Source organism: Schistocerca serialis, chromosome 12 (assembly GCF_023864345.2).
Source record: "Schistocerca serialis cubense isolate TAMUIC-IGC-003099 chromosome 12, iqSchSeri2.2, whole genome shotgun sequence".
In the NCBI taxonomy this organism is placed as follows: Eukaryota; Metazoa; Arthropoda; class Insecta; order Orthoptera; family Acrididae; genus Schistocerca; species Schistocerca serialis.
Window position 1 is genome coordinate 144,277,217 of NC_064649.1, and position 243,793 is coordinate 144,521,009.

Sequence of the window (243,793 nt, forward strand, 5' to 3'; positions counted from 1 at the left end):
TTTCAGTTTTCACACTACACGTGTCAACCTTCAGTTGCCACGCTTCTAGTGCTAATTATATGTGTAATTACCTTTCTTTTTCAGTTACTATAGTAATTGTCCTTAGGACTGGCGACCGTAATTTCCCCCAAATCTCAAATATCTAATTACCGCTAGTTAATTGTTAACGTAATGGCCGCACATTTACATTCTTCATTAACTTTACCCCTTTTCAAAATTAATTTCCACCAGTTTCATTTGCATTTTTCCTTTCATCAAGATGTAACCCTTTCCTCCCTCTTTACCGACAGGTTAACTTCGGTGACGATTGCTTTTCCAAAATTCCCATTAGGTACACGCGGTTTCATTTTTCACTGTTATTAAGGTCGATAAGTGAGGGGGAGGTTACAACTTCATTGTGAGAAATTGAAACCATCCAAAAGCGACGAGGCATAAAAGTCAACAACTTGCAACCTTCCGCTCTCGATATCGCCGCGCCCGTCTCCTTGATCGAGAGAGGTGGCGCTGTGGTTAGCACACTGGACTCGCATTCGGGAGGACGACGGTTCAAACCCGCGTCCGGCCATCCTGATATAGATTTTCCGTGATTTTACTAAATCGCTTCATGCGAAAGCCAGGATGTTTCCTTTTAAAGGGCGCGGCCGACGTCCTTCCCTAATCCAATGGGACCGATGACCTCGCTGCTAGGTCCCTCCCCCGCCCCAAAAATCAACTAACAACCAACTAACCATCTCCACCATCTCAATTGCCTGCAGCTAGTGGCTAGCGTTTCTGCCTCTGGATTACGTGGTCCCAGGTTCGATTCCCAGCCGAGGACTGTGTCTTTGTGTTGTCCTCATCATTTCACCACCACGACCACCATCATCATCGTCATATTCATCATTTGTGGCAGTGGCTATATTGAACTGTGTAAAAAATTGGACTGTGTAAAAATTGAGACTTGGTACAAGCGCTTATGACGGGCGCAGTTCAGCGCCCACAAACCAAACATCATCATCACCACCTTATCAATTATTGTTAGATTCGAGACAGATTTCTGCCTGAAATAACAGCAATTAGAAACTGGTTATTTTGAGCGATTTTAAGAGTCAAATTACAATGGAGACGGGAAAAACCGGTGCAACCGAAAATCGGTTGTTTTAGGGACAACCGCCAGCCCTGCTTTTCACACCAGAAAAACACAAGTGGTAGGGCGACTTGTCGGACATCCAGTATGGTGAGGACTGGACAGCTGGGTCAGTCTCCCTAGAATATGGCTTCTCAAAATTTATTCAACAGAGTTTCGATGAGACAGCTGAAGAATACTCAGTGTTGTAGAACACTCAGTATAATGTCGTTTATTGAAACTGAATTACACTACTCGAACAATCACAATATACACACAAAGAAATCAAATAACTGGTGGAGCGTCGGTGGGGTCCGTCGGAGCTGGTCCTAGCTCGGCGAGGAACTGGCTGTACTGCTGTTGCGCTGGCCTTATAAAGCCGGCGGATGTCGGCGGAGTACTCCAACTTTCCCTGCATCTGTGAGGCGACCTCTGCAGAAAAAGGTCGGCATTAGTCCCTAGCAAGTTCTGTTTGTTTTGAAGAATTGTTTTCCTCTTGGTTGCGCCTGCAAGTGCTTGTGTATGCTATATGGTACGCAGGGGTGTCTTGAGTGTAGTCTGCCTGGCAGGGGCCTTCTGTGGCAGACGTAACAACAACGCCGCCCGCCTCCCTTCCAGAGATGCGTATGAGTTCTGCAAGCGTCCCCGCCACACGTGCTGTGGTATTCGCTACCGTGCGTTAACAGAATTCGCTCGTCACCTACAATTTCTATTAGGTGCGCAGCAAAACGGCGTCGAAGTCATCAACAGCACCGCCGCGGGTTCGACTGGCGAATTCCTCTGGACTGGCGCCGTGCCCGTCTGTCTCTGCTGGAGGCTCCAGTTACCCAGCTGAGCTGGCGCGGCGTGGCGGCCGTGACCCGAGTGACGTAAAAGGGGCGTGGCGCGGCTGTGCACAGTTGCCGCTACGTGGCTCCAGCGCCCGGTTCCAGACGCCACCCGGCTGGAGCCGGCGATAGGCCACTGCCCTGCTGGAGAAACGCTTCTCGGGCACAAGCGGTGCGAGCCAGCGAGTCAGGGAGAGCGCGGACATCGAGATCAAAGCACCTGGAGCAACAAGCCGATCCTCCGCTGCTGCACACCGTACATTGCTACCTAGTGAAACCCCAGTCCACCGACAAAATTTTGGAAGCTGTTCAGATATACATCGTGATTCACGAAGATATGCAAATATTTTAATATGTTATTCTACAAGTACAACCAAAGGAAAAAGTCCATATAAATATTTATCCGCAAATGTTTCGACGGAGTATTTGCCTCAAATTTGGCAACTTCGCTAATATGAAGCCATCACAAAACTGTACGAGATTAAAGCAAAGCACAATTTCCATTTATTTTGTTGTTATTGATCTGGTGAACCCAGACGTGTATCTGCAATAGTTTTCCAGAACGTCCAGAGAATCAAAGAAGTAATTTCGTAAAATTTTTAATTTATTAACTACTAGGCCCAATTTGTTATTTTAATTCCAGAAAATTGTACAAAGTTTTCAACAGAAGTTGAAGAGAATTTAATTTTAGAAAAATGGTGGTAATAACGTTAACTGAAACTGAATGAATGTGTGAGATAATCTGTTTTTATTAATACCACAGCACACGTGACTTCATGTTAAGCCGGAAAAAAACGAAGCTCAGTGTTAAGATGGTTGTACAGTCTACATACAATTTTACAATACACTCACAGTAAATGTTCAAAAATGTCTCCAATGCATTTAACTGCACGTGTATGAACAGATTTTGTTGCTCGTTTCAGTTTCACATGGTTCTTCTTAATTTCGTCTATTGATTCATAATGCGAGCAAGTAATGCCTCACGTGTATTGACTCCTCATAAACTGTCTTTCATCCATCCTTATATACAATAATCCATCGGCGTTAATGGGGCTATCTGTGTGGCCACAGCCGTGTAGCACCGTCCCTGTCTCATAAATAATCTACAAACTACAACAGTTACTATGGGGTTTCACTTAAATACACTGTTGTTATTATGTTCTTTCACACAACAATAAAGAAAGCTATCTCGTTTCAAGGTTAGGGAAAGACTGAAACAACTCACTAACGGTTGCTAACAATGACATAAACGTTTCTACATTCTTGATGGAAAATAAAGAAATTTACTTGTGTAATAATCTCGGCTTCTCTGAATGTTCTGGAAAACTAAGACAGATACACGTCTGCGACATGTTTTACTGGATTCGCCAGATCAATAACAACAAAATAAATGGAAATCGTGCTTTACTTTAAACTCGTACAGGTCAGTGATGGCTTCATATTAGCGATGTTGCTAAATTTCAGGCAAAATCTTTTATTAGCCGTAACTCCGTAAGTAAACATTTGCGGACCTATGTTTATATGAACTTTTTTCTTTAGTTGTACAATAACATACTAAAATATTACATATTCGTGTAGTACGTAAAGAAATATGACTTTCAGTTGGACCACTTTTTTCGCTTTGTGATAGATGGCGCTGTAATAGTCACAAACGTATAAGTACGTGGTATCACGTAACATTCTGCCACTGCGGACGGTATTTGCTTCGTGATACATTACCCGTGTTAAAATGGACCGTTTACCAATTGCGGAAAAGGTCGATATCGTGTTGATGTATGGCTATTGTGATCAAAATGCCCAACGGGCGTGTGCTACGTATGCTGCTCGGTATCCTGGACGACATCATCCAAGTGTCCGGACCGTTCGCCGGATAGTTACGTTATTTAAGGAAACAGGAAGTGTTCAGCCACATGTGAAACGTCAGCCACGACCTGCAAAAAATGATGATGCCCAAGTAAGTGTTTTAGCTGCTGTCGCGGCTAATCCGCGCATCAGTAGCAGACGAACTGCGTGAGAATCGGGAATCTCAAAAACGTCGGTGTTGAGAATGCTACATCAACATCGATTGCATCCGTACCTTATTTCTCATGCTTATCGATGGCAGTCTAAATGGTGCAATGTATGCTGATTTCCTACCGATGTTAATAGAAGATGTTTCACTGCATGACGGAATGGTGATGTACTTCCAACATGACGGATGTCCGGCAATAGCTCGCGTGCGGTTGAAGCGGTATTGAATAGCATATTTCATGACAGGTGGATTGGTCGTCGAAGCACAATACCGTGGGCCGCACGTTCACCGGATCTGACGTCCCCGGATTTCTTTCTGTGGGGAAAGTTGAAGGATATTTGCTATCGTGATGCACCGACAACGCCTGACAACACGCGTCAGCGCATTGTCAATGCATGTGTGAGCATTACGGAAGCCGAACTACTCGCTGTTGAGAGGAATGTCGTTACACGTATTGCCAAATGCATTGATATTGACGGACATCATTTTGAGCATTTGTTGCATTAATGTGGTATTTACTGGTAATCACGTTGTAACAGCATGCGTTCCCAGAAACGATAAGTTCACAAAGGTGCATGTATCACATTGGAACAACCGAAATAAAATGTTCAAACTTACCTACGTTGTGTATTTTAATTTAAAAAACCTACCTGTTTCCAACTGTTCGTCTAAAATTGTGAGCCATATGTTTCTGGCTATTTCAGCGCCATCTATCACAAAGCGAAGAAAGTGGTCCAACATTCATATTTCTTTACGTGCTACACGAATATGTAATAAAAATGGGGGTTCCTTTAAAAAAAAAAAAAAAAAAACGGGGCTGATTTCCGTTTGACCTATGGCAGCGCCATCTAGCGTGCCAACCATAGCGCCATCTGGTTTCCCCCTTCAAGCTAGACGAGTTTCGTTCTTTGTAGTTTATTCGTTTGACGGTTATTTCGTGAGATATTTGGCCCGGTCACTATCAATGGGCCACACTGTATACAGCGTGGACATTAATAAAAGCGACAAACTGCAGGGATGGAAGCCTGACTCAGAATGGAGGAGAAAAGGTCCTTCGAAAACGTGTCCGGAAATGGACGGTGTGCGTGCAACAACAAATCGTTCCGGAACACAGTACAGAGCTGCATCGCATCCACGTCACATCAGACGGTCAAAGTGATCTCCACGGGATGCAACGCACGCTTTAAGACGTCATATCATGGACTGCCGTACTCTTTCGCACGTTCAGGCCTCTCTTCGAATAGCGTCAGAGTCGGAGGGTGTGTGCATCAGGAACCGGATCACCATACACACCGCTTTTCAGATGCCCCCAGAGTTAAATATTTAAGGTTCAAAAATGGTTCAAATGGCTCTGAGCACTATGGGACTTAACATCTGAGGTCATCAGTCCCCTAGAACTTAGAACTACTTAAACCTAACTAACCTAAGGACACCACACACATCCATGCCCGAGGCAGGATTCGAACCTGCGACCTTAGTGGTCGCGCGTTTCCAGACTGAAGCGCCTTTAACCGCAATATTCAAGGGATTTAAGTCCTGTGATCTAGCAGGCCATGCTACAAGGCACCCGCGTCCTATCCAACGTCCGGGGACGATGTTGAGATGTCTGCGAACTGTAATGCGGAAGTGGGGTGGTGTTCCGTCATGCAGAAACCACATGACCTGTCGTATTGCCAAAGGCACATTCCCTAGCGGCCCGGGCAGAGTATTCCTCAGGACGTCCAGCCACGTTCCTACGTTGAGGCGTCGTGGAATACCAACCAGTGGTCGTCAACAATCCCTGCCCACACAATGATGCTGATGAGCCGCCTCAGCCATTCCCCGAGGGTTGTCTGTAGACGACAGGTGACGGTAATGCAGACTGATTTCGCCCTTTCTGGTAAAGGTTGCTTCGTCGGTAAAGAGGACTTGTGGTGTCACCGCCAGACACCACACTTGCTAGGTGGTAGCCTTTAAATCGGCCGCGGTCCGTTAGTATACGTCGGACCCGCGTGTCGCCACTGTCAGTGATTGCAGACCGAGCGCCGCCACACGGCAGGTCTAGTCTAGAGAGACTCCCCAGCACTCGCCCCCGTTGTACAGCCGACTTTGCTAGCGATGGTTCACTGACTACAGACGCTCTCATTTGCCGAGACGACAGTTTCGCATAGCCTTCAGCTACGGGTCATTTGCTACGACCCAGCAAGGGGCCATATTCAGTTACTATAAGAACTATCTTGAAGAATGTATTCTGAACAGATAATATTGTGAATCATGTACCGTCAAGAGCGACGTTCATCATTAATGGATTAAAGTTAAGTATCAAACTAATTACGTCAGCTTTCTGAATTCTCATTCCGTGTCATCTTCCAGACCTCACGTCAGTATAGTCCTTACCTCCTCACGCCAGCCTGCGTGAGCTAAAACGAGTGCATTTCGGCCTCCTCTAGTAACACGGTGTTGGCTCTTCTACTAACACAAAAGGACTGATGACAGATATCGTATAAATGTGATGGTTTGGTGTAGAAATCATCGACAAAATCCTTCCCGTAGAGGGAAACGCGCAGCTGATAATGCTTGCCCTCGTTGCAGGTTGTCATGCAAATTGCACATAATCGTACTTTGGCATACACCATGTTGGCGGGCCACTTCTCTGGAGCTTGTACTAGGGGTCCCTCTCAATATCCTATAGAACCTGGTGCTCCAAATCTGGTGTACGCATAGTCCGCCACCTCTCTGCACGTTCGTATGTCTGAAGCGACCTGTGATCACACAAACGCCCAAAAAGGGCTTTAAGTCTTGGATAATGTGGTTGGAGGAATTTGTTTTTGTACAGCCGTGGTGCGCCTCAACCGTTTCCACCTGCTTGGCCGTACACAATCTCGGCTTGTTCCCGACATGAATACCGGACCATTCTGCCGCTTACAGCCAACACAGACTCAAGGGAAGGCCTCGGCGCTTGTTGGTGACGTCACGTCAGCTCGCACGGCGAACGCCACGTCTGTTGCAGGCATATTCGTAATGGTGGTGTCTCCCTGCCTGACACAGGAAAATGGGAAACTATTGGCGGTAGTTGACCAACACACATTATTCCGAGAGATTTCTAAAATCAGTTAATTGTGCAATTCATTACACTTCTTAAAAAATAGTGTGCTCCTGAACTTAAATTTCCACCTGTTTTAAGGATTGACATACAAAAACAACTTCACGGTCCAGCAGCAACAGAATTCGTGCTTCTTTACCTTATTTTTAAATCTGAGGAAGTTACGTTTGTACTGGGTTGCTTTTACAAGAAACTGCGAACGCCGACCGTTTGCGGCTGTCTCTTGTTGGATCGTCTGATCAGTCGGAAGTTGCATTGCAGATGAGAGTAAATGCCTATTCAAAATATAATTATTTTTGGATAGCTCAACATGAATTTCCTAAGGGACCGTACTTTATCATGCATTTACCAATAGAATATCGCGCGGAGAAAATATTTCGCCGCATGCAACTTACGTCCGATCTCGACGAAAGGATTCATGACTGTGAACTCTCTACTTGGCAGAAACATAAAGAAAATTACATAACTTCATGAAAGAGTGAGACATAGATTCTATAATAAATAAATACTCCATACACCAGTTCCATTTAACTCTGAATTTATGCAATTAATGGATGAACTTACACTGCAATCAAGGATTTAACATGGATGCTGTTTTGACTGGCACTTCTCTTCTCGTAATGAAAATAATTCCTTTGACGTTTTCACATACACGTCGCACAATAAATCTACTGCTATGCAGTATTGCACTTTCAGTATTTCACTTTTAGTTTACACGAAAGTAATATTATTTTTAACAACAATAATAATACGGTGGCAAGACATGCGCGTCCGACACAAGTTACAAGAGACAAGAGAAAATGAGTAACTGAGTAACTGTTCATCGAGAATATTTCGTACATCAAAAGAATGTGTAGATGTGTTCTTCTTCTGTCCGTTTTCCGCGCCGCGGTTTTCAAAGTCAGTAACTCACTGCATCTCTGACGGCGCTTCGACAATAAACACGTTACGTCACAGGTCGTTCACCTTTCACATTCTCACAACATTATTTGCTAACTGTAGCTGTTGCCGAGCGACTGCTCGATTAGTTGGTTGCTTTTTGGGGAAGGAGACCAGACAGCGTGGTCATCGGCCTCATCGGATTAGGGAAGGATGGGGAAGGAAGTCGGCCGTGCCCTTTCAGAGGAACCATCCCGGCATTTGCCTGGAGTGAATGCTCGATTAGTGAATGATTTAAAATGATAAGGCAATCACATAATGTTACATACTACTTTGACTGGTGACACGTACGTAAGCATCCTGTTTGATTACCTGCATCCATTCATGTCCATTGTGCATTGCGAAGGAGTTGGGCAATTCCAGCAGGACAATTCGACACCGCACACGTCCAGAATTGCTACAGAGTGGCTCCAGGAACTCTCTTCTGAGATCAAACACTTGCGCTGCCCACCAAACTCCCCAGACATGAGCATTATTGACCATATCTGGGATTCCTTGCAACGTGATGCTCAAAAGAGATATCCAGCAGCTCGTACTCTTACGGATTTACGGACAGTCGTGCAGGATTCATGGTATCGACTCTCTCCAGTACTAACTCCGACATTAGTCGAGTCCATGCCACGTCGTGTTGCGGCACTTCTGCGTGCTCGCGAGGGTCCTATACGGTATTGGACAAGCGTACCAGTTTCTTTGGCTCTTCAGTGTATAATAACATAGGTTGTCCATGTTGTAGCAGACATGATATTGAGCATAGCTGCATATTAAAGAAGGCAAAATGGGATTAAATAGTGTTAATTTTGTATATATATGTTCGATATGTTGCAACATGTAAATTTTTAAACACGGGTAGAATTGCCTGGATTCTGCGGACTAGTATTGAGCTGGTACTGAGTGATGAAATAGATCTAAAACTTCTCGTACTGGTAACCGTGGTATGGTCGATTCTCGTTACACTGCACGAGCACTAGCGATATCCGGGACACGTGCTGCGTGGGCAGTTATAGTGACAGCAGCCTCGTCACTAACTTCCACTGGGATAGGACGCCTTGTCTTGGAGCTGCGGCACCTAGCTCACCCGTGGTTTGGAATTTCATTGCCATTTTCTTTGAACCGTTTAATGACATCGCCTCTCTGCTTAGATCTTTCATTAGGCGATACTCTCTCAATGCAGCACCGTAATCACTGCCGTTCACACAAAACTGTTTCACTTGCAGCGCACGATCTCTCTTCTCTGTAGCCATACCGATCTCTCACGTTATGGCTTGTCAAATGACAGCGCGCCTGCCAATACTGCCATAAAGACAGGGTCCAACGCCAGCACCTGGTGGCGAAAAGCGGAACTAATTTTTTCCAACGTAAATCGATTCCGCATTAACACGTGAGCTCATATATCAAGTTTCGCTGCCACACCATTATACAGTCCTGGCTTGACCTCCACCAGGAGCTGCATTTTAAGTATAACCACCTGGTATAGCTGTTCAGTATTTTATAATGAAAGCACTAGGCGACTTTCTATAAACTTCAAGCGTAATTTCAAACGTTTCCTAACCTTTTTCTGAACGTAAAATGTTTCACGCATCAAATCATTTGTAAAGTAATCAGACGTTCGAACCTGCTTTACACGTGGTAGTTTTGCCGGCCGGTGTGGCCGATCGGTTCTAGACGCTTCAGTCTGGAACCGCGCGACCGCTACGGTCGCAGGTTCGAATCCTGCCTCGGGCATGGATGTGTGTGATGTCCTTAGGTTAGTTAGGTTTAAGCAGTTCTAAGTTCTAGGGGACTGATGACCACAGATGTTAAGTCCCATAGTGCTCAGAGCCATTTGAACCATTTTTGTTAAGTCCCATAGTACTCAGAGCCGTTTGAACCATTTTTGAAACACATGGTAGTTTGATTGTCTAAATAATTGGGGATTATTGCTATCTTTGTATTTGCTAACCCACTTTCTCTCACGACTGTCCAGAAACGTATCATAGTGTATGATTCACGTAAACATGGAGTTAATGAAGGGGTGACAGAAAAATGCCTCGCCCACTTACAGGAGTTGATGGTAAACAAATGGAAACACAAGGAAAATAGGCACCTGTCACTCAGTAAACCATCTTCATTTGAAGGTGTTTAGAGTGAAAGCAGTCTTTCATTAAAACCTGCATCATCATTGTTTTTCTGTTATTGTACTTGAAGGTAGACTATACGCTACTCAGACAGAGGATCTCTACAGACAGCGATAATCCGACAAGAACACGCAGTCTTGATGGATATTTCTTCGTCTTGTGACGCTTCGGGTGGCTGAGAGTTGTTTTTTTTTTTTTCTCCATCTGACAGTATTCCCACAAAAATGTCACATAATTTATTACCTGATGTTTTCTGCATGGTCATAATTGCACCGCTGCTCAAAGTGCCGTCAATGCGAACAAGAGGTGACCGAGACGTGTAACCAATGGCACCCCATACCATCACGCCGGGTGATACGCCAGTATGGCGATGACGAATACACGCTTCCAATGTGCGTTCACCGCGGTATCACCAAACACGGATGCGACCATCGTGATGCTGTAAACAGAACCTGGATTCATCCGAAAAAATGTCGTTTTGCCATTCGTGCACCCAGGTTCGTCGTTGAGTACACCACCGCAGGCGCTCCTGTCTGTGATGCAGCGTCAAGGGTAACCGCAGTAACGGTCTCAGAGCTGATAGTCCATGCTGCTGCAAACGTCGTCGAAATGTTCGTGCAGATGGTTGTTGTCTTGCAAACGTCCCCATCTGTTGACTCAGGGATCGAGACGTGGCTGCACGATCCGTTACAGCCATGCGGACAAGATGCCTGTCATCTCGACTGCTACTGATACGAGGCCGTTGGGATCCAACACGGCGTTCCGTATTACCCTCCTGAATCCACGATTCCATATTGTGCTAACCAACACTAGCAGCAATATCGCGATACGGTAAACCGCAATCGCGATAGGCTACAATCCGACCTTTATCAAAGCCGGAAACGTGATGGTACGCTTTTCTCCTCCTTACACGAGGCATCACAACAACGTTTCACAGGCAACGCCGGTCAACTGCTGTTTGCGTATGAGAAATCAGTTGGAAACTTTCCTCATGTCAGCACGTTGTAGGTGTCGCCACCGGCGCCAGCCTTGTGTGAATGCTCTGAAAAGCCAACCTTTAGTGAATGCTCTGAAAAGCTAATCATTTGCGTATCACAGCATCTTCTTCCTGTCTGTTAAATTTCGCGTCTGTAGTACGTCATCTTCGTGGTGTAGCAATTTTAATGGGCAGTAGTGTATAAGATCCGCAGCAGCAACGTCGATCTCCGAAACCGTGAAACGAAATGCCACGCAGACGGCCTATCCTGCGTATTACGCGAAGGTCAGCCGGGTTTGGCGCTGATTCACGCTGCAAGAAACCCTCCTCTCCTGCGTACGAAGCTCCCTGGCCTTGGAAAAGCCAGCATCTGGCACCTGCCGCATCCGAGCATACGTCTAACGCATAGTGTGCAAACTACTGTGAAGCGCTTGGCAGAGGTTACTTAGTACTGTTACAGATGTTGAGGTTTCTTCGTGTTCCATTGCGTCTGGAAAGCGAGTGGTTTGTAAGCAATCTCATTTGTAGATGAATTGCATATCCCCACTTATCTACGAATAATACAAAGTATACCACCTGCGCCGGCCGGTGTGGCCGTGCGGTTCTATGCGCTTCAGTCTGGAACCGCGTGACCGCTACGGTCGCAGGTTCGAATCTTGCCTCGGGCATGGATGTGTGTGATGTCTTTAGGTTAGTTACGTTTAAGTAGTTATAAGTTCTGGGGGACCGATGACCACAGATGTTAAGTCCCATAGTGCTCAGAGCCATATACCACCTGCTTTACCCACAACTGAGCCTATGTGATCAACCTTGTTCATGTCGGTAGAAAGTGTTCAAATGGTTCAAATGGTTCTGAGCAGTATGGGACTTAACTGCTGAGGTCATCAGTCCCCTAGAAGTACTTAAACCTAACTAACCTAAGGACATCACACACATCCATGCCCGAGGCAGGATTCGAACCTGCGACCGTAACGGTCGCGCGGTTCCAGACTGTAGCGCATAGAACCGCTCGGTCACTCCGGCCGGCTAGAAAGTGTTAGACCCAGGTATTTGTACGAGGTGTCATGCCAGATGTGAGTCGTTGATACTGGAGTCATACGACACTACTTTTCTTCATTTTGTAAAGCGACAGTTCTACATCTCTGAGAATTTAAAACCATTTACCAAGCTTTGCACCACTTTGAGATCTGACTAAATATTTGTACAGACTTGCAGTCTTGCCCATTCTCTCTGTCCATCTCCTCGTCACCCCTCTCTGAGTCTGTCACTTTCCCCTCCTACCCCTCTCCCTCTCTACCATTCTCTATCCATCCTTCCCCCACTCTCTGTCCATCTGCTTTTCCTCCTCCCCCTCTGTTCTTCCCTTCCTCCTCCTCTCTTTCCATCTCCATCCCTTCTCCACCCTCTCTCTATTTGTCCACTTCCCCTCCCCCCTCTCTCTCCACCACTTGTCCAACTTCCCCCCCTCATCTCCTTTCCCTCATCCCCCACTCTCTGTCCATCTCCTTCCCCTCCTCCCCCCTCTCTCTGTCCACAATCTTTTCCCCCTATCTGTCTACATTTCCTCCTCTATCTCCGTCCATTTCCTGCTTTCCCCCTCTATGTGCATTTCGTCTCTCCTCCCCTCTGTCCATCTCCTCTGACCCTGGCCTTGTTTATTGTTATTGGAAACGAAACCTTGATGGGGAGGTGAATTTGCTTAAAATTAATGACAAAGTGGTAGGTATCACTGGTACGCAGGATATGAGAGAGACCTATCCAGCTGCTGGGTCTGTGGCGATAGTAGTTTAAGTGACAGTATCTCTGAACGGGTGGGATTACAGCGTTTCGGATGATTCACATTCCGTGGTGTTCTAATCATAAGCTACTAAGCCATAGAAACTATTTTCTGTTAAAAGCAACTGTGAGGAAGAAAGGAAAACTGCACAGTGTGTGTATAAAATTTTTTTGAAAGAGTATATTCAAGGAGAAAGAATATATTTTAGAGAAACCTAAAGTTTCAAATGCCCTGCTATCACAGTTAAAACTGACTGCGAAAAAGTTAACGAAACTAAACATTCTCACAGCAGAGCACCTTTTTTCTCGTACTTAGCTTTAACAGAAAATTTGCGAATTGTTGTTTAAAAAAATATAAGTCAGTATGAATATTTGTTAGTGCATAGTGTAAAAAATCGAAGTAAATGTGTGAAGAAATTTTCGAGATTTTTACTAGCAACGCTTCCACGCTACGTATTCCAGTCTTTATATAATATTTATTAGATTAACGTGTAAACATTTGAAATAAATCGGTCAATAACTTTTCGAGATTTTTGCCAACGGTTTCTCTTGATACACTTATATGTCTATGTTGATCCGATCATTTGTTACATCATTGTGCAAAAATTTGAACTATAACAGTCAAGAATATTTCGCAATTTTTTGTAATAACGGTTTCCGTTTATTTATTACATATACCTTTCACATTTAAACATAAGCTTGTGTCTGTTGGAACGTTTGTTAGAGTGTCGTGTAAATTTTTGAAGTAAATCGATGAAGAATTTTTTGAGATTTTTGCTAACAACATGTTCCTTTCATATAGCGTGTATACATACTTATATGCTGTATATATGTATATATATTCAGAAATATGTAGCCCATATCCACCCGTATGTTTATGAGAGTAACACGTAAAAATATGAAGTAACTCGATTTTTGGTAACAACGGTAAACTACGATTCGTCTTTACACAGTAGTTAAAGAACACCACGCAAGAAAATTCTGATTTGTTATTGATATTCGCAATACCAAGAGGAAGGAGCGGATACTTTCAAAGATGTTATAATCTAGCAAGTACTTTATATTTCAAAAATCTAAAAAAAATATTTGTTTTTATGAAGTATTCTAACAGATTAAAATTTGTAGACGTCACTTTTCAGAATTAATGTCATATTCAATATTTTTCGGGTTTAAGACCCCACTTAGAAATCGTTACCTCTTTAAAATGTATCTTGTGAGTGAAAGTTGAAAACAAATAACAAAATTAGCATTTTTAAATTTTTTGCGGGAGACATTAGGTATCCCTGCCCTCGGTGTACACTATATGGTAAAATACACTGTTATTGTCAGAATTGTGGCGGCCGGAGTGGCCGAGCGGTTCTAGGCGCTACAGTCTGGAATCGCGCTACCACTGCGGTAGCAGGTTCCAATCCTGCCTGGGGCATGGATGTGTGTGATGTCCTTAGGTTAGTTAGGTTTAAGTAGTTCTAAGTTCTAGGGGACTGATGACCTCACAAGTTAAGTCCCATAGTGCTCAGAGCCATTTGATTTTTGTCAGAATTGTGCTAAAAGATATTTTCAGGTCCTGGACCCCATTTATACATCAGTATGTTGTTAAATATAAGAGAAGAACAGTTAACGATTTTTTTTTTTTTTTTGGGTTAGGCACAATGTACACCCGCCCCCCCCCCCCCCCCCCTCGGCCAGTAAGGCACGTTTTTAATTGAAAATGCGTTAGTGTTACACGCGTTAATATTGTTTGCAATTCATTAACAACAGGAGTTCCAGAGTCGCAGCACGTTTACCTTGGGCTTGCCTGAGGGTATTTCTCATTGTGTCGATAACTCTCCATCCAGGATGAGATCCTCCATGCCTAACTGCAGGGGGAGGCGTGGAGAGGGAAGAGTGGACAGTTGCTCCCACCTCTACACCCTGGGATATGTAATACACAGTTTTCATTCATTACATCATTCTAATACACTTCTGTGTATAGCGAACACTTCTTTAACATATAATAAGTTTTGTGGCGGCTATGAAATTTAGTTCTTGTAGCATGACTCGTCTCGAACCTGAACGACCCACTTGTATCAGCAATGGCAATTTTGCACTGGGGTGACAAAAGTCGTGGGACGCCTCCTAATATCTTGTCGGATCTCTTATTGACCAGTGTAGTGCAGCTGCTCGACGTGATATGGACTCAAAAAGCCGTCGCAAGTCCCCTGCAGAAGCACTGAGCCACACTGCCTCCATAGCTGCCCATAACTGCAAAAGTGTTGCCGCTGTAGGATTCTCTGCACGAACTGACCTTTCGATTCTATCTATCTGTCTATCTGTCTATCGCTTGAGCCTTGTCCCGCAGTTACTCGGGTCAGCCATCGTTACTCGGATGTGGCATGTTAATGTTTAAGGGGTGGCCTCATGCCCTTCCTGCCGCCACCCCATACCCCCCAGGACTGATTTAGTGTAGCCCAACTGTCTGCGTCGAGTGTAATCCGTGGAATAGTGTGAATGTGTTCAGACGTCTGCGAGCCGTGTAACTGAGGCGGAACGTGGGGACCAGCCCGGCGTTCACCTAGCGGGATGTGGAAAACCGCCTAAAAACCACGTCCAGGCTAGCCGGCACATGGGCCCTCGTCGTTAATCCGCCGGGCAGATTCGATCCCGGGCCGGCGCGCCTGCCCGAGTCCAGGAAGCAGCGCGCGTTTGCGCTCTCGGCTACCCTGGCGGGTTAACTGAACTCTCGGTTATGTTCCATAAATGTTCGGGAGGATTCATGTCAGGCCATCTGGGGGCCAAATCATTCGCTCGAACGGCATAGAATGATCTTCACACCAGTCTCAAACAACTGTGAACCAGTGACATGGCGCGTAGTTATCCATAAAAATTCCATCGTTGTTCGGATACATGAAGTCGACGAATGGCTGTAAATGGTCCGAACATAACCGTTTCCAGTCAATGATGGGAACAGTTGGACCAGAGAATCCAGTCCATTTCATCTAAACATAGCCCACGCGATTATGGGATCGTCACTAGTTTGCACACTACCTTGTTGATAACTTGGATCCATTGCTTCGTGGGGTCTGCGAGCACTCGAAACCTACCGTTGTCTCTTGTTGTTGTTGTGCTCTTCAGCCCAGAGACTGGTTTGATGCAGCTCTCCTGCTACTCTATCCTGTGCAAGCTTCTTCATCTCCCAGTACCTACTGCAACCTACATCCTTCTGAATCTGCTTAGTGTATTCATGTCTTGGTCTCACTCTACGACTTTTTCCCTCCGCGCTGCCCTCCAATACTAAATTGGTGATCCCTTGATGCCTCAGACTATGCCGTACCACCCGATCCCATCTTCTAGTCAAGTTGTGCCACAAATTTCTCTTCTCTCCAATTACATTCAGTACCTCCTCATTAGTTATGTGATCTACCCATCTAACCTTCAGCATTCTTCTGTAGCACCACATTTCGAAAGCTTCTATTCTCTTCTTTTCCAAACTATTTAACGTCCATGTTTCACTTCCATACGTGGCTACACTCCATACAAATGCTTTCAGAAACGACTTCCTGGCACTTAAATCTATACTCGATGTTAACAAATTTCTCTTTTTCAGGAACGCTTTCCTTCCCATTGCCAGTCTACATTTTATATCCTCTCTACTTCGACCATCATCAGTTATTTTGCTCCCCAAAAAGCAAAACTCATCCACTACTTTAAGTGTCTCATTTCCTAATCTAATTCCCGCAGCATCACCAGATTTAATTCGACTACATTCCATTATCCTCGTTTTGCTTTTGTTGATGTTAATCTTGCATCCTCCTTTCAAGACACTGTCCATTCTGTTCAGCTGCTCTTCCAGGTCCTTTGGTGTCTCTGACAGAATTACAATGTCATCGGCGAACCTCAGAGTTTTTATTTCTTCTCCATGGATTTTAATTCCTACTCTGAATTTTTCTTTTGTTTCCTTTACTGCTTGCTCAATATACAGATTGAACATTGTCGCTTACTAACTGAAATCGAGATTGGTTTTCGAGTCGTCTAGGGTCTGACCGATATGGCCACGAGCCCATAATAATAATAATAATAATATACTGGTGGCAAAGGCACCAGGGTCGGACGTCTGCTGTCACAGCCCATTAACACCAAAATTCGCCGCACTGTCGTAACGGATACGTTTGCCGTGCGTCCCACATTGATTTCTGCGGCTATCTGACGCAGTGTTGCTTGTCTGCTAGCACTGACAACTCTACACAAACGCCACTGCTCTCGGTTGGTAAGTGAAGGCCATCAGCCACTGTGTTGTCCGAAATTTGGTGTTCTAACGATTTCCAAAATGGAATGTCCCACGCGTCTAGCTCCAACTACCGCTTCGTGTTCAGAACCTGCCGAAGCACTACTCTTTTATCCCTTGTGTACTCGATACTGCTGCCATCCGTACATGAGCATCGACTTTTGTCGCCTCAGTGTGTAGTCATGAATCACTTTTCAACATGTTGCACGCCATTTTGAACATGACAAAGATCGGCAGGATGGAACTACTGCCGACACTCTTCTAAAAGGCCCACCGAGACGATGGGGCAGCAGAAATGCGCAGCTCTGTCCGGTCAATCCAGACAACTTCTATACGCACCTAACCAGCGTGAAGGAGTACTGAGCTTATTCATATTCTTCTAAACCTACATACTATAATCTCGCCCTCCCTCCTTGCAGCAACAGTCCACGATGAGCTAAGTCTTGTATAAAAAATTTGAGAGGAGCGAAGATTACAATAAATTTTCTAGTTTACTTATCTTTCCGTGCAGAGCTGCTTCCAGTTCTACTTGTCTACCGGTCTGACAGCACGTGCCGTCATACGAGATCCACCCCTGCACTTATAAGTTTCGAGCCATGCTCCTCAATAAAAGCAACGAAGTTTGGAGCAGACCTTATAAAATATAATTTGTATTGCATAGTTGACACAGGATCTGGGAACACAACATTAAATAGGATTAATATGGTTTGTAAAATAATAATAATAATAATAATAATAATAGTAATAATATACATCTTTTCGTTTTTATTTGCTCTTGGAGAGTAGCATATAAATTGTTGAGTATCAGCCATCAGCCATATAATCTTTTATATCATTAACATGTTGTTATTGTTGTTATCTTCAGTCCAAAGACTGGTCTCATGCAGTTCGTCATTTTACTCTATCCTGTGCAAGCTTCAAAATAATCACTGCAACGTACACCCATCTGCATCTGCTTACTGCCTTCATCGCATGATCTATCTACGATTTTTAGCCCCCCCCCCCCTCCCGACTTCCCTTCAATACGCAGTTGGCGATCCCTTCATGTCTCAGATTGTTTCCTATCAACTGATCCTTTCAATTTGTCAAGTTTTTCCATCAATTTCTATTTTCCTCAGTTCCATTCTCTGCATCATTACTTATTCCATCTCCCAATCTAATTTTCTGCATTCCACTGTGAACACCACATTTCAAAAGCTTCTGCTCTTTTATTGTCTGAACTACTCATTTTCATCTAATTCGTCATTACACGGGCTCGTTAATGTAATCATTCTTAATCAACATACCTGCTTAATTCAGTAGATTTCTGCAATTGCGGCTATCAGCCATTTACGTGATTTCGTATCTAGAGGCGAAACATTACACGCTCCCTCTACAGACTGCAAATTAATACTCGCCGTCTTCCACATCGGAAGACAAAAGAAAGAAACTAGGCAGAGATATGCAGCGCCTTCTGTCTATGACTTAACATTATCTCAAGTCAAAGATACTCATTAAATTATCACTTTGACATTTTATTTAAAAAATTACGAATATAAGGTACAGTGAAGCGACTCTAACAGCCTCTCCTGTACAAATGTCAACCTCACCTACCCGAGTTGCAGCTAAGGATTGCTGCACGGTACACCCTGTTATTGCTAACGAGGCTCTGACGACCGAGTGTTTCCCGGGATAAGGAAACGCCCCCTATCAAGTGCCAACGGTCTCAAAGAGAGCGGATGAGCAGATAGAGGCACGGCACTCTCTTGTCCTTGGAGTGAGAAATTGCTCCTAAAGGCGGAAGAACTTCACAGTTAACGGCATAGGATGGAGAAGGCAACGGGAAACCACTCCATTAAAGATCACTCAAGATATCCCAAGAATCAGTAGCGCACCATGCCAGAATCTTCTGTTAAACATAAATCCGGAGTAATAGTCCCCCAATCGGATCTCCGGGTGGGGACAATGGAAGGTCAGGCAAAGTTGAAGAATACACTAAAAATAGCAACATGGAATGTAAGAACACTCCTCCAATGCGGGAAATTAGAGAACCTCAAACTAGAGATGGACAGAATGGGAACAGACATAATAGGAATATCTGAGATGCGATGGCCTGAACCAGGAGACTTCAGATCAGGAAATTATCGTATCATTCATACAGGTACTAACCAAGGAACAACTGGAATCGGTGGAGTTGGAATAATTCTAAAAGGAAAACTCGGGAATCTAGTCACAGGATATGTGCAATTTAACTCTAGGATAATACTAGTCAAAATTGGAACCAAACCAAAGAACACGGTAATAGTACAAGTCTATATGCCGACATCGGCAGAAGAAGACGATGTAATAGAAACAGTGTATGAAGACATCAACAAAGTTATAAATTATGTTAAAGGTGAAGAGAACTTAATTATAATGGGAGATTGGAATGCTAGTGTTGGAGAAGAGAAAGTTGACGGAATTGTAGGGAAATATGGTCTAGGAGATAGAAACGAAAGAGGAAGCCGGCTAATTGAATTTTGTGCCAAAAACAAGTTGGTCATAGCGAACTCCCTTTTCAACCACCATAAAAGAAGAAGGTACACGTGGAAAGCCCCAGGAGATACTAGAAGACACCAAATCGACTATATATTAGTAAAATCGCGTTTTAAAAACCAAATCAAGGATTGCAGAAGCTACCCGTCTGCGGATATTAATAGTGATCACAACCTTGTAATGATGAAATGCTTACTCAAACTCAAGCGATTAGAGAGAAAAACGAACAAAGTATGGAACAGAGATAACCTAAAGTCTGAAGAACTAGTGATCCCTTATGCACGGAAAACTGATGAGATGGCATCAAACATTATTCCCGGGAGTACTAACGAGGAGTGGAAACAAATCAAAGAAGGCATACATAAAGCAGCAGAAGAATTTATTGGGAAAGCCAAACCTGTAAACAGGAAAGAGTGGATAACACCTGAAATAATTTGTCTAATGGAAGAAAGAAGACTATATAAAAATGCCTCTGACGAGCAAAGCGAAAACAAATATAGAAAGCTTAGAAACCAAATAAACAGAGAATCTAGGAAAGCAAAAGAAAATTACCTCAACAGCATTTGTAAAGAGGTGGAGGAAAACATGGTTAAAGGAAAAACTGACTTGGCCTACAGAACAATAAAACAAAACTTTGCTAAACGGAAAGTAAAATCTTCAGGAACTATAAAGAACAAAGAGGGCAAGGTACTATTTGGATATGACACGCTGAAGAGATGGCAAGAATACATTGAAGAGCTATATCAAGGAGACCCTCTAACAGATAATATGATAGAATTAAGCGAAGAAGTAGAGAAAGAAGAACTAGGGGACACAATTCTGAAAGATGAATTTGAAAAAGCACTAAAAGAACTACCAGATAAGAAAGCGGCAGGTGTTGATGATATACCTTCTGAACTAATTAAGAAATCAGGAGACAAAATGAAAGCTACATTACTGCAACTCATACAGAAAATATACAAAACAGGTGAAGTTCCTGAAGACTATCAGAAATGCATCATATTCCCCATACCTAAGAAAGCATCTACTATGGACTGTGAAAACCATCGAACACTCAGTCTTCTTTCACACGCATCAAAAATTCTAATAAGAATAATTTTGAAAAGAGTTGAAAACCAATTGAATAGCACTCTAAGTGAAGACCAATTCGGTTTTAGAAGCGGTGTAGGGACGAGGGAAGCAATCTTATCTTTAAGACTAATAATTGAGAAACAAATTTCCAAAAACAAACAAGTATTTATAGCCTTCGTAGACCTCGAAAAGGCATTTGACAATGTTGTATGGCCAGAAATGTTTAGAATTCTGAAGAAGGCTGGTCTGAAATATAATGATAGAAGGATAATCTTTAAAATATACCAAAATGAAACAGCCTTAGTTAAGAAGGAAAACAAAGAAGAAACAGCAAGAATAAGGAAAGGAGTGAGACAGGGATGCCCACTATCTCCAGTAATTTTCAACGCATATATCCAAGAAGCAATAGACAAAATAAGAGAGAATATTGAAGTAGGAATAAAACTTAACGGAATGAAAATAGATATGTTGCGATATGCAGATGATATCGCCATAATTACAGAAAGGAAAGAAGATTTAGAAGCCGCACTCAATGAAATGGAAAACACCTTAAAAGAACAGTATGGAATGAAAATAAATAAGAAAAAGACTAAAGTGATGGTGAGTGGCGCCCTGAACTACAATGAACCCATACGAATAACAATAAAGGGAGAGAAACTAGGGCAGGTTACAGAATTTAACTACTTAGGTAGCAAAATAACAGCAGATGGAAGGAGCAAAAGTGACATTAAAAACAGAATACAACTTGCCAAAATAGCATTCAATGGAAAAAGAAACTTACTGACGAGTAGAAATGTTAGTTTAGACGTAAGAAAGAGAGTCATGAAAACCTATGTGTGGAGTACAGCCCTTTACGGATGTGAAACTTGGACTAGTGGAAAAGAAGAAAAGAGAAGATTAGAGGCATTCGAAATGTGGTGCTACCGGAGAATGGAAAAAATCAGCTGGCGAGACAAGGCTACAAACGAAGATGTCCTCAGAAGAGTGAAAGAAAACAGATCTCTTTGGCGAAATATACAGAAAAGAAGAATAACCTTCATAGGTCACATTTTACGGCATAACAATTTCATTAAGAGAATATTAGAAGGAATCATTGAAGGAAGAACTCGCCGAGGACGACCTAGATTAAGCTACATTCAACAAGTAATAAATGACATCGGGTGCCAGACCTATGCAGATATGAAGAAGAAAGTTGACAAAAGAACGGAATGGCGTGCTGCTGCCAACCAACCTGTGGGTTGATAACCGAAGAAGAAGACGAATATAATTCTTAGCCACGATGTAAGGCCATACCAGCGTGTGTCTTGAATTCTCGCCAATTGTTACGTAAACATCGATTACGTAATGCTGTCCTGAGTATCCCAATACGCTAAGCGTGGGAAACTTCAACTTGTTAGAAGTTTAATGTTGGCAGAATTGCAGAGAAAGGCCATTTTGCGAACATATTCTCAGCAAACTCAATGCAGCACGAAACGTTGAAAAGACCCAGTGTGGAGCGAAGACACACTGAAGCGCTAAAGAAACCGGTATAGGCAAGCGTGTTCAAAAACACGCAGAATACGGAGCTGCAGTCGGCAACCCGTACATAAGACAGCAACTGTCTGGTGCAGTTGTTAGATCGGTTACTGCTGCTACTATGGCAAATTATCAAGATTTAAGTGAGTCTGAACGTGGTGCTATAGCCGGCGAGTGAGCAATGGGACACAGCATCTCCGAGGTAGCGATGAAGTGGGGATTTTCCCGCAAGACCATTTAACGAGTGCGCCATGAATATCAAGAATCCGGAAAATATCAAATGTCCCCCATCAAGAACTGTTAGCGTGCGAACCATTCAAAGAAACACCATCGACATGAAACTTCCTGGCAGATTAAAACTGTGTAATGACCGAGGCACGAACTCGGCACCTTTACCTTACGCGGACAAGTCCTCTACCATCTGAGCTACCCAAGCATGACTCACCACCCATCATCAGAGCTTAAATTCTGCAAGTACCTTGTCCCGTACCTTCCAAACTTCACAGAAGCTCTTCTGCGAACCTTGGAGAACTACAACTCCTCATATCCATATGATATAGAATGCAAAGTTTTAAATCCTGTCAAAGAAAAAACAGAAACATGATCATACTGGAAATCAACCAACACAAGATCTAGAATGTCAGACCAGTATTAAATTATCATACTCAGTTTCTGTTTTCCGTCTTATTAACTTCAGTTTCCGTTACAAATACTAGATACAAATTGTAAATTCATTTTATTTCTCGTCATTTGTTATATGTATCTCCACATAAAAAAATGTTTACTCCCTCTTTTAGTTAATGCAATTATCGTAATATTTTCCTATTTAAGCGCTTTGTCATTTTTGTATCTTCTGTACAAATAATATCTCTGAAAGTCGCGCATCATGTTTATCTGTGTGACATTCAGTTGTCACCTGAAGATGGCCTGAGAATTCGAAAGCCTGTTCATGACTCAATAAATATAATCTTGCAGAACATTAGTAAATGTTTTCCCGTAATATTATTACCCTGTTCTTTGAAGCATCGACGAAAAATTCAGTTAATGTCGGAGAGTATCTTTCAGGAACCACTTGGCGATAAACAAAAAAGTATAACGGTTAATGGAGTCATCAACAACATTCGCAATGCTGATGATATAATGTTGATTGCTGATAAATTACATGATCTTCAACACTCCACTGAAAACAACGTTTTTATGACTCCCTTAAAGATGCAAACGTAGCATTCAGTAGCTCCTTAACACAACGAATAGAGAAGGTAAAGTTTCTTGGAACGTGGCTCTGTGAACAGTGCAGATCAGATATAGAGATAAAATGTCACATACACAACGCAGATAACGTCTTCATAAATTTTAAGAATTAGAGTTAGATTTATAAGATGCTACATCTGGTATGCACTTCTGCATAGTTCTGAAGGACGGACAGTAAATAAGCACACAGCAAGGAACGGAGAGACCATTGAAATGTGGATTTGCTGCAGAATGCTTAAAATACCACGGACGGCTACTGTAACTGACACTGAAGTATTGCGAAGAATATGCAAACAGATGTCTGCCAGATATACGTATGGAGAACTGCTCCCAGACTTGCAATTACTTTCCTATGTGCAATCAACGCTGTGTAAGAGAAGCTACCTCAGAATTCAGATCTATGAATAAACATGTGGAAAATACGTTAGCTTGTTGATTTTTACTAGCCCAATCTTGGCATAATTCGTATGGCAAAAATAGCGGTATCTCAGTATCTGAGCTGGTCTTCTGTGCGGTTTTTGTAGTGTAAGTTTTCATCATTATACACAGTTCTGTTTATTACCTATCTTGGAAAACTCTGCTAATAAATGTTGTGGTAGTTTTGACAGTCCAAAAGTTAAAGCTGCTCCATTTGTGCAAAATCTGTTTATCACCCAACTGTCTTGTGACAGCCAGAGCGAGAGCACCAGCAGCAGCGAGTACTGTTTGTATAAAGCGTTTATTTTGCATTTTGTTTACGACCTTCCACTAAGGAAGGGATTCTATTTGTGTTTATCTGCTCTGCATTCTGCATAGTAACTAACAGTTCTTGATAAAACTTTACGTAGTTTTCGTGTTAGATTTCTTAGTGTTTTCTTGATCGTTTAGAACAGAAAGCGCCCTAAAACCGTCTTTTGTTTGTTTCGCGGCCGTTAGCCACTAGTCACTTGAATCAGCAGTTGTCTTGTGACAGCCAGAGCGAGAGCACCAGCAGCAGCGAGTACTGTTTGTATAAAGCGTTTTTGTACTTATTTGCTGCGCTTAGCTTTTAAATAGTTTTTCTGGGAAAACCTAGCGTAGTTTTCGCGTCTCGTATTTCAGTGAGTGTTTCTTGATTATCAGAGTAGCTCATCAGAAGATTATCTTGGGAATTTGTCACCGTATAGAGTAGGGTAAACATAGTCATGTGTAGGGACTGTGGATGTTGTGAGCGGACGCAAGGAGAATTGGCCACTCTTCGGGGGCAGGTGGAGGCTTTGTCTGTTAGGCTCATCGAGCTCGAGGCGCAGGCGTCGGCTCGTAGTGGCGTTGGGGCAACTGTGGTGAGACCTATGCCTACTTCGGTGGCCTTGGAATCACATGGAACCCCTGATGTCGCTGCGTCTTCCGGCAGTGAGCATCTTACCGGTCAGCCATCACTCCAGGGTGAATGGCGGACAGTGGTGGGCTCGCGCGTGCCTGGCCGAAAGGCGAAGGTGGGATCTGGCCGCGTGGCAGCTGCCTTACCCCTTTCCAACAGGTACGGGGTGCTTCCTAGTGGTGATGACATCGTTTCCGAGCCACCACAGGATGCCTCGCCTGTTGGGCCAGTGGCCGATTCTCCGGCAAGGTCCCGACAGTCACAGAGGGCGGGCCTATTAGTTATAGGGAGCTCCAACGTTAGGCGGGTTATGGAGCCCCTCAGGAAAATAGCGGGTAGGTCGGGGAAGAATGCCAGTGTGCACTCGGTGTGCTTGCCGGGGGGTCTCGTCCGTAATGTGGAGGAGGCCCTTCCGGCAGCTATTGAACGCACTGGGTGTGACCGGCTGCAGATAGTAGCACATGTCGGAACGAATGACGCCTGCCGCTTGGGTTCTGAGGCCATCCTTGGTTCCTTCCGGCGGCTGGCTGATTTGGTGAAGACAACCAGCATCGCACGCGGAGTGCAAGCTGAGCTTAATATCTGCAGCTTAGTGCCCAGAGTCGATCGCGGTCCTCTGGTTTGGAGCCGTGTGGAGGGTCTAAACCAGAGGCTCAGACGACTCTGCGACTATAATGGTTGCAAATTCATCGACCTCCGTTATTGGGTGGAGAACTGTAGGGCCCCCCTAGACAGGTCAGGCGTGCACTACACGCCGGAAGCAGCTACTAGGGTAGCAGAGTACGTGTGGCGTGCACACGGGGGTTTTTTAGGTTAGAGGGACCCCCCCTTGGGCGAAACGATAAAATACCTGACGGCTTACCAGAGAGGACATTATCATCGTTGATAAAGAACGTCCGTCCTCAGAGACCAAAAACAGGAAAAGTTAACGTAATATTGGTAAACTGCAGGAGTATCCAGGGCAAGGTTCCTGAATTAGTATCTCTTATTGAAGGAAATAGTGCGCATATAGTATTAGGAACGGAAAGTTGGTTAAAACCGGAAGTGAACAGTAACGAAATCCTAGACACAGAATGGAATATATACCGCAAGGATAGGATAAACGCCAATGGTGGAGGAGTATTTATAGCAGTAAAGAATTCAATAATATCCAGTGAAGTTATTAGCGAATGCGAATGTGAAATAATCTGGGTTAAGTTAAGTATCAAAGGTGGGTCAGATATGATAGTCGGATGCTTCTATAGACCACCTGCATCAGCAACCGTAGTAGTTGAGCGCCTCAGAGAGAACCTGCAGAACGTCGTGAAGAAGTTTCGTGATCATACTATTGTAATAGGGGGAGACTTCAATCTACCAGGTATAGAATGGGATAGTCACACAATCAGAACTGGAGCCAGGGACAGAGACTCTTGTGACATTATCCTGACTGCCTTGTCCGAGAATTACTTCGAGCAGATAGTTAGAGAACCAACTCGTGAAGCTAACGTTTTAGACCTCATAGCAACAAATAGACCGGAACTTTTCGACTCCGTGAATGTAGAAGAGGGTATCAGTGATCATAAGTCAGTGGTTGCATCAGTGACTACAAGTGTAATAAGAAATGCCAAGAAAGGAAGGAAAATATATTTGCTTAACAAGAGTGATAGGGCACAAATCGCAGAATATCTGAGTGACCACCATCAAACGTTCATTTCTGAGGAAGAGGATGTGGAACAAAAATGGAAAAAATTCAGAAACATCGTCCAGTACGCCTTAGGTAAGTTCGTACCGACTAAGGTCCAAAGCGAGGGGAAAGATCCACCGTGGTATAACAATCATGTACGAAAGGTACTACGGAAACAAAGAAAGCTTCATCATAGGTTTAAGAGTAGTCGAATCATAGCTGATAAGGAAAAGCTGAACGAAGCGAAAAAGAGCGTAAAGAGAGCAATGAGAGAAGCATTCAACGAATTCGAACATAAAACATTGGCAAACAATCTAAACAAGAACCCTAAAAAGTTTTGGTCATATGTAAAATCGGTAAGCGGATCTAAATCCCCTATTCAGTCACTCGTTGACCACGATGGCACCGAAACAGAGGACGACCGAAGAAAGGCAGAAATACTGAATTCAGTGTTCCGAGACTGTTTCACTGCGGAAAATCGTAACACGGTCCCTGACTTCAGCCGTCGCACGGACGCCAAAATGGAAAATATTGAAATAAACGATATCGGAATTGAAAAACAACTGCTATCACTTAATAGCGGAAAAGCATCCGGACCAGACGAGATACCCTTAAGATTCTACAGTGATTATGCTAAAGAACTTGCCCCCTTTCTATCAGCAATTTATCGTAGATCGCTGGAAGAACGTAAAGTACCTAGCGACTGGAAGAAAGCGCAGGTCGTTCCCATTTTCAAGAAGGGTCATAAATCAGATGCGAATAATTATAGGCCTATTTCGCTTACGTCAATCTGTTGTAGAATAATGGAACATGTTTTGTGTTCTCGTATTATGACGTTCTTAGATAATACAAATCTCCTTCATCATAACCAACATGGATTCCGCAAACAGAGATCATGTGAAACTCAGCTCGCCCTATTTGCCCAAGAAATTCACAGTGCCGTAGACACTGGCGAGCAGATTGATGCCGTATTCCTGGACTTCAGGAAGGCATTTGATACGGTTCCGCACTTACGTTTAGTGAAAAAAATACGAGCTTACGGAATATCGGACCAGGTTTGTGATTGGATTCAGGATTTCCTAGAAGAAAGAACACAACATGTCATTCTTAACGGTTCAAAATCTGCAGATGTAGAGGTAATTTCGGGAGTACCGCAGGGAAGCGTGATAGGACCTTTATTGTTTACAATATACATAAATGACTTAGTTGACAACATCGGTAGCTCCGTGAGGCTATTTGCAGATGACACGGTTGTCTACAAGAAAGTAGCAACATCAGAAGACTCGTACGTACTCCAGGAGGACCTGCAGAGGATTAATGCATGGTGCGACAGCTGGCAGCTTTCCCTAAACGTAGATAAATGTAATATAATGCGCATACATAGGGGCAGAAATCCATTCCAGTACGATTATGCCATAGGTGGTAAATCATTGGAAGCGGTAACGACCGTAAAATACTTAGGAGTTACTATCCGGAGCGATCTGAAGTGGAATGATCACATAAAACAAATAGTGGGAAAAGCAGGCGCCAGGTTGAGATTCATAGGAAGAATTCTAAGAAAATGTGACTCATCGACGAAAGAAGTAGCTTACAAAACGCTTGTTCGTCCGATTCTTGAGTATTGCTCATCAGTATGGGACCCTTACCAGGTTGGATTAATAGAAGAGATAGACATGATCCAGCGAAAAGCAGCGCGATTCGTCATGGGGACATTTAGTCAGCGCGAGAGCGTTACGGAGATGCTGAACAAGCTCCAGTGGCGGACACTTCAAGAAAGGCGTTACGCAATACGGAGAGGTTTATTATCGAAATTACGAGAGAGCACATTCCGGGAAGAGATGGGCAACATATTACTACCGCCCACATATATCTCGCGTAATGATCACAACGAAAAGATCCGAGAAATTAGAGCAAATACGGAGACTTACAAGCAGTCGTTCTTCCCACGCACAATTCGTGAATGGAACAGGGAAGGGGGGATCAGATAGTGGTACAATAAGTACCCTCCGCCACACACCGTAAGGTGGCTCGCGGAGTATAGATGTAGATGTAGATGTAGATCCAGCGAAAAGCAGCGCGATTCGTCATGGGGACATTTAGTCAGCGCGAGAGCGTTACGGAGATGCTGAACTAGCTCCAGTGGCGGACACTTCAAGAAAGGCGTTACGCAATACGGAGAGGTTTATTATCGAAATTACGAGAGAGCACATTCCGGGAAGAGATGGGCAACATATTACTACCGCCCACATATATCTCGCGTAATGATCACAACGAAAAGATCCGAGAAATTAGAGCAAATACGGAGACTTACAAGCAGTCGTTCTTTCCACGCACAATTCGTGAATAGAACAGGGAAGGGGGGATCAGATAGTGGTACAATAAGTACCCTCCGCCACACACCGTAAGGTGGCTCGCGGAGTATAGATGTAGATGTAGATGTAGATGTGAAAACACTATTTACTGATTTACTGTCGATGCTTTCTTGCTCAGCTTGAGAGTGATGCTTTTATCATCATTTAAATGGGCGAATTCATTCTCCTGATTAAAATGATGTGATTGATGTTTAACAAAAACAGGTGCAGTAATGGGCCCAAGATAGACCCTTGAGAAAGTTCTGCATAATTTATCTTTATGGCGTTACAAGTTATATGAAAAATGGTAATTTTAGAATCCTTCTCGGACAATCATCTCAAGTGACCTGCAACTAAGATTTGCCTAGTATTATAATACGCCACCCATTTTTATGTCATAAGTCCAGATTTTTAGGGTTTCGTACCTCAATTGGCAAAAAGGAACCGTTATAGGGTCACTTTGCTGTCTGTCCGTTTGCATGTCTATTAAGATCCATTTTTTTTCATCAACGAGCAGAGCTATCAAATTGAAATTCATTTCACATACTAAGGTCTATGGTCCCTTGGCGGTGAAGAAATTTAAGCTTCTAAGTCAATGTAGTCAAAAGATATGGCCATTTACGTCACATATTTTGATTCTCGCAAACTCATCAGAAACTGTAGGGTACTTCCCATTGGCATAGAATCATGAAATTTGGCAAAAAGGACTGTTTCACAATACAATATAAATAAAGGAAATAATCAGAAAATTGCTAAGTTGTAATTATATCGCACGAAAATTTTTTTTTGTCATTTGTTATACGTCTGGTAAGACTTCTTTTTTCTCAGGACCGGGTCGACAGGATGAATGAACTGGCGACATAATTATTAAGTTTGTGTTAAACATTCGGAGCATGAGTCCTGGGCAACATTTTTTTATTAAATGTAACATTTGCAAATTTGTACAATTTCACATACCGCTGCACTCTGTGAATCTGCTAATAAGGTTGCAGCCATGGCATTTGCATGCTTAACAACTGATAGTGTTCAAAATGATGAGTATTTGCTTTTCAGTATGTGTCTTCTCCTTTCCGCCGGCCCAAGTGGCCGAGTGGTTCTAGGCGATTCAGTCTGGAACCGCGCGACTGCTACGGTCGCAGGTTCGAATCCTGCCTCGGTCAAGGATGTGTGTGATGTCCTTAGGTTAGTTAGGTTTAAGAAGTTCTTAAGTTCTAAGGGACTGATGACCTCCGCTGTTACGTCCCATAGTGCTCAGAGCCATTTGAACCATTTTTTTGTCCTTTCCGAAATTTTAAAAACGAACAGCTGTGTAATATGTATTAAAATCGAACAACTTTTTCCTTTATTTCTACGATTATTGCAGCTTTGCTGTTCAAAATGTGCAGTAGTGATGTGATAGTAATTTAGTGTGTCATTTTTCTTACAACTTCGATGAAATAAGATTCACAGTGAACCGTGAATTTACTTTCAAAACTTCTTCTTAAGAATTTACTTTATTTACTAGCGATTCACCAAGAACATTAACACATTTAATCACACTATGTGAGCGTGGAAGTAGTTGCCAGGGAGTAACTGATGAAATCAAAATGAAATTGCTATTAAAAAATGGAAATTTTATTCCTAAAAGCTTTTTTTTTATATATATAATCAGAAAGCACCCTCTAAATACCAGGTTACAATTTATTCAGAGGCAGAAAGCACTCTCTGAGTGTATGATCTTTGGGGCTGAGAAGCTTGCCTACTCCCTTTCAACACGGCCGTAGTCACGACCGCTCACAACAGCCTCTGAAAGAGTACCCTGGTGCAAATCTGCAACTCACCAGATTGCCTTAAACTAAAATTTGGAAATTGTACAAAACACTAAAATTAAAAGATTAACTTGCCAGAGAAGGTGCAACTTGATTTTAACTTCTAAGAAAAGTCTTACGGTGGAAGGGTGGCAACTTTATATACTAAAATGACCATTTAAATAAAAGCCCATGAAATGCAGTTTTCCATAAAATATACAAACATGCTCTACAGTACACATACACTGGCTCTCAAGATGATAGGCAAGATAAAAACATATTTCAGGAATTAGACCGTTACACTTCAAGCAATAAATTCATTAACACGCCGAATCCGACAAACATGACAGAGGCAGCTGTTAAAGTACGGCAGATTGATAGGGAGATTACCGAACAAGCCGAACTGCAGGTTGCTCTAACCCGCCCCTACTCTACAAGGGAAAAAACGGACCATCCAATTCATAAATAACCACCTTCCCGCAGGTGGGCAAACGGCGAAGAATGGTGGGACGACCCCAAAACATAGCGGCTGGTGACCTCACCAAGTAAATGAAACAACATATCACCCATCACTTAACTTCTAATAAACTGCGATTTCTGGCGAAGACCTGGCGCAGCACCCCCAAAACGCTCTCCCGAACCGTCCGCTGCCAGCCGCTTCAACGGACGCAGGAAGGCGCGCCGATCTCCCGTCTCACGGCGTCGCAGCTCGCACCGGCCAGACCGATGTCGTGGGTTGACTCCTATTGCTCTCGTGTCGGCCGCGAAGCCACTACCCCCCGCTATACGGCGCGGCCCACTGGACTCACGTGGCGACCTCACATGCGCCGACGCTCAAGGCGGACAAGTCATCTCGTGTCTCAGTGCGCGACCGACCAACCGATCGATCCAACCGCCAATGACCACTGCCTGAGCAAACTCGAGCAGACTGGCGGCCTAACGCGCAGACTCAGATGCAGGAACTAAGCCCCGACCGGGCGACCACTCGTTGAGTTCTCTCACTGCGCCACAAATTTTGACGAGAGACAGAGTAGCAAGCTGGGGACGAGAGACTGACCCCAGACTGACTCCAGACTCACCCAGGCTGACTCCCTGGCGAGCTTATAGCGCCCCTTAAATGCAAGTGAACAGGCAACCTTTCCCCTTTCCCCCCAGAGGGAGACACCAAAGCTGCGATTGCCACAGCGGCGCCACCGCCAGAAACGGAGGGCGGCTACTTCACACAACGCGCTACCGTGCGCTCTTCAAACCAACAGTTTTTACCACGGCTCACACGGGCTGTTTTTTCTCCAACCTCCGATTGGTCGCCAATTTAAAACCGCAGTGAAAATCCGGTGAAACTTCGCACAGGTGTGTTGGGCAGTGTCTCTTGTATGCCCGTCGACCGCATCACGTCGCTCTTCTCACTTCCGAGGGCAGAGGGAGCATGGAAAGACGCCTACAACAATAGCGTCTCCCGCAAAGTGTGACGTCCATGTTGTCATTCGATTTTTTCTTATGTTCACGCGTTGCGCCTGATTTCATGCAGCCCACATAACGTAACTGCCATGTGTGACAGCAGAGTACAACAACAGTGCAAGAACTTTGAAGGAATACGTGGAGATGTTGATGACGCAGGGAAGGAAGCGAGTGCATAACGCTGATCATGTCCAGCGAGCGGATCAGGCGATTCGAGAAAACGTCTACAAAGGGCGAGAAAAAGAGAAGAAGAATGTTGCCGTCAGACATCTTCCTTCTTCGTGTAACAATACTCCGCCCCACATTTTGGTGGGAAGTGTTTCATCAGCCACCATAATATAGCCCACTCTGATTCTCATCTCTACTCACATGAACTGGAGGCTATGAGGACAGCCAGCAGACAACTAGCTGCAGGCCAGCATAGGGACTCGGCGGAAATCACAGGTGATTGCTTTCTATCATCAGGCTGTTGTTGTTTGGTACCTCACTATGACAGATGGATGAGACAGGCGAAATACTGTCAGACTTCAAGAAGAATATAATAATTCCAATTCCAAAGAAAGCAAGTGTTGACAGATGTGAAAATTAACGAACTATCAGTTTAATAAGTCACAGCTGTAAAATACTAACGCGAATTCTTTACAGAAGAATGGAAAAACTGTTAGAAGTGGACATCGGGGAAGATCAGTTTGGATTCTGTAGAACACTTGAGGCAATACTGACCTTACGACTCAGCTTAGAAGAAAGATTAAGCAAAAGCAAACCTAAGTTCCTAGCATTTGTAGACTTAGAGAAAGCTTTTGACAATGTTGACTGGAATACTCTCTTTCAAATTCTGAAGGTGGCAGGGGTAAAATACAGAGATCGAAAGGCTATTTACAAATTGTACAGAAACCAGATGGCAGTTATAAGAGTCGAGGGGTATGAAAGAAAAAGCAGTGGTTGGGAAGGGAGTAAGACAGGGTTGTAGCCTCTCCCCGATGTTGTTCAATCTGTATATTGAGCAAGCACTAAAGGAAACAAAAGAAAAATTCGGAGTAGGTATTAAAACCCATAGAGAAGAAATAAAAACTTTGAGGTTCGCCAGTGACATTGTAATTCTGCCAGAGACAGCAAAGGACTTGGAAGAGCAGTTGAATGGAATGGACACTGTCTTGAAAGGAGGATATAAGATGAACATCAACAAAAGCAACACAAAGATAATGGAATGTAGTCGAGTTACCTTGGGTGATCCTGAGGGAAATAGATTAGGAAATGAGACACTTAAAGTAGTAAAAGAGTTTTGTTGTTTGGGGAGCAAAATAACTCATGATGGGCGAAGTAGAGAGGAAATAAAATGTAGATTGGCAATGGCAAGGAAAGCGTTTCTGAAGAAGAGAAATTTGTTAACATCCAGTATTGATTTAAGTGTCAGGAAGTCGTTTCTGAAAGTATTTGTATGGAGTGTAGCCATGTATGGAAGTGAAACATGGACGATAAATAGTTTGGACAAGAAGAGAATAGAAGCTTTCGAAATCTGGTGCTACAGAAGAATGCTGAAGGTTAGATGGGTAGGTCACATAACTAATGAGGAGGTGTTGAATAGAATTGGGGAGAAGAGGAGTTTGTGGCACAACTTGACTAGAAGAAGGGATCGGTTGGTAGGACATGTTCTGAGGCATCAAGGGATCACCAATTTAGTACTGGAGGGCAGCGTGGAGGGTAAAAATCGTAGATGGAGACCAAGAGATGAATACACTAAGCAGATTCAGAAGGATGTAGGTTGCAGTAGGTACTGGGAGATGAAGAAGCTTGCACGGGGTAGAGCCGCATGGAGAGCTGCATCAAACCAGTCTCAGAACTGAAGACCACTACAACAAGAAGCAGTATCTCAAAAAATAACAAAATTGTAAAAGAAATATTTGAACATATACAGGATATCATGTATCAGGCGTATACAAATGAAAAGGCACGAAACGCTGTAGCAACCCAACCGGCTGTGAGCACTATGGGACCTGAGGCCATCAGTCCCCTACAACTTAGAACTACTTAAACCTAACTAACCTAAGGACATCACGCACATCCATGTTTGAGGCAGGATTCGAACCTGCGACCATAGCAGCAGCGCAGTTCCGGACTGAAGCGTCTAGAACCGCTCGGCCACAGCGGCCGGCACTGTAGCAACCCAAGCGGTTGAAATTTGCATATGCCGCTTTAGGATAACATGGCGACACATGTCGAGACGTGAATGTGGTGTCTGGCATGGTTATGCACATTCATGGGCACATGATGCAGGACAGTAGCAGACAGTGGTGTGTGGCTACTGTATGGCATGGCAGTGCATGTGAGGGCATCTTGGAGTTCACATTACAGAATACTAGGAGTTGCGAAGTGATATCAGATTTCTGAGTGCGGAGTGGGTTAAACTCGCTGATATTCATCGCCGTATGGTGGCCAATTATGGGCTAGACTGTGTGTCTGGCAAGTTATTGGGAAAGTGGAGTGCCTGTTTTCATGAAGGCCGGGAGTGCTCGTGTCATGATCCGAGACCAGGCTAGACAAACACGATAATCACGGCTGAACTCATTCAGAAGGTGAACGACCTGGCGCGAACCGACTGGTGTGTCACATTGCAAATGTTGGGAGTGATCATGGGATCCAGTCCTGGAAGAACGTGGACAGTTGTGCACGACAGAGTGAGTTACTGGAAGCTGTGAGTGCAGTGGGTTCTGAAGCAACTGGAAGAGAGCTGCATATGGGGCTAGTACTGCAACATCCGTTCTATTATAGCGAAGACCACAGTTTGCTGCCGGTCGGGGTGGCCGAGCGGTTCTAGGCGCTACAGTCTGGAACCGTGCGACCGCTACGGTCGCAGGTTCAAATCCTGCCTCGGGCATGGATGTGTGTGATGTCCTTAGGTTAGTTGGGTTTTTAGTAGTTCTAAGTGTAGGGGACTGATGACCTCAGATGTTAAGTGCCATAGTGCTCAGAGCCATTTGAACCATTTGAACCCACTTCGCTGGAGTGGATCGTCACTGGTGATGAGATCTGATGCCACAACTTCAAAAGGTTCAAATGTGTGTGAAATCTTATGGGACTTAAACGCTAAGGTCATCAGTCCCTAAGCTTACACACTACTTAACCTAAATTATGCTAACACACACACCCATGTCCGAGGGAGGACTCAAACCTCCACCGGTACAAGCCGCAGCCACGACTTCGAGCCAGAGACAAGATGGGACAGCATGCAATTGAAGCATGCACCGTCTCCTTCCGCAAAAAAAATTCAAACCTTAGCCTTCAACAGTCAAGATGAGCCTCACTATCTTTCTTTACATCTGAGGTCTGGTACTCGTCCAGTTCCTCGAGCAAGGGACAAAACATTAACAGTGACGTGTACTGTGAGACACACATAGCCTATGGAAGTGCGTCGAGAGCAAATGACCCGAGCTCCTCAGGACGGAGTGAATCTGCTTCACAATATTGCACATCATCTGCACATCTCTAAGGTGACACAAAGTGAAGTGTATTGGCCACTCGTGCGGGATTAGCCAAGCGGTCTAAGGCGCTGCAGTCATGGACTGTGCGGCTGGTCCTGGTGGAGGTTCGAGTCCTCCCCCGGGCGTGGGTGTGTGTGTTTGTCCTTAGGATAATTTACGTTAAGTAGTGTGTAAGCTTAGGGACTGATGATCTTACCAGTTAAGTCCCATAACATTTCACACACATTTGCACATTTTTGTATTGGCCAAGTTCAAGTAAGAGTAGCTTGAGCACCCACCCTACAGTCCCAGTCGAGACATGCGCCCCCCCCCCCCCCCTGAGACTTCCATGTTATTGGTCCACAAAGAAAAACATCTCAGAGGGAATGGCACCAATTCAGACGACGAACTGAAGAACACAGTGGATGTCTGGCTCCTGCCACTTCCACAGGAATTCTGGTAACAGGGAATCCCTCGGCATGTGAAACAGGCCTCTGGTGATCACTTCTGAATAAAGACTTCAATGATGAGCAAAGCGCTCTTTTGTACCTATTCTTTTGAACATCCGTCGTGCATATAAATGGCAGAACGAGGTCGCACAGTGCTAAGGACTCGTATTCAGGAGGACGACGATTCAAACACGTCTCCGGCCATCCTGATTTAGGTTTTCCACGCTTTCCCAAAATCACTTCAGGCGAATGCAGGGATGTTTTCTTTGATAGGGCACAGTCGACATCCCTCTGCATCCTTACCTAATCCGATGGGACGACCTCGCTGTTGGTCTTCCACCCCAAACCGACCAATCGTACATATAAATGAATAGAATTTTTTTGTTTTTAAAATTCAGTCTTGATCACACCACGTATGTTACTAGAACATAGGTGACCGGTTTCGGTCATATCACATGGCCATCATCAGACCTGTAATTTAATTTAGAAAGTAATGGAAACTTTACTAGATTTACAATAAAATAAGACAAAATGCTTACAAGGATAAAATACAATAAGATGTGTTATACCTATGGCATCCTTCGAAGATGGTAGGTGGAGCACTCTTCTCAGCTACTGTGATGTCAACTGGTGCCAGCAAGTCAAGGGCATACGCTTAAGTACGAAGATGCTCCGCCTACCTCTTCCCCCTGCACCTCGCATCAACCAATCGGTATAAAAATGGGTTCACATAGTCGTCAAAACATAAAAAAGTACAATAATAATATAAAAATAGTTATGTATAATATCTCTTCACAACCATTGAATTACAATGTTGTACAAAATTTTAATTAAAAGCTTTAAAGTAACTGTACAGACGATGTATAGTCAGTGTGCCCTCTGTGGGCTAAGGTGATACTACCACAATGTTTTCAAAGTCAACGATGTTGTGGAGGTTCAAATGGCTCTGAGCACTATGGGACTTAACATCTATGCTCATCAGTCCCCTAGAACTTAGAACTACTTAAACCTAACTAACCTAAGGACATCGCACAACACCCAGTCATCACGAGGCAGAGAAAATCCCTGACCCCGCCGGGAATCGAACCCGGGAACCCGTGCGTGGGAAGCGAGAACGCTACCGCATGTTGTGGAGGTCTTGGGCATTGCGGCATCATATCGATATGTGAGTTGTAACTCGACTACAAGAGTGCTCCACCTACTATCTTCGAAGGATGCCATGGGTATAACACGTCTTATTGTATTTTATCCTTATAAGCATTTTGTCTTATTTTCACGGGGAGCGTGCAAGGGATAAGTCCCTGCAGATGCACTATCCTCTGTGCCCACGGTGGCTCAGATGGATAGAGCGTCTGCCATGTAAGCAGGAGATCCCAAGTTCGAGTCCCGGTCGGGGCACACTTTTTCAACATGTCCCCTATGAAGTATATCAATGCCTCTTTGCAGCTAGGGTGTACATTTAATTATAATTTGATTGTCTCGAAATCTGCATGGTGATAAACGGTAACTGTTCTTTCGGGAACAAATACTACCTCCATATATAGCTAAAATATGGCATTCCGGCCGTTGACCTTCTTGTGTGAATGCAGACGCTATGCCCGAACTCTTACGAGACTTGGTAGATTAATCTGCCATGAGTAATGAGTGGTGGTGGTGGTGGTTAGTGTTTAACGTCCCGTCGACAACGAGGTCATTAGAGACGGAGCGCAAGCTCGGGTTAGGGAAGGATTGGGAAGGAAATCGGCCGTGCCCTTTCAAAGGAACCATCCCGGCATTTGCCTGAAACGATTTAGGGAAATCACGGAAAACCTAAATCAGGATGGCCGGAGACGGGATTGAACCGTCGTCCTTCCGAATGCGAGTCCAGAGTAATGAGTATGATGGGCAAACATCTATCAGGCGCACTACGAATGTAGTGGTGTGGACATGTTGGGAATGTGGATCTCACGGGGAGCGTGCAAGGGACAAGTCCCTGCAGGCGCACTATCCTCTGTGTCCTCGGTGGCTCAGTTGGATAGAGTGTCTGCCATGTAAGAAGGAGATCACGGGTTCGAGTCCTGGTCGGGGCACACATTTTCGACATGTCCCATATGAAGTATATCAATGCCTCTTTGCAGCTAGGGTGTCTATTTAATCATCATTTCATTCTATCGAAAGCTGCATGGTCATTAACAGTAACTGTTCTTTCAGGAACAGATAATACCTTCATGTATCATATTTTATTGTAAATCTAGTAAGGTTTCTATTACTTTCTAAATTAAATTACAGGTCTGATGAGGGTCATATGATATGAGTGAAACCGGTCACCTATGTTCTTGTAACATATGTGGTGTGATTAAGACTGAATTTTAAAAACAAAAAGATTTTAAAACTTTTAATCACTTTTCCAAAAATGTTTATTAAAATTATATAAATGAATGCTTGTGCGCTAGTCCTGTACCATTTAATTGTTATTAACAATAAAATTAACTTTGTTGTAGACGTGTGCTCATTTGTAGAAGATGAGGGTACTAAAATATAGACTTTCACTACCGGAAATGTCATGTCCACTATAGTTATCCGGGCTGTTATGCCGTTGTCCGTTGATGAATTCTGTACCCGTCTGCGGGAGACATCTTCAAGGGAGTCTGTAGCTCGATGGAAGGTCCAACACACCCACCAGCTCGCTACTGACAGTAGCGAGCCAGTGGGTGTGTTGGATCTTCCATCGACCTAGTGACCCCCTTGAAGATGTCTCCCGCAGACGGGGACGAAACGTTGGGAAACAACACAGAATTCATTATCCGACCACGGCATAACAGCCCGGATAACTATAATGGACAGACGATGAGGGTACAGAAATTTGCTGACTTCTTATGCTTGTGAGAGATTGCTCAGGAGCCTCGTGAAGCCCCTCGGTGTGTACGGCTCTACTTGCTTTCAGGTGCCGCCGCTGCTGCTGCTGCTGCTGGGGCTGGCCGGCCCGCTGAGGTGCGGGGCGACGCGGCCCTGCACGGACATCCTGGCGGGCGGGCTGCGCGCGCCGTGCCGCTGCGACGTGCTGCTGCCCGAGGCGGGCGACGCGGGCCCCGGGCTGGCCGTCGACTGCGACGCCGTCGCGTGGCCGGTGGACGCGGCGCTGCCGCCGGGGGCGCCCGTCGTCGCCTTCAGCCAGCGGGCCGCCGGCCTGCAGGCGCTGCCGCAGCACGCGCTGGGCGCGCCCGGCCGGCCGCCGCTGCGCAGGCTCGACCTCTCCCACAACCTGCTTCGCCGGCTCACCGAGAGGTAAGCAACGCGGCTCTGACGTAAACAAAACACACTACTGGACATTAAAATTGCTACACCACGAAGACGCGAAATTTAACCGACAGGAAGAAGATGCTGTGATATGCAAATGACTAACTTTTCAGAGCACATAATGGGAGCGACGATCACATTTTTTTTTTCTCATGCTGATTCTCATTTTCTGGTAGCTAGTGGTCACCATGAAACACTGTATGATACTAGCGAAGAAAATGCTTCATTGGAAGAGGAGGCAGCTGTGACCTGTACCACACATAATTACTCACAGCAAGTACGATCCTTTATCGCAAAGATAATCTGAAGTTTGGATGTTCAAAGTCTATTAGACCAAGAAAAACACCCTTTCACAACGTTGTGAAAGGAGGAACACTTGAACTAAATCAAAAGTCGAATTTTTGCCCAAACGCCCACCAAATATCGAATATGGGAGAATTATATGATGAAGACGTGTTACAGATATACCAACTGATAGAACGGAAAAGAGGAAGCTGTGTATGAAGTGTCCTGCGTCAAAGAAAAGGAAAAGGGCGTGTAAGCTGTGCTGTACGTGCACCAAATGTGGTCAGTCAATCATGAGTGCAAACATTATACGAATTAATACACTACTGGCCATTAAAATTGCTACACCACGAAGATGACGCGCTGCAGACGCGAAATTTAACCGACAGGAAGAAGATGCTGTGATATGCAAATGATTAGCTTTTCAGAGCATTCACATAAGGTTGGCGCCGGTGGCGACACCTACAACGTGCTGACACGAGGAAACTTTCCAACCGATTTCTCATACACAAGCAGCAGTTGACCGGCGTTGCCTGGTCAAACGTTGTTGTGATGCATCGTGTAAGGAGGACAAATGCGTACCATCACGTTTCCGACTTTCATAAAGGTCGCATTGTAGCCTATCGCGATTGCGGTTTATCGTATCGCGACATTGCTGCTCACGTCGGTCGACATCCGATGACTGTTAGCAGAATATGGAATCGGTGGGTTCAGGAGGGAATACGGAGCACCGTGCTGGATCCCGACGGCCTCGCATCAGTAGCAGTCGAGATGACAGGCATCTTATCCGCATAGACGCAACGACCTTGCCGCAGTGGATACACCGGTTCCCGTGAGATCACCGAAGTTAAGCACTGTCGGCTGTGGCCGGCACTTTGATGGGTGACCATCCAGCCGCCATACCCTCTTGCCATATTTCGGGCTGCACTCAGCCTCGTGATGCCAATTTAGGAGCTAATCGACCGAATAGTAGTGACTACGGTCAAACAAAGCCATCATAGCGACCGGGAGCGCGGTGTGCTGACCACGTGCCCCTCCTACTCACATCCTCAACTGAGGATGACACGGCGGTCGGATGGTCCCGATGGGCGACTTGTTGCCTAAAGATGGAGTGCCTTATCCGCATAGATCTAACGCGTCATGCAGCCACATCTCTATCCCTGAGTCAACAGATGGGGACGTTTGCAAGATAACAACCATCTGCACGGACAGTTCACGACATTTTTAGCAGCATGGACTATCAGCTCGGAGACCGTGGCTGCGGTTACCCTTGACGCTGTATCACAGACACGAGTGGCTGTGATGGTGCACTCAACGACGAACCTGGGTGCACGAACGGCAAAACCTCATTTTTTCCGATGAATCCAGGTTCTGTTTACAGCATCATAATGGTCGCATCTGTATTTGGCGACGTCGCGGTGAGCGCAGATTGGAAGACTGTATTTCGTCATCGCCATACTGGAGTATCACCCGGCTTGATGGTATGGGGTGCCATTGATTACACGTCTCGGTCACCGCTTGTTTGCATTGACGGCACTTTGAACAGTGGACATTACATTTCAGATGTGTTACGACCTGTGACTCGACCATTCATTCGATCCCTGTGACACCCTATATTCCAGCAGGATAGTGCACGACCCCATCTCGCAGGCCCTATACGGGCCTTTCTCGATACAGAAAATGTTCGACTGCTGCCCTGGTCAGCACGTTGTCCAGATATCTCATCAATTGAAAACGTCTGGTCAATGGTGGCCGAGAAACTGGCTCGTCACAATACGCCAGTCACTACTCTTGACGAACTGTGGTATCGTGTTGAAGGTGCGTGGGCAACTGTACCTGTACACGCCATCGAAGCTCTGTTTGACTCAATGCGCAGGCGTATCAAGGCCGTTATTACGGCCAGAGGTGGTTGTTCTGGGTACTGATTTCTCAGGATTTATGAACCCAAATTGCGTGAAAATGTAATCACATGTCAGTTCTAGTATAATATGTTTGCCCAATGAAAACCCGTTTATCATCTGCACTTCTTCTTGGTGTAGCAATTTTAATGGCCAGTAGCGTATTTTCAGGTCAGTTGATTATTACTTTCGCTTACATTTTAATTTCTACGTATAAATATCGTGACTGGTGTAACAATACTAACAGTAATTTCAAGACTATATATACTTGATGATTCGTCTTCATTTTGAATGACGAAATCAACGAAGTCCGTAGAAGCGATGAATAGTATTTCATCTGCTTATAATAGGAAATAGTTGGATATTCACTTAACTTTTGTCAGTTAATTTGGAGGTAGGTGATAAAAAATATTAATAGGTCTACAAGACTGCATGTTTAGCTTTAGCATGGAATGTCTTTTGCGGGGGGGAGGGGGGGGGGCGGGGGAAGGAGTTGGTACGACTGCTGTGTAGTGGGGAGCCAGCGAAAGGGACGAGCATTCCCAACAATCAGTTTGGGACCAAACTGCTGAGGTCATTACTTAAAGTGATAAGTGTGGTCCACCCCCAAAAACAATTATTTTTTTCTAATTTTTTAGACAGAACTTTTTATTTTTTTATGATGATTACAGATTACGCGCCACCCTAGATTTTCACGTTTCTACCACCAACCCCTGTTTTTTAATAGCGATTTTAGTAACGCTAAGGACAACACACCAACACACACACACACACACACACACATGCCCGAGGGAGGACTCGAACCTCCGACGGGGGGGGGGGGGGGGGGGGGGAGTCGCATGAACCGTGGCACGGCGCCTTATACCGCGCGGTTGAGAAGTGTTGTGGGACGAAGTGCGCGCTGTAATTCGCCACCTAAATGCTAAGGGCGTGGACGCCACTGCGATTCATCACGAAATTGTTTCAGTTTACTGAGAGGGCGTAATTTCAACGCTTCGTGTGACCAAATGGGTACGGAATTTCAATTCTGGGAGGACGGAAATTCACGATGAAGACAGAAGCGGAAGGCCGTCTGTTGTGACTGACGATGTGGTGTAGAAAATTGAAGGTCATCATATCTCTGGTCGCCGTTCGGCAACTGACGACTTGCTGCAGTTTGTCCAAACATTTCGCGAAATCGCATTTGATCAACTAAATTATTGCAAGTTGTGGGTGCGATGGGTGCCCAAGATACTTACCGAAACACACAAAATGAACAGATTGAGTGCCGCTCGCGAATTTCTTGACCGTTTCGAGACTGAAGGCGAGGCTTTTCTGAACTCTATAGTGACAGGAGATGAAACTTGGGCTTATCACCATGCTTCAATCAACCAAGTTCAGCCATACTCATTCTCCTTCAGGCAAAAAATTCAAAACTCAGCAAACAGCGAGGAAAATCATGCCGTCAGTCTTTTGGGACTGAAAAGGGGTTCCTCCTCGTTGATTTTTCGGAAAGAGGTGAAACAAGAAATGCTGAAAGATATTCTGAGACCAGGAAGAAACGTCGCGGGATGCTGACAACGGGAATCTGTCGCCATGGGAACGCACGTCCGCACACCGCTCGTGCAACACAAGAGTTCTTGACTTCGTTTGGTTGGGACGTTTTAAGCCACCCCTCAAAATGGTTCAAATGGCTCTGAGCACCATGGGACTTAACAGCTGAGGTCATCGGTCACCTAGAACTTAGAACTACTTACACCTAACTAACCTAAGGACATCACACACATCCATGCCCCAGGCAGGATTCGAACATGCGACCGTAGCAGTCACGCGGTTCCGGACTGAAGCGCCTAGAACCGCTCGGCCACCGCGGCCGGCAAGCCACCCCTCTGACAGCCCCGATCTTGCACGTATTGACTATCGTAAGTTCATTAAATTGAACACCTTCGTTGAAAATACTTTTCCGACGATGACGACGAGGTGAAAATCGAAGTGAAGAATAGGCTGGGAAAAGGCAGCGGAAGACGTCTATGACACAGGAATCAAAAATCTCGTCCCACGGGTGACAAAACGTATTGAGGTAAATGGGGATTATGAAAAAAAATGCAAGACCTATGCTACAATGTATACAAATTTTATTAAAATAAATTAATTTTTGTTCTTCAAAAAATTCTTGTAACATTGCTCTCCGAATTAGCCTGGTAGTTAAACATGTTTAAGAGATGTTTCGGCTTTAGGATTAAAGGCGCTGCATATACAGTGTGTATCAAAAAGAATCAGTCATACAATTTGGCACGTCTATATTTCTGAGCCGGCTTGAGTGGCCGAGAGGTTCTAGGAGCTACAGTCTGGAACCGCGCGACCGCTAGGGCCGCAAGTTCGATCCTGCCTCAGGCATGGACGTGTGTGATGTCCTTAGATTGGTTGGGTTTAAGTAGTTCTAAGTTCTAGGGGACCGATGACCTCACAAGTTAAGTCCCATAGTGCTCAGAGCCATTTGAACGATATATTTCTGAAACTAATAAACAAGTACAATGAATTAGTTTTTTGATGAACAGAAAACTCAGTGTTTTTCATACCCTTTCATAGGTGTTCAGTATACCACCCTGGAGATGCGCGGCATGTGGCAATGCCGTATTCAAACTGATGAAACACTGCAGCGAGCATATCTAGAGATATAGCGTCCACAGCTCCCTTTATGCGATGTCTCAGTTCATTCACTGTTGTTGGTAACGGAGGCACATAAACTGAGTCTTTTATGAACCCTCACGAGAAATAATCACAAACAGTCAGGTCCGGGAACCATGCAGTCAGTAATGTAAGGCTGAATCATTTGGTCCAGTGCGACCCATCCATCGTTCAGTAATTCTTTGATTTAAGAATTCCCTTACTTCCATATGCCAGTGTGGCGGTGCGCCATCGTCTTGATAAATGAAGTCGTTTCACTCAGTGTTTAACTGTGAGAAAAGGAAGTTCTCGAGCATATCGAGACTTGTGCTTCCTGTGACAGTGTTCTCAGCAAAGAGAAATGCACCGTACACCTTTTCCCATGAAACTGCACAAAACTCATTAAATTTTGCAGAGTCCCTCTCATCTTGTACAACTTACTGTCGTTGTTCCGTACCCCATATTCTGATATCATCAAGGTTCACCTTTTCATTTAAATGGAAAGTTGCCTCGTCTCCAAAACACTAAGCGTGGAAGAAAACTGTATCCTCCATCTTGCCAAGAACGAAATCACAGACAACCCGTCTCTCGGAATTGCTCGTGCCATCGTCTAATGCTGTATGCTGTAGGAGGACCCACACCGTACCTGTACGCTGTACAGTTATTACTGACCTGCACTGCGTAAAACGTAGAACACAAAACGCTTTCTGTTGCCCCCACACCATTTTTCTAGAAGTGGGCGCACGCTGCTTGCTACCTAGCGGAAACCGAGTAAAACCAACACCGACTCAAGGGAAGGCCTCGGCGCTTGTTGGTGACGTCACGTCAGCTAGGCACGGCGAGCGCCAGGTCTGTTGCAGGCACAAACGCCTGGGCGTGCTTATCACTTATTTTTGGACAAAATGTTTGGTATTGTTTTGGATTTTGCAGTTTTATTTAGATGAAAGATTTTCTTACTATTGTGAAGCTACAAATGAAGATCATAGTTCTGTATTACTGAATCTTGTCGAAACAAACGTAGATCAATATGAGAAGATGCTTTGCCCCATTGCAAGCTTCGGAAATTTTACATTCAAGTAACTATATTTATTTGATCCATTCTGTTATCGAAACTTACCCCAACCCCCTTACAATAAACTCGTTTCTTTTATTTATTTATTTTCGTTTGTCATCGTCACTGGTAATGTGAACTAATTTACATGTGTAAATGTCCAACTGTTGCCAGTCATTAGATTACAGTCGTTTTCAACGAAAGGAATTCTAAATAGGAAACAAAATAGTTTCATACATCGAAAATACTGCCGAGCTTAAACTTTTTTACACGTGCACATTAGAAAAGATAAATATTCCCCTCTTGCAACTGAAAGGAGAAACTTTATAAGATAAAAAAATTTTATTTGATAAAACAAGTATCTCTCTTTTGCCTCTTCTTCTGTGCCCCACCCCCTCCCCCAACGTGTACAATCGCAAGATATTTCATTAACATTCAGTGCTCCTCACCCCATAGCCAACCAAGATACGTAAAGAAGAACACCAATATGTTCACTGTTTCTTGTAAAAGTAAACCAGTACAGACGTAACTTCCTCAGATTTACAAATAAGGTAAAGAAGCACAAATTCTGTTGCTTCGGGACCGTGAAGTTCTTTTTGTATGTCAATTCTTAAAACAGGTCGAAATTTAAGCCCAGGAGTACACTATTTGTTAATAAGTGTAATGAATTCCACAACTAATTGATTGCAGAAATCTCTCAGAACAATGTGTGTCGTCCAACTACCGCCAACAGTTTCACACCACCATTATGAGTATGCCTGCAACAGACCTGGCGTTCGCCGTGCCTAGCTGACGTGACGTCACCAACAAGCGCCGAGGCCTTCCTTTGAGTCGGTGTTGGTAAAACTCGAGCGTTTGCTCTTTCCAACAGTACATTGTTCACGCACATATCTCAAATAACGTAATAGTTATGAGTTTTTTAAAGTCCGATGATTCTTTTTGATACACCCTGTACATAGACATATCTGTACCGAGAACTTTCTGTGGAGTTGTGGTGCGGCATGTTCGAGTGTACAAATTTGTAGGCCAGTTTCTGTCGGAATTTTGGCCAGTAGTGCACGACTGTAGTTTTCTAATTGTACACGTGGACAAGTTGAGACGTAGAGGTGTTCCACGACGTGTGTGTGGTGCAGGTTGCTGGGCAGCCTGCGAGACTCTCTGGTGGAGCTCCGGCTGGCGGACAACCTGCTGGGCGACGGCCTCAACCCCGTGTTCTCCAGCCAGGAGCTGCGCGGCCTGCGACGCCTCGCCCTGCTGGACCTCTCCAGGAACCAGCTGCGCGCGCTGGAGCCGGGCCTGCTGGAGGGATGCACCGAGCTGCAGGTACGTCCGCCCTATCCAACCGTGTACGGCTGAGCTCCCTGTGAAATCACTTGAAGACAACACTGTATTACGACAAGGCTTCATGATAGTACTGTATGTACACTGGAGAGCCAAAGAAAATCGTACACCTGCCTAATATTGTGTAGGACCCCCGCGAACACGGACAATTGCAACACGACGTAACATGGACTCGACTAATATCTGAAGTAGGACTGGAGGAAACTGACATCATGAATCCTGCAGGGCTGTCCATAAATCCGTAAGACGGGGTGGAGATCTCTTCTGAACAGCACGTTGCAAGACATCCCAAATATGCGCAATAATGTTCATGCCTGGGGAGTTTGCTGGCCAGCGGAAGTGTTTAAACTCAGAATGTTCCTGGAGCCACTCTGGACGTCTGGGGTGTCGCATTTTCCTGCTGTAATTGTCCAAGTCCCGTCGGAATGCACAATGGACATGAATGGATGCAGGTGATCAGACAGAATGTTTACGTACGTGTCATCTGTCAGTCTCGTATCTAGACGTATCAGGGGTCCCATATCACTCCAAGTGCACACGCACCACACCACTGCAGAGCCTTCACCAGCTTGAACAGTCCGCTGCTGAGATGCAGGGTCCATGGATTTATGAAGTTGTCTCCATACCCGTGTACGTTCATCCGCTCGATACAATTTGAAACTCGTCTCATCAACAGTCCAATGTCGCTGCTGATCGGCCCAGACGAGGTGTAAAGCATTGTGTCGTGCAGTCATCAAGGGTACACGAGTGGGCCGAAAGCCCATATCGATGATGTTTCGATGAATATTTCGCACGGTGACACTTGTTGATGGCCCAGCATTGAAATCTGCAGCAATTTGGGGAAGGGTTGCACTTCTGTCAAGTTGAACGATTGTGTTCAGTCGTCGTTGGTCTTTTTCCGGCTACAGCGATGTCGTAGATTTGATGTATTATCCAGATCCTGATATTCACGGTACACTCGTGAAATGGTCGTACAAAAAAATCCCCACCTCATCGCTACATCGGAGATGCTGTGTCCAATTGCTCGTGCGCAGACTATAACACCACGTTAAGGTTCAGTTAAATCTTGATACCCTGCCATTGTAGCAGCAGTAAGCGATCTAACAACAGCCCAGACACTTGCCTTATATAGGCATTGCCGACCGCAGCGCCGTATTCTGCCTGTTGACAGATCTCTGTATTTGAATACCCATGCCCTTAACAGATTCATTGGCGCTTCAATGTATTAGGTTGCTCAATAAGTTTATAGTGTTTGTGTTTCGCATGTTGGTATTCCAGTTGCTATGGGTTTACTTATCGATCGGAATTTTCTGTTTGTTGTTCACTGTTGCTATTTCAGTTTACATTTTGTCCTTTTGGAGATAGTCAGTAGAGCTGCGAACGCTAGAAAATGGACTGCAATCGAAAAAATCGGAACATTTCCGACATTTTTTCTGTTTTTCAATAGTGGGCATCTGCGACATGTGTGGCGATAATGACATTGAACAGAAAATGACAGGAAAATGGTTTTCTCGTTTTTAAAAGGATCGTTTCGACATTGATGACTCTCCACGTTCAGGAAGACGTTCGGGAGTTCCATGAAGATCGTTTAAAAGTATTAATTCACAACGATCCACATCACTGTATTCGAGAACTGGTAACTGTGATCATTCCACCATCGTTCGACATTTGTATCCAGTGGGGAAAGTCCAAAATGAGGTCTGTAGGTACCGCGTGCTGTAAGCCAAAATCACGAAAAACAGCTGGTAGCCATATGAGAATCTCTGCTCCCTCGTCATCAATTGTCTCGTGAACAACACCGACCATTTCTATCCCGTATCATTACTGCTGACTTGAATGGTGCATTTACGCTAACAAAATCAAAAGGGAAGGATGGTTGAGCTCAAACAAAGCATCTACATCTACATACATACTCCGCAAGCCACCATACGTGCGTGGCAGAGGGCACCTCGTACCACAACTAGCATCTTCTCTCCCTGTTCCACTCCCAAACAGAACGAGGGAAAAATGACTGCCTATATGCCTCTGGACGAGCCCTAATCTCTCTTATCTTATCTTTGCGGTCTTTCTGCGAAATGTAAGTTGGCGGCAGTAAAATTGTACTGCATTCAGCCTCAAATGCTGGTTCTCTAAATTTCCTCAGAAGCGATTCACGAAAAGAACGCCTCCTTTCCTCTTAAGACTCCCACCCGAGTTCCTGAAACATTTCCGTAACACTCGCGTGATGATCAAACCTACCAGTAACAAATCTAGCAGCCCCGCCTCTGAATTGCTTCTATGTCCTCCCTCAATCCGACCTGATAGGGATCCCAAACTCTCGAGCAGTACTCAAGAATAGGTCGTATTAGTGTTTTATAAGCGGTCTCCTTTACAGATGAACCACATCTTCCCAAAATTCTACCAATGAACCGAAGACGACTATCCGCCTTCCCCACAACTGCCATTACATGCTTGTCCCACTTCATATCGCTCTGCAATGTGACGCCCAAATATTTAATCGACGTGACTGTGTCAAGCGCTACACTACTAATGGAGTATTCAAACATTACGGGATTATTTTTCCAATTCATCTGCATTAATTTACATTTATCTATATTTAGAGTTAGCTGCCATTCTTTACACCAATCACAAATCCTGTCCAAGTCATCTTGTATCCTCCTACAGTCACTCAACGACGACACCTTCCCGTACACCACAGCAAACAGCCGCACATTGCTATCCACCCTATCCAAAAGATCATTTATGTAAATAGAAAACAACTACCACACTTCCCTGGGGCACTCCAGATGATACCCTCACCTCCGATGAACACTCACCATCGAGGACAACGTACTGGGTTCTATTACTTAAGAAGTCGTGGAGTCACTCACATACTTGGGAACCAATCCCATATGATCGTTCCTTAGTCAGGAGTCTGTAGTGGGGCACCGAGTCAAACGCTTTCCGGAAGTCACGGAATATGGCATCCGTCTGATACCCTTCATCCACGGTTCGCAAGATATCATGTGAAAGAAGGGCCAGTTGCGTTTCGCAGGAGCGATGCTTTCTAAAGCCGTGCTGATGCATGGACAGCAACTTCTCTGTCTCAAGGAAATTCATTATATTCGAACTGAGAATATGTTCGAAAACCCTGCAGCAAACCGATGTTAAGGATATTGGTCTGTAATTTTGAGGATCCGTCCTTGTACCCATCTTTTATATATAGGCGTCACCGGCGCTTTTTTCCAGTCGCTCGGGACTTTACGTTGGGCAAGAGATTCGCGATAAATGCAAGCTAAGTAAGGAGCCACTGCAGTAGAGTACTCAACTGCCCGTACAAAGACCTGCGTCCATCCACAAAAGTTCACGTTATGCATCTGGTGTACGAGGCGTGTTTTTTTAAGTAAGTACCGTTTGGAAATTAAAAAACGACGTGCTAAGATATCTCAATAATTTTATTTTTACATGAAAGCCTGTATCTTAATCTACTCACTGACGCCATTACAGTCTGATTCTTCCTTGTTTACGTTGTGTACTGAGTGTTTAAGGTGCCTCCGATAATCGTGAATCACGCCGACTGTGAAGTACGGGCTGTTATAAGATTTCTTAGTGCTAAAGGCCTAAAATCGATCGATATTCATCGTGAGATCTGTGCAGTTTACGGAGAATGGTAAGAAAGTGGGTGAGAGCATTTAAAGATGGCCGCACAAATGTGCATGATGAAAACGGAGTGGGCGTCTTTCGGTCGTTAATGAAAGTTTGGTCCAGGAAGTGGACGATAAGGTGAGAGAAAACAGACGCTTTACGATTTCCTCCTTGCGGAATGACTTTCCTAATGTTTCTCGTAGTGTTTTGTATGGCACTGTGACCGAGCACTTGAATTACCGAAAATTGTGCGCACGTTGGGTACCGAAAATGTTGACGGATGTGCCCAAAACCAAACATTTAGACAGTGCATTGACTTTCCTCGAGAGGTAGCACAACGACGGTGATGATTTCTTAAGCCAAATTGTTACGGGCGATGAAACGTGGGTGGCCTACGTCACACCAGAATCGAAGCAACAGTCCATGGAAGTTGATTGAGCAAGGGGATCGCTTTGCTGCAAGGCAATGCCCGTCCGCATGTGGCGAATCAGACCAAAGATCTCAGCACATCTTTTCGATAGGAAACTCTAGATCATCCTCAGTACAGCCCGATCTTGCGCCCAGTGACTACCATCTGTTCCTGCACTTGAAGAAACACCTGGGTAGTCAGCGTCTTAAAGACGATGATAAAGTCAAAACAGTGGTGATGCAGTGGTTGACAAGTCAGGCAGCAGACTTCTATGAGGAGGGTATTCAAAAACTGGTACAACGTTATGGCAAGTGCCTCAATATTGACGGAAATTATGTAGAAAAGTAGATTAAGTTACAGGCTTTCATGTAAAAATAAAATTATTGAGATATCTTAGTACGTCTTTTTTTAAATTTCAAAACGGTACTTAAAAAAAAAAACACGCCTCGTAACAGTGAGGATGTGCTTGCCCATCACTGCTGACATCTGAGACGTGTTGCACGGGCAGTCCGACTGTGTGAAGTGATGCCAGTCCACGATAGCGCCTGCTTGCACTCTACTAGACTGATAACGAACACCATACAGGAGTTGGCTTGGAAAGTCGTTCCGTACCCACCGTATTCACCTGATCTTGCGCCCTCAGATTTTCACCTCTTCCGCTCTGTGTCGAACAACCGCCAAGGAACTTCCTTTCCGGATGAAAACGTGTTCCGAATATGCCTTCGCCTCACAACCACGTGCTTTCCACAGTTGCGGAATCAAGGAGTTATACCGGCGTTGGCAGAGATTTGCAAATAGTGAAGGAGAATATACACGGCGTTACAAAATGAACATACGGGTTTTAAGGCTTTTTGGCATTTATTACATTCACCTTACAATTATAAATGGGCAACGGCCTTGTCGGAGTGGATACACCGGTTCCCGTGAGATCACCGAATTTAAGCGCTGTCGGGCGTGGTCGGGACATGGATGGGTGACCATCCAGCCGCCATGCGCTGTTGTCATTTTCGGGGTGCAATCAGCCTCGTGATGCCAACTGAGGAGCTACTCGACCGAATAGTAGCGGCTTCGGTCAAGAATACCATCATAACGACCGGGAGAGCGGTATGCTGACCCCACGCCCCTCCTATCGGCATCCTCCACTTAGGATGACACGGCGGTCGGATGGTCCCGGTAGGCCACTCGTGGCTTGAAGACGGAGTGTTTTACAATTATAAATAATATATCAAATGAAAGAGCAGCTCAAACAGTTTTGTTTGTGTACCTGTACGCAAAGGGAAGAGAGTGGAACGAGCCAGGAGTGACTGAATAACGTGTTGAACGAGTGAGAGACTTTCACACGTAGGCCCCAGAAATCAGATCGGCAGTCTAGTCATGAAATAGCAGTTCCAGTGACACCTGTGTGGAGACGCCTACAATTACGTCCTTATCGTTTGCAGTTGCTACAAGCTCCAAAGCTGAGTCACCTTGTAGGTAGTCTGTTTAGGTTTTTATGTTGGTAACGCCACGCAGCGCTTTGTATGAAAATCACACACTGTGCTGTATGCAGTCTGTGGATGGTTTGCATTGTTAGAATATTTGCTATTGTAGTGTTGGGCAGTTGGATATATATATAATGACTTTTGAACATTATTAAGGTAAATGCATTGTTTGTTCTCAATCAAAATTTTTCATTTGCTAACTATGCGTATCAGTGCCTTCAGTAGTTAGAATCTTGTATTTAGCTGGCAGTATTGGCGCTCGCTGTATTGCAGTAGTTCGAGTAACGAAGATTTTTGTGAGGTAAGTGATTCATGAAAGGTATAGGTTATTGTTAGTCAGGGCCATTCTTTTGTAGGGATTATTGAAAGTCAGACTGCGTTGCGCTAAAAATATTCTGTGTCAGTTTAGTGTTGGATCAGAATAAGTAAAGAGAGAAATGTCTGAGTACGTTCATTTCTGCTCTCAAATAACGTAAGGGGTTTACCAGCACAGTAATTCATTATTTTTCTAAGGGGACGTTTCAACCTCACTTTAGATTGCAATAATTACAGCAGACGCAGTGATCATGATTTGGGAAGAACTCCCATACCGACTCGATGTCAGACGAATGGTGGTCACATTGAACGCTTGCAAGTAAAACTGTTTCAACTGCCCTTTCATTTGATGTACTATTTATAATTGTAAGTTGAATGCAATAAAAGCTACAGAGCCTTAGAAGCCATACATTCATTTTGAAACGCCCTGTATTATTGATCACTAAACTCGCTATTATGTATATCTGTTGTGTTAATTAAATGGTTCAAATGGCTCTGAGCACTATGGGACTTAACATCTGTTGTCATCAGTCCACTAGAACTTAGAACTACTTACACCTAACTAACCTAAGGACATCACACACATCCATGCCCGAGGCAGGATTCGAACCTGCGGCCGTAGCGGTAACGCGGTTCCAGACTGAAGCGCCTAGAACCGCACGGCCACAACGGCCGGCTGTGTTAATTAAACTTATGAAAAAAACTCTACGAACTTCTGCACCCAGACAATATTTCAGACAGCATGTGACTAACGACAAAAGTTTGAAGAAGGGAAAGACCAAGATAGAATATAAATGCCATGTGGCTAGGGCCTCCCGTCGGGTAGACCGTTCGCCGGGTGCAAGTCTTTCGATTTGACGCCACTTCGGCGACCTGCGCGTCGATGGGGATGAAATGATGATGATTAGGACAACACAACACCCAGTCCCTGAGCGAAGAAAATCTCCGACCCAGCCCGAAATCGAACCCCGGCCGTTAGGTATGACATTCCGTTGCGCTGCCCACTCAGCTATCAGCGGAGGACACCAAGATAGAGCAACAACAGTATTATGAAAAGGGTAAACCTCTACATTAAACGTATTCGCAATCCACATTTTTTATTTGATAATTTATTTTCTCTCCTCAAGCCCTGCTAGAAAACGTATTACAGTGTACCATTCATATAGACACGACGTTACAGAAACCTGTCACAATGACTTGACCATACTGTTGTTGTACATAGGACAGTACATATCAATGTTTATTGAAATTTATAAATCGATGTGATACATGTAAAGTGCTTGTTGCGAGTGGTGCAGTCAGGATGAACAATAATGTCAAGTCACATTTACATAACATGTGTAGGCACACATTAGATCAGTTATCTGATGTAATGTTTCAAATTGTCTTCACAGGGTACAATTCTTTCAAACATTTATATAAGAATAATTTAAAAATTCGTTCCTAACACAACCAGTGATATAGAAGAGTTTTTGGGAACGACATTTGTGCTAAAGGACACTTCGAAAAATACGTTCACAAACACTTATTCTAAAATAAGAGAGAACTGCCTAATAAACGACGGTAGACGGAACTTACTTTACAAAACAAATGAAGGTTCCTGCATAATGGTGTCCGTTTTCCGTAATAGTTTCCCTCTTTAAGTATTTTTGTTTCTGTACTTCATTAATAAAACATGTGTTTATGACGTTGGCTCAAGCTTCAAAACTGCATATTTAACAATAGCTCGAACGTTTAGGAAGCAATTTTCATGAAGGTGACATGTGTTTAAAATAATGCCATTGATTTATGCGAACAGACTTTTTACAGAGCACATGAAATCCATATTTAGTTCTTGCTGCATTCACTCTCCTCCTTCGCTGCTCGATGCTATGAGGCTGTTTTCTATATTCTTCTTGTTTGTCCCCGAAGATCATTTTCTGAATTTTTGTTCCTAACTAAATTCCTGTTACATGCGTCCAGTATGTTCATGATTCCTCCTTTCAGGTCCTTGAATGAATGTCTGTGTAAACCGTGTTGGTTGTCCTCTCAGCTTCCTAATTGTACTAATGATTTGCTTCCTCAGTCGCTCACCACCCATTCTAGACAAGTGTTCGAGGAATGACATCATTCATTTGGGCTTGTTCTGTACGAGAGGCGCATTTTTTTCTCAACCACTTTCGGTTGAAGAAATGTGGAAGTTGTTGTCGGGCATGGTAGAACATTCCCGCTTGAGTCGCTATAGTTTCATGAAGCTCCGATGCGTGGCGGGGCTATACCCAGACTTCCAAATGGCGTCCGTAACAGAGGTGCGTTCCAAGCAGACAGCTGCCATCGAGTTTCTTTTGGCGAAAAACCAGAGCACTGCAGATACTCATAGGAACGTGCAGAATGTCTGTGGAGGTCTGGCAGTGAACAAAATCACGGTGAGCTCTCGGGCGAGGTGTCTGTCACCATCGCATGAAGTTCGCGCAAACCAGTCCGATCTCTCGCGTACCGGCCGGTTCCACACAGCTGTGACTCCCTGCAACCTTGGAACGTGCGGACACTCTCATTCGAGGTGATGGACGGATCACAGAGACGCACTTGAGTGCTAAACTGGGCGTCCACCAGCTGAGGTTCTAAAAGGCGTGTGTCAGCTGTGATGCCTCGCTGCCTACATCTACATCTACATCTACATACATACTCCGCAATCCACCAGACGGTGCGTGGCGGAGGGTGCCTCGTACCACAACTAGCATCTTCTCTCCCTGTTCCACTCCCAAACAGAACGAGGGAAAAATGACTGCCCATGTGCCTCTGTACGAGCCCTAATCTCTCTTATCTCTGTGTTGTCTTTCCGCGAAATGTGAGTTGGCGGCAGTAAAATTGTACTGCATTCAGCCTCAAATGCTGGTTCTCTAAATTTCCTCAGAAGCGATTCACGAAAAGAACGCCTCCTTTCCTCTTAAGACTCCCACCCGAGTTCCTGAAACATTTCCGTAACACTCGCGTGATGATCAAACCTACCAGTAACAAATCTAGCAGCCCCGCCTCTGAATTGCTTCTATGTCCTCCCTCAATCCGACCTGATAGGTATCCCAAACTCTCGAGCAGTACTCAAGAATAGGTCGTATTAGTGTTTTATAAGCGGTCTCCTTTACAGATGAACCACATCTTCCCAAAATTCTACCAATGAACCGAAGACGACTATCCGCCTTCCCCACAACTGCCATTACATGCTTGTCCCACTTCATATCGCTCTGCAATGTTACGCCCAAATATTAATCGACGTGACTGTGTCAAGCGCTACACTATTAATGGAGTATTCAAATATTACGGGCTTCTTTTTCCTATTCATATGCATTAATTTACATTTATCTATATTTAGAGTTAGCTGCCATTCTTTACACCAATCACAAATCCTGTCCAAGTCATCTTGTATCCTCCTACAGTCACTCAACGACGACACCTTCCCGAGCACCACAGCATCATCAGCAAACAGCCGCACATTGCTATCCACCCTATCCAAAAGATCATTTATGTAGACAGAAAACAACAGCGGACCTACCACACTTCCCTGGGGCACTCCAGATGATACCCTCACCTCCGATGAACACTCACCACCGAGGACAACGTACTGGGTTCTATTACTTAAGAAGTCTTCGAGCCACTCACATACTTGGGAACCAATCGCATATGCTCGTACCTTAGTTAGGAGTCTGCAGTGGGGCACCGAGTCAAACGCTTTACGGAAGTCAAGGAATATGGCATCCGTCTGGTACACTTCGCAAGATATCATGTGAAAAAACGGCGAGTTGTGTTTCGCAGGAGCGATGCTTTCTAAAGCCATGCTGATGCATGGACAGCAACTTCTCTGTCTCAAGGAAATTCAATACATTCCAACTGAGAATATGTTCGGAGAATACTGCAACAAAGAGGACCATAAAAAAGTGAACGACTGTTCAAGAAAGGTAGTGGGAGTAATCCACTAAATTACAGGCCCATATCGTTAACGTCGATATGAGCAGCATTTTAGGACATGTATTGTGTTCGAACATTATGAAGTACCTAGAAGAAAACTGTCTATTGACACACAGTCAAAATGGGTTTAGAAAACATCGTTCTTGTGAAACACAACTAGCTCTTTACTCACATGAAGTGCTGAGTGCTATTGACATGGGACTTCAAATTGAGTTCGTATTTCTGGATTTCCGGAAGGCTTTTGATACTATACCACACAAACGGATTGTAGTGAAATTGCGTGCTTATGGAATATCGTCTCAGTTATCTGACTGGATCTATGATTTCCTGTCAGAGAGGCCACAGTTCGTAGTAATTGACGGAAAGTCATCGAGTAAATCAGAAGTGATTTCTGGCGTTCCCCAAGGTAGTGTTATAGGTCCTTTGCTGTTCTTACCTATGTAAACGATTTGGGAGACAATCTGAGCAGCCGTCTTAGGTTGTTCGCAGATGACGCTGTAGTTTATCAACTAGTAAAGTCATCAGAGGATCAGAACAAATTGCAAAACGATTTAGAAGAAATACCTGAATGGTGCGAAAAGTGGCAGTCGACCTTAAATAACGAAAAGTGTGAGGTCATCCACATGCGTGCTAAAAGGAATCCGTTAAACTTCTGTTACACGATAAATCAGTCAAATATAAAGGTCGCAAATTCAACTAAATACCTAGGAATTACAATTACGAACAAGTTAAATTTGAAGGAACACACAGAAAATGTTGTGGGGAAGGCTAACCAAAGACTGCGTTTTATTGGCAAGGCACTTACAAAATGTAACATATTTACTAAGGAGGCTGCCTACATTACGCTTGTCCGTCCTCTTTTAGAATACTGCTGCGCGGTGTGGGATTCTTACTGGATAGGACTGACAGAGTACATCGAAAAAGTTCGAAGAAGGGCAGCTCGTCTTGTATTGTCGCGAAATATGGAAGAGATCATCATTATCATCATCATTTAAGACTGATTATGCCTTTCAGCGTTCAGTCTGGAGCATAGCCCCCCTTATACAGTTCCTCCATGATCCCCTATTCAGTGCTAACATTGGTGCCTCTTCTGATGTTACGCCTATTACTTCAAAATCATTCTTAACCGAATCCAGGTACCTTCTCCTAGGTCTACCCCGACTCCTCCTACCCTCTACTGCTGCACCCATGAGTCTCTTGGGTAACCTTGCTTCTCCCATGCGTGTAACATGACCCCACCATCTAGGCCTGTTCGCCCTGACTGCTACATCTATAGAGTTCATTCCCAGTTTTTCTTTGATTTCCTCATTGTGGACACCCTCCTGCCATTGTTCCCATCTACTAGTACCTGCAATCGTCCTAGCTACTTTCATATCCGTAACCTCAACCTTGTTGATAAGGTAACCTGAATCCACCCAGCTTTCGCTCCCATACAACAAAGTTGGTCGAAAGATTGAACGGTGCACAGATAACTTAGTCTTGGTACTGACTTCCTTCTTGCAGAAGAGAGTAGATCGTAGCTGGGCGCTCACTGCATTAGCTTTGCTACACCTCGCTTCCAGTTCTTTCACTATGTTGCCGTCCTGTGAGAATATGCATCCTAAGTACTTGAAACCGTCCACCTGTTCCAACTTTGTTCCTCCTATTTGGCACTCAATCCGTTTATATTTCTTTCCCACTGACATTACTTTCGTTTTGGAGATGCTAATCTTCATACCATAGTCCTTACATTTCTGATCTAGCTCTGAAATATTACTTTGCAAATTTTCAATCGAATCTGCCATTACAACTAAGGCATCCGCATATGCAAGACTGCTTATTTTATGTTCACATATCTTAATCTCACCCAGCCAGCCTATTGTTTTCAACATATGATCCATAAATAATATGAACAACAATGGAGACAGGTTGCAGCTTTGTCTTACCCCTGAAACTACTCTGAACCATGAACTCAATTTACCGTCAACTCTAACTGCTGCCTGACTATCCATGTAAAGACCTTTAATTGCTTGCAAAAGTTTGCCTCCTATTCCATAATCTCGTAGAACAGACAATAACTTCCTCCTTGGAACCCGGTCATATGCCTTTTCTAGATCTATAAAGCATAGATACAATTCCCTGTTCCACTCATGACACTTCTCCATTATTTGCCGTAAGCTAAAGATCTGGTCCTGACAACCACTAAGAGGCCTAAACCCACACTGATTTTCATCCAATTGGTCCTCAACTAATACTCGCACTTTCCTTTCAACAATACCTGAGAAAATTTTAACCACAACGCTGATTAAAGAGATACCTCTGTAGTTGTTACAATCTTTTCTGTTTCCATGTTTAAAGATTGGTGTGATTACTGCTTTTGTCCAGTCTGATGGAACCTGTCCCGACTCCCAGGCCATTTCAATTATGCTGTGTAGCCATTTAAGACCTGACATTCCACTGTATTTGATGAGTTCCGACTTAATTTCATCCACCCCAGCTGCTTTATTGCACTGAAACCTATTGACCATTTTCTCCACTTCCTCAAATGTGATCCTATTTCCATCATCATTCCTTTCCCATTCTACCTCGAAATCTGAAACATTGCTGATCGTATTTTCACCTACATTGAGCAACTCTTCAAAATATTCCCTCCATCTGCCCAAGGCATCCACAGGATTCACCAGCAGTTTTCCTGACCTGTCCAAAATACTTGCCAGCAGTTTTCCTGACCTGTCCAAAATACTTGTCATTTCCTTCTTACCTCCCTTTCGAAGACTGCTAATTACACTCCAGAATGCTTTTCCAGCAGCTTGACCCATAGTCTCCAACCTGTTTCCAAAGTCTTCCCGAGATTTCTTCTTGGATGCTGCAATTATCTGTTTGGCTTTGTTTCTTTCTTCAACATAACTTTCTCTGTTTACCTGCGTTCTAGTATGTAGCCATTTTTGATACGCCTTCTTTTTCCTTTTACAGGCTGCCTTGAGTCAAACGCTTACCGGAAGTCAAGGAATATGGCATCCGTGTGATACCCTTTATCCACGGTTCGCAAGTTATCATGTGGAAAAAGGGCGAGTTGCGTTTCGCAGGAGCGATGCTTTCTAAAGCTGTGCTGATGCACGGACAGCAACTTCTCTGTCTGAAGGATATTCATTATATTCGAGCTGAGAATATGTTCGAGAATCCTGCAACAAACCGATGTTAAGGATATTGGTCTGTAATTTTGAGGATCCGTCCTTCTTCCCTTCTTATATACAGGCGTCACCTGCACTTTTTTCCAGTCTTCTAACGCAGATGATTGCTGCAGTTATTTCTTTGGAAGATCCCGACCGCTAATTACGGTTTTCGTGATCAGCATTCTTAGTGTTGTGAAGAAGTACTTTGCAGTGGTCACTTGGTGGTAGCACGTACCAAATGTGCTTCGTCATTTTATAGCTTATATGTACTAAAGCAAGCGAAACGACGTGTATACAATGGCGAACTTTCATCAAAATAGGCCCTCGCTCAACTCTTTTCAAAGATCTTTGGTAAAAGCTTGGCTACTACACTGTCAAAGCTTTGACCAAAGGCCTTTGATAGGTATTTATCGCTGGCCGCGAACGCTACATTGCTGACGTCACACAGACGTGCGCTCCGTCCTGTATTATCGCTGCCCACAGTAGGCCCCGCAACGAACTTCTGTCGTCACACCAGGTGCCTTTCCCGACATACATCGTGAACTCTCGGTTCCGTCCGGGACCCATCGGAAGTCAGTATGCCAATGAAAACGTACGCACTAAAGATATTAACTTTTGTCATGTCGTAAGTGTTATTAGGAGCTTGCTTGTATTTATAGACACACTTAGGAAATATTAAACCAGTTGGTGAATGACACAACCAGTCACAAATTCTTTTAAATGTTTCATTTTAGTGCCATAACCGCTTTCGGGCTACCATGCCCGTCTTCAGACGGTTAATATTTTGCTTGCATTATATATACCGGGTGGTTATAATTAAACTTTCCCTATTTAACACGTTATAACACGGAAAGTAATTACCGTACGAGTTCCAGACCTGTTAGCGTTAGTGTCAAGGACATGGTGAAGAGAAACAATGCAGAAACAATTCAATTGAGACATATTTAATGTGCTGCTACGGTACATCATACCATTACATACCAGTACCATTATTCCTACAAAAAGGGCTTAATATGGTGTCCATCAGTAGCCAGAAGCATTCGGAACTTTGACAGTATGTTATTTGGTTATAAAGCCGATTGTACATTACTTTTTCTAAAATCTTTGAGAATGCTGGCAACAGTGAAATTGGACGGAAATTTGCTGCTATTTCTTTATCTCCCTTCTTAAACAGTGGCTTAACTTCAGCATATTTCAACCATTCAGGAAATATTCCACTGATAAATGACTGGTTACACAGATAGCTTATTATGTTACTTAGCTCAGAATCACATTCTTTAATTAACTTTGTTGATATTTCATCATACCCACTAGATGTTTTTGATTTTAAAGATTTTACGATGGACATTATTTCTGCTGGTGTAATGAGGGTCAAATTCATATTATGGAAGTTGCTCGAAATGTCTCTGGTCTGAGGTAAGATGGGCATGGCACTCCAAAACCGGTTATGGCACTACAATAAAACATTTAAAAAGTATTTGTGGCTGGTTGCGTCATTCACCAAGTATCATTAACGACCGCGGAGTTCATAAGATCCAACATGGGTAAAATAACAACACTGAACTAGACTGAAATTGTGACTCATCATGTGCTGGAGATGTTCGCTGGAACTCAAGACCTGCGGTGTGGCGTTGGCCCTGCAGGTCTGAGGCCTTCTTTCACGTTTGCGTCCGCTCACCTCCAGTCAGGTGCATTCCTCTGTGGTTACGGCCGGAGGGAGGGAGGGAGGGGTACACATGTTCCGCCCCCCTCCAGCCTCTGCTCCCCCCTCCCTCACACCACTACGACGTTGGCGGGTCTGAATCGCCGACCGCACCCACTGCCACAGCTCAGCGCCGTTATGTACAGGTAGAGAGGCTGCCGCCAGCTCACGGCTAGCCCGCCTCAAAACACGAGGCCCGTCTCTCCTCCTCTCACATAGGCCGGTATTACACTATCAAATTTCTTTGTCGAAGATTTGATCAAAGATGTGAGCAAATATTCCGTCAAACATATTTGACAAAGATCTTTGACGTGGCGCTAAAAAGGGGTGTTACTGTCATATTTTTCGTCAAAGTTCAAGATGGCTGACAACAACAACTTGTTATTAACCGCAGCAGTTGCATGTACAGTCGTGGACAAAACGAGCGAGACCCCTCCCCTTTCCGTTATGCTGATCTGCACAGCTTTAAAGTCTGCTACTCAGCATAACAGGCAAGGCGACGAAGTGCTATCAACATACTATGCACAGGCGTGAAATTGAAAAACTTTCCGAACTTTGTCAGACTATTTTCAATCATGTGTAAGACTATATTAATGCTGAATGAGATTTTCACTCTGCAGCAGAGTGTGCGCTGATATGAAACTTCCTGGCAGATTAAAACTGTGTGCCCGACCGAGACTCGAACTCGGGACCTTTGCCTTTCGCAGGCAAGTGCTCTAGCATCTGAGCTACCGAAGCACGACTCACGCCCGGTTCTCACAGCTTTACTTCTGCCAGTATCTCGTCTCCTACCTTCCAATTTACAGAAGCTCTCCCGCGAACCTTGCAGAACTAGCACTCCTGAAAAAAAGGATACTGCGGAGACATGGCTTAGCCACAGCCCGGGGGACCTACCATGAAAGTGTGCAAATTTAGCAATGCGTGAAGATTCACAACGAAATTCAGTTAAAAATCATTCAGTGCCACACTTAAGTCAATTCAATTATCGACAGAAGCGGAAAAAGCAGGCAGTAACAAGTATAAAGTTCTACAAGAGTTTCATATCGACATCCACAGGGCGCCGATACAGAATAAAGGTAGCAATAAAATGTATTGGGGCGCGAGAATATCTTAAAATTTCTTTACTGATAGCCTATCTGCCTCCATCGAGATTAAAACCGAAAACAAACCAGGCCTCCTTTGCAGTAGCAAACACCTTTCACTACGCTAGCAGACAACCCAGGCAAACAGCCCTCTATTATTATCCCAGACAGGAATAAGCCGGCAATTTCGCAATGAAAATGGCAAAATGATCTGCAGTTTCTGTTGCGTAGAGCTTTGTAGACTCAAAAACATGAATTTTCTACCTTTATGTCACCGCTTATTTGACAATCTTTCGGGATGGTTATCGAAATAACAAAATACTGTTATTAGCGAGTAAATTTAGTAGGATAATTCTGCACCACCCCAAGAAATAAAGGGCTACATAGCTGCCAAACGTATTCTACAATGTTTCAAATTCTCCATTAGACTCGCCACAGCCAGAAAACGTTCATCAGCCGAGGTGTTTCTTAAGCTAGCTACCAATGGGAATGCTCGCACTTCTAAAACGCGGTGGCATTAATACTGGGATCTGAATTACCACGTGTATAGGCAAATGGATTTTATTTGCATTCCTGTAAACGTGATTTGAATCGAAAGCTTAGCTACGATTAATATGCTGATGTATCGACTGCATCTAGAACATGTCGAATAAAGAGTGGGGGGAATTATTTATGCGGCCCTCATCTTCAGTAACGGTCGTAACTATTTTCGTTGTTAGGGTTTCGTCACCTAAATCGGTAAAAATGGAACCCTACTAGTCACACTTTCTTGACCGTCTGTCTGTCTACCCAACCTTTGAAACCTGTTTACCTCGAGTACGGGTAGACATAATAAACGCAAATCTATCGCACTTCGGTATACAGTCCCTTGGTGGTGTAAAAAAGTGAGCTTCTTTCATTTGTATCTTATATTTACGTGTTGTGTTTAACACACTAATCAGCATTAATATACTCTTACACATGATTGAAAACAATCTGAAAAAGTTCGGATAGTTTATCAATTCCACGCCTGTGCACAGTATGTTGGTAGCACGTCGTCGCCTTGCCTGTTATGCTGTGTAGCAGACTTTAAAGCTGTGCAGATCAGCATAACGAAAAGGCGAGGGGTCTCGCTCGTTTTGTCCACGACTGTACCACAATTGCACTGTGTGCACATGTGGAAGGGAAGTGGGGAAAAAAAGGAAACGTAGCTGGGTGAAGCCGTGGGTTTTACGACTACACGATAAAAGCATTCAACAAAATGTGTTACGTGAGCTTATAGTGGAGGACGTCAAGTCGTACATCAGTTACTTAAGAATGGATGAGCATGCATTTATGTACATGCTCAGTGAAGTGTATCCTCATATCACAAAGCACAATACTCACTTAAGAACTGCTATATCTGCAGAATACAGGCTCCGATTCCTTGCTACAGGAGAGAGTTAGTTTAGCTTAGGTTAGGTCTCCAATCTTCTTAATCTGTTTTTGTATTCAGGGTGCCTCACGTTGTAAAGCGCCTCATCAGCTTCGTACATCTCTATTAATTTTGTAGTTGTCGGCACACACCAATTGTATTTACCGGCAATGTTTATAAAAACACTACAGATGACAGAACGCTGCAGCGATGCTAGCGCTCCAAGTGGTAACATGTCACATTGCAGTGAACAGAAGACAAGCGACTTCTTCGATCAAATCTACAGTGAGGCCCTAGATTTTATCAAATATTTGACGACATTTGACAAAGTTCCCTATTACACCATCAAATTTCTTTGACAAAGAAATTTGATAGTGTATTACCGGTCATAGGGATGAGCTAAATGTGACTTTTCCGATATCAGTGATTTCTGCGGATGCTACTTTTCAGTAACTGTGATTTTACATTGCAATACGTCACACTTTAACATTGCAGTTCACGAATTCACAACTTCTGCACCGCACCAACGTTAAATTGCAATTTCTCCAACTTCTGCGTAGATATTACACTGTGATTAGTCGCAAGTAGCAACTAAGAGACACTGTCAAGTATATCTGCTAACTCGTATTTAGGGACTGAACTAAACTCTGACTTTCCGATATGAATGATTTTTGTGTGTGTTAGTTTTCGGTAATTGCGATTTGTCACACATTAAGAACGCATTTCACAAATGGACCATGTGTGCCCCTCAGCAGCATACCACCGTTAAATTATGATTTCTCCGAGTTCTGTGCAGACGATATGAAGATGGTATCTGTTCGTTCGGACATGTCCGAAAGAACAGATACTATCTTCATACACTACTGGTCATCAAAATTGCTACACCAAGAAGAAATGCAGATGATAAACGGGTATTCATTGGACAAATATATTATACTAGAACTGACATGTCATTACATTTTCACGCAATTTGGGTGCATAGATCCTAAGAAATCAGTACCCAGAACAACCCCTTCTGGCCGTAATAACGGCCTTGATACGCCTGGACATTGCGTCAAACAGAGCTTGGATGGCGTGTACAGGTACAGCTGCCCGTGCAGCTTCAACACGATACCACAGTTCATCGAGAGTAGTGACTGGCGTATTGTGACGAGCCAGTTGCTCGGCCACCATTGACCAGACGCTTTCAATTGGTGAGAGATCTGGAGAATGTGCTGGGGGAATGTGCTGGCCAGGGCAGCAGTGGAACATTTTCTGTATCCAGAAAGGCCCGTACGGGACATGCAGCATGCGGTCATGCATTATCCTGCAGAAATGTAGGGTTTCGCAGGGATCGAATGAAGGGTAGAGCCACGGATCGTAACTCATCTGAAATGTAACGTCCACTGTTCAAAGTGCCGTCAATGCGAACAAGAGGTGACCGAGACGTGTAACCAATGGCACCCCATACCATCACGCCGGGTGATACGCCAGTATGGCGATGACGAATACACGCTTCCAATGTGCGTTCACCGTGACGTCGCCAAACACGGATGCGACCATCATGATGCTGTAAACAGAACCTGGATTCATCCGAAAAAATGACAATTTGCCATTTGTGCACCCAGGTTCGTCGTTGAGTACACCATCGCAGGCGCTCCTGTCTGATGCAGCGTCAAGGGTAACCGCAGCCGTGGTCTCCGAGCTGATAGTCCGTGCTGCTGCAAACGTCGTCGAACTGTTCGCGCAGATGGTTGATGTCTTGCAAACGTCCCCATCTGTAGACTCAGGAATCGAGACGTAGCTGCACGATCCGTTACAGCCGTGCCGATAAGATGCCTGTCATCTCGACTGCTAGTCATACTTCTTAGGTAATAGAACCCAGTACGTTGTCCTCGATGGTGAGTGTTCATCGGAGGTGAGCGTATCATTTGGAGTGCCCCAGGGAAGTGTGGTAGGTCTGCTGTTGTTTTCTATCTACTTAAATGATCTTTTGGATAGGGTGGATAGCAATGTGCGGCTGTTTGCTGATGATGCTGTGGTGTACGGGAAGGTGTCGTCGTCGAGTGACTGTAGGAGGATACAAGATGACTTGGACAGGATTTGTGATTGGTCTAAAGAATGGCAGCTAACTCTAAATACAGATAAATGTAAATTAATACTGATGAATAGGAACAATAATCCAGTTATGTTTGAATACTCCATTAGTAGTGTAGCGCTTGACACAGGCACGTCGAGTAAATATTTGGGCGTAACATTGCAGAGCGATATGAAGTGGGACAAGCATGTAATGGCGGTTGTGGGGAAGGCGGATGGTCGTCTTCGGTTCATTGGTAGAATTTTGGGAAGATGTGGTTCATCTGTAAAGGAGACCGCTAATAAAACACTAATACGACCTATTCTTGTGTACTGCTCGAGCGTTTGGGATCCCTATCATGGCGGTTTGAGGGAGGACATAGAAGCAATTCAGAGGTGGGCTGCTAGATTTGTTACTGGTAGGTTTTATCATCAGGCGAGTGTTATGGAAATGCTTCACGAACTCTGGTGGGAGTCGCTAGAGAAAAGGAGGCGTTCTTTTCGTGAACCAGCATTTGAGGCTGACTGCAGTACAATTTTACTGCCGCCGACTTATATTTCGCGGAAAGACCACAAAGGTAAGAGAGATTAGCGCTCGTACAGAGGCATATAGGCAGTCGTTTTTCCCTCGTTCTCTTTGGGAGTGGAACAGGGAGAGAAGATGCTAGTTGTGGTACGCGGTACCCTCCGCCACCACCGTATGGTGAATTGTGGAGTATTTATGTAGATGTAGACGTTGGGATCGAGCACGGCGTTCCGTATTACCCTCCTGAACCCACCGATTCCATATTCTGGTAACAGTTATTGAATCTCGACCAACGCGAGCAGCAATGTCGCGATACGATAAACCGCAGTCACGATAGGCTACAATCCGACATTTATCAAAGTCAGAAACGTAATGGTACGCATTTCTGCTCCTTACACGAGGCATCTCAACGTTTCACCAGGGAACGCCGGTCAACTGCTGTTTATGTATGAGATATCGGTTGGAACCTTTCCTCATGTCAGCACGTTGTAGGTGTCGCCACCGGCGCCAACCTTGTGTGAATGCTCTGAAAAGCTAATCATTTGCATATCACAGCATCTTCTTCCTGTCGGTTACATTTCGCGTCTGTAGCACGTCATCATCGTGGTGTAGCAGTTTCAATGGGCAGTAGTGTATATATAAAGCTTTGAGCAGAGGAAAGACCGTTTGAAGAAGTGTTTTGTGGCCAGTGGAGAATACTTTGAAGGTGATCAAAGTCTGGTTTGAAAACATTAAGGAATAAAGACGTTATGACGTATTTCCCTATATTTTTAATTATTTTTTTTATTTTTTTGGGTCCACCCTCGTTTTGACGCCCACCAGTACTGCGCAGTATGAACTATTGTGGAATATTATTGACAGTCTAGGGGGAGCTGAAGGTGCAGGCGGTCCACTGGAGAAGCCGTGTCGACGTCAGCGGAGCTGGTGGGTCTGGTGATGGGCGTGGGAGGGAGGGAGGGAGCTAGCAGCAGGTAGTTTGGACGGCAGGCGGCTGTTAATGACGCGCACGCATTCCAGGCCGCTGCGTGACCCACATCGCGTGCGTGGGATTTACGGCTGCGGCTGCTGTTCGGGAAAGGCCTCGTGGCCGAAGTGGACACTGGTTTGACGCTGCCCGCCACAACACACTGTCTGTTGCGACGTTTTCATCTGATATACAGGGTGCAACTGGGATTAAAAACGAGACTGACACGAAGTGCAAAATGGCTAAACAGGAATGGCTGGAGGACAAACATAAGGATTTAGAAGCATATATCACTAGGGGAAAGACAGCCCGCCCGGTTGGCCGTGCAGTCTAAAGCCGTCAGCACACGGACCGTGTATCCAAACGTTGAGCGTTGAGCGTGCCGAGTTTCTGACGTCATAGCGTCGACACGATACTAGAAGATATCAGATAGATTATATAATGGTAAGACAGAGATTTAGGAACCAGGTATTAAATTGTAAGACATTTCCAGGGGCAGATGTGAACTCTGACCACAATCTGTTGGTTATGAACTGTAGATTAAAACTGAAGAAACTGCAGAGAGGTGGGAGTTTCAGGAGATGGGACCTGGATAAACTGACAGAATCAGAGGTTGTACAAAGTTTCAGGGAGAGCATAAGTGAACAATTGACAGGAATGGGGGAAAGAAATACAGTAGAAGAAGAATGGGTAGCTTTGAGGGATGAAATAGTGAAGGCAGCAGAAGATCATCATCATCATCATCATCATCATCATCATCATCATCATTTAAGACTGATTATGCCTTTCAGCGTTCAGTCTGGAGCATAGCCCCCCTTATACAGTTCCTCCATGATTCCCTATTCAGTGCTAACATTGGTGCCTCTTCTGATGTTAAGCCTATTACTTCAAAATTATTCTTAACCGAATCCAGGTACCTTCTCCTCGGTCTGCCCCGACTCCTCCTACCCTCTACTGCTGAATCCATGAGTCTCTTGGGTAACCTTGCTTCTCCCATGCGTGTAACATGACCCCACCATCTAAGCCTGTTCGCCCTGACTGCTACATCTATACAGTTCATTCCCAGTTTTTCTTTGATTTCCTCTTTGTGGACACCCTCCTGCCATTGTTCCCATCTACTAGTACCTGCAATCATCCTAGCTACTTTCATATCTGCAACCTCAACCTTGTTGATAAGGTAACCTGAATCCACCCAGCTTTCGCTCCCATACAACAAAGTTGGTCGAAAGATTGAACGGTGCACAGATAACTTAGTCTTGGTACTGACTTCCTTCTTGCAGAAGAGAGTAGATCGTAGCTGGGCGCTCACTGCATTAGCTTTGCTACACCTCGCTTCCAGTTCTTTCACTATGTTGCCATCCTGTGAGAATATGCATCCTAAGTACTTGAAACCGTCCACCTGTTCTAACTTTGTTCCTCCTATTTGGCACTCAATCCGTTTATATTTCTTTCCCACTGACATTACTTTCGTTTTGGAGATGCTAATCTTCATACCATAGTCCTTACATTTCTGATCTAGCTCTGAAATATTACTTTGCAAACTTTTAATCGAATCTGCAATCACAGCTAAGTCATCCGCATATGCAAGACTGCTTATTTTGTGTTCACATATCTTAATCTCACCCAGCCAGTCTATTGTTTTCAACATATGATCCATAAATAATATGAACAACAATGGAGACAGGTTGCAGCCTTGTCTTACCCCTGAAACTACTCTGAACCATGAACTCAATTTACCGTCAACTCTAACTGCTGCCTGACTATCTATGTAAAGATCAAATAGGTAAAAAGAAGAGGGCTAGTAGAAACCCTTGGGGAATAGAATAAATATTGAAATTAATTGATGAAAGGAGAAAATATAAAAATGCAGTAAATAAAGCAGGCAAAAAGGAATACAAACGTCTCAAAAATGAGCTTGACAGGAAGTGCAAAATGGCTAAGCAGGGATGGCTAGAGGACAAATGTAAGGATGTAGAGGCTTGTCTCACTAGGGGTAAGATAGATACTGCCTACAGGAAAATTAAAGAGACCTTTGGAGAGAAGAGAACCACTTGTATGAATATCAAGAGCTCAGATGGCAACCCAGTTCTAAGCAAAGAAGGGAAACCAGAAAGGTGGAAGGAGTATATAGAGGGTCTATACAAGGGCAACGTACTTGAGGACAATATTATGGAAATGGAAGAGAATGTAGATGAAGACGAAATGGGAGATACAATACTGCGTGAAGAGTTTGACAGAGCACTGAAAGACCTGAGTCGAAACAAGGCCCTGGGAGTAGACAACATTCCATTAGAACTACTGCCGGCCTTGGGAGAGCCAGTCATGACAAAACTCTACCATCTGGTGAGCAAGATGTATGAGACAGGCGAAATACCCTCAGACTTCAAGAAAAATATAATAATTCCAATCCCAAAGAAAGCAGGTGTTGACAGATGTGAAAATTACCGAACTATCAGTTTAATAAGTCACAGCTGGAAAATACTAACGCGAATTCTTTACAGACGAATGGAAAAACTATTAGAAGCCGACCTCGGGGAAGATGAGTTTGGATTCCGTAGAAATATTGGAACACGTGGGGCAATACTGACCTTACGACTTATCTTAGAAGAAAGATTAAGGAAAGGCAAACCTACATTTCTAGCATTTGTAGACTTAGAGAAAGCTTTTGACAATGTTGACTGGAATACTCTCTTTCAAATTCTGAAGGTGGCAGGGGTAAAATACAGGGAGCGAAAGGCTATTTACAATTTGCACAGAAACCAGATGGCAGTTATAAGAGTCGAGGGCCATGAAAGGGAAGCAGTGGTTGGGAAGGGAGTGAGACAGGGTTGTAGCCTCTCCCCGATGTTATTCAATCTGTATATTGAGCAAGCAGTAAAGGAAACAAAAGAAAAATTCGGAGTTGGTATTAAAATCTATGGAGAAGAAATAAAAACATTGAGGTTGCTGATGACATTGTAATTCTGTCAGAGACAGCAAAGGACTTGGAAGAGCAGTTGAACGGAATGGACAGTGTCTTGAAAGGAGAATATAAGATGAACATTAACAAAAGCAAAACAAAGATAATGGAATGTAGTCGAATTAAATCGGGTGTGCTGAGGGAATTAGATTAGGTAATGAGACACTTAAAGTAGTAAAGGAGTTTTGCTATTTGGGGAGCAAAATAACTGATGATGGTCGAAGTAGAGAGGATATAAAATGTAGACTGGCAATGGCACGGAAAGCGTTTCTGAAGAAGAGAAATTTGTTAACATCGAGTATAGATTCAAGTGTCAGGAAGTCTTTTCTGCTATATTTGTATGGAGTGTAGCCTTGTATGGAAGTGAAACATGGACGATAAATAGTTTGGACAAGAAGAGAATAGAAGCTTTTGAAATGTGGTGCTACAGAAGAATGCTGAAGATTAGATGGGTAGATCACGTAACTAATGAGGAGGTATTGAATAGAATTGGGGAGAAGAGGAGTTTATGGCACAACTTGACCAGAAGAAGGGACCGGTTGGTAGGACATGTTCTGAGGCATCAAGGGATCACAAATTTAGCATTGAAGGGCAGCGTGGAGGGTAAAAATCGTAGAGGGAGACCAGGAGATGAATACACTAAGCAGATTCAGAAGGATGTAGGTTGCAGCAGGTACTGGGAGATGAAGAAGCTTGCACAGGATAGAGTAGCATGGAGAGCTGCATCAAACCAGTCTCAGAACTGAAGACCACAACAACACAACAACAACAGCGTGGAATAGCACGTTTGGGAGTCTTTCCGAACGTGCAGAGCAATATCTGGCATGTCAGATATTCTGAGCGTGCGTCTGAGCGTTGGCCAATGAGATGGCAGAACGCCACCTACGTCACACGCAAGCCGTCTCCCATCAGTATGGAGTTGTGAGGCGCCATATTGGCATTCATTCCAAGCCTATATGCATATATGTCTTTTCTGAGCACCAGCAAATTGAGAATCACTGGAAAGTCCGTTGTTAACTGTGTGATTCGTTTCAGTAAAATAATGACAAACATCATATTCGTGGCAAAAAAGTATTGTAATTTGCGTATTATGAGAGTAGGGTATTTGAAGGCAGCGACGCACTGAAGATCCACCCAAAACGCATTGTACTTGGTACTACTTCCTATAATTAAATTTGAGTTAGTAACATATCTACGATTAAAGTTTTTAGCAACGGTTAACATAAAATATTGGAGGTCGGTCACATGTCGTTTGTGTAGTGTAATGATTAGCGTCAGTGTCTTGTGCTGACGTGATAATTGGGGCAGTGGTTTGCGTCTCGACGCTTCCATTTTTTTTTTCTAAACATTCGCGTTTCAATTGGGTTCTGATACTTTATTATTAGTTTAATATAAGTATATATTATAATATTTGATGTTATGTAAACCGTTTTTTGAGGGGTGACTTTGTTCGATTGGCTTAATCTACAGGGCAGATTGCACTACTTATATAAAGATATTTTGCTCCCTTTTCTTTTACGCTTCGTAATTCACATGTTGCAAAGATTCTGCAACTGGGGGTAGGAACAGTCCTCATGTAAGACTGACCTTGGGGTTTTACTAAAATGTGGGAATGATGAAATAACCAAGAACCAAATTAGTACCGCACTGTTTGTAATGGAACTTTTATAAGCCTATGTCCTTATTGATTGGACATGGTACTTTCCTTCTCGTGGACGATAAAGGAAATGTACGTTTTAATAGAGCTAACGTGGGAATTTTACGCGCGCCCGTTAATTAAACAGTGTGATTTACGAACTAGAAACATCCCACAACTGCCGCTGGAGTGCGTCGCGATACCGTATATCACGCTGGGGCCCACGTACCGTATGCACAAGTCGCATCGTTCCTGAGCGTTCAGCGGCACGTTGAACTTGGCACGATCAACGTTGACGTTCAGCAGCAAGGTCCGTGTGCCGACGGCTTAACGATGCGACTCGTGCATACGGTACGTGGGCCCCAATGTTGTATACGCGATCGCAACGCACTCCAGCGGCAGTTGAAGGATGTTTCTAGTTCGTAAAGCACACTGTTTACTCAACGGGCGTGCGTAAAATTCCCACGTTAGCTCTATTAAAACGTACATTTCCTTTATCGTCCACGAAAAGGAAAGTACCATGTCCAATCAATAAGGATACAGGCTCATAAAAGTTCCATTACAAACAGTGCGTAACCAATTTGGAATACTTATTCGCATAAGATAAACATTATTTCATCATTCCCACATTTTAGTAAAACCACAAGGTCAGTCTTACTTGATCACTGTTCCTACCCAATAGCAGAATCTTTGCAACGTGTGAATTACGAAGCGTAAAAGAAAAAGGAGCAAAATATCTTTATACAAGTAGCGCCAGCTGTCTAGTAGATTAAGCCAGTCGAACAAAGTCACCCCTCAAAAAAAAGGTGAGCTTATATTTATATAACATCAAATATTATAACATATATGAAACTAATAATAAAGTATCAGAACCTAATAAAAACGTGAACGTTAGGAAAAAAAATTTGGAAGTGTTACGACGCGAACCACTGCCCCAACAAAAACTCAATCCCTGTTCAGAGACATTACTCATTACGATACACCAACAACAAATTCCTGGGGCTTATACATATGGTCTTACCCCTTGCTAAAAACATCAATCGTAGATAATTATGTTACTAATTGAAATTTAACTATAACAAATTGTACCAAAAACAATGCGTTTTGGGTGAATTACAATAATTCTTTTGCCACAAATGTGATGTTTCTCATTATTTTATTGGAACGAATAACACAGTTAACAACGGGTTTTCCAATGATTCTCTATTCTCTGGTGCTCAGAAACGGCATATATACATATAGGCTTGAAGTGAATGCCAATATGGCGCCTCACAACTCCATACTGAAGGGAGACGGCGTGCGTGTGACGTAGGTGGCGTTGTGTCGTCTCATTGGTCAACGCTCAGACACACGCTCAGAATATCTGACATGCCAGATATTGCTCTGCCCGTTCGGAAAGACTCCCGAACGTGCTATTCCACGCTATGACGTCAGAAACGCGGCACGCTCAACGCTCAACGTTCAGATGCACGGTCCGTGTGCCGACGGCTTAACGAACGGCTTTCCGGGTGGGAAGGAGCGCCTGGTCCCCGGCATGAATCCGCCCGGCGGATTTGTGTCGAGGTCCAGTGAACCGGCCAATCTGTGGATAGTTTTTAGGCGGTTTTCCATCTGCCTTGGCGAATGCGGGCTGGTTCCCCTTATTCCACCTCAGTTACACTATGTCGGCGATTTCTGCGCAAACAAGTTCTCCACGTACGCGTACACCACCATTACTCTACCACGCAAACATAGGGGTTACACTCGTCTGGTGTGAGGCGTTCCCTGGGGAGGGGGGGGGGTGTCCTCCGGGGGCCGAACCTAACAATAACCCTGGGTCCGGTGTGGGGCGGCGGAGGAGTGAAGTGGACTGCAGCAGTTGTCGTGGGGTTGCGGACCACTGCGGCTGCGGCGGGCACGCAGCCCCTCCGTCGTTTCTAGGCCTGCGGTTAACATACAATACAAGACAGGGGACATATAGATACCGCCTACTGGAGAATTAAACAGTCCTCTGGAGAAAAGAGAAGGAGCTGCATGAATATGAGGAGCTCAGAGGGAAAGGCAGTCGTCAGTGAATAAGCTGAAAGGTGGAAGGAGTATAGCGGGTCTATACAAGGGAGATTAACTCGAAGACAGTGTTATAGAAACGGAAGAGGACCCGGATGAAGATATGGTAACTGCGAGCAGAATTTGACAGAGCACTGAAAGATCTGAGTCGTAACAAGGCCCTGGGGTTAGACGTTCTTCCGTCAGAACTACTGATAGCATTGGGGGAGCCAGCCGTGACAAGACTCTTCCATCTGGTGTGTCCCAGGCTTCAAGGCGCAAGTCATAATTCCAGCCGGCCGGAGTGGCCGTGCGGTTCTAGGCGCTACAGTCTGGAACCACGTGCCCGCTACAGTCGCAGGTTCGAATCCTGCCTCGGGCATGGATATGTGTGATGTCCTTAGGTTAATTAGGTTTAAGTAGTTCTAAGTTCTAGGGGACTGAAGACCTCAGCAATTAAGTCCCATAGTGCTCAGAGCCATTTCCTAATTCCAGTTCCAAAGAAAGCAGGTGCTGTTGTTGTTGTTGTGGTCTTCAGTCCTGAGACTGGTTTGATGCAGCTCTCCATGCTACTCTATCCTGTGCAAACTTCTTCATCTCCCAGTACCTACTGCAACCTACATCCTTCTGAATCTGCTTAGTGTATTCATCTCTTGGTCTCCCTCTACGATTTTTAACCTCCACGCTGCCCTCCAATGCTAAATTTGTGATCCCTTGATGCCTCAAAACATGTCCTACCAACCGATCTCTTCTTCTAGTCAAGTTGTGCCACAAACTTCTCTTCTCCCCAATCCTATTCAATACCTCCTCATTAGTTACGTGATCTACCCACCTTATCTTCAGCATTCTTCTGTAGCACCACATTTCGAAAGCTTCTATTCTCTTCTTGTCCACACTAGTTATCGTCCATGTTTCACTTCCATACATGGCTACACTCCATACAAATACTTTTAAAAACGACTTCCTGACACATAAATCAATACTCAATGCTAACAAATTTCTCTTCTTCTGAAACACTTTCCTTGCCATTGCCAATCTACATTTTATTTCCTCTCTACTTCGCCCATCATCAGTTATTTTGCTCTCCAAACAACAACCTCAAAGTTTTTACTTCTTCTCCATGAATTTTAATACCTGCTCCGAATTTTTCTTTTGTTTCCTTTACTGCTTGCTCAATATACAGATTGAATAACATCGGGGAGAGGCTACAACCCTGTCTCACTCCTTTCCCAACCACTGCTTCCATTTCATGCCCCTCGACTCTTACAACTGCCATCTGGTTTCTGTGCAAATTGTAAATAGCCTTTCGCTCCCTGTGTTTTACCCCTGCCATCTTCAGAATCTGAAAGAGAGTATTCCAGTTAACATTGTCAAAAGCTTTCTCTAAGTCTACAAATGCTAGAAACGTACGTTTGCCTTTTCTTAATCTTTCTTCTAAGATAAGTCGTAAGGTTAGTATTGCCTCACGTGTTCCAACATTTCTACGGAATTCAAACTGATCTTCCCGAGGTCCGCTTCTACCAGTTTTTCCATTCGTCTGTAAAGAATTCGCGTTAGTATTTTGCAGCTGTGACTTATTCAACTGATAGTTCGGTAATTTTCACATCTGTCAACACCTGCTTTCTTTGGGATTGGAATTATTATATTCTTCTTGAAGTCTGAGGGTATTTCGCCTGTCTCATACATCTTGCTCACCAGATGGTAGAGTTTTGTCATGACTGGCTCTCCCAAGGCCATCAGTAGTTCTAATGGAATGTTGTCTACTCCCGGGGCCTTGTTTCGACTCAGGTCTTTCAGTGCTCTGTCAAACTCTTCACGCAGTATCTTATCTCCCATTTCGTCTTCATCTACATCCTCTTCCATTTTCATAATATTGTCCTCAAGTACTTCGCCCTTGTATAAACCCTCTATATACTCCTTCCACCTTTCTGCCTTCCCTTCTTTGCTTAGAACTGGGTTGCCATCTGAGCTCTTGATATTCATACAAATGGTTCTCTTCTCTCCAAAGGTCTCTTTAATTTTCCTGTAGGCAGTATCTATCTTACCCCTAGTGAGACAAGCCTCTACATCCTTACATTTGTCCTCTAGCCATCCCTGCTTAGCCATTTTGCACTTCCTGTCGATTTCATTTTTGAGACGTTTGTATTCCTTTTTGCTAGCTTCATTTACTGCATTTTTATATTTTCTCCTTTCATCAATTAAATTCAATATTTCTTCTGTTACCCAAGGATTTCTACTAGCCCTCGTCTTTTTACCTACTTGATCCTCTGCTGCCTTCACTACTTCATCCCTCAGAGCTACCCATTCTTCTTCTACTGTATTTCTTTCCCCCATTCCTGTCAATTGTTCCCTTATGCTCTCCCTGAAACTCTCTACAACCTCTGGTTCTTTCAGTTTATCCAGGTCCCATCTCCTTAAATTCCCACCTTTTTGTAGTTTCTTCAGTTTCAATCTGCAGATCATAACCAATAGATTGTGGTCAGAATCCACATCTGCCCCTGGAAATGTCTTACAATTTAAAACCTGGTTCCTAAATCTCTGTCTTACCATTATATAATCTATCTGATACCTTTTAGTATCTCCAGGATTCTTCCAGGTATACAACCTTCTTTTATGATTCTTGAACGAAGTGTTAGCTATGATTAAGTTATGCTCTGTGCAAAATTCTACAAGGCGGCTTCCTCTTTCATTTCTTCCCCCCAATCCATATTCGCCTACTATGTTTCCTTCTCTCCCTTTTCCTACTGACGAATTCCAGTCACCCATGACTATTAAATTTTCGTCTCCCTTCATTACCTGAATAATTTCTTTTATCTCGTCATACATTTCATCAATTTCTTCATCATCTGCAGAGCTAGTTGGCATATAAACTTGTACTACTGTAGTAGGCATGGGCTTTGTGTCTATCTTGGCCACAATAATGCGTTCATTATGCTGTTTGTAGTAGGTAACCAGCATTCCTATTTTTTTTATTCATTATTAAACCTAGTTCTGCATTACCCCTATTTGATTTTGTATTTATAACCCTGTAATCACCTGACCAAAAGTCTTGTTCCTCCTGCCACCGAACTTCACTAGTTCCCACTATATCTAACTTTAACCTATCCATTTCCCTTTTTAAATTTTCTAACCTACCTGCCCGGTTAAGGGATCTGACATTCCACGCTCCAATCCGTAGAACGCCAGTTTTCTTTCTCCTGATAACGACGTCCTCTTGAGTAGTCCCCGCCCGGAGATCCGAATGGGGGACTATTTTACCTCCGGAATATTTTACCCAAGAGGACGCCATCATCATTTAATCATACAGTAAAGCTGCATGTCCTCGGGAAAAATTATGGCTGTAGTTTCCCATTGCTTTCAGCCTTTCGTAGTATCAGCACAGCAAGGCCGTTTTGGTTAATGTTACAAGGCCAGATCAGTCAATGATCCAGACTGTTGCCCCTGCAACTACTGAAAAGGCTGCTGCCCCTCTTCAGGAACCACACGTTTGTCTGGCCTCTCAACAGATACCCCTCCGTTGTGGTTGCACCTACGGTACGGCCATCTGTATCGCTGAGGCACGCAAGCCTCCCCACCAACGGCAAGGTCCATGGTTCATGGGGGGGAAGCAGGTGCTAACAGGTGTGAATAATACCGGACTGTCACTTTAATAAGTCACGGTTACAAAATACTAACACGAATTTCTTACAGAAGAATGGAAATACTGGTAAAAGGCGCCCTCAGGGAGGATCACTTCGGATTCCGGAGAAACGCAGAAATACCTGAGGCAGTATTGACCCTACAACTTATCTTAGAGGATAGGCTACCGAAAGGATAACCTACATTTATAGCATTTCTAGTCAGAGAACGGTTTTGACCATGTTGACTGCAATACTGTCATTAAACTTCCTGAGGTAGCTGGGACGAAATACTGGAACCGGGAGGTTATTCAAAAATGTTCAGATGGCTCTAAGCACTATGGGACTTAACATCTGAGGTCATCAGTCCCATAGACTTAGATCTACGTAAACCTAACCAACCTAAGGACATCACACACATCCATGCCCGAGGCAGGATTCGAACCTGCGACCGTAGCAGCAGCGCGGTTTCGGACTGAAGCGTCTAGAACTGCTCGTCCACAGCGGCCGACGAAAGGCTATTTACAAGGTGTAAAGACTATGTTGAGAGGCATGAAAGGAAAGCAGTGGCTGTGAAGGGAATGAAACAGGGTTTTAGCCTATCCCCAATGTTATTAAATCGGTACATTGAGCGAGAAGTAAAGGAGAGCAAAGAAAAATTTGGAGCAGGAATCAAAGTCCAGGCAGAAGAAGTAAGATCTTTGAGATTATCCAGTGATATTGGAATTCTGTCAGGGACAGCAAAGGTCTTGGAAGAGCAGATGAATGAAATGAACAGTGTCTTCAAAATAGGATATAAGACGAAAATTAACAAAAGCAGAACAAAGATCATTACATATAGTTGAATTAAATCAAGTGACGCTTAGGGAATTAGATTATTAAACGAGACACTAAAATTAGTAGATGAGTTTTGCTATTCAGGCAGCAAAATAATTGATGATGGACGATGTAGAGAGGTTATAAAATGTAGACTGGCAACGCCAAAAAAACCGTTTCTGAAAAAGAGAAATTTCTTAGATTATAGCTTTAAGTGCCAGGAAGTCTTTTCTGAAGGTATTCGTCTGTAGTGTATGGAAGTGAAACATGGACGATAAACAGTTTAGCCAAGAAGAGAACAGGGGCTTTTGAAGTGTAATGCTACAGTAGAATGCTGACGGGTAGGCTTCGTAACTAATGATGTACTTACTAGAATTGCGGAGAAGAAAACATTGGTGGCAAAACCTGACTGGAAGAAGGGATCGATTGATAGGACACATTCTGTAACCTCCAGGGATTACCAGTTTGATATTGGAGGGGAAGTGTGAGGGCTAAAAGTCGTGGAGGAAGACCAACAGATGAATACAGTAAGCAAATTCAGAAGGATGTAGGCTGCAGTAGTTACTGGGAGATGAAGCTTGCACAGAATAGAGTAGTATGGGCAACTGCATCATACCTGTCTTCAGACTGAAGACCTCAACAGCAGCAACAACAACAACAACAACAACTAGGTTAGGTCATCTTTACTTCACTAGTTTTCCCGTATTTTGACTGTATTTTTTTCAGTTTCCCGACTCACGCGTTTAAGAACATTTCTCCCGTACTTCATACAAATATACAGGGTGTCAGGAAAGTCTTTCCCTGATTACACAAATTGATAACTCAGGCTAGAAGTATGATACAAATATGAAACTGGTGTCTAATTGTTTACAAACTATCAAAGTTTTTTTCACACATCACTACTCCACTGACAAAAATGGCGTCTGAGATAACCATCATCGTTCTCAATACGTGACAGCATTTCGACCGCAAAGTCACATCGACGTGTACTGTCATTGGGCAACAAGGCCTGAACTATTTGCACTTTCTATGCACGAAACAATAAACGTTTCTGTAAAATATCGTGGAGAGGGCTTTTTGGCATCTGTAATTCACGTGAGGCCCTGCGCACCGATTTCTTCGGACTTGGCAGAAAAGACTGCCTTACAGCTTCCACCCTGTCTGCTGAGGTTCTCGGTCGACCAGACCTCGGAAGGTCAGCAACCGATCCTGTGTTCTTGAACTTCTCATACCAGGCTTTAATGCTCTTGACATCAGGTGGATTCCTTCCAAATGTTGTCTGGAAGTGTCTCTGCACTGTGGTTGGTGCTCGTCTCTCATGGTACCACAGGACACACTGTGCCTTCTCCTGATTGGTTAACATGGCTTCTTGGGCACTGCACCTCATCCACTACTTACGTACTGCGAACGCAAAACAGAAAAAAAAACTTTGATAGTTGTAAACAATTCGACACAAGTCAATTTATGTAATCAAGGAAAGTCTTTTCGGACACCCTGCAATACTGTGTGCAGATTACTTAACGCCTTTCTTCTTTGCTTAACCAGAAAAATTAATTTCAGTGGGCTACAAGACTTTTTAAAATATTTTGAACGTGATGTAAATGGAGATGAACTGTATGATGAGTTCTGAAGTGTGAGGGAAATTGTAAAGGGTAATGTCAGTCTTGCTGGCAAAGTTTGTGAGAAATAAGTGTCTGTGTTTTGTGATTCTAAATACAAAGGAATTAGCGTACAGATTTTGAAAAAAAAGATCGCTGTGTTTTCTTACGAGTATTCTACGATCTGATGCCCACACAGAGTGTCTTCAGTTATAAGTATTTAGTGGACAGATGTGAGAAACATTAAAACTGAAATGCAAATTATAACAAATTTCAATTTAACCTCTTAAGAATTTTGTCAAATATGTGAATGATCGGTTTCTTTCCGAATGCAAGTTAGATTGTAAATATTTGTAACCGTGTTCGGCAATTCTAGTGTTTTATGTATTTTAAGTGCATGAGATTAAAAGTTCCATTAGACTCATTAAAGGAAAAAATTTAAATAGTATAGGAAACGTCGATAGGGTAGTGTTACATCGTACATCGTGTAGCATGTTAGCAGTTTTTAGAATCTCCTTTATTTTCAGTTAGAAAACCTGGTAATCCTACGTGTAACAAAAAGGTATGTCCAAACTTCCTATTATAACACCGCTGATAAGAAGAGTGTCCATGTCAGTCGTAGATAAAACTTTATGCATGGAGCAGTAAAATAAAAAAAAAAAAAAATGCACAGTCGGCAAATCCACAGTGCTTACGGAGTATGTGGCTAATTATTATGGATCGCACGCGTTGGGATGTCAGGTAGAGAGTACACATGTCAAGTGAGGTGGTCTCCGCGATTTGTCGAGCTGGAAACCCTCGTCTCGGGTGAGCAGCTTGTCTGCTACTTCCACAGCTTCCTTGACCATTGAATCCCAGTAGGATCAGGCTGTAGCCAGTATTTTAACTTTCCCATACTCGGTGAAATGTCCTGTGGAAATACAGTATTCAGCCTCTGCAGATTTATTGCATTGTAGAAGACGGGTTTATAGCTAGTGCTCAATCAAACGTTCTGTACAGTGCGTATAGTTTGCTCTTTGTACATATAATTTACTGTACTGACAAAGAACTTCAAATGAACCCGCCTTTAGTAAAAGTTAGAGTTGCGCTCTACAGCTCGATAGGTTTGGTACAATACGCAACTGACGTAGTAAATCGTAGGATTTTTTTATTTTTATTTTTTTATTTGGCCTTTGAGTGTGTACTCAATTTTGCCATCGGCAACACATAGTGACAATGTACACATAATTGAATAAACAAATACAGAAATGCATATTTACAAGAATAAAAAGCTTAACTGTTACAGTTTTGTACATAATGTTTTAAAAATTGAATTGAATTGGAAAATAATTAAAAGTGTCTTGGCTTACAATTCACACCACTTCTGAAATATCTTCATCAGCAAGATATATTTATAATTTATGTACAGTAGGATTACCGGTAATACTGGTACGGAAAGAAACAAATGAATGTGTCAGAGAAACCGGTAGCCGACAATTTCTCTCTCCCCCCTCCCCCTCCCCCCCGCCACCTATTTTTTTACGTAATTGCAACAGCACATCGTTCATTGTTAAACAGCACATCTTTCAGCGTTAGTCCACTGTGTATTTTATATCCTTACAAATATAAATTACGTTTTATAAGTAATAAAAACTAGTTGATCGTGTAACTTCTGGATTTTTATTTAAGCAAAGCAATTAGTTTTGATGGAAGTACAGTTTACATGTACAAACATAAAATTATTGTTCTTGTTTTGTACTCAATAGGGCATTCCTGATCAAAGGTAAGAGCTTCCTGTTATAACTGATAAGTGCGAAAGTCCTTGTGAGTAACAGAAACATGTTTTAATACAAGCTTGACAAAGTATTGAAGCGATATTATTTGACATGTTTTTGGTTTGCGTTGTTGTACTATTGTTTGGGGAATTGCATTGTCTTACGCTATAAAATTATGAGAGGGTGAGTCAAATGAAAACCTTAAAATTTTTTTAAATATTATTGTGCAGAAGTGGTACAAAGCTGTATCACATTTCAACATAATCTCCCCCACGCTCAATGCAAGTCCTCCAGGGCTTACAACGTGCATAAATTCCTTTAGAAAAAAATTCTTTTGGTAGTCCGCGCAACCACTCATGCACCGCGTGGCGTACCTCTTCATCAGAACGGAACTTCTTTCCTCCCATTGCGTCTTTGAGTGGTCCAGACATATGGAAACCACTTGGGGCAAGGTCTGGTGAGTATGGTGGATGAGGAGGACACTCAAAATGCAGGTCTATGATTGTTGCAACTGTTGTACCGGCAGTGTGGGGCCTTGCATTGTCATGTTGCAAAAGGACGCCTGCTGACAGCAATCCACGTCGCTTTGATTTGATTGCAGGCCGCAGATAATTTTTTAGGAGATCTGTGTATGATGCACTGGTGACAGTGGTCCCTCTAGGCATGTAATGCTCCAAAATGACGCCTTTTTCGTCCCAAAAGAGAGTCAGAATAACCTTCCCTGCTGATGGTTCTGTTCGGACCTTTTTTGGTTTTGGTGATGCGGAATGGCGCCGTTCCTTGCTCGCTCTGTTCGTTTCCGGTTGGTGGAAGTGACCCAGGTTTCGTCCCCAGTAACGATTCTTGCAAGGAAGCCATCACCTTCTCGTTCAAAGCGCCGAAGAACTTCTTCAGAAGCATCAACACGTCCTTCTCTCATTTCAGGAGTCAGCTGCCGTGGCACCCATCTTGCAGACACTTTGTGAAACTGGAGCACATCATGCACAGTGTGGCGTGCTGACCCATGACTAATCTGTAAACATGCTGCAATGTCATTCAGTGTCACTCGGCGGTTTTCCTTCACTATGGCTTCAACTGGTGCAATGTTCTGTGGAGTCACAACTCGTTGTGCCTGACCTGGACGAGGAGCATCTTCCACTGAAGTCACACCATTTGCGAACTTCCTACTCCATTCGTACACTTATTGCTGTGACAAACACGCATCACCGTACTGAGCCTTTATTCGTCGATAAATTTCAATAGGGTTCACACCTTCACTACGCAAAAACCGAACAACAGAACGCTGTTCCTCCCTGGTGCAAGTCGCACGTGGGGCGACCATCTTTATACTGATACTGCGACGGTATGTGTGCATCTGCACTATGCTGCCACCTTCAGGCCGTTCTGCACGCTGTTTGTAGCACGCTTACCAACTTACAGGATGTTGTTGTTGTGGTCTTCAGTCCTGAGACTGGTTTGATGCAGCTCTCCATGCTACTCTATCCTGTGCAAGCCTCTTCATCTCCCAGTCCCTACTGCAGCCTTCATCCATCTGAATCTGCTTAGTGTATTCATCTCTTGGTCTCCCTCTACGATTTTTACCCTCCACGCTGCTCTCCAGTACTAAAGTGGTGATCCCTTGATGCCTCAGAACATGTCCTACCAACCGATCCCTTCTTCTAGTCGAGTTGTGCCACAAACTCCTCTTATCCCCAATCCTATTCAATACCTCCTCATTAGTTATGTGATCTACCCATCTAATCTTCAGCATTCTTCTGTAGCACCACATTTCGAAAGCTTCTATTCTCTTCTTGTCCAAACTATTTATCGGTCATGTTTCACTTTCATACATGGCTACACTCCATACAAATACTTTCAGAAACGACTTCCTGACACTTAAATCAATACTGGATGTTAACAAATTTCTCTTCTTCAGAAACGCTTTCCTTGCCATTGCCAGTCTACATTTGATATCCTCTCTACTTCGACCATCATCAGTTATTTTGCTCCCCAAATAGCAAAACTCCTTTACTACTTTAAGTGTCTCATTTCCTAATCTAATTCCCGCAGCATCACCCGACATAATTCGACTACATTCCATTATCCTCGTTTTGCTTTTGTTGATGTTCATCTTATACCCTCCTTTCAAGACACTGTCTATTCCGTTCAACTGCTCTTCCAAGTCCTTTGCTGTCTCTTACAGGATAACGGCGCGAAATTTCGTTTTGTTATTACAAGTTTAAGGTTTTCATTAGACTCACCCTCGTAAATAAGAAAAAAGTTCATAAGTGATAAGTAAAAGGCGAAACATGTCTGGGAGAAATTAAATAAATTGCAGCGAGAGACGGTGGTTTTTATTTTCAGAATGAATATTGCACGAATGATGTCTGCACTTTCCCAGTTAAGCAGTAAGAAAAAGCAGTGGTAGCTTCGAAAGCTGTAGTGAACTGCCGCTACCGCCTTGTAAGAACGCGATGCTCTGACCGTGGACATCTGACAGTTCGTGCTTTACGACCAGCCTGTATTCCTTGCGAAGTCCTGAACGCCAGCCGGTAAACAAACCGTATACCGGTCTGTCCCGCAATACAGCTACGTCCACTAGCCCGTCCCTATCGTGTTTCGGAGCCGTTGTCACGGGAGCCGGAGCACATCCTCCAGCAGCTAACAGCCCTGGACTACTTTCTGGAGGCGCTCATCTGAATAACGCTTTCCGGTTCCGGTTTGCATACGCGCTCCAGCGCGTGGGAGCCTCAGGAGGAAGGAAGGAAAGTGGCAACATCCCGCGAAGTTCCCAGCCGCGGAAAGCGCGGGGCGATCTCATTCCACGTCAGGAAGAACGGGCCGACACTGTGCGAACTTGCTTGCCGGAGGCAGTTATCACGCGAGCAGCGAGACAAATCGTGCTGTGAATGTAGTTTACGTGCGATGTTGTTCAGTCTGTATAGTGAACAAAGAGCAGACGAAACGAAGTACAATTTTGGAAACAGCGATCGTGTGAGACCCAACTCGCTTTATTCGTTCATGTGACCCAGAAAATATTAGATACAGGCTCCCAGGTAGATGCTATGTTTTTTGACTTCCGGAAGGCGTTCGATACAGTTCCGCACTGTCGCCTGATAAACAAAGTAAGAGCCTACGGAATATCAGACCAGCTGTGTGGCTGGATTGAAGAGTTTTTAGCAAACAGAACACAGCATGTTGTTCTCAATGGCGAGACGTCTACAGACGTTAAAGTAACCTCTGGCGTGCCACAGGGGAGTGTTATGGGACCATTGCTTTTCACAGTATATATAAATGACCTTGTAGATAGTGTCGCAAGTTCCATGCGGCTTTTCGCGGATGATGCTGTAGTATACAGAGAAGTTGCAGCATTAGAAAATTGCAGCGAAATGCAGGAAGATCTGCAGCGGATAGGCACTTGGTGCAGGGAGTGGCAACTGACCCTTAACACAGACAAATTTAATGTGTTGCGAATACATAGAAAGAAGGATCCTTTATTGTATGATTATATGATAGCGGAACAAACACAGGTAGCAGTTAGTTCTGTAAAATATCTGGGAGTATGCCTGCGGAATGATTTGAAGTGAGATGATCATATAAAATTAATTGTTGCTAAAGTGGGTGCCAGGTTGAGATTCATTGGGAGAGTCCTTAGAAAATGTAGTCCATCAACAAAGGAGGTGGCTTACAAAACACTCGTTCGACCTATACTCGAGTATTGCTCATCAGTGTGGGATCCGTACCAGGTCGGGTTGACAGAGGAGATAGAGAAGATCCAAAGAAGAGCGGCGCGTTTCGTCACAGGGTTATTTGGTAAGCGTGATAGCGTTCCGGAGATGTTCAGCAAACTCTAGTGTGGCCGAGCGGTTCTAGGCGCTACAGTCTGGAACCGCGCTGCTGCTACGGTCGCAGGTTCGAATCCTGCCTCGGGCATGGATGTGTGTGATGTCGTTAGGTTAGTTAGGGTTAAGTAGTTCTAAGTTCTAGGGGACTCATGACCTCAGAAGTTGTCCCATAGTGCTCAGAGCCATTTTTTTGAAACTCAAGTGGCAGACTCTGCAAGAGAGGCGCTCTGCATCGCGGTGTAGCTTGCTGTCCAGGTTTCGAGAGGGTGCGTTTCTGGATGAGGTATCGAATATATTGCTTCCCCCTACTTATACCTCCCGAGGAGATCACGAATGTAAAATTAGATAGATTCGAGCGCGTGCGGAGGCTTTCCAGCAGTCGTTCTTCCCGCGAACCATACGCGACTGGAACAGGAAAGGGAGGTAATGACAGTGGCATGTAAAGTGCCCTCCGCCACACACCGTTGGGTGGCTTGCGGAGTATAAATGTAGATGTAGATGTAGAAAGAGAATTAGCGTTCGGAGAGAAGAAATAAGAACACTGAAGCGTGCCGATGACATTGTAATGAGGTCGGAGGCGACAACCGACTTCAAAGAGCAGTGGCAAGTAGTGGACAGTGTGTTGAAAAGAAGATATACACTGAAAAGCCAAAGAAACTGGTACACTTGCTTAATATCGTGTAGGGCCCCCGCGAGCTCGCAGAAGTGCCGCAGCACGACGTCGCATAGACTCGACTAATGTCTGAAGTAGTGCTGGAGGGAACTGACACCATGAATCCTGCAGGGATGTCCAGAAATCAGTAACAGTACGAGGGGGCGGAGATCTCATCTGAACAGCACGTTGCAAACCATCCCAGTTATGCTCAGTAATGTTCATGTCTGGGGGGGGGGGGTTACGGCCAGTGGAAGTGTTTAAATTCCGAATAGTGTTCCTGGAGCCACTATCTAGCAATTCTGGACGTGTGAGGTGTCGCATTGTCCTGTTGGAATTGCCAAAGTCCGTCGGCATGCACAGTGGACATGAATGGATGCAGGGGATCAGACAGGATGCCGACGTACCTGTCACTGTCAGAGTTATATCTAGACGTATTAGCCGTACCTTATCACTCCAACTGCACCATTACAGAGACTGCACCAGATTTCGTTTTTGGTCAAGCGTGAGCAATCGCGGAACCCATCTTGCGGATAGCTTTCTCATGTCCAAATGTTTATGCAAAATATTATGTACCCATTCATTCGAGATGCCCAGAGCACTAGCAATCTCACGCACCTTAATTCTTCTGTCATCCATCACCATATCATGGATTTTATCAATGATTTATGGAGTCGTAACCTCCACAGGGCGTCCAGAACATTTAGCATCACTTGTGCCCATATGGCCACTGTGAAAATTTTTATCAAGCTTCTCTTTAGTCTCCTGAGGCGTTTTGCCTTTCATAAAGTAATGTTTCATCACCGTACGAAATTCTTTTTCGTCCATTTTTCGACAATCACTCGACTTCCTTGCTTCACACGAATGCCAAACACAATTAAATAGACCAATATGGCTGAAACTTGGTGTGCGTTCTTTCCAAAGATGCTACAAACTAGACATGACCTCGATACGCGTCGGTGGTGCCATCTCTCGGACTTTTCAAACGCCCCTCATATACGCCTCTGCTGCCACCAGAGGGGTGTAAACTGTGTGTAAAATGGGGGCCAGTTATCCTTCTTCCCATAATGCCGCACCATACATTAGCCCGCCAAGGTCGCTGATGTTCCACTTGTCGCAGCCATCATCGATTTTCCGTTGCCCAATAGTGCATATTATGCCGGTTTACGTTACCGCTGTTGGTAAATGACGCTTCGTCGCTAAATAGAACGCGTGCAAAAAATCTGTCATCGTCCCGTAATTTCTCTTGTGCCCAGTGGCAGAACTGTACACGACGTTCAAAGTCGTCGCCATGCAATTCCTGGTGCATAGAAATATGGTACCGGTGCAATCGATGTTGATGTAGCATTCTCGACCCCGACGTTTTTGAGATTCCCGATTCTCGCGCAATTGGTCAGCTACTGGTGTGCGGATTAGCTGCGACAGCAGCTAAAACATCTACTTGGGCATCATCATTTGATGCAGGTCGTGGTTGACGTTTCACATGTGGCTGAACACTTCCTGTTTCCTTAAATAACGTAACTATCCGGCGAACTGTCCGGACACTTGGATGATGTCGTCCAGGATACCGAGCAGCATACACAGCACACGGCCGTTGGGCATTTTAATCACAGTAGCCATACATCAACACGATATCGACCTTTTCCGCAATTGGTAAACGGTCCATTTTAACACGTGTAATGTATCACGAAGCAAATACCGTCCGCACTGACGGAATGTTACGTGATACCACGTACTTATACGTTTGTGACTATTACAGCGCCATCTATCACAAAGCGAAAAATGTGGTCCAGCTAAAACATTCGTATTTCAACCGTAGCGCCATCTGTTTTCCCCTTCAAGCTAGACGAGTTTCGTTCCTTGTAGTTTTTTCGTTTGACGCTTATTTCGTGAGATATTTGGCCCGGTCACTATCAATGGACCACCCTGTAGAGTGACCTAGTGCTTGAGGGTGTTAACTTTTTTTTTTCCAGCATATGTTCCATCTGAAGCAGTAGATCGTCGCAGTTCATCTCGGATTTGTGATTACAGCGGCGAACTGACATGTTGGCCTTCCCTGTGTGTTGCAGGAGCTGCTGCTGGACGGCAACGCGCTGTCTGAGGTCCCCGCTTCGTCCCTCAACGGACCCCGGGCGCTGTCCGTGCTGTCGCTGTCCGGAAACCGCATAGGTAGGGACGCCACTGCGCCTTAATGGCGCCAGCAATAGCTCAGGGAGACCAGCGGACGCCGTTACCCAGCGAATTTCACGTTACACGGATCATTTGTACAATTAATCGCAATTATGTGGGACGGATAATTGTACACTACTGGCCATTAAAATTGCTACAACAAGAAGAATCGGGTATTCATTGGACAAATATATTATACTAGAACTGACATGTGATTACATTTTCACGCAGTTTGGGTGCATAGATCGTGAGAAATCAATGCCAAGAACAACCACCTCTGGCCGTAATAACGGCCTTGATACGCCTGGGCATTGAGTCAAACAGAGCTTGGATGGCGTGTACAGGTACAGCTGCCCATGCAGCTTCGACACGATACCACAGTTCATCAAGAGTAGTGACTGGCGTATTGTGACGAGCCAGTTGCTCGGCCAACACTGACCAGACGTTTTCAATTGATCTGGAGAATGTGCTGGCCAGGGCAGCAGTCGAACATTTTGTGTATCCTGAAAGGCCCGTACAGGACCTGCAACATGCGGTCGTGCATTATCCTGCTGAAATGTAGGGTTTCGCAGGGATCGAATGAAGGGTAGAGCCACGGGACGTAACACATCTGAAATGTAACGTCCACTGTTCAAAGTGCCGTCAATGCGAACAAGAGGTGATCGAGACGTGTAACCGATGGCACCCCATACCATCACGCCGGGTGATACGCCAGTATGGCGATGACGAATACACGCTTCCAATGTGTGTTCACCGCGACGTCGCCAAACACGGATGCGACCATCATGATGCTGTAAACAGAACCTGGATTCATCCCAAAAAATGACGTTTTGCCATTCGTGCACCCAGGTTCGTCGTCGAGTACACCATCGCAGGCGCTCCTGTCTGTGATGCAACGTCAAGGGTAACCGCAGCCATGGTCTCCGAGCTGATAGGCCGTGCTGCTGCAAACGTCGTCCAACTGTTCGTGCAGACGGTTGTTGTCTTGAAAACGTCCCCATCTGTTGACTCAGGGATCGAGACGTGGCTGCACGATCCGTTATAGCCGTGCGGGTAAGATGCCTGTCATCTCGACTGTGAGTGATACGAGGCCGTTGGGATCCAGCACGGCGTTCCGTATTACCCTCCTGATTCCATATTCTGCTAACAGTCATTGGATCTCGACCAACGCGAGCAGCAATGTCGCGGTACGATAAACCGCAATCGCGATAGGCTACAATCCGACCTTTATCAAAGTCGGAAACGTGATGGTACGCATTTCTCCTCCTTACACGAGGCATCACAACAACGTTTCACCAGATTCAACTGCTGTTTGTGTATGAGAAATCGGTTGGAAACTTTCCTAATGTCAGCACGTTGTAGGTGTCGCCACCGGCGCCAACCTTGTGTGCATGCTCTGAAAAGCTAATTATTTGCATATCACAGCATCTTCTTCCTGTCGGTTAAATCTCGCGTCTTTAGCACGTCATCTTCGTGGTGTAGCAATTTTAATGGCCATTAGTGTACATTCGTAGTATATATTTGTACCTATGAGTTTCGTTCAGTAAATAATCAGTACACCTCTAAATCTCTCAAGGATCGAGCTCCTACGCATAAGGCGGCCTCAAACATGAGTTAATTTGTCAAACATTACATTACATTGGAAGTACCTTTTGTTCCAGTTGATTCATTCTGAGGGTATCCTCCAGGATGTAGAACATGGCACAAAAACGAAAAATACGAGGGTGGTTTGAAAGGTTCCCGGAATCACCACGACACGTCAGCGCTAGCGCAACGAGTTGTTTACGTTTTATTCATTGGACTGTTGCCTGTCAACACGAGCCACGTAAGTTCAAGTGGTTCAAATGGCTCTGAGCACTATGGGACTCAACTGCTGTGGTCATCAGTCCCCTAGAACTTAAAACTACTTAAACCTAACTAACCTAAGGACATCACACACATCCATGCCACGTAAGTGCTCTGGGAAGACAGCCGGGGATGGTGACGTGGCTATGTTGTTCCCGTGTAGTGATTAAGTACTTCGTGAAGAAAGGTATGAAAGCAAAGGACATTCACACAGATTTCCAGAATACACTGGGGGACTCTGCTCCTTCATATTCAACTGTTTCCAAGTGGACAATTGAATTTAAATTTGGTCGGGAGAGCTTAGATGGCAATCCGCGCAGTAGTCGGGCAAGATGTGTCACTACCCCAGAAATCACTGCAAAAGTGCACAAAATAGTCATGGAGAATTGAAAGTGTGTGAAATTGCTCACGATTGCCAGATGTCATCCGAAAGAGTATAGGAATTAGAAATGAAACAATTATTTGCAAGATGGGTGCCGCGATTCTTGACGCTGGATCAAAAACGCACGAGAATAGACATACCGGAACAATGTGTGGTTCATATTAGGAGAAAAGAACAAGATTTTTTGCGCTGGTTTGTGACCATAGATGAAATTTGGGTGTACTACTATACTCTAGAGACAAAGCAACAGTCAAAGCAGTGGAAACATGCTGATTCTCCGCCACCAAAGAAAGCAAAGCCAATTCCTTCGGCAGAAAGGGTCATGGCATCAGTGTTCTGGGGTGCGAAGGGGATTCTGTTTGTAGATTGTCTCCCCACTGGGCAAACAATTACTGGAGAATATTGTGCAAAATTGCAACAAAAGAGGGACTGATCACCATAGCTGTTAAGTCCCATATTGCTCAGAGCCATTTTTGCAACAAAAGAAACGCAAAAAAAGCCAGATTTAGCAAGGAAGAAAGTCATCTTCCACCAAGACAATGCACGCCCGCAGACATGGATAGTAGTCACGGAAAAATTACACGAACTAAGATATGAGTTGTTGCCACACCCGCCTTATTCACCTGATATGGCTCCGTCAGACTTGCATGTCTTCCAGAAACTGAAAATTTTTCTTGGTGGGCGAAGATTGACTTCAAACGACGAATTGATAACCAGAGTTGACAACTATTTTGCAGGCCTGGAGGAAACTCATTTTCGAGATGGGATCAATGCACTGGAACACTGTTGGACCAAGTGCATTAATCTACAAGGAGACTATATTGAAAAATAAAAAAAGTTTCAGTGATGTAAGAATTATTTTTCTAATCTGTTCCGAGAACTTTTCAAACCACCCTGTAGACAATAAGTTTTTACAATGAAAAACGAACATGCTATATATATATATATATATATATATATATAGCATGTTCGTTTTAATAATTTCCTTCAGACAATTATGTCTCATCTTTATCTATGATAATGATGGAAGCCATAGAAATGAATTAAAATTTGTGCCACGACCAGGACTTGAACCTAGATCTCCTTGCTCACTAGGCAGGTATGGTTGGCATTGCTGCACGGACTACACAAGTCCAACGGCCTCCCCCACACAAACTTCATTTCATATCTTCAGCTTATTTTCTTCCCTTAAATCGTCCCCAGTGCCGGAGACCCCTGGCAATAGTGACGATTTGGGTGGAAAATAAGCTGAAGGGATGAAATGAAGTTTGTTTGGGGGAGGGCGTTGGACTCACGTATGCCTAGTAAGTAAGGAGACGGGGTTCATGTCCTGGCTGTGGCACATATTTTAATTCATTTCTTCGCCTTCCATCATAATCGTTCATATACTAATGTATATTCCACAGATCCCAAGCGAGATGATCTTCACAGATGCGAAATGAGTCAAAATAATTTTTAAATATTTTCTCATTCTAAAGGCAATAAATATTGGGTCTATTACTTTGCTTCCGTCGTTTTACAATAGATAGCAGTAGCGGCAAGTGACGGTGGTGCTGAAATGCACGAGCATAATCAATCGTTTCCTGTGCTGTCATCCGGACAATAAAATCTGTGTATAAGCAATTGAGGGGTGAGAAGTTGCTGTAAAACGTCTTCACCGTTGAAACCAGAACTTAGAACTTGAACGAAAGCTTGAACAACAGTGTATGGAAGCGTCTGCCAAAAAGTGTATTTGTTGAACTGAAAGCTAAGCATATTGGAGTGTATGACGTAGCTTTCTGCTTCAGTAGTGGTGCCAATGCAGAACACAGATTTTCTATGACCTTGGAATGGAGTCAGAAATGAGCACAACCGAAGCTCTTTGCCAGCTAGATGAACGATTGAGGCTTTGTAGATGGAGCTACAGAGGCTTCTTCAAAGCAGGCGAGAGTGAAGAAAACACTTAAAGAAGCGAAGAACAACGTCAGGACGCAAATCAAAATGGTTATGCAGCTGGAATATTTCCTGAAGTGAGTACTGCTAAAAGTAGCATTTTTGGTTATTTAGGAGTCATTTTGTCAAAAACTATGAGAGAAAAAAATGAGATTAGGCACAATTATTTTAGACAATCCACACTATATTTGCACCAAATTTTAAATTTTGAAAGTTTATAGTTTAGGTATTATATGGTGTTATGTGAGAGAAAAGCAATATAAATATGAAGGTGGTTTGCATGTATGGCAAATTTCCATGAAAGAATAGAACATGTTTGTTGCCCTTCGTGGTCGGTAAGCTTGATTATTGCAAGGATTGTATAAAGAATTTCAACAATGTGCAGCATACAGTTAATTGTTGACACCTATGTGAATTGGTCAGTGTTGACAGCGATTGAAAATGGAAACCTGAGTATTGTGCTTTTATTAAAAATCTTCATTTGAAGGGTTCGATTGCCGCACAAATCAAAACAGAATTGGATGAAGCTCGCACCGTCATTGAAGACTATTTGCTTTTGGATTAATGAATTTAAATGTCCGGTTGAGGTCAACACAGATGAAACCATTAACAACATCCATGACATGGTAATGCGAGACCGCCGAAACTGTAGACACCAAAACAGAGCGAGTACATAGTATCCTGCATGGGCAGTTGGCTACGAAGGAGCTGTGTGCAAGGTGGGTGCCGTGATTGGTCACAGTCGACCAAAACTGCATCCGGCACAGTTTTTCAATCCAATGCCAAGGGATGTTTGATCGCAGTCTGTAAGACGTTTCGCGGCAGTTTGTGACTGTTGACGAAACCCGGAACCATCTTTACACACCAGAATCAAAAAGACAGTCAAAACAATGGACAAAGGCTGGTGAAAATGCACTGAAGAAGGCAAAAACTATTTTGTCAGCTGGTAAGGTGACGGTCACTGTTTTTTTGGGGGGGGGGGGAGGAGGGGGTTAACAAGAACTAATCATCATAGAATAGTTGCGGAAAGGCAGAAGTATGGCTGGAACCTGTTGTGATTAATTTCTGTTTGTTTGAAACTTGTGTTGGCTGAAAAAAAAACCAAGGTTGGCACACAAAAAGTGCTGTTTCATCAGGATAATGCACCATCCCATATACACTCATAGAAAATGGGAAACGAACGCCATGAATTCCTCGCCCCAGCAGGGGGAAATATTATGGAGACATTCTTGAGGACGTATACAACACACGATCACACAGACAGAGCCATAAACACGTTAGTACAGCTAACAACGTCCGCGGCTCGTGGTCTCACGGTAGCGTTCTCGCTTCCCGCGCATGGGGTTCCGGGTTCGAATCCCGGCGGGGGTAGGTATTTTATCTGCCTCGAGATGACTGGGTATTGTGTGTCTTTCATCATCATTTCATCCTCCTTCACTCGCAAGTCGCCGTAGAACTTGTGGAGCGGCGGCCGAACCGCCCTGCGAGGGGTCTCCCGGCCACCAATGCCATACACTCATTATTATTATTATTACAGCCAACAGAGCGTGCACAAAGTCAGCACTAGTACCGTGTGTACCCTCCTTTTGCAGCAATCCAGGCTGCAATTCTCCCACGGAGACGATCGTAGAGGTGTTGCATGTAGTCTTGCGGAATGGCCTACCGTGCAATTTTCACCTGGTGCCTCAGTTGAGCCAAAGTTCGTGCCGGACGTGCAGACCATTCAATGTGACATTTCATCCAGTACCAAACATGCTCAATGGGGGACAGATTCAGGGATCATGCTGGCCACGGTAGTTGGTGTACGCCTTAAGAACACGTATTGGCACAGGATACAGGTGGCCGTGCATTGTCCTGTTGGTAAAGCACATCATCCTGCCGGTCCAGGAACGGTAGCATGATGGCTTGCATGACAGTTTCAATGTGCCGTGCAATGTTCCGTTGATGATTGACAGAGGAGTACAGCCAGTGTAGGATATTGCTCCCCACACCGTGATGTCTGGTGTTGGACCTTTGTGCCCCTGTCGTATACACTCCTGATTTTAGCGCTCACCTGCACGATGATACACACGAGTGGCAACAAGGCAGAAGTGACTCTCATCAATGAAGATGACACGTCTTCATTCGTCCTTCCATAAACGCCTATCGCGACACCACTGGAGGCAGGCTGAAAGATGTTGCAGTGTGAGCAGAGGATGCCCTTACAGTACACGGGACCGTAGCCCTGCTTCACGGAGCCGGTTGCAAATGGTTCTTGCTGCTACCCCTGGAGCGATAGTATCCCTAAGTTGTTGTGAAGTCACAGTACGGTCCACTACGGCACTTCGTAGAATGCGATGGTCTTTGCGTGCTTCTGTGTGTCGCCGCTGTCCAGAACCAGGTCGACAGGGTGTCTGAAAAGTGTTTCCCTGATTACATAAATTGATAACTCAGACTAGAAGTAAGATACATATATGAAACTGGTGTCTAATTGTTTACAAACTATCAAAGTTTCGTGCATACAAAGTGCAAATCGTTCAGGCCTTGTTGCCCAATGACAGTACACGTCGATATGACTTTGCGGTCAAAATGGTATCACGTATTTGAGGACGATGATGGTTATCTCAGACGAATTGCCTTTTTCGACGAAGCGACCTTTTTTGTTAGTGGAGTAGTGAATCGCCATAATGTGCGCATTTGGGCTTCACAACCCCCTGGCGAGGCCACGGAGTGCACCAGAGGCAGTCCAAAGGTGAATGTTTGGTGCGCGCTATTGCACGATCGAATTATCGGGCCATTCTTCTTCGCTGAGGCTACCATCACATCTGCAGTGTATCTGGACACGTTGCAACTGTATGCTGTTCCTCAGCTGCTTCGGTATCACCCCGATGTCTTGTTTCAGCAAGATGGTGCACCGCCTCATTGGGGTTTGGACGTCCGTGCCTATCTCGATACGACCTTTCCTGGGCGATAGATTGGTCGTGATGGGCCAACGGTTTGGCCTCCATGCTCTCCTGACATAACCCCATTAGAGTTCTTTTTACGGGGTTACGTCAAGGACGAGGTCTACCGAACACGTGTACCAGATCTCGAAACCCTGCGGCAACGGATAACCACAGTTGTCGAATCGATCCCTCCAGTGATGTTGGCTAATGTGTGGACGGAATTTGAATATCACCTAGATGTGCTACGTGCTACCGAGGGCGCTCATGTGAAAGTTTACTGATGTGTGAAAGAAACTTTGATAGTTTGTAAACAATTAGAAACCAGTTTCATATTTGTATCTTACTCCTAGCCTGAGTTATCAATTTATGTAATCAGGGAAAGACTTTTCGGACACCCTGTACCTTCTGCTGACCACTGGTGACAACACTGATGCACTATGGAGACCTTATGCCCCACGTGTTGCTCAGTTCTGCGGTATGACCACCCGGCCTCTCCAGACCCACTACATGCCCTTTCTCAAACTCCGTCAATTGCACGAACGGTTCACATACATGCTGTCGCAGCATACTAACAATGGTGTAGGCACAGACCGAGCTCCGTATGCACGGGCTGCCACTGGCTTTGGCGGTGACCAACTGCTGCGCAGCCAGCAACATTCCACTCCCTATAACGCAGTCCCCGGTGTGTCCGCAGCACTGCGCGTTTGATCATCGCTTCTACCGTCCACTCGTAGTGTGCAGTGCAAGTGTGGCTGGTCTTATTCACTTGCATCAGTGTGTTCGTTTTTCATTTTCCAGGAGCGTATTAGCTGTAGTTCCTTTTCTAGATTGTGGCACAGTTGACAAAATGGTAGATATAGAAATAGACCACAGAGGGATAGAGAAACAATTAAAATCGCTCAAAAGGTGAAAGGCCGCTGGACCTGATGGGATACCAGTTCGATTTTACACAGAGTACGCGAAGGAACTTGCCCCCCTTCTTGCAGCGGTCTCTAGAAGAGCGTAGCGTTCCAAAGGATTGGAAAAGGGCACAGGTCATCCCCGTTTTCAAGAATAGACGTCGAACAGATGTGCAGAACTATAGACCTATATCCCTAACGTCGATCAGTTGTAGAATTTTGGAACACGTATTATGTTCGAGTATAATGACTTTTCTGGAAACTAGAAATCTACTCTGTAGGAACCAGCACGGGTTTCGAAAAAGACTATAGTGTGAAACCCAGCTCGCGCTATTCGTCCACGAGACTCGGAGGGCCGTAGACACGGGTTCCCAGGTAGATGCCGTGTTTCTTGACTTCCGCAAGGCTTTCGATACAGTTCCCCACAGTCGTTCAATGAACAAAGTAACAGCATATGGACTATCACACCAATTGTGTGATTGGATTGAAGAGTTCCTAGATAACAGAACGCAGCATGTCATTCTCAATGGAGAGAAGTCTTCCGAAGTAAGAGTGATTTCAGGTGTGCCGCAGGGTAGTGTCGTAGGACCGTTGCTATTCACAATATACATAAATGACCTTGCGGATGACATCGGAAGTTCACTGAGGCTTTTTGCGTATGATGCTGTGGTATATAGAGAGGTTGTAACAATGGAAAATTGTACTGAAATGCAGGAGGATCTGCAGCGAATTGACGGACGGTGCAGGGAATGGCAATTGAATCTCAATAAAGACAAGTGTAATGTGCTGCGAATACATAGAAAGAAAGATCCCTTATCATTTAGCTACAATATAGCAGGTCAGCAACTGGAAGCAGTTAATTCCATAAATTATTTGCGAGTACGCATTAGGAGTGATTTAAAATGCAACGACCATTTAAAACTAATCGTCGATAAAGCAGATGCCAGACTGAGATTCATAGGAAGAATCCTAAGGAAATGCAGTCCGAAAACAAAGGAAGTAGGTTACAGTACACTTCTTCGCCCACACCTTGAATACTGCTCACCAGTGTGGGATCCGTATCAGATAGGGTTGATAGAAGAGATAGAGAAGATCCAACGGAGAGCAGCGCACTTCGTTACAGGATCATTTAGTAATCGCAAAAGCGTTACGGAGATGACAGATAAACTCCAGTGGAAGACTCTGCAAGAGAGACGATCAGTAGCTCGGTACGGGCTTTTGTTGAAGTTTCGAGAACATGCCTTCACCGAGGAGTCAAGCAGTATATTGTTCCCTCCTACGTATATCTCTCGAAGAGACCATGAGGATAAAATCAGAGAGATTAGAGCCCACACAGAGGCATACCGACAATCCATCTTTCCACGAACAATACGAGACTGGAATAGAAGGGAGAACCGATAGAGGTACTCAGGGTACCCTCCGCCACACACCGTCAGGTGGCTTGCGGAGAATGGATGTAGATGCAGATGTAGAAAGTGCATGAATTGCGTTTTGAATTGGCTCCTCATCCACTCTGTTCACTAGACTTAGCACAAGTGACTTCTTCCTGTTCCCTAACTTGGTACTTGGCTTGTGGGAAGAAATTTTCACCGAATGAGGAAGTGACAGTTGCCATCAACGAGTATTTTGCAGAGTTTGACGTAACCTAGTTTTACAGTGGGATGAAAAAGCCGGAGGACCACCAGACCAACTGTATGTCACTCAAAAGAAACTATGTTGACAATTAAGGTAAGTAGTTAATGAAAGAAAGATTTTCCTGTGGTTTTTTATCAGAGTTTATCAAACCACCCTCGTAACTTCTTTGTCAAGCAAACCGCATTACAACACATGAAATATTTGAGCTAAAGACATAATTCTTCTCATAGTTCTGAAAATATAGCATACAAATCATATGTAAAGATTCATAAAAGTATCATTTATATGTTTTGAGAAAGCGGTGCATAAAAAGGACTATATGTTTATACTTTAAACACGATAGCTGTTGTCTCATGTCTCCACAGCAAATTATCATACTGTGCTTATTGAATACATCTAATTGGTGCAGACACCGGACCCCGCTGCTACAACTTACGCCAGCACTGGAAGTTCACATCAGCAGCTGGTCCTAGTTCTACAACGTACTGAGGGCTACAAAACGCCGAGACTGCTCTCTTAAGGGGGAGACTAATACTCTGTCTGATGAGCTTACATTGAGAAAGCAGGAAAGCCTTAGGTTGCCGTATGCTGCATTAAGTTTTGCACTTTCTTTTGGGTTGAAACTGATAATTGCACACTGAAAAGCTTTTAACTGCTACTGCCAGAAAATGAAAGCAGGCAGTTAGTCAGAGATCCTGACATTGACCACGTGTCATCCGCCACGGTTTGTGTGTCTCCACAGAGACGGTCCCCACCGGTGCCTTCTCCGGGCAGAGCTCCCTGGAGCGGCTGGAGCTAGCCAACAACTCCATCACCACACTGGAGGGAAGTGCGTTTGCCGGACTCTCCAGGTTGCGCTACCTCGGGCTCTCCAGGAATCGGCTGGATAAGCTCAACAGTGATGTCTTCCAAGGTACGTCACATTTTGTATTATTTACCAGTGTCTTATTGTGTCCTGCAGTGCCCTGTGTCACCCTTGTGTCCTATAGTATCCTATAATGTCCTGTAGTATCCTGCTATGCCATACAGTATTCTCTAATGTCCTGCAATGTTCAGCTGTTGGTGTTCAAAACCCTTTGCTGTCTCTTGACTTCACCAGCAAATCTCAAAGACTTTATTTTTTCTCCCTGATCTGTAAATCGCTGTCCATATTCTTCCTTGCTTCCTGTCACAGCTTGCTGAATGTAGAGACTGAATAACAGCAGGGTTGGCAGCAAGCCTGCCTCATTCCCTTCTCAGCCGTTGCTTCCCTTTCATGACCTGCTATCTGGTTTTCCTATTACCTGCAGACAACCATTCAGCCCCTGTATTTTATCCGTGCCACGTATAAAATTCTAAGAGTCAGCACTGAGAAAAGCTAGAAATGATATAAATGTAATTGTGGATTGTAGAAGCTATTCATGTTGCTAGGGTTATATTTCTGTGCACTACTGTTTATTTGCTTTTGACAATGTTGACTGGAATACTCTCTTTCAAATTTTAAAGGTGGCAGGGGTAAAATACAGAGAGCGAAAGGCTATTTACAATTTGTACAGAAACCAGATGGCAGTTACAAGAGTTGAGGAACATGAAAGGGAAGCAGTGGTTAGGAATGGAGCGAGACAGGGTTGTAGCCTCTCCTCGATGTTATTCAATCTGTATATTGAGCAAGCAGTAAAGGAACCAAAAGAAAAATTTGGGATAGGTATTAAAATCCATGGAGAAGAAATAAAAACTTTCAGGTTCACTGATGACATTGTAATTCTGTCAGAGACGGCAAAGGACTTACAACAGCAGTTAAATGGAATGGATAATGCCTTGAAAGGAGGATGTAAGATGAACATCAACAAAAGCAAAACGAGGATAATGGAATGTAGTCGAATTAAGTTGGGTGATGCTGAGGGAATTAGAGTAGGAAATGAGACACTTAAAGTAGTAAAGGAGTTTTGCTATTTGGGGAGCAAAATAACTGATGATGGTCGAAGTAGAGAGGATATAAAATGTAGACTGGCAATGGCAAGGACAGCGTTTCTGAAGAAGAGAAATTTGTTAACATCCAGTATTGATTTAAGTGTCAGGAAGTCATTTCTGAAAGTATTCGTATGGAGTGTAGCCATGTATGGAAGTGAAACATGGACGATAAATTGTTTGGACAAGAAGAGAATAGAAGCTTTCGAGATGTGGTGCTACAGAAGAATGCTGAAGATTAGATGGGTATATCACAGAACTAATGATGAGGTATTGAATAGAATTGGGGAGAAGAGGAGTTTGTGGCACAACTTGACCAGAAGAAGGGATCGGTTGGTAGGGCATGTTATGAGGCATCAACGGGTCACCAATTTAGCATTGGAGGGCAGTGTGGAGGGTAAAAATCGTAGAGGGAGACCAAGAGATGAATACATTAAGCAGATTCAGAAGGATGTAGGCTGCAGAAGGTACTGGGAGATGAAGAACCTTGCACAGGATAGAGTAGCATGGAGAGTTGCATCAAACCAGTCTCAGGACTGAAGACCACAACAACAACAACAACAACTGTTTATTTTACAATACAGCCTGTTTCTTCACTCTGAACTTCATTAGGCAGTAAATGCATCATGGGGTTGCCATTAGTAGGCCTAATAGTTTTAAGAGTTGCCTATGTGATGTTTGTTGATTGACAGCAGACATGTATTCTTACATCACATGTTTGAGCAGTAAATACTGCACGTCTGCATGTGGAACTGCTCACGAAAAATATTCCGTAAGACATGGGTACACGCGTGTGCTGTCGGCTGCAGAGGACCACCATTAGGAGTGTTCTGTGCACTGTGTGTTTGGACAGATTTGTACCCTGCCCAGAATTAAAGTCTGATATTAATTCTGCGACTGTTCATTGCCTGTCCTGTTTTACCGATGTGTCTAGCCTAAGACATCTGACATCTGTATTCAGGGCTGGCCGTACCACCCCACGTGGTTTCACCGTGTGTCGAAGAGATTCACCGCTGCACCCCTTGAATACCCGACAAGTCGTGTTGTTTCCAAAATGCTCGTGTCAGACCTTCGGAGCATTACAATCAGCGCTTGGTCGAACTCGGGTAGATCTCGCACCTTCTCCATTCTACACATGGACAGTACACTCACTGACAGCTTGTGTTTGACTAGCAGTCATCCCTCAGCAGGTGACACTGCTATCACCTGGCTGCCTTTATATCGATAGCGGGTCGGTCGTCATAACATTCTCGGTGATCAGTATAAGTTACCACAATGTAAATTAGCAAAACACTGCTGAGGTTACCATTCTGTTAATTTGCATTCTCCATAGTTGCATAGCATTTCTATCTTCCTTTTGTTAGTGTACACTGTGCCCACTCAAACAATTCAGCTAAAGACGATTGACTGAAAGAGGTGTGCATTTTCCTTTTGTTTCCGTTTGTGTACCTTCATCTCTAGCAAGTGGGCGAGTTATGTTAGCCTCGGTGCCTACCCCGTGTGCTATGCAGGAGGGTCAGAATCACTTCTGTATCACGTTTTTAGTAATGTCAGGTTTACGTGAATGCTATACTATGAAATGTTTCTCAAGAGGTCTTGGAAAGGCCGAGTGGATTACTGAATAAAAAATTTAGCATGCAGTTTAAAAAAGACATTAACTATTGTTCTTTGTATCTTGGAGAAGAATAAAGCCAAACAAAATTTGCATGATACAATTAATTATTCATTAGTTCTTGGTGAATGGTCTGTCACTTAACTTAGAGAGAACACATTTCATTCAAACATGTACAAGACATGATATAGCATAATCAATAAGCATGTAAGTCTAAAACAGATCATTAAAAATTCGTAGGCATACATATTGACCAGAACTTGAATTGGAAAACAGGTTCTGGATTTCAGCAGCATTTGCTCTACATGCTACTTCTGATTCCTGTGATGAAAGCTTCAAAAAACTACCTTACTTTGCACACTTTGATTCGTCAATGTCTTACAGAATACTTTTCATGGGCAGTTCCACACGCAGATGTGCAGTATTCACTGCACAAACATGTGATGTACGGATATATGTCTGCTGTCGATCATCAAACATCACAAAGGAGACTGTTAAAACTATTAGGCCTACTAATGACAACCTCATGATGCATTTACTGTCTAATGAAGTTTGGAGTGAAGAAGCAGGCAGTATTTGAAAATAAATAGTAGTGTATAGAAATATAACACTAGAAATATGGACTGCTTCTACAATCCACATTAATGTTTATAGCATTTCTAGCTTTTCACAGTGTTGACTGGACTGCACACTTAGAATTATGTCAGTGGCATGGATAAAATACAGAGATTGAATGGCTGTCTGCACGCAGCAGGAAAACCAGATAGCAGTTGTAATAGTTGAAGGACATGAAAGGGAAGCAGTGGCTGAGAAGGGAATGAGGCAGGCCTTCAGTCTACCCCTGATGTTATTCAATCTCTACACTCTACAAGTCGTTGCACGATCCTGCCGTGATGATGACAGATTCCTTGCCCAATGACTCACCGAGTCTCCATAAACATTCTGCAAGAACCTCTGTATATCTGTGATGCTATTGTTTTCTGCCAAAACAAACTTAATGGCAACTCTCTACTTGCAACACACCTCGGCTACAAATGCCACTTTGGAGGCTACGTTTAGTGCCATCACCTGTCAGAACTTCATAAAACTACAGGGGATGAACTGGGAATATTCCGTCGATGTCCCGAAAGAAATTCTGCCTTGTTTTTTTTGCAACTGAAATTGGCCGAGGGAAAGAAAAGTGTTGCATTACTTATTGAATGCCCCTTGTATGTTAGCCCAGGTTCCTGGACTGTGTGCCGACAGAGCACAGTCGCTGACTTTTGTGTTGCCATTTGTAATAACGTCATGTTTATGCAAATGCCTTGAGAGGATGATGTGGATTACTGAACAAAAAAATACTCTGTGCTATTTATGAAGGAGGTACTGCTGTTCATATTTTCATAACAAACAAATTGCAAGAAAGGAAACCACACAGGTTAAAGTGACCCAAGTGGTTACAGAATATTTGCTTGATACATTTTTTTGTTTACTTCTTGAAAAAAAGTTATTTAAGGTGACAATCTGCAGGGTGAAAAGTATTTAAGCCAACAAACTCTGGGAGGTTGTAGGGGGCATCAAAACAAATTTTTCCCTAATGTCATTTTTTCCTATGAGTAGTATTTAAACTGGTAGAGAAAGATTTCTCTGGCGGCAAATTAATTAAACCAAGAAACACTTTTCCATTTTTTACGACCAAGAGACAACACATTAACACAACCGAATTTCAATTACAGTAGATTTTCAAAAATGCCTCCATTGACGCGTAAACAAAGGTTAAACCGTCGCATCATGTTCTCTCTCACGAGCTTTCCCCAGGAGCATTCTGAATTGTTCCTGCTGCTGCTACTATCCGGGCAACCAGATCACCTTCTGATGCAACGGGAGTTGCGTAAACGAGGTTGCGCATCTCTCCCCACACAAAAAAGTCCAGAGGGGACATATCTGGGGATCGAGCAGGCCACGGTACAGGACCACCTCTGCCAGTCCACGTTGCTGGGAACCGTCGGTCCAAGAATCGACGCACAGGACGACTGAAATGTGCCGGCGCCCCATCATGTTGGAACCACATGCTTTGTCTTGTAGAGAACGGGACGTCTTCCAGCAATTCTGGAAATGCTCTGGGTGGAAAATCAACTGGTTCTAGGTTGTGGACACGCTGTAAGTGAAATGGAGGTAACAATTGCTCTCGAAGGACTGTTCTTACATTCGTCTGATTCGTCCCCATGTTACGTGCAATTGCACGAGTGCTGATTTAAGGATCCTGCTCCACATGCTGCAGGACAGCTTCCTCAAATTGGAGCGTTCTTACTGTGTGACGGCGTCCCTGTCCAGGTAATTTGCTAAATGACCCGGTCTCACGCAGACGTTGGTACACAGCAGCAAAGGCCGTATGATGCGGGATACGGCGATTAGGATATTGTTGTCGATAAACCCGCTGTGCAGCTCGTCCCTTGTGGTGCACTACGTAGTACGCACCAACCATATCAGTGTACTCACTCCAGGTGTATCGCTCCGTTAGTGAACAGAGACAATGCACTACTACACTGGTGGACAGCAGCTGCCTACAGCTGAAGAGCGCAATACGCCAGCTAACTACTGAAGATCGTAATACGGCCTCCACCGGTTTAAATAATCCTCATAGGTAAAAATGACATTAGGGAAAAATATTTGTTTTGATGTCCCCTACAACCTCCCAGAGTTTGTCGGTTTAAATACTTTTCACCCTGTTTATACTTGTTTATAGCAAGAACATAAGTGGTCTCAGAACTTAATCCAGAAGAAAAATCATCATGAGAGGTGTGTGAGATATCTATCCTCCTTCCTATCAGTTCAATATGAAGTTAACTACTTGCTCGTTACACCTCAAAAGCAGTTAAATTTGAAGTTTCTCCAAAGGAAAGCTTTCTTTTTTGACATCATACGCTTTTGGCCATCTTCACTACGACTTTACTGGGGAAGATCTAAGGACCAATAGGGAGTTGACGAGAACACTGTTCCGCACTTCTACACGTAAAGTCCTTCTCACCGTGCAATGTACACTGTCGCTCTTTTTGCAGGCGCAGACAACTTGGAGCAGCTGGACCTGTCGCAGAACTTCCTGAAGGAGGTGCCGGCCGCTGCCATAAAGGCCTTTGCCAGCCTCCGCCACCTCAACCTCTCTGCCAACACCATACAGGTGAGCAGCTGATATATACACTACTGACCATTAAAATTACTACCTCACCAAGATGACGTGCTACAGACGCGAAATTTAACCGACAGGAAGAAGATGCTGTGATAGGCAAATGATTAGCTTTTCAGAGCATTCACACAAGCTTGGCGCCGGAAGCGACACCTACAACGTGCTCACATGAGGAAAGGTTCCAACCGATTTCTCATACACAAACAGCAGCTGACCAGTGTTGCCCATTGAAACGTTGTTGTGATGCATCGTGTAAGGAGGAGAAATGCGTACCATCACGTTTCCGACTTTGTTAAAGGTCGGATTGTAGCCTATCGCGACGTTGCTGCTCGCGTTGGTCGAGATCCAGTGACTGTTAGCAGAATATGGAATCGGTGGGTTCACGAGGGTAATACGGAACGCAGTGCTGGATCCCAATGGCCTCGTATCACTAGCAGTCGAGATGACAGGCATCTTATCCGCACGGCTGTAACGGATCGTGCAGCCACGTCTCAATCCCTGAGTCAACAAATGGGGACGTTTGCAAGACAACAGCCGTCTGCACAAAGAGTTCAACGAGACAATTGCAGCAGCACGGACTATCAGCTCGGAGGCTGTGGCTGTGGTTACCCTTGATGCTGCATGACTGACAGGAGCCCCTGCGATGGTGTACTCAACGATGATCCTGGGTCCACAAATGGCAAAACATCATTTTTTCGGATGAATCCAGGTTCTCTTTACAGCATCATGATCGTCGCATCTGTGTTTGGCGACATCGCGGTGAACGCACATTGGAAGCATGTATTCATCATAGCCATACTGGCGTATCACCCAGCGTGATGGTATGGGGTGCCATTGGTTACACGTCTCGGTCACCTCTTGTTCGCATTGACGGCACTCTGAACAGTGGACGTTACATTTCAGATGTGTTACGACCCATGGCTTTACCCTTCATTCGATCCCTGCGAAACCCTACATTTCAGTAGGATAATGCACGACCGCATGTTGCAGGTCCTGTACGGGCCTTTCTGGATACAGAAAATGTTCGACTGCTGCCCTGGCCAGCACATTATCCAAATCTCTCACCAATTGAAAACGTCTGGTCAATGGTGGCCGAGCAACTGGCTCGTCACAATACGACAGTCACTACTCTTGATGAACTGTGGTATCGTGTTGAAGCTGCATGGGCAGCTGTACCTGTACACGCCATCCAAGCTCTGTTGGCTCAATGCCCAGTTGTATCGAGGCCGTTATTATAGCCAGACGTAGTTGTTCTGGATACTGATTTCTCAGGGTCTATGCACCCACATTGCATTAAAACGTAATCACATGTCAGTTCTAGTATAATATATTTGTCCAATGAATACCCATTTATCATCTGCATTTCTTCTTGGTGTAGCAATTTTAAAGGTCAGTAGTGTAATTATGCTGCGGGAAGTGACTTTGCACCATGTAGACACATTCCACTTCACAACGGCGGGAATAGTTCCTGGGTTGAGATGTATAAGCATTTCAAAAAGTCATTTCACTTCACAATACCGCATATCAATGACCACTGAGCCTCTGCAAGACTGCATGCCACCTGGTGGCACTGTGTCATTGTGATGTGGTGTGGATGGTATACAAGAGCAGCAGAGATGAATGGTGGTGTCATTCTAGTGACGATGCAGATGCAAATGGTGAAATTCGTTTGGCACAAGCCACTCTGACGAAGAAAGATTATGGCCGAGCACCTACAGAGGGACCGTCCCCTTTAGCTGAGTAGTCAGCACGTCTGACTGCTGTGAAGCAGGTCTAGGTTCGATTTCCGGCGGAGTCGGAGATTTTGGCCACTCGGGGATTGGTGTTGTGTTGTTCTCATCACTATTTCGTCGTCATCGTCATGCGTGTCACACGATGTGGCATCGACTGAAAAGATTTGCACCTTGACAGCCAAATTTCCTCATATGGGGACTCCCAGCCATCAGTATCCACAATCATTTCATTTCATCTAGGAACTAGCGTCTCGGAAATGGTGTAGTGGATCTTGAGCACCTACGGAAAATGGTTGAAATATGGTGAAACCACGAACAGCTGACAAAGTGTCGGACACACGTGCCTCGTCGGGAAACGTTGAGCTCAGAACTTCGTTTTGCTCAGTGAAGGAGGATAGCTGACAATCTGTGGCAGATCTGTTGACAGAGAATAGTGCTGGTGCACCCACAACTGCTTTGGAGCACACCCTTCAGCACATACAGTTGAACATTGGGCTCCACAAAAGATAATCCCAATGTGTTCCAACGGTGACACAGTGGAATCATTGGGCACAGGATCGATGAGAGAATTGCGAATCAATGGAAAGGTATCACCTGATAGGATGAATCACATTTCTTCTTACTTCCGGTCAATGGTCATGTCTGGATATGCTTGTACAGTGTCTGTAAAACTGGATTGACTTTGCTATTTGCAGAGGACATCAAAGTTCCACTTGAACTTGCACAAATAAAAATGCCCTCCATAGAAGTGAATAAAACCCAAGAGAAATAATATTCTTACATGTTCTGACTGCCCTTTGGAACTATTCATCGCAGACATGGAAATCCTGTTGGCATCTCAAAACATCTACCATACATTATTGTGGTCCAGCAATGTTATTTGTTACAGATGACAATAACAAAACAACGGAACTGCTGCTACTCGAAGCTCCTGAAGCAAACTTATCTTCCATAATCTGACACATAAACACATTGCTGGTTCAACATGAATAAGGATAATCATCAAACCGTAAATGAGCTGGAGGCATAAAATCATTTCCATTATTTTTACCCCAGACATTAGTGAAAAGCTTTACATTTGAAAAACCATACATCATTTAATTAAAATGATGAAAAGTCCTTAACAGAAAACAATATTTGTGATGATCTGTTGATTTAGTAATTATAATTGGATCCTAAGAATACAAAGATTTTACACTGAACAGTCATGATTCATATTGAGCCCTAATAACAATCATAGCAAGACTCCATAACACAGATTTGAAAAACATATATCTCATTCACCTTTTGGTGAATGTGATACCGGCTTGCGATATCCATTCATGAAACTGAAACAACCCTTAAACAAAACAGGCCCTACCCCACATTAATCATAGTGGTGAGTACTACTCTGCCACTCATTTGATAACATTGCCTAAGCAACCACACTGTTGCAATACACCTCATCAAGTCTTAAAATTAAGAAACACATTACTTTGTGTTCTGGAGTTGGTGTACAGAGAGTATTCCATATGAGTAGATAGTGTCGGAAGTTCCATACGGCTTTTTGGAGATGATGCTGTAGTATACAGAGAAGTTGCAGCATTAGAAAATTGCAGCCAAATGCAGGAAGATCTGCAGCGAATAGGCACTTGGTGCAGGGAGTGGCAACTGACCACTAACATAGATCAATCTAATGTATTGCGAATACATAGAAAGAAGGATCCTTTATTGTATGAAAAAATGGAAATGCCATGTGACTAGGGCCTCCCGTCGGGTAGACCGTTCGCCTGGTGCAAGTCTTTCGAAGTGACGCCACTTCGGCAACTTGCGTGTCGAAGGGGATGAAATGATGATGAAAGACACACAACGCCCAGTTATCACGAGGCAGAGAAAATCCCTGGCCCCACTGGGAATCAAACCCGGGACCCCGCGCGCGGGAGCGACAACGCTACCACAAGACCACGAGCTGCGGACATTGTACGATTATATGATAGCGGAACAAACACTGGTAGCAGTTACTTCTGTAAAATATCTGGGAGTATGCGTACAGAATGAGTTGAAGTGGGGTGATCATATAAAATTAATTGTTGGTAAGACGGGTGCTAGGTTGAGATTCATTGGGAGAGTCCTTAGAAAATGTAGTCCATCAACAAAGGAGGTGGCTCACGAAACAGTCGTTTGACCTATACTCGAGTATTGCTCATCAGTGTGGGATCCGTACCAGGTCGGGTTGACAGAGGAGATAGAGAAGATCCAAAGAAGAGAGGCGCGTTTTATCACATGGTTATTTGGTAAGCGTGATAGCATTACGGAGATGTTTAGCAAACTCCAGTGGCAGACTCTGCAAGAGAGGCACACTGCATTGTGGTGTAGCTTGCTGTCCAGGTTTCGAGAGGGTGCGTTTCTGGATGAGGTATCGAATATATTGCTTCCCCTACTTATACCTCCCGAGGAGATCACGAATGTAAAATTAGAGAGATTCCAGCGCGCACGGAGGCTTTCCAGCAGTCGTACTTCCCGCGAACCATACGCGACTGGAACAGGAAAGTGAGGTAATGACAGTGGCACGTAAAGTGCCCTCCGCCACACACAGTTGGGTGGCTTGCGGAGTATAAATGTAGATGTAGATGTAGATGTAGATTCTCAATACCAGTAGCAGTGCATGTGTACAAACCACAAACCACTTTAAGTTATTGCTATCAATCTTTCTTAGTGTAATTCAATGCAGTCTCTTTGAAAAGCACACCATATCATGCACGAGCTAAACGCATTTTTGCTCCAGAGCAATCTGTATGGAATAGCCACGGAGCCTGTTGCTGAGGTGATAAAAGTCACTGGATGCGCATCCACAAATGGCAGTAGTATCACGTACACGGCGAATAAAAGGGCAGTGCTTTGGCGGAGATGTCTTTTGTACTCGGGTGATTCACGTAGAAAGGATTCGGATGTGGTTATTGCCACACGATGGGAATTAACAGACTTTGAATGCAGAATGGTAGTGGAGATTTACGTATGGGACATTCTGCTTTGGAAATCATTAGAGAAATGAATAGTCTGAGATCTACAGTGCCAAGAGCGTGCTGAGAATACCAGACTTCAGGCATTACTTCTAACCACAGACAATCCAGGCCAACAGCCTTCACTTAACGACCGAGAGCAGCAGCAGCATTCGCATATAATTGTCAGTGCTAACAGACAAGCAACAGTGCATCAAATAATTGCCAAAATCAGTGTGAGATGTATGATGACCCCCCCCCCCCATGAACCATGGACCTTGCCGTTGGTGGGGAGGCTTGCGTGCCTCAGCGATACAGATAGCCGTACCGTAGGTGCAACCACAACGGAGGGGTATCTGTTGAGAGGCCAGACAAACGTGTGGTTCCTGAAGAGGGGCAGCAGCCTTTTCAGTAGTTGCAAGGGCAACAGTCTGGATGATTGACTGATCTGGCCTTGTAACAATAACCAAAGCGGCCTTGCTGTGCTGGTACTGTGAACGGCTGAAAGCAAGGGGAAACTACAGCCGTAATTTTTCCCGAGGGCATGCAGCTTTACTGTATGATTACATGATGATGGCGTCCTCTTGGGTAAAATATTCCGGAGGTAAAATAGTCCCCCATTCGGATCTCCAGGCGGGGACTACTCAAGAGGATGTCGTTATCAGGAGAAAGAAAACGGGCGTTCTACGGATCGGAGCGTGGAATGTCAGATCCCTTAATCGGGCAGGTAGGTTAGAAAATTTAAAAAGGGAAATGGATAGGTTGAAGTTAGATATAGTGGGAATTAGTGAAGTTCGGTGGCAGGAGGAACAAGACTTCTGGTCAGGTGACTACAGGGTTATAAACACAAAATCAAATAGGGGTAATGCAGGAGTAGGTTTAATAATGAATAGGAAAATAGGAATGCGGGTAAGCTACTACAAACAGCATAGTGAACGCATTATTGTGGCCAAGATAGATACGAAGCCCACACCTACTACAGTAGTACAAGTTTATATGCCAACTAGCTCTGCAGATGACGAAGAAATTGAAGAAATGTATGATGAAATAAAAGAAATTATTCAGATTGTGAAGGGAGACGAAAATTTAATAGTCATGGGTGACTGGAATTCGAGTGTAGGAAAAGGGAGAGAAGGAAACATAGTAGGTGAATATGGATTGGGGGACAGAAATGAAAGAGGAAGCCGCCTGGTAGAATTTTGCACAGAGCACAACATAATCATAACTAACACTTGGTTTAAGAATCATGAAAGAAGGTTGTATACATGGAAGAACCCTGGAGATACTAAAAGGTATCAGATAGATTATATAATGGTAAGACAGAGATTTAGGAACCAGGTTTTAAATTGTAAGTCTTTTCCAGGGGCAGATGTGGACTCTGACCACAATCTATTGGTTATGACCTGTAGATTAAAACTGAAGAAACTGCAAAAAGGTGGGAATTTAAGGAGATGGGACCTGGATAAACTAAAAGAACAAGAGGTTGTACAGAGATTCAGGGAGAGCATAAGGGAGCAATTGACAGGAATGGGGGAAATAAATACAGTAGAAGAAGAATGGGTAGCTTTGAGGGATGAAGTAGTGAAGGCAGCAGAGGATCAAGTAGGTAAAAAGACGAGGGCTAGTAGAAATCCTTGGGTAACAGAAGAAATATTGAATTTAATTGATGAAAGGAGAAAATATAAAAATGCAGTAAGTGAAACAGGCAAAAAGGAATACAAACGTCTCAAAAATGAGATCGACAGGAAGTGCAAAATGGCTAAGCAGGGATGGCTAGAGGACAAATGTAAGGATGTAGAGGCCTATCTCACTAGGGGTAAGATAGATACCGCCTACAGGAAAATTAAAGAGACCTTTGGAGATAAGAGAACGACTTGTATGAATATCAAGAGCTCAGATGGAAACCCAGTTCTAAGCAAAGAAGGGAAAGCAGAAAGGTGGAAGGAGTATATAGAGGGTCTATACAAGGGCGATGTACTTGAGGACAATATTATGGAAATGGAAGAGGATGTAGATGAAGATGAAATGGGAGATACGATACTGCGTGAAGAATTTGACAGAGCACTGAAAGACCTGAGTCGAAACAAGGCCCCTGGAGTAGACAATATTCCATTGGAAATACTGACAGCCGTGGGAGAGCCAGTCCTGACAAAACTCTACCATCTGGTGAGCAAGATATATGAAACAGGCGAAATACCCTCAGACTTCAAGAAGAATATAATAATTCCAATCCCAAAGAAAGCAGGTGTTGACAGATGTGAAAATTACCGAACTATCAGCTTAATAAGTCACAGCTGCAAAATACTAACACGAATTCTTTACAGACGAATGGAAAAACTAGTAGAAGCCAACCTCGGGGAAGATCAGTTTGGATTCCGTAGAAACACTGGAACACGTGAGGCAATACTGACCTTACGACTTATCTTAGAAGAAAGATTAAGGAAAGGCAAACCTACGTTTCTAGCATTTGTAGACTTAGAGAAAGCTTTTGACAATGTTGACTGGAATACTCTCTTTCAAATTCTAAAGGTGGCAGGGGTAAAATACAGGGAGCAAAAGGCTATTTATAATTTGTACAGAAACCAGATGGCAGTTATAAGAGTCGAGGGACATGAAAGGGAAGCAGTGGTTGGGAAGGGAGTAAGACAGGGTTGTAGCCTCTCCCCGATGTTGTTCAATCTGTATATTGAGCAAGCAGTAAAGGAAACAAAAGAAAAATTCGGAATAGGTATTAAAATTCATGGAGAAGAAATAAAATCTTTGAGGTTCGCCGATGACATTGTAATTCTGTCAGAGACAGCAAAGGACTTGGAAGTGCAGTTGAATGGAATGGACAGTGTCTTGAAAGGAGGATATAAGATGAACATCAACAAAAGCAAAACAAGGATAATGGAATGTAGTCGAATTAAGTCGGGTGATGCTGAGGGAATTAGATTAGGAAATGAGGCACTTAAAGTAGTAAAGGAGTTTTGCTATTTGGGGAGCAAAATAACTGATGATGGTCGAAGTAGAGAGGATATAAAATGTAGGCTGGCAATGGCAAGGAAAGCGTTTCTGAAGAAGAGAAATTTGTTAACATCCAGTATTGATTTAGGTGTCAGGAAGTCATTTCTGAAAGTATTCGTATGGAGTGTAGCCATGTATGGAAGTGAAACATGGACGATAAATAGTTTGGACAAGAAGAGAATAGAAGCTTTCGAAATGTGGTGCTACAGAAGAATGCTGAAGATTAGATGGGTAGATCTCATAACTAATGAGGAAGTATTGAATAGGATTGGGGAGAAGAGAAGTTTGTGGCACAACTTGACAAGAAGAAGGGATGTTCTGAGTCATCAAGGGATCACAAATTTAGCATTGGAGGGCAGCGTGGAGGGTAAAAATCGTAGAGGGAGACCAAGAGATGAATACGCTAAGCAGATTCAGAAGGATGTAGGTTGCAGTAGGTACTGGGAGATGAAAAAGCTTGCACAGGATAGAGTAGCATGGAGAGCTGCATCAAACCAGTCTCAGGACTGAAGACCTCAACAACAACAACATGTATGATGAATGCATCTGTTAGGACAGTACAGTGAAATCTGACATCAACAGGCTGTGGCAGCAGATGACTGAAGCAAGTGGCTTTTTTAACAGCATGACATCGAATCTTCCTGGCAGATTAAAACGGTGTGCCAGACCGAGACTCGAATTCGGGACCTTTGCCTTTCATGGGCAAGTGCTCTACCATCTGAGCTACCCAAGCACGACTCACGCCCCGTCCACACAGCTTCACTTCTGCCAGTACCTCGTCTCCTACCTTCCAAACTGTACAGAAGCTCTCCTGCGAACCTTGCAGAACTAGCAGTCCTGAAAGAAAGGATATTGCGGAGACATGGCTTAGCCACAGCCTTGGGGGATGTTTCCAGAATGAGATTTTCACTCTGCAGCGGAGTGTGCACTGATATGAAACTTCCTGGCAGATTAAAACAGTGTACCGGACCGAGACTCGAATCGGCCAGGAAGTTTCATATCAGCGCACACTCTGCTGCAGAGTGAGAATCTTATTCTGGAAGCACGACATCACCTGCAGTGCCTCTCCTGGGCTCGTAACCGTATCGGCTGGATCGTAGACCGTTGGAAAACCATGGCTCGGTCACGAGTCCCGGTTTCAGTTGGTAAGAGCTGACGGTAGGGTTTGAGTGTGGTGCAGGTCCTACGAAGCCGTGGAGCTGAGTTGTAAATGAGGCACTGTGCAAGCTGATGGTGCTCCATGATGGTGTAGGCTGGGTTCACACAGAATGGACTGGGTCTTCTTGTCCAACTGAATTGATCATTGACTGGAAATAGTTACGTTCGGCTACTCGGAGACCATTTGCAGCTGTTTGTGAACTTCACATTCCCAAATGACAACCGAATTTTTGTGTGTGAGAATGCGTCGTGTCACCGGCCCACAATTGTTCACGATCGGTTTGATGAACATTCTGGACAGTTTGGGCAAATTATTTGGCTACCCAGATCACCATTTATACCATTTAACATTTATGGCACATAATCGACAGGTCAGTTCGTACACAATATCCTGCACTGGCAATACTTCCACAATTACGGACAGCTGTAGAGGTAATGTGGTGCAATATTTTTGCAGTGGGCTTCTAATGACTTGTTGAGTCTATGCCACATTGAACTGCTGCACTGTGTCAGGAATGAGGAGGTCCAACACGATACCAGGAGGTGTCCCATGACCCTTGTCACTCCACTGTATATGGCAGGTACAGAATTGTGAGGGTAGTTTGATAAGTCTGGGAAAAAAACAAGAAAAAATGTTTGTTTCAAACTCTGCAAAATAGTCATTGACTGCAGTTATCACTTCCTCATTTGATGAAATATTCTTCCCAGCAATTGAGTGAGGTAACATAGTGGTTAGCACACTGGACTCACATTTGGGAGGATGACGATTCAAACCCTCATCTGGCCATCCTGATTTAGGTTTTCCACGATTTCCCTTAACTGCTTTATGCAAATGCCAGGATGGTTCATTTGAAAGGTCAGGGCCAATTTTCTTCTCCATCCTTCCCTAATGCGAGCTTATACTCCGTATTTCACAACCTCGTTGTCGACGGAACATTACGTGCTACTATCCTCCTCCTCCATTAAAAGCGAGCCAACGTCTCGAGGTAGGGAACAGGAAAATGTCACTTGGAGCTAAGTCTGGTGATTAGGGTGGATGAGGAACCAATTCAAAGCCCAATTCTTGCACTTTGGCCATTGTTATCGCCAACTTTCACCATTGTTATCACCAACATGAGAGAGGGTGCATTAATCTGGTGAAAGAGCACTTTTCTGTGAGCCGGCCTTAATCTTTTTTCAGCCAGTGCAAGTTTCAAACAATTGAACAAGGAAGCATAATATGGTCCATTTATTGTTCTGTCTTTTCCCAAGTAATCTGTGGTGATTATTCCCCAGGAATGCAAACAAACAGTGGTCATAATCTTACCAGCTGACAAATTGCCTTCTTTGGTGCACTTTCATTTGCCTCTGTACATTGTTTCAACGGCTGATTTGGCTTTTGTGTGTAATGATGGATCCAGGTTTCATCAACTGTCACAAATTGACACAAAAAGTCTTGTGGATTACGATTACACATTGCCAGAAATTATGCTCGATGAGCTTTTGGGCAACACTGAGCAATTGTGGCACCTACCTCACACACAGCTTCTTCGTAGCACGTTCTCCGTGCAGGATATTATGCACTCACATACAGTCTCAGCAATGTCACCAATTTTTATTTGGCAGTCCTGCAGTAGCACGTCATTAGTTTTGTCAATGGTTTCAATTGTGGTGACCTGTCAACTGGACAGCCGGAACACTTTGTCTTTGTTGCTTGTCCGAACATATTTAAAATCAGACTGCTGTCAACAATGAACTGTATGCCGTACAGTGTTAGAATTCTTTATATGAGGGAGTGGAAGTGTAACAAAAATTTTCCAGTCTTTCATGGAAATTTACCAGACTTGTAAACCATTCTCATATAACAGACACCTATCATTCTATCGACCAGACCAATGCTGCACAACACAAGCACTGTTGTTGGCCAGTGGGGGCAGTATTATTCTATGGGGAGCATTCACCTGGACTTCCATGGGATCTGTGGTAGTAATCGAATGCACCTCGATAGCTATTGACTCTGTTAACATTACTGTGGACCACCTGCACCTGTTCATACCTGAAGATTTCCTTGATGGCAATGGCATTTTCCAGCAGGATAAAAGCCCATGTCACTAGGCCAGAAATTTCCTAACTGGTTTCAGAAGCATAATAGTGCAGCCACTGACAAGCAAATTCACATGTGGATCACACCCGGGATGCTGTTTTGTGCCAGCTCCATAACCACAAAACAGCGGCCTGTGATTTGGAGGAATGCATGATATGTGCATAGACATCTGGTACGAGGGCTATTGATAAAATATCGATATATTGATATTTTTTCCAAAAAATACTGATATATATTGGTGATATTTTTTCCAAAAATATATTGGCATCAAATGGCAATATAGAGTGCTGATAATTTTACTTTATATTATATTTTTCTCAATTTTTGGTAGATATTTGGACTTTTTCTGTGGTAGTACATAATTTTACTTTCACTGTGTGAAGTCTTACCACTTTTGGGGCTTTCATCATGTCCAGTCTTTCTCTTTGACAGTGTGAAGCAAGTGTAAGTGGGACAAAAGAAAAAGTCTGATTGCATGGGTCGGTGGCGATGTGAATGGAATAACAAGATTTCTGATGTGGAGAAATAGCCAACCAGTTGTGTTAAAAAACAAGTTTTAATGCAATTAGTGTGCAATTTTTCACATCAGCATCCTTCAGGAACAATTGCTGAAAATGATTAACAAAAATCTAAATGACAACTAGAGTGGTTTGTGGTGGTCAGAAACATGAGAGGAAACGCTGAAGTAGTCGGCGGTCGGTGCTTCCAACAAAAACTGCAGCGTTTAGCTCTGCCGTGCAGTTTTGACACTACAACTGCTAGTTTGCTGACATGGAAAAAATTGGGAAGTCAACATGAAGTGTTCTGGACAAATCCGAAATGTGGCGAAAGCAAATGATAGACCGATTGGACACATTTTATTGTGCCCCTCACATGTAGTTACCAATGTTAGCAAAGTGGTTATCGCCAAACGTGAACGTGTGTCATTTTCCTTTAAATTCTTGCTACATGGGGGAGAGGCAGACTGCTAGCTTGTTGATGTGCAGAATATCTGATAATATATTAGTACTTAAACATACAGCTCTAAGATTGGCAACATATTTACAATGTGAAACTGATATTATCTCCAGCGATGCAGCGATACCTTTTTTTCACAGATCGAGAGCCTACAATGATATTTTTTAATATCAGTATATCGGATTTTCAATATTTTTAAAAATATCAACAGTCCTCTCTGGTACTACGTAGCTCCTCAAACTACCTAGGACTTGTGTAATCCAAGCCACATAGGACGGCTGCTGTATTGCATTCTGAATGTGGACCGACATGTTATTAAGCAAGTGGTGACAAAGTTTTTACTCATCAGCATATCTTCTACGTGAATGAAGATAGGATCATATGAGGTATCAAGTGATATTTGTAACTGGTTTGAGAATTTATTGATATGGAGGACACAACACACTATCTTAGAGGTTGAGTCACTGACACATTCAGAAGTAACTTCGTGTGCCCATCGAAATGGAATGGGACCCTTTCTTACTATTGTTGTTGTATACTGGGTGTCTTAAACCTTTTGGATCAAATTGGAACAGATGATAAAAAGTCGATAACCAGTTATATTGGGATATGGAACTAATGATCAGAATGATGTATTCTGTTAGAGATGTACACAGCATACACCGCATAACAACAATGTAGTTCATTGTAATTGTTCAGTGTGACAACTGTAAGTCTTAATGGATGCATGACAACTGCACATGAGGCTCTACTTCACTTGCTCAAAGATTCCTGGTGTCTGTTGCACATGGAGATGGGCAGCTTGTACCCTAGCAAGCAGGTCTTCATCAATTTCTATGCAGGTTTCATACACCGACATCTTGAAGTAACCCCAGAGGAAAAAGTCAAGAGGCATGATGTCTACCAGTCGTGCTAGCTGTGGGACAGTACCTCCCCTTCCTATCCAATGATTGAGGGTACATGTTGTTTAGGTGATTGCACACATTAATATTGAAATTGAATGTTGCAGCATTGTGTCGAAACCACATATTTTCGCAGACAACAAGTGGTACAGTATTCAAGAACTGTGCCAGTACATCACACAGGTACACCAGGTAATGTGGACCAGTGAAACAGAGAGACAGTAATGGTTGCCCACATCTTGAGAGGATCAATTTCTGGTGGCCACCAATGCGAGTGGCATTGGGATTGTCCTCACTCTCGACATGACCATTGCAGCTGTTGAAAATACCTCCCTGGGTGAAAAAGACCTCATACATTAACAATACAAACTGTACAATGTCTGTCACTGCAGCAGAAGTGAACTTGGGGCTCAAAATCTGATGGTCCCAGTGCCTGCACACATTGTATACGTAACCCCTGTTCCACCGGTACTCTCCATACCGTATGCTTTGAAATGTGCATTTCATGGGCAAGTTGGCGGGTGCTTATTGCTGTGTGGTTTGCCACACGATCCAACACCCATCTCCTCAAAGTTTGGTGTTCAGGTACGTCTCTGACGGGAGCCTTCACCAGCTCTCTGTGGCGGAATGACCCCCATCTGTCATAAGTTGGTATCCACAGAGATAAACTTCTTCCAGTTAGAATGATGCCTGCCGGAAAAGTGTTCTCTGTACATTCGTGCCGCTTTACAGCGGTTTAAATGCGTGTCTGCCAATTCTCGTGACGAGTAACATTCTATCTTTGACCGTGTGTCATGCACTGTACTCAGTAATGCACCTCTCTGTGGACACATCGCAAGCTGTCTAATGCAACGGACAAATGACACCAGGGATAATGGTGTGCATGCGGCACAGGTTAATGCACTGGTGTGTTGCACACAGTCATGACATGACTGGCAGCCAGAGGTGTATGCCAGTTATGCCTACTGCCTGTTTCAGTAAACAAAGACACCTGGGATCCCTGCAAGAGTGTGACAGAACTGCGTGTGCCGCTGCAGTACACACGATGAGACTAATGATTGTTGCTTTGAACAATTACTGTGAGCTACATTGTTAATACGTGGTGTATGCTGTGTATGTTCACAACACAATAAATATGCATTTCTGACCATTTGTTCCCTGTATCAATATTATCAGTTGGGGACCCACTATCACCTGTTTCAATTTGACCCAGCAAGTTTGAGACGCCCTGTATTAATGACCTCGCCACCAATCTAATTCAGATTTTTCGCAGCAATGAAATCCTGTGTGAAAAAGGCTGCTCGAAGAGTCAGTCACATTTTCATATGATCTGAAAGTGGTACAAAGATTGGAATCTCATTTTAAATGTTCAGAAATGTAAAATTGTGCTATTTCACCACGCAAAACGAGATAGTATGTAAATGTTGTGTGGCACTGTGGGCTCTGATATCTCACGGGGCAGGTTGAGCCGCCTGTCGGAAAGTCTGTTCTTTTGCTGCACACACTGGCCCTTTCCGTGAAAATATGTAAGAGGTGTGTTGTATCAGTATATTTTGTGTTGGAATGCAGTAGGATGGCGTAGCTCGTCTTCAATCAGAAATATTCTCAATAATTAGTAATAAAATGATATTTGTCAAATATGAAGAACTACTTGACGTAAATGATGCTTCTTCTTGTGAAATGTCCAGCACAATTAAATGTTAGAAATTATTACAAGTCCTCTAAATTTGAAATTATTAGGAGTCCTCTAAAATATTAAACTCCCGTCACTGTGCCTCCGAGTGAGGCCTACACGGAGTCCGAACCTGGCCTACGATCTCTACAGAGCCTAAGTCTCGGAGACAATGGATGAACGTTGAAGCTTGTAGACTCGGTGGTAACTGAATACTATATGGAACTTGGCGCACTGAAGAGAATTTTCCACCGTAGCTCAGTGTTCTGGTATTTGACGAGGCAGTAACTGACCACTGTCCACACGTGTGATGCGTACGGATTGGCAGCTACGGCCACTGGCAGACCTCGATATAGTTTGTACTCCCGATCCATACAGCTGCTGTGCAAAGAGCATTTTGAGTGTGGCTTATTGATTGTGGTGCGGTACTCTCTGGAGTTGTGAGCACTGTCATCACATTTTGTAGAGCATATGCGGGTGTAAAGGATGTGAGTACAGTCTAGTATTGGGTTTGTTACGGATGAAGGGAAGGGAGAAGGTAAAACCCAACCCAGTACACAAGCAACTGCTCACACTGCTGAGATGCCCGCCAAGCATAAAGTCCCCATCCGACGGATGGATCAGCATCGACAGTGTCACAGAGAGGTTCGGAATTTCATCCAGGACACTAGTGTAATGGCTGATGATCGGGCACTTTACACTCCTGCACTTCATCGTAAAGACGAAGTGAAAGCAGCGAACAGCATGTGGTGTTCCCAGGCAGTTACCCGTCTGAATACTAGTTACCACAGCATTGCTTGACTTGGGTGGTCTGACAAGATCTGATGTATCCGATGAGGCAAGGCAATTAACTGGAATGTCAGATTATGATGAACAAAACAGTTTTCATTTGCAGCATTTTCATTTGGAATAAATCTATTGGCCACAGTCAATATTAGATTTATGAAAAGTGCAATGAGTTATATGGAAATACATCACAGGATCCATTTCAGTAGAGCAGCTGCCCAGAAAAGGCAAAGGTTCTGGGCTCAAGTCCAAGTCCGTTCTTTACGGCAGAGGGCAGGAAGGGGTGGCGGTGTAGAGTGGCAACCACCAATGTACGCATATATGGTCGGTTTGCTATATTCCACCACATAATTTAATATTGTTACTTTTCACAGTAATTATTGAACGATCATTTTACTATTTGTTACAATAGAGAATATTTTCTAATTAGTTATTGTAGTCATTAAAATGAGGCCACATGCACAAAGTATATTTTGAAAATGGGTACATGACTCTTGCATCTAAAATCATTTAAAAATCATCTAAGAGCATTACCACATAAAAAACTCCAGAAAAATTCAGGTCTGAAAGGTTAAAAACTGGTGGGGCATATACATCATATTTGGGTCATAATAGAGGGATTTTTAATTTTTTATATTCTTTATTTCCAATCATTCTTTTAATTGTTATTCATTTTTCCCTAGACTTTTGTTCTTTTCTTATTACTATTGTTTTTATTGTATCATGCTGCAAAACATTCATAAATTTCTAAAATTGTTGATGTTGACATGTTGTGCAAGGTGAGCTTATATAACCTATTGTAGACAGCCACTGGAACATATCATATAATTTGAAAATGCCACAAGTAGTCAGTCGGTATTCCGCGTTGTAGAGGAGCTCGGCAACTTGTCGAAGCTGTTTCAGGATGTTAAACGACACCCCTGTCGGTTCCAGACCCTGGAGAACAGCCAGCTGGCCTCGCTGCCAGACCTGGAGTCACTGGATCTCAGCCGCAACCGCATCGCCAGCATCTCCGCCGGAACGTTTCGGGGCCTCGGCAAGCTGAGAATGCTCGACCTGGGTGTCAACATGCTGCGCACGGTAAGGTGGCCCAGCTGCGCCTCATGGCCACACCCACGCATGCACGCATACACACAGATGCAGTTGTCTCCAAACTGTTCCTCTACAGTACATAGTACTGTAAAATGTGTTCGTATCCTTTCCTATTTTGCGTTTTCTTAAGTGCAATTGGGGGACCACACCCTAACGATGAAAAACACCCCCATATTGTAACACCACCTTCTCTGTGCTACACTTTTGACACTACACACGATAGCCTGCAATGCTCTACAGGCATTCACCAAATCCAAACCCTTCTGTCAGTTTACCACACAGAAAACTCGTTTCCAGTCATCCACTGTCCAGTGGCGTCGAACTTTACGCCACATCGAGCATCTGACAACAGAAAAGTGTGGCTTATGAGGAGCTGCTCGAGCATTGTACCCCTTCCATTAAACTCCATACAGACAGTCACTGTGTTAAAACTTCCTAGCAGATTAAAACTGTGTGCCAGACCGTGACTTGAAATCGGCACTTTTGCCTTTCGCAGGCAAGTGTTCTACCGACTGAGCTATCTGAGCATGAGTCATGTCCCATTCTCACAGCTTTACTTCTGCCAGTACCTCACATCCTACCTTCCAAACTTCACAGAAACTCTCCTGCAAACATTGTAGAACTAGCACTCCTGGGAGAAAGGATATTGTAGAGACGTGGCTTAGCCACAGCCTGGGGTTGCTTCCAGAATGAGATTTTTCACTCTGCAGCAGAGTGTGTACTGATATGAAACTTCCTGGCAGATGAAAGGTTCGCAGGAGAACTTCTGTAAAGTTTGGAAGGTAGGAGACGAGATACTGGCAGAAGTAAAGCTGTGGGTACCGGGCGTGAGTCGTGCTTGGGTAGCTCAGTTGGTAGAGCACTTGCCCGCGAAAGGCAAAGGTCCCGAGTTCGAGTCTCGGTCGGGCACACAGTTTTAATCTGCCAGGAAGTTTCAGATTAAAGCTGTTTGTCGGACCGAGACTTGAACTTGCCCACGAAAGGCAAAGGTCTCGAGTTCGAGTCTCAGTCTGGCACACCGTTTTAATCTGGCAGGAAGTTTTGTATCAGTGCACACTCTCAATGACATCACCAACAGTGTACTTTTGCAGTTTTGGAAAGTTTGGAATATCTGTGGTGAATTTATTACTCAGGTGACATTCAATGATTGGTCAAGGTTTGAAGTCACCAAGTGCTCTAGGCTAACCTGTTCTCCTGTTACAGCTTCTCTACTGACTACACAATACTCCCCGCCTCCTTTTATGCTGGCGTATCCACCTTTTGTGGTCAGGCCCACATCACATAGTGTGTCCAGATGCTTTTGATCCGATAGTGTATTTCTTGCATCAGTTTTATTATGTCAAAATCGTATTTATATTTGTGATTTAAGAGTTACACAAATTATACTGCTATGTAGTTAACTGTAGACATCAGTTACACCGATCAGAGCACGGGTACATACACTGGCAACATCTTTCCTGGCCTATTTAGCTATGCTTTGATGAGTTGCTATGTAATGTAATGAATTTCTGTAATTGTGAAAAGGAGAATCTGTTTGTTAAATTGATTTTCTAGAATTTTACTGTTTCTGTTTTCATTTTTTTTTAAACAAATCAAAACTGACTATGAACATCTTTAAGGGAGAGAAAGGTACAATAGAAGAATTTTGTTTCAAAGGCAACCGCTGTGTTCCAACTAGGTAGCATACCTGGATATACACTATAAGGCACAACTCCACTGACAGCATTTCAGAGGTTGTTCAGGGATATTTTCTGAATATTTTGACATAAGGGGCCCAAAGTCTCTGCTTGATCATTACAGAGTAATTGCAAAAATGGTTCAAATGGCTCTGAGCACTATGGGACTTAACATCTTAGGTCATCAGTCCCCTAGAACTTAGAACTACTTAAACCTAACTAACCTAAGGACATCACACACACCCATGCCCGAGGCAGGATTCGAACCTGCGACCGTAGCAGTCTCGCGGTTCCGGACTGCAGCGCCAGAGTAATTGCACTATGTTTGAATAAAAATCTCTCGGTGTACATGCTGCGTCAATTCAGGATAAAACTCCAAGTTTTTGAGAAAGTGGGCCCAAGAAAGCCCTAAGAAAGTGGGCTTTCGACCACTACCTCTATGGTCATTGTCAGGGCTAAAACTGACTGTCATTAACTAGCGAGGCTCCCACTTTTATATGTAAAGGACGGCTTCTGATTGGCTGGAATATGTCATAGCAACAGCGATATGACGCGTAGTGAAGTGGTGCACTCTACTTCCATAGATTTAGTTTCTATCCCGCGTTGCTTGAAGCGCCATCCCTTGAATCAGTAGGTAAAGTGCGGGAAGTTTTCCTCTGCAATTTTTCTTTATCCAGTGCACTCTTCCAGGTGTTGCTAAGTACATAGCGGTTGTCTCAGTTGAAGTTATTATGGCTAAGTCTAATTTCGACCGCTTCCCGGATCACAGAGTCCCGGTAATTCAATGTGTGGGCTATTACTCTCGTTTCTTCAAATAAAATCTTATGTTTGTTAAGGGGGCTATGCTCAGCCTGATTTTTCCAAATACCTGTATTTCAGGTGGCGCTGGTGCTTGATGCAATGGTCGGCAATGATTCTTACAGACTGGCCTACATAATTCTTGCCACATTCGCAAGGAATACTATAAATTCCTGACACCCTTAAGTGAAGACTGTCTTTGACTGGTCTCAACATTTCCTTAATTTTCCTTGGTGGTCGGAAAACTGGTTTTATTCCTTGTGTCTGTAGGACTCTGCCTATCGTGCTTGTTGTAGCACCGCAAAATGGAAGCCGCGCTATGTGTTGACCCTCTTCTTGTTTATGGACGGCATCGTGTCACTTTCTTGGACAATACTGATTTAATTTCACTGGCAGAATAACCATTCCTCTTGAAAACAGTCGTCAAATGGTTAATCTCGTGACCGAGGTGATCCTTGTCGGAAATAGTCCTGGTTCTGGGTACTAAACTATTCAGCAAAGCTCTCTTCTGAGACGGATGATGGAAACTGTGGCTATGCAGATATAAGTCGGTATGCGTTGGCTTCCTGTACACAGAATGGCCCAGTCATCCATCCGGTTTTCGCTCCATCAGCACATTGAAAAAAGCTAACCTTCCTTCCTTCTCTACCTCCATTGTAAATTTTATGTTTGGATGTACACCATTCAAATGTTTGACGAACTGCTGTAGTGTATCACTGCCATGTGGCCAGATTAAAAAAGTGTCGTCAATGTATCTGTAGAAGCATCATGGGCATAGGTGAGCACTGCTCAAAGCTCATTCTTCAAAATCCTCCATGAAAAAATTCACTATTGCTGGTGATAACGGTGAACCCGTGGCTGTTCCATCTGTCATTTCATAATAATTTCCACTGTATAAAAAATAAGTGGTCGTAAAGTTATGCCGGAACAACTTCAAAATTTCTGAGGAAAAATGAGCAGCCAACAGTTGTAATGTGTCATCCACAGGTACTTTGGTGAACAGAGAAACCACGTCAAGGCTGACCGTGATATCATTTGGCCCTATCTTCATCTGTTTTATGACATCAACAAACATTTTTGAATTCTTGATATGATGTGGGCAGTGACCAACTATAGGCGCCAACAATTTAGTTAAGTGTTTTGCAAGCCTGTACGTAGGAGGGCCAATTTTTGTTCAAGAAATACGTCGCAAAAGACTTCGTAGCCATACCTATTATCTTTGTACCCATATTGCAGTGAAACACAGGTCGGATAAAAAGTAGTGGCAACACTGCCGTAACATGAAGGATGTGAATCACACGGCATGCCCACTATAGCAGCAGATAGCAGAAGTTCAGCTGAAATAGTGCAGTGAGTGGCGATGGCTGTGTTTGAGTCAGTTGCAGTGTGCTGTCTGAAAGTGCAGGCGGCCAGTTCAAGTACTCTAACAGTATGTTTCGGAAACGTAAACCACGTGCACGGATGAAGATTGGCGTAGCGCATGGTCGGAGTGTACAACAGTGTTTCCTTCTGGCACCGCTTCCCCTCATCCTTTGTGACAATGCACGATGTGACGCAGTCGACCTCACGCAGGAGCCCGTGCGTACGTGAGGGTGGGAGATACTGGAACGTCCCCGTATTCACCCGATACGAGTCTGTCCATTTATGACCTGTTCATTAAAATGAAGCAATCTCTATGTGGCATTCACTACAACACAAGAAGATATCCCCCGTGATGTAGGATGTTCATTGTGAGACATTGACAGAGTTGGATACACTGACAGATTATGACTTCGAGCTCTGTGGGAGAAGGAAATTGAGATGTGGGGCAACTGTATTGAAGGTTGGTGTTGTTGTTGTTTTGGTCTTCAGTCCTGAGACTGGTTTGATGCAGCTCTCCATGCTACTCTATCCTGTGCAAGCTTCTTCATCTCCCAGTACCTACTGCAGCCTACATCCTTCTGAATCTGCTTAGTGTATTCATCTCTTGGTCTCTCTCTACGATTTCTAGTCAAGTTGTGCCACTAACTCCTCTTCTCCCCAATTCTATTCAATGCCTCCTCATTAGTTATGTGATCTACCCATCTAATCTTCAGCATTCTTCTGTAGCACCACATTTCGAAAGCTTCTATTCTCTTCTTGTCCAAACTATTTATCGTCCACGTTTCACTTCCATACATGGCAACACTCCATACAAATACTTTGAGATACGACTTCCTGACACTTAAATCTATACTCGATGTTAACAGATTTCTCTTCTTCAGAAACGCTTTCCTTGCCATTGCCTGTCTACATTTTATATCCTCTCTACTTAGACCATCAACACTTATTTTGCTCCCCAAATAGCAAAACTCCTTTACTACTTTAAGTGTCTCATTTCCTAATCTAATTGCCTCAGCATCACCCGACTTAATTCGACTACATTGTATTATCCTCATTTCACTTTTGTTGATGTTCATCTTATATCCTCCTTTCAAGACACTGTCCATTCCATTCAACCGCTCTTCGAAGTCCTTTGCTGTCTCTGGCAGAATTACAATTTCATCGGCAAACCTCAAAGTTTTTATTTCTTCTCCATGGATTTTAACACCTACTCTGAACTTTTCTTTTGTTTCCTTTACTGCTTGCTCAATATACAGATTGAACAACATCGGGGAGAGGCTACAACCCTGTCTTACTCCCTTCCCAACCACTGCTTCCCTTTCATGTCCCTCGACTCTTATAACTGCCATCTGGTTTCTGTACAAATTATAAATAGCCTTTTGCTCCCTGTATTTTGCCCCTGCCACCTTCAGAATTTGAAAGAGTATTCCAGTCAACGTTGTCAAAAGCTTTCTGTAAGTCTGCAAATGCTAGAAATGTAGGTTTGCCTTTCCTTAATCTTTCTTCTAAGATAAGTTGTAGGGTCAGTATTGCCTCACGTGTTCCAACATTTCTGCGGAATCCAAACTCATCTTCCCCAAGGTCGGCTTCTACCAGTTTTTCCATTCGTCTGTCAAGAATTCACGTTAGTATTTTACAGCTATCACTTATTAAACTGATAGTTTGGTAATTTTCACACCTGTCAACACCTGCTTTCTTTGGTATTGGAATGATTATATTCTTCTCGAAGTCTGAGGAAATTTCGCCTGTCTCATGCATCTTGCTCATCAGATGGTAGAGTTTTGTCAGGACTGGCTCTCCCAAGGCCGTCAGTAGTTCTAATGGAATGTTGTCTACTCCCGGGGCCTTGTTTCGACTTAAGTCTTTCAGTGCTCTGTCAAACTCTTCATGCAGTATCATATCTCCCATTTCATCTTCATCTACCTCCTCTTCCATTTCCATAATATTGTCCTCAAGTACATCGCCCTTGTATAGACCCTCTATATACTCCTTCCACCTTTCTGCTTTGCCTTCTTTGCTTAGAACTGGGTTTCCATCTGAACTCTTGATATTCATGCAAGTGGTTCTCTTTTCTCCAAAGGTCTCTTTAATTTTCCTGTAGGCAGTAGCTATCTTACCCATCGTGAGATAAGCCTCTACATCCTTACATGTGTCCTCTGTATTGAAAGTATGGTGAACAAATGTGAATAAAGTCTGGTATGAATTTTAACTGTGTTTTCACTGCTTTTTATCCAACCAATATAGACTGAAGTGACAAAAGCCACGGTATATCGTTATCCCAAACATACAGATGGCAGCAGCATTGCATACACCTGACATAAAAGGGTAGTGCATTAGCCGAGCAGTCATTTATGCTCAGGTAATTCATATTAAATGGTTTTCCGTGTGATTATGGGCACGCAACAGGAATTAATAGATCCTGAATGCATAATGGCAGTTGGAGCTAGACACATGTTGTATTTCATTTCGGAAGTTGTCAGAGAATTCAATGTTCTGAGATCCACAGTGTTGAGAGTGTGCAGAGAATACCAAATTTCAGGCATTACCTCTCACCACGTGCAAAGCAGTGGCTGACGGCCTTCACACGACAATTGAGAGTGGTGGCGTTTGCGTACAGTTGTCAGTGCTGACAGATGAGCAACATCGTGTGAAATAACTGCTAAAATGAATGTGGGACGAACGATGAACTTATCCATTAGGACAGTGTAGTGCAGTGCTGTAGTATACAGAGAAGTTGCAGCATTAGAAAATTGTAGCGAAATGCAGGAAGATCTGCAACAGATAGGCCCTTGGTCCAGAGAGTGGCAACTGACCCTTAACATAGACAAATGTAATGTATTGTGAATACATAGAAAGAAGGATCCTTTATTGTATGATTATATGATAGCAGAACAAACACTGGAAGCAGTTACTTCTGTAAAAGGTCTGGGAGTATGCGTGCAGAACGATTTGAAGTGGAATGATCATATAAAATTAATTGTTGGTAAGGTGGGTGCCAGGTTGAGATTCATTGGGAGAGTCCTACGAAAATGTAGTCCATCAACAAAGGAGGTGGCTTACAAAACACTCGTTCGACCTATACTTGAGTATTGCTCATCAGTGTGGGATCCGTACCAGATCGGGTTGACGGAGGAGATAGAGAAGATCCAAAGAAGAGTGGCGCATTTCGTCACAGGGTTATTTGGTAAGCGTGATAGCGTTACAGAGATGTTTAGCAAACTCAAGTGGCAGACTCTGCAAGAGAGGTGCTGTGCATCACGGTGTAGCTTGCTGTCCAGGTTTCGAGAGGGTGCGTTTCTGGATGAGATATCGAATATATTGCTTCCCCCTACTTATACCTCCCGAGCAGATCACGAATGTAAAATTAGAGAGAGGCTTTCCGGCAGTCATTCTTCCCGCCAACCGTACGCCACTGGAACAGGAAAGGGAGGTAACGACAGTGGCACGTAAAGTGCCCTCAGCCACATATCGTTAGGTGGTTTGCGGAGTATAAATGTAGATGTAGATGTAGATGTAGATGTAGAAATGTGGCATTAATGGGCTGTGGCAGCAGATGACCGACGCAAGTGCCCCAACGCGAGTGCCTTTGCTGACAGCACAATATTGCCTGCGGTGCCTCACCTGGGTCCGTGACTGCGTCGGCTGGACTCTGGGACACTGAAAAATGGTGGTCTGGTGAGATGAGTCCCAATTCCAGTTGGTAAAAGCCCCCACTAAGCCATGGACCCGAGTTGCCAACAAGGCACTGTGCACGCTACTGGTGACTCCATAATGGTGTGGGCTGTGTTTACACAGAACAGACTGGGGTCTCCGGTCCGACCGAACCGATAATTGATGGGAAATTGTTACGTTCAGCTACTCGGAGACCATTTGCAGCCATTCGTGGACTGCACGTTCCGAAACAACGATGGAATTTTCATGGGTGACAATGTGCCGTGTCACCAAACACTTGTGTGCAGTCGGTTTGAAGAACATTCTGGACCAGTCGGTTTGAAGAACATTCTGGACAATTTGAGCAAATGGTTTTGGCACACAGATCACCTGATTTGAATCCCGCGGAACACTATGTGACAAAATTGAGAGGGCAGTTCGTGCACAGATTCAACGAATTGCCACGTCGAGTTGCTCCACTACGCCGAGCAGGAGGAGGTCTGAAACTGTATTAGGAGGTCTCCCGTGACTTTTTCACCTCGGTGTATATGAACAATAGGCAGTATGCAGTGTGTGTCTTGTTTCAAAACAAACTTGTTCCGCTCACTCTAGACAACAGTAAATCATACTTTGCTCCTCACCTTCAAACTCGCATTCAGTTCTGTCCTGCAGCATTAGTTGTGCATTAACAGTGATACACAGCAGTGCTATGAACGAGTTTACTGATGGAGGGTTGGCCGGTGTACACCTAGTGGAAGAGTGGCACGACTATGCTGTGCTCAATGTTTCCCACCGTGATGCCAACCTGATCAGTCATTACAGTTATTTTGCGTCAGAGAACTGTTGCATTACTCTGTGCTTTGTTCTGCGGTTTTTGAGGAGTACACATTAAGGGTTTTTTCATTGTTTTGAAAGTACTGTTACATAAACTTTGATTGCTGACTCAATAGAGCAAATAAGTATAACTATATAATTAATCTGTAATGAGCCACTTGGCTCACTTACACAAAAATACTCTGAAAATATCCCACATCAACCTCCAATATTTTGTCATTGGCTTTAAATTTCACCTGCAGAAACTAACTGATTTGTATGCAGTATAGCTGAATTTATATATTTAACAATCACGGCAACTAGCACAAGATACAGAAAGAATTTTCTGCTTTCAAATAGCATAATAAGTAACGTGAAATGGTTTCTGAGAGGCAGACCTAATTTATGAGCATAACAGCTACAGGCATTTAGAACATGCAGTAGTAATTTAAGAGAGTACTATTTTGCTACGAATCTTAAGACAAAAGTTGTTATTTTTGTTGTGGTCTTCTGTACAAAGTCTGATTTGATGCAGTTCTCCATGATCCTGTATCCCGTGCTAGCCCCTTTGTCATCGAATAACTATTGTAACCTACATGCTTCTCAATCTGCTTACTGTATTCATCTCTCGGTCTCTGCCTATGATTTATACCTTACCCCCCCCCCCCTCTCGCCACTTCCCTCCAATAATAAACTGGTGTCCCTTGATATCTCAGGTTGTGTCCTATCAACCAATCCCTTTTTTCAGTCAAGTTTTCCCATAAATTGCTTTTCTCTCCAATTCATTTCAGCATCTCCTCATTAGTTATGTGATCTACCCATTTCATCTTCAGCATTCTTCTGTACCACCATATTTCAAAAGCTTCAGTGCTCTTCTTGCCTGAACTGTTTATTGTCAACATTTTGCTACAATCCAAACAAATACTTTTAGGAAAGACTTCCTAACATTTCTATTTATATTAGATATTAACAAACTCCTCTTTTTCAGAAATGCTTTGCTTGGTATTGCCAGTCTGCATTTTAAATTCTCTCTACCTCAGCAGCCATACACTGTTTTGCTGAACCAATGCCAGAACTCATCCACTATTTTTAGTGTCTCATTTCCTAATCTAATTCCCTCAGCATCACCTGACTTTATTCAACTACATTCCATTATCTTTGTTTTGCTTTTGTAGATGTTTATCTTACATCCTCCTTTCAAGACACTGCCTATTCCGCTCAACTACCCTTCCGAGCCATTTATTGTCTTCGGCAGAATTACAATGTCACTGGCAAACCTCAAATTTTCCATCTCTTCTCCGTGGACTTTCGTTCAGTCTTCCAATTTCTCTCGGTCTCCATTACTGGTTGCTCAATGTACAGACAGAATAATATCAGGAATAAGTTGCAAAACTGTCTCACTCACTCACTTCTCAATCACTGCTTCCCTTTCAAGATCTATGACTTAAAAACTGCAGTCCCGTTTCTGTACAAGTAGTATGTAACCTTTGGCTCCCTGTATTTTCGAAAACTTTCTCTGAATCTAGAAATGTAGGTTTGCTTATCTTCTAAGATAAGTCATGGGAACAATATTACCCTGCTTGTTTCTGTATTTCTCTGGAACCCAAACTGATCTTGCATCAGGTTGGCTTTGTATCCTTCTGTAAAGAATTCATGTACATGTTTCGCAGCCGTGACTTCTTCAGCAGACTGCTTGGTGGTACTCAGCCTTGTCAGAATCTGCACATTAAACATAGTTTCAAACCTGTTTGAAGCTTTTTCTCTCTGTGACCTCCCTCAAAATAAGGAGAAAGTTTATAGCTAACAACATTTTTGCTTTTCTTGTACCCTTGACCAATCGTAATGCAGTTCAGTTGCAACTAGGTCTGGCACGATAGTTGCGACCCGTGAATCTTCTTTGCTGGAACTTGAACCAGCTGAGCATTGATGGGTAGGTGTTCACTCCAGTGTTGCCACCACGCAGAGGTCACTTTGACAGAACTGATATTTTCTGAACCAAACCAGGGTGGTTAGCATTTTTGAGATGAGTTGTTGGTGGATCTCGTAGGACACTGTACAAGAAAGATTTATTCTAACAAGGGAACCTCCCCATCGCACCCCCTTCAGATTTAGTTATAAGTTGGCACAGTGGATAGGCCTTGAAAAACTGAACACAGATCAATTGAGAAAACAGGAAGAAGCTGTGTGGAACTATGAAAAAAATAAGCAAAATATACAAACCGAGTAGTCCATGTGCAAGATAGGCAACATCAAGGGTAGTGTGGGCTCAGGAGCGCCGTGGTCCCGTGGTTAGCGTGAGCAGCTGCGGAACGAGAGGTCCTTGGTTCAAATCTTCTCTTGATTGAAAAGTTTAATTTTTTATTTTCAGGCAATTATTATCTGTCCATCCGTCCATCCGATGTGAAGTAACTGCGACGTAGTACGGGGATGCTACACCTAAACGGAAAACTTTGAAAACATTAAAAACATATGTTTTGACAGAGCACAGGGAAAACTGTGCGACTGCAAAACTGTTGCATTCATTTGTTGCAGTTTATGTGACAAACTCTTACGTTTTCATCACTTTTTTGGGAGTGATTATCACATCCACAAGAAAACCTAAATCGGACAAGGTAGAAGAATCTTTCTACCCATTCAGCAAGTGTACAAGTTAGGGTCGACAACATATTCCTGTCATGTGACGCACACGCCGTCACCAGTGTCGTATAGAATATATCGGACGTGTTTTCCTGTGGAGGAATCAGTTGACCTATGACCTTGGGATCAAATGTTTTCGGTTCCCATTGGAGAGGCACGTCCTTTCATCTACTAATCGCACGGTTTTGCGGTGCGGTCGCAAAACACAGACACTAAACTTATTACAGTGAACAGAGACGTCAATGAACGAATGGACAGATCATAACTTTGCAAAAATAAAGAAAGCAAACTTTTCACTCAAGGGAAGACTTGAATCAAGGACCTCTCATTCCGCAGCTGCTCACGCTAACCACAGGACCACGGCACTCCTGAGCTCACATTACCGTTGATGTTGGCTATCTTGCCCACGGACTACTCAGTTTGTATATTTTGTGTATTTTTTTCATAGTTTCACACAACTTCTTCCTGTTTTCTCGATTGATCTGTGTTCAGTTTTTCAAGGCCTATCCGCTGCGCCAACTTATAACTAAATTTAAGGGGGTGCGATGGGTAGGTTCCCTTGTAAGAATTGATGTACTTGTACACTCTTACCACAGCTGCTTTCCCTCTTAGATACTGAATAGGAGCAGATCTAACATGGCTCAAGTCTTCATTAACCTCCTTTTTCGTGTGGGTGCCATTTTCTGACACACGATTGCAGTATTCACCAGCAGAATACAGGAGAGTGAGTGCAGCGGAGCTCGGGCTGTCACAGGTGGAGGACGGTACGTTCGAGGGGCTGCCGGCGCTGTCGCGCCTCTCGCTGCTGGACAACAATGTGCTGTTGCTACCGGCTGCAGCGCTGTCACGCCTGCCACGGCTGTCACACCTGCAGCTGGGCTTCAACCGTGTGGCGGCACTGTCGGCGGACATCCTGCGGCCGCTCTGCCCGCGACTCGAGGCGCTCTCCCTGGCCAGGAACCTCGTCAGGGAGCTGCCGGCTGCCGTCTTTGCCGGCTGCGAACACCTCGCCGCCGTCGACCTTAGCGGTAACCTGCTCGCCGGTGCCCTCCAAGGTCAGTAGCCAGCTCTGGCTGTGTGATGCGACGCTGCAGGTCTGAATGACCGTCTGCCGGCAGCAAAATTCGTCAGAGGCTTTATTACGAAAATGGTGCAGTACTCGGTAACCGTGGATTGCTTTGGATGAGCGTGAGATCACAACTGTTTGCACTTGCACTAAAGTTGCGCAAAAGTAATTCTGAATGGTGGTGTGAGTAGATAAGGTGTGTGTGAGAGCACCCTCGGAAATTGCGACGAATTCAGAAATAAACAGCCAAGTATTTGCAACAAGGAAGAGTATGACTTCATTGCTGGTCATTTTACTTGCAGCAGCAGTTTAAACTTTACTCTTCAGCTGCACACCCTCAGTAATTACGACGACCCCCCCCCCCCCCCCCCTCCCCCACTGTCACCCAAAAAAACAAGAAAAAACACTAAAGATTTGTGACAAGCAAGCCATTTCATCTTACGTTTGTTCATCAGACTGAAGTTACAAAATTGAACAAATTCACTCTTGGTAGAAAGAGCACTCTTATATGAAAATTTCATCAAATATTGCGGAAAGTACTTCTGTTACATTAATAAGAAAGTTCTAGAATCATTCACAAATACAGAGATGCACAAAAAAATATCTATGCTACTGCGTCTTTCATCTTAGAATCTCCTGAAGGCTTTTACTGTCTATGTGCCAATAAATGGCATTTAATTACAGCAAATTATACCAAGAGTGACGTGTCTGTGAGAAACCTTCAATATTCTGTTGGCTTGAAACAGCATACCATCATGACATGCAGGTTATAATATGAAAACAATGAAATATAGCAAAATTCAATATGGCATCTCTGAAGAATGCTGAAGATTAGATGGGTAGATCACATAACTAATGAGGAGGTATTGAATAGAACTGGGGAGAAGAGGAGTTTGTGGCACAACTTGACAAGAAGAAGGGACCGGTTGGTAGGACATGTTCTGAGGCATCAAGGGATCACAAATTTAGCATTGGAGGGCAGTGTGGAGGGTAAAAATCACAGAGGGTGACCAAGAGATGAATACAGTAAACAGATTCAGAAGGATGTAGGTTGCAGTAAGTACTGAGAGATGAAGAGGCTTGCACAGGATAGAGTAGCATGGAGAGCTGCATCAAACCAGTCTCAGGACTGAAGACCACAACAACAACAACAACAACATCTCTGAAGTATGTCAACATTGACTATTATGAAGTACTGCACAGTCTTCGTCCTGTAGCCTGCCACATTTTGCTGTCAGCAGAAAATTTTTTTGTCCAGTGCATCCCTACTGTGACACCTTTTTTGTAATATTTTTGTAATTAAAGATACGTAACAGCTGAGATCTGTTATTTAACTTGTGGCATGGTGTATGGAAATGAGTCATTGACTTCTGCACGTATTTTTTGTTGCCACTTGCTGAGGTTCTTGAACTGCAACAAAGTCCCTCAGACAAGTTAACTTCAGGAACTCACTGCAAGTACTTGTCACACAAGTGTTTCCATTAGAGTCATGTGGTGAGATTGGCTATTGGAAGTTTACAATGTCATGCTTAAAAATCAGAGCATGTGCCACCATTACTATGTTACTGTTGTTATTAAAGAAAAATTATGAAAAAAAAGAAAAAATGAAGAAAAAACTAGTGTTTAGGTGGAGAAATTGATACATATTTTAATTTTCAAGAAAGGCTTTATTAATTTGTTGTTCATACTGCATCTGCAATTTGTGAGTTCTGTTTGGATACTTCAGCATCTGTTGTCTCAAAATCTGTCACTATATTTTGTGTTGCCTGTTCAACAATACAGTAAAGCACTTCACTTTCTGAATTAACAATTACACTATGTCACTGCTCCACAAGTATTCCCTATTTCTTGACAAAGGCATTTTTGTACTGGTACTGAACACACAGAACTTCAAGTAGGAAAAAAAGTTCAGGCAACTGGCAAGTTTTCCATGTAATTGCATAAGATGTAAGAAAATGTTTCTACTAACTTCCAGAAGCTACTTTTGTAACCTGAGGAACTACCCGGAAATTGATTTGCTGGTGGTGTTCCCGTGTCAAAGAAAGTGCAGAAGTAGTTTTTACAAGAGTTGCCTGGAAGTTTACTTGCTAGTAGTTACACACATTTACAGTTTAATGTTGTGGTAAAACGAGGTGATTAGAGGCGGAAAACAAGCTCAGGTTGAAAAGAATGAGGACAGAAATTGACCATGATCTTTTGAAAGGAACCACCCTGGCATTTGTCATGTTCAGGAAAGCCTAGTGCAACCTAAGTTTGGACTACAAGTTCAGTGAATTACCACTGCGATATCTTGCTCTGTAATCATGAACTGAAATTGGAAACATGTAACTGTGGTGGCATCTAACTTGGTAGTACAATCTTGAGGGAATTTACGGAGACAAAGGAAAATGTATGGAGAACATTCCACAGTCAAGAGAGCACTGGACACTTTGCAATGTACTGGTGAACCCAGTCCGAGGGCTCTGACATGAGTGAGGTGGCAGACAGACAACACATCTACCTTTTTTCTTAAAAGACATTGTAGTGTAGTGTTACCTTTATTATCTTCTCCTCATTAGCTATTGAAAGAAACCACCTACGCAAAAGTAAAAAGATGAACAAAATTATTTATAAAATCGGTCGCTGGCGCAGCGCTCTTCTGCATGCACGATCGTAAATTATATCTTTGTATTGGTGGAGGCGCGGAAGTCAAAGTACCATTACAGTAGTCACCAATGACTGTATAAAATATTTATTGTTACTATTGCAATTTTGGCCTTATGGCTATTTTCAAGTAAACTGCTAAATTTACCTAAACACAAATACAAAAGTGAAGTACAGAGTGCATGTACATAATTAAGCAAACATTTCATTAAGAAAGTAGCTCAATTATAAAAATCAGAGATAAATGTACATTACTTACATTCTGTCAGAATATAAAACTATCTGACACGAGTACATGTCGTCGTCAAAATGCAGCCTTTTGACTGTGAGACTCCCACAAGATCCGATGAGTACGACGCTTATTACATCGTAATATGTTGTTAAATATATGCTGAACTGTTGATATTACCATCGTTCTAATAATCTATCACACATACAAGTTCAGGTGCACTGACCACATGTGGAGCTAAGTCAGTTGGCGCGAAAATGCATTTACTAAAGATACTGCCTGTGCACGTAGCAAAAATAGTACACACCAAGGATACAACTTATAAGCTTTATATCGTAAAGTCTTTTCATCTGTTGACATCATACATCTTACTAAATAGTGCTATGATTGTAATGGGCAGTAGGATAGGTTGGGAATATTTATTTATAACATAATAGAGGATAATAGATGTGCTATCTGTTAATAAGCTCTCACATTGACTTAAGTGCTCGTAAATGAGATGAAGACAGAGCTCTGATACATAATACTTAGTATGCATATAAATTTTACGAATATGAATAGTGTAAAATGCTCGCCAGCAATCCAATTCACTGTGTGGCACCACAAATTCTGACAAAACATCACAATACCTCCACACAAATACAGGATGCATCCTTCAACCAGGCTCTATTATAGCAAACAGGGCTAAGTAAATATGTACACTATTCCATCAAAATTGTTTAAAATGTTTTCGGTAAGTGTCTAAAATAACTGTACAGTTCTATGAATTACTGTTGAAGTAGATGGATACAATAAATCACATTTTTTGGATACAATGAAATATCGAGGCTACATTTCATTTATAAAACATACAAAAATAAAATACATTGGAGTATGCTTTTCTTCCCTCATTATAGTCGATAAACTTTTCTTTGTAGTAAAATACACCAGGATTACTGGTAAAATTTGTTACTTATGATTTAAGACAAAACTGGTCAGATACATAACATCTCTTATTTTATGTATTTTGAGATTGCCAATTTTTATGTGATGTATCTGACCGGTTTTGTCTTAAATCATAAGTAACAAATTTTACCAGTAATCCTGGTGTATTTTCCTGCAAAGAAAAGTTTATCGACTATAATGAGGGAAGAAAAGCATACTCCAATGTATTTTATTTTTGTACGTTTTATAAGTGAAAAGCAGCCTCGACATTTCATTGTATCAGAAGAATGTGACTTATTGTATCCATCTACTTCAACAGTTATTCGTAGAACCATACAGTTATTTGAGACACTTACCGAAAACATTTTAAACAATTTTGATGGAATAGTATACATATTTACTTAGTCCTGTTTGCTATAATAGAGCCTGGTTGTGGGATGCATCCTGTATTTGTGCAGAGGTATTGTGATGTTTTGTCAGAATTTGTGGTGCCACACAGTGAATTGGATTGCTGGCGAGCATTTTTCGCCATTCATATTTGTAAAATTTACATGCATACAAAGTATTTTATATCAGAGCTCTGTCTTCACCTCGTTTACGAGCACTTAAGTCAATGTGAGAGCTTATCAACAGATAACACATGTATTATCCTCTATTACGTTATAAATAAATATTCCCATCCTATCCTACTGCCCCCCCCATGAACCATGGACCTTGCCGTTGGTGGGGAGGCTTGCGTGCCTCAGCGATACAGATAGCCGTACCGTAGGTGCAACCACAACGGAGGGGTATCTGTTGAGAGGCCAGACAAACGTGTGGTTCCTGAAGAGGGGCAGCAGCCTTTTCAGTAGTTGCAAGGGCAACAGTCTGGATGATTGACTGATCTGGCCTTGTAACAATAACCAAAACGGCCTTGCTGTGCTGGTACTGCGAACGGCTGAAAGCAAGGGGAAACTACAGCCGTAATTTTTCCCGAGGACATGCAGCTTTACTGTATGATTAAATGATGATGGCGTCCTCTTGGGTAAAATATTCCGGAGGTAAAATAGTCCCCCATTCGGATCTCCGGGCGGGGACTACTCAAGAGGATGTCATTATCAGGAGAAAGAAAACTGGCGTTCTACGGATCGGAGCGTGGAATGTCAGATCCCTTAATCGGGCAGGTAGGTTAGAAAATTTAAAAAGGGAAATGGATAGGTTGAAGTTAGATATAATGGGAATTAGTGAAGTTCGGTGGCAGGAGGAACAAGACTTCTGGTCAGGTGACTACAGGGTTATAAACACAAAATCAAATAGGGGTAATGCAGGAGTAGGTTTAATAATGAATAGGAAAATAGGAATGCGGGTAAGCTACTACAAACAGCATAGTGAACGCATTATTGTGGCCAAGATAGATACGAAGCCCACACCTACTACAGTAGTACAAGTTTATATGCCAACTAGCTCTGCAGATGACGAAGAAATTGAAGAAATGTATGATGAAATAAAAGAAATTATTCAGATTGTGAAGGGAGACGAAAATTTAATAGTCATGGGTGACTGGAATTCGAGTGTAGGAAAAGGGAGAGAAGGAAACATAGTAGGTGAATATGGATTGGGGGACAGAAATGAAAGAGGAAGCCGCCTGGTAGAATTTTGCACAGAGCACAACATAATCATAACTAACACTTGGTTTAAGAATCATGAAAGAAGGTTGTATACATGGAAGAACCCTGGAGATACTAAAAGGTATCAGATAGATTATATAATGGTAAGACAGAGATTTAGGAACCAGGTTTTAAATTGTAAGACATTTCCAGGGGCAGATGTGGACTCTGACCACAATCTATTGGTTATGACCTGTAGATTAAAACTGAAGAAACTGCAAAAAGGTGGGAATTTAAGGAGATGGGACCTGGATAAACTAAAAGAACCAGAGGTTGTACAGAGATTCAGGGAGAGCATAAGGGAGCAATTGACAGGAATGGGGGAAATAAATACAGTAGAAGAAGAATGGGTAGCTTTGAGGGATGAAGTAGTGAAGGCAGCAGAGGTTCAAGTAGGTAAAAAGACAAGGGCTAGTAGAAATCCTTGGGTAACAGAAGAAATATTGAATTTAATTGATGAAAGGAGAAAATATAAAAATGCAGTAAGTGAAACAGGCAAAAAGGAATACAAACGTCTCAAAAATGAGATCGACAGGAAGTGCAAAATGACTAAGCAGGGATGGCTAGAGGACAAATGTAAGGATGTAGAGGCCTATCTCACTAGGGGTAAGATAGATACCGCCTACAGGAAAATTAAAGAGACTTTTGGAGATAAGAGAACGACTTGTATGAATATCAAGAGCTCAGATGGAAACCCAGTTCTAAGCAAAGAAGGGAAAGCAGAAAGGTGGAAGGAGTATATAGAGGGTCTATACAAGGGCGATGTACTTGAGGACAATATTATAGAAATGGAAGAGGATGTAGATGAAGATGAAATGGGAGATATGATACTGCGTGAAGAGTTTGACAGAGCACTGAAAGACCTGAGTCGAAACAAGGCCCCCGGAGTAGACAATATTCCATTGGAACTACTGACGGCCGTGGGAGAGCCAGTCCTGACAAAACTCTACCATCTATGAAACAGGCGAAATACCCTCAGACTTCAAGAAGAATATAATAATTCCAATCCCAAAGAAAGCAGGTGTTGACAGATGTGAAAATTACCGAACTATCAGCTTAATAAGTCACAGCTGCAAAATACTAACACGAATTCTTTAAAGACGAATGGAAAAACTAGTAGAAGCCAACCTCGGGGAAGATCAGTTTGGATTCCGTAGAAACACTGGAACACGTGAGGCAATACTGACCTTACGACTTATCTTAGAAGAAAGATTAAGGAAAGGCAAACCTACGTTTCTAGCATTTGTAGACTTAGAGAAAGCTTCTGACAACGTTGACTGGAATACTCTCTTTCAAATTCTAAAGGTGGCAGGGGTAAAATACAGGGAGCGAAAGGCTATTTACAATTTGTACAGAAAGCAGATGGCAGTTATAAGAGTCGAGGGACATGAAAGGGAAGCAGTGGTTGGGAAGGGAGTAAGACAGGGTTGTAGCCTCTCCCCGATGTTGTTCAATCTGTATATTGAGCAAGCAGTAAAGGAAACAAAAGAAAAATTCGGAGTAGGTATTAAAATTCATGGAGAAGAAATAAAAACTTTGAGGTTCGCCGATGACATTGTAATTCTGTCAGAGACAGCAAAGGACTTGGAAGAGCAGTTGAATGGAATGGACAGTGTCTTGAAAGGAGGATATAAGATGAACATCAACAAAAGCAAAACAAGGATAATGGAATGTAGTCTAATTAAGTCGGGTGATGCTGAGGGAATTAGATTAGGAAATGAGGCACTTAAAGTAGTAAAGGAGTTTTGCTATTTGGGGAGCAAAATAACTGATGATGGTCGAAGTAGAGAGGACATAAAATGTAGGCTGGCAATGGCAAGGAAAGCGTTTCTGAAGAAGAGAAATTTGTTAACATCGAGTATAGATTTAAGTGTCAGGAAGTCATTTCTGAAAGTATTCGTATGGAGTGTAGCCATGTATGGAAGTGAAACATGGACGATAAATAGTTTGGACAAGAAGAGAATAGAAGCTTTCGAAATGTGGTGCTACAGAAGAATGCTGAAGATTAGATGGGTAGATCTCATAACTAATGAGGAAGTATTGAATAGGATTGGGGAGAAGAGAAGTTTGTAGCACAACTTGACCAGAAGAAGGGATCGGTTGGTAGGACATGTTCTGAGGCATCAAGGGATCACCAATTTAGTATTGGAGGGCAGCGTGGAGGGTAAAAATCGTAGAGGGAGACCAAGAGATGAATACACTAAGCAGATTCAGAAGGATGTAGGTTGCAGTAGGTACTGGGAGATGAAAAAGCTTGCACAGGATAGAGTAGCATGGAGAGCTGCATCAAACCAGTCTCAGGACTGAAGACCACAACAACAACAACAACATCCTACTGCCCACTACAATCATAGCACTATTTAGTAAGCTGTATGATGTTGACAGATGAAAAGACTTTACGATATAAAGCTTATAAGTTGTATCCTTGGTGTGCACTATCTTTGCTACGTGCACAGGCCGTATCTTTAGTAAATGTATTTTCACGCCAACTGACTTAGCTCCACATGTCGTCAGTGCACCTGAACTTGTATGTGTGATAGATTATTAGAGCGATGGTAATATTGACAGTTCAGTATATATTTAACAACATATTACGATGTAATAAGTGTCGTACTTATCAGGTCTTGTGGGAGTCTCACAGTCAAAAGGCTGCATTTTGATGACGACATGTACTCATGTCAGATAGTTTTATGTTCTTACAGAATGTAAGTAATGTACATTTATCTCCAATCTTTATAATTGAGCTACTTTCTTAATGAAATGTTTGCTTAATTATGTATATACACTCTGTACTTCACTTTTGTATTTTTGTGTTTAGGTAACTTTTGCAGTTTACTTGAAAATGGCCGTAAGGCCGAAATCGCAATAGTAACAAAATAATGGCGACTATGATGTCTTTTAAGAAATATTATATGACTGTGAATACCAACCATGAGAAGTCAAACACATCTACCTGTTTGTCATTTTCTATAACAGGGGGCGCGGCGCTGTCAGGCGTGGGGGCGACACTGTCGCGGCTGCGTCTGTCGGACAACCGGCTGTCGGCACTCCAGGGCCCGCTGCACCTGCCGCAGCTTAGGCTGCTGGACATCTCTGCCAACAGGTGGGTGTCTGCCTCTGGTCGACTCTACAGTCTCCCGTCTGAGCTAGTTGCCACTGTCGTGGCTGGACAAACTGAGACAGGTACGATGTGGGTGGACGACGTAAGTATGTGGTCAGCTGAGCTGGCGGCGACAGGATGCGCTGTACTCTTAGGCAAAGTAAAGGTGTCACGAGTTGGTGACCAGCAGTAAGTGTGCATTGCACCATCCTTGTGACATCATATAAGGTTACTGCAACTGTAACTAGGGAGAGTTATCTTTGTTTCAATAATGTTTGACAGACTCGTGTGCCGCAACAGAAACATTATAGGCCTTTAGACACAACACTCTTAATCAGATGGCATTGTGGTAGCTCAGAGGTGATATAAAAGCCAGACATATCCGAGAGAAGTCAGTCAGTAATCACAAGCAGGGCAGAGGGGTAAGACACTCACCCCCCATGAAAATACTTGTACTTGTAGAGTGTGAACTTTATTTCACTTACATGTGTCCTTCTAGCAATTTTCTCTGCTGTTAGTGTATATCTGATCTCTATCATGAAAAAGTATGAGTGTCTTGGACATACAGTAATAGACACCTAATGGAACCCTGTCCTGCCTACAATTGAAATATTATTAATTATATTTTTTAATGAAAGCATATTTAGACTTGGTTAAAGCCAACTGCAGGGTATGGAATCTAGAACGATTTTTGATAACACTGGAAATCATGCAAAGTTGTTATTTGAGACCAGTACACATATTTTTATTTGACGCAATAGTTGTTGCTGCAGTAGTTGTTGCTCATTGATGTGGAAACCAAACAGGGTACGTTATCAGTGCGCACTGGAAATCATGCAAAGTTGTTATTTGAGAACAGTACACATATTTTCATTCAATGCAATAGTTGTTGCTGCTGTAGTTGTTGCTCATTGTTCTGGAAAGTAAACAGGGTATGATATCAGTGCGAGGTTTCCAGGATCTTAAGGTGTTCAAAAACAATATGTTAATCTTGTTCCTGCTGTCACTAGTGTGCAAAATTTCTTCCTTCAATACTGAATTTCTGTCATGTAATCCAAAATGTAAATGGGTATAAAATGTAACTTCTTTAAAATCGAAAACCAGTTTGAGTCACTTAGCATGTATTATTCACATTTGAATGTCTACAAATCAGTTTTTTCACACTTATGAAACACTAAGAATACATCCCACAACTGTACATCAGAAGCGCATTACATTTCGGCTTCTCTCCATCACAGCTCACATCTGACTCTCTTCTTCTACTGCGACTACGACTTCTACTACTACTACTACTACTACTACTACTAGCCAAAGAAAACATAAATGGAAGATGCATAAGCATTAGATCGACAGTCATTAAATTGTAGGACCCAAAATTCAAAATAAGTCAGTGAATTCACATCGAGAAAATATACATTACTAGTGTCACAAATTATTTACAGGGCAAAAGCTGTATCATGTTGTACGATTGATTACATCTGTATCACCTACTACTGTACTCCAGAATCATACATGTGTAGTCTCGTTGCAGCAAGCGTGAACTTTCTGCATTTTCTTCTTGTTTTCTCGATTTGGTGCATGCTTCTTCATTTTCTCATGCTTAATAGTTCTGTCTGGAAGGGTCTATAGGTCAGACACCTCTAATGATACCAGCAGAGTCTACTACGACGTGCTGTTGACAGACGTGTTGCACGTATGTCGACAGGCTGACGGAGGTGCCACCCCTGTCCAACCTGACGTCGCTGCTGCACCTCAACCTCAGCTCCAACCCCCAGCTGGGGCCAGCACTCGGGGGCAGTGCGCTGCGCAGCTTGCACCAGCTGCAGGTGCTCGACCTGTCCTCCGTGGGGCTGAAGCACGTCACTCCGGCACTGCTCGAGCCCTGTCCCAACCTGCGGACTGTCAGTCTCAAGGTAAGAATGCAGATCGGTGTCTCTCTTCTCTTCCTCATCCCTGTCTAAACATTCACTCGAGTGCTACCGAAGCCGTGTCCCATCTCGAGGACCACGAATTTCAGTGGTAGGCCACATTATCTGCGTTTCCTGCTGGACGGGTTCTATATCTCCATGCTATAAGGAGCAGGTCCATTACCCCAATGTTGCTGGAGTGCTATCCCAACCTGTGGACTGTTTCATGGTAAGAGCTCACTATTTCCCACTCTTACTAGTTCACACCTCGATGTGTCCACAGCATGGCACTACTCGGCTCTGGTTTGACCTGGCTCTCACATATTCTCATCCTCAGCGCTCAGTCCGTGCCGAGGGAAATGACATCACTCAGATACTAATGGAGCTCTGTCCTTATCTGATGACTATCAATCTGAAGGTGAGACCGCAATCGTCCTTCTATTGCATGACCAGTCGAGGTCAGTCTACCCAGAGTCTCAGTTACATTGCATCATTACCGCTATAGACATATCCCATCTGCCAACTCGCGGTCTGCAGGTGACGATTGTTTGTTCCTTTCTTCCTGTTCCTTGTCTAGACACATTCTGCACAGGACTTAAAATGTCACTCAGCATCTCCAGCCCTGCCCCAGCATAAGGCCTCTCTCTCTCTCTCTCTCTCTCTCTCTCTCTCTCTCTCTCATGATGACACCCCAGTGACCCCTTCACTTTTAATCAGGTAAGTATACTAAAAATGTAAAATGGGGAGGTTCAAGTTAGATATAGTGGTAATTGGCAGAGTGCTGTCCATCCGGAAGAATGGCACTTTCGTTCCAATGGTTATGTGACGTTCGCCTGCTTTTTTTTTTTTTTCTTTGTTTGTTGTCCTCAGTCTTGAAGTACTGCATTGCTATACTGGCTGAAAAATGGGGGGTGGAAATCAAACACTTAAATGATGTAGCCGACAGGTGCACATCTGAGTTTCACAGTTGTTTACTTTCACTGTTCACAACCCCCCATATACACATTTAATATGGCTAGTGTACTATTGTTTAACTTTTGATAAGCCTCATTAATAGTTTGCAGCCAAACTTCCACATACTGCTACAATAATTTGCTATTGAACATCTATGAGCAGTAAAAACCTAACCACACAATTCTTGAAGAATAACAAGGTACATATGGAACAGACACTGTCATTGCGGTTGATCTAACCAATACAGGTTCCTCGTCTGAAACTCAACCCTGGACTGACTGTCTCATGACCAAAAATTGGCCCCTTATATATCCTCACAATAATAGGCACTGAAACCACACATTGTTTGAAGTTTAATTTACAGAAATTACAATTAAAACAACTCATTGAATTAACTGAATACATCAAAAAATTGGTTCTTTTTAACAGTTTCTTCTACTGCGAGAGTTAGGCCAAATTATTTGTTTAAATCATGAAATTAATGTATATAGTTATGCAAACAATACTTTTGACAAAGCTAATAATTACTTTGGAATTAATTAAGAGCTGGCTTTGCTAACATGTTTTCGAATAGAGCCAAATAAATACTTAAAGAATGCTATTAGTTGTTCCTCCAAATGTTTATAATTAGTACAGAATTTATATTTGTTTATATCTCAACAATATAATTTAAGTTACGAAACAAATACTGATTTCACTCTGTAACAAAAGATAATAACTAGGAATACTCAAAATAAATTAGAAAAACAATTACATACATAAAACTAAGCACAAAATTAGATCTGGTGTTATGTTCTTTAAAACTGAGGGCCAACCTTTCTCTTTAATGAAAATGCAAATTATACTCATGTATGTTAATGGTAATTAGTTAAAAGTGAAAAAACAAATTTAAGGAAGCAGATGTAGAAACAAGAGAGGAAGTAAAAATATCCCAGCTTGCTTCATCACGATTACAAGGTTGTAAATACGTAATCCAATAGAGATAATGGAGCAGCAGGTACAGCAATGAATTAGAAAGCAGGAGTATGGGTAAGCTTCTATCAACAGCACAGTGAATGGATTATCATAGCCAAGATAGAAACAAAGCCAGAACCCACTGCAACCATACAAGTACTTTTCAGATGGTGAAAAAACCGAAAGAACGTATGGTGAGATAAAAGAATTTATTTGCTACTTAAAAGAGACGAAAATGATATTATGGTGGGACACTTGAATTTATTAATAGGAAAAGGATGAGAAGGAGTGGTAAACAATGATTACAATTTCAGGAAAAATGAATCATTTATTCAAGAGAAAGAATGAAACGGGACATAATTTGGGCAGAAATCAGAAGAAGCATGAAGAAAACAACTAAAGTCTTTATTATATCCATTGTAATACATATGTAAATATATTTGTTCTGATTCCTTAATCATAGTTTAATGAGTTGGATGTTGTTATTGTGGCCAGTACTATGAACAGCTCTTCTCGAGTATTTGTCCCAATAATATACAGTCCTCATCCTCCCTAATTTGCGTTTACTTTCAGAGTGTCAAACAGATCTAGCACTCTGCAGCGTATTTGGTCTTTGCCATCACTACTACTACTCTGGTACCACACTGCCCCGCTCCTAGAGAAATGTTCCGCGGGGCACATTGGAACCTGTGTTGTCCCAGTGAACCACACAAGAATCCTGTCATCTAGGACAACCTGTAGCACACACCAGCTTCCAAAAAACTGTAAAAATAATTCAGACCTTTTGAAAACTTTTTCTTACTTCCACTCCACAACAAAAAAATGTTAAGGGAAAATGTTTGTTGCTTACTACATTTCAGATGCTGGTCTTGTAAAATTTCTGCTTCAGATATAAGATTTTAATATATTACTTCACTATTACTGACTGTACTGGCCATAAAATTTGCAGATGTTATCAACATATACTACTGATGCCAACTATAAAATTATTTTGTTGTTTGACACATAGCTTAGGAGATATGGCACGATAATTATTGAGTAGCAAAAAAAAAAAAAAAATCAACTTTTCTTAAAAGCTCAAATATTTCTCTATTTCAGTATCACAAAATTTTCATTGAATAAAAGGTATCAGAAGGTAAGAACTTTCATTGAGTTAAAGGGTGTCAGAAGGTAGTTGCGGTATCACTCTATCACCTGCAATCACCAAATTGTAAAACACACCTCTTCATTTTTCACATTCTGATGTGCAGGTTCCTGTGGCCTGAATCGAACAGCAGAGGACACGAGCCTAATCCGCAACACGCTGTGACACATTTCTGCACCTATGAAAATGTAGCTGAACTGAACCCGCTGGAAATCCAAATGTGTGGAAGGTTGTTAACCCCTGACTGCTGATCTGTGTCGTGTGTTCCAGGGCAACCAGCTGCAGGAGGTGCCCGAGGCCGCATTCGCGGCACTGCGCAACATCACCACACTCGACCTGTCCGAGAACTCCATCCTCAACGTGCGGGCCGGCGCTTTTTCTGGGCTGTCGTCACTCCGGGTGCTGCGCCTCCAGGGCAACAGAATCTCCGCCTTCAAGGTGGGCCCAGTGTATTATAAGGCACGGGTACTACAGTCAGTGCGCAGGGTCTGCCGAGTTCAGTAGACGGCACTGTCCCGTATCAACTGAAACACAGGTGGAAATGGAAAATGTTGCACAGTGAAACACCGATGTGATATTTATCAAATTTGGTGGAGACCTTCATAATGTAACAGTATTAAATGATTAACCTTCTGTTCCATTTGGAACTGTTGTCCATCATCAAAATCGGTATGAGGTATTGTAAATAGGAGACTTTCCTAGCGCACATGCTGTAATGGTCGCCTGGTCGTAGATATTGCTAATTGCTATAATTGCACTATTTCACTTCCATTGTTAGCACTTGATGTTGGGTTGGCGCCATTAAAATGCATTGTGGTAATAGCTGCTGCTTGCTGGATCGCTGCTGTGTCTCGATGCTAATGCTGGCTCTAAATCTGGTTGTCTAGGGTTAAAAACATGAGGTCCCGTGTTTTTTATGTGCTTTTGATGATAAAGAACGAGCGAAACCAACAAACATGTAAACTTCAAATATTTATTACTCTGGTGGCCATCTTAATTCCACTGTCCACCAAAGACCATGACACAACACAAAGTAGTACTTCCTTTACATGTTCTTTGCATTGTTTATCCACCTCAAACAATAACACACAAACACACTTTACCAAAGTGACATTCCGACTGCACCCCCGACCCTTCTTGCTGCTTGTATTTATAATATTGCCAAAGAACTACTAAAAAGCGATATAGTTTATAAGTCACATGTACATCTGTTATCATAATTTGTGCAGAAAAGTTATTAATTTACAGCGAGTGACATAATTTAACATGTTATTAAAATGACAGACAGATTTGTTGACTTGACAGAATAATTCTTTGTTACAAAAAGGCCGTTTTTTAGAAGTTTGTCAATTGACTTTTCTAATTTGCATAAATAAGTAAATAACATGAATTATTAAGAATTACATTGGTTTTCATCTAAAATAGGAGTGATTACTTGAATACGGAGTGAAAACGCTCCTAGTGAACAAATAGGTTTCACTGGGTGATTTTTATTTAAGGAGATCCATAATACCGAAGTTGGCCACTATTTTTCGTACTTCCTATTAATTATTTAAGATGAACTTAGTGTTTTTACATGATGACATTTGCTGTATCAGTGATCAAGTGAAATTAACTTTTGTGTGGGTCAGTTATTCAGTACTAGCTGAACCGGCGAACTTCGTTCCGCCTAACAGTCAATGAATGTCGTGTTACCTTTTAGGTGAACTAATTTAGGCTTTGATGAACGTAATACAATGATACAAAATAATATTAATATAGATAGAAATATAAAAGTATTTTATTTTGATGAATGATGATGAATACACACAGAATGAGAATAAAAATTAAAAAAATAATAATAATTAAGTATTTCAAACACATGTCAGAAAAAAAAATCATTGAAAACTATGTTGTGCAGGTTGGGATACACTCTGATTAATTCATTAATCGGATTTTCATTCAAGCACCTTGTGGTAAACGACATTCTTTGTTTTTTGGTCAGGCGCAAGAACAAATAATGCGGATGGTTTGCCGACACGTGAGCATGTCACGTACAATTGACCATGAGAAAAACACGCATTTTCTAGATTGAGGCCACAAATAGTCAAGGATTGGCCCTGTGATTTGTTGATCGTCATGGCAAAGGCAAGACGAATCGGGAATTGAATTCGTTTAAACTCAAAGGGCATATCTGTTGGGATCATTGGAATCCTTGGAATAAGAACTTCCTCATCTTTAAATTTTCCTTTAAGTATCGACGCGTGAATCACATTGCTCATCAGTTTTCTTATCACCAAACGCGTTCCATTGCATAGTTTTGGTTGGTTTAAATTTCTAAGCATGATGACTACCGAGCCAACCTTCAGTTGTAAATTATGTGGTGGTAAACCAGGCACATCCAAGGAGTTCAAAAATTTAGTTGGATAATTAGTGGCCTCTTCTTCGTTTGTTACACAGTCGATAGATTTGAATGAATACAGAGTACCTACGATTTGATTTTGAATTATAAAATTGAGGTCATCTACATCTTTATTTTTAGCCGCTAAAATTGCTCGCTCACTTAACCATTTAGTATTTTTGTGGTTAGCAATGATATCCGGAAATACTTTGATGATAAGCTCGTCTTTTGATGAGACGAAATTGCAAAAATTTGGAGGAAATGAAATCAAACCACTCGATTCGTCAACAGGAACACGGCCATTACCGATAGTCAGCAATTGCTTTGAGAAATCATCAGCAGATAGATCGTTCAACAATGCAACTCTCATATTTACAGACAGTTGAAGTTTGTTTAGATATCGCCACAGATTTGATGCTTTGAGGCAAGCGTTTATTTCGTCGGCAGCAGTAGATCTTGGAATTACTGGTAGTGTTTGTCGGAAATCGCCAGATAATAAAATCATTGAACCACCAAAACATCTCGAGTCATTGGGCAGATCTTTTAATGTTCGGTCTAGTGCTTCCAATGCGCGTTTGTGCGCCATTGTGCATTCGTCCCATATGATGATTTTTGATGCTACTAAAACTTTGGCCATTGCGGAGTGTTTCGAAATGTTACATGTCGGTTGTTCAGTAGTTTGAAGGTTTAATGGCAATTTTAACGCTGATGAGCCGTACGGCATCCATCTAACAATGTGGCCGCTATTCCAGAAGAAGCAATTGCTACCGCAATTTCGGATCTCGCACGTACAGTGGCCAAAATCAATGACATGAGGAATGTCTTCCCAGTTCCACCGGGGGCATCCAAAAAAAAAATAAGCCACCATTTCCATCATCAATTGCATTAATCAGTGTATCATAGACTTCCTTCTGCTTAGGATTCAACAGTGGTACATTCGTTTGAACTGATTGGATTAGTTCATGTGGATCATATTCACGTTCACGTTCCAATTCTCTATTAAATGCGTCATTCATTCCGCGATCTGGCGCTGGCATTCCTAACCTAACTAACAAACTGTCGCACATGAGGTAACACATATCTTCGATCAAGAGCAAAGCCTGGTTATGCATCTCCTCATTCGCCTCAAGATCGGGATTTCTTGAGCTGACACGAATTCGATATAAAATGTCTTCTGACATGTTATATTTGTATTTGTTCCACAGGTCACATGGGTTCGATGGGAAGCATGTCGAAATGATGATAGCAAATAATGTGCGTATCTGACTTGGAGATGCAGAAATAATTGCTTCAGCGATTGTCGTGTCCCAATGCATTGGTCAGGCTGTTCAAGACTGCTTTAGAGCACATGCCAAGTGATGACTATAAAGTTGTAATCAGAGCAGATAAAAGACCAGCTGGAACACATGAACGCACATTTAATGCTCCTGCCAGCCACGGTGGTCTCGCGGTTCTAGGCGCGCAGTCCGGAGCCGTGCGACTGCTACGGTCGCAGGTTCGAATCCTGCCTCAGGCATGGATGTGTGTGATGACCTTAGGTTAGTTAGGTTTAAGTAGTTCTAAGTTCTAGGGGACTGATAACCACAGCAGTTGAGTCCCATAGTGCTCAGAGCCATTTAATGCTCCAACAATCGATGAAGTGGCAATCCTGATTGTTGGTGAAAACTTGGAAACACGTGATATTGTGCTTACACGACGCAATACTGGGCAACTACAAAGAATATATGAAACACACCGTTCATATGACGCGTTACAATACCCGCTGATGTTTTGGCAAGGAGACGATGGATATCACTTTAATATCAAAATGATTAATCCATTGAATGGTAAGATCAATATCATTGTTTTCATTTTAACTTGATATACATTTTATTCTGTTTGCTTTTGGTACACAAAAAAAGTTGTCACTCCTAATTTAGTAGAGAGTAGCTGTAAGAGTCGTTAACCTATTAGGGGTTCTAAAATACAATTTTTACTGTATTTGTTTCAGGTGAGGAAACTACCAAGAAGGTTAGTTCGATGAATTATTACGCATATCGTTTGATGATTCGTGAAAATTCTGACAATTATTTGTTGCGATTTCATCGACTGCTTCAACAATACTGCGTTGACATGTACGTTAAAATCGAAACGGAGTGCCTGACTTTCATCCGGTTGAATCACGCTAAATTGCGTTCGGAAGAGTATATTCATTTACGCGATGCAATAAGCACAGAAGGAGATTCAGAAAATGTTGGTCGATTGACTATTTTACCAGCAACATACACAGGTAGCCCGCGTCATATGCATGAATATGCGCAAGATGCAATGACATATGTTCGTCATTATGGTCGGCCAGATCTATTCATTACATTTACATGTAATCCGAAATGGATGGAAATTATTCAATTGCTGCTTCCCAGACAAACATCAAGTGATCGACATGACATCACCGCACGGGTTTTCAAGCAAAAAATTCGGTCACTAATAAATTACATTGTTAAGCAACACGTCTTTGGGATTACTCAATGCTGGATGTATTCAGTCGAATGGCAAAAACGAGGCCTACCGCATGCTCACATTCTAATTTGGTTAGTAGACAGAATTCGGCCAGATCAAATAGATGACATCATATGTGCAGAGATTCCTGCTCCTGAAACCAATCCAGACCTACATGATGTTGTAATCACGAATATGATTCATGGACCATGTGGCACTATCAACCGCCAATCACCGTGCATGGTCGACGGCAAGTGTTCCAAACGGTATCTGCGAAAATTCACGGCAGAGACCATTACAGGCAACAATGGTTATCCATTGTATCGGCGTCGATCGCCCGATGATAATGGTAGAACTATCACAACTAAAGTGAAAGGAAACGATTTCATAGTTGACAACAGTTGGATTGTTCCATATTCGCCACTTCTTTCCAAAACATTCAAGGCACATTGTAATGTTGAGTATTGCAATTCGGTCAAATCTATTAAATACATTTGCAAATATGTCACGAAAGGGAGCGACATGGTGGTTTTTGGTATCCAAACATCCAATATCAACGATGAAATCACGCGCTATCAAGTTGGTAGATATGTGAACTGCAATGAAGCAATTTGGCGTATATTCTCATTCCCTATTCACGAACGTTATTAAATAAAGAACTAACCTTCTTGGTAGTTTCCTCACCTGAAACAAATACAGTAAAAATTGTATTTTAGAACCCCTGATAGGTTAACAACTCTTACAGCTACTCTCTACTAAACTAGGAGTGACAGCATTTTTTGTGTACCAAAAGCAAACAGAATAAAATGTATATCAAGTTAAAATGAAAACAATGATATTGATCTTACCATTCAATGGATTAATCATTTTGATATTAAAGTGATATCCATCGTCTCCTTGCCAAAACATCAGCGGGTATTGTAACGCGTCATAAGAACGGTGAGTTTCATATATTCTTTGTAGTTGCCCAGTATTGCATCGTGTAAGCACAATATCACGTGTTTCCAAGTTTTCACCAACAATCAGGATTGCCACTTCATCGATTGTTGGAGCATTAAATGTGCGTTCATGTGTTCCAGCTGGTCTTTTATCTGCTCTGATTACAACTTTATAGTCATCACTTGGCATGCGCTCTAAAGCAGTCTTGAACAGCCTGACCAATGCATGATGTTCATGAATCATTTGCTGCAAATCTTGGAGAATTGCTCTTTTCGTAGCTGTGTTGATCCCTTGACACCGCTCAAGTTGTTCTTCCATATTGCCCATGAAGTATATTTGCAAGAATTTGTGCTGTGCACCTTCAATAGGTTGCAATGATCCAATGCGATGGCAAATCTGGCCTTGAATCTGTAAATTCAAAGCCATAGTTATAGTTAGATTTACAAACACTTTTTTTTTTTTTTTTTTCAAATAATAACATACCATGAGTAAAAATTTCTCGGTGTACATGCCGCGTCAAATCAGGATAAATCTCCAAGCTTTCGACCACTACCTCCATGGTTGTCGTCAGGGCTAAAACTGACTGTCGTGAGCTAGCGAGGTTCACACTTTTATATGCAAAGGTCGGCTTCTTATTGGCTGGAATACGTCAGCGATATGGCGCGTAGCGAAGTGGTGCCCTCTACTACCATATGGCTACGCGCCATATCGCTGACGTATTCCAGCCAATAAGAAGCCGACCTTTGCATATAAAAGTGTGAACCTCGCTAGCTCACGACAGTCAGTTTTAGCCCTGACGACGACCATGGAGGTAGTGGTCGAAAGCTTGGAGATTTATCCTGATTTGACGCGGCATGTACACCGAGAAATTTTTACTCAGAAAATACGTCGCGAAAGACTTCGTAGCCATATTAGTTTCCTCTACGGGGAGGACATAGCGCGCAGCGTTCGTCACCTGGAGAAGCTGCGCCTGAAACAGTCTCAGTTGCTGAGCAATCTGGCTTTTTTACAACGCTGTCGTGACAAGGAGGTAGTACCGAAGTTTGCAGTCGTCAAACATCACATCAGAAGTGCTGCAGTAAACAGAATTTTACGAAAGACCAGCCATGCTATTGTGAAGGAGAGGATACGTCATACCAGGTATGAACTAGACATGAACGCTCGCCTGTTACTTAGTTGCCATTTATTTCTGGCCGAAGTCCTCTCACCATTGGACTGGGAATGGGTGGACATGACTTTGGCGGCACACCAACGAGCCAATTTAAGCAGGACTACGGCGAAACAGGCCGATAAATTTGAGCGGCTTAACCGTGATCAAGGAACTACTGGGTCCAACGGCATTCACCGCACTGTTATCAACTTCTCTGACAAGGAACTTGATGAAGCTACCATCTCGGCTCTCAGTAAAGGATTGAACTTTGCCCCAGCTCCACGTAAGTTACCGGTGGTTGAGATCATTAGTGGAGTGGAACAAGCAGTTCGTCATCTTCCTCAAGAAGCAGCGGATGACGTAAGGCTTGCTACTAGCCGGATTTTAGCGACATCCAAACCGCCTAAGTCAAACATCAGCAGAGAGGAGAGACAAGGACTGAAATTGTTGCAGAAGGATGAAGATCTAGTTGTTTTACCTGCTGACAAGGGGAACGCCACGGTAATCCTCAATGCTACAGATTACCATAAGAAAGTTGGATTATTACTGGAGGACAGCACATACCGGGTTCTCAGACGGGATCCCACATCGGTGCTCAGCAGGAAGACAAGGGAGCTACTAAAAAACTCTGGCCTCTCCGACGAACTGGTGAAGAACTTACGGCCGAGAGCACCTAGGCCACCAAGACTGTACGGTTTGCCAAAGGTTCATAAGGAGAACGTCCCGTTGAGACCGATTGTTAGCGCTATTGGCTCTCCTACGTACAAGCTTGCAAAGCACTTAACTAAATTGTTGGCGCCTATAGTTGGTCACTGCCCACATCATATTAAAAATTCAAAAATGTTTGTTGATATCATAAAACAGATGAAGATAGGCCCAAGTGATATCATGGTCAGCCTCGACGTGGTTTCTCTGTTCACCAAAGTACCTGTCGATGACACATTACAATTGTTGTCTGCTCATTTCTCCTCAGAAATTTTGAAGTTGTTCCGGCATACCTTGACGACCACTTATTTTTTATACAGTGGAAATTATTATGAAATGACAGATGGAACAGCCATGGGTTCGCCACTGTCACCAGCAATAGCGAATTTTTTCATGGAGGACTTTGAAGAACGAGCCCTGAGCAGTGCACACCTCCGCCCATCATGCTTCTACAGATACGTCGACGATACTTTTTTAATCTGGCCACACGGCAGCGACACGCTGCAGTAGTTCGTCGAACATCTGAATGGTGTACATCCAAACATAAAATTTACATTGGAGGTAGAGAAGGAAGGGAAGTTACCTTTTTTAGATGTGTTGGTAGAGCGAAAGCCGGATGGACGACTGGGCCATTCTGTGTACAGGAAGCCAACCCATACAGACTTATATCTGCATAGCCATAGCTTCCATCATCCGTCTCAGAAGAGAGCTATGCTGAATACTTTAGTACACAGAGCCAGGACTATTTCCGACAAGGAACACCTCGGTCCCGAGATCAACCATTTAACGACTGTTTTCAAGAGGAATGGTTATTCTGCCGGTGAAATTAAATCAGTATTGTCCAAGAAAGTAAGACACGATGCCGGCCACATACAAGAAGAGGACCAACACATAGCGCGGCTTCCTTTTTGCGGTGCTACAACGAGCAAGATAGCCAGAGTCCTGAAGAAGCAAGGAATAAAACCAGTTTTCCGACCACCTAGGAAAATTAAGGAAATGTTGAGACCAGTCAAAGATAGTCTCAGCTTAAGAGTGCCGGGAATTTATACTATTCCTTGCAAATGCGGCAAGAATTACGTGGGCCAGTCTGTAAGAACCGTTGCCGACCGCTGCATCGAGCACCAACGCCACCTGAAATACAGGTATTTGGAAAAATCAGCGGTTGCTGAACATAGCCTGCTTAACAAGCATAAGATTTTATTTGAAGAAACCAGAGTAATAGCCCACACATCGAATTACTGGGACTCTGTGATCCGGGAAGCAGTCGAAATTAGACTTAGCGATAATAACTTTAATAGAGACAGCGGCTATGCACTTAGCAACACTTGGAAGAGTGCACTGGATAAAGAAAAATCGCAGAGAAAAACTTCTCGCACTTTACCTCCTGATTTAAGGGAGGGCGCTGCAAGCAACGCGGGATAGCAACTACATCTATGGTAGTAGAGGGCACCACTTCGCTACGCGCCATATGGCTGACGTATTCCAGCCAATAAGAAGCCGACCTTTGCATATAAAAGTGTGAACCTCGCTAGCTCACGACAGTCAGTTTTAGCCCTGACGACGACCATGGAGGTAGTGGTCGAAAGCTTGGAGATTTATCCTGATTTGACGCGACATGTACACCGAGAAATTTTTACTCGGGAAATACGTCGCGAAAGACTTCGTAGCCAAATAACATACCATTTTTATTTCAGAGTTAAATACAGAAATCTAACAAACTACATTCCAAATTTTTTTTACAATCATAGAAAATAAAGTTTTTAACGTAAATTACCTTAAATGTCGGATTATATCCGTGTTCTTCGATAATTTCCGCCCCAAATGAAGTCATTTGGAAACAGACATTGTATTTTTGAGTGTTTGCTAGAAAATGTCGTGATTCTAGTGTTTCGCCATAAAGCAGGGAACGCAATGGCTCTGGTGGCGGGACCACTAATGGCAATGTCACTTTACCACTAAGGCAGCACAAACCAGGCGTTTCACCAGCAAACTTCAATCCACCACAATGCTGGCAAACAACGTCCATTGGACCAATGCAAACTAAACGATGCAAGCTGTAGTCGATGGTGCAATCATATCAGAATGCTGCTCGATTCAAATCAATACTTGAACCATTTCTTCTTGCACTTCGAAGATTATTCCTCTGTTCATCTGTACGATAAGCTCGACGATTTCTCGTTTCTAATCTAGCCATTTCACGGGCTGCCTCTCTTTGCTCTTGTGTTTGAGAAGCACGAATTAAGGCCCTTCTTTGCTCCATCCTAACGCGGCGCTCTTCTCGGGCAATTTCTCGTTCTTCGTCAGATAATTGACTCGCGATATTCCGCTGCCTAATTGCATTACGGCTCCGCTGGGAAAGATTAGATCTTCTAGGACGCGGCATTTTTATTAATAGTAATACTGAATATGCACTCGCACAAAACCACATAAAACAATCGAGACATAGACAATAGCTTATCAAGAAAAATCATAGACAACCTATGAAAAGACATTTACACTTTTGTTAACCTGTAGAATAAATCTTTAATTAATTTAATAAATAATTTACACAAATTAATATCTAAAACAAAAAATATAACAGTACCTACCTGAACTTTCGAGACATTTTATACAAAATAAATTTCTGAACGCACACATAAATAGTTGTTACAGTATTTGACAGGATTGGACAACAAATGTTTGACATGTAATAAACAAATGAGCATTTATGGAAATGATTAAGTATTCATTACACATTTCTGAACGCACGCGTAATATTTTTCGATCTTTTTTAAAAAAAATACACATAATAGTTTATTCATCCATTTTAAATAGTTTATGAACGCATGCATAAATGTCAATCATTACTTACAGATTTTGACAAAAAAATTTGACAGCTCCGAAACTAAAGAACTTTTAGGGAAAATAACGCATTTTTCAAGTATTCGTCAATTTTTCATTATTTTTAAGATGTATTCTGCTATTCGGGGCGGAGACAAATCCAACAAATCAAAAACCATGAAAATTTTTATTCGTCAATTTTTCATTATTTTTAAGATGTATTCTGCTATTCAGGGCGGAGACAAATCCAAGAAATCAAAAACCATGAAAATTGGTCCAGCAGATCTCGAGTTATAAGTGTTGTAACAAACCCGACTTTGTTTTATATATATAGAAGATAATTTAATGGGTTGACTGTTTATGGAGACATGTTATGCAATCATTGTTAACATACACAATAACTTTTCTATAATCATAAATACTCGTTAAACTGGTTGAATTTGGAGGGTATCGCATACTTTGGAAAAGTAAAGCCTTTAATATGTTCCGTTACAACACACACACTCACATTGAGAGACCCAAAGATAAGTTATGTTGAGCCTTACAATGGAAGAGATACAAAATATTTGGTCAATTTAAAAGCAGAGTACAGATTCGGACTGTCGGACTGTAAGGGAGATGACAAATCAAATCACTGTTTCCAGAGTAAATTTTTCACTGTCCAGTGGCACGGGCTTATATGTAACTTCCTAGTAGATTAAAACTGCATTTCATACCTGGACTTGAACCTGGGACCTTTCGCGGGCAGGTGACGTGGCTTAGTCAGAGCCTGGGAGATTGTTTCCAGAATAGAGAAGGAAAAAAATCATTCTGGAAACATTTCCCCAGGTTGTGGAAAAGGCATGTCTCTGGAAAATACTAGAGCATGTGGCTTATTCTCCAGACTTGGCTCCATCCGATTATCATCTATTTGCATCACTGGTACACTCACTGAATAATGCTTCAATTTGTATGAAAATGTACAAAAACGGCTAGCTGACTGGGTCACTTCAAAAGAAGAGCAGTTTTTTTGGTGTGGCATTCGTATCCTACCGGAGATGTGGGAGAAATGTATAAAAAGCAGTGGAGATTATTTTGGATAAAATATTGTTTATCATTTTCAGACAACAGACGTGTAATTATTGCAACCAAATTCCAGTTTCATACTTCTACAGCTGGTATACAGGAGAGCTTTAGGTGAAGTTCGGAAGCTAGAAGATAAGCCACTGGCGGAAATACAGCTGTGAGGGTAGTGGGTCGCGATTTACACTCGAGAAGCTCAATTGCCGGAGCTCTTGCCTGCGAAAGGTCCCAGGTTCGAGTCCAGGTCTGAAACTGTTTTAATGCAACAGGAAGTTTCAAGTGTCTGTAATCACAGGTCGATTATGTATGTAATTAATGAGCTGTTAAATCTTGTAGAAAATTTTCACCCTTATAACTAATTTTCACAGCAGTTCTGAACCAACCCAACATTCCCAGGATATAGCACCACCAGATGAGACAGTTTGCATAATTTTCAGTTTTCTGGAAACCACATTAGCAAAATAGTCCCGATATGGCAGTCTGCTGTACAGGAAGACTTTAGCTGTTACGTTCGTACTTGGTCCGCAGACACAGTTTCGTGGAGGGAGACCTTATTTCTTGGGCTGAGGGAGAGTGGGGGAGAGATGACCAGGGGCGTCCCCACATCTCTATTTGAACTGCCCCAGGAATGACAGTGCAACCTCTCGGGTCAGGTTGACACCGTAGAATTTTTTCTGGATTACCCACACTGCTTTGTCGCCACTGATGTAATAAAACCGAGGGACACATATTGTAGAGACCCACTCAGAAGCAGCATCTAGACACAGTCCATCGATTATAATACATTGGAAGATTAACGTGTAAGTCAGCTACCATTTGTAGTCCCACCATGCACTGGACTTCATTGCTTTGAAGCCAGGCTTACATTTTAAATAAGTCATTAAAGTCTGAGTATGTTTTGAGAAGGTGCACACTACGGTAGTGACTGTGACGACAGCACGTGCTCGTTCCTGGTTCTTCGAGCAGTCCACCGACTATACTTCAGTGCATCGGTGGTAAGCAACATGCTAATGTGTCCTCATTCCTCATCTCAGTCACTTGTATGGCTCATTAATTGTTTGCACATTTCCCTCGATTGGTTCTCCCTCACTACCTTGAGTATTTTTATCTAAATACTGGATGAACTCCCAATGTTATTTCCTCGTGTAATTTGTGTATTCTTTTTCCATGGATAGCTTTGTTGTGCCTGTACTTTCTCAGAATTGTGATTTCATGGCTTCTCCCAAAGACTGTCTGTCTTGGTATTAAGACGAAAACACTGATTTTAATTCAATTGCAGTATCTCTGTTGCTTCTGTAAGACCTCCCCTGTTCCAATTAATTTTATCCTGCCTCAACTGAAACACCTGTTTTATTTGCAAACCCAATGCTGAATGTTCAAGGGGACAGTCAGTTTTGAAGGTAGGCTGTAATTGACCTGTACAATAATAGGAAGAAGTGATAGAGTTGCAGGTGCACTTGTGATCGGCCATACTCCGCCTTTCCATTTAATTAATTTTGTCTCAGTTAGTGATAAACTGACAATTTAATTCTATTCAAGACTTGATAGAACTGTATCATGCTGATCACCTGTTATTCAGGTGCTACAGTGTCACCTCCACAGGCACGATTATATTCTCGTATTCATTGGGCCGCAGAAGCCTCCGAATATCTCGAGGAATTTCTTGCGATATGTAGAATGTGCTTTTGATTGATTGATTTCTTTATTAATCCATGTAACAATTTACATTGTGTGGATTTTGTCAGCATATACAATATAATATACGTACAATGTATACACATAAAATTAATATTTACACACATTTTTAAAGTATCTTACATTAGTTTTATATCCTTATGTAATTTTCTTATAGTTTATTTCCTCATGTATTACAATGCAGACTACTTTAATTACGGTACATTTTTTAATTCAGGTAGTCCGTTACTGCGTAATAACTTTTATTTAATAAAATTTTTTTTAGTTTTGTTTTGAACTGTCCAATTGTATCAATATCTTTTATATTTTTTAGTAATTTATTACATAGTTTAATGGTATTGTACAACAAGCTCTGCTGAGTTTTAACTTTATTTTTCCTCTCTAGATGCAGATTGTATTGGTTTCTAGTTTCATAGCTGTGTACTAAAGAATTTTTAACATAACAGTCAATATTTTTTTTACATACATAATACTTTGAAAAATGTATTCACAGAGGACAGTTAGGATTTCCAGGTTTGGAAATGTTCAAGGCAGTGAGCCCTACTGCCACTCCTGGTTATTATACGAATTCCTCTTTTCTGTAATTTGAAAACTATTTGAATATTTTTACTGTTGACTCCCCAAAATATTCCATAGGTTATTCCATAGGTAATAACAGAGTGGATATAAGAATAATATACAGATCTGACACATGTAGTATCACACACTGCAGTCAGCATTCTAAGAGCATAGCACGCTGTAGCGATTCGGTTAGTAAGTATTTTAATATGTTCTTCCCACTTTAAGTGACTGTCAACATACTAAGAAATTTTGTGTAGTCTACACATTCTATAGTTTCATCGTTTAACTTAAAGTTGTTATAGTGTGGTTTTTTGCAGACATAGAAGTTAACAGCATTTGTTTTTTTAAATTTAGTGTTAGTTTATTATTGGATGCCCACTCATGTACAATGTTTAGTGTTTGTTCGGCTTTTTCTTTCAGTGTATCTGGTGATTTGTCACTGATTAGGACATTTGAGTCATCTGCAAACAATATTGTTTGTCCATGCCTCATGCTCTCTGGGAAGTCATTTATATAAATATATATTGGGCCAAGGTCACTACCCTGTGGGACACCTATATTTACATAATTTGGGTCTTAAGTGTAGTTGAGTCAGTCCATGAGGGCTGCTGGCTGTACGCCATCAAATCCTAGACAGTCTGTGTGGATGGCAATTTGGGGAACTGGACAGGCCAGTAAAAGGTCCATTTATTCCTTGAGACATAAGTAGCGTGATCTGCAATGCATTACCCTGCTGGAATATGACATTCTGTACACTGGTCATGATCAATATGACAAAAACAAGAGTTCCATAACTTCACTGCTGTAACTTCATGACATTACAGTTTCATGGATTTCATTTACATTGCTTCCATTTGCTTCAGCTGTCACACACTGTTTGAGACAAGCCCTAAATTCCTTCAGAGTTGTTTTAATTTTGTCCATTGTGCAGAACCACAATCAAAACTTTAATATTAATCTAAATTAAAATCACTCCACTTGCATTTAAAATACTATGAGTTGTAGGCCCTTCACTTATCCATATAATCAGTTTGCTTGTGCATGACTGCACTTGTGCATATATCATATCAGGGAAACCATTGGTGTCTGTACTTATGTTTATTAGGATTATTTGGTCATTCATTGTCCTCTACTCATTTCATTTTTATTGATAAAAGTCAAACTCCATTTGTATTCTCTTCAAAATAAATGTTCACTCAAGCTTTGGCAAATCGATGAGCAGGTGTGTTCATTAGACCAGATTCTCAGGTTGCTGTTGTGTAATGTGGGGAACCTGTCCTGTTCATATTGTAACTGTAGAGAACTGTATTTAAGTTAATGAGTATTAGCAATAATATAAGTCATTCAGTTCAAACGCAGTACATTGCACTTGATTTACTTATATGGGGCCTAATTAGTCTCATTGAGCTCAACAACAGACTTGATGCTTAGCCACATAGATAAATTTCTTTCATTAGGTTCATATTGGGAAAAGTATTCATTATTATACTTAGTTTTGTTCAATATTGTCAGTGTTGTTGCCATAACTGCCTGTATTACTTTGGTAGAAGAAAAGCATCTTCTATTGCTTTGTGATTTTTGTTTCAATACCCAATACATTTTGAGCTCAAAGGACTCATCTTCATGCACTTATTCAGTTTTTGAAAACAGGTTGCCCCAGTCCTGTTACCAGCAGTTGTTAGATAGCACATAGGTATAGCACATGCAAAAAAATTTGCATGCAAGCAAACATTTTTACCTCCACAGCACATCTGCAAAAAAAAGTAGACAAGTAAAAGAATATCTGAACATGATGGAACACATCTGGGACAGTACTGGCCACCAAATCTACGCCTACAAATTACAGGTCATGATGTATGATGTAAAATTTTAGATGGTGCCATTTTAATAGTGCACAAAGTTAATAATTCTGTGAGTTGCTTCTTTAGAATGATCAGAACAAAGGGTATTGCACATTAGATAGAGGATGGTAGATGCGAGGCACAAAAATAATAAAAAATACTCATTCTGCATTCTTATTAATATGTCAAAAGACAAGTGTTGATATCACTTCAGCCAGTTTTCTTCCCCTTGGGTTTTAATTACAGTGGAAACTGGTTTGACACTGCAATGAAAGAAGGACCACACACTTTTCAATTTTAACTGAACTTTAATAAGCATAAAATACTTTTCAGCAGTACAAGAAAAAGATAGACTCACCATAAAGACAGCACATTGAGTTGCAGACAAGCACAACGAAAAGACACTTAAAACCTTATGTTTTGTCCAAACCATTCTTCAGAAAAGGAAAGACACCCACAGTCATTCACACAAGCAAGCACACCTCACACACACACGCCCACTATCTCTGACGGATCTATCTGAGCTGTCCGAGATGAGGGTCGTGTGTGCGTGTGGTGTGCTAGCTCGTACGAATGAATGTGTGTGTGTTTCCTTTTCTGAAGAAGGTGCTGGCCAAAAGCTAAGTGTCTTCTCATTGTGGCCGTCTGCAGCGCAACGTGCCTTCTTTACGGTGAGTGTCTATCTTTTCCTTACACTGTCGATATTCCAAGCTGATATTCCATTGTTTAAAATACTTTTTCTGCAGATTCTGAACAGTACTGTCTGGTGTGCACATCTGAACTAAAAAATGACCTGCAGTGAACTTCTGTCAACGACAACTTGTCTTGCAATCACCACTGCCCAAGCATATACATAATTATAATTAAAATCAATAAACTTAATGTTACAATTTTGAAGAAGTTATGATCACGGAATTCAGTTATTAATCAAATGGGAGACACATAATAAAGAGCAAAACAGATTGGCTATGACAGTGTACTGAGTGTTTAACATTTTTAGTTTCAGATTTGGAAGATACCAAATTTTAATGATCAAGAATCATCAATCTTTAACTAAACATGTAATTAATGTTTTGATAGCCCTGCTGCAAACTACTGCATAATTAAAAATGTGACAATGTGGAAAACTGGTTGCACTTTTACATATTTGACCAGACGTCACGAGCTGAAATTTCTACAATTGTAACAAAATATGGACCAAGTAGTTTATTAAATGAAGTATCAAGTAATTCAATATGTGCTTCTCACTCTACCACATTACAGTGGGAATTATGTTGCGTCTAAGGCACTTAGCTCCAGAAACCGAGCAAGTACTCGTCAGATCCGTGCCACGCAGAATCACTGCCGTAGTGCGTTCTGAAGGTAGACCGATGTTTTCGCTCGTCTTTTTATTTCTGGAATCTTCACGTGTGCCCCGCTACGTATCTGCCCCGCCTTAACTGTGTCATCTGTCCAGGGCGAGTTCTTCCGTGGCGCAGAGCCGACTGCACTCGAGGAGCTGGACGTGTCGAGGAACGAGCTGAGCTACGTGTTCCCGTCGGCGCTGAAGAGGACGCACCCGCTGCTGCGCGAACTGCGCGCCGCCGACAACAGGCTCAGCTTCTTCCCTGCGGCGGAGCTCATCTCGTCGCTGCAATTCCTCGACACGGTCGACCTCTCCGGCAACAACCTCAAAACTGTCGACGACCTCGACTTCGCGCGCCTGCCCCGTCTACGCAGGCTGCTGCTCGCGCGTAACGTCATCGAGAGCGTCAGTGAGGCCGCCTTCCACAATTCCACACAGCTGCAGGTGGGCTCTCCGTCAGAGTGGCACAGCTCTTTCCTATCATTTTCATTAAGAGGTAATGCACCGGGTCAAGTCACCTTCAGTGCAAACTAGTTAAAGTTGTACACGAGATGAGCCGGTGCGTCCGGGCCAGGTGGCACCGAGTCGGGCGGGTTGGGTTGTGTCACCGACTCACTAGGTGCTCAGCGGGCAGTGCGGCACTATGTTTTTGAATTTTTCAAAACTGTTGCATCCTTGAGCCCCCGGTTTGTGATGTACGACTAGTAGTTACAGAGGTCAAGGATCACACTTTATTAATAATTATAGTACAAAGTAATACCTCCAGTTACAGTTACATTTTCAGCAAGTACACCAAGTCCTTACATCCATAAATGAATTTTTTCATCATTACTAACTTTTCTACAGGAACGTGTATATGATGTAAATGCCATATTTTTATATACATAACTAGGACTACTTTGAGTGTTCGGGTCGATACCACAATGCCACGTTTTATAGGCTATAACACCAGGTGAGCTCATCCGGTGCACAACTTTTAAATGACTCCCACTAGTTTGCTCTGAAGGTACTGCCAGTGTAGTGATATGCTCTTAAGCCATCAGGTACATTTTCTCTGATATTTTGGCAGATATTTGAAATTTCATTTTTGCAATATGTAGCTGGAGTCAGCCCAAACAAATACTGCCCGTCACATCTTTCACATGACAACTAGTGTCAACAGAAAGCACCAGTTTGTTTCCTGTCACGAACAAAATTTTTTTTAAAGCAGAATTTTATGTGCTGATTCAATAGAGTGTTCCTAAACTATGAGGTGCTATCAAAAATTTTAAGGATTGGTACTGCCATCTGTTGAAAACCTTACCTTTGCACTAACGGTCACCATCACCCTCGAAGTAGTTCCCATCCGCACCCTCACATCGGTCCCAGCACTTCTGCCACTGGTCAGACGTTTTCTGGAAGTCCTGTTCTTTGAGGCTGTTTATCACCGTCAGCGATGGTTCTCAAATCCTCTCTAGAGTGTCAAACTGACAGCTTTTCAACTTTTTTGGAATAGCGCAAAGCGCAAGGTGCCAAATCTGGTGAGTACGGTGGGTGGGGTACGACTGCCATATTGTTTTTTGCCAAACGGCCCTGGTGAGCAAGGACGTGTGACAGGGCGTGTTGTCGTGACATGGCAGCCAGTTCCCTGGATGCCAAAGTTCGGGCCGTCATCTCCGCACGTTTTCACAGAGCTGTCCCAAAAGTCACAGTAGTATGCGGAATTCACTGTTTGGTTGGGTGGGATGAATTCTTTGTGCACAGTTCCCTCAGTATCAAAGAAAACGATGATCGTGCTCTTCACTTTGCTCTTCACCTGTTTCACTTTTTTGGGTCTCAGAGAGCCCGGGCTCTTCCACTGGGATGATTGTTGCTTTGACTCCGGGTCATAACCGTATGTCTCTGTAGCACTTTTCCCGATATTTGCACAGAATTTGATACACATGCGCCGTTCTGTTCCTGGATCCGTCATAAAATTGCCACACACCAAACACAGAGTATTATGGAAATCACTGTGGACACGCAACACGTCCTCCCAGCTGAATGCCACTCTGCACACTGACTCATCAGATATGCAGCTCTCGCCATCTAGTGGTGCATAGACAACTACTCCTACTTTCCAGATGGCAGCACCAGTCCCGAAAATTTTGAATTCCTCCTCGTAATTAGTGTGATTTTTGTTTTATATATAGAGGTAGGGGTGTAAAAGTGGAAACCCAGCTGTTTTTGCTGTATAAAAGAAATGTTTACTTCTCTTTCAGCTTCAAAATTTAGCCACAGCTAATTCATAATGTTTTAGCAGTGAATGTAATATTATGACACACAAAAACTAAATATGTTTAAAATTAAAAAACATTTTCTGCTTGCACAACAACACATTAAGTTTTCAAGAAGTGCGGGTAATGTGGAAATGCCTTAAAATTGTGGGAAACTGACTACTTCAAACAAAAACTATTAAAAATGTTAGAAACTATTTTATTTTATATTAAACTTAAATCACACAAAAATATTTTTAAACGCAACTGTAATAGAAAAATGCTTCATAAGCGAAGTTCACTTGCAAAAATCGCATACGTAAATATCTCCTTCATTTCCGGCACACAAAAGGTGACTCCACTCCTCACACACTTTACACTTAATCCACAATTCTCCCCGAACGTCTTTGGAAAATGTGCTTCCACAAAAACTACAAATGGCATCTTCTTCAGTAGGTTTTCTTCCCGAACTGGGAGATCCAAATCTGACTCACCTGAAGAGACAGTTGGTGCTTTGGTCTCTCCACCTGAATCCTCAGATAAGCCGTTTTTTTGCACGGTTTTCTAGGAGGAGCGTCACAATTTTTCTTGCTTTTGGCATGTGCCTTAGGAAGCTTCTGTTTACCCTTCAGTAAGGAGTCTTCAAGGCGTGTTTTATAAGGCGAAGATGTCAAAACAGCTGATGAACCTGTCTTACGATCTCTGTTGGAAACCTTCTTGTTTAGAGGGGGGATTGGCATGATATCCTGTGGAGACACACATGTGTTTGATGAGGCATTTGACAATGATGTTGACCTTCTGCTTTCTATTTGGCCAACTTCACTTGAGCTGTCAGTTGTCACAGGTCTGATATATGTGTTCTGAGTGTCTTCTCGTATGAGGTCATTACTTCCACCTGGAGATGCTAGAGTCTCATAAGTTCCTCTCATACTTCTGGCCTCATCTAAAGCCGATGTGGCAGCTATAAAGTCAATTTCTGCAAAAACAGTCCTGTCACATGGGAAAATTCCAATCTCCAAAAATCCTTTTGCAGCAATAGAGCCAGTCTGGCACACTAGGTAGGCTTTCCCAAACAACTCAGATACGTCATACGGCCCTAAGGGGTGGCTGCTGTGTCGCAACCACTGGCGAACATACTCAGCGTAATAGGCTTTTAGATGCCCTTAAAGGTCTTATCGAGTGGCTGAATTTTACGAGAGGTGTGAGGCGGGATACTCACGATTGTAACATGTTTCTCCCTTGCACATTCTATAACTTGAAGGTTTCTGGCATGACTGTTATGCCCATCAAGAATCAACAGCACAAGAGATTCTTTTGAGTGCCTTAGAAATGAAGTGGTCACACCACTTGGAGAAGAGCTCAGTTTGAATCCAGTCTGAAGGATGGCATTTACCAATTGTTCCAGGTGGTGCTCCTTTCAGTAGAGTATCAGTCCAGTTCTTCCTGGGGAAGATCATCATTGATGGTATGAAAGTACCGCCAGCACTCATACAGCGTATGACAGTCACCAGGGATCCTCAGTCTGCTGATGTGAGGGCACCTACTCGGCGTGTACCTTTCAGTCCAATTACACGTGGTATTCTGCTCTGGACGAAAGAGAGCCCAGTCTCATCCACACTATCAGCACTATAGGAGTGTTTGCTGTACTCAGCTTCCAAAATGTCAAAAAACTTGTCCACAGCTTCTTTGTTGAATCCATTTGCTCTCGAGAATGAGGTCCCCATACATTTGTGGATTGTGAGTTTATTTCTGTGTCGTCTAAGAAAAAGGCCAAACCAAACTGTACCTGCAGCATTTGAAGTAAAAGGATGATTAATATTATTTCTTTCTACCAGCTGATATGCCATTCGCTTGGCATCTAATCTGGTAAGGCCATAGAAGTGATTATCCATTTCAATGAGATACTGTACCAACTGTTCCTCAATAGCACCAGGTAGTACAGGCCTTCGTCAATGTATCAAAGGACTACATTCTTCAGGTGACATATCACTATGCACAGACCTTTGAAGTGTCATCTGAGGTACACTGAAAGCATTAACTGCTCTTCTTAACCCCATCTGCTTTTCCCTTAAGGCTATTATAGCCTTAATCATGTTTTCTACATCCCACTTCTTAACAGTAGCTCTTGGTTTCTGATCGGTTAGCTTTCGTGGCATTTAGAAACATATGAAAAATGTATTAGAAGTAATGTACTTGATGTCGGTATTGTGGAAACATTTCCACAATGCCAGCATATGTATGCTTCCACATTACCTACACAATGGCCATTTTACGTTTCAGTAGATTACATTAAGCAACTATCCATTTACGGTTGACAAAGGACTCCTAACACCTTCTATGCACCTCCCTTTATAAGCTATCAGACGTAAAGAAAGATAACTACAAAATATGTAGATGAATATAATACCACAACTTACCTCGAAAAACGTATAGAAAATGCGCGAATGTAAATTCCATCACTGTCACAGCGTCTGTTGCTCAACTGACTGCTAACCCTTTATCATGACAAATAGGAAAACACTGCAAAAATTTCTGGCTGCCTCGCTACAGTACAGTACTCTGCTGGCCAGATACTAGACGTTTCCACATTACCCACATGCTTCCATATTTACACCCCTACCTCTATGTATAAACAAGGACACTAAAGCAAGAAGAATAACTGTTACTCCAGCAGCAACTGAACAGCACTGCTGCAAGGCGGTAGCAGTCAGCGCAGGGCATCACTTGTCACTGGCTGGAGTACTGGTTATTCTTCGTGATTTACTGGCCCTATTAAAACATGAACATTGCACAAGAATAAGTTGGACCACTCTGTCAAATCGCTATGTCAATGCCACATTGAAAATAATTTTGCTTGTGGCAGGAAATAAACAGACTCTTTCCCTCGAAACTGGGTGTTGCCTGAAAGACATAATGATCAGTACTTGTCTGGGCTTACTCCAACTACACTTAGCAAAAACAGAATTGCAAATACTTGCTGAAACGCCAGATAAAATGAGCCTGATGGCTCTTAAGGTGAACACCCTCTGTGTGTGTGTGTGTGTGTGTGTGTGTGTGTGTGTGTGTGTGTGTGTGTGTTCTGAACACAATGTCGTATGAATATACAGGGCTATTACAAATGATTGAAGCGATTTCATAAATTCACTGTAGCTCCATTCATTGACATATGGTTACGACACACTACAGATACGTAGAAAAACTCATAAAGTTTTGTTCAGCTGAAGCCGCACTTCAGGTTTCTGCCGCCAGAGCGCTCGAGAGCGCAGTGAGACAAAATGGCGACAGGAGCCGAGAAAGCGTATGTCACGCTTGAAATGCACTCACATCAGTCAGTCATAACAGTGCAACGACACTTCAGGACGAAGTTCAACAAAGATCCACCAACTGCTAACTCCATTCGGCGATGGTATGCACAGTTTAAAGCTTCTGGATGCCTCTGTAAGGGGAAAGCAACAGGTCGGCCTGCAGTGAGCAAAGAAACGGTTGAACGCGTGTGGGCAAGTTTCACGTGTAGCCCGCGGAAGTCGACGAATAAAGCAACCAGGGAGCTAAACGTACCACAGCCGACAGTTTGAAAAATCTTACAGAAAAGGCTAAAGCAGAAGTCTTACCGTTTACAATTGCTACAAGCCCTGACACCCGATGACAAAGTCAAACGCTTTGAATTTTCGGCGCGGTTTCAACAGCTCATGGAAGAGGATGCGTTCAGTGCGAAACTTGTTTTCAGTGATGAAGCAACATTTGTTCTTAATGGTGAAGTGAACAGACACACTGTGCGAATCTGGGCGGTAGAGAATCCTCACGCATTCGTGCAGCAAATTCGCAATTCACCAAAAGTTAACGTGTTTTGTGCAATCTCACGGTTTAAAGTTTACGGCCCCTTTTTCTTCTGCGAAAAAAACGTTACAGGACACGTGTATCTGGACATGCTGGGAAATTAGCTCATGCCACAACTGGAGACCGACAGCGCCGACTTCATCTTTCAACAGGATGGTGCTCCACCGCACTTCCATCATGATGTTCGGCATTTCTTAAACAGGAGATTGGTAAACCGATAGATCGTTCGTGGTGGAGATCATGATCAGCAATTCATGTCATGGTCTCCATGCTCTCCCGACTTAACCCCATGCGATTTCTTTCTGTGGGGTTATGTGAAAGATTCAGTGTTTAAACCTCCTCTACCAAGAAACGTGCCAGAACTGCGAGCTCGCATCAACGACGCTTTCAAACTCATTGATAGGGCATGCTGCGCCGAGTGTGGGAGGAACTTGATTATCGGCTTGATGTCTGCCGAAACACTAAAGGGGCACATATCGAACATTTGTGAATGCCTAAAAAAACTTTTTGAGTTTTTGTATGGGTGTGTAAAGCATTGTGAAAATATCTCAAATAATAAAGTTATTGTAGAGCTGTGAAATTGCTTCAATCATTTGTAATAACCCTGTATTTCCTGTTCTTAAGAGTTTGCAAGGAAACTAATGAAAACAGTTAGGAACAGACAAATACAGGGTGATAGTATATGTAACATTGTGATCTAATTCTTTGTTTAATTTTGTATACTTCCTCACGAAAAATTTTCAAAATGTCCTCTGTCAACTGCATATATTTTGCTGCGCAGTTGTCTAGCTGCCGTGTTGCTGAGTTCGTTCATGTGGCCTCTTGCTTGAGCACATGCATGTAAAATATGAGTGAGAAGTTCTGTTTCATGCCTGCTCTGTGCTTGTAGACTTAGCTCTTAAGCCAACCTCACAAACATTAATCTGACGGAGTAAGATGGGTGACCTCAGTGGCCCAGAAACTCCACTGTGATTGACCCACTGCCCAGGATACATTTCAGTGAGGTACTGTGTCACTGGCCATACAGAATGCGCAGAGCACTGTATGGATCACTGAAGACAACATTACGTAGCCTAATGCCACTTTGGTAGTATTTGGTTGTGTGTGAATGCTGATGAAGAAGGACATGCAACTGATATCTGTGAGTTTCAAACACCTGTATGTCGGATACGGTTAAGAAAAGGTCGTATGTTCATTTGTAGTTTTCTATTTGGAATGGCCAATATTGTCACACCAGTACACATGTACCTTTCTTCCTGAATCACCCTGTATACATACAATTTAGAAACCCAAGAGAGTCAGTAATCACAAAGAAAGATACCACAGTGATACAAAAACCTGTAATAAACACAATTTAGTAATAATAACTGGGGATCATATTGTGAAACTGATCACCCATGAGAGTTTACAAAAGATTCATACCATTCAGTTCAAAGTTATAACAATGTCAGCTGTAACAGTCAGTGGAGTGATGGAATCCAGAGGTATCTGTAGTAGCCGACCAAGACAGATGCAGCAACAGGGAAGTAACCGCTTTTGTGACATTTACGTGTTCCTAACCAGGAGCGAATTTTATTATATCATCTGTGTGCTTTAATAGTTTAGTTTCTTCAGTTTCTGCTTGTAAATTTAATATCTAATAGCCACTTTTCTCGTGTTTTCATTTGTGTTGAAAAGTAAACCAATTTTGTGACATATTACAAGTTTCTAATCAGGGGCGAATTATTTAGTTTCACCCGAGTGCTTTGGTAGTTAGGGTTTTGAATATCTGCATATTACTAGACACAGTTCCTGCATTTTCATCAGGGTCTACAGTAGAGTTGGGCAGCATGTGCTGATAGTCTGTTTATCTGCATAGTTTGGTTTTTCACAGTCTTTAGTACGGACAGGGACTGCGATTGTTGTGAGCAGATGTGAGCCGAGTTGGTGACCCTTTGCTCTCAGCTACAGGCTGTGAAGGCTTCGGTTACACAGCTTGAGGCTGCAGTGGATGGTCACCACTGTCGTGGACCAGCCGTGGGGATCCAACGGATGTCCAGCACGTCCAAGTCCTCCGATCGGTCCTCACCGGTGGCTAACCCAGTTACTGCTCGCACTGAGGCTGACCCCTCATCTGTGGTCGAGTGGGAGGTCACCCCAGGGTGAAGCAGGTGGCGAAGGCCTCCCCAGTTTGTCTGACAAACAGGTTCCAGGTGCTGTCTGTTCCTGACACTGTCGCTGAGCCAGATGCTGTCACCTGTCCTGTTTCAGAGGAAACCACTCAGCATGCAAGATCCGGGCAATCGCGGAGGGTGGGATTATTGGTAGTTGGGAGCTACAATGTTAGGCGCGTTATGGGGCTCCTGACGGACACGGATGCCAAAAAGGGTAAGAAATCCAATGTGCGCTTCGTGTGCATACCGGGTGGAGTCATTCCAGATGTGGACAGCGTCCTCCCGGATGCCGTGAAGAGCATAGGGTGTAGCCAACTGCAGGTGGTTGCTCACTTCGGAACCAATGATATGTGTCACTTTGGATCAGAAGAGATTCTCTCTGGTTTCGAGTGGCTAACAGAAGTAGTAAAGGCTGCTAGTCTTCCTTGCAAGATGAAAGCAGTGCTGACCATTTGCAGCACAGTCAACAGGACCGATTGTGGACCTCTGGTACAGAGCCGAGAGGAAGGTCTGAATCAGAAGTTCAGATGATTCTGCAACCGTGTAAGCTGCAGATTCCTCGATTTGCGGCAAAGGGTGGTTGGGTTTCGGGTTCCGCTGAATAGGTCAGGTGTCCACTATATGCAGGAGGCGGCTACACGGGTAGCAGGGGCTGTGTGGTATGGACTGGGCAGTGTTTTAGGTTAGAGGGTCTCAGGAAAACACAAGAAGCGCTTCAGTCACATAAGGTGCAGGCTGAACACAGGAAGAACATAGACACAGGAACCATTGGCATAACAGATGTAAATTGTCGTAGCTGTGTTGGAAAAGTACCAGAGCTCCAAGCGCTAATAGAAAGCACTGATGCTCAAATCTTTATAGGCTCTGAAAGCTGGCTAAAGCCAGATACAGGCTCAGCCGAAATTTTTGCGAAGAATCTAACGGTGTTCCGAAAGGATGGGCTAAACACGATTGGCGGTGGCGTGTTTGTTGCTGTCAGTAGTAGTTTAAATTGTCCCAAAATTGCAGTAGATACTTCCTGTGAGTTAGTATGGGCAGAGGTCATTGTTGGACCAGAATAAAATAATAATTGAATCCTTTTACCGACCTCCCAGTTCAGATGACACAGTTGCTGAAAGGTTCAAAGAAAACTTGAGTTTGATTTCAAACACGTACCAGACTCATACAATAATAGTTGGTGGTGACTTTAATTTACCCTCGATATGTTGGTAAAAATACATGTTCAATTCCAGAGGTACGCATAAAATATCATCCGAAATTGTGCTAAATCCATTCGAGTAGTTATTTCATGAGCTGACACAAATAGTAAATGGTTGTGGAAACATACTTGACCACTTAGCAACAAATAATCCATAGTTAATAATGAGCATCAAACCTGATTCAGGGATTAGAGAACATTGTAATCTGCAAATCCTCGAAAAATAAGCGAAAAACATACTTATTCGAAAAAGCAGATAAAAATTCACTTGATGCCTTCCTGAGAGACAATCTCCACTCATTCAAAATTAATAATATAAGTGTAGACCAGATGTGGCTTACATTCAAAGAAATAGTATCAGGAGCGATTGAGAGATTTATACCAAATAAATCAACAAACGATGGAACTGATCCTCCTTGGTACACAAAACGGGTCAGAACACTGTTCTAGAAACAACGAAACAAACATACCAAATTTAAACAGACGTAAATTCCCCAAGATTGGCGATCTTCTACAGAAGCTCCAAATTTAGCGCGGACTTCATTGCGAGATGCTTATAAAAGTTTCCACAATGAAACTTTGTCTTGAAACTTGCCAGAAAATCCAAAGAGATTCTGGTCGTATGTGAAGTATGTTAGCAGCAAGAAACAATCAATGCCTTCTCTGCGTGATAGCAATGGAGATACTATAGAAGACAGTGCTGCCAAAGCAGAGTTACTAAACACAGTCTTCCAAAATGCCTTCACAAAAGACGACAAAGTAAATATTCCAGAATTCGAATGGAGAACAGCTGCCAACATGAGTAACGTAGAAGTAAATATCCTCAGAGTAGTGAAGCAACTTAAATTACTTAATAAAAGCAAGTCTTCTGGTCCATACTGTATACCAATTAGATTCCTTTTGGAATATGCTGATGCATTAGCTCCATACTTAACTATCATATACAACCGTTCACTCGATGAAAGATCCGTACGCAAAGACTGGAAAGTTGCACAGGTCACACCAATATTCAAGAAAGGTAGTAGGAGTAATCCACTAAATTACAGGCCCATATCGCTAATGTCGATATGCAGCAGGATTTTGGAACATATATTGTGTTTGAACATTATGAATTACCTTGAAGAAAATGTTCTATTGACACACAGTCAACATGGGTCTAGAAAACATCATTCTTGTGAAACACAACTAGCTCTTTATTCACATGGAGTGTTGAGTGCTATTGACAAGGGATTTCAGATCGATTCTGTATTTTTGGATTTCTGGAGGGCTTTTGACACAGTACCACAAAAGCAGCTCATAGTGAAATTGCGTGCTTGTGGAATATCGTCCCAGTTATGTGACTGGATTTGTGCTTTCCTGTCAGAGAGGTCACAGTTCGTAGTAATTGACGGAAAGTGGTAGAGTAAAAGAGAAGTGATTTATGGCGTTCCCCAAGCCAGTGTTATAGGCCCTTCGCTGTTCCTTATCTATATAAATGATTTGGAAGACAATCTGAGGAGCTCTCTTTGGTTTTTTTCAAATGACGCTGTCATTTGTCGACTAATAAAGTCATCAGAAGATCAAAACAAACTGCAAAACTATTTAGATAAGATATCTGAATTGTGCGAGAAGTCTGAAGTCATCCACATGAGTGCTAAAAGGAACTCGTTACTCTTCGGTTACACGATAAATCAGTCTAATCTAAAAGCCATAAATTCAACTAAATACCAAGGTATTACAAATACGAAAAAGTTAAATTGGAAGGAACACATAGAAAATGTTGTGGGGAAGGCTAACCAAAGACTGCGTTTTATTGGCAGGACACTTAGAAATTGTAACAGACCTACTAAGGAGACTGCCTACACTATGCTTGTCTGTCCTCTTTTAGAATACTGCTGGGTAGTGTGGGATCCTTACCAGATAGGAGTGATGGAGTGCATTGAAGAAGTTCAAAGAAGGGCAGCACGTTTTGTATTATCATGAAATGTGGGAGAGAGTGTCACAGAAATGAGACAGGATTTGAGCTGGACAACATTAAAAGAAAGACAAAGATTCGTTGCGATGGAATCTTCTCACAGAATTCCAATCACCAACTTTCTCCTCCGAATGCAAGAATGTTTTGTTGACACCGACCTACATAGGGAGGAACGATCACCATGATAAAATAAAGGAAATCAGAGCTTGTACGGAAAGATATAGGTGTTCATTCTTTCTGTATGCTATACAAGATTGGAATAATAGAGAATTGTGAAGGTGGTTCGATGAACCCTCTGCCGTGCACTTAAATGTGATTTGCAGAGTGTCCAAGTAGATGTAGGTGTAGCTACTTGACACCTGTTCTGTGGGATGGAGACAAGCTGGCAACAGCTACATTATGCTGGGACATTTGTGTGGGCATCTGTGGTTCCAGTGGAGCTTGTGCAAGGCAGTGTGGTGGCCCTTCATGACAGTTGTGTTTCCCTATGGCAGTATTATTTCTCAACAGGATAATGGGCAATGTCACAAGGTCGGAAGTACAACTGAGTGGCTTGAGGAACACAGTGGCGAGTTCCGATTCGTGTGCTGACCCCCAATTTGCCAGATCTGAACCTGACCGAACACACTTGGGATGTGATTTAATGTGGCATCAGAGCTCATCACCCCCCTCCCCAGCATTTACGGGAATTAGCTGACTTGTGTGTGCAGATGTGGTGCCAACTACCTCCGGCGACCTACTGAGGCCTCGTTGCTTCCGTGCTACGGTGCGTTGCCACTGTTATCTGTGCCGAAGGTGGAGATACTGGCTATTAGGTAGGCTGTTGTAATGTTCTGGCTGATCAGTGTAAATCTTGTAATGTTATGGCTGATCAGTGTAAATCTGCACTGAGCATAGTGGAATACCCATTCGTGCCATTAGTCATTCCCATACACAGACTGGAATTGGCAACAGGACCCACAAGGCAGACACTGCACTGAGTGATGAGAGACAGTGTGAAACTCTGCACCTTCGGCTGAAAGTGTCAACAGCTGCAAGAAGTATACGCTGCCTTGTTTCGATTCTAGGAGACTGAGGGAATCAGTGTTGCTGACAGACAGTGTATTAAGGAATGGTAAAAGCAGTGTGTAATGTTGCCGGGTACTGAGGACTTTAGATATGGTGTCCAATGAACGAGGACAGCATAGTACTTGTAACATTACACCCGTAAGGTTTATAATGGGTTCCCAAGTATTTGAATTGGTTGTGCATAAATGCGGCACTCTGCTAATAAACAGAGAAAGAAAATATGTCAGTTTGGAAACAACACTAGTTTCCTAATAATGTTTTGAGCAGGATTAATGCTGCAATGGTCCGCCCCTCGTGGTCTCGCGGTAGCGTTCTCGCTTCCCGAGCGCGGGGTCCCGGGTTCGATTGCCGGCGGGGTCAGGGATTTTTCCTGCCTCGAGATGACTGGGTGTTGTTGTGTCGTCTTCATCATCATCATTTATCCCCATGATGGTTGGAGGAAGGCAACGGCAAACCACCTCCACTAGGACCTTGCCTAGTAAGGCGGTGCGGGTCTCCCGCATCGTTCCCTACGCTCTGTAAAGACTTCATTTCATTTTCAATGCTGCAATGAAAATAAAAGAAAAAGCAAATAATGTGATCTTCAGGTTTTCTCTGCGTGATTGATTATTAGCAGTTTTCTGTGTATTTGACCGAGTTGTCATTTCCATTTGGTGCACAGTATTCCAAACAGAAACCCACTTGTCTTCTAATAGTGCTGCCAGTTTTGCTCTTATGTATACTTGTTTCCAGGACTCCATCCAGAACAGAACACATAAAGAAGGCAACAGGGCAGGCATCAAAATATTGTGCATGAAATGCAGATAACAGCTCGGCCGATTACTTGAAAGTAGACTGTTAGAAAGCTAGCAGAATGATGGAGAAATGGGTAGACAACTTTTGAAACTGTATGCTGGTACTATATATCTGAGATGGAGATAAATCTGCAAATAAGCTCTGTAATTATGCTGCCCTGTCAATCTTTTTATGAACAGCTGAGAACAACAGTTAAGCCATCCTCACAAGTAAATATGTTTTGTCATACTGCATGACAGTAGGATTTACATTATGGTTTGGGCATACTTAAAATGTAGATGGTGCTTAACAATGTGCGTGATTCGGGATCACAGCACTCTCCAGTGGCACTTATCAGCTGTATCTGGCTTGCAAATCACACAGTTTGTTTACAAAAAGAAATACATGTAAAATTAGTACGCTTGGTCTGTTGAAATACACATTTTCTCCCTTGTGCATATGCCAGCCATATTGCTCAGTTCGTGGTACACGCAGATAACATCTTCAGTATACTAAGGCAAATTGGACTGTTCTGTGCCCAGTCGGTAAGGGTGTCACCATTCAAAACATCCATTACAAATCACAAATCATGCAATACAAATTTACAATAGGCTTCCTGTTATGAAATAGATTATTTCAGCATTATCAAATTTTAGTAAAACTGAAAGCTCGCTGCTTCTGTTCCATAACAGAATTTTTAAAAAGTGTGGAACATTTGAGTTCACAATTACAGTTTCAGGAAAATTGAAGGATTTATTTGAGAGAAAGAGCTTCACAAATTGAGAAAGCCAATAACGTATTGGTCCACCTCTGGCCCATATGCAAGCAGTTATTCAGCTTGGCGCTGATTTATGAGTTTTTGGATGCCCTCCTGAGATATATCGTGCCTAATTCTGTCCAATTGTCACATTAGAATATGGAAATACCAAGCTGGTTGGAGGGCCATGCCATAATGCTACAAATGTTCTCAATTGGGGAAAGATATGAAGACCTTGGTGACCAAGGTAAGGTTTGGCAAGCACAAAGAGAAGCAGTAGAAGCTCTCACAATGTGCAGACAAGCACTATCTAGCTGAAATGTAAGCCCGGGATGGCTTACTACGAAGGGCATCAAAAAACAAAATGCAATAAAGTATCGTTGATGAACCGTTGTGCTGTAAGGGTACTGTGGATGACAAGAGGGGAGGTCCTACTATGAAAAGAAATGGCATCCCAGACCAACACTCACGGTTGTTGGCTGTGTGGCAGCTTATAGGGTGGGAACCTGGCACTGTCTAGGGTGTATCCAGACATGTCTATACTTGTCATCAGGGCTCAATTGGATGTTGGACACGTCACTGAAGACAATTCTACTCCAGTCAATGAGATTCCAGGCCGAATATGCCCAAACCACTGCAAACAGGCTTGTTGGTGTAGAGAGATCAGTGGTAGGTGGTGCAAGAGGTGCCCTGACCTCAGCCCCCTCCCTGTGAGCTGCATACTAATGTCCTTTTGGTCACTGCAGCTCCAGTTGCACATTAGGTGAACGATAGTTACGATTCTGGGGCTCCGAGTGCCTCTCAGATGATTGATCAGTCTTCACATTCTGTCACCTCTCCAGGTTGACTGCTTCCTTGTTCACACATTGTTCAGCCACGGTTGACCCACTGCTGCCAACATCGTCAGATAGTGACATCACCCATATTCAAATATCGAGTGATTCACCGATTACTCCGACAGGCTTCTTTGAGTCCAACTTCATGTCTTCTCTCAAATGGTGACATCTACATATATTGTTGAGTCGAGAGTCGAGGGGCATGAAAGGGAAGCAGTGGTTGGGAAGGGAGTGAGACAGGGTTTTAGCCTATCCGTGATGTTGTTCAATCTGTATATTGAGCAAGCAGTGAAGGAAACAAAAGAAAAATTTGGAGTAGTTATTAAAATCCATGGAGAAGAAATAAAAACTTTAAGGTTCACCGATGACAGTGAAATTCTGTCAGAGACAGCAAAGGACTTGGAAGAGCAGTTGAATGGAATGGATAGTGTCTTGAAAGGAGGGTATAAGATGAACATCAACAAAAGCAAAACAAGGATAATGGAATGTAGTCGAATTAAGTCGTGTGATGCTGAGGGAATTAGATTAGGAAATGAGACACTTAAAGTAGTAAAGGAGTTTTGCTATTTGGGGAGCAAAATAACTGATGATGGTCAAAGTAGAGAGGATATAAAATGTAGACTGGCAATGTGAAGGAAAGCGTTTCTGAAGAAGAGAAATTTGTTAACATCGAGTATAGGTTTAAGTGTCAGGAAGTCATTTCTGAAAGTATTTATATGGAGTGTAGCCATGTATGGAAGTGAAACATGGACGATAAATAGTTTGGACAAGAAGAGAATAGAAGCTTTCGAAATGTGGTGCTACAGAAGAAAGCTGAAGATTAGATGGGTAGATCACACAACTAATGAGGAAGTATTGAATAAGATTGGGGAGAAGAGAAGTTTGTGGCACAACTTGACCAGAAGAAGGGATCGGTTGGTAGGACATGTTCTGAGGCATCAAGGGATCACCAATTTAGTATTGGAGGGCAACGTGGAGGGTAAATATCGTAGAGGGAGACCAAGAGATGAATACACCAAGCAGATTCAGAAGGATGTAGGTTGCAATAGGTACCGGGAGATGAAGAAGCTTGCACAGGATAGAGTAGCATGGAGAGCTGCATCAAACCAGTCTCAGGACTGAAGACCACAACAACGACAACAACAACATGTATCGTTCAGACGCCTGTCTGTCAGTTACTGTCCAATTGAGTACATGGAATGAAATTTGCCGACTTTATGCCCTGGTATCAACATGTCCCCTGTCCGCCCCCGGTAGCTGAGTGGTCAGCACGACAGACTGTCAATCCAAAGGGCCCGGGTTCGATTCCCGGCTGGGGCGGAGATTTTCTACGCTCAGGGACTGGGTGTTGTGTTGTCCTAATCATCATCATTTCACCCCCATTGACGCACAAGTCGCCGAAGTGGCGTCAAATCGAAAGACTTGCACCAGGCGAGCGGTCTACCCGACGGGAGGCCCTCGTCACATGACATTTCAACATGTCCCCTGCTGACTATCCTTGCCAGCTCCATTGTGAAATGGTGTTACAGTGTCACACGTTCATCCCTCGGCCACCAAAGTTTACAATTTTCCGTTTTCCATCAATATCTATATGAATATCAATTTGTCACCAGTTTGCATAATTCCTTCATGGTGCAGTGCCTTTTTTTGTCTTAGAGTGTGCAAACTATATTATGTATCCCAAAATGAAGAATATTTTTTAGAAACATAAGTAAATACTGAACTGAAACAAAATCTGGCTGTGACGTGGAAACCAATGTTCCACATTGTTGGTCCACATTCCCTGGCACATTCACAAAATGGAACAAACATGCCTGATGGAGAGCACTCTAATATTTACTTAAACTGAATACTACGTAACCTACTTCTATTTAATGAATAGCGAAGTCCCAGAACCGTACATATTTACTAAGATGGTATCTGTTCTTTCAGACATGTCCAAAAGAACAGAAACCATCAGTGACCAAACAGCTCGTTAGAATGAAATGGACACCCTTTGCTGCTTACAGGCGTTGACATACGTCAACGGGGACAGATGAAAATGTGCGCCCCGACCGTGACTCGAACCCAGGATCTCCTGCTTACATGGCAGACACTCTATCCATCTGAGCCACCGAGGACACAGAGGATAGCATGACTGCAGGAATTTATCTCTGGCACGCCTCCTGCGAAACCCACATTCTCAACGTATTGTCCCGCACTACATCCGGGACAATACATTGAGAATGTGGGTTTCGCAGGAGGCGTGCCAAAGATAAATTCCTGCAGTCACGCTATCCTCTGTGTCCTCGGTGGCTCAGATGGATAGTGTCTGCCATGTAAGCAGGAGATCCTGGGTTCGAGTCCCGGTCGGGGCGCACATTTTCATCTGTCCCCATTGACGTATGTCAACGCCTGTAAGCAGCTAAGGGTGTCCATTTCATTGTAATTTCACCGTACATATTTTGTGTAGGGATGCTTCAGGGTACACTGTTTGTAGTGCATGCCTTCAGACCAATTGGTGCTACACTGAACAAAGTTTTGATCGGCTGACCAGAACACTTGGAGTGGTGGTGGTGTTCCTCCAGGAGCTGGACCTGTCGGACAACCGCCTGGAGCGCATCGGCGAACGCCTGCTTGAAGGGCTGCTGCGCATGGCACGCCTCGACCTGTCCGGGAACCTGCTTTCGGAGCTGCCGGAGGCGGTGTTCGAGCGGGCGCGGCTGCACGCGCTGGAGGACGTGGCGCTGGCCAGGAACCGCTTCCAGGAGGCGCCACTGCGCGCCCTCCAGCGTCAGTACTTCTTCCTAGGCTCTGTAGACCTGTCCGCCAACCAGATCCGTGACCTGCCTGCTGATGACAGCACCCTGGTGAGTACCGCCTGCTGACACAAATCTACTGTACCCGTGTAGAGTGGTAAATTTAAGACTTGTCAGGTGTATGGGCACCCGAAGTGAGTAGTCAAAATCATGGAAGTAGTTTCAAAATCATTGTGAAGTGTGTTCGAGGATACGATATGTGAGGACAGCCTGAGGTAGAAGAACCGACCGCCCACTGGCTGTGGTAGTTATGGAAGATGTCGTTTTGCATCGGAGAGCAGTCTGTGTGAGCAACCGAGAGCAAAAGCTGAGGATGGATGTTGTGTTTAACTGAGAGCCAGAGAGAATCCCTGTGTCAGCCGGATGCACTGGCATGCCATTTGGCACCCCCCACCCCCGCCTCCTCCCCAATGCCCCTTCACCTCCCTCTACCCTCACTCTTAAGTCCACCAAAAGTAGTGCAGGAAACTTGTCTCAGCATATTTCACAAAAACAACTTTTGCTGTAGCAGTGATTCTGCTGACTACGTAGGCCACAATAATAGGTCTTCTTCTTCTTTTGCTCGTGCCGTTGTCCCGCATTTTCACAGGGTCAGCATGGTTAGGGTCGGATTTGGCAAGGTTAATTTTTAAGGGATGGCCGGATGCCCTTCCTGACGCCACCCTGTACCCCTCCGGGACGGAATTAGTGTACCCCAGCTATCGGCATCTAGTATAATCCGTGGAATGGTGCGAACAAGTTCAGATGTCTGCGAGTCATGTAACTGAGGCAGAACGTGGGAACCAGCCCAGTATTCACCTAGTGGAATGTGGAAAACCAGCTAAAAACCACATCCAGGCTGGCCGGAACACCGGCCTATGTCGGTAATCCACCTCGCAGATTCGATCTGGGGCCATTTCACCTACCTGAGTCCAGGAAGTAGGGCATTAGTGCTCTCAGCTAATCTGGCACATAGGTACGAGAGCAAACATTAAAGTAGTAAAAATTGTAAATTAATGATAAAATTCCTGATACCCACTAGACTGGTCAAGTGTCTTGCACCTCATTTCATTCCTCTGACTTCAGCAGCCTGCCCCAATTTTCTCTGCTGTGTCAATCCCATTGTCTCTGAGAAGCACCTACACCCAACTTCCTCTCTTATTTGTTGTATATATATTGATTTCAGAATCTGTCTGACCATTAACTAATCAACTCGTATTTTCATATAACCAGGAACAGATGTACACTCAGATCACAATTTAGTGATTATGAACAGTAGATTGACATTTAAGAGAACCACTGGAAGAATCTACATGGAAAGGTTATCAGATACTGAGGAATGATGAGAAGTTCATTCTCCAAGGCTGTAGATACAGCTATCATAAATATCACAGTAGCCAGTTAAATTGAACATCTCTAAAATGGGCAAACACAGAAGTTGGACAGAGAAACATAGGTACAAGAAAGGTAAATGTATCTTCACTGAAAGACAGGAATACGGCAATATAAATCACAGAAGGTATCAGATAGATTATATAATGGTAAGACAGAGATTTAGGAACCAGGTTTTAAATTGTGAGACATTTCCTGGGGCAGATGTGGACTCTGACCACAATCTGTTGGTTATGAACTGTATATTAAAACTGAAGAAACTGCAAAAAGGTGGGAATTTAAGGAGATGGGACCTGGATAAACTGACTAAACCAGAGGTTGTACAGAGTTTCAGGAAGAGCATAAGGGAACAATTGACAGGAATGGGGGAAAGCAATACAGTAGAAGAAGAATGGGTAGCTTTAAGGGATGAAGTAGTGAAGGTAGCAGAGGATCAGGTAGGTAAAAAGACGAGAGCTAGTAGAAATCCTTGGGTAACAGAAGAAATATTGAATTTAATTGATGAAAGTAGAATATATAAAAATTCAGTAAATGAAGCAGGCAAAAAGGAATACAAACGTCTCAAAAATGATATTGACAGGAAGTGCAAAATGGGGGCTAGAGGACAAATGTAAGGATGTAGAGGCTTATCTCACTAGAGGTAAGGTAGATACTGCCTACAGGAAAATTAAAGAGACCTTTGGAGAAAAGAGAACCACTTGTATGAATATCAAGAGCTCAGATGGAAACCCAGTTCTAAGCAAAGAAGGGAAAGCAGAAAGGTGGAAGGAGTATATAGAGGGTCTATACAAGGGTGATGTATTTGAGGACAATATTATGGAAATGGAAGAGGATATAGATGAAGATGAAATGGGAGATACGATAATGTGTGAAGAGTTTGACAGAGCACTGAAAGACCTGAGTCGAAACAAGGCCCCGGGAGTAGATAACATTCCATTAGAACTGCCCATGACAGTCATGACAGGCTTCAAGAAGAATATAATAATTCCAATCCCAAAGAAAGCACATGTTGACAGATGTGAAAATTACCGAACTATCAGTTTAATAAGTCACGGCTGCTAAATACTAATGTGAATTCTTTACAGACGAATGGAAAAACTAGTAGAAGCCGACCTCGGGGAAGATCAGTTTGAATTCCGTAGAAATATTGGAACACGTGAGGCAATACTGACCCTACAACTTATCTTGGAAGCTAGATTAAGGAAAGGCAATCCTACGTTTCTAGCATTTGTAGACTTAGAGAAAGCTTTTGACAATGTTGACTGGAATACTCTCTTTCAGATTCTGAAGATGGCAGGGGTAAAATACAGAGAACGAAAGGCTATTTACAATTTGTACAGAAACCAAATGGCAGTTATAAGAGTCGAGGGGCATGAAAGGGAAGCAGTGGTTGGGAAGGGAGTGAGAAGGGTTGTAGCCTCTCCTCGATGTTATTCAATCTGTATATTGAGCAAGCAGTGAAGGAAACAAAAGAAAAATTTGGATTAGTTTTAAAATCCATGGAGAAGAAATAAAAACCTTGAGGTTCACCAATGTCATTGTAATTCTGTCAGAGACAGCAAAGGACTTGGAAGAGCAGTTGAACAGAATGGATAGTGTCTTAAAAGGAGGGTATAAGATGAACATCAACAAAAGCAAAACGAGGATAATGGAATGTAGTCAAATTAAGTCGTGTGATGCTGAGGTAATTAGATTAGGAAATGAGACACTTAAAGTAGTAAAGGAGTTTTGCTATTTGGGGAGCAAAATAACTGATGATGGTCGAAGTAGAGAGGATATAAAATGTAGACTGGCAATGGCAAGGAAAGCGTTTCTGAAGAAGAGACATTTGTTAACATCGAGTATAGATTTAAGTGTCAGGAAGTCATTTCTGAAAGTATTTGTATGGTGTGTAGCCATGTATGAAAGTGAAACATGGACGATATATAGTTCGGAAAGGAAGAGAATAGATGCTTTCGAAATGTGGTGCTACAGAAGAATGCTAAAGATTAGATGGGTAGATCACGTAACTAATGAGGAGGTATTGAATAGGATTGGGGAGAGGAGAAGTTTGTGGCACAACTTAACTAGAAGAAGGGATCGATTGGTAGGACATGTTCTGAGGCATCAAGGGATCACCGATTTAGCGTTGGAGGGCAGCGTGGAGGGTAAATATCGTAGAGGGAGACCAAGAGATAAACACACCAAGCAGATTCAGAAGGATGTAGGTTGCAGTAGGTACTGGGAGATGAAGAAGCTCGCACAGGATAGAGTAGCATGGAGAGCTGTATCAAACCAGTCTCAGGACTGAAGACCACAACAACAACAACAAACACTTAGGAAGCAAATATAGGAAGAGGGAAGGCCAGATTCAGAATACAGAAAAGTCAAAGGAAATTTCTGTGAGGTTAAAAAATGGTTCAAATGGCTCTGAGCACTATGGGACTTAACATCTTAGGTCATCAGTCCCCTAGAACTTAGAACTACTTAAACCTAACTAACCTAAGGACATCACACAACACCCAGCCATCACGAGGCAGAGAAAATCTCTGACCCCGCCAGGAATCGAACCCGGGAACCCGGGCGTGGGAAGCGAGAACGCTACCGCACAAAAGCAATGGTGTTGACATACCAGGAATTTCACTGTTAAAACAAAGAAAAGAGAGTGGACTGCTGGAAACAGTCTACTGAAGGACACTATGAAGAGAGACAGCTGTTTGATGATGACATGCCTGAGGAAGACACAGGACTCGAAATGGAAGACATAGGAATTCCACTGATAGAGTCAGAGTTTAACAGGACCTTGGAAGACTTGTGGTAAAATAAGGTAAACAGATAGATAACATCCCTGCACAATTTATACAGTTGTTTGGGGAAGTGGCAACCAAATGACCATTAAAATTGGTTTGAAGGATCTGTGTGCCTGTAGATTCAATAAACAGATATGGCACAAATGAATTATTTTCATTTTTGATAATGCCCTACCAAAAAGGCTGGTTAAGACCATAGTAAAATGTCTGTTATGAATCTGGATGGGTTATGGCCATTTTTTCCCTTCAAACAAATTTCTTAATACCAGTATATGCAGATACATTGGTAATTTGGTTATGGTAATTCAATATTGGTAATCTTAATTCCCAAACAAAATGTAAATGACGTTTTTACAATTAATGACTTACACACTTCAATCAAAAGACCTCAACAAAATATTTTTGGATTACTATTCCTTAGGAACCTTGGCAAAAACTAAAGTAATCTCCTTAAATTTCCACCTTTTTGCAGTTTCTTCAGTTTTAATCTACAGGTCATAACCAATAGATCGTGGTCAGAGTCCACATCTGCCCCTGGAAATGTCTTACAATTTAAAACCTGGTTCCTAAATCTCTGTCTTACCATTACATAATCTATCTGAAACCTGTCAGTGTCTCCAGGCTTCTTCCATGTATACAGCCTTCTTTTATGATTCTTGAACCAAGTGTTAGTTGTGATTAAGTTGTGCTCTGTGCAAAATTCTACCAGACGGCTTCCTCTTTCATTTCTTAGCCCCAATACATATTCACCTACTACGTTTCCTTCTCTCCCTTTTCCTACTACCGAATTCCAGTCACCCATGACTATTAAATTTTCATCACCCTTCACTATCTGAATAATTTCTTTTGTTTCATCATACATTTCTTCAATTTCTTCATCGTTTGCAGAGCTAGTTGGCATATAAACTTGTACTACTGTAGTAGGCGTGGGCTTCGTATCTATCTTGGCCACAATAATGCGTTCACTTGTAGTGTTACCTTTTATTATCTTCTCCTCATTAGCTATTGAAACAACATCGCTTTGTTATGTAATTTTAATTTTCACCAAAAGCACATTCAACACATCACGGAAAAAATACACGTCTTTCGTATCAAGACAATAGAGAGAGACCTCCATTAGTTCTTAAAAAAACAAAAAAAACTACGCAAAAAAAAAAAGTAATTTATAAAATCGGTCGCTGGCGCAGCGCTCTTCTGCGTGCGCGATCGTAAATTATAACTTTGCGGAAGTACCATTACAATGCCTCCTCTACTGACACGCTCCGCAAGCGAGCGTGGCAGTATAGAAAATTTACATAGATACATACATATATGAGAAAATAAGAAATTTACATATTACAAAAAATATTTCTGAGCATAATGCTCTTTCTATATCAGTCTTTGTATACAGTCTTTTTGGTGTGTATCTTCTTTAGGAGTCGTAACATTAATGTCTTTGAATTGCAGCGTATTATCGTTGCTTAGCACAGCGTTTGAATTCAGTTCACATGATTCGTGTTTACAATGGAATTAATTCGAACAATAAATGTTTCTATTATATTGCTCCAATGTCTTTAAACGTAGTATCGGATTCTGAGTGTGTGTGTACTGCCTGGATCTCGTGCGTGTGACTTGAAGAAAATCCAAAGTTTGTTCAATGTGTCAACACGAAATTGTGATCTCCAGCAGTCGAATTTTGGTGGCGTCTACCGGGGTATAAATGGTCAATGAGGGCACAGGAAACACCTCACTGCCTACGACAGGTGATGAGCTTGTCTTTTACACCAACATGAGGACCTGCCGGCTTCCACAACACCATACACTTCAAAGCATATTGACACTACGTAAATATTGCTTGACCAGTGTTCCATCACGTTGGTTTCTTCTTTGCATTTTCAGTTCCATTTATATGAATCATGTGCTACATGCACAAGTCCTTTGCAGCTCGTTAACATCTCCTTAAAATACATTTCTTGATATAGTAAGTACATAAATATATAAATATTTACAATTAATCATTACATGAGATAGTTGCATTGTTGTCATATATTACATATACAGAATTAAATGAAAAATATAGTAAATTTTTTTACGTTACATTCAATATCATTGTGCTGACATGTGAGTTACATTACATTCAGATTGAAATATACATTTTATTTGTTAGCTCCCTCTTTTTTTTTTTTTCCATCCCCGTTACACTTGCAACATTTGAAGATAATTGTGGCAACTCGCTAGAATATTCAACTTAAAATTCATCTTGCACCCTGGAATAAAATTTACACATATTTCAAGCCTCAAGACAGCCCTCTGTTGGAGGATTGGTTCATGGGATGGTTGCTAACTACTTCATAAATACTAGTAAAGTCATCCCCTACAGTGGACTACACAAAATAAAATATGATAAATAAAATACATGTTAACTTAATATAACGTAAAAGTTCCTATACCTAATACCGTTTCTAAGTGTGGTGTCCCCACTATTGCTGTTTCTAAGAGTGGTACCCCTCTATTACCGTTTCTAAGAGTGGTGCCCCTCTAAATATCTTAGGATCCTACAAGTATGTACATCAGTGTGGTAAGTGTGTGTGTGTGTGTGTGTGTGTGTGTGTGTGTGTGTGTGTATATATATATATATATATATATATATATATATATATATATATATTTTTTTTTTTTTTTTTTTTTTTTTTTTTTCTCAAGTCAATCATGTTCCTATAAAGTTTGTATAGTTCATCTCCTTCCTTTCATGAGTATCAAGCAATATAAATAAATGTTTTACTTAATAAATAAATAAATAAATCTTCTTAGATAATTGCTGCTGCGTTCCATGCTGTATATCCATTCTGTATTTACCTTGTGGTACCTGTAAAATTCTATTCATAAATAAATGTGTGTGTATGTCTCTCCATACTGTCAGATAATCATGAATTATATGTCAAATATTTCATCAACATGTATAAATTTTTCTAAGGAAGGGATGAGAGTATGAACCGCAACAGAGGATTGACGTTTTGTTTTCTCCTTATTCTCCTTTCTATTTAATGGCGCATTAGTTCAGTACAGTAGATGAGCTTTAATTATGTCATTAGATGACTGCTAAATATGTTCTCTTAAATAATTCTTCCAATCTGAAGTGTCAAGCCTACATAACTCCAAAAATTTCATTACAAGTTCTCATTAGATTAGTGTTAAAGTGTTATAGATTTAAATCTTCTGGTGTATTTCCAACAGTGGCTGCTGTAAATAATTCTTTCCACATAAATCTATACTTTCACCTTTAGTTATAAGAATATATAAGACACCACATAAGTTATTATCTCAGGCATACCAATCTTTCAATAAATAATATTCTTTCCATTACTTTCATTCTGTATTCCATGAGTACATGTGATATAGCGTTCAAATCTAGTTTCTCTCCTCTCAACATATTCTCAGTTACTCATAACATTCTCACCTATCCATTATTCATTCTTCACAAAATAACATATACTTATTCCTCAGCATTATATATATATATTTTCCTCTTATTCATCACCACTTACTTTTTACTTCAACAACAACAACAATAATAATAATACCATTTTCTCATCTTATATACCATTTACCTCTCTCCGTATTACTATTTGTCCTCTTATTAAACTAAAATTACATTCACTCATCTCATTCAATCACTCACATCACTCATATCAGCATTACTATTATCACATGCCTCCTAAAGAAAATAATTCTGTTTAGTTCTCTGCCTCCTCTAATGTGTATATGCCTCCTCTAATGTGTATATGCCTCAATAGCAACTCCTCTTATAACCAAATATCTTATTAGCTGTTGGATGTTTCACATTGCTTTCTAGACTTACCTGCATTCATTAGATTGTAAGTATCTGTATAACTTAAATGTAGGCTCATCGTAACTCTATATCATATTAATTATCTTCTCCTCAGTAGCTAACATTTTACTGTATGTATTTTTTCAAATGTCTGTGTGGATGTAGACCTCTGGGTTTATGTGTTAATGGATATTCTAATGAATAACAGCCAGGGTGTGGAATATTTGCAATTCGGTATGGTCCAGAGTATAAGATCTGCCATTTCCTGTTTAAATGTTTCAGTTTTGTGGGTTTAGGATGTGTTCTTAGTAAAACTAGCTCATCAACTTGAAATGTTTGGGCTTTCCTGACACCTCTGTCATATTTCTGCTTTCTTTCCTTAGCTTTGTCACATAATGTTGTGTAAGCTTGTCTTACCTTTTCTTCTAAACTAACATGATTTGTTGTTGCTGTAAATTTAGGTAGAGGGTCTGTCCATTCATTTCTTTCTGTTTTATCCATAATTAATTCAGTTGGTGTGTATCCAGTAGAAATGTGAGTTAAATTGTTCACTATTTGTTCAAATGGTGCTAGGTACTCTACCCATTTTGTGTGCTTCTCTGGTGTGTGCGTTCTCATAAACTGTCCAAATTCTCGAAATGTTCTTTGTACTGGGTTTCCTGCTGCGTGAAATCTTGAAATTAAAATATGTTTAACATTCTGTTCTTCAATAAATGTCTTCCATTTTAAACTGGTAAAATATGCTGCGTTATCTGTGATCATAACTGCAGGTTTTCCTATTCTTACAAAATAATCTGTTAATAGACGTCTGGTAATAGCAGTGGTAGAAACTGAACGTAAAGCATATAATTTTAAATACTTTGTGAAAACATCTAACACAGCAAGGATGTATTTCATTCCTCCACGTGCTTGTGGATAGGGTCCTGCAATATCTAAAGAAATTAGCTGTAATGGCCTCTTAGGTGTGATTGGGTGCAATTCATTCATGCTTGTGCGATTAGAATATTTGGCTTTCTGACATATGATGCATTTCCTAATATTACTCAATACTCTTCGCCTTAAATTTGGAAAATAGCAATATTGTATAATCTTATCTGTACATTTGGTTACACCAGAGTGTCCCCAAGTTCTGTGTGTAAATAAAATAAAATCATCAACATGAGCTTCAGGTAAGCAAACACACCAATGCTGTGATTCAGGGTTTCGTCGGTGAAATAATACTTCTTTGTGTAACGTTTAATATTTTTCAAGATGTGGGTCTGTTCCTGCACGTAATTTATTCTTTATCTGGATCCACCTGGGATCATTGTCCTGCAATATGGCTAACTTCCTGCACATGTTTTTGTAGTAAGGTGCAAATGTACCGTCATACATGAGTAAAATTTTAAAATCTGATGTTTGTTCTGTCACATCTGAAAATTCTTGTAGGCCTTGTGGCAAACGAGATAGAGCATCGGCTATAATGTTGGATTCTCCTTTTATATATATAATATCAAAATCATATATAAAAACAAAGATGAGGTGACTTACCGAACGAAAGCGCTGGCAGGTCGATAGTGTGTCTATCGACCTGCCAGCGCTTTCGTTCGGTTAGTCACCTCATCTTTGTTTTTATATATAATTTTTCCCACGTGGAATGTTTCCCTCTATTATATTAATATCAAAATCATATTCTTGTAGTGATGCACACCAGCGTGCAAGACGTGGATGTAATAACTTGCATGATAGCAGGAAAGAAAGAGCTTGATGATCAGTATAAAGCTTAGTACGTTTTCCCCATAGGAAGTAGCGAAATTTGCGAAACGCCCATACTATGGCAAGTGTTTCGCGCTCGGTCACTGAATATGACTTTTCGCATTCAGTGAGCGTGCAGCTAGCAAAACTTATAGGTTTGATGACTGTTTGTTCATCTTCTACATGAATTTGGAATAAAAATGCTCCGAGCCCATAGGAACTTGCATCTGTTACTAGGCAAAAGTCTGACGTCATGTCAGGATGACATAACAACGGTGCATTAACTAAAGCATTCTTAATCGCTTCAAAATCTGTCTGACAGAACTCTGTCCATTTCCAAATATTATTTCTTTTGAGTAAAGATAGAAGATGTGGACTGTTAAGAAGGTGGTAGGGTACATATTTCCTGAAGAATGAAGATAGACCAAGAAAGGCTTTGAGTTGTTTACGATTCTGTGGGGATGGAAAATTCTTTATTGCATCAATTTTTCTTGAGTCTGGATAAATGCCTTCAGTTGATATGATGTGACCAAGGAATTTGATTTCTCTCCTCCCTAATTTCGTCTTTGATAAATTGATAGTGACACCTGCGTCACAAAATTTAGTCAAAAGTTGCTTCAAAAGATTTACATGTTCTTCCCAAGTAGTGGTTGCAATGACAATGTCGTCAACATAAACTGTGATTTGCGATAACAATTGTGGTCCAAGAACAGCACCTAAGGCTTCAATAAATACTCCAGCACTCACTTGTAGACCAAAGGGTAGAACACAAAATTGATAACTACGTCCCTCACATAGATATGCAGTGTATTTACGACTGTTTTTATGGAGGTTCACCTGCCAAAATGATGAGCGGAGGTCGATATTGGTTAAATACTGTACATTATGAAATTTTAAAAGTCGTTCTTCCAAATTAATAAGTTGTGTGTTGATTGGAATTATAACTTCGTTAATTTCTCGTGCGTCCAGCACTAACCTTACACTACCATCCTCTTTATTAACTGCTAGTATCGGACTGCAATATGGTGAATGTGACCTTTCAATGATACCCCAAGCTTGCATTTTTTCAATCTCTTTCAAAACTGCGGGTTTCTTTGACCAAGGAATATTATAATATGTTCTACAGTATGTTTTGTTTGGTTTAACATCCATCTCATAAGTATAGCCTCTAATAATTCCAGATTTTTCCACAAATACCTCAGCAAATTGCTGCAAAACTTCAAGTAATTCAAGTTGTTGTTCCTTCGTCAGATATTCAGATTCTGTGCATTTCTCATATAAATCATTAGGTTTAATTCCCTGAGATACAGCTTCATTAAAAGTTAAATCACATATGCTTGTTGCTGGTGGATACACAAAATGTAACTGTTCAAATTTACCTTGTTTACTGTTTAAGTTTTTACCCTGTGTTAACTCTATTGTCAGTTGTTGTTGGTTTACGGTTAAATGACATTTCCCTTTTCCTAAATCTACGATTGCTTGATATTCATTCAAAAAGTCAATTCCTAATATGCAATGCATAACTAATTTGTCTACTACCAGAAAACTGTAATTGAGTGGTATATTTGAAAATGTGAAGTTAATTAGCACTTGAAATTTCACATTCTTTGATTTGTTACCGGTGGCACTTATAATGTGACAATTCTGTACTGGCAATGTTTGTATGTTCATTATTTGTTTGAGTTCATTATATAAGGACATTGAAATGACACTTGCTGCTGCTCCTGTATCTAACATTACTTCCACTTCATAACTACCAATCATAACTCGTGTTATAGCCTGAATAATCTTCTTTGTTTTACTGGTACTATTAAAATCTACATCCTGATATAATTCTTTTTCTATTTTTTTACTGTCATCATATCGGAGAAAACAAATCGTCGGTTCCGTTGCGCTCTGCTCCCTATTGACCGTAACTCGAGCGCTTAGCTCGGTCGTCGTTCGTTTTCCGGCAAATTCGGTTGTTGCTGCGGGTTGGGTTCATTGCCCAACTCAATAATATTTACATTTCTGTCGCGCGTCACCCAAGTATCAGCTGTTTGGTTGTTGACATTACCCCGCGCCGCATCGGGAGTTCCGTTAGGTACAAATTGAGGGTTGCTGTATTGCATGTGTCGTGGCGGTTGTCCATTGTGATTTCCCCATACATTATTTCGCCCATGACTGTAACTGGTTTTGTCATTACTGTTATTCCTGCAATACATGTTTGGATGTTGTTGGATGTTGTTTCTCTGAAAATATCTTGGATGGTACTTATTATCCTCTCTTCTTTGATCTCTATAATTTCGGTTCCTTCTTCTGTTGCTGTTAGTTTGAATATAACTGTTATTGTTCTGATTGTAATTATTGTTCGGATAACCATTATAGTAATAATTACTGTTTCCTTGCCAATGCTGCGAGTTGTTTCTCCTAATATTGAATGGATTTGTCCCACTGTAGTGTGAATTGTTTCTTTGAGTGTTTTGTTGTGGTGTCGGAGGCGGATTCCAATAGCCTCTGTCATTTCTGTTGTGCGTACGCGAATTGCTTGGATGGATTGGATACAATTGATTGAAATTCCTGATCTCATCTCTGTAAACAACATCTATCTCATCAACATAACTGAAAAAATTCTTTATGTTGTCCTCGGACACTCCTATTAATTTATCACGGCAAGGAAATGGTAAGTGACTTTTAAGTGTTCTAATTACCTCTGGTAAATCTGCTGGTTTTGTCCAATATAATGTTTTGTCTAGATAGCGTTCAAAGTATTGTCGTAAAGTCTCTTTCTTCGGGTTGTAAATTTCTGGATTGTATACTTCTCGTTTTAAACTTTGCTGTTCTGTGATCGACCAGAATTCCTCAAGAAATGCTTGTTCAAACTGTTCAAATGTTAAACATCGTCTTTTAATTGCTGCTCCCCACTTAGCTGCTCTTCCACGTAACAAATTTGTAACATATCGAATTTTATCGGCTTCTAACCAATGTCTCGGGAAAATACCATCAAAAGAGCGGATGAAAACAATCGGATGCACTTTGTCTTTCTCATCACATGAAAATGTCTGAAAGTATCCATGTCGTACTAATGTTTCATCAGCTACTCCCGATGGTATTATGGGTCCTGTATGTTGTGTCAAACTGTGCATAGTATGTGGTGATGTCTGATAGTAATTTTGATCTTGTGGTAGCATTGTAAATGGTTCATTGCGATTTGTGTCACTCATTGGTAATTCTATTTTCGGCTGGGTGCTGGGTCTAGCATTATTATGATTCTCATTTATGTTTTGGTTGTCTGTTATGGGTTTTGGTATCACTGACGAACTTGGTATTACATTCTCTTTAAGTTTACGTACCTCTTTCTGAATATTATCTGTTTCTCCCTTTACTTGTTCCTTTGTCTTATCTAAAATGATCTGTGTCATTGTCTCAAACTTCTCATCTAAATAATCATCACATAATTTGCATTCATGTACAAGTTTTTCTGCTAGAGTTGTGTCATTCTTTAAAGATGCTACATCTGCTCTGTCTTCAAGCTTTTCTAACTTTTCCTGTAAGGATTTCTGCTCCAATGTTACATCATTTAATCTGTCTGAAAGGTCTGTAATCGTCAGGTCTAAGTGTTCTTGGTTTGTTTTTACGGAATTGTGTGACTGTCGTAATTCGTCAACTTGGGTACTGGTTTTCTGTTGTTCAAAAACTACTGTTAACAATTTCTCATTACATCGTTGTAAGTCAGTTTTTGTCTCGTCACTGAATTCCACAAATACCTTTTCTTGTCTCGTAACCTTGTCTGATAAGTCAGTAAATTTCCTTCCAAGACTACTGGTGGTTTCTGTCAAGTCGGCAATTTGTCTCGATTGTTTTTCAAAATTTTGTTTTATGTCCCGTGTCAGTTCATCGAATTTAGTGTCAAATTTCCCAATGTCACGTTTTAAATTTTCATTTTTCTCGTCTAAAGCGTCAAATCTTTTGTCAAATTTTCTGTTTTGGTCACCAAGTAACTTCAGAATCTGGTTGAGCATGTCAGAGTCCTGTGTCTTAGTTTCGTCATTTTTTCGTGTCTGATTGATGTCTGGTTCTGAAGTTGACGTTGTCAATCTCACGTTTTGTCGCGTAGTACTCACTCTCCATTCGCCTGTATATCTGTTTAAATATAGGGGTTGTTGTCTTAATCGATCCGGTAATGTGTCAATAAAGTTTCCCCTTCCTGGGACAATGAATTCACGGTGTTCTTATTTCAATTTCCAGAAGTGTGTTTTCCTCCTATAACAGCTTAAAAAGGTGACAGTAATTTAAAAAGACGACAACATTAAACACAATCTTCTTTACATCCCATGCATCCAAGTTACAAACAAGGATAATATACCAAAGAATGAAAAAAATAACTGGGAATCTCTTAGAGGACAATCAGTTTGGGGTTAAGAAAGGTAAAGTCACCAGAGATGCATTTATGATGTTGCACTTTGTAATGGAATTAAAATTCCCTCATAGGGTATGCCAACCTAAGAAAATAGTTGGATACTGTAAAGTGGCGCAAGACACCCAAAATTCTCAGAAAAATAGGTGTAAGCTGTGGTAAAATATGAACGCTATATTGAATGTATGTATGAGAATGAAGAGAGACGAATATGAGTGCAAGACCAAGAACAAAGTAATTGGATAAAAAAGGTGTATGACAGGAGTTCAATCTTATACTCCTACTGTTCACTCTGTATATGGAAGTGTGGTATTAAAAATCAGGATGAAAGCATACCAGTCATAGGATTAGCTGATGACATTGCTATCCTCAGTGACAGTGAAGGAGAATTACAGGGCCTGATGAATAGAGTGAACAGTCTAATTGGTACAGAATACTGACCGAGAGTGAGGTGAAGAACGAAAAAAGCAGAGATGAGATTAATGATAAACTTAATACTAAAATTGTGGATGAAGAATCAGATAAAGAGTATGAATTCTGGTACCGTGGAGGAAAATAAAATGTGGTGGACAAAGCAAAGAGGATATGGAAAACAGACTATAAAACATAAAATGGGCATTCAGGGAAGGAAGCGAGACACTGAGGATGGGGAAAACCAGAAAAGCAGAAAGTTGAAGTGCTTGAGATGTGGTGTTAAAGAGGTACACTATGTGATCAAAAGTATCCGGACACCCCCAGAAACATACATCTTTCATATTAGGTGCATTGTGCTGCCACCTACTGCCAGGTATTCCATATCAGTGATCTCAGTAGTCATTAGACAACGTGAGAGAGTAGAATGGGCCACTCTGCAGAACTGACGGACTTCGAACGTGGTGAGGTGATTCGGTGTCACTTGTGTTCAAATGGTTCAAATGGCTCTGAGCACTATGGGACTTAACTGCTGAGGTCATCAGTCCCCTAAAACTTAGAATTACTTAAATCTAACTAACCTAAGGACATCACACACATCCATGCCCGAGGCTGGATTCGAACCTGCGACCGTAGCAGTTGCGCGGCTCCAGACTGTAGCGCCTAGAGAACCGCTCGGCCACTCCGACCGGCTGTCACTTGTGTCATACATTTGCATGTGAGATTTCCACACTCCTAAACATCCCCATATCCAATATTTCCAATATGATAGTGAAATGGAAATGTGAAAGGATAGATACAGCACAAAAGCGTACAGGCCGACCTCGTCTGTTGACTTGCAGAGACCGCCGACAGTTGAAGAGAGTAGTAATGTGTAATAGGCAGACATCTATCCAGACCATCACACAGGAATTCCAAACTGCATCAGGATCCACTGCAACTACTATGACAGTTAGGTGGGAGGGAGGTGAGAAAACTCGGATTCCAGGGTCGAGTGGTTGCTCAAAAGCCACACATCACGCCAGTAAATGCAAAACATCGCGTCGCTCAGTGTAAGGAGTGTAAACATTAGACGATTGAACAGTGGCAAAACATTGTGTGGAGTGACAAATAACGGTACACAATTTGGCGATCCGATGGCAGGGTGTGATATTGAAAATGCCTGGTGAAAGTCATCTGCCAGTGTGTGTAGTGCCAACAGTAAAATTCAGAGGCAGTGGTGTTACAGAGTGGTCATATTTTTCATGGAGGTGACTTACACCCCTTGTTGTTTTGCGTGGCACAATCACAGCACAGGGCTATATTGATGTTTTAAGCACCTTCTTGCTTCCCACTTTGAAGAGCAGTTCGGCAATGGCGACATCATCTTTCAACACGATCGAGCATCTGTTCATAATGCACGGTCTATGGCGGACTGGTTACACGACAGTAATATCCCTGTAATGGACTGGCCTGCACAGAATCCTGACATGAATCCTGTAGAACACCTTCGGGATGTTTTGGAATGCCAACTTCGTGCCAGGCCTCACCGACTGACATCGATCCCTCTCCTCAGTGCAGCAATATGTGAAGAATGGGCTGCCGTTCCCCAAGAAACCTTCCAGCACCTGACTGGACATATATCTGTGAGAGTGAGGGTGGACCAACACCGTACTGAATTCCAGCATTACCGATGGAGGGTGCCACAACCTTGTAAGTCATTTTCAGCCAGGTGTCCGGATACTTTTGATCGCATAGTGTATGTTGAAAATCTGGTGGAATGAGAAGGTGTGAAGTAGGAGGTGATCCACAGAATTGGTAAAGAGAGGAACATGCATGTAACACTGACAAAAATGCTGATCGGTCATGTATGAAAGACCAGGAGTACTAACTTCCGCGATACCAGAGGGACCTGTAAAGGGTAAAAACTGTAGGGGAAGATAGAATTTTTCAACAGATAATTGAGGACCAGGGTGCAAGGCTTACCCTGAAATGAAAAGGTTGGCAAAGGACAAGAATCTGTAGAGGGGTGCATCAAACCGGTAAGAAGAAAAAATCGTATCAGGTAGAGGCCTATGCTCGTTTTCTTGCTTGTGTGGTTTAGCTGTCACAGCTTCTGCCAGTAACGAGCTGGGGTGATGCGAGCACTGTTGCCAGTGAACACAGAGCTACAGAACCTGCCGGGCGACTGACTGTACCCTGTAGTACAGACAGACAGTATGTACCTCATAGGTTAGGGTAGAGGCGTGTGATGAGTCTGCCGGGTACAGGAGCGGTGCACCGTGTCGCTCCGCAGGTGAACATCAAGCAGCTCGACCTGTCGGAGAACCCGCTGAGTGCAGCAGCGGTGGCGGCGGTGCTGTCCGAGCCCAAGACGGTGCGGCGGCTGCGGCTGTCACGCGTCAACTTGACGGCACTGCCCGCCGGCCCACTGGAGACGCCCTTCCTGAGGGAGCTCGACCTGTCCGGCAACGCCGTGACACGCCTGCCACCCGCCGCCTTCGAGCGGGCCACCCTGCTGGAGGTGCTTGACGTCTCCCACAACCAGCTCTCCAGGTGAGTGGGGGCGGCGTGTGTCTGGGGGGGGGGAGGGAGGGGGGGGGGGACACTGATCCACTCCACACACCTGCAGGCATGCCACCTGTTCTGTTATGGTTGCTAAGTACCAGTGTTTGATATTGGATCTGCAGCTTGTACACTGACGAAGAGAGGGTAGAAAGGCTAGTCGTCTGTGGGCAATAGTAATAGTGGCAATGTTTTCTTATTTACAACTAAGTGCTCCCAGTCACGTGTTGCTGTCAATCATTCTGGTTAAATGGAAAGGAAACAAAAGCACACATTTATAGTGTCCAACTCATGTCTCTCTCTCTCTCTCTCTCTCTCTCTCTCTCTCTCTCTCTCTCTCTCTCTCTCTCTCTCTCATGGACACAGGCAGACAGTGTTTGTTGTTGTTGGTAATGAGGATCACCCTGTGGCTAAACATGCCTTGGTGCATGGTCAGCACATCTTGGCACAGTGTTATACCGTCCGGGTTATCTGGATACTTCCCACAGACACCAACCTATCAGAACTCCAGAGATGGGAACTTGCCCTTCAATGTATCCTCTCTTCCCGTTACCCACCAGGCCTCAACCTCCACTAATTTCAAGTTGCCGCCCCTCGCACATCACTTGTCACTCAACAACATCTTTGCCTCTGTACTTCCGCCTCGACTGACATCTCTGCCCAAACTCTTTGCCTTTACATATGTCTGCTTGTGTCTGTATATGTGCAGATGGACGTGTGTGTGTGTGTGTGTGTGTGTGTGTGTGTGTGTGTGTGTGTGTGTGTGTGTGTGCGCGCGCGCGAGTGTATACCTGTCCCTTTTTCCCCCTAAGGTAAGTTTTTCTGCTCCCGGGATTGGAATGACTCCTTACCCTCTCCCTTAAAACCCACATCCTTTCGTCTTTCCCTCTCCTTCCCTCTTTCCTGATGAAGCAACTGTGGGTTGTGAAAGGTAGCTATTTGTGTGTGTGTTTGTGTATTTTTTTATTGTGTCTATGTACCAGCGCTTTCCCATTTGGTAAGACACACACAATGAAAAACACACACACAAATTTCAAGCTTTCGCAACCCACGGTTGCTTCATCAGGAAAGAGGGAAGGAGAGGGAAAGACAAAAGGATGTGGGTTTTAAGGGAGAGGGTAATGAGTCATTCCAATCCCGGGAGCAGAAAGACTTACTTAGGGGTAACACACACACACACACACACACACACACACACACACACACACACACACACACACACATATCCATCCAGCATACTGTATGAACAGAACAGTACCGATTCATTACAACAGTGGCTCAAAGAGGCCACCACCGGTATTATTACAGCCACTGCACCTACGGAGCATGTTCTCGTATACCCACTCCGTCCCATCTGGTGTCTCTTTAGTTTCTAGGGCGGCAGTCAGAACTCGTGCCAGCAGATCTTTCTCTGTCACTACAGCTGTCTCACAAATTAAACTTTGCATATGACCCGAAAAGTAGTACACATCATCCTCTCTACCCTGTTGCATGCTATGACAAGTAAATCTGAGACTGTCTTTCTGTCAACAGATGTGGACACATAGCACATCTGAACTGATATCGTTATAGAACAGAATGATATGTTTCCAGACATAGGTTCCTTTTCCAAACATTATGTACTCACTCCTGCCTACAGGTCCAAAAAGTTTGTAATGAGAATTTCCAACACCCTGTTTGTGCATGCAATATATATGTGGGTGACTGTTTATTATGGTAATGTGTAAAAATTCTAAGTAAATCAACCGAGAAAATTTTTGAGATATTTGGTAATAACACCTCCTGTTTGTATATTAGATATTTATTTATGTATTACATATATTTAAAAAACAGGTATGTAAAAACACACACATACCTGAATGCAATGTTGTTTCGAAGTTTCAAAGCAGTCGGTAAACTTTCAGAGATTTAAGACTTTGTAGCAATGAACATTTACATTTTTATTTATACAGGTGCAAATGTATGTTTTTCACAGATTTATTTGAAAATGTTGCATTTGAATACACACATTTTTATAAAGCTATGGGAGCACCATATACACTGATAGCCAAGACATTATGACCACCTGCTTAATAGCTTGTTTGTTCATCTTTGGAAAAAAAAACATCACTGATTCAGAGTACCAGGGATCCGTCAGTTTGTTGTTAGGTTTGTGGAGATATGTGGCATTAGCTGTCTATGCCCAGGCCATGTAATTTGCATAAATAGTGGACCGCTGATATGTGTACGTGGTGATGGTGCTAGATAGTAACCCACAAGGGTTCCATAGGATTCACATCAGGCAAATTTGTTGCCGACACATCGACGTGAGTTTTACTGCTCGCCCGACCACTGTAGTACAGTTGTGGCTCTGAGATGTGGACAATTATACTGCTGAAAGATGACTTTGCCATTGGAGAAGACATCAAGCATGAATGGGTGCAGGTTATTCGCAGCTACCAACGTGTCTTCAGTTACTACCACGGGTCAAGTTGTAGTGCACCTCTTTCTCTGGGGGACAAATATTAATTATTATCAGTAGTAGTATATTAAGCTACAAATTACCATTTTAAACCTGTGTGGTCTCCCTGGTGTGCCTAGTCGACCACAAGTCCCCATCACTCTGTTCACTCTAACAACAGAGTACATACAGGGTTGAAGACACAGAGAAAGAAAAGTATCATCACAATTTGAATTTAGAGTAATATAGCTTTCTTACCTTTATTTGTCATTGTTGCACGCTCGTTGTCCAGTGGTGAATCACGCCATCCGCTGTTTGTTAAATCAATTGAAGGTCCAGGGTGTATATTCTGCTGCGTAAGAACTGACACATATTTAAACTTCCAACTTTTATTTTATAAATGCTGATCATGACAATATTCAATAATTTTCAACGTAACAGCTTTTCCAATACATCAGTTCGTTCCCTCTATCCTTGACCTTCTCAAAGCAAGCGTATTGCAAGACGTCTCAACGCCAACTGCCCATTGTCTCTACACCCACCAACAACCGGCTCCTGTTCACAGAGCTTACAAACTGTGCAGTACTGCCAACCTTGGTTGTATATCGATATTTTTCCCATTGCACGTATACATATATGAATAACGTAGTATGAAAAATGAAAAGTGTTTATAATATAGTTCTGCGGCAATATACCTCATGATTGTCCTCATATTAACAGTTTTGTAACAAAATAATAATATTTCAGTTTGTGTATATGTAGATAAAGTTCACTTGCTCCTTCAAGTTGATTGACAGCACCGCACACCTCGCCAGCCAGTGGTATCGGTAGTTTCAGTAGTCCATTACATTACACTGTGCAAATGCAGGAGAATGTCTCCCGTCACATAATACTGCTCCCACCAACACGAGTCTGTGGTATGCTGCATGTTTCTAGTCGCTGTTCACCTCGATGGCAGCATTTGTGGAGATGACCGTCAACCTTGTGTAGCAAAAATGCGATTCACCTAAAGAGCGACACATTTCCATTGGTTGACAGTCAAACCCTGATAGTCTCGTGACCACTGAAATTGTAATTGATGATGTCAGTGGATCAACATGTGAACACGTATAGTTGGTCTGCTGCAGAGCTCCGTGTTCAACAGTGCACTCTGAAACACGTGTGCACACACAACCATCTTGCTCTTTCAGCAAGGATGCTACAGATCACCATCTGTCCTACTTTACCTAGCAGACCAGCCTCCAACCAGTTGTGGACATCCAACCACTTAGTGTGTAGTGGTAATTTCACCGTCCTTCTATCTCTTCTTTCCATAGATGCTCATGACAGTAGCACATGGACATTCGACCAGCTTCGCCGTTTTTGAGATATTCTTTCACAGACTCTGCGTAATAATAATCTGCTCTTTGTCAAAGTTGCTTATTTCAGTGGATTTCCCCATTTGTAGCCCATGCCTTTACTAGGGTGATTCGCCATCCATGTCTACTCCACTTACATACCTCTGTTACTGTGCCACGCGCCTGCAACCTCGCCAGGCAGCATTCAGTGTGGTGGTGGGCAGTGTATGTATGGAGTTCAGTAGGAGAATAAAAAGATATGCATTTGTGTCAGAATTTCAAAGCACTCAGTGAAGAACTATCAACATTTACTTTTTTTTTTAAATACAGGTATGGATACATGTAGTACAGTACTGTAGTACTTTTAAATGAAATTTTGTGTATCTTCTCTTCATTGGTGTACACTGTACTCACACAAATCTTGTTGACTGAAAATTATTGACTGATGTGCATTTTCATTGTGTTTCCATTTGTTTACTATCAACGCCAGCAAGTTGATGGGTTATGTTACCTGGGATACGTGTACTGTGTGCAATAGTTCAATTCTTTTATCTTGGCGGTTCGCGCATGCCCGCCCAGACACAGGAGATTGCTACGTTGCCAGTTGTACGCGCCAAGAGAAGTAGCGCCATAGTATAGTTCGCAATCTTACGTTTGGGGGAAGCACGCAGTTTATGAAGTAAAGCCACCATGGCCGCATTAACCCTTTCGCTGCTACAGAGAGGTGCTCCCCGCATTCCACGCTGTGCGCGATTTTGTCATCACTGCACTGCTCACCTGTGCAGACACATGGTGTTTCGACTGCTTTGACACACTTTATCATTCGATTTCACAAAAAGTATTTGGCCAAATAAATTGATTTTTACACATCTTCTTGACTGATAGCTGCCCCCCATAAATGACTTAATTTTGTTTCGATGTTCAACGCAGTTATTGTGTAGCATTAGATGTAGTAAACAATTGCACGAAATTTTGAAGAGTTTGCAGAGGTAAAAGACCACAGCGTATACTTTCTCGTTTGGTCGATTTTAGTTGTCACTAGAAATTTCAAAAAATTACATTCAAACGAATAAAATTCATGAAGTAAGACACTTCGATATTGTTTTAAAATAAAGAAAATATGAAACACCGAGGAAGGTTTGAACTCAGCACCTTTCGGCTAGCAGCTAAACACTTTAACCATTACGCTAACGCAACTTGTCATCCAGTAGACCTTCTGAAGGACTTTAAACTAGCACGCAAAATACAGACAAACACTGTTGGTATGACTGTGAATTACTCACGTTTTGTCGAAGTACAATAGGAAAGAAACAATTACCGCTGTAGAATGATACAAACACCTTTCCTTGCTATCACCTGAATTAGGAGGCTTATTGCTTCTTTGGTTTAATTAATTAATAGAATATGAAGCAATTGGTATAAAGAATGCTTTTTCCAAACTTCCTATAAAAGAAAATCTGCTATCAAGACATTGCTTTTGTTCAGTTACTTTATTTATGACTGAACGTTTCTAAAACTGAAGACACTCGTCCGTGCTCTGCACTGCAGTCGAGCTCTGTTCATTAGCTGACTGTGTTTTGTGGCATCAGATGCGCAGAACAAAGCTAAACTCGGCCGCCGTCGTAAATGATGCGCACAATAGTGTAAGTCACGTTTCTATTACATTTTACATACTGCCATGTTTATGTGAAAAGTACATTGTAATACATTTTTGAAAAGAAGGGACAAAGTACATTACTTGATAAAAAAAATAGAGGGTACTCTTTTAAAAAGATGTACTGCTGTTCAACATGTGCTTGATACATTTATTTTTTTATTTTTCTTCTTTATAAAAAATTATTTGAGGTAATCAGGATAAATAGGACAGCCTGTATGGATGGAGAACTTTTTTTATGTCTGTGTTCAGTGAAAAAATTCAGTTGTTTTTACAATAACAAATATGAAAGAGGTTAAACAACAATTTAGTGCATAAATAATTAGACTGGAATAAAATATAAAGTACATACGTGCATTTATTCCTCAACTCCAACCAAAACATCCACCCATGATTGGACAACCATACAGGTAGAAATACCTCACCTGTGTGGCAGGCTGGACCGTGAGACGTGGCGGCGGCTGCCGGCCCTGCGGGAGCTGCGGCTGTCGGGGAACCCGGTGGCGGCAGTGCAGGCCGGCGACCTGGACGGGCTGCGAACCCTGGCCCACCTAGATGCCAGCGACCTGCCGCAGTGCACCCGCATCGAGGCCGCCGCTTTCCGCGGGCTGAGGTCCCTCCAGGAGCTTGCCGTCTACGGATACCCCAGGTCTGTGATTGCAGTGCTGCAGAATTTGACGTGTTGTGGGGAACATGCGGACAAACTCCGACTGCTCGTCAGGGATATTGTGTTCTGCTTCCCCGTGCGACGGAAGTCTCTGCAAATGTCCTCGTCATGCTCTTACCTGAAAGCCACAAATGTCAAGAATAAATGCTTGGTATTGCTTAGCATAGCACAAACATCTATGTCTCCTTGACTACTCTGTAATTCACATGCAAGTACATAAAAAAATATTCGATGGATCTAAATAACGTGGCGTCAGCTGAATTAGGTACAGATGTCCTACATGGTGACATAATACAGCTGACACCAAATTATTCATTCACCAAAATGATTTTGGTCTAATTTCGAATGGCTGTCCATCATCATCTATGTAAATAACGCACTGAAGTGTTTGACATCGGAATCAGAGAGCCAGTTTTAGACTATTTTCCAACCATTTAATTTTTGAATACCACGTGGCAAAATTAACTCACAAGTCTTCCCTCCAAAACCCGATTTGTCTTATTTTATGAGGGGGGATCTGAAAGTAAAGCGCAATAATTTTTTTCTCCCCCATTGTTGCAGCTGGAATATTGAAATTTTACAACAATATAGTTAGAAGTTTGTCCTACAGAGATGTATGGACTGTAGTAATGTCTCCACGTGGTGTGTATTCTTCCAAGAGGACCTTGTGAAACTTAGTGTTTCGCCACACTCCGAGCAGGCAGTAGGAGCTGCAGCACTGCACGGATTGTTATTGGTGGGCTTTGCACAACATGGGAGCACTGAGTATGCTACAACTTCCATTAAAAGCCTGGTTAACTAGCATCGGGCCCTTCGTGGCAAGTGCCACAACATTAAAGCTGACGGTGTCATTCTTCCTCGTGACACTGCTCGCCCACATGTTGCTGCTCCTGTTCATAAGAAAATAGCCAGATTCGGGTGAGAGGTGCCCCGGCATCCACCATACCATCAGGATTTTGCAGCACCTGAGTGTTATCTGTTTGGTTTGATGAGGAAATTCCTGGCCGAACAACACTTTGCGATGGATGCAGAAGTGAAATCCAAAACTGCAGATGGCTATACTCCAGCCAAATGGACTTCTACAAACAGGCCGTATTGAAAGTGGTACCACGATGGGAGAAATGTGTTGAGAACATTGGTGATTATATAGAAAAGTATATCAAAGATGTAAGTTCATTTGTGATTTTTTTTACTTATTAAATGTTTTGGTCAAAAAATTACGACCTCAGGGAAGATCAGTTTGGATTCCGTAGAAATGATGGAACACGTGAGGCAATACTGACCTTACGACTTACCTTAGAAGAAAGATTAAGGAAAGGCAAACCTATGTTTCTAGCATTTGTAGACTTAGAGAAAGCTTTTGACAATGTTGACTGGAATACTCTCTTCCAAATTCTAAGGTGGCAGGGGTAAAATACAGGGAGCAGAAGGCTATTTACAATTTTTACAGAAACCAGATGGCAGTTATAAGAGTTGAGGGGCATAAAAGGGAAGCAGTGGTTGGGAAGGGAGTGAGACAGGGTTGTAGCCTCTCCCCGGTGTTATTCAATCTGTATATTGAGCAAGCAGTAAAGGAAACAAAAGAAAAGTTTGGAGTAGGCATTAAAATCCAAGGAGAAGAAATAAAAACTTTGAGGTTCGCCGATGACATTGTAATTCTGTCAGAGACGGCAAAGGACTTGGAACAGCAGTTGAATGGAATGGACAGTGTCTTGAAAGGAGGGTATAAGATGAACATCAACAAAAGCAAAACGAGGATAATGGAATGCAGTTGAATTAAGTTGGGTGATGCTGAGGGAATTAGATTAGGAAATGAGACACTTAAAGTAGTAAAGGAGTTTTGCTATTTGGGGAGCAAAATAACTGATGATGGTTGAAGTAGAGAGGATATAAAATGTAGACTGGCAATGGCAAGGAAAGCGTTTCTGAAGAAGAGAAATTTGTTAACATCGAGTATAGATTTAAGTGTCAGGAAGTCATTTCTGAAAGTATTTGTACGGAGTGTAGCCATGTATGAAAGTGAAACATGGACGATATACAGTTCGGAAAGCAAGAGAATAGAAGCTTTCGAAATGTGGTGCTACAGAAGAATGCTGAAGATTAGATCACATAACTAATGAGGAGGTGTTGAATAGGATTGGAGAGAAGAGAAATTTGTGGCACAACTTTACTATAAGAAGGGATCGGTTGGTAGAGCATATTCTGAGGCATCAAGGGATCACCAATTTAGTACTGGAGGGCAGCGTGGAGGGTAAAAATCGTAGAGGGACACCAAGAGATGAATACACTAAACAGATTCAGAAGGATGTAGGTTGCAGTAGGTACTGGGAGATGAAGAAGCTTGCACAGGATAGAGTAGCATTGAGAGCTGCATCAAACCAGTCCCAGGACTGAAGACCACAACAACAACACTTTTTGATCTTTCCTCATATTACCACAATCATTACTCTCTATGTAGATCGGAGTCAACAAAATATTTTTGCATTGGTTGCACTGTTAGCAGAAAGCTGGTGATTGAAGCTTAGTGAAAAGATCTCTCCACAATAAAAACACCTTTGTAATACTGACTGTCACCCCTAACTAGCTGATAATATGCATGACACTCTCTCCCATCTCACAATAATTCAGAACCTGCTGCCCTTCTTCGATCTCTTTTGATGTTCTTTGTCAATCCTATGTGGTAAGGATCCCATATCGTGTGACAACATTCCAGAAGAGGAGATACAAGCATAGGACAGGCAACTCTTTAGCAGATGTGTTACATCTTTAAAGTGTTCTACCGATAAAACACAACCTTTGGTTTGCCTTCCCTCACAAGAATTTCTGTATGGTAGTTGCAATATAAATTCTTTGCAATCGTAATACCCAAGTATTTAGTTCAACCAACTGCCTATAAATTTGTGTGTGTTTAATTTTTTTTCCACATAACAATCTCTAACTTTGTATTGTTTAGGGTCACTTGTCACTTTCTGCAGCATGCAGATATCTTGTCAACATCATTTTGCAATTTGTTTTGGTCCTCTACTGATACAGGTGATTCTGTAAGTTAATGTCCAGTAAACAAAATAATAGAGGTGCTCAAATTGTCTCCTAAATCATTTCTATGGGCTAAGAACAGCAGGTTTCAGCAGACATCTTCCCATCATTGCTATGAACTGTGACCTTTCTGAAAGATCATGAATCCTGTCACACAACTGAGGTGATGCTCCCTAGGAGTGAAATTCTATTACAAGGTACTTATGAGGAACAGTATTAAAAGCCTTCAGATAATCTAAAACTGCGAGTTTGAAATCCCCTGTTGCAGCAATCACACTTTGTCCAAAGGAAGTCAGTTATGTTTCACAAAAATGACATTTCCTGGAACCCTGTTTGTCACATGTCAATAGATTGATTTCTTTAAGGTATTTTATTATTTATATGTTGCTAAATCCTACTGCAAATGAAGTCGGCCCATATAATATTAGAAGCTCTAATTTATCCTATTATCTACAGCCAAATATACACTCCTGGAAATGGAAAAAAGAACACATTGACACCGGTGTGTCAGACCCACCATACTTGCTCCGGACACTGCGAGAGGGCTGTACAAGCAATAATCACACGCACGGCACAGCGGACACACCAGGAACCGCGGTGTTGGCCGTCGAATGGCGCTAGCTGCGCAGCATTTGTGCACCGCCGCCGTCAGTGTCAGCCAGTTTGCCGTGGCATACGGAGCTCCATCGCAGTCTTTAACACTGGTAGCATGCCGCGACAGCATGGACGTGAACCGTATGTGCAGTTGACGGACTTTGAGCGATGGCGTATAGTGGGCATGCGGGAGGCCGGGTGGACGTACCGCCGAATTGCTCAACACGTGGGGCGTGAGGTCTCCACAGTACTTCGATGTTGTCGCCAGTGGTCGGCGGAAGGTGCACGTGCCCGTCGACCTTGGACCGGACCGCAGCGACGCACGGATGCACGCCAAGACCGTAGGATCCTACACAGTGCCGTAGGGGACCGCACCGCCACTTCCCAGCAAATTAGGGACACTGTTTCTCCTGGGGTATCGGCGAGGACCATTCGCAACCGTCTCCATGAAGCTGGGCTACGGTCCCGCACACCGTTAGGCCGTCTTCCGCTCACGCCCCAACATCGTGCAGCCCGCCTCCAGTGGTGTCGCGACAGGCGTGAATGGAGGGACGAATGGAGACGTGTCGTCTTCAGCGATGAGAGTCGCTTCTGCCTTGGTGCCAATGATGGTCATATGCGTGTTTGGCGCCGTGCAGGTGAGCGCCACAATCAGGACTGCATACGACCGAGGCACACAGGGCCAACACCCGGCATCATGGTGTGGGGAGCGATCTCCTACACTGGCCGTACACCACTGGTGATCGTCGAGGGGACACTGAATAGTGCACGGTACATCCAAACCGTCATCGAACCCATCGTTCTACCATTCCTAGACCGGCAAGGGAACTTGCTGTTCCAACAGGACAATGCACGTCCGCATGTATCCCGTGCCACCCAACGTGCTCTAGAAGGTGTAAGTCAACTACCCTGGCCAGCAAGATTTCCGGATCTGTCCCCCATTGAGCATGTTTGGGACTGGATGAAGCGTCGTCTCACGCGGTCTGCACGTCCAGCACGAACGCTGGTCCAACTGAGGCGCCAGGTGGAAATGGCATGGCAAGCCGTTCCACAGGACTACATCCAGCATCTCTACGATCGTCTCCATGGGAGAATAGCAGCCTGCATTGCTGCGAAAGGTGGATATACACTGTACTAGTGCCGACATTGTGCATGCTCTGTTGCCTGTGTCTATGTGCCTGTGGCTCTGTCAGTGTGATCATGTGATGTATCTGACCCCAGGAATGTGTCAATAAAGTTTCCCCTTCCTGGGACATTGAATTCACGGTGTTCTTATTTCAATTTCCAGGAGTGTATATCTTCAAAAGTGCAACCAGTTTAAAATAATCATGTTTGCATTTAATGTTGCAACAGGAGGAATATAAAAAATCTTAATAAATACAGACACGTTCAGGTAAACCAGAACACCTTGAATGACAAAGAGATAGGACGTAAGTTCGTCTGTGGTGGTTGGCATTGGGTCACAGCAGTGCTCCCTTTTTTGGACCATACACCAGATTCAGAAGGATGTAGATTGCAGTAGGTACTGGGAGAAGAAGAAGCTTGCACAGGATAGGGTAGCATGGAGAGCTGCATCAAACCAGTCTCAGGACTGAAGACCACAACAACAACAACAACAACAACAACAACATCCCACACTTTTTCAACTGGCAACAAGTCTGGTGATCTCGTGCATTAGGGCAAAAGGCTGACATCCTGTGGCACAAAGAAGGCACGTGTTCATGCAGCAGTGGATTGTCTTGCTGAAAAATGGCGTCTGGGGTGTTGTGCAGAAAGGATATGGCTACAGGTTCCAGGATGTCATTCACATAGGTCACACTGCTCACGGTGCCCTGGACAAGAACCATCTGTGATTTGTGGTAGAACTCGACAACAACCCCCACCGTCAGACCACGAGGTCTCGTGCGAATGCAGTGACGGTGATGCCGCTCACCCTGTCTGTGGAGAGCCAAAGTGCAGCCATTATTTTCAAATAAACAAACCAGAAAACACAATCTCGTGCCATTCCATTCGCCGATGGCATTGCTCCGTACACCACTGTCGTTTAGCACATTTCTGAACATTCTTCAAAGTCAGGTGGAGAACTGGGCGACACGTGCGTAGCCCGTGCCGTAATAACCAGCGACGGACTGTCACCCTGATAGTGTACGACGTGTTACACTATTCCGCTGTCGTGCCAGAGCCGAGAAGGGTAGTCCTGCAATGCCATTCGGCTGAGGTGTTGATCTTCTCAGGGCTCGGTCTGGGTAGTGCGACCTAACTCTTCTCCTCATGTTCTATGGGCTTCTGTGAAGCATTCTGCACACACCCGTTGCTCTGCCAAAACAATTCGTCCCACACGAGCAGCAGTTTCCCAGACGTATGCATCATATTCTCTCATGCCAATAATGAGCCCTCTTTCAAACTTTAAGATTTGACAGTACTTTTTGTGCGTGATCCTGCACATCTGCTCAGGTCACAATGATCCATCACCTTCAGTTTATAGCGACGAGAGCAGTAGGCACAGTTAACCAGTAGGTGCAAAAAAGGGCAGCTCGTTTTGTATTATCACGTAATAGGAGAGAGAGTGTGGCAGATATGATACACGAGTTGGGATGGAAGTCATTAAAGCAAAGACGTTTTTCGTCGCGGCGAGATCTATTTACGAAATTTCAGTCACCAACTTTCTCTTCCGAATACGAAAATATTTTATTGAGCCCAACCTACATAGGTAGGAATGATCATCAAAATAAAATAAGAGAAATCAGAGCTCAAACAGAAAGGTTTAAGTGTTCATTTTTCCCGCATGCTGTTCGGGAGTGGAATGGTAGAGAGATAGTATAATTGTGGTTTGATGAACCCTGTGCCAAGCACTTAAATGTGAATTGCAGAGTAATCATGTAGATGTAGATGTAGTGTTGCAATATCAATGTTGACCGTGAACCTGTGGGCCGACATTGGTCAAATGCTAATCATTTCTGTAGAACATGTTAATGTACATGTCCTGATGAGGTTGACACGCTGTCTACAGTTGATAGAGTTCCAGATTTTAACTCAAACCTGTGGAATAAAACACCACCTTACATATGACAAAAACTTGTACTGTCTGATCAAGCACAGTGTGAAGAATTCATTAACTGAACTGGTTCAAAAATAGTGCATTTTAGCCTCAAAATGTGCTACACAACAGATTCAAACTGACGACTTCTCAATAACTGAATAACGAGCCCTGTGCCTGGTGCTTCATTGGCCTTTACAATTACATATAATTTCTCGTTCTTACAATTTTAACTTCTCTTGATTTACAGAGAAGAATTAAAATTTCATAAAACTTTAAGTATCACAATGTGATTTACAAACAAATGACACTTCTGAAGTAATGAGTATTGTTAACTTTCACATAGAAAATATTGTAAAATTTTGGTTTTTAACAGTCATTATTGGTACTTGCAAGTTTCTGTTAACTATTCTAGTTACATACATTTTCATCTACACCTAAATCTACAATCTGCAAACCACTGTGAAAAGTGTGGCACAGAGTGCAGCCCTCTCTACCAGTTATTAGGGTTTCTTCTTATCCCTTTCAAGTATGGAAAGTGGGAAGAATTATTTAAATGCCTCTGTGCATCCTGTAGTTAATCTAACCTTGTCCTCACAATCCCTATGCGAGCAATAAGTAGGGGATTGCAGTATATTCCAAGAGTCGTCATATAAAGGCAGTTCTTGAAATGTTGTTAGTAGGGGATAGTGTATGTCTACCTTCTGAGCCTGCCAGTTAAGTTTCTTCAGCATCACTGTAACAATCTCCCATTGGTCAAATAAACTTGTGACCATTTGTGCTGACCTTCTCTGTATATGTTCAATATCCCCTGTTAGTCCTATTTGGTACGGGTTCCACACACTTGAACAGTGTTCTAGAATGTGTCACACATAGGGTGACCAGATGCAGTTGTTTAAAATGGAGGACAAACAGCTTCAAAAAGGAGGACAAAGGAAGAAAAAAGAGGACACATCAAACGGGTCAACTGCAGATGAGGATACCACCCGTCAGCTTTGGGCAAGTCACGCGGCTGCCGGGAATTACCGGTAAAACTAGTAGTTAATTGTTACTGGTGGTCAGGTGGTGATTCCTAGAGCAATTTTTTTTTTTAATTTTTAAATTAAAAACATTGATTGTGGTGACAGTGTGGCATCAATTGTTTTTATATTTATGTGTAGTTTTAAGATTTAACAAAGACGGCTGTCTAAACGCCACTCCTGATTGGCTACTTTCATGTGACTTGTCCAAAGCTGACGGTGGTACCCTTATCTCCAGTACTCCCCATCACACGTGCACTACAGGAATCCAAGCCAATACAAAGCGAAGATACAAAACGAAAATTTTAAATAATTTATATTTGCATTCGCTTATAGGTCGATAAACGATAACATTGACGATCCTGGTGCCACCTACTAACACCGCCTTCGTGTGCCAATAGTTAAAGTATTTAAGAAAAGAGCAATCAAACAGGACAAATTGTAAATTTAATCTGTATTACGCTTTGCAAAAAAGCCGGACACTGTAAAAATCCACCTGGACCTTGGACAAGGAGCTAAAAAGGAGGACATGTCCAGATTAAACCGGACGTCTGGTCGGCGTAGTTACACAAGTGATTTCTAAGTTACCTCCTTTGTAAATTGATTACACAATCAAATTGAAATCTACCACCTGCTTTACTCATGACTAAGCCAATGTGATAATTCCATTTCATATCCCTACACAGTGTTACACCCAGGTATTTATACGAGTTGGCCGATTCCATTGTAACGTAGGATACTATGTTTTTTCATTTTCTGAAGAGCAAAATTTTGCATTTTTCAACATTTAAAGCAAGTTACCAACCTTTACACCATTTTGAAATCTTATGGAGATCTGACTGAATATTTATGCAGCTTCTTTCAGACAGTACTCCATTATGGATAACTGCATCATCTGAAAAATCTTTGGTTACTAGGAATATTGTCCTGAAGTTGATTAACATACAAAATGAACAGAAATAGTCTCAGCACACTTTCCTGAGGCACACCCAAAGTTACTTCTACATCTGATGATGATTCTCCATCCAAGGTAACATGCTCTATCTTCCCTACCAAAAAGTTCTCAATCCAGTAACAAATTTCACTTGATATCCCATATGATCATACTTTTGACAATAAGTGTACGTGTGGTACTGAGTCATATGTTTCAATGCTACAGATTTATTAGTTGATACAAACAAATGCCTTTCAATTTAGTTTAACCTTCGCACGGGTGTCCGTATGCATAAAGTGCAGCAACCGCAAATAATATTGTCTTGTGCAGTTCCGTTGTTGTTTTCTAATTGTGAGTCCATGCATATTCCTTCATTATTGCTTCAGCTAACACAATGATGTGTTGCGTTGTCATACGCCCAAGGGAGTAGCAGCAATAAAAAATATACAGTGGGCTAGGTGAGAAAAAATTTACAATCCATGTTAGAAAATGACTCAAGACTACGAGCTAGCAGCACAATCTCATAATGAGGCAGTTGTGTAAGGGATAATCAAATAAGTGGTTGGTTGGAATATGATGCAACTGCACTGTTTCATGCTCTGAGTGAATCATTACTGCAGGTTAACAACTGAATATTGCAACAGTGTGGTATATTGGATGCTTATTGTATTATTGTTTAATTAAACCATGCTTTAGCTCGTATAATGAAAGTTTATTTTATCATTGTTTGACTAAACTAAGATTAAACTGTGATTTTGCGCATACATGTTTACCTCGGTAACATAAAGACAGTTGTTATTTACGGGGGTACAAAGGACACCGCATGCCTGCTCGTGTTCTGGAAAACAGTGTGCCATCTTGAGAGTTAAATGCTGTTTATGTTCGAAATGTTTGTATTTTGAACATATAACTATGAAATTTTACAGACTTTTTTGGAAATTTCTATGTGATAATTCTATAATATTGTCCAAAATTGCGTTAAAAACAAATTTGTGCCTTCCAAGATATGAAACATCTGAACTGACTGAAGAGACACATGTATACCTGAAGTTTTCTGATAATGGTCTCTGTCTTCTGCAGGTAATTACATTACTTCACGTGATATTAAATAATGATTAATATGTACAACAGGAAGAAACATAATGGTAAATGTACATTAACATAGTAAAAATTACGATGTATCACTCACTTTACTTGAAGTGTGTATCGCCTACTTCTTTATGGATTTTGTATGTATTTTATTAACCGGCTGGCCCAGTTATACAGGAACACTGGTGAGCACAGAATGTGATGTGATGTGCTTTCAGCTGAACATGCGTAGACCGTGTTGTCTGTATCCCAAACGATGTGTATTTGAGTGTGGTGTGGTGACGCTACAATATGGTGAAAGTGGTGTGATCGTCAGAAAAAAATTTTCTTTGGTGCTAAACCAACAGTTTCAGCTAATGCCAAAATGAATGCTGATATTTACAATAACAGTTTAGGCCTTAAGCGTCGTCTCCATCATCATTTTCTTACGGCCTTGTTACTACGGATTTGGCAATGTTAGTGTGAGAGGGTGGCAGGATGGGTTCAGGCCTTTATATGCGTCTCTAACTTGGATTTGATACTTTTCTGTGCCAGTATGATAAAGTTCTTGTAGACATGACAAGTACCATTGTATTGTGGTTCAAAGAAATAGGTAGGTTTTTCTGGACGGGCCAATTCAAAGGTTCGATAGGAGCATCCTCAAACATTTTTAAGATAACTTTCAGCATGCAGTAGGTATGTTCTGAAGAGAACCAGGGATAACCTTTTTATGTGCCTCCAGAATAATGTAAATGCTTTGAGCAAATTAGAATTTAGTGGGAAGTTATTCCTATAGATTAAACAGTGTAAGAGAGCCTACAAGAAGTACTGTACACAATTTTTTTTCACCAGTGGGCATGTGTGATACTAATGGAATGTTGTTAATAGTTATAAATCCATATACCATAAATTTTAACTTTTGATTTAGAATGCTCCAGATGAAAGATCAGTTTCCAACCCTTTTTGTTTTGTTTTGTACAGTCTTTGTCAAAACTCTTTCGGACCAGTACACCGTGCCCGAATCCCATACTCGTCTGTTAATAAATCCGAGCATTCTCCAGGCTGGGCTTCCTGGACGTGCGCGCCGTGCTGCGTGGCCTGCCCCCTCTGGAGAGCCTGGACGTGGAGACGACGGAGGCCTCCCTCGGCAGCGACCAGCTGGCGGCCACGCTGCACCCCCGGCTGCGCCACCTCGGGCTGCACGGCCGCGCCCTGCGACAGGTGTCCGGGGGCGCACTGGCCGGGCTCCGTGCGTCCGGCCTCGAGGTACCGCACTCCACCCTTCCTACTGTAAGACAGCGTAGTGGCTGCCGAATTAATCTTTCATTTATTTGCTTACGTTTATTGGATCCGTAGACAACGTGCATTGTAGATATGAAGTGAAGTGCGCAAGTTTCTTTTCTCTGCAATTCTATTCAGTATCTTCTCATTAGTTATGTGATCTACCCATCTAATCTTCAGCAGTCTTCTGTAGCACCATATTTTGAAAGCTTCTACTCTCTTCTTGTCTAAACTGTTGATCACCCATGTTTCACTTCCACATATGGCTATAGTCCAGACAAATACCTTTAGAAAAGGCTTCCTAACACTTAAATCTATATTCAATATTAACAAATTTCTCTTCTTCAAAAATCCTTTTCTTGCGATTATTTATCTGTCATGATTTTTACACATTTAAAAACACTGATAACCTGATTAAAAAATAGAAGATGAAATAATTTATTTGTATTGGCAGTTCAATGATGCTAAATATTTCCTTATCATTATAAGATATAATTTTTTTGGTTGGTAATCACCACACAAGGATTTAAAACATAAATTATTGTCATACCACTGACAAAATAATACAGATGAAGATTTAAACGAATTTTTTTTTTAATTAAATGAAATTCAAGCACAATGAGTAACACATGTAACAACTGTAATAATACAGATGAAAATATAAAGTGATGAAAATAAAGAAATTAAATCTTAATAAACACAAAAATAACTTAAAAAACATGAGAAAAGATTGCAAATGGAAAAACTGTACAAGAAACAAAAATGAAGAATTGGCCAGATGTGAGTAGGACTGACACACTGAAGGTTCCGTACAGACTTAATTACCTGCATAGACAGTTCATTCATTCCAAGAATCAAGAATCTCAATGATTTTAGCCTGTTGTCAGCACTGATACAGTCAGGATATTAGTCTGAGGGATCCCAAGACTTTCAAGAATATAGGTTTTTGATAAGTTAATTCCTAAGTATCAATATATGTGACATAACTGGCTGTATCTTTCGATTTCCCTGACTTGGAAACTTCACTGTTTTACATTACCAAGGGACCTTAGAGCTTAATGTGTGACATAAATTTCAGCTTGAAATGTCTATCCATTCCTGAGAAAAAGGGTTCTGAAAAGTCGGGCCGACAGATACACAGAGAATGAAGTGATCCTATTAGGGTTCTGTTTTTACCGATTGAAGTACAGAACCCTAAAAGTAAATAAGATGATTGGAATGATGTGGCAAATGATTATAAATGAAAGAAATAGTGCTTAAACAATTAACTGAATGAAAGTAATGATCACAGTCATGTAGATAAAGATATAAAAAATAAGTAGTACCCAATGAAACCTGAACGTTCAGCATACTACCCAAATAATTTAACCACTATGCTACAATGCCATTCTGAAACTTAATGCTATTCTTAAGGCCCTAGTGGATCAAGAGAACTTCTGAAATACTTTTTTGTCACTTACTTGCAAATGAGGGCACACCAAGGTGTGATTCCTGGGAACCTGACCTACACAACTGTAAAAGGCAGTCTGAAAATGTTAGTCCCACCCCTGGGGACCTCTCCCTATTAGTTAAAAACAAATGTGGTAGATCATTTGAACACTGTATTGTATCTGTACGGGCCAGATATCATCACCCAGTACAGGTGTACAGGTCTCTGTGTAACTCTTCACACCACATGCATCATTTTGTATGTCTCGCTCTTTTCATTATTCATATTTGCGAGTCTTTTCCACTGACTGTGATGTGATGGTGGCTGTTGCCATATTGCTGTTGCAGTGTTCCTGAAGAGGTAATGACAGATGACAAATAATGTTTGGTCCTGTAGTACGTCACAGTTCCAAGTCATATCACCTGTCGACTGTGGCAGAATTGTATGGCTGCCTTAATAATGTCCTTTTTATGTTACTGAGGAGCCCAACAGAAGACAATCAATACTACTGCTCCTTTTGTGGGATTGTTTGGAAGTTTTATGCTCTGGAAAGAGTTATAGGACTATATTATTTTGTACCTATTAAAATGGTGATGGTTGCAAGTCATAACTCGTGAACTGGCACCGAACTGTAGTGTAGTTCTAATAATGAGTCCGCATCTGTAGCTAAGTGATCAGCTGAGTTGACTGCCATGCAGGGGACCTGGGTTCAATTCCCAATACTGTCAGAGATTCTTCCTCAGTGGGAGGACATCACACACAGTTCCAAGTCATATCACCTGTCGACTGTGGCAGAATTGTATGGCTGCCTTAATAATGACCTTTTTATGTTACTGAGGAGCCCAACAGAAGACAATTCAATACTACTGCTCCTTTTGTGGGATTGTTTGGAAGTTTTATGCTCTGGAAAGAGCCTGCCTGAGGCAGGGTTCGAACCTGCAACCGTAGCAGTAGCGCAGTTCCGGACTGAAGCACCTAGACCGCACGGCCACATCGGCCGGCAATCTCTGTTCAATGCAACAGCTTATGCCGCTTTACTGGGAGAGCCCGTATACCGACCTGGTACCACTCTACTGGTCGACATCGGAGCCAACGTCTTTGTGTGTCAGTAAATTCCCCCGTCATCCGTGTACTCCTGCCCGTGGAGTCCACCTTCATCGGTCCAAACGGATTGAAGTCGGAAGGTGAGAGATCCGGGCTGTAGGGTGGATAAAGAAGAAGAATTCAATGGAGTTTTGTGATCTCATCTCGGGTGCACAGACCTGTGTGAGGCCTGGCGTTGTCACAGAGGAGGAGAAGTTCCTTTGCATTTTCGTGGCGACAAGCGCACTGAAGTCATTTCTTCAGTTTCCAGAGGGTAGCACGGTGCACTCCACAGTTGGTCACTGCAGCGTGTGTGAGGACGTGAGACAGAATAACATCTTCCATGTCCCAGAAGACCGTTGCCATGACTTTATCAGTTAAGGGTGTGGCTTTGTACTTTTTCTCTGGAGGAGAAGTGGTGTGGGGCCACTCACGGATTGCCATTTTGTTTTTGGTTCGAAGTGATGATCCCACATCTCAGCACCTGTGACAATATTCAACAAAAAAGTATTACTGTCAGCCTTGTAACGTGGAAGCTGTTCAACACAGGTTGCCCTTCCTTGTTCTTTACGGTCTTCCGTTAAGCAGCAGGGAACCCAGCGAGCACACACTCTCGGGTAACACAACTGGTGGAAGAGTGTGTCAGCAGTAACCACAGAGACACACAGTTGAGCAACGAGGTTCTTATCGACTGTCTCGAATGAGAGTCACCGCACATTCAAACACTGCTCAAGTCACAATTGTGTACGACCAGCTGGCACACGGGAGATCAGAAAAGTTTGCAACGACGACACAGATGCCTCGCTCGACAACTTGCCGCACTTTTGTTCACTGCCAAGTCTCTGTCGACATTCTGTAAATATCTGCAATGCTCTGTTTTTCCACCAATGGAAACTCGATGCCAGCTCTAAGTGTGCAGTGCTCCTCTTTTACAGATGCCATTTTGAAGGCTACCACCTATCAGAAATTCACAAAATTATAGGGGCTGAAGCAGGAATGTTCCACAATGTCCCACAGCAAATTCTGCATTTTTTCAACCAAAATGGCAGAGGAAAAAAATGTGTCGCACTACTTATCGAATGCTCCTGGTACTCGAGTGGTGGCTTGAGCTCTGCTAACCAGACAACAGCTGGGAGAGCTGTGTGCTGACCGCACACCCCTCTATACTGCATCTCTCAATAATGTCATGATACGGCACTCGGGTGGGATCGATTGGCCCGTCTGTGTCCAGACTGGAGTTGCTTTCCTCTCCTTTCTAATAATAACCTTATTATATTGCTGAGGAGTCCAACAGAAGAAGCTTCATTACTGTCGTTCATCTCGTAGGCTCGTTTGAAAGTTTCTAGCTCTGGTAACCACGATAGGTCTGTTGTTGTCGTTGTTGTTATTGTTGTGGTCTTCAGTCCTGAGACTGGTTTGATGCAGCTCTCCATTCTACTCTATCCTGTGCAAGTTCTTCATCTCCCTGTACCTACTGCACCCTACATCCTTCTGAACTTGCTTAGTGTATTCATCTCTTGGTCTCCCTCTACGATTTTTACCTTCCACACTGCCCTCCAATACTAAATTGGTGATCCCTTGATGCCTCAGAACATGTCCCTTCTTCTAGTCAAGTTGTGCCACAAACTCCTCTTCTCCCCAATCCTATTTAGTACCTCCTCATTAGTTACGTGATCTACCCATCTAATCTTCAGCATTCTTCTGTAGCACCACATTTCAAAAGCTTCTATTCTCTTCTTGTCCAAACTATTTATCGTCCACGTTTCACTTCCATACATGGCTACACTCATACAAATACTTTCAGAAATGACTTCCTGGCACTTAAATCTATACTCGATGTTAACAAATTTCTCTTCTTCAGAAACGCTTTCCTTGCCATTGCCAGTCTACATTTTATATCCTCTCTACTTCAGACCATCATCAGTTATTTTGCTCCCCAAATACTAAAACTCCTTTACTATTTTAAGCATCTCATTTCGTAACCTAATTCTCTCAGCATCACCCAACTTAATTTGACTACATTCCATTATCCTCGTTTTGCTTTTGTTGATGTTCATCTTATACCCTCCTTTCAAGACACTGTCCATTCCGTTCAACTGCTCCTCCAAGTCCTTTGCCGTCTCTGACAGAATTACAATGTCATCGGCGAACCTCAATGTTTTTATTTCTTCTCCTTGGATTTTAATGCCTACTCCAAACTTTTCTTTTGTATCCTTTATTGCTTGCTCTTTATACAGTTTGAATAGCATCGGGGATAGGCTACAATCCTGTCTCACTCCCTTCCCAACCACTGCTTCCCTTTCGTGCCCCTCGACTCTTATAACTGCCATCTGGTTTCTGTACAAATTGTAAATAGCCTTTCAATCCCTGTATTTTACCCCTGCCACCTTCAGAATTTGAAAGAGAGTATTCCAGTCAACATTGTCAAAACTTTCTCTAAGTCTACAAATGCTAGAAACGTAGGTTTGCCTTTCCTTAATCTTTCTTCTAAGATAAGTCATACAGTGAGTATTGCCTCACGTGTTCCAATATTTCTACGGAATCCAAACTGATCTTCCCTGAGGTCATCTTCTACCAGTTTTTCCATTCGTCTGTAAAGAATTCGTGTTAGTATTTTGCAGCTGTAACTTATTGAACTGATAGTTCGGTAATTTTCACATCTGTCAACACCTGCTTTCTATGGGATTGGAATTATTACATTCTTCTTGAAGTCTGAGGGTATTTTGCCTGTCTCATACATCTTGCTCACCAGATGGTAGAGTTTTGTCAGGAATGGCTCTCCCAAGGCCGTCAGTAGTTGTAATGGAATGTTGTCTACACCCAGGGCCCGGTTTCGACTCAGGTCTTTCAGTGCTATGATAGGTCTACAACTGTTATTTACTAGCTATTACAGTGTTTCTAACTCGCTTAACAGGAGATCGACTGAATTAGATTCGCCGACACGAAATGCCGAGCATAAAATATAATAGGTATATTCTGACTAATGGAAATTTGTGCCAGGCCAAGCATCAAGGCTGCGTGTCTGTGGCAGAGTGAGGTGAGCCACGGCCCTCCACAGTCTCTGTTCCCCGTGTGGTGCTGTCCTGCTCCCACATACCCTGTGGAACAACCTCCGGTAGCAGTGTTTGGAAACCGTAGCTGGAAGCTACAGACAACCAAAATCTGAGTGAGGTATGGAGGCACGCACTCGTGACACACTGCACAGTTTTGACAGTAAGAAGGAGGGAATCTGGTTAAGTCTCGATCTTATTCCAATTTCATTTATCACAATGTATTCATTAACGGGAGACGATCGAGGTGATCCACATTGTGGTAAATCGGTGCCCTCCTGTATCGTGTACTGGCACCGGTGATGTAGTTGTCGATATTATCCACTGAGGTGACAAAAGTGACGTGCCAACCACACGCACGTACACAGAGGGCGATAGTGTCGTGTACGTGAGGTATAAGAGGGCAATGCAGTGGCTGAGTGCCACCTGTACTCGGGTGATTCACGTGAAAGGGTTTCTGATGTGATTGTGGCCACATAACAGGAATTAACAGATTTTGAACGCAGAGTAGCAGTTGGAGGCAGACATATAGGGCTTTCTATGTCGGAAATCGTGATCCGCGATCTCGAGAGTGTTCCGAAAATACCAAATTCTAGGAAATGCCTCTCACCGTGGGCATCGCAGCAGCCTTAACTTGAGTGATTACATTTGTGTGTAGTTGTCAGTGCTAACAGACAAGCAACACTGCATGAAGTAACTGCAGAAGCTGATGTGGGATGTATGACAGAGATATCTATGTTAGGGCACTGTGGCAAAACTTGGCATTAATGGGCTGTGGCAACAGAAAACTGATGTGAGTGCCTTTACTAACAGCACCTCCCCTGGCCTCGTGAGCATATCGGTTGGATCCTAGACAACTGGAAAGCTGCGGTCCGGTCAGGTGAGTCCCAATTTCAGTTGTCACGAGCTGACAGTAGGGCTCGAGTGGGGCGCAGACCCCACGAAGCCGGGGAACCGAGTTGTCATCGAGGCACTGTGCAAGTTGGTGGTGGCTGCATAATGGAGTGGGCTATGTTTATACGGAGTGGACTGGCTCCTCTGCTCCAACTTATAACACTCGCCTGTCGTGATATAAACCAAAGTTACCCTCTGGGAGGATTTTGAGTTCCGATCGTGTGTGAGTCTAATGGATTAAGGTATCAGACAGTAATTTTGAATATATTGAAATTAATAGGAAAACTAAACAGGCTTTTACTTTGGGGATAATGAAAGTAGTAAAGTTCATATACGAATGAAAAATCGAATGGTTGCCAGCCCAATTAGGCACATTAATTTGAAATATTATGTTCAAGAAAATTGAATATTACTTGTTGTAGTAACTTTCATTAAGGCTCCCTTTGAATAGCACACTGGATACACACGAATACAGGGCGATCTAAGTTGTGGGTAGCAGTAGTTATCATTAATGCACAAACCAGTAATCATAGAAAGGAAAATTGTACCCAGCGCATAATAATAACAGTTACAATCACGATCATTACGTGACTAAGCATTGAGATGTTACTGCAGGAAGCATCGAACAAAAGTTGGACACGGAGGGGCTTCTGACTTAAATGACATATAAATACCACAAATAAAAATTAAATAACACCTCAGTTACACTGTTTATACTCCCATTTATAGAAATGTATCAGATTTCTTTAGTAACTATTATATTCCAATTATCTTTCTAATATGAGAAAATTATAGCGGGGACCCATAAACTGATACTGTCTCACTAATCAAACCCTATGATTATTTCAGTAGCAAAATTCAATTCTACTAAATTTAATTCTTAGCCCCACTTGGAATAATTTACATTTTCATCCTTCAAAGCAAATTACCCAACTTGACTGACCTCAAAAAATCATTCATGATAGCAATCCGGGCTAAATTATGTTTCAAATAAGTTTAACGTACATGCCTTTTTCATCACTTGTGAAGCAGGTAATTTAGACAGCAACATTTACACAATCTGACACTGAATTTATGCACATTTAATACACAGAAATAAATTACTAGTTTATTTGAAACAGGATACTCAGTTTTCTGAACACTAAGGAGGGGATCCTGCATAGGGTCATGATTAGGTCAAAAGATACGGTTCTAAACACAGGTTTATAGCACTTGGATTATTATTAATCACTCACACAAATTAACTGGTCCATGCTGCTCTGATACATATCTGTATGCATGAAGTTGGTGGAGCAGTGGCGACGTAGTGGTGGCAAGCGATGTGTCCACTAACTGTACTCACGGCTCTTGATGTTTGAATGTTCTTTACAATTTCTTCTTGGTGACAGATTTTTAATGTGTTAGGGCCATTCCTTATTGCCGAGAGTACCATTCAACAGCCAAATCCACATCCGAGGCAAATTTCCTTGCAAAACAGCTTAATTGCCTCCCATAGCACCCTTGATGTGTACCGTGCAACGGCTAGCCACTGACTGCCTACGATTCCCACCGAGAAGCCGCCCAGTTCAGCCACCAAAACCATCTTTCACATCACTCCAAGCTGTTGCGAAGGGTCTTCCTTACATCATTTACGTAACACAGTACAAGTGTCCTAAGCATGAACCAGCTTTCAATATACAATGTTTTCTTTATAAACATATATATATTACAAAATTTCATTATTTTAAACATTATTTAGTTTTTCCATTCATACATTACAAACTTTTCCTGTCACAAATCAGTGACCTAAAGTAAGAAAGAACAAACACTTCATAATCACAGATTCACAGTTACATAGTATAAACCTACTCCTAATTGATATAGGTGTTACAAACTGAACTGATCATTGACTGTAAATGGTTATGTTCAGCTACTTGGGGACCATTTGCAACAATTCATGAACTCATTGTTGTCAAACAATGATGGAACTGACAAACTGCCTTTTGGCTTCTGTCGAGTTCTTCGGCTAATGTTAGTTTCACGATTTTTCTGACATTGTGCCAGAATGAGTGGATGGTGTTGTCAAAGCTGAGCCCTATATTGCCGGTGGTAGACTGGAGTCGAGCTCACAGTTGCAGATTATATGTACCTGGCGCACCGATCTCCGTGGGTCATTTCCGGTGCAGTTCTCCTCTTGCTACCTGCAACAGTTGTTCACTGTAGGAAATCCAGGATCCACTCACCTTGAGGCTTTCTTCTTTCGTGTTGAAGCTATTCTCATGTTTGTGTATTTCTATAGCTTCCTCGAACAAGTGGGTGTGATAGATCTTCTGTGTCAGCAAGTTTTACTATACGGTCAGCCTCAAATGGCGCATGTTCTGCCAAGACCAATTTCTCTGCCTGCTCCAATCTGCAATGCCACTTATGTTCTGTTACATAGCTTACGTTACCTTTGTGACACATCAGAAAAAGAATGTCGGGTACAGTCTTTCTGCCATACATTCCCATAGTGACAAACAGAATCAGCCATATATTGTGCAAACATGGGTAAAGAGTATTTATAAACCACCAAAGAAGATCAAAGACTGTCTAAGATTGACAAAAGAGGAAAGGGACTCGCTTGCAATCTTGGGAATCCACCGCATACCTTGCACATGAGGAAACGTTTATGTAGGAATGACTGGATGATTAATCAACACAAGGACCACAGAGCATAAGTGGCACTGCAGCTTAGGGCACGAGGAGAAATTGGTCATGTCAGAGCACGCGCTGTGTGAGGGCCACCACATAGTAAAATTTGCTGACACAGAAGTTCTGGCTGCAAAGAAGAGCTATCACATCCGCTTGTTCAGACATGTTACAGAAATACAAAACAGGAGAACTTCGACAAAAAAGAAAAAAGCCTCAAAGTGAACGGATCCTGGATTCCCGTGCTGCAGCGAACGACCATTGCAAGAAGCAACAGGAGAACTGCACCAGAAATGAGCCTTGGACATTGGTGCACTAGGTACATTTCTGAGCTCAACTTCAGTTCACCACCAGCAATGAAGGGTGAAGCTCTGACAATGCCAGCCACTCGTGCTGGCAAAACCTCAGAAAAATTGTGAAACAAACATCAGCCGAGGAACCCGAGACAGAAGCCAACAGTCAGGTTGTCAACAAGTGACCATGAAAACCTTAACAATTTTGAAACAAAGGGACTTTTAAGAATGACAGTGCACCATGTCACTGGGCTACAACTCCTCACAGTTTGTTTGAAGAACATTCTGGACAGTTCAAGTGAATGCTTTGGCCACCCAGACCACCGAATTGAATCCCATCAAACATTTGTGGAAAGAGGGCAGTGCGTGCCCAAAATCCTGCACCAGTAATACTTTGGCAAGCATGGAGGCAGCATCATTCAGTATTTCTGCAGGAAACTTCAAGAGAGTTGTTGAGTCTGTGCCCTGTTGGGGCACTGCACTATGCTGGGTAAAACGAGGTCCGACAGGATATTAGGAGGTATAACGTGACCTTTGTCAACCTTGTGAATCTTGTGCACAATGATAGTAACACACCTCTTCCCATTCTTTCACAATGTTCTGTAAGTCACACTGAAGAGGACCTTCGGGGACACAGAATGAGTCAATGCGTAGAATAACATAAGACGAATACACCATAGGCACTTAATCCGTATATTTACAATATTATGAAAAGGATAATTGCTACTCATCATTTAGCAGAGATACCAAGTCACAGACAGATGCAACAAAAAGACTGTCAAGCAAAGATTTTGACCAAACAGGCCTTCACCAGAATTAGACAAAGCACGCATGCACAGTTGCGCGCGCGCACGCACACACACACATACACACACACACACACACACACACACACACACACACACACACACACACACACACACGTTATTACATACAGAGGTTGAAACATCAAGGTTAAAATGCCCTGAGTTGATATTTAATATGTATTTGGTGAATCAGTAAGAACTTCCCTATTATATAGGACAGTTTACTTTTTCCCTGTCACAGGTGTGGCTGCGCAACACGTCTGTATCGTCACTGCCGCCCGCACTCTTCTTCGCGCTGCCGCGCTCCAGCCGTGTGCTGCTAGACGTGACGGGCAGCCGCGTGACATCACTCGGCGCCCCCGTGCTGTCAGCACTGGACGAACGGCGGGCCGGCGTCTCCCTGAGGGGCCTGGCTTCGAATCCGGTGCGTTGTGACTGCCACGCACGGCCCCTCAGGAGGTGGCTGACCGGGTCCACTGGGCGTGACATGCAGGTGTGTGCATTACATATTCTACAGTGCATTGTGTTTATCCATCCTCTAGGCCTTCCCGTGAAATAGAAATTATCAAAATGTAATAACTGTAGCTAAGTATATAACTTTTGAAACTAAATGTTTCTTCAAATGATGTATCAATTTGTATTCTTTAGTAGTTTGGCTGGCTTTTCAGTTTTCACACTCTGTGGTCACTGTAAAAGTAAATCACATATTAACCAGAACCAAACTACTTCTCAAGATACTATCTTATGATAAATATACAGGGTGTTACAAAAAGGTATGGCCAAACTTCCAGGAAACATTCCTCACACACAAAAAAAGAAAAGATGTTATGTGGACATGCGTCTGGAAACACTTACTTTCCATGTTAGAGCTCATTTTATTACTTCTCTTCAAATCACATTCATCATGGAATGGAAACACACAGCAACAGAACGTACCAGCGTGACTTCAAACACTTTGTTACAGGAAATGTTCAAAATGTCCTCCGTTAGCGAGGATACGTGCATCCACCCTCCGTCGCATGGAATCCCTGATGCGCTGATACAGCCCTGGAGAATGGTGTATTGTATCACAGCCGTCCACAATACGAGCACGAAGAGTCTCTACATTTGGTACCGGAGTTGCGTAGATGAGAGCTTCCAAATGCGCCCATAAATGAAAGTCAAGAGAGTTGAGTTCGGGAGAGTGTGGAGGCCACGGAATTGGTCTGCCTCCACCAATCCATCGGTCACCGAATCTGTTGTTGAGAAGCGTACGAACACTTTGACTGAAATGTGCAGGAGCCTGATGCTAGTACTGTAGAGCAATGAGTCGCATGTCAACACAAGCACCGAAGTCAACATTACCTTCCTTAAATTGGGCCAACTGGCGATGAATCGAGGAATTACAGTACATACTGATGAAACTAAAATGAGCTCTAACATGGAAATTAAGCGTTTCCGGACACATGTCCACATAACATCTTTTCTTTATTTGTGTGTGAGGAATGTTCCCTGAAAGTTTGGTGGTGCCTTTTTGTAACACCCTGTATGTCACCAACATGGTCATATTAAAAACCTTCCTTTTCGTTATCAATCTGTGAAAAAATAAACAGAACATTATAAAATTATATAAATGTCAGAGACAGGATTCTGATGCCTATTTCCTCATTTACAAGTTTTATTTACAAACATTAGAACATGCACCTTAAATTGTAGTACCCAACACAAAGCAGTAGGTATTGTACTAACTGATACATAAGCTACTTCAGTATTGTAGTGTCAGACACATTGTCTACAATGTTATAATCGCTTACACAGTCAATCGCCTTACAACTGAGGAAACCACCTGTGCTCTGTTCGTCCACAGGTCACCTGCGCGAGCCCCGCCTCTCTGTCCGGCCGCCTGCTGTCGGACGTGGACGACTCGGAGCTGACGTGCGACGCCGCCTCCAGCACCGCCACGACAGAGGCGCCCGCCACTTCCGTCTCCACGGTGCCGCCACCAGCGGACGAGCCGGACATCATATGGACGGCCAAGCCCACCTCTCGGCCCGGCAGTGCCACCGGCCAGGGCAGCGGGGGCGGCGGCGAAGAGGATGGCGGCAAACTGGCCGCGCCCGGTACGGCGCCCGGGCCAGCGGCGGCGTCACCGGTGCAGCCGCGGCCCAACGACGACACGCTCATCATCGGCATCGTGGTGGGCGTCGTCGCCTTCATCGCCATCCTGGTGGCCGGGGTCTGCGTCATCCGCGGGCGCGGAGTCGGCGGGGGCGGCGGCGGGGGCGGGGGCGGGAACGGCGCCGGCGGCCGGCCCGCGTCGTCCCAGTACCGCGGGGGCGGCCCTGGCTCGGCCCCCGGTTCTACGTGCACTTGCGTGAAACCGCCGATGCCGCTGGCACCGCCCCCCGTGTACTACACGCTGCCTGGCAAGCACGGTCACCTGCGGGTCGCATCGGCGCCGGCGCAGCAGGTGCCGCCGTACCTGCAGGGTCCGGGACCTGGGTCGGGGCTGGGGCCCAGCCCGTACTACCTGGCCTACCCTGCCGAGGACAAGGACTACCGGTGAACGGGAAGGCTACACACCTAGTGTGCACCTGCACCAGAGGACAACATAATGTGCTGTGCATCTACAAGAGTCCCTGGCACCGAGGAAAGAATGGCTGTTAAATCCCTATTTCTTCATCTGATATTTACACTGTATATCTGTTGGCCATCTTCCGACTGAGCTGACAGACAGAAGCTACAGCACCTGATCTACCCTTTTCAAACCCATAGATGAGTGCTGTCTGCAGAATGATCTGGGGTACTATCCACAACAGATTTCATAAGGCATCAGAGATAAAAACAAAAGATCAACTTATGAGGTGTAGGACGTAAAACGGGCCAACTTGGCGCAGGAGAGGAATCACAGGATATTTTAATTTCCAGTGTGTATACTTTTACAAATAAATTCATAAAACTTTGTCAGCATCACCAGGAAGGATTCAGGATTCACACTCATTGCAGTGAAAGTTCGAAAACATAATGAAGTAATTTTTTTTTACATGTGAAATTTCATCATTTTTTCACTTACTAATGGCTGCATTTGTTGCTATAGGTACACTTTTCTTCATAAGTTAGAGAGTTTCTTCGATGTATTTTGCACAGCATACATACCATACTTGCAGGTGTATAAAACTCTAGAATTTATTTAATTTATAAAAAAAACGAATGAGCTGTTATATTTTAACTTCATGTTTAGAAAAAACACAAATTTTATAGTTAACTACCTCAATTTTTACCACAGTTTTTAATAGATTTGGAAAATTCTAGACTTTCATACACCTTTAAGTATGGTTTGTATGCTGTGCAAAATTCATCAAAGCATCTCTCTTACTTATGAAGAAAAGAGCAACAAATGCTGCCATTAGTAAGTGAAAAAAAAGATGAAATTTGACATGTTAAAAAAGTACTTAATTATGTTTTCGAACTTCCACTGATATGAGTGTGAATTCTGAACCCTTCCTGGTCATGCTGACAAAGTTTTATGAATTTATTTGTAAAAGTATATACAGTAGAAATTAAAATGTCCTCTGGTGCCTATCCTGCTGCAAGTTGGCACGTTTGACATCCTACCCCCCAAAAGGAATGAGGGAGGTGATACAGAGAGATTAAAATCAGTGGCTTTCCTGTCATATATGGCAATTTATCTTCAAACTGTTTGATCACCAGCAAGCGCAAAGTTAGTGATTTTGAATCTCTCGCCAAACACAGCAGTCATTTTGAGGTCCACCGAAGGTAACCTGATGCTCTGCATGGCTGGGATTTATGAGATCCCGTGTGAGTGTCGCCATTCGTACGTTGGGGAGATAATGCCTACGGTCCGTGAAAGGTGCACTGAACACTGAAAGTGTGCTTCTCACTTGCAGCCCAATAAATCAGTTGTGGCAGAGCACTGCATCTACACCATTCACTCTGTGTAGCATGATGTTACACATTTATAGCAGGCTCTTCATCTTTTTGTGACTCAGTGGTGAAGGATGCAGGCTCAGTGGTGAAGGATACATTACAAATTTAGTGAAGAACTTAATTAACAGACATAGTGGTTTCAGCCTGTAATCAGCATGGAATCCAGAACTCTCTTTAATAAACTCTCAAAGATGTAACTACAGTGCTGCAACTACAGACAGGTCGATATCTCAGCACACGTCGACCGACTGACCGCAGATTCAGTTTACGCATAGCTCTTTGCCGCCAAATGACATCTCTAACACTCATGTTCCTGCCGCGTGCACAGTGGTGCATTCTGCAGGTTGAATAGCTTCAGTGTGTCAGATCAGTTGGAAGGCGGCCAAAAGATATATGGCCGAGATATCAGGTGAAGAAATAGGACCTTAACAGTTGCATGCCCAAAATGTAATGGCTCAATATAATATGCTGTATGACACTTTCCTTACATAACAATTGCTTGAAAGTTTCTCAGATGTAGTGTCAGATGCTCTTGTGAAAACTGTAAATTACCTCAATGGAGCAATTGCTTGTCCTCTCGTGATGAGACTTTGGTGAGCTGTGGTGGCAGTCCTCACTAGAATTGTGTAGGAGGTGCTTTCAAACTGTCACAGTGGATGTAGACTTCCAGAGCCACCTGCAGTTCGTGCCAGCTCCCGTACCTAGGTGGTGGTGGCAACAGCGTAAGTTTCTGGCTGATCTAGCCTGGTGTGGTGTTATAAGATTATGTGGTCTGCTGTGACCTATTGGGACTCCATTACCAGAGAACCATTCAAAATAAGTTTCCCAAATGACTCAATTGACAGATGTAGGAACTGAGTTCAGCAAGTTGTTGGAACCGATGTCGTCACACTACAATCAGAGAAGCGGATCCGAAAAATGGATCTCGGAGCCGGGCCACCTTGGCCAGGTGCTGGTGACTCGCCTCGTCACATATGCGAGGCTCTGTGCAGTCACACCTTTCTTCGGCTAGGCTCTCTGGAAGCCAATTCTCTCGCACTGATGTGATGCCCACCATTCTCGACCAACCTCTCAGTTGCTTCGCTTTCCTAGCCAGCGAGCTAGCACATATGCTGCTCTGCTACTACACCTCCCCACAGTCACATCTGAAGATGATGAGTAATTATCCTCTTGAAATATTGCAAAAGTTGTCCTGGCTGCAGCTGACACTACACACGAGAACCTCCCAAGCTGGCAGATTGCTCAAATATGTCATCCATCCAATACACAATGGTCCACCTGCATAGAAAATTAGCCAATGTATGATGAAGAAAATACAGCTGAAACCGTTAGATCGACCTGGAAAAGTGGAGTCTACAAAAGTAAATGCTGAACATTTGTAAACTATATTTCAGTACCAGAACCCGTTGTAGGCACACTTTCTGTGAGATGTGGGCAGTTAGGATACACCTTAAAAAAAGAGTGATGTTGCAAATCCCTGTCCAGCCTTATCTGTGTTTACTATGATTTCTTTAAGTCACTTAGGACAAACACCCTGATGATTCCTCTGAAAGGGATACAGCTTATTTATTTTCCCATCCGTCCCCACAGCAAGCTTGTGATTTGTCTCTAATGATCTATAATGTGGCTGATGGGATATAAACCCCCTAATCCTTCTCTTTTACAATATCCACAAAAGTTTCTCCAGACTGTGCCAAATTAGCATTCCTCGTGAAGAGGTACAGAATTTTAACCAGCCAAAATGTAATAAAAATGGTTGTTGTTTTCTGGAAATTAACTAATTCACATGCTGTCACGAAACTGATCTATGCTCTTTCATGTTTTCTTTAATGTTGCAAAAAAGGAAGATCACCATACCTCCTCGGCAATCTGGTCGTGTATAAAACTGTAACTTAGAAACAATGCTGTTGTACTGTGTAATGTGTTGAATGTGGAGTGAAGACAGAAGGTGTGTTCAGTCCACAGACATCTGAAAGATTGAAAATGTTACTGAGATTTTGGTCTACCATCTACTTCAGAGCTAACTAACAAAACCACACTAATGTGTATCCTTACAAACATACACACACAGTTGTCTGCGCACACAGTTGCTTGTCCCAACTAACTACATTGTTTCTGTGTGTTTTGTATATGTTCAGTGAAATAAGATATGCAGTTTTTGTGGGATTACTGACTCCAAATGCTTGTCACACGCAGTTCCTGTCACAATGTTCTCTCAGTAACAGATGGGGATGGATTTTCATTCATTACCTGCTGCCATTCCTATCAGGTTTGGAAGCAATTTTGATTCACAAGCCATGAAACATCTCTCCAGTCACTCTGGGTCAGGATATTTTTCCAACCACATTTCTGACATTGTGTTTCATGGCCACATTCATTATACCACTGATGTAGGCAAATTGAATGGTCCACTGCAAACCAACAGATCCAGCAGCTTAACTTCACACATCCTACATGGCCATGGGCATGGTCAAACATGATTGCCTGTTTTTGCTACTCTGTCATGTTCTTACATTGACACATGTTTACATACAATATCCATGATCAATACTTCCATATGCTGACATAGAGGCAGTGCACAGTTGAGCATGTCACTTGATCGCTGCACCATTTGTAAAGGTCTACGATTCATTTGTGTGTGCGCATTGTGGTGACTAGTTTTTTGTCCGGTGATCTTATTATTTCTTTAGCTGAAATAATGTCAGAATTCTAAATCTCTTTATACAAATGAAGAACTGCTCAACTCACTGAAAAGAGAAAGAAGCCATCAGCTTTAGATGCAACAAAAAAGATTTGTTGAATCCTGTGTCAAAATTCTATATTGTTTAAATCAAACAATGGTAAATCCAGGATGGAATGTAACATATTATTATTATTATTATTATTATTATATATTGCTTATTTAGAAGTGACTCTTTCTCCAATTGTTGTCAAATGGTTTAACTTTATCTGTTCTGACTGTCATGTGGGACAGTACAGAAACTTTCAGTTGGTTCCCTTCCTTCTCACATAAAATCCGAAGTGCGACTCCTTCACATCATTTGCATGACAGATCTAAAGACAGGTAAATTCAGACTGAACATGACCTATTTTCTTCCATACTTTGTGTATTATTGATGGATCAGCCAGATACTGTGTATTTCCCATTAAAAACAGGGAGGCTTTCTATACAGAGCACCCAGCATTTGCATAAATATCATATTAAGAGAATATTTAAGATACCAACTCTCACAATCACTTGTAATACCTGATCTTTCTCAGTAGATACACTCTAAATCTCCCCACCATTTGTTCCCCTCGGTTAACTATTATCTGGAAGAGGAAATAATCGGTCACAAGATGTGATCGGCATGCTAGAGATTCAAGTCATGTGTAAGAAAGTCTTTGTGGTGGTGCTATTAGAGGTAGCTCTATCTGTAACTGGTGTTCTGATGTTCCAAACCGGTCACTTTTGTCACTGTTTTAATGACAGTGGTAATACAGCTATGCTCATCTTCCACTTCTGTACCACATAGTTAAAATGTTAAAACTGTTAAACAAATGCACTATAATTGCAGTTCCGTAACAAGTACAGTTGAATGTTTCGTCTAGGAGAAAACAGAAGAGGATTTTGGGCAATGCTGTTGTGCTTGTGTCTATTTATGTATGTTCAATAGTGTTTGTAAATAAAATGTTGTTTTAATGTTTTGTACCATTTTTTTATTTGTTTAATGTTTACTCAACTCCGAAGTTATATCCGTGACGGTGCACACTTTAAGTACAAAAAGGTCCTAATATTTATCACTGCAGATTGTTATACTCTCCTGTACTGTAATGCACTGTCATTTCATTTTCTTGTTTTCTTTAATGAAATGAGAAACAGTAATATATTTATAATTTTTCTTTCTTCCACAATGACCAGTTATTGTGCCTCAATGTAGTTTGTTAGTGGGGGACCTAAACAGGATGGAGCTGTGCTTCCACATATGTGTTGATTTCAATGGATCTGGGTTGCAATTTAATGAAGCAAGATTTTAGCTTCCAGCTTCATGCAAACTTTTTTTATATCTACCAAACAAACAAACTAAAATTAAACTATAACTATGCACACTCTCTCTCTCTCTCTCTCTCTCTCTATCTCTCTCACACACACACACACACACACACACACACACACACACAGTGTGTGTTTCCTCAGTGTGAAGTTCCCGACAGAAACTCCCCACCCAGGTCCACACTAATGATGACACTCAAGTCTCTGTACCACCATTAATAACTGTGAAATATTTCTCTCCAAATCACCACTCATTCACAAGCACTCAATTGCTCTCTCATTTTTTACATCTCAGTAAGAGCTCTGTGTTTCTCAAACCTAATTTTCCCCATATTCAGATGTAGCATATATATTTATGGCCTAAACATTAAACCACTTGAAATTAACTCATTTCATTTATAACAGTCATTTTATATATAAATATATATATAGATATAATAAGAGGGAAACATTCCACATGGGAAAAATATATCCAAAAACAAAGATGATGAGACTTACCAAACAAAAGCGCTGGCAGGTCGATAGACACACAAACAAACACACAAAATTCAAGCTTTTGCAACAAAGTGTTGCCTCATCAGGAAAGAGGGAAGGAGAGGGAAAGACGAAAGGATGTGGGTTTTAAGGGAGAGGGTAAGGAGTCATTCCAATCCCGGGAGCGGAAAGACTTACCTTAGGGGGAAAAAAGGACAGGTATACACTCACGCGCACGCACACACACACACACACACACACACACACACACACACACACACACACACATATCCATCTGCACATACACATACACAGACACAAGCAGACATTTATCAAGGCCTTTACAAATGTCTGCTTGTGTCTGTGTATGTGTATGTGCAGATGGATATGTGTGTGTGTGTGTGTGTGTGTGTGTGTGTGTGTGTGTGTGTGCGCGCGCGAGTATATACCTGTCCTTTTTTCCCCCTAAGGTAAGTCTTTCCGCTCCCGGGATTGGAATGACTCCTTACCCTCTCCCTTAAAACCCACATCCTTTCGTCTTTCCCTCTCCTTCCCTCTTTCCTGACGAAGCAACCGTTTGTTGCGAAAGCTTGAATTTTGTGTGTATGTTTGTGTTTGTTTGTGTGTCTATCGACCTGCCAGCGCTTTTGTTTGCTAAATATATATATAGAGCATGAATCACCTAAAACTTGCTCTTCAAATATTGTGGAAATGGAAAGTGCTATTGGTGTGGTTTTGACAGAATGGGTTGATAGTCAGGGGCTCATACTGTTGCCAATAAACAGATTGTAATGATATTCATTCAATTCAGACAGGCTAGGAAAAACTCTTACCTTCATAGTCTTGGATGTTACTGAAGTTAGCATATGTTAAAATGACAGTTTAAGTAAGGATCATGTATTCTTTTGTTTTCTCCAAAAAAATTTCTGCTCCAAGATACAGCCCTCCAAAGATTACACTCTGCATACCATTTTGAAGATGCAAAGTTTGGAAAAAATTTTAAAATGCTGTTTCTCTGCAACAGTTCTAGATATGTTTTTTATTATTATTATTTGAAAGATAATTTGATTACAAAGAAACCCACTATTTGGACTTTTCTGTCAAAGTTCTTTTACTATAGTGTTCTGAACTTTTTTTTATAATATATGGAATTTTTTTCAATAATGCCAATCCATAAAATTTTGATTTTTTCTGTTGATTAGTACCATGTAGTAGCTCTACATTCCCTGAAAAGGAGAGCTTCCACTTTTAGGTAGAACAGCTTTTATAAACAATTGAAATTTTTGCCATGCATAAAACCTGTTTTATTATCACATAACAGGCTCATAAAAATCAAAACCTAGCCTTATTTAACATAATTTTAGTTTTGAAAGATGAGGAAGAGACTCATTTTTCAAATATTTCAAATGGTTCCAAAATGTATGTGAAAGGTCAAAAAACATAAAGGTTTCAATTTATACAACTTTTGTGCACTCTGCTTTGTATTGAAATTAGCCAGTCAATGAACTAAAAATGTGTTCCACTCTTTCATTATCTTCCTTTGATATATAGTGATGCTTTCCTGTTGAAACAATAGGAACTGGAGCACTTCCAATCTTCAAAACATTGTGAACGGGAAGTGAGCACTGATGGTATTGTTGCTGTTCTTCAGCTGAAAACCTGTATTCAGCTGCTGGTCCATGTGGTAGCATAAAGTTCACTACACTTTCGTTTAACTCATAACTGGTGTCTATAATCTCTGCAATCAACCAGTCACAGTCATACACACACGCCACAAACATCCCCCTTCTCACATTGTGAATCTTAATATTATTCTGCTGTTTCTGAGGTGGTTGCCGAATGAATGAAATTTCTTCTTTCTTGCTTGCTCTTTAAAGTGCGTGCAGTATGAGTTCGCCCGTCACTTTGAGTCAAAAAATGTGTCTTCTGAATTCCTTTCACAGGAGTAGTTTGTTTGGACCATTTTTCTTTCCTCTGCTCACAGAATTCGATTTCTTCTTTGGACAAACAATGAGGGCTTTGGATGTGTAAGATTTCACAACTCTCATAAAATCCTCAGCATTCAGAATCGCAGTTGTATTTGGTCCGGAAAGATTGTTTTGCAGCGTGGTGCTTCGGCAGGCCTCCTACACCATCACGAGGCCCCTTCCCGAGACCAGTAGCACTGTATACCGAGTCAGTTGGCACAAGCGACTTACACAATTCAAACAGCTGGTACCGATTTTTAAAATGACTAGGAGCACCATCAGAAATAATAATCTTCTCTGCCGTAACTGCAGTTGAAGAATTTTGCGTATTGCTAACAAAGCATGTACTGAGTCATGTCCTGTGTCATCACTTATAACTGCAACACTTGTGTTCTTGTTTTGAAAATATGTCACTTCTGTAAAAATTGAAATCTGGTCATTACTCCAATGATACCCTTGTACTTCTTGTGGGAGAATTACAGACCAGTTCTCAGCAAAATCACAGTGAAGCACTAAACATAGTTCTTCAGCCTGTACACACCCTTTCACTTCTGCAATGTGTTGTTGTTGCAATTTTTTCAGATGCTGGTGTGTTGCTGCTTTCACTGACCATTTACCAAGCTCATCAATGACACTGTCAAAGGCAACAGTTTTCTTAATTTATTTTCCTCCCATGTTGCGTATGTAATTTCTGCAGAGTTATCTGCTACTTCCTCCAGGCCAAGTGTCTGTAAAGACAGTCCTCCCTTTCCAGGGCAGTCACCACATTCTTGAAACAAACAAGTATCTCACTTTACGTCACAGACTACTAATGACTTCACATGCCAACCGAGGTGTCATATGTCACGTGCTCAAGTAAGTTCTTCAAACTTACCACACACAGTTTGAAATTCTCACAGTACACACATAAACAGACATCTCTTAGGTCGCAATGCATAAAATTTTGATCTTCCAATATGTGAAGATGTATAGTCGCTCTTATAAATTGCAAAAGTTTCTTTAATACTGCGAGTCATGTACCTCTTCACTTTCACAACTTTTTGACCTTCAATTGTTGCAGTCATAGTGTCTTTTTTGTTGGCACTCTGGGGTGAACAGTCCCATTTATCTTCCAGATAAAATGACTGCACTATTTGAACTTGAGCTGCTTCTACAGGATGACCATAATAGAGATCTGGTCTTCCAAAGACCCCTTTTACAGGCCTCACATTTCTTGATTTGTCTACCATGTACTTTGATACTGACAGAACATGGTTCAGAATTGTTTTCTTTGAAAAAGTCTCTGGAATAATAGTTAAAACTTGCACCTTTTCACTGTAGGATGCACAATATTCAACAGTTGAATTGATATTTGTGAAAAATTCCTGGCAAGAATGCTTTGGTTCATTTTCTTCTGAAGATGGAATTTCTACTTAGAAGAGTGTGTTCAGTTTTTCTGTAGTGTATTCATCCATAGATTTAGTAATTCTTCTGCACTTACGTGATGCATAGAGTTTATGACTCGACTTCACTGAACGTGGTTTCTTAACAGGGCTAACACGTACCTCTGTAGTTGACTGATTCATGGGAGGCTTCACCTAGTTTAAATACTATCGTTGTTGTTCTGTCAAAACATTTCGAACACAAAAGTCATCACTGGGAACATCTTCACTTCGAAACAAGAGTCTTCAAATGAGAACACTTATTCCCAACCTGAACAAAGTCTGTATTTTGGTTTGTCATATATGGATATGCAAATAGTCAGCACATTTCGCTCTCCTGTAACCCCAGTCAGAAGAAATTTCAGTCCTTTTCCAAAAACATACTGCAACTGTGCCAACTGACAAATTCCTCACAAAAACACAGAACTCGCTGGATGGTCTCAGATTTCTTGGAAGCCTCTTCCACTGAACAACTACAATACAGAAATGTGCAATGAACAGCCATGACAAAGAAACTGACAAGAAACTTCAACAAAGTGTAAGAAATATCTGCAACAATGAAAGTGAGAAGAAATAACTGCAACAAAGACAACAGAAATAAACATTGTAACAAAGAAATTAGTAAGGAACAACTTCAGTGAAGATACATTACCCTTGAAAGTTAAAAAAACGATTTTTTAAAATAAAACCTGTTCAACTTAAAAGTGGAAACTCTCCTTTATGGAGAATATAGTATTGCATGGCACTAATCAACAGAAAAAAATCTGACTTTTCTGGATTTGCATTTTTAGAAAAAATAAAATTTTCTGTAAATTATAAAAAAATTAAAAAGGTGACAGTAAAAGGACTTCGACAGGTATGTCCAAACGGAGGGTACCATAAAGCAATTATCTTTCAAATAAAAAAAACTCAACAAAACATCTAGAACTGTTAGAGAGAGACAGCATATTAAAAAATTTTCCGAAATTCGCAGCTTAAAAATGGTGTTCACAGTGTCATCTTTGGAGACCTGTATCTCAGGGCAGGACCTTTTTTTTTTTTTAAAAAAAGAGAAAGGAAAAAGAAAAATGTTTTTCTTACTTACTCCTGAATTTTAACATATGCTAAATTCAATAACATCCAAGACTATGAAGGTAACCCCCCTGCCTGAAATGATATGGATTATGCCTTAGAAAGTATATTTTTGTGCAAACATGCACTTGTTAAATGGAATAATGCCAGACTAAAACTAGGCTAAATTAGAATGTCAGTGGTGTTTGTTGCAGGATTCTGGTGCAAGTATTTTACCAGATATCATATTTTGAAAAGTTCCCGCACCGACACTTGTATAATACCTGTAGTAGCATAGACTAAAGAACAACACAGGTGCATAAAGTGGTTATATGGATTCTGACCAGTGACGAAACAATTGACTATCACAGTTTGTGTTCAAAATGACCACCAGCAGTGGCAATACACACCTCCAGTCCAGTCTGGAATGACTGCTGGACACGTGCCAGCATTTGAGTGAAGATGTCCGGAACGACTGCAGTAATACATCGTTGCATATCATCAGGTGTAGTTTGTATGTCTTTGTGTCTTTCAGCTTTCCCCAGAGAAAAAGGTCTACAGGCGTCAACTCTGGGGAACAGGCCAGCCGAGATACAGGTCCTCTGCAACCAATTGAACAATGTGGAAACAATTTGTGAAGGCATGCTGCAGTACTTTGTGCACTATGGGTTGAACAGCCAAAATGTTGCCACCTCAGGTTCTTCCTAGTTTACAGAGGAGTATCTTCTAGCATCTGTGGAAGATGGTGTGTTAGGAGGCTTCGAGGCTTGTTCACGTTCAGTGTTCTGTCTATGAAAAATGGGCCTATGAGCTGATGGTTCACTGTTGAGTGCCACACATTTACACTTCAAGGATATCACTAAACAAGATACACGATACATCTGGAATATCCTGTCTTAATGCCCATGTACAGTAGTTAACATAATTCTCATAATCTCTTCCCTGAAGCTATTGGTGGAGAGAGATGTGATAGAGACGGAACCTATGACGGTGGAGAATGCATAGGACTCCAGCCCGACTCGTGTCAATCCCTCGTGCGACTGCGCGGAAGCTAACGTGTGGATCAACTGCAACTGCAACAGTTGTTTCCTACTGTTATGTTATCTGGAAGTTAACACTACTACTTTTACATAAATGGACAAAGAGGTCGATAAATAATTGCCGAGACGGTTGACATCTATTGGGATATCTTGCCGCATACACATTACGAGAATGAACTGCATTCTTCCTACACTCTTCGTACACCATGAGCTTGTCAGCTTTTTCTGCATTGGAACAAAATCTGAAGATACGGGCAATCTTGTTGATTTAACTAAAAATGAGTTACCCACTACACCGTGAAACAAACTACCCACTACACCGTGAAACAAACAGGTACAGGTGCTGACAATTCCACCTGCACTAAATTAGTCTAGGGGAAAAGTAATAGAGACATTCAATATATTGGATTATTCTGCTCGTAAAGCTGAAAAAATATTCAAAGATAAGAGTTTTTAGTACAACTTGATTGCAGACTTGGGAAGAATTTGAGTCCTGAAACTACTGAATCAGTAATAATTTTTATCACAATGATGAACAGCCCAGAATTTTGCTGGTGTCATGGATGCAGCATTAGAAAGTTGCAGCGAAATGCAGGAAGATCTGCAGCGGATAGGCATTTGGTGCAGGGAGTGGCAACTGACCGTTAACATAGACAAATGTAATGTATTGCGATTTCATAGAAAGAAGAATCCTTTATTGTATGATTATATGATAGTGAAACAAACTCTGGTAGCAGTTACTTCTGTAAAATATCTGGGAGTATGTTTCTGGAACGATTTGGAAGAGTCCTTAGAAAATGTAGTCCATCAACAAAGGAGGTGGCTTACAGAACACTCATTCGGCCTATGCTTGATTATTGCTCATCAGTGTGGGATCCGTTCCAGGTCAGGTTGACAGAGGAGATAGAGAAGATCCAAAGAAGAGCGGCATGTTTCATCACAGAGTTATTTGGTAAGTGTGATAGTGTTACGGAGATGTTGAGTAAACTCGAGTGGCAGACTCTGCAAGAGAGGCGCTCTGCATGGCGGTGTAGCTTGCTGTCCAGGTTTCGAGAGGGTGCATTTCTGGATGAGGTATCGAATATATTGCTTCCCCCTACTTATACCTCCCGAGGAGACCATGAATGTAAAATCAGAGAGATTCGAGCACGCACAGAGGCTTTCCGGCAGTCGTTCTTCCCACGAACCATACGCGACTGGAACAGGAAAGGGAGGTAATTACAGTGGTATGTAAAGTGCCCTCCGCCACACACCGTTGGGTGGCTTGTGGATTATAAATGTAGATGTAGATGTATACAGGAGATAAACGATTGATTTTATGTAATCTGCATGAGGTATACTCAATTTTTAATTGAAATCTCCTGGCTTAGGAGATTTTTCAAAGATTTGTTCTCTGAGAGCTACACGGTACTTTTGGCTGGTGCCGGTGGCACACACTTAGTATACAATAGCACCGGATGTTAAAATGTCCTTTCATCGATTCACGGGGCTAGAGAGAATTACAAAGGACTTACGTTGTACATTCTTTGGGAAGGAGCAGGCACGGAATGTATGCTGAGGCACTGTGACAAGTGTCCATGGAAAGATAATCTTATCAGCTCTTTACAATGAAAATTTGAGGACTACAATGAACATGGTTCTGTTGAGTACAGTCAGTGGGTTTCAACTGACCGAGCTGAAATGATATGATGGTCAAGCCCAGTGGGGGACTTCACTGATGAGTTAGTGTGGCAAGCAAACGAGTTAACACCACATACATACTTATACATACATAGCTAAGCACAAGCCTCATTTCTTTTAACATTGAAAGGGAATGTCTTGCCCAAGCACAGTGGACTTCACTGCTTTCATAATACAAGAAAGGATTCGAGGTTACCACTGGACCTCGTGCACTATTCGTCCTGCCATGATTCATGGTAGGGATGCAAGCAATGAAACACTTGTTTTACCACTATGCAGCATTTCTGATGACTGTTAACATGATGAGGGTTATGGTACATGGGATCAGATAAACATTAATGTTTCTGAAAGAGAACTAACTACACAACAAACATTTACTACTTCAGTGATGGCTAGCCTGGCCTGTAGAAAAATAAATATAATTTAATGAATTTGTGTCTGCATCAGAAGGACTTTCAACTCAAAGCCCAGTAGTCACTTCCACATCCAGTCACGGTGAAACAAGATGGGACGATACAGGGAAACAGTAAAACACTTAGCTAGGAAGTCCACAGTTACATCTGGACTGGCAAATAATAACAACATTACAAATATTAACTGCAAACTTACCTCTAAAGGAATGGTTCATGCAGCTCATCAGACTTTGCAGATTCTCATGAAAAAGATTGAAAATTTTCCAGGAAGAACTTTTCACGACTTCCCACCAATGTATGGCCTCAGAATGATTTAGGCTTGTAGAATCAGCAGAGAAGCAAAACTAGCTCTCACATTCAACTTATGTAACAGGAAACGAACTTTATTTGTGAAACTAGATGATTTACATTCTGGATGATCTACAGATTGCATTTACAATTTATTGTATTTTGGTATGATTAGTGATGTAAATGCCAAAGAGAAAGATGAGTTTATAAATTTTTTACAATCCTTATGGACCACTGGAGTCATTTTCCTGGCCTGAGAGAGAAGATTCATGTATGGTGATTATGGATCCTCTCAAACAAAATGACTGGGAGAACTTACAGAATCACTCAAGAGTGAATATACGCTGATATTCAAGTTTTGAAAATGAAGATACAAGAACAATGACCTACAATTTAGAATTATTTTAATAGTGATTTCTGTCATAATACATCAGATTTAATACTGGATGTGTGTTTACCATGTCAGTTTCCTCGTTTAAAATCATGTTCCCTCAAGGACGTATAATGTGTGGTCAAAAGTTTCCGTTCAAAGGCCATAAAGTGCAGAACTGGTATGTCAGTCGGGCAAAATCGCCATGAGCAATAGGGCAATCATCCCACCAATGGATTCCGTCTGGTAAAACTCCGTGTCCCACTGCGTGAAGAGTTCTGTAACTGCCTGCTGCGTATCCTTGTCCGACAGGAATTGTCGACCCTTCGAGGCATTTTTTAAGAAATCGAAGGCACGATAATCGCGTGGGGAGAGATCAGGATTATAGCTGCTCGAGTGTCTCCCATTTGAGTTTTCGTAACTTCTGTGTAATGACATTTGCTATATGGGATCGACCAGTGTCTTGTGTCGAATCGTGACCATCATGGAACTTGGCACACATTCCACAAGGCGCTCTGCAACAGACGTGCTGCCCCGACGGATGTCTACTGGCATTTTTCCTTTAGTAGCCACGAACTGAATAACAGCACAGTAATCCTGTTTGGACATATTTGCAATGTCGTCACCACAGTTCACATTTGCGCATTTACCGCATACACGTCGGAAAGACACGAATGCCGCACTAATCCCTCGTCTAGGTGTTAGTGCTTATCACGTGCATCAGAGTTGTGCTGTGTTGCATTTACACTGCAGCAAAACCCTCAAACGGAGATTTTTTGATCGCCTTCTCAATTTAATCTTGTTTAAAGTACTCAAAATGGTTGTTGTTAAACCAAAGGAAAGGCAAACACGCTGTTAAGTATGCTTGTGAATTTTGTTAATTACTTTCATATATGAAGTAATATATAACGAAAGAATGAAAACTTATTAATTTTATTTTAGAGCAAACTCAAGAGAAAAAAAAAAAAGAAAAGAAAAGAAAAAAAAGGCATTGGGGTATCCTTTTCCCTTTCGATGATATTGCTCTTACTGTTGTTCTCTGTATTTGGTTTTCAAATAACTGAAAACAGCAATTTAGGATTTTTTCCTGGCCACATGAAGATTTCATCTTGCACACTGAGCACATGTAAAAAAACTTTTTTTTAGCATTCTTTACTTAGTAAGGAGATATAAATTATTTTGTATATCTGAACGCATTGCGTCCGACCACCATAGGTTGTGAAATTTCAAAAACTTTAGTTGGCTTTAAAACCCAAACCATTTGGGACAAAGCAAAAATATTTTGGAGTCCTACTTAAACCCATAAATGACGTAAGCACACTAAGTTATACTACAATCCGAGACCTAGGGTGTCATGGAGTGGTTGAAATGACATGGAATGACCCAACCTTCTTTTATTGAAATATTAATCACAGACAATGTAAATGTGTTTACACATCACTGCCACTGGGAAGGAAAAAGAATGAATAATTTTGCGTCAGCTTTGAATTTGATTTTTGATTTGATTTATTGATCCATTTCCATCTACAGCTGCACAATGTGCAAGAGATATTTGGATTTTTATGTTAAGGGGATACGGAATCACCTATCCCCGCAATGTTAATATATGCCTACTATAGGGAACATTTTCTCACAAACTACTGGAGACAGAGAGGTAAAAATTTTACTGTATGTGCATTCATATGTTACAACAATACTGAAACAACAGTTTATTGTCAAAGTATTTTCTTACAGAGATATTGTACATTTATTTTTAAGTAAATTTTTTCCATCGCTTTTTACTAGACTATCACCCCTAAGTCTTTTGTAAATCAAGTAATTAAAAAATCGTTGTTTCAGTATGTAATAGGGACC

At 42.6% G+C, this 243,793-nt stretch overlaps 1 protein-coding gene across 1 annotated transcript; it reads left to right on the plus strand.

Annotated features, from left to right (window-relative positions):
* Positions 1–38,975: 38,975 nt before the first annotated feature.
* On the plus strand, positions 38,976–227,821 carry LOC126428006 (chondroadherin-like protein; the record flags this gene model as incomplete). The annotated part of the gene is made up of 17 exons (XM_050089889.1): positions 38,976–39,211; positions 46,237–46,426; positions 88,040–88,139; positions 98,499–98,669; positions 104,354–104,472; positions 120,687–120,833; positions 132,537–132,837; positions 141,267–141,393; positions 143,096–143,303; positions 146,620–146,787; positions 163,437–163,769; positions 180,704–180,985; positions 197,719–197,978; positions 203,855–204,067; positions 214,835–215,039; positions 225,518–225,769; positions 227,123–227,821. Coding segments are annotated over 17 exons (4,011 nt in total), but the record flags the coding sequence as incomplete, so codon positions are not given.
* Between the last annotated feature and the right edge of the window lie 15,972 nt (positions 227,822–243,793).